Raw genomic sequence first — 288,358 nt, forward strand, 5'->3', positions numbered from 1 at the left:
GTTGGCTAGATATGTTTCCCAATAGAAAATGCACGCAGTAGATGGTTTGGAAGAATGGGAAATAAACCCAGAGCCTCAGATGATTTTTTAAAAATATCCTAGATTGTTCAAGTTAATGTTAGAGCCAGAGACTTCTTACAATTTGATTTCAGAAATAGCTAATAGTTTTCTTAGAATTAAATCTGATGAGTAAGGCAAGGATCAGAAATAGTAATACTATTCAGTCATAAAAAGAAGATAGAATTAAGGAAAGTAGAATGACATTTAAGGCCACTCAGTAGTGTTTTAATAGATGGCTCCACTTTTAGGATAAATCTATAGTCTCCCAATTCAACTATATTGAAACACAAAACGCATTCTGCAGTATATACAGTTTGATATTACTAGCAAAACTAATTGTACTTACATATAGTAACGTTTAACTTTGCATGTATTCTACTTCTCCTATTCCATGATCATTTTTGAAAATGTTACTTCTCATACATAAATCTCTAAAAGCTAAAAAGAAATCAATAGTATCACATGGTTACATTGTATTTAGTCACAAAAAGAGCCTGTTCTCTTTCTTATAGGCCACAACTTACAAGGCATGTCACTCAGCTAAGAAAAACCATCGAATTTACCATGGTACCAAATCATCCTGTCATTTACAAGGATGTATGTAGAAAATTTTCAACTCTTTGCCAGTGTGTGTTAGGTAGATTGGGGTGCTAACAAAGATGAAGAAAAAAAGACATCATTGGCATTTCGGTAAAGAAAACTGACAGATCCCTAACTCCATAAGCAAAAGGTCATTCCATGCAAGTACTCAGAAATCTAGAATCTATCTCTTCTCTCAGTTTCTTCCATTTCACTCTTCAACAGAAATAATAATAGTGTAGGAAAAAAGTGTTAGAAGCACAACCACTACTTTTTGTTTGGTATTCTGCTTTAACTTAACCTGTCAGAGCAAGAGACTGTTCTTAGTATGTTATCTAATATGAAATCATGGATGGAGCATTTGGCATTGAATTTAAACAACCCTGACTTTGAATTCCAACTTAACAACTTTTGCATTATGAGATTTTGGACCAGTTACATGCTCTCAACAACTTGATTTTCATACCCTGTAAAACTGACATAAAAAACATTACCACAGGTTTATTTTTATAAGATTAAGAAGTGAACTATGTTAAGTAAGTCAAGCAAAGGAGGACCTTAAAAATTGCAAATATCATTATTTTGTTTGAAATTTACTTTATTGATTCTTAAAAACAATTATTATTTGAAAACAATCCTCCCAAATGACAATAATTGAGATCAGTAAGGTCATTTCCTAGACAGTAAACCTTTCTGGAGATGTTTTCCAAAATATAAAAAAGACAATCTTCATTCTTATTTTAGGTTACTTTTGAGCATGCCACCATTTTAAATGGAAAAAAATTAAATTGGTGCTCCTGAAATTGAGAAAATATAAAAAACTTAAAATGGCAAAACCAAAAGCTCCCAATATAACTAATTCCTCCTAGGCCCATACTTTAAAAAATAATGAAATTTTGGGGCTTCCCTCGTGGCGCAGTGGTTGGGAGTCCGCCTGCCGATGCAGGGGACACGGCTTCGTGCCCAGGTCCGGGAGGATCCCACGTGCCGCGGAGCGGCTGGGCCCGTGAGCCATTGCCGCTGGGCCTGTGTGTCCGGAGCCTGTGCTCCGCAGCGGGAGAGGCCATAGCAGTGAGAGGCCCGCGTACCGAAAAAAAAAAAAAAAGACATTTTGAGAATAGTACAAGGTGGACAGTGGTGAGCCTTATATTGCCACAAACGTTGGTTGATATTCTATACAGCTTGGAGTCACAGGATGCCTGCTCTGAAATTAGAATCAAATCTTGCTCTTGTGAAAAAAACTCTTGAGTAATGAGTTTCGACTTCAAAATCACATTTGAATGGGAAGGTGAACTTTTAATGGAACTTTGATAATGTGCATGAATATATTGTGTTTACTTGTATTTTGTGTGAAGATTTTTTAAAATATTTATTTATTTATTTATTTATTTATGGCTGCGTTGGGTCTTCGTTGCTGTGCGTGGACTTTCTCCAGTTGCCGAGAGCGGGGGGCTACTCTTCCTTGCAGTGCTCGGGCTTCTCATTGCAGTGGCTTCTCTTTTTGCGGAGCACGGGCTTCAGTAGTTGTGGCTCGCGGACTTAGTTGCCCCGCGGCATGTGGGAACTTCCCGGACCAGGGCTCGAAACCGTGTCCCCTGCATTGGCAGGTGGATTCCCATTGGCAGATAGATTCCCAACCACTGCGCTACCAGGGAAGCCCTTGTGTGAAGATTTAATCAGAGACGTCGGAATTAAAGAACAGATGGAAGCTTTATTTAAATTTAGAGAGAATGAATACCACATGCTGGGCTCAATAAAGCAATTTAACTAAGTTTTCCATCTTATATAAATTTTATTTAATGATCTGTTCAACTTAGGAATTCTAAAATAGCAAAAATACTACCTATAAAACCACTGACCCTATATGTTTCTCACATATGTATGAGCATAACAATATGTGCTGAGAAGATAGAAATTTTATGATGTTGTCCAAAGGATTAAACTTTATTGATTGATTAGGTCTAACCTGCCCCACAAAAATAGATAAATAAATAAATAAATAAATAATCACTAATGAGTCCAGATAAAGGAAAGCAAGGATTTGAGTTCAATGCAAAGACTAGAATGTATTTTCTTTCTTTTTTTCTTTTGAATTTTATTTTATTTATTTTTTTATACAACAGGTTCTTATTAGTAAGAACTAATAGAATGTATTTTCAACAGGTCCCTAGTGGAGTTGTCATGGGCTCCAACAGCCTCAAAGATTTAAATGCCAGATTTCTGTTTAATTACTATCCTTCTTTGCATTCTTAGTATTGCTCTGTGTTCCACTCCCTGGTTTAGTACCAAGAGTTAAACAAAAATCATTTTTACTTTGCCTCACCTTTTAACACCATAAAGATAAAAAATATAAAAATGATTTTTTCTCTTTCAACTACTTTCTTTATTACAGTGTACATCCCCACATGACATAATACAGGTGAAAGAATCTCAAATACTTACAGAGCTAAATAAATATAAAAAATAATGTATTAGTCATTATTATTATTAATGTTAATAGTTTGGAGTTTAATAAATAACTAAGTTTATCGAAGTCAAAACCAGTAGATAAGGAGGGGGATTTTGATCATAGCAGAAGGTTAATATTAGACCAACCTTTGCAGAGGAAACCATTATATACTCTGAACAATACTTAAAAAGAAATATTTGAAGGCACTAGAAAGTGACAACAAACAGGCAGAAACTTGAAGGTATTAGACCCTTGACAGAAGGGAACTGCACTGAGTGAGATCTACTAATACATGACACCTTCAGAGGGCGCTCCACAGTCCATGTTGCTCAGTGCACATATAACTTAAGCAAAAAACCTCAGACTTTGGCTTGAGTTGTCAGAAGATGGAGTTAGAAGGCAACCAGAGTGGCAGGGAGTTGAGAAGAGAAATCCCATAAAGGAAGGAGCTATAGCAGAAGGAGCCCACAAATATACATACAAGCCCTGCCCATATCCTTAGATTACACCTAAACTGTACATACATAAGGAGAACTTCAAGGTTCTCAGTAAAAAGCCACAGCAGTAGTCTAAAAGAAGTGAATATTTAGAGCTGCTGCACAATGACTGTTTTGGTTTTTGAGTTCAATAAATTATTTAATTACTAAACAAAGATCAATACAATTAAGAGGAAGATAAGAGAAGCTAGAAAAGTAAACACTTCCAGTTATGCAAAGGAATGGGGAAAAGTCGCCAATAATTAAAAGTAGTTGAGAGACTACGAACCTGAGGTTAACCTTATGTATATAGTGACCAAAGGAAAATATGATAATAAAATTGACTTAATGGGGAATCTATAAAACACAGAGAGCAAAACAAAACAAAAATGGAACTCTAAAACTAAAACATACAAAAAGTGAAATAAAAGTTTACAAGATAGGCTTAGATCAGAGAGAGCAGAAGAAAGCTGAAATTCGAGGCAGATCTATTGAAATAATCCAATCTGAAGAACATAAAGGAAAAAACCTGTGTGGCAACATGACTTGAGATGTGGGAGCGTGAGCCAGTTGATGAGGGATCGACATGGGAGAGTGGACCAGTTTAAGTAAGTAGTCAAGCCTGCAGGGTGATGAGGATGCAGACGTAGTAAGAAGCGGCAGGTAGAATGAGTCAATCGTATGCATATTGTAGAAAGTGTCTGTGTGGGACAGCTGTCCAGCATGAGATATTGAAGCCTAAATGAAGCATGATGGGCATCCTATCTAAAAGACAGCTTAATACGAGGTGTTGGAGCCTGAGTGAGTGATTCTACATGGGAAGCAATCTGACATGGGTTGTCAGAGCCCTGATAGATATGGAAAATACCTTCCTCTGTTGAATACATTTACTTAGGACAGTGAAAAACAAAAAACTCAAATTTTGTTTTGATTATACTCTGTGAATCATGCTTGTTTAGTGTCCTGGTTACATATATGCAGTTCATCAAATCTTTGCATCACTATTTACAGAAATGATGAATGTGGGTTTCAAAGAATAACTTTCCCTGATAACACATGAAAAACCCAGGACTAGAACTTACTTCTCTTAAATCACAGTGCAATGCCCTTTTCACTACTACCACACCGTGCTTTAACATCAGCCCTCCAGTTACTAATTATAAAATAACTCACTGTTAATAGATAGTAGATAGTAATAGTAATAGATAGTAAATGACTATTTTATGTTGTTTATGTTAAGTTTATGTTGAATATGTCGACTTTGTATTTTCAGCTCAAAGACTATGACAACTGCCCACTGAAGGTCAGAACAAAACCTTTCTTTTGTATGATGCTTTACAAATGCGAAAGACTTTTCATGTGCATTGCCAACCTTAATGAAAATTAACATAGGCTAATTACATTTTATTATATTTTTATTAGAGAGATGCTATTTAATTAGATAAGAATTTATAAAATATATATTTCATGACACGTATACAAGAATATTCAGCTAATAGGATGTTTCCACCAGTTTTCTAGATTAGGCTGCTCAAAATGTGAGTAGTACAGAGGTGAAAAAATATGGACTTTGAAGTCGGGAAGTTTGTTGGATAATTTAGGCATACTAATTTACTAGCTGAAATGAGGTTTGGGTTGTTACTTAAGTTACTGACTACTCCTTTAGTCAGTTTCTCAAAAGAATTAAAAACAGGATTCTAAATATTTTGAAGGTGTCTTGAGAGGGCTATTTTGGAGTGGGAAATTGTTACTCGAAAAGTGTCAGCAATTCTAAATATCTTCTCCCTAGAGATTCACTTTTATAGTATTCCCCATCCACTTTTATAATATCCTCCTGTCTTCCCATTCTTTCTACACATTTCACAAGTTTCCTACCTTATTGTCTCATCACCCATTTCCCGCCAAGTACTTTTTTGGCTCCATATTATTTTATGGCTTTATGATAAATTTTCAGGTATGTTTATATATCCATGTACTGGACAACGTGACTCAGACCAATAAAGGTGGGCAGTTTTGCTGCTCATCCTTTGACATGCATCTGCCATGTATCCAGGATTCTCATCCTGCTTTGCAGCTGTTCAAAGATTCTCAATATGGTATATTTCAGTCCCTGTATAGCAAGCTCAACTAAAACATCTTTAATATACAACTAAAGCACATTTATCTCAATTGAATTTATCTACCTCCTTAAGAAAATAGCAATCTGTTGGTCAGTGCTGAATTGTGAGAAACTGACTTGTAACCTACCCCCAAGGTATCAGCATTATAAATGATGAGTTTATTTGCTCATAATAAATAGTTTGTTTTTGTTTTTGTTTTTGTGGTACGCGGGCCTCTCACTGTTGTGGCCTCTCCCGTTGCGGAGCACAGGCTCTGGACGCGCAGGTTCAGCGGCCATGGCTCGCGGGCCCAGCTGCTCCGCGGCATGTGGGATCTTCCCAGACCGGGGCTCGAACCCGTGTCCCCTGCATCGGCAGGCAGACTCTCAACCACTGCGCCACCAGGGAAGCCCCATAATAAATAGTTTGAAATGGCAAAATTTTATGTAAGATATTAGAAGAAGCATGGTCCTTCCTGGTCAAATTATTGATTAGTAGCCACAATTTTTCTAGCATTGGTTCTGGAGGTGTAGGTGTGAGCACACATTAATTTTTAATAGACTCTAGTAAGGTGGACAAGCTTCTTTTCCCAGAGTAACTTGACATTACCTCTATTAACATTCTTGAAGTACTTCATCTGAGAAGAAGCATACATCCACTCATCAATGGAAATAAGGCCGATAAGGGGACAAAGTGAAAAAGAGTAGATGGGAGAAGCATGTTAATATGTATGTGACCTAGTGCTTCTCCTTTATTTTTATATTCATGTACCCAGTTCTGATTTATTTGCACTTCTTTATCTAGAATCATGACGCCTCAGGCCTGGAATAGCTTCCTCCTTGAACTAACATACCTGAGTATTATGTAGTCTTCACTTCTTTCATAATAAACCATCTTCACCCAAACAACCCGTCTGAATGCACTCTTTTATTTGTTTGCCCATGCTTGTGTAAATTAGATTGTAAGCTTAAGAAATTCTACACCCTTTCATTTAGACTGCACAACCCACAGCGATAAGATGCTAAGACGCTATTTGAAATAAATTAGTTGTTAGAAAATATCAGTGAAAACAGTGTAGTGCTATTTCATATGTTTAAAAGCATACACAAGAATATATATTTACATTAAAAGGCATGTGCAATCTTTAATGTTTTCAGAAATACATTTTCTCCATTTTCTGCTTTTTTGTTCATGGGTACTATATCAACATGTTTTAATTCATAAGTATGAAGGTAAGGGATCTGAAAGCAAGACTGCAGTGTGAGCACTTTTTCTTCGCGATGCCAGAGCCGAGTCGGCAGAGAAGAAAGGAGGCTTGTAATGAGTCTTAAGTAGTTGTGAGAAAAGACATCACAGGCAGTTTCCTGACAGAAGCCTGAGATTTAATCACCCGAAGCTGCTTTTGCAGCCGCTGCCGAGGCGCGTTGGCTTCGCCGTCAGGGAGCAGAATGCCTGTCAAGCCCGCAGTGAAGCAAACGAATCGCTGGCAACGCGCTGCCTGCGGTCAACGGAAGATGCTCACACGCCGTTTCTTTCCCTTGCGCACATTTTGATCGTGTGTTGTGTTATCTACAGAAAATACCGAGCCTGTGTATCACTACAAAGGGACATCTGGGGGAAAAGTTTGCTATTAAATCTATGGAAAGGAGGAAAATGCTCCTTCAGGGTTTAAGCTGATGGTTAGAATCTTGCCCCTAAGTAAAGCAAAGATCTATATTGATCATACATCAAGAACTTTTAAGCTTTACAGGAATACAATTAAAATATTTTCAATGAGATATCATCTCACACTGGTCAGAATGGCCATCATCAAAAAAATCCACAAACAATAAAGGCTGGAGAGGGTGTGGAGAAAAGGGAACCCTCTTGCACTTTTGGTGGGAATGTAAATTGATACGGCCACTATGGAGAACAGTATGGAGGTTCCTTAAAAAACTAAAAATAGAGCCACCATATGATGCAGCAATCCCACTCCTGGGCATATATCTGGAGAAAACCATAATTCAAAAAGAGTCATGTACCACAATGTTCATTGCAACTCTACTTACAATAGCCAGGACATGGAAGCACCCTAAGTGTCCATCGATAGATCAATGGATAAAGAAGATGTGGCACATATATGCAATGGAATATTACTCAGCCATAAAAAGGAATGAAATTGAGTTATTTGTAGTGAGGTAGGTGGACCTAGAGACTGTCATACAGAGTGAAGTAAGTCAGAAAGAGAAAAATAAATACTGTGTGCTAGTACATATATATGGAATCTAAAAAAAATGGTCATGAAGAACCTAGTGGTAAGACAGGAATAAAGACGCAGACCTACTAGAGAATGGACTTGAGGACATGGGGAGGGGGAAGGGTAAGCTGTGACAAAGTGAGAGAGTGGCATGGACATATATACACTACCAAATGTAAAATAGATAGCTAGTGGGAAGCAGCCACATAGCACAGGGAGATCAGCTCGGTGCTTTGTGACCACCTAGAGGGGTGGGATAGGGAGGGAGGGAGGAAGATGCAAGAGGGAAGAGATATGGGGACATATGTATATATATAACTGATTCACTGTGTTATAAAGCAGAAACTAACACACCATTGTAAAGCAATTATACTCCAATAAAGATTTTTTTAAAAGATTTCATTTGGTAATGGAGAGGCGATGGTAAGAATTATATAGTCTATGCAGCATTGTAATACTTCCAAATATAAGCAAGCCCTTAAGTCACACTGCTTGTGTGACCTTAAATAAGTAATTTCACCTCTTAGCTGGTTTCCCAATCTAGAAAGTGGGAAAACAACCTCCCTCTCACTGCTTTATAGAAAAGTAAATTAAATCATCTATGTAAAGGCCCTAACATATGAAAGATACTTAAGACAAATGAGGTCCCCTTCCATTTCATAGAATTAAACCCCAGATTATCCATTCCTATACAGGGTCTCAACATCTATTTATTATAATCTTCAGAGTTGTTTGATAAGTACTTGCAGGATTCAGGTAATATATGAAAAACTGTGTGCTCCAGTGCTCGCCTCTGCTGGGAAAATGTGGCACTGGAGCCAGACAACAAAAGAGGGCAGAAGCAGGAGCCCATTTACAGCATTGGAAAGAAGGCCAATTAAATTTAGGATTTTCATTAATATCTCGGTTCATCTTGATAAATGCAGAATTATGTGAAATTTTCAGTATCTAGAATTACCAGAATGGTTATATTTTTTACTTTAAAGGTTTATAAAGTAAAATAATATTCATAATATTAGCTATCAGGCATGAGAATTACAATGTGCTCTGTATAATAGGTACTTTAATATGCTTTACTTTAATATACTATCTCACTTAATTTTCATAACTAAACTTTCACATATAGCTCTCTCTATATGACGTGTGTGTGTGTATTTGTATGTGTATACATGCTTGCTCACTTGAGAGATGTTTTACTGAGCCAGAGAGTAAACCAGAGTATGTTTATTTTAAGAGTCCATGTTGTTTCTTTTACACTGTACTGCAGAAACATTATAAATTAGATTGAGTGTGGTGACTGAAAGCAGAATAATGCATTAAGCGTGTCTGTACCGATTTTGATACAGAAATTAATTGAGCCCCTCTCCTAGTTTAGTGTGAAAATTTGTTGCTATAGACTCATCTGTACTATCATATTCACAAGCACAAGGAAAATTCATTTATATATATCTAACCATGTACTGTCCTAAAAAAGATTTTCATTTCCATTTAAACATACAAAATCAGGCTATGAAAAACACCATGTTAAGATAGGTGGAAGTGGTACCTACAGAAATAGTCTGCAACTTTCCCAAGAAAGTAAAAGAATAATGATAATGCAGAAAGAAAACTTTTTCTACCTGTAACTGATGGATTTAGTTAAATTTTATGTGGGCTGGGATTAAAGAAAGTAGAGTGAGATAAAGGAATTTTCTGTAGAATTTAATTGTTTTTCTACTAAACACACCATGAACAGGAACTGTAAAAGTTTGTCATCTGCTAAAATTTTCTCTTTCACTGAAGTATAATCCCAGATTTACAAGACATTATGTGCTAACCTGCTTGCTCAAAAATGTCATAAATCTAAGAAAGTGTATTCAGAGGAACAATGGTGCATATGGTAAAACTGAAGTGGTGCAGTAGCTCTGTGGTTGTCAAAAGCCACCCTCAAGAACTGGCAATGCTTAATTAAGTACAGACTGAAAACATCTGCATCTCCCCTCCTACTGCTTCCTATGACAGAATCAAAGAAAGGCCCATCTTCACGGAAAGGGTCTGTGAAAATGAAAGCTGGTATTTATGAGTCAGGGATTGGCAAATAAGGTTTCATTAAAATGACACGAGTTAGGGCGTCCCTGCTTTTATCTATGAAGAATTAACTGTAGGGAATTACCTTCCTATTGCAATAAAACAAACTAGAAAAACTGGCAAATATATGAAAAAGAGATTTCATGCTTTGTCAACAGGAAGAAACTGAGAAAGAACTGAGAAAAAAAGAAAAGAAAAGAAAAAAGAACTGAGAAAACTAAAGCAAAGAATTGAGGGCCACATTTGCCCCACCTGACAATCTGGAGGCAATTTCTGAGCCATACGCTAGGAAGTAGAAACTGAACGTTATGTGATGGTCTTACTCTGTTGAGGAGACGGATTGGAGTTTCAGAAGGCATTTTTTCCTCTCATGTTTATACCCTTATAAACATGACTGCTCTTCTGGTCCTGAACAAGGTAGAGTATACACAGTCCACCTCACTTCTCCTAGTACTTATAACAAAAATGCTGGATAGCAAGATCTCATCTTTGTTTATGGCATGGATGGACCTTGAGGGTATTATGCTAAGTGAAATAAGTCAGATGGAGAAAGACAGATACCATATGATTTCTCATATGTGGACTATGGAAAACAAACACAAACTCAAATAAATGAACGAACCAAATGAAAACAAACACGAAGTTACAGAGAACAATGTAGTTGTTACCAAGGTGGAGTGGTGGAGGGAGGACAAATGGGTAAAGGGTGTCAACTGTATGGTGATGCCTGGAAACTAAATTTTTCATGGCGAGCACACTATAGGGTATTCAGAAGTAGAAATGTAATGTTGTACACGTGAAGTTCATATAGTGTTGTAAACCAATGTTACCTCAGTAAAAGTGGATACAATTAATAAAGCAAGCAAAGTGACATAAGACTCTGAAAGGTAGAGAAAAAAAGGAACCTGGACAGAGAACTTGGGACTTGAGATGCAACACAGTGGGGAGGACAGTTTTGTTTAGTTTTTGTTTGCCTCCAATTAAAGTAGAATTTCAGTCCTCCATAACTTCACCTATTATCTTTATCAATTCATATTATTTCTCTGTGATTTTTACACAAAGAATAACTCCTCACTAATCAAGGGGAGAGAAGAGGGCCCTGGTGCAGGGTATCCTAACGTAGAACATTATTGAATGGAACTTCAGTCAATGAACCTAAGAAAGCCCTCTAGGCCTCAAAGTGCATCAGTTTCATTTATAGCAAACATGCTGTCCAACTCAACAAAACTAAATAGAGTCCTTTTTTTCTCTACTCGCAGATTCATGCTGTAACACTATCCACCCTTCAAACACCCATTTCCCATAGTCAATAGTCAATAGTGATACATCCCACACCAAGCTGCATGACCATGGATATGTAAAGCTTTTTAAATCCCATGACCCAGCTGGGTAGATAACATAGCAGTTCACCACAGATGGGAAAAGCCCAGGCCTGAGGACAAAACTCCCCCACTGAGGAAGTAGCAATGCTTAGGATGCTGACTCAGCCTCTTATGGGTAACGCACTATCCAAAGAAGATGATTGACTTTGGTGGAGGCCTAAATAAATTATGAGGGCACATTGCACATGATACTTACTGGAGCTATAATGTTGAGTTTCTGAACTGATTCCAGCTAGAGCCAACGTCTGTGGTGTACTTCAACATTACACTGTTTCCTTTGAGTTATTTTCAAATATAGTTCCAAAAACAGCATAAATGCTTGGGTTCTAAACACCAGAGAGAAAGTAGTATAGTATAAGGAGTCCTAAATTTACAGAAAGATTGCTGGGTTTTCATGCCAGGGTGGCAATTTCATATGCCATAATGACAGTAGTGGAAAATCATCAACCAGGGAAACAAAAACAAAAAACCCACACAGATGAGAACTTCATGTAGAATCACACTGGTCCTGATATCTCGTTTCTGACAGATGTTGGACCCTCTCATATGAGCTAGTTTTTTCATCTGTTGTGCGAAGGATGGCTCTATGGGACCCATGCAATCTCTGGTCAAGTGAAAGAAGGAATGAACATTGTGGAAGCCAGTATTGGTGCCCAGAATGCCAGCACCCACAGAAGGTCACCATTATTTCAACTCTACTGTGCCCACCCATGATTTCTGTATCCAGGAATAGCTCCTGCTGCCCTTGTTCTGCTCTCATCCCCTGTCACTTCTGCTTTTACTTATTGCCTTTCTTTAGCTTTCCTTTCCCCTGTCTCCTGCCTAAGTTTAGCTGGACTGCAAGGTCAACTTTATGACTGAAAATAAGAGAGATGATTTTTTTTTAAATTTGCTATGAAGGAGATGCACAAGAAGCAGAGGGCCGTGGGTGGGTGGCCTGAGATCCTAGTATCCAGGGGGCAGAGATCTGAGGAGAAGGGAAGTCCAGTGAACGTGAATGGAGCTCAGTGGTCAACGTTTGGCATTACAGGAGAACCAAAAAACGAAAGGAAAGAACCAGGCAAATTATGAGGGCAGAAAGCACTTAGTATAATCATGGCACTCAAAGACAAAACTATTCTTAGAAACAAGACAAAAGCCTTCTTCCCTGCTGTGGGACACAGCAAGCCTGGCAGAAAGAACACCTGAGTGCTGAAGTCAGTATCTGACTTATTGCAGAGCCTGGGGAGATTACCATCCTAATAACAGAGGTCTGAAGCACCCAGCTATGTAGATTGAACATCCAGGAGGAGGAATTAAAGGAAGTCAGTAAATCACAAGCATCCACTGAATATGCAGCAATTGATTTGTGTTTGTAATTGGATTGTACATTAGGATCTGGAAAATATACTTGCTTTTATGTAAGAGTAAACATATAATATGGCAAGAATATATAAGGGCCCTTGTTTTTATGACTTGATTCATAAAGTTCTATTTTGTCAGTATAGTTAGAAAAGAATGAATTATTCAATTGTATCTCTTTACTTTCACTGATTTAAACAGGAAATATCCATCTAAAGTCAAAGATCATGCCAGAAATCTGACAGTTTTCCAAAAGAATAAATCCTTAGAGAATTCATGGGAGTTATTCAATGCTCTTCTGAGCAAAGGATGCTGTGAACTGAAGAAAAGTTTCATTAACATCAGGAGTTTCATTTTTTTTTTAATTGTTTCTCTCCACGGAAATCTTTAGTAAAAGGCGAAAGATTTATGCGTTCTGAAGAGAAACCAGAGTATAGGAGTTTCATTTTTGCTTAAGTCGGTCATTCTTTCTATTCAGACAGAAGAAATCAGCATGCTCCTTTGTCCCCAAATGGAGAACTAATTGAGTTTTCTTTGAAAAATGACAGCAAAATTTGTTATTTAATTTTTCCTAAGCCCGTGTTTATTTTCAATTCCAATAAAATAATAATTTTGAACACCAAAAAAACTGAATCAAGTGGAACAGAGCGTCCCTGTAAGAACATCTACTGAGTCTCAGAGGATTTATTTGTGGACCAGATGGTAACACATCTCACGCTGACTCAGTGTTCACTTCTGATAAAACAAACTAAATTGTGAAAGTCAGAAACTGCCAAGGTTAGCTTAGCAACACTGCTAAACACGAGGAAGCAATCCTGATGCACCTGAGACACTGAGGGATTAGAAAAAAAAAAACACTCTTTTCACTTGTCATTTATCTCAGGAAAAGACTGAAATCTTATTGGGTTTGTTGAAGTCATAATTATTATTTGAAGGCTGAACTCTCTCTTATGAAACTCAAGTAATCTGATTGCATTGGAAAGGTATTAGACAAAAATCTTTTCTGAAATATACATATTTATACTTTAAATGTCAAAGGAGAAATCGGGAAATGTATGGCCATCAGGGCCCAAAATTAAATAGGAATAAATGAAATTGAATCAATATTAATTGTGTTTTCTCGATGTGAGGCACAGCAATAGGAATTTTGAAGGCTACTAAGACTATAAATCATAGTACCTGCTTTAGAAGCAGCTTATACTTTAATCTAGTAGAGAAAGGATATAAAACATCAAATTATAAATACCATACATGCTAGAAATTATAAATAATCTGTGTATAAAATGAAAGGGATAAGATGGGAAGTCCATGGTAAAGTACAAACAAAAGGTACAGTCAATTCAGAAGTAAAGAAATTATTTGAACTGTGAGTATTTCAGAAAAAAACATTTTACAACAATGTAGAATTTGAACTGAGTCTCAGAGGATGGATGGTTGTAGTGGGGGGATCTTACTTTACACATTAGATGTGCAAAAAATGTATAATTAATTATGTTATTCACGTCAATGCAGTCCATCAGCTCCAGGCAATTACTGCTTCTGTGTCAAGTTTGCATAGAAGAATCTTTGCTTCTGGTGAAACCCTATTACCTAAGTTGTCTCCTCTTTGAGGTTTCCAGAAATCAGCTCATTACCCTCTGCTGTGTGGCCACCTATCCTGGGCCCCTCTAGGGAGTTAGTAGTGCTCACCTATATTCTTGTTACCTGCTAATCTCCTTTCCCTCCCACTCATGGGCTTCCTTTCTTTTTCTCTCCCCACCCACCCTGTTCTCCCTTTACTTCCCTTAATAAATAAAAATCCCTCTCAAGGTGTTTTGCCTTCTGGAAAAAAACAAAGCTAGGAAAACCTGTTCTATGACAAGTTTCTTCTTTCCCTCTGGGAAAATAAAATTTTCCTTAGTCAAGATTCTACATGCTTGGAAACCAGCTTAGAATAGTGAGGGGAAATTAAAAGCACAGCAAAATGTAAGCAATGTCTCAACAAATTATCCTGCAATTTGTGAGAAAAGGATGTGCTGGAAAGTCTATGTTGGGGAACAAATACCCAAAGGACTGACTTGGACAGTAAGGTTTGAGAGACAATGAACAAATTAGTCTAATATCTAGAGATGATCAATTTAAATAGAAAAGAGAATTAAAATAGGAAAATATTTTTATAAATATTTTAAATTAATATTAAAGTTAAGTTGGGCAAAATTTAACAAACATTACAAAATTTAAAGAATACAAGGATAAAGGATTTATGTATAGCACTTTAGCGAATTAAGATCATTAGAATTTTAGTAGAATGATTTAATCAAAGCAATGCTTTAATTATTGAAGATAAGAAAACAGACTAGATTGAGGAAGAGAAAGACAGAAAGAAGGAAGGGTGAGTAGACAGCCTACACAGAAATGAGGTATTTACTTTTTTAGCATATTTCATTTATGATAGTTGTGTGTCGAATGTGAAATCTTATTGTAAATTAAAGTGCCATTGAGTTGATTGACAAAGTTAGAGGCAGTTAAGTTAACGAGAAAAGGGAGTGAGAAATTAAAAGAAAAAGATAACATTGAGAAGGAATTTAGAATGCAAGTGATGTCTTGGAATTAGTATGAAGAATATGAACAATTATTCATAAGAAAATTTAAAATATAAATGATATTGCAAATCATTCATTATTCTGAGAACTTCAGGAAACACGGAGGTCGTCACACTGAAACCCACTGTTTGGAGGAGACATTTGAAAAATGAACAAGGCAGAACAAAAAGCTCTCTTTAAATAAATTATGTCTCAAATGCCAATGCCATTGGAGTGTTGAATGATGACAGTGTTTCCACATTTTTATGCAAGATGCAAATCAATTGGGCAAAAATTAATTAACTTTAATTTAAAGAAGTCATTTGCTTTAATATTGTCAGAATAAGTCACATTTTGTTGTTGAAACTTAGGAAGCAAGTGGGGTTTAGGAGATTGCATTAAAAAAGGAGTTTTAGAAGCCTAGTAGTAGAATTAGCACTTTTTCAAAGAAAAGACAATAAACTTTATATTCTGTACACCTAAATGTTAAGGGATCTTAAAATGTTCCTTATTATAATACTCATGTAGAAATTAAAACTTCATTTGCTTTCTAAACTTGGCATAATAAAGAGTTCTTAATTAATAGACAAATATATTGTGTAGGGATGACAGTCCAGAAGCTTTGAGTACCATTGTGGCTCTGCGACCACTCAACTCTGTGATCTTAGCTCTTACATCTTAGCTTCTTGGATCTTAGCCTCACTTCATAAGCCTTATTTATTAATTTCCAATATTCCAAAATAAAAACATTTAATCTAGAACCAAAGATCATAAGCCAGATATGATGGATCTTATAGTATGTTAGAGCTTCTACAACAAAATACCCAGACTGGGTAGCTTAAAAACAACAGAAATTTATATCTCACATTTGTGGAGGCTGGAAGTTCTAGATCAGGGTTCAAGCATGGTTGAGTGAGGGACGTCTTTTGGGTTGCTGACTTCTTCTATCCTCACATGGTTGAAGGGATGAGGGATCTCAGTGAGGTCTCTTTTATAAGAACACTAATCCTGTTCATTAGGGCTTTGCCCTCATGATCTAATCACCTCCCAAGGGCCCCACCTCCTAATACTATCACTCTTGGGGATTAGGGTCCAACATAGGAATTTTGGGGGAACACATTCAGATCATAAGACATGAAAAAAGTGATATTGTTTTGCCCATGGTGTTAATTTTAAAAAAATTCCAACACCAAAGAAAAATTTTCATGAAAATCTAGAGGTATAGCTCCTTTAGTTGTTATAGTTGTTTTACAATATTGTGTTAGTTTTAGGTGTACAGCACAGTGATTCTGTTATACTAGGTTGGCCAAAAAGTTCATTCAGGTTTTTCCATAGCTGTTAAGGAAAACCCAAACGAACTTTTTGGCCAACCCAATATATATTTATATATCACTGAATATATATATCCTCTTTTAGATTCTTTTCTGTTATAGATTATTACAAAATATTGAGTATAGTTCCCTGTGCTGTATAGTAAGTCCTTATTGGTTATCTATTTTATATATAGTAGTGTGTATATTATGTCAATCCCAAACTCCTAATTTATCCCTCCCCCTGCCTTTCCCCTTTGGTAATAAGTTTGTTTTCTATGTCTGTCAGTCTTTTTCTGTTTTGTAAGTAGTTTTATCTGTATCATTTTTTTTAGATTCCACATATAAGCGATCTCATGTTATTTTTCTTTCTCTGTCTGGCTTACTTCACTTAGTATGATAATCTGTAGGTCCACCCATGTTTCTGCAAATGGCATTATTTCATTCTTTTTTACGGCTGAGTAATATTCCATGGTATAAATATACCATATCTTCTTTATCCATTCATCTGTCAATGGACATGTAGGTTTCTTCCATGTCTTGGCTATTGTAAATAGTTCTTCAGTGAACATTGGGGTGCATGTATCTTTTCAAATTATGGTTTTCTCTGGATATATGCCCAGAAGTAGTATTGCAGAGTCATATGGTAGCTCTATTTTTTTCTTACTGTTCTCCACAGTGGCTGAGCCAATTTACATTCCCAACAAGAGTGTAGGAAGGTTCCTTTTTCTCCACACCCTCTCCAGCATTTGTTATTTGTAGACTTTTTGATGATGGCCATTCTGACCAGAGTGAGATGATAGCTCATTGTTGAGTTGCATTTCTCTAATAATTAGTGATGTTGAGCATCTTTTCATGTGTCCTTTGGCCATCTGTATGTCTTCTTTGGAGAAATGTCTATTTAGATCATCTGCCAATTTTTTAATTGTTTTTTGATTTGTTTTTTTGACACTGAGCTGTCTGAGCTGTTCGTATATTTTGGAAATTAATACCTAGTTGGTCACATCATTTGTAAATATTTTCTCCCATTCTGTTAGTTGTCTTTTTGTTTTCTCTATGGTTTTCTTTGCTGTGCAAAAGTTTTAAGTTCAATTAGGTCGCATTTGTTTGTTTTTGTTTTAATTTCCATTACTCTACGAGACAGATCCAAAAAAATATTGCTGCAATTTATGTCAAAGAGTGTTCAGTTTATGTCAAAGAGTGTTGCTGCAATTTATGTCAAAGAGTGTGTTTTACTCTAGGAGTTTTAAAAGTATCTGGTTTTACATTTAGGTCTTTAAGCCATTTTGAGTTTATTTTTGTGTATGGTGTTAGAGAATGTTCTAATTTCATTCTTTTACATGTAGCTGTCCAGTTTTCCCAGCATCACTTGTTGAAGAGACTGTCTTTTCTCCATTGTATATTCTGGTCTCCTTTGTCATAGATTAATTGACCATAAGTGCATGGGTTTATTTCTGGGCTTTCTATCCTGTTCCATTGTTCTATCTATATGTTTGTTTTTGTGACACTACCATACTGTTGCAGCTTTGTGGTATAGTCTGAAGTCAGGGAGCCTGATTCCTCCAGCTCCGTTTTTCTTTCTCAAAATTGCTTTGGCTATTCAGGGTTTTCGTGTTTCCATACAAATTTTAAATTTTTTGTTCTTGTTCTGTGAAAAATGCCATTGGTAATTTGATAGGGATTGCACTGAATCTGTAGATTGCCTTGGGTAGTATAGTCATTTTGAACATTACTGATTCTTCCAGTCTAAGAACATGGTATATCTTTCCATCTGTTATTGTCATCTTCAATTTCTTTCATTAGCATTTTATAGTTTCGGAGGACAGGTCTTTTGCCTCCTTAGGTAGGTTTATTCCTAAGTATTTTATTCTTTTTGATGGAATGCTAAATTGGATTGTTTCCTAAATTTCTCTTTCTAATCTTTCATTGTTTGTGTATAGAAATGCAATAGATTTCTGTGTATTCATTTTGTATCCTTCAAATTTACTGAATTCATTGATGAGCTCTAGTAGTTTTCTGGTAGCATCTTTAGAATTTTCTATGTATAGTATCACAGCGTCTACAAATAGTGACAGTTATACTTCTTTTTTTCCATTATGGGTTCATTTTATTTCTTTTTATCCTCCGATTGCCATGGTTAGGACTTCTAAAACTATGTTCAATAAAAGTGGTGAAAGTGGACATCCTTTTCTTGTTCCTGATCTTAGAGGAAATGCTTTCAGCTTTTCACCATTGAGTATGTTAGCTGTGGGTTTTCATATATGGCCTTTATTATGTTGAGGTAAGTTCCCTCTATGAGCCTTTCTGGAGGGTCTTTATCATAAATGGATATTGAATTTTATCAAAAGGTTTTTCTGCATCTATTGAAATAATCATATGGTTTTTATTCTTTAATTCGTTAATATGGTGTATCACACTGATTGATTTGCAGATATTGAAAAATCCTTGCATCCCTAGGGTAAATCCCACTTGATCATGGTATGATCCTTTTAATGTATTTTTGGATTCAGTTTTCTAGTATTTTGTTGATGATTTTTGCATCTATGTTCAACAGTGATATTGGCCCATAATTTTCTTTTCTTGTGGCATTTTTGTCTGGTTTTGGTATCAGGGTGATGGTGGCCTCATAGAATCAGTTTGGAACTGTTCCTTCCTCTGTAATTTTTGGAATAGTTTCAGGATGGGTATAACTGTCCTCTAAATGTTTGATAGAGTTTGCCTGTGAAGCCATCTTGTCCTGGACTTTTGTATGTTGGGAGTTTTTAAATTACAGTTTCAATTTCAGTACTGGTGATTGTTCTACTTATATTTTCTATTTCTTTCTGGTTCAGTCTTGGGAGATTATACCTTTCTAAGAATTTGTCCATTTCTTCTAGGTTGTCTATTTTATTGGCATGTAGTTGCTTAGTCTCTTATGGTCCTTTGTATTTCTGTGGTGTTGGTTTTAACTTCTCCTTTTTTATTTCTAATTTTATTGATTTAGGCCCTCTCCCATTTTTCTTCATAAGTCTGACTAAATGTTTATTAAGTTTGTTTATCTTTTCAAAGAACCAAATTTTAGTTTCATTGATCTCTTCTATTGTTTTCTTCACTTCTATTTCATTTATTTCTGCTCTGATCTTTATGATTTCTTTCCTTCTACTAGGGTTTTATTTGTTCTTGTCTCTTCGGTTGCTTTAGGTGTAAGGTGTAAGGTTAGGTTGTTTACTTGAGATTTTCTTGTTTCCTGAGGTAAGATTGTATTGCTACAGACTTCCCTCTTAGAACTGCTTTTGCTGTATCCCATAGGTTTTGGATCATAGTATTTTCATTTTCATTTGTCTCTAGGTATTTTTTTATTTCCTCTTTGATTTCTCCAGTGATTCCTTGGTTGCTTAGAAGCACATTGTTTTGCCTCTACCTGTTTGTGTTTTTTGCATTAGAAAATATGCTTGATGTGATTTCAATTTTCTTAAATTTACCAAGGCTCACTTTGTGGCCCAGCTTGTGATCTATCCTGGAGAATGTTCTATGTGTGCTTTAAAAGAATGTGTATTCTGATGCTTTTGGAGGGAATGCTCTATAAATATCAATTAAGTCCATCTGGTCTAACTTGCCATTTAAGGTCTGTTTTTCCTTAGTGATTTTCTGTATGGACAATCTGTCCAGTGATGTAAATGTGGTGTTTAAGTCCTCCACTATTATTGTGTTATTGTCAGTTTCTCCTTTTATATCTGTTATCATTTGCTCCTATATGGAGGTGCTCCTATGTTGAGTGCCTATAAATTTACAATATCTAAATAATATACAGATTTAATAGAATTCTAATAGAAATTACAGTGGTTATTTTAGAACTTGAATAACTATGAAAAATATGAACATTCTTCAGGAAAAACAATAGGCAAAGTAAATGAAAATTGTTTTGAAAAAAATGAAATAGGAAAGTTTTTTTTACTATATGATAGTCAAGCTTGTTATAAGGCATGGTAAGTGAAACAATGCTGTAGGGATGCATGAAAAGACACTCATATCAGACAAATCAGAAGCAGACCCTAATATGTATAAACATTTCACATATGATAAATGAAATATCACAAGCCAGTAGAAAAGGAGTGGCATTTTCAATAAATTATATGTAGATCATTGGCATTTTGGGGGTGAAATATACAAACAGGAAAGTGTCTCATCTCCCATCACCTATCAAAATTAATTCAAAATAGATTAAAACAACATGAAATAAAAAATTAAGGAGCACCAGTATACATTATAAGGGAACATTTGGATGGGGTACATATAATAAACTTTAAATGAATTACAAAAAAGCATTAAAAAGGTAAAATTGTTACTTTATTCAAATGCACATAAGAATAATAGTAACAATATTAAGATAAAATCAATAGAATAAAATATAGCAAAATATTGGTTGATAATAAAAATATGTAGAATACTTGTGAAATTTGTAAGAAAAATCTCAAAAGGAATAAAACAAACTAATGTACAAGCAATCCATAGAAAACAAAATACAAGCTAATTATTTTTAATCTTCAATAATATTCAGAGAAATACAAGTTAAATGGCATTTTTCACCCATAAAATGTTCTATGATTTAAAGTCATCGCATTCATAGATGGTATGGACAAGTAAAATGAACATTCTCTGAATATTAATTGGTTGAACTAACCTCAAAAACAAGTTTTAAATTATTTAGCAAACATTTTAAATTATTCATCTCCTTTAATGCCACCATTCTAATCCTAGGAATCTATCCAAAGGAAATAATCAGAAATATGAAAAAATTTGTATACACAAGTATGGCATTTTGCTTATTACAGTTTATGATGGCAAAATATTGGAAATAACCAACATATCCTAGCATAGCACCATTCAATTATATTTAAAAAAATGTGTACAAATAGGAAAAATATCTGAATGAATTACATCAAAATGTTCATAGGATACTCCCTATAATGGGATGTACAATGTTTCTAATATTGTTAGAAATATTTCTAATATAGTTCTATAAGTATCACATATTATGATGTATAATTCAATATTTCTAATAAGATTATGGATTACTTTTATCTCATAAAAACAATAAAAGTTACCTAAACTTGAAATAAATTTAAATTTAGTTACATTTTATTTATTCATTTGAGAAAGGATGCAATAATTAAATAAGAAAATTGATCTCCTGTTTGTTCTAAACAATTAAGAAGCCAAATTTCCAGAATATAAAAGCATTGTATTTAGGTTTCTTCTGTTAAAATTTTTGGATTATTTATAATTTCTTTTCACAATCTCTTTAAATCAGAATAATTGAAGTGTTTTAATTTATATAATTCATATATTTAGCAAGTTTGTTAATTTATGCATTTTTGTGTTTCACTATGTTTTAAATGAGGACAATAATTAGCTAACTGGCCTACAGGTAATTAATAATTTCCTTTCTGTTACAAAGCTGGTAAAAATAATTAAACTGAATTTATTGATCCAGCAAAAATTCCAAGCGTCTATATCTTTTTCTCTGTGTTTACAAATACCATTTTTTGAGCCATGCATTATCAAATTATGTTAATGGTATATAACATTCTTTAACTCAAATAAATGGATCCTATACACTCTTATACTCTTCCTTGTTTATAAAACAGTTTTATATTTTCTTGTCCAAAGATAGGTTTTGAATCACAGATAAATATGAATCACAGCATACTTTTCTAGAAATGAAATATATTTTATTTAAATTTTGGAATAAATAAGTCTTTCAGCATTCACATTATTAAACTTTCATTACATGTGACCCTTAGCATGAACAAAGGAGAAATTCAAAGGACCCCCATAACCCTAAACTTCAAAGCATCAAGAAACAAACTTTACCCCAAAATTGTCTTGGAGACAAAAGTGCGGCATCACAATCTTTCTTCTGCTTCTTAGAAACATTTAATTTTTGCTTTGTCACTTTTTGATAAAATAGTAAACTATGATTCTCTAATTAAACCACAGGAGAGTATGTCTGTGAATTTATATGACAAATATTCTATTTATTTTTTATTGTTTTGTTCTACTGATTATTATTATTACTGATTCTGAAAAGCCATTCTCATTTCTAAAGTACTTAACACAAAGTTCATTAATAACAAGTTCATTATCTACCATATAAAATTATATACACAAGGAGAAATAAACATTTAGAGAAGTTCAGACACATATAGCATAAACTTGAAAATGAAATATGTCATTGGAAGATGTATATAGATACAACATTTGAATAAATAATATAAACAGCAGGTTGAAGCCTATAGTTACGGAATTCTATTCATAATCAAATCCAACTGAAGTTTCCCCAGGGCCACTAAGATCATGAATTATATTTCAGACATCAGACCATTGATAAACAGTGACAATATGTTAAAACAGATTTTCAGTGGATCAAGCCCTGGGAATCACCAAAGACTGATTCTAGGGGGATGAATGTGTCATGACAGAGCACTGTAATTCTTCTCCATCTAATAAGATAAAGGGCATACTCAAGAGTGCATAAATCTTTTTGTGGCTGTTTCATTTTTATTATATCTACTAGGATGGGAGTACCTTGGACAGTGTTTTTGTTAACCAAAGGAAATATTACAGTAGTTAAATAACAAAAGGGTATATTTATTTGACAAAAGCAGGGTATTGACATATTAAACTATGATCAAGAGCAAACTCCAATGGTTATTGGAATTAGAAAAATCAATGACAAGGTAGAAAATACATTAAAAAATGTACCCTCAGTAAATGCCTAATGTAGCATACAATGTGGCTGAGTAAACATAATAAAATTGTTTCACACTCTAGCTGTTCTAAATGTATCAAGAGTAATATTTTTATCAGATAATGTAACAGCATTGATAAATTCATTTATTTTCTCTGGGGGAAAAGTTTAAATTATATTCTCGAATTCCATATACAGTCAAAGATCAGAAATTAATAGATTCTATGATAATTTATTTGGAACTGTAAATTAAGTACCTTTTGCCTTTCTTATTTTTCTTTTACTATACTTCTTGCTTTTGGATAGCATACTCATTGGAGATTTGTTTTGAAGCTATTACGATAACTAGAAGTAGATACACTGTAAAAAGTGTCCTATGTCTGATAAAGAGGTCACATAGATTGATTAGCACTTTAAAAAGGGTATTTGGAAAATCTACCATAACTATGTTGATTCTTTATCCTGTCCTGTGTACTTACAAATAATCGGCATTGTTTGTGTAAAAAATTCCATGATTCTTTTAAAAAATAATTATCCCCCCATCTGTTTACTTTTGACTTTCGGTACTGTAATAACTCTAGAATTATTTGTATTCTTAATATTTGTTTTATAAGCCAACATTTAAGCAGTGAAAAGAATACTTTGAAATATTGTTAGGAATATTCTATATTCAGATTTTAAATCTTTATTATTTTAATAAGAATTTTATCAGGTGATGGAAAAATTTTTTGCCTATATTGGAAGCCGAGAAATAAAGTGCTTTTCTTCTGTACCAAAATCTTGTTCAAAGAAAACCTGATTCTATAATTATTGTAGTATTTTTTGCAGACCATAGGCTAACTTTGTGAGAACAACTCCTTCATCTTCATTATACATCTTTTTCCGAGGATAGATAGTAAGTACTAGCATACTTTTTATGGGAAGCTATTGTTGACAGCAAGTTTAAAAGCCAGGAGTGGGGCTTCCCTGGTGGCACAGTGGTTGAGAGTCCGCCTGCCGATGCAGGGGACACGGGTTCGTGCCCCGGTCTGGGAAGATCCCACATGCCACGGAGCGACTGGGCCCGTGAGCCATGGATGCTGACCCTGCGTGTCCGGAGCCTGTGCTCCGCAACGGGAGGGGCCACAACAGTAACAGGCCCGTGTACCGCAAAAAAAGAAAAAAAAGCCAGGAGCAAGAGAAATCACATAGCACTAAATTATTCTGATATTTTGTGTCACCAGTGGTGCACTAAATATACAAGTAATGTTTTGTGGCTACATATCTTTACCATAAACAGACTATTATTGTACATAACTCCAGTTTATATGTGTTTAATTTAATAAACTATTTTGAAAGTTTTATGAAACAAATATTGCCCCAATGATAAGATATTTGAAGACTGCTGGAATGATTATAGCTGGAAGAAATTTAAAAGTGTGAAAGATATTACACCCTCATATTGTGGAATATACTGTGAGGCTATGCATGTATCTTGCTTCTGAAATATTTTCATACTAATTTGAGCATTCATCACTGGATCTTGCATTTAGCCATTATTACCGTGGTGTCCTAATGATGCTTTTCTAGCTCCCTTATTTGTTCTATATTTATTGATTAGAATTCTTCTGTGAGGATGATTTATCTCTTCTCCCTTATTTATTTATGTATTTATTTATTTAATCGTTTATATTAGTAGGGACTCATGGACGTTTATTTTATTTTTTATCATTATCCAATACTATTGTTATTCTTTTCCTCACATTGTTTCCGGTTTAGCCATTGGAGGCTCTCCCAGTAGGCTCCGATGTCCTTTTGCCCTACCTACCCCTTTGTGTCCTCCCTTCTCTTTTCCCACTGTCCCTGTCTCCCTCCCTCTCTTCCTGCCTTCCTTCTATCCTTCTTTTCTTTCTTTCTTTCAGTACTTTCTGTACTTGCTGGCACTACAAGATGTTTCAGGCATATCATTTATTTCCCCTGCCAACAGCACTAGAGTCAGCAATTTTCCCAAAGATCTCTGATTCTTTTTATTCAATAATGGTATTTTGAAAGAAATATCTGGGTATGTGTATGTGTCCTTACCACTGGGGTATCACTGCTTCTAGACCCTCTCAGTCAACAGAGCTAGACACCACATATATGTATACTAGCTCACATACACACATATATTTAAACGTATACCTATCTCTGTATGTATTAAAAATAAACATACATTCATATTGATATGTCTGATTCTAATCCAGAACATTCGTGTCTATTCCAGCACTCCCAACTTGCTTATTTTATTGTACCTTATTGTAAAAGAGAAATCTGGCTCTCATCTATAATATTTTTTACCTATTAATTGAAACATACTATACATATAAAGTAGAATCAGAATTGCTAAATGGTAGCCCTGTGACAAATTTTCCAACTAGAGTACAATTTTCGTTCACAGTTCTTTATGTTTTTAGCCTTATAAGATCTGAGAAAACTTTAGCCTTATAAGATCTGAGAAAACTTTTCCAGAGTTGCGTAGTTTAGCTCATTTCTTCCCCACCCACTTCTGTGAGCTTATGTCATATATTTGCAATAGGGTTAGATTTGTCACAATCTGCATTCCATCCTGCCTTCCCTACATCCTGATTATTTTTTTTTTCAATTTGAATACAGTAAGTCACTGTTTATAGTGTATAGTTCTATGGGTTTTGACTAAAGAATAGTGACACATCTACACAGTAATATAATGGGATAGTCCCATAACCCTACAAATTACATTTTGATGTCCCTTTGCATAGAAATATTCCCTTTCCCCCATCTCTTGGAAAGCCCTGATATATTTCCTTTTCCTACAATTCTGCCTTTTCCAGAAGACCACGTGAATGAAACAATATAATATGTAGCATTGGGGGTCTTTATAATTCTTGTCTAAAATTGCAAAGTTCAGGGAAGTTATACAAAAAGTAAACTGAACATCTAGGGTGCTGTACATGCAGGACATCATCTTGCCTATACCATCTGTTTTTGAACAGATTTTTCTTCCTCCCCTCATTCTATATATTTTATTTTTTCAACAAAGTTGCAATAGTCAGCATGTTGCAGGAAGTCAAGTTTCTGTTTGAAGTTTATGCTGTCTAGATGAGACTAGAGATGATGATAAATGGTATGAATAGGTTAATTTTTTTCCAAGAAATTTTATGCATCTTCTTGGAAATTAAGTCTCAAAACTAGAATTCATTCTTCAAAGTTTTGACAAAATTGGGAATTCTTCCCACTTTTGAAATTCTGATAGTCATGGATGATTTTCTACTAGTAGCAGAGGTCGCATTTTCTTATCTAATAGTTTGACTCAACCAGAGTTTAAGAGTTTGTAAGATAAGTCCTACTGAGTGATGGTAATATTCTCATTGAGGTAACTGAACAAATGAGCCAAGCTAGGGGGTGCTGCTCAGTTCATGAGGCTTCTTTGTATCTAATTGAACTAGAGGGCATGCTGGCTACAATGGTTTTGAAGAATGCCCTGTTCCTCCACACCCTTCTAAATATGGACCCTCGCCAAGTTCAGGCCTCCAAGTCTGTGGGGAATCCAGAGACCTGGGTCTGAGTGCCAGAAGAAAACCCATAACAGTGTTTCTGAGCTGTTAGCTTCCGGGGAAATAGATTTAGGATCATGTCTTTTTATCTAAGTGACTTCTTTCAGTTATTATTACTTTTTTCTGGTTGTAGATGTTACTTAGCACTATACTGGCTGTTGATATTTTCTTTTCTTAAGAACCATGTTCTTGGGACCTCCCTGGTGGTCCAGTGGTTGAGACTCCGTGCTTCCACTGCAGGGAGCACAGGTTTGATCCCTGGTTGGGGAACTAAGATCCCGCATGCCACGCAGCCAAAAAAGAACCATGTTCTATTCACAGTTTCAACTTCCTGTGTGTCAACCCCTCTTGACTGCCCCTCTGACCTTGGGGGTCTTTATGGTAATTGTAGCTTCCTGCCCTCTGGTGATTAAATACCACCTCCTGGCCTCCTGGCCAGGCCATCATCTTCATGGATATCAATGAGCCCAGCTCTGTGTTCACCTCTCCCGCTCTTAACTCATGTCTGTAGAGGAGAATCTCCAATAAACATCTTAGCGATGCTGAGTGTCCCTCTCACCAGTACATTCCTGATGGCCTTCATTGAATAGTGCTTTGTCTGGCCCTCTGGTGGAACACAATCTATTGGTGGGTGTTCTGGCCTCAAATTCACCCCAGCAGACTTAAATGTTTTGGCCACCCTGATCGAGCACCCGCAGAGCTTCCTACCAGGTAAACTCACCTGGCTTCTGCCTGTAGGTTCTGATCCTTTCAATTCCTCTTTCCTCTCATATCAAGTGCAACATGTCCCCCATCAGGTTATGGTGGGACCTATTCCTAGATAAGGGCCTAACAGCCAAAAGAGTAGGTGGGTGAAACTTCTGAGGTGGATACATGTTCACTTGAGGAAAAACTCTGCAGCATTTTCTAGTACAGAAGTGCTATCTCTTATTTAGAAACAGGTGGTGGTGGGCACCTTTCCAAGATCTGAGGGTCCAGGTGGTTTACAAAGCCAGTATCCTCGGGAGCAACCATCTACATATCAGCATCCATGTTACAGGGTCCCAAGTTTTTTTCCCTCCTGGTGCCCTAACGTTAGCGTAACAGACCTGCAGTGGCTAAGATTTAAACATCTCTGTGTGACTCTAACTTATAGGGTTCACAAAGTTCCAGAACTAAGTTTTTGTATCTAATTGCCCTGACTTGGAGTAGATGAATATCTCTGAAATAATCCCCATTACCAGGAAAGCAAGATATTTCCACTGAACAGGTCAGGGTCATGCACATTGGAGCCACAGCAGGAGTTGGCATCACTTGAAGCACATGTGCAGAGAGTGGGGGAGGATTCCTTATTTCCAAGCAAAATCCAGGTACTGTTTCCATAAAAGGAAGGTAGTGCTAAGTAGAAAACCTACAAATATCAAAAGAAAGCATTACCATAGATTGATTCCTATTTATTAAAATATTTATACCTTCTGAGTTATTTGGAATCAAAATGAGCATTAAAAAAAAGAAAGAACCTTAATAAAACACCAATTTGGGGCAGCCAAACCTCATGTCTTAGATCCAAAAATGTTCTTTCACTTGCAGTCCTTCCACTTGTCTTCCAGAGCCTAGAACACCTGACTCTTCGGGAAACTGGAGAATGGAGGGAAGAGCCTCATTTATAGAAAGACTTTCACCAGTGGTTTATCCATTCGTTCAAGGAAACCAGCTTTGAGCCTACTATGTGATAGCGGCGCCGAGCTGAATATGTAGATCTAGACTCATAATCTCAGTCCCATTGCTGGCAGAGCTCTCAGGCAGTCCAGAGGGTATGCATGAGGAAAGAAAAGAAACTCCAGGAAGGCAGTGAGAGCGGACAGGTGGCAGTGATTAAGGGCAAATTATGCCGAGGCCAAATGACAGTGTAATACTGTGCTAATTATTATCATTACATGAAGCGTTGGAGTAACGGTGACTCTTCCCACGCACTGTGCTAAGAAGCTGGGAGTAGATGCCCTTGTGTGTGACTATAATCAACTTTGGAGCGCTCCGAAACCCGCCCTCCGTCGTCGCCTCAGAGACTCGCACCCACTTCCCAGGCGGCGAGACTGGGTTGTTCCTTAGCGACCGCCACCAACTTGCCCGCAACCTGCCCGGATCCGGCTGACCAGAGTGGGACGCCCGGGACGCCACGCCCAGGCCGAGGGCAGGCCCACCGGTGGGGCCGACCCGTGTGCGAGGCAGGTGGATGGAGGCGCCTCCGGCTCCCGACTCCCGCCCCCTCCTCCTCCCCTTCTCCGGGTGGGCCAGCGCGCGCGGGCCGGGAGCGGGGAGGCGGCCTGAGGGCGGCGACGGCGGCGGCGCGGCCGGGCGGGTCCTGAGGCCACGGAGCGCGTCGGAGCGAGCGCACGAGACCCGCGGCGCGCCTGCGCTCCCGGACGGGAGAGGCGCCCACCAGCCGCAGCGGAGGGAACCAGGGAGCGCCAGGGGTAGGGCCGCCCTCGCGTCGCCCCCAAGAGCCGCCCGAACGGCGGGGCCGCCGCGAGGAGCCGCGGAGGCCGAGGACCCGGGAAGGAGGACCCCGCGGACGCTCGCAGCCCGAGGGAACCACCAGGGACCGGGCGGTCCTCGGCGACTTGGAATGCGGACTCCGGAAGCGGCGCGCACGGTCAGGGCAAGTTTCTCGCGGTTCGAAAAGAAGGAGTCCTGCAACTGACACTCATTTTATTTAACTAGCTTTTCCTCTCTTATTTAAATAAGTTTATTTAGACCAAGAGGAAATGCTTCCCTGGAGTATTTGGGGTTGAGAACATTGTCCTGAAAGTTTTTGTATGCTGAGGTTATTTTTGTATGTATATTTGTTAACTTCCTATCTAATTAGAAATCCTTAAAATATTCTTAAAGGCACATTACAGGATCGCTGTGGCGCTTGGGCATCTTGTTATCAAGTTAGTTAGAATCTGTTTTCAAAGTGTGGAATCAAAGCCAGCCCCTCGCGGATGGGTTTTGCTTATTAGGCTTTTGCGCGCTGAGTCTCACGAGGTTCTTAGATCTTGTGTGGCTGATTTGAGTAACGTGCTACCGCGAGGTTATGGGGCCTCTACCAGTGTACGTGCTTGTGAAGTGTGTTTCCAAAGGGAAACAGGTGGGGATGGATCGTGCAGTTCTCTGCTCTGTCCTGCCTGGCTGAAAATTTTCTCACATGCCGATATTAGCTGCTTGAAGTTTAACTTCAGGTAAGTGTGTCTATCCAAAAATAATGACTCGTAAACATATTAACTTTAAAAGAAATGAAACACTTTTCTCTTAAGTTTAGTTACTGAGACAAAGTTGACCAAGTAACTAATTTTGTTCTCTTAGTTGAAATCATTTAAATTAAATACAGAAAAAAACAAACACCTCTTATCAGTGTGAGTTATCTGTGTTTCTTTTTGCAGCATTCCAGCGTTGAGAAGTGGGGAGCAACCCCTTTTAATTTTGATCTTCATCAAAAACTTGTTATTGCCTCTTCAGTAGGTTTGTTAAACAAGCTAAGTCTTCCATTGCTTGAGGGACTAGAATTGTGTAACGTTATCAGGGATTCCTGCTCGACATAATGTATTTTAATATCTTTTTCAATTAGTTCCTTTTACTGGGAACTTATTTGAATCTCAAATTTAGTTAGGATTGAAGTTTTACTTCTTTTATAAACAATTGTAATACAGCAACATATGCAATCTGGAAGGATTTTGAGAAAAGCTCTTTAAAAAACTGGAAATATCTACATTGAAATACTAATACTTATATACTGAGACAAGTGAAACTGATCAAACACTTAAGCATTCTTTCTTTGCCCTTAGCAAGCCGTACTGGAGCAGAATACCTTTTAAGAGGATTTCTCAAACGTCTACATAAAACATGCATTTTTAACTTTCCTGGACTTCAAATATAAAGTAGAGATCTTTAAAAACAGGACTATACATGCCAAGAGGCTTCTCTAACAAAGCTTATCTCTTTTTCTCCTATTCCCATAGTATCTGCCTTCCCCATGATATGCTAACTAGTTTTACGTAAATGCTCTTAACAGGAAAAATAGGAGGACATCGCCTCACATATGTAAAATCTTGACCCAAAACTGGTCTCATTAGTTTAAATTTTTATTTAGCATCTTTAAAAAGAAAGGATTTTAAAATAATAAAATCTTAAAACAACACTTGCATTCTTGTGAAGAGATTTGTTATTACTTAATTTTGTTGATTTACAATAAGGCATTTCCTTTTAGCTATTTCTTGGGGGTGGGAAATAGTATTTCTGAAAATTATGGCAAATATCTGAGTAATTTTGATAAAATGAAAGTTATTTTTAATGATAGATGGGAAAGTATTTTAATCTTTTTACTGGACCATATATCATACAGGTGAAGTTTATTATGAGCTGAAATTGAAATATACAATGGTTGAGATGGGTTTGGGGAAATTGTAACTTTAGATTTTTTTTTTAATTCGGGGAATGTTTAACTTTCTTGCAGTCAGGGTGTGCCTTAGCTGCCCTTCGGTGATGAGGGCCAGTTCACAATAACTTACAGCTGCGACTCCTCTGACACCCACTCCACAAACTTCAGGTCTTTCTCAAGGTAAAGTGCCATTTTTATTGTAATCTTTATGTATTTTTCAATTGTTTAACGTGTTTAAAACTGTGCTGTCGTATTAATTCGGTTCCTAGCTTTATTTTTATTGATTGATTGATTGATTGCGGTACGCGGGACTCTCACTGCTGTGGCCTCTCCCGTTGCGGAGCACAAGCTCCGGACGCGCAGGCTCAGCGGCCATGGCTCACGGGCTTAGCCGCTTCGCGGCGTGTGGGATCTTCCCGGATCGTGGCACGAAGCCGTGTCCCCTGCATCGGCAGGTGGACTCTCAACCACTGCACCACCAGGGAAGCCCCTAGCTTTATTTTTTATGTGTCACTGACAGAGTTTCTGAGTGATGTCTGCCTAACTCCATGTTTCCCATAGGCCTTGTAGTTTATATTGCAAGATTTTTCAGTTTGGTGACTTTTTTTTAGCACTGCATGTGTTAGATTATAGCAGAACTGCCTGTATATGTGCCTGTATATGTTTATATAGCTACTTTATTATGTATGTTCTGAAATGTATCATTTGTGGGATAAATAGTGTAATTATAACTATTGTAATGCTGAGATATATCTGTTTCAGTTATCGCTGTATATCAAACAATTCTGGAACTTGGTAACTCAAATTAAAATTAAATGAAAAGCTTAAATGAAAAGCTTAGTAGCTTTTAATATCTCTCATGGTTCCGTGGCTTGACTGGGCTCAGCTGGGCAGTTTGCGGCTGCCCTCACTTGGGGTCTCATGTGGTTATAATCAGATGGCAGCTGGGGCTGGAGGCGTCTGAGGTCAGCTGGTAGGTTATGATGACAGTGTGTCCCTCTCTCTCCAAGTAGCCCCAGGGCCTCTTCTCTCCATCTGGTGTCTCCATGTGTTATCCCTAACAGAGTAGCCATATTCCTTATATGGAAACTCAGGGTCATCAAGAAGCATAAAAGTGGAAACCGTCGGGCATTCTTAAGCCTTAGACCTGGATCTGCAGAGCAACACTTTCCCCACCTCCAGTAGGCTAAGCAGTTACAGGGCATCCCTGACTCTAGAGATGAGAAATCAGCAGTATCCCTTGATGGGGAAAATAGCAAAGCATCTGTGACTGTCTTTAATCCACTGCAGTATTCTTCACTAACAGTTTTTTAGATGAATATCGTTAAGATTTCAGAGCCAGAAGATTCTTAGCAATCATTTAATCTAACATCATCAATTTACATGAAAGGGTATAGGAGCAAAGTATCACAATAAAAGACCTGGAGCTATAACCCTCTCTTATTGTTTTAAATTTCTCATAACCCATGGAAATCTGCTGGGATACGGCAGGTAATAAATATATACCTGCTGAAATAGAAATTCATTAGTAAATAAAACCTAAGCTTCTGATAATATTCCACGTAAAGGAGCACCCATGTTTCTAACTAACTTATTAGAAACATGCTTACATTTTCCAAAAGGCACTAAGACTTGAGAATTATTTTAAATGATAGCAGAACAAGATATTTCTGGATATCAAGGAAGATTAACTATTTTTAAATAATTACTGTGCCTTCTTCAAACACACACATACACAAACACAGAGAAATAGAATTTTACAAGACAGTGAATCTAAGATAAATCTTCTGTTCCTAAGGAATATATGGCATCCTTGTGGTCTAATACCAAGTTCATTGTGCCTTAGGTAATGTTTGACCCCTCACATTCATCTCACTCCAAAAGTGTCCTTAAGAGACGTTTTTGTCAATAATGTGTAAATATACATTTACTGTGTAAATGTGCACTTCTTACACAATAAATTAGGATGAGGAAACCTGTTTTTATTAACAAAAGGTTACTCTCCTAATGAAAACAAGAAGGATGATATTCTTTCATGCCTGAATTTAAAAATACATGTACTCAGAAAACTCATTATATGTACAACATAACAGGGAAAAAAATCTATTGGTTTAAGTGAGGCACATAATGAACTGTTTTCAAACTTTCCTGACCTTCAGTATGTCTATCCATCTCAGTTTAGCTCCCCCCACCCCCCTTCTTTTAAACTGGTGTTATCATCTTCTAATGTTTACATCAATTACCCCAATTTAAAGACACCAGTGGAATTCTACTCCTCTATGTTTTCTCTTTTAGCTCCCTTCTTTCCCTCCTAGGTGTTTTAATTCTGATAGCAGTTATTCTTTCATCTTCTTTATTTATAAATGTTTTCTGTATTCCATTTGTTTCTCAAAAAACAAAAACATATTTATTGCCTTTTATATTTTTGGAACTGCTAAATGTCCATTTTTCTATTGGGGTTGTTCTTTTTCTTATTGATTTGTTAGTCTATTACTTCATGAAGAAGATAATGTGTTAATTGGAAATAATAGTAGTTGCTTACTTTTTCTAGTATTTTTCTTCATTCTTGTAAGTAAAGGAAATAATGAATTTCCTAATGAATTCAGATTCTGCTGTCAACAATAATGTTTCTTTTTTGTTTTATACTGTAAATAGAATGTTATGATTTTGTTAGTAAATGAAGCTCTAATGTCTATGGCTTCAGAGAACTGCATAAAGCTGCTTATAAACTGGATGTAAGGAAATCTCACTGATGTCATAGAGAAAGACTTATGCAACCGCTTTTAGAAATATTAAGTCTTAGCATCTTATGTTCCTTTTCCATTTTTGTTCCTGTGTGGCGGGAGACCCTTGATGGCAGTTTAATGGTCATGGGACCTTTCAGACACTCATAACGCTGGGACTGATACCTTTGTTAAAATGGGACTGTAAATAGCCTTACCACCTCCAATCTGCCCTTCATATCCTTGGTTCCACATCTGCAGCATATGGAAAATATTTGAAAAAAATTGAGAAAGTTCCAAAAAGCAAAACAAAGTTATTGCACACAAGTAACTATTTATGTAGCATTTACATTGTATTGGGTTGGCAAAAAGTGCCTTCAGTTTTTAAGTAAAAATAAAAAACACATTTTTCATTTTCACCAAGAACTTTATTAAACAAAGTAGTTACCCTTTTGTTCCACTACCTTCTGCCATTTTTCAGGCAACTTCATAATTCCATCTTCCCAAAACTTATCTTTTTGAGCAAAGAGCTGGTCCAGGTGCCTTTTACAGTCTTCCAGATAATTGAAATTTTTTCCATGAAGAGAATTTTGTAAAGACCAAAATAAATGGAAATCCAAAGGTGCCATGTCTGGTGGATATGGCGGATGAATCAGGACTTCCCAGGCAAGCTGTAACAGTTTTAGCCTGGTCATCAAGGAAACATGCGGTCTTGCATTAACACTTCCCACTTGGAAGGTTATGCGTTTTCTGTTGACTAATTTCAGATGCTTTTCGTTGAATGCTACTTTCAGTTGGTCTAACTGGGAGCAGTACTTTTTGGAATTAATCGTTTAGTTTTCCAGAAGGAGCTCATAATAGAGGACTCCATTCCAATCCCACCATATACACAGCATCACCTTTGGATGACGACCGGCCTTTGGTGTGGTTGGTCGTAGTTCATTTCACTTATCCCATGATCTCTTCCATTCAGCATTATTGTACAATATCCACTTTTCATCACCCGTCACAGTTTGTTTTAAAAACGGAAAGTTTTCATTACGTTTAAGAAAAGAATCACGTGCGGAAATACGGTCAGGAAGGTTTTTTTCACTTAACTTATGGGGAACCCAAACATCAAAGCGATGAACTTAACCAATCTAGTGCAAATGATTTTCAGTGCTTGATTTGGATATTTTGAGTATGTAGGCTGTTTCCCTTGTGGTATAACGTTGATTGTTCTCAGTTAATGTCTCAATTTGATCACTGTCAACTTCAACTGGTCTACCCGACCTTGGAGCATCATCCAGCGAGAAATCTCCATGACAAAACTTCACAAACCACTTTTGACACGTTCCATCGGTCACAGCACCTTCTCCATACACTGAACAAATCTTTTTTTTGCGTGTCAGTTGCATTTTTACCTTTCTTGAAATAGTAAAGCGTAATATGCAAAAAATGTTGCTTTTTTCCCCCATCTTCAATATTAAAATGGCTACACAAAAATTCACCAATTTCGATAAATTTTTTTTTTTAAAAGCTGTCACAATACAGTCTAACAAAATTGTTTCAAATGAAGTAAAAGGCAACTAAGTGCTACTAGAGCCATCTTACGGAAAAACACAAATGAATCTTTTGGCCAACCCAATATTTACAACTATTTACAGAGCACATACATTGTATTAGGTATAAGTAATCTAGAGAGGTAAAGTATATGGGGGGGTTGTGCATAGGTTATATGCAAATACTGCACCATTTTATATATGAGACTTGAGCATGTGTGGATTTTAGTATCCTCAGGGCGTCCTGGAACCAATCCCCCGTGGGTACTGAGGAACTACTGTACTTCACCTAGTTACTATAAGAATGTAATGACCCCATGGTTGGGAAAGCATTTTATGAATTATAGGTCATTATTTATCTTGTTTTCAATTCCTTTGTTTATTAGATGTGAAAATTCGATTTAATCATTTCTAAAGTCTCTACCAGTTTGCACTGTGTGAAATTCTCTAAACTGTTACTAAGGGAGACCCAACACACATTCATTTGAACTTAGTAATTGTGTGGTAAAATTGAGCGCACAGAACATCCTCTCTGAGAGTTAGAATCCCCATCATCTGTCTACATTTTAAGCTTTGCCTAAACAAAGGGCATTTTGCCACAAGGTGTGGTTGGCCTCCCTGACTTCAGCCTCTTCATTATGTGATGGACATAATTCTAAGACACTCTGGTTTCCCTGAATAACTTATTATCTATCTGTAATATGACATTTAAAATATTTGAAGATATTTATGTAATTACTCTCTGTCATCTGTTAAAGAAATTCCAAAAGCTTCTGGTATAACATGATCTTACCAGCACCTCACCCTTAACCAAATATAACATCATTCTCCTTGTACCCTTGTAGAACACAACTATTTTCTTCTTGTCTTTCACACTTGTATACTGAAAAACATTTTTTACCCTTTCCTGGCACGTGGATAGATTTGGCCTGGCATGTGGATAGAAGTGCATTCCTGCGACAGGGAAGACCCGGAGAGAAGGGATCGTATAGTGCAGTGGATGTGACAGCATGGGCGCTGGAGACAGAAAGGGTTTGCTTGCTTCCATCTTCATCACATACTGGCCACAGGCAAGTTTCTTAAATTCTGTTCCTTAGTTTCCTCATGTATAAAATGAGAATTATAATACCTGTCTCATCACTTGCTCTAAGGATTGAAGGAGATGCTGCATTAAAATTATTTAGAACAGTGCTTGACGTGGTGAGTTTTATCTCACTGAATGGACAGCCAAAAAAATTTTTGATATGTATAGTTTGAGATACCTCTTGGACCTCTGAGCAGAGACGCATGTGTATGCCATAGGATGGTGGCAGTGAAGATGCAAAGAAGTGATCCAGTTTGAGATTTATGTTGGAGGTAGGTCCGAAGAGATGTGGCAGTAGAGGGTCATGGTTGATTGGATGGACTCTGAAGACAGACTGGGTTTGCAGTTTGCATCCCATCTCCACCACTTACTAGCTAGGGGCATATATTGTAACCTGAGTGCCTCAGTTTCCTCATGTTTGAAATGAGAAGCCTAATGGAAACTACCTCCTAGTTTGGTTCTAAGGATTAAAAATCTAATATATCAAATGTATGGTATGTGCCAGATATTAAGGATGAAGGATCAGGAGTCACATTTTACTTGCTGAAGTGGGTTTTCAACATACAAGTGAAGATGTGTTGAATAAATGAGTGCAGGGATCACGAAAACTCAATGCTCAAGGTATAAACTGGGCATTTGTCAGCGTACTGATGGTACTTAAAGCTCCAGGACTGAATGAAATCTCACAGATTTAGTCTATGGATTGCAAAACTAATGCATGGTGTGTACTGATTATTATTAAAGGGAGAATGATCCAACAAAGTAGAAAAAAAGAAAAGATGAGAAGCACTTCACAATTAAGGTCATTGCTCAGGTATACTCAGATGGCACAGAAGTAGCAGGGAGTCAGAAATAATTGTATAGCTCACTAATTTTTAGGGAAAATCTAATTCCTAAATTAACTCATGAAACAAGTCTCATTGGAAGATCTATACCACAAATTATCCTTCATTTAACATTTCGGTTAATGCCTTCACATTAGATTGTAGGCTTCCGTGGCTCACATGTGTGGTGGGTTTCCTTTGGTATGTCATGGCCCCTGGCATGGTGGAATGTAGTAGAAAGTGCTCACTTTAAATACCTGTTAAATTAATCATTTAATTTGGTGACTGACATATCTTTTCCTTAGCTACTGGGGCCTGAATCATTTTGTCTGAGGAAGGCATTTAAGTGAACAGCTCACTTTCCTGCTGTGCCCCAACTCCTTACCCCCAGTGACTGACCTTGGAAAACTGATCAAAGCTCAGTGGTCAAGTTTCAGGATACATCTTAATTTATGCATGTAGAATCCAGAAATTGTCTTTTGCCTCCTACAAAGGCCTAGGTGGAAAGTGAAAAGATAATGGGTTTGGGGTTTGAGCAAACCAATGGTGGAATTTCAGATACTCACTAGAGCAGAACCTTTGCCAGTTTCATAACATTCTGAACCATAGTGGTCTCATATAAAAAATAGAGATGAAGACACCTACCTCATAATGCTTGAAGGTGCTGAATGAGATATGTCCTCAAATGATTGTTTTATTTTCTATCCTGCAAAATATGCTTTGTCTCAGGAAGGGTTGTGGGTGTTCATAAATTCCCATTTAACTGTGTGCACCAACTACAGATACACTCTTCATCAATTCATTGTGTGCTTAAAAAAATTCAGCCTATTTTGAAAAGGATGTATACATATATCCTTAAGTAGTGAGTGTATGTGTGTATATGTATTTGTGGCTATAAAATTACAGAGTTACAGAAATGTACCGTTTACTTTTACAGACATAAATTACTTTTCTTATTATTTCTAAATTGTTCTTCAAATGTAAGGAGGGATTTTTTATAATTGTAGTTTTGTTTTTTTTTTTTAAAGAGATTTAGCAGCATTCATAGTCAGGGGCTGTCATGGTCTCATTATTTCCTGGCCCCCAGAGGACAGCTGTGTTAATTAAGTACATTTAATGAGGAAAATTAATGCCTCTTTGCCTATGTTCTCCTTAAGCTACTACTGTTTCTTTACTTATTAGTGCTTGTTATAATTTATTAACCATGAATTATACATCTCTGCTCCTGCCTCCCCTCCCCAGACTGAAATTACCAGGTAGAAATTTGCATAAAGTTACAAGCCAGTCAGTTAGCTTCTTGAGAATAAAGTTGCCGTTGAACAGTTTCTTGTAGTGCTGGACGTCAGAAAAATTCGACAGCTTTTCTGGAGCCAATGCTGATTTTCATTTTCAAGCCAGGAGCTAAACATATAAATCATGTGCAGCACAGTGTACCTGTCTTTGGAAAGCTGGTTACAGTCACGTATATTTATTAGTTTTCTCCAGTTGAGAGCTGCATGTTTTCTTTGTTCTCCTGTTCTGTATCTTTGTATCTAGCAAACAACACACACACACACACACACACACACACACACACACACATACACACAAATTCCTTATTACAAATATGGTGCATTTTTATGACATTTTATAGCATGATTATTTTTCCCACCTTCATCTCCATACTATTGCTTCATTGGTACTTTAAATAAACTGGATTTTTTGCTGTACGTGGCTGTTTACAAGTTGTCATTTTGTCACTAGAGGTTTTTTTTTCTCTTAATACACCAGTTAACAGATTAATGCTGTTGTCGATACATGTGAATTGACTGATTCTTTATTTGTGGATTTGTGAAAACATGTATTTCTCTTCTAAAGAGTTACCCCAAATTCTCTGGTTTTTGTTTTTTTAATGAAGAGTCAGTTTTTTGAGACTTACCCAATTTACTTCATCTCTGTGCCTTGATTTTCTCACCTAAAAAATGGATTGTATGAGTGAATTGAAGGAGGTAATTTGTGCATGATACTTAGCACAGAGCTTAGTTGAACTCTTGTCCCTGGCTGTGGCAGGTACCTCATGAAAAGATGGGGTCCTTGATACATCTTCTTGAGTCTTGGTGGGCTTCGTTATGGCTTTTGCTAATAGAAATGACTCTTTACCCAGCCCAGGTAGTTTCCTCCCATCTCTTGTTTTGCTGTGTCTGTGAGCTCTGAGTGGACGTGTAAATATCTGACTACCCTTGAGCCTGCGACACTGGAAGGGCCATGTGTGGGCTTTATGGTCCACTGCCTTAGCTGAGCCTAGGATTCCAGCCATTTCCATCAAGACAGCAGGCATGTGAATAAATCAGTCTTGAATGTTCCAGATTAGCCCATCTATCACAGAAACCTCTGCTCATGCCCCACACCACAGAAGAATTTCTTTCTCAAGCTCTACCTGAGTTCCTGATCCATACAACCTTGAAATTTAAGAAAATGGTTGTTGCTGTATAAGCCACTCGGTTTTGGGGCAGCAGTAGATAACTGGAACACTGATATATAGAAATAAAATGGCTTTTATATCCTGTGCCATTACTAAAATCACTTAATAATTTCTAATGTTTTTGTATATATATTCCGAATATTCTGAGTATACATATGATTTTCTAAATACATTTTTACCTGAGAATAATGACTTATATTCCTAACTTTCCAATGTTAATTAATTCATTATTATGCTCCCTTGTAGTGACTAGGGTTTGGTTCAATGTTGGGTAAATGTGGTGCTAGCACAAGGATAGTATGTGCTGTTTTTTATTTAAGGGGAAAAGCTGTTAGGAATACAGTATGATGTTCACTTTAGGTATTTTATAGATGCTTTCTATCAGATTAAGGAATTTCCAGTCTATTTCTAGTTTGCTAAGAATTGTTAGTTTTTAATTATGTCTGCTATTAAAAACTGTTTTAAGAAATTATTTGTATATTATTTTCTCTTGGGAATTTATAATCAAGTTGTGTATGTGTGGGGGGGGGCACGGGTCGGTGTCAGTGGATGGAAAATTACTTAAGTGGAGAGACATCAAAGTTAGGGGGATTCTTGCTAAACCAACTTACCAGGATTCTTGCTGAAGGCAGGCCAGGGTGATCAGATATTGAGAGAGGGGGATAAAGAATTTGGTCAGATATCAAGGTTGATCAGATACCAAGGGTTGGTGGATTCTCACTTAATGGACTTAGTAGAAATCTTGCTACAACTGGCCTTTGCTGGCCCAGCAAAGACTGAGGCCAAAGGATGAGGCTTAGACAAAAAAGAGCCTCAGAAGAGCCTATCTAAAGTTTGTTCATGGAGAGAGTCTTTGTCACCAGTCAGAATATGCCAGATGCAACTTCAAGACGGTAGAATGCAAGGCAAACCCAGATCACCCAGGCCCTCATTAGCACGGAGGCCCATCTGGCCTGCCAGACTTGAGGGGCATTGAAATTGACTCGCTGCGTGTTTCTTGAGTGGGCTGAGCTGCTTTCTGTGGGTCACATGCTGACCATAAGGGGACCAATAGGGCAAAGACATCTGCTAGAAGAAATAGACATGCCAGCTGAGAGTAATCAGCAAGGCAATAAAAGAGACCCCTGAGTCTCTACACAGGGGGCACACAGCATCCACCCCTTCCCCCCCTGCTTGCTCACAGTTGCTGCTTGGCTTGTTAAAGAAAGTAAATAATAAGTGAAATCATGTCGGTGTGCAGTTTCTCTTCATATTACCTGCTCTTCACCATCTCCACTCTAGGTCCTTGTTTTGACTTTGCAGTGTAGTTGCTCAGAAGAAAAAAGTTACAACCCCTTGTATCTCTTAAAATTTCTTGCTTGGAGGATGGTTTTGCCATCTTTGCAGATATTCATACATGAGAGTTTTTCATTTATGCATAATAGTGCTGCCAATGTCCCTGACAAAATTATATCCACAGCACTGCTGGAGTCCCAGCATGGGAATCACCATGACATTGAGGAGTAGAGATTGTCCATAACATCCTCTTCATACTGGCCTAAGCCGGGGTGATTATCATGGATGCCTTCGCGTTCTTTGTGTGCACATGTTGGGGGGAGGTGGTAGATAGAATTACTAAACTGTAAGGAGTCCTGGAGTGCTTGAGGAATGACCTGCACGTGGGTTCTGGACACTTGGACCACTTGTATTTGTGCAGCAGTGGGAGAGAGAGGGGAAATCATGGGAAGACCAGTACAAACAAACCCTTGACTATCTAAAGTTATTCAGGAAACATTTTATGGCAACTGAATTTTTCTGTTCAACTCTAAGTCCTGAGAAATGAAGCCCTCTTTATTTCTTGTTCCCTCATCACAAATATCAGTCTCTCTTCTTCCATCTTCCAAAGGATCCTTCTTCTGTCTTTCCGAGAGCTCATGATGATAATATTCTTGATCCACCCAGGAGACCTTGGAGCATTGGAGCATGCGGCACTCAGGCGGGGAGGGTCTTGCCTCATAAGATATCCGTATAACATATGCAGCTGCCTCAATACCACCAGCATTGTCTGAGAACAGAAAAAATATATATATTGTGGTGAGAATTGTTAGTAAATGTAATAGTGACCCTGAAATTTTTAAAACTGAAAAGTTGTGAAATTTGAAAGTAAAATAAATACTTTTCCTGTTGGAAATGTCATCCATTTAACTCAGAGTGGAGCGAGAAAGATAGCACTGTCAAAACAGTACATTTGATTTTATTTTGTAAGTGTTTTGGGTGTGTTACATAGTGCTTAATTTTTTCTCTTGAATTATGAAACGTTTGTGTATATTGTGATAAAGATGGGGAAAAAATAATGGCTGCCCTTCGCTGAGTCCTTGCTATGTTCCAGACACTGTGCCGAGTGATTTTCCTGTACTATCTCTTTGGAATCTAGGATAGAGACCATGTCAAGAAACTCTGTATCTAAATAACTGGCTCAAGGATGCCCAAGAACAGTTGAACTGTTGAAGGACAGTCTTAACCCTATTTCATTCTGAGCCTATGGCTGTTGATTTAGGAAATTGAAGTTTTTTTCTTTTTGTTATTATTTAGAAGACAATCCATGACTAAGGGAGCTGAAATGCAAGAGGTTGCTACCCCTTTGTTTTGTGTTGGTCTCAACCTCTTGGCTGAGAATACCTGTGGCACTCACATGGGTCCCTACTACCTATGGCAAGTCCCCACAGACATTTCCCCTTTTGGAGCCAATGCTGTGGCTGGATCAGGCCTTGTCCTTCTTATAATGAATGCAAGACGCACCTCAGCGACAACCATGAGGGAATTTTGAAAAAAATATCTGTTACTCACAAGTCCCAGAGGATGTACCCGGCACATCAGGGGCCACACGGAGAAGTCTTGGGTGGAGAAAAAGAGAGGGAACACAGACCTGGGGTTCTGACTTGATTGGGGTCATGGGTGAGGTGCCTAGGGTTTCACCGGTTCACTCTTTATTGGCAAGTTTAAAATATAAGAACAGAAATTAGGGCACAGGAGGGGAAAAATGGGGTCTCTCGAGCAGTCAGTTATCTAGGTTACTCAGGACTTTCTAAAAGGGGAACTTCATGGGCTGGGAGGCCTGGTTTATTATCTCATTTGTTAGTAGCTATATCATATGCTGGCAATATGTTTATTCAGGATGGAGGTCTTGGAAGTGGATGCCTCATGGTTGTCAGACATGTTACAATCTAAAGAAAAAACTTATATTGTCAGACACTTACACTACACTCTTATCTATGGTTTACTTTTAGATTTATACTTTCTCCCAAGCCACTGAGGACCAATAGTACTTGTAAATTCTAAATAGAGTCATGGAAGCAGTTGAAAATTTGAATAAAATTATAGTTAATTTAAAAATGCAAACATATTTCTAAAGTCTATGGCATATAAAGTACACAGATTTAGAGTTCAAAGTAGATTTGAATCTGAGTTCTTCCCCATAAGCTCTGTTGACTTGGGGCACATTACTTTTGCTTTCTTTGACTCATCTGTCTCATCTGTAAAATGGGGCTAACCATGACTTACCATGTGGGGTGATTTGTATGCATTAAATGAGATAATTTTATAGTGCTTAGCACAATGCTTGAGACTGGTAAATTTACAATCAGTGATAGTTTTTATATAATATCAGAGTAGGAAATACTGAAGAAATATGTCATAAAAATAGTTATGTAATATTAGTAAGTAATAATTTACAATTATATTGAAAACATAGTCTTTTAATAACTCAGGTGAGAGCACTTAAAATTGAGGAATTTGAGTTCTGTCCCTTACGTCTTCCTCTATTTCTGACAAGTATGGGGAAAATGGAGAAATGAAGGGACCATAGAAAACAAGAGACCAGGATAATCCAGCCATGAACAATCAGATTCCAACTTCCTTTTATCATTTATGTGTAAAGTAATAAGCAATAGATACTTGTAAAGATTATAATCAATTCTGATGTAAATAGAAACAGCCCCAAAGTCAGATTTAAGGGAATCAAATAAGGCAGAGCCATGGAGAATCAAGGAGGGCAGACATAATTTAACTCCTGCATGATTCAAATGAATGGATATTTTTGCCTCGAATTTAACTATGATATTCTGGAAAGGGAAAAAGATGCCTGAATCACTTTTTTTTTTCCTAAAAACAGGCAAACATAAAAGATCTGTGTCTTGATAAATAAAGTTTATGCAAAGGACAACTGGAAAAATGAATGAGGGTGAGATGGGAGGAGAGATGCAGGAAAAGATGAAAGTTTAGTTGACAGGGGATAGAACATCAGGGATGGTGACTGTTCTTAAATCTCAGCCCATGTTAATCATACTCATATTGCAGGGAAGGGCAAAATCAGAAAAAAGTGATTATAGTACCTGGTTACTGTGGGACCTTTACTATGAGATTTCTGCCTGTTTACAATTTGGGAAAGAAAAATGCAGGAGGTAACTGATTTTCATGCTAGCTGTTGTATTCTGAGGAAATTTTTTTAAAAAAGTCCAGCAACAGGAGGATAACATGGATCTAAGTAGAGATATTTAATTATGAGGAAACTAAACACCACCCTCTTGTTACCATGTCTCTAAACATTATCAAGCACATCTACAAAACACATACTTACTAGACCCTTCTTCCTTTATCCCCCAAGGGTAGCAAAACCCAAAGCCCTGCCTGGACTCAGCTTTGCAAAGATACTATAAACACTCTTTTGCATTTTCCTTTTACTTGGCATTCCATACTGGGTGGCTTCCCTGAGCTGTAAAATAAACACTGGCAAGTCCCAGGAATGTGAGAGTGGATTACTCATTAATTATAGCATTGGGGTCATCATAATGGTTTGCTCAGTCAATAAACCCATTGTCCCCTCTGCCATATAACACTCAGAGATTATGACCTCTCACTCTGAGGGGTAGAGGTAGTGACGAAATCAAGGAGATTTGGAATAGACATGAGGAAACAAGAGTGGTGGAACTTACAAATGAGCTACCATTTTTCAATTCCAATAGCTGTATTTTTGCACTACACTGTGGTACCAAGAGCATCTGATGAAGAGGGAAAAGCAAAGGGGAAAACACATTATCTTGAAGACACCCTTTATAATGTTCCTTTTTTTAATAATTTTATTTTTATTGGAATATAACTGACATTTAACATATTAGTTTCAGGTGTCCAATGTAACGATTCCCCCTTTGTATATACTGCGAAATTATCACCACAAAAAGTTTAGTTAACATCCGTCACCACACATAGTTATAATTTTCTTTTTTTCTGATGAGAAAAAAGATTTACTCTCTTAGGGACTTCCCTGGTGGCACAGTGGTTAAGAATCCACCTGCCAATGCAGGGGACACGGATTCGATCCCTGGTCCGGGAAGATCCCACATGCTGTGGAGCAACTAAGCCCGTGTGCCACAACTACTGAGCGTGTGCTCTAGAGCCTGTGTGCCACAACTGCTGAGCCCGTGTGCCACAGCTCCTGAAGCCCGTGCACCTAGAGCCTGTACCCCGCCACAGGAGAAACCACTGCAATGAGAAGCCCATGCACCGCAACCAAGAGTAGCCCCCGCTCGCCGCAACTAGAGAAAGCCGGCACATAGCAAAAAAGACCCAACACAGCCAAAAATAAATAAAATAAATAAATTAAAAAAAAAAAAAGATCTACTCTCTTAGCAACTTAAATATACGGCTCAGTATTATTAACTACAATCACTATACAGTACATTATATCCCCATGGCTTATTTTATATAGTGTTTTTTTTTTTTTTGAAGGAATTTCAGTAAGTCCAAAATGGACAGGTCGTATTTTCCAGGCAGATCCTATAGATTTAGTCCAGGACTAAATAAATTGAAATATCTTCTGATTTATTTGACCATGACTTGGAAAAACTAAATATGGAAATTTCCTTGATAGACAGAAAATGTTTTACTTGAGATTTTAGTTCTCACACTATACCCTGTTGCTATTTCTTCTAGAAATGACCAATTTGATGTCTGCTCAACTTGATTATTTGTAAAGGAGATTAATTGGAGATACCTCCATGATATATATGCTCTTTCCCCAAATCAAGTACCCAAATTCTAAAATATACCATTTCTTCACAAACCTGCACTTAGTACATTTTACTTTAAAAAATATAGGGGTTTTGCCATGTTAACCCATGGAAATATCAGCCGTGCTTCATTTTGCCCATGTCTGGCTAACTGGCTGTACAGCTGATGCTTTGGGTTTTATTTGTTTGCTGTTTCTGACTGATCTGAATATTGTAAAGAACACTAATGCCCACTAAAGTGTGATGGTGTTCTGTGTGAAATTGATAGAATTGGAATGTTTGGGCAGTTGACCCTCACTGTACCTTACTCAAACTTACAATAAACACAGTTAGAATTTTAAAAGTTTATTTATTCTTGTAGAAACAGAGAACTGTTACTTTATGGGTAGCACCAGGGGCACTAACTTCACTTTATCCTTAAATATAGACACATAGCTTCAAGTGCACCTTTGCTATGCATTGCCAGACCCTCTGAGACCAAGGAGACCTTTTTTTTTCCCAAAAATAATAGGCATGATCTATAAATATTGGTTCTCTAGATAGTAAATCTGGGTAAATATTGCCCTACATTATAATATGGAGCATTAAAATTTCTACCTAGATCAGAAAACTTTGATACTCCCTCTTCTGAGGTCTAAGATTGCTGCTATAGGCAATGACAACCAATTTGAGGGTGTGGAGAAGAAAATGATTTTGTATTTAACTCTCAAGACTGTGGGAAAGGGGATATATGTATATGTATAGCTGATTCACTTTGTTATAAAGCAGAAACTAACACACCACTGTAAAGCAATTATACTCCAATAAAGATGTTTAAAAAAATGTGGGAAAAAAGAAAGAATTTTGGAGAGAAGAAACTGTAAATACCATAGGAATCAAGATGAGAAGTGAGGGAGGAATTAATGCTATTGGGGTAGGGGACAGGGTTTGGACCCTAGCACTGTAGTGTTTGAAATAAATGATATTTACTGCTATCTCTCCATGGAGTAGAAGAGGGCTTGCAGCATAATAGGCTTTCAAATTACTTGGCAAATGAATTGACAAATGAATAAAGGAATAAAGAGCACCTTTTTGTATTTAGAAGGATTATAAATATTTGAAAACATATATTGGAAAAAAAATAATGTTGAGCTGTAACAATTTGAGAAAATCCAACCTCTTTTGTAACTTTATTTTTTTCTTCCAGTTTTATTGAGATGTAATAGACATAGAGCGCTGTATAAAGTTCAGGTGTACAGCATGATGATTTGATTTACATACATCATGAAATAATTACCATAATAAATTCAGTGAACATCCATCATCACATGCAAATACAAAATAAAAGAAAAACATTTTCCTTGTGATGAGAACACTTAGGATTTACTCCTTTAACAATTTTCACATGTATCATCTCGCAATGTTAATTATATTAATACGTTGTACATTACATCCCTAGTATGTATTTATCTTATAACTGGAAGTTTACCACATTCTTCCCCCTCCCCTCAAACCCTGCCTCTGGTAACCACAAATCTGATCTTTTTTATGTGTTTGTTTGTTTGTTTTTGAGGTATAATTGACCAACAATACTTTGTAAGTTCTTGGTGCATAACATAGTTATTGGACATTTCTATGTATTACAAAATTATCACCATGATGAAGCTAGTTACCATCTGTCACTGTACAAAGATATTGCATTATTATTGACTATATTCCCAATCTGTACACTTCATCCCCATGACTCTTTTATTTTGTCCCTGGAAGTTTTTACTGTACCTCTTAATCTCCCTTATCCATTTCTCACCTGACTCCCATCACCCTCCCCTCTGGCAACCACCTGTTTGTTCTTTATATCAATGACTGTTTCTGTTCTGTCATGATTGCTCTTTTTTTGTTTGTTGGTTTCTTAGATTCCACATATAACTGAAATCATATAGTATTTTTCTTTCCCTATATGACTTATTTTACTTAGCATAATGCCATCCGGGTCCATCCATGTGGTCACAAATGACAAGATTTCATTATTTTTAATGGCTGGGTAGCATTCCATTGTACATATATACCACATCTTTTTCATCCATTCCTCTATCCATGAGCATTCAAATTCCTTCCATATATTGGCTATTGTAAATAATGACGTGATGAACATAGGGGTATGTGTATCTTTTTGAATTAGTGTTTTCATTTTCTTTGGATAAATACCCAGGAGTGGAATTGCTGGATCATATAATAGTTCTGTTTTTATTTTTTTGAGGCACCTCCATACTGTTTTCCATAGTGGCTGCGCTGATTTACATTCCCACCAATAGTGAATGAAGGTTCCTTTTTCTCCATATCCTCACCAACATTTGCTATTTATTGTCCTTTTGTTAAAAGCCATTCTGATGTGTGAGGTTATATCTCATTGCAGTTTTAATTTGCATTTCCCCCATGACTTAGTGATGATGAACATCTTTTCATCCTATTGGCCATCTGTATATCTTGTCTGGAAAAATGTCTATTCAGGTCCTCTACCCATTTTTTAATCAGGTTTGTTTTTTTGATATTTAGTTGTGTGAGTTCTCTCTGAATACTAACTCGTTATTGAATATGTCATTTGCAAATGTCTTCTATTTAGTAGGTTGTCTTTTCATTTTATTAATGACTTCCTTCACTGCAAAAGCTTTTTAGCTTGGTGTAGCCCTGCTTATTTTTGCTTTTGTTCCCTTTGCCTGAAGAGGAAATATTAAGATTGACATCAAAGAGTGTACTGCCCATGTTTTCTTTTAGGAATTTTATGGTTTCAGGTCTTACATTTAAGTATTTAATCCATTTTGAGTTTATTTTTGTGTATAATGTAAGAAAGTAGTCCAGTTTGATTCTTTAACATGTAGCTGTTTGGTTTTCCCAACACCATTTATTGAAGAAGTTGTCTCTTCCCCATGGTATATTCTTGCCTTCTTTGTTATAGATTAATTGACCATATAAGTGTGGGTTTATTTCTGAGCTCTCTATTCTGTTCCACTGATTTTTTGTCTGTTTTTGTGCCAGTGCCATACTGTTTTTATTACTGTAGCTTTGTAGTATAGTTTGAAAGCAAAGTGTGATACCTCCAGCTTTGTTGTTTTTTCTCAAGGTTGTTTTTCATATCTGGGGTCTTATGTGTGTCCATACAAATTTTAGATTTATTTGTTCTAATTCTGTGAAAAATGCCATTGGTATTTTGATAAGGATTGTATTAAACCTGCAGATTGCCTTAGGTAGTATGGTCATTTTAACAATATTAATTCTTCCAATCCATGAATATGGTTCTCTTTCCATTTGTTTGTGTGGTCTTCAATTTCGTTCATCACTGTCTTATAGTTTCCCAAATACAGGTCTTTTACCTCCTTAGTTAGATTTCTTCCTAGATATTTTATTCTTTTTGATGTAATTATAAATGGTATTGTTTTCTTAATTTTTCTTTCTAATAGTTGTTTTTAGTGTATAGAAACACAGCTGATTTCAGTATATTAATTTTTCACCCTGCAACTTAATTGAATTCATTTATTCTAATTGTTTTTTGGTGGCATCTTGAGGTAGGCATAGTATCATTTCATCTGCAAACAATGATAGTTTTACTTCTTCCCTTCCAATCTGGATTCTTTTTATTTATTTTTCTTGCTTGATTGCTATAGCTAGGACTTCCAATACTCTGTTGCATAAAAGTTGTGAGAGTGAGCATCTTTGTCTTGTTCCTGATCTTAGAGGAAATGCTTTTAGCTTTTCACCATTGAGTATGATGTTGGCTGTAGGTTTGTCATATATGGCCTTTATTGTGTCTGTAAAACTCTTTATTTCTCCTTCAAATCTGAATAATAGCCTTGCTGAATAGAGTGTTTTTTAAATTTATTTTATTGAGGAAACTTTGATTTATAACATTATATAAGTTTCTTGTGTGCAACATTATATTTTACTACTATATACCCTGAAATGTGCCCACCATCAAAAATTGAGTTTCCATTCATCATCATATGGTTGATCGCCTTTACCCATTTCACTCTCCCACCCCAATCCTTACCAGTCTGGTAACCACTACTCTATTCTCTCTACCTATGTGTTTGTTTTTGTTTGGTTTGGTTTGTTCATATATTTATTTTTGTTTATTAGTTGTTTATATTTCCCATGAGTGAAATCATATGGTATTTGATACCATAATCATCTTTCTTCATCTGATTTATTTCACTTAGCATAATACCCTTGAGGTCCATGCATGTTGTCACATATTGCAAGATTTCATCTTGTAGTATTATTATTGTAGTAGTATTTCAAAATATATATACCACATTTTCTTTATCCATTCATCTGGTAATGGGCACTTACGTTGTTCTATATATTGACTATTGTAAATAATGATGTGATGAACATGAGGATCCATATATCTTTTCAGATTAGTGTTTTTATAATATTTGGATAGATACTCAGAAGTGGGATAGCTGATATTTCTATTCTTAATTTTTTGAGGAATCTCCATACTGTCTTCCATAGTGGCTGTACCAATTTACATTCCTACCAACAGTGCATGAGGGTTCTCATTTTTTGACATCATCACCAACACTTGTTTTTTTTTTCCTTCTGATAATTTTTGGTTTTATTATTATTTTTTTAAATAACATTAACATCTTTATTGGAGTATACTTGCTTTACAATGTTGTGTTAGTTTCTGCTGTACAACAAAGTGAATCAGCTATATGTATACATATATCCCCATATCCACTCCCTCTTGCATCTCCTTCCCACCCTCCCTATCCCACCCCTCTAGGTGGTCACAAAGCACGGAGCTGATCTCCCTGTGCTATGCAGCTACATCCCACTAGCTCACTGTTTTACATTTAGTAGTGTATATATGTCAGTGCCACTCTCTCACTTCATCCCAGCTTACCTTTCCCCCTCCCTGTGTACTCAAGTCCATTCTCTACATCTGCATCTTTATTCCTGTCCTGCCCCTAGGTGCTTCAGAACCAGTTTGTTTTTTCTGGATTCCATATATACGTGTTAGCATATACTATTTGTTTTTCTCTTTCTGACTTCACTCTGTATGACAGAGTCTAGGTCCATCCACCTCACTACAGATAACTCAATTTCATTTCTTTTTATGGCTGAGTACTATTCCATTGTATATACGTGCCACATCTTCTTTATCCCTTCATCTGTCGATGGACACTTAGGTTGCTTCCATGTCCTGGCTATTGTAAATAGTGCTGCAATGTACATTGCTGTATATGACTTTTTTTGAATTATGGTTTTCTCAGGGTATATGCCCAGTAGTGGGATTTCTGGGTCACATGGTAATTCTATTTTTAGTTTTTTAAGAAACCTCCATACTGTTCTCCATAGTGGCTGTATCAACTTACATTCCCACCAACAGTGCAAGAGGGTTCCCTTTTCTCCACATCCTCTCCAGCATTTATCGTTTGTAGATTTTTTGATGATGGCCATTCTGACCAGTGTGAGGTGATACCTCATTGTAGTTCTGATTTGCATTTCTCTAATGATTAGTGATGTTGAGCATCCTTTTATGTGTTTGTTGGCAATCTGTCTGTCTTCTTTGGAGAAATGTCTATTTAGGCCCATTTTTCAACTGAGTTGTTTTGTTTTTTTGATATTGAGCTGCATGAACTACTTGTATATTTTGGAGATTAAATCTTTGTCAGTTGGTTCATTTGCAAATATTTTCTCCTATTCTGAGAGCTGTCTTTTTGTCTTATTTATGGTTTACTTTTCTGTGCAAAAGCTTTTAAGTTTCATTAGGTACCATTTGTTTATTTTTATTTCCATTTCTGTAGGAGACGGGTCAAAAAGGATCTTGCTTTGATTTACATCATAGAGTGTTCTGCCTATGTTTTCTTTTAAGAGTTTTATAGTGTCTGGCCTTATATTTAAGTCTTTAATCCATTTTGAGCTTATTTTTGTGTATGATGTTAGGAAGTGTTCTAATTTCATTCTTTTACATTTAGCTGTCCAGTTTTCCCAGCGCCAGTTACTGAAAAGGCTATCTTTTCTCCATTGTATATTCTTGCCTCCTTTATCAAAAATCAGGTGACCATATGTGCGTGGGTTTATCTCTGGGCTTTTTATCCTGTTCCATTGATGTGTATTTCTGTTTTTGTGCTAGTAACTTACTGTCTTGATTACTGTAGCTTCAACACTTGTTATTTATTGTCTTTTTGATAATAGCCATTCTGACAGCTGTGAGGTAATATCACACTGGTTTTAATTTGATTTACCTAATAATTAGTGATGGTGAATGCCTTTTCATATGCCTGTTGACCATCTCTATGTCTTTTTTGAAAAATTGTCTATTCAGGCCCTCCACTCAAGTTTTAATCGCATTGTTTGTTTTCTTTTTTCTTGTTGTTTGTGTTCTTTATATATTTTATATATTGTATATATCATTTGTATATATAATATTGTATATATCATTTGCAAATATCTTCTCTCATTAAGTGGGTTGTCTTTTTGTTTTATTGATTCTTTCCTTTGCTGTGCAGAACCTTTAGTTTAATAAAATCCCATTTGTTTATCTTTACCTGTGTTCCCCTTGCCTGAGGAGACATATTTAGAAAGGTATTACTAAGCGCCTACTGTATGTTTTCTTCTAGGAGTTTTATGGTTTCAGATCTTAGTCTTTAATCCATTTTGAGTTAATTTTCAAGTATGGTTTGAGATAGTAGTCTAATTCCATTTTTCTGCATGTGGCTGTCCAGTTTTCTCAATGCCATTTATTTTTTTTTTTACAGATTTTTTTTTTCATGTGGACCATCAAAATTCTTTATTGAATTTGTTACAGTATTGCTTCTGTTTTCTGTTTGGTTTTTTGGCTGCAAGCCATGTGGGATCTTAGCTCCCTGACCAGGGATCAAACCCATGCCCTCTGCATTGGAAGGCGAAGTCTTAACCACTGGACCACCAGGGAAGTTCCCTGAATGCCATTTATTGAAGAGACTATCCTTTATATTTTATGTTCTTTGCTTCCTTCTTACAATTGTCCATATATGTTTGGGTGTACTTCTGGGCTTTTAATTCTGTTCCATTGATCTATGTATTTATTTTTCTGCCAATACCATGCTGTTTTGATTACTATGCTTTGTAATATAGTTTGAAATCAGGGAGTGTGATACCTACAGCTTTGCTCTTTTTTCTCAGGATTGCTTTGTCTATTCAGTATCTTTTGTGGCTTCATATACATTTTAGAATTTTTTGTTTCAGCTATGTAAAAAATGTCCTTGGAATTTTGTTAGGGATTACACTGAGTCAGTAGATTGCTTTAGGTAACAAGGACATTTTGACAATGTTAAATCTTCTAATCCATGAGCATGGAATATCTTTCCATTTATTTATATCTTCTTTAATTTCTTACACCAATGTCTTACAGTTTTTAGTGTACTGGTGTTTCATCTTGATTAAATTTATTCCTAGGTATTTTATTCTTTTTGTTGAGATTGTAATTGGAATGGTTTTTTTAATTTCTCTTTCTCCCATCTCATTGTTAGTATTGGTTTGGCCCAAAAAGTTCGTTTGGGTTTTTCTGTAAGATGTTATGGAAAAACCCAAATGAACTTCTTTGGCCAACCCAGTATATAGAAATGCAACAGATTTTTCTATATTGATTTTGCATCCTACAACTTTTCTGTATGCATTTATTAGTTCTAAGAGTTTTTGGTGTAGTCTTTAGTGTTTTCATACATAGTATTATGTCATCTATAAATAGTAACAGTTTTACTTCTTCCTTTCCAATTTGGATGCCTTTTCTTTCTTTTTCTTGCCTAATTGCTCTGGCTAGGACTTCCAATACTATAAGAGTGGAGATAATGGGCATCCTTGTCTTGTTGCTGTACTTAGAGGGATAGCTTTCATTTTTTTACTTTTGAATATGATGTTAGTTCTGGGTTTGTCATATATGGCCTTTTTTATGTTGGGTATCTCCCTTCTATACCCACTTTATTGAGTTATTATAAATAAGTGTTGAATCTTGTCAGATGCTTTTTCTGCTTCTATTAAGATGATCATATAGTTTTCAACCTTCATTTTGTTAATGTGGTGTATCACATTGATTGATTTGTGGATGTTGAAACATTCTTGCATCCCTGGAATAAATCTCACTTGATCATGGTGTATGATCCTTTTGATATATTGTTGAATTCAGTTTGCTAATATTTTCTTGAGGAATTTTAAATCTGTGTTCATCAGAGATATTGGCCTGTGATTTTCTTTTTTGTGTGTGTTCTCTTTGTCTGCTTTTGGTATCAGGGTGATGTTGGCCTCATAAATGACTTAGGAAGTATTCCCTCCCCTTCAATTTTTGGAATAGTTTGAGAAGGATATATATTAAATCTTCTTTGACTGTTTGGTAAAATTCACCTGTGTAGCCATCTGGTCCTGTACTTCTGTTCTTTGGGAGCTCTTTGATTACTGTTTCAATCTCTGTACTAGTGACTGGTCTGTCAGATTTTCTCTTTGTTCGTGATTCTGTCTTGGAAGGTTACATGATGCTTAGAATTTGTCCATTTATTCCAGGTTGTCCAGTTTGTTCACATAGAGTTGTTTCTAATATTCTCTTATAATCCTTTGTGTTTATATGGTATCCCTTATTAGTTCTCCTCTTCTATTTTTGATTTTATTTATCTTTTTTTTGTTAGTGAGGCTATCTAACTAACAGTTTGTCAGTTTTGTTTATGTTTATAAGGAACCAGATCTTAATTTCATTGATATTTTCTATTTTTAGTCTCTATTGCATTTATTTCTGCTCTGATCTTTATTTATTCTTATATTCTTTATTTATTCATTTATTCTTCTTTCTCTAGTTCCTTTGGAGGTAATTTAGATTTTTTTATTTTTTATTTTTTTTCTTTTGTTTCTTGAGGTATTGCTATAGATTTGCCTGTTAGTACTGCTTTTGCTCTGTCCTGTAGATTTTGGTATGTTGTATTTTCATTTTCATTCATCTTCAGGTAACCTTTTTTTGTTTCCCCTGATTTCTTCATTGACCCAGTAGTTCTTCAGTAGCATGTTGTTTTGTCTCCACATGTTTGTGATTTTTCCAATTGTTTTCTTGCACTTGATTTCTAGTTTCATACCATTGTGATCGGAAAAGATGCTTTGTATGACTTTAGTCTTCTTAAATTTACTAAGACTTGTTTTATGTCTCAGCATATGGTCTGCCCTTGGCAAAGTTCCATGTGCACTTGAGAAGAATGTATATTTTGCTGCATTTGGATGGAATATTGTATAAAATTTATCAAATTCATCTAGTCTTATATTTCGTTTAAAGCTGATGTTTCCTTGTTGATTTTCTGCCTGAATGATCTATCCATTGATGTAAGTGGGATGTTAAAGTCTCCTACTATTATGTGTTGCTGTCAATTTCTCACTTTAGATCTATTAATAATTATTTTTTATATGTTGGTTCTCCTAAACTAGGTGCATATATATTAACCGTTTTTGCCTTTTACTACCTTTTTAGCTTGAAGTCTATTTTGCATGATATAAGTATAGTTACACTTTCTTTTGGCTGCCATTTCCTTGGACTATCATCCTTTATCCCTTCACTTTCAGCCTGTGGTTGTCTTCAGAGCTGAGTTGTGTAGGCAGCATAGAGTTGGGTCATGTTTTTTAATTTGTCCAGCCACTCTGTGTCTTTTGATTGGTTAATTCAATCCATTTAGTTAGGGTGATTATTGATAGATGAGGACTTAGTACTGCAGTATTATCTTTTGTTTTCTGATTGTTCTGTATCTTCATTGTTTCTTTTTCCTTGTGTTTCTGTCTGCCATTTTGGTTTGGTTGTTTTCTATGACATTTTTCTCAGTTTCCTCTTTTTGTATGTTTCATGTTTTTGCTCTGTGCTTGTGTTTTGTGGTTACCTTTTGGTTTGTGTAAAACTTGCCACAGATTCAATAGTCTTTTTTTTGCTGATGGCATCTTATCTTCATCAACCTCTATGAGTTTTTTTTCCTATTCCTCTTCCAATTTTATGTTTTTGTTGTCTCAAATTATTCCTTTTTATATTGCTTTTACCAAACTGCAATAGCTATAGTTATTTTTCTGCTTTCTTTTTTTCTCCCTTTAACCTTTTTTTTTTTTCTTTGAGGTATGTGGGCCTCTCACTGTTGTGGCCTCTCCTGTTGCAGAGCACAGGCTCTGGACGCACAGGCTCAGTGGCCATGGCTCATGGGCCCAGCCACTCCGCGGCATGTGGGATCTTCCCAGACCGGGGCATGAACCCACGTCCCCTGCATCGGCAGGCGGACTCTCAACCAGTGCGCCACCAGGGAAGCCCTCCCTTTAACCTTTAGGCTATAATAAAGTGTTTGAAAAGCTGTTCTTGTAAAGAGTTGCAGTTTTCTGGTTCTGTTTATCACCTTACTCAAAGTTTTGTGTACTTTTGCCTATTTGTTCCTGGTAGAAGAGCTACTTTCAACATTTCTTGTAGGGCAAGTCTAGTATTGATGAACTCTTTCAGTTTTTATTTGTCTTTATTTCTCCTTCATATCTTAATGGTAACTTTCTTGGATAGAGTATTCTTGCTTGACAGTTTTTATCTTTAATCTTTAATAAGAATGTCATTCCATTCTCTCCTGGTCTGTAGGGTTTCTGATGAGAACTCTGCTGAGAGCCTAATGGAGTTTCCTTTGTAGGTTACCATCCATTTTTTCCCTGGCAGCCTTTATAATTCTTCCTTTGTCATTGACTTTTGACAGTGCTAATATAAAGTTTCTTGGATAAGATATTTTTGCATTGAGGTAATTAGGTGTTCACTTATCTTCATGGATTTGTATATCCAGTTCCTTCCTCAATTCTCAGCTATTATTTCTTTAAATACACTCTCTGCTTCCTTCTTCTTCTCTTCTCCTTCTGGAATATCCATTACCCTAACATTGCCTTTTCTAAAAGAGTAAGGTAGCTCTCATAGCATTTTCTCATTTTTTTATATCTTATTTCTCTTTCCTCTTCTACTTGTATCATTTCTAGATTTTGATCTTCAAGCCTGCTAATTCTCTCTTCCATGTGGTTTGCTCAATGTCCATTGCTTTCTAAAATATTCTTCCTCTCATTTATTGAGTTCTTCAGCTCCTGAATTTCTGTTTGGTTCTGTTTTAAAGTTTCAGTCTCTTTGGTAAAGTATTCCTCTGTTCATTAATTTTATTCCTGAGGTCTTTAAATTGCCTTTCTGAGTTTTCTTGTTGCTCATTGAGTTTATTTCTGACAGTTATTTTGAATTCTTTATCAGCTATGTTGGTTTCTGGAGGATTGTCATTTTCTTCCTATAGTATAGCGTTACTGTGGTTCTTCATGATACTTGATGAATTGTTCCTCTGTCTCTGCATTTGAAGTTAAATGACGTTAGATATTGAGTCTTTCTTTTGTTTTCTGGTAGGTGGAGCTATAACACAAACTTCTGGTTTCTTCTACCTGAGCTGCCTCTGGCTGTATTTGAGACTTGGCACATTCCAGCCTCCACAGCCTCTATATGAACTGTGGCACTGTGCCTTCATTATAGCTTCTTTTGCCTCTGAGGTCGTTGCTGCCTTGCTTCTGCCATCCCTGTTGTCACTGGGATGGTGGGCTCTTTCCTTGTGTCCAGGATCCCCTGAGTCACAGACTCTGCAGCTGTAGCAGGAGGAGGATGGTCAGAGGGAGCCATATTACATAGCCGCCTCTTCTGTGTCTCGTGTTATAAGGTTCACAGGATCTGCCACTGCAAGTGACGGAGCAGGGGCTGGGTTCATGGTCATCTCAGCATTGGAGGGACTGGGTCCCAGTCCCCACTGCCTCTGCTGCCCAGTTACCTATGGCCATGGGTGCTGCTGTGAAGGGGACGCTGGTCATGTGTGCCACCTTCCTTACTGGTACTGGGTTCTCTGTGCCATGGTCAGAGTGCTGGGATTACAGACACTGACTCTGCTGGTCCCTTATTTCCACCTCCTCTATGTGTTCCAGTCCACCCACCTTTAAGTGTATAGATTTGTGGAATTCTCTGGCATCCTGTTGTTTTGGGTAGAGGCACCTTTTAGAGTTTTGGATGTTTTACTGGTTATAGATTGAAGGGGATATGGAAAGGTACTGTCTTACTCTGCCATGTTGCTGACGTCCCTGGATAGAGTATTCTTGGTTATAAGTTTTTTCCTTTCATCGCTTTAAATATATGGTGCCATTCTCTTCTGACCTGCAAAGTTTCTGCTGAAAAGTCTGCTGACCGTCTTGTGGGAGTTCCCTTTTCCCTTGTTGCTTTTAAGATTGTCTCTTTATTTTTAATTTTTGCTAATTACAATGTGTCTTGGTATAGCCCTATTAGTGTTGATGTTGTTGTGACTCTCTGTACTTCCTGGTCCTGAATATCCATTTTTTTTTCCCCCAGGTTAGGGAAGTTTTCAGCTATTATTGCTTCAAATAATTTTTCTGCTCCTTTCTCTCTCCTCCTCCTTTGACCTCTATAATCTGAATGCTTGATGTTGTCCCAGAAGTCTCTTAATCTGTCCTCATTTTTTAAATTCTTTTTTTTTGTTCTTCAGCTTTCATGATTTCCACTACTCTGTCTTCCAGTTCACTGATCTATTTCTTTGTGTCTTCTAATCTGCTGTTGATTCCTTCTAGTGTATTTTTTACTTCAGTTATTGTTTAGCTCTGTTTTGTTCTCCTTTATATTTTCTAACTCTGTTAAACTCTTCACTGTGTTCATCCGTTCTTCTCCCACGTTTGTTGAGTATCTTTATGATTATTACCTTGAGCTCCTTACTAGGCAGATTGCTTATCTCCACTTCACTTAGTTCTTCTAGAGCTTTATATTGTTCCTTCATTTGGAACGTGTTCCTCTTTTGCCTTATTTTGCCTGAGTCTCTGTTTTTATTTCTATCAGGTAGGTTGGTTACATTTCTCGATCTTGGAGATGTGGCCTTATGTAGGAGATGTCCTGTGAGGCCCAGCAGCACACTCGCCTCTGGTCATCAGAGCGTTATGATCTAGGGGTGCCCCTATGTGGGATGCTGCTGGCCTGCTGGTATGTGGGACTGGGTCCTGGCACTGCTGGCTATGGGACCATGGGGTCCTGGGTCTGGTCCTGGTGCACTGATGGACATGGCCATGTCCTGGGCAGCTGGCTGTGGCATCTGGGGCATCCTGGTACTGGCCTGCTAGTGGTTGGGGCCAAGTCCTGGGCAGCTAGCTCTAGGACCTGGGGCTGGTGCCAGTCCACTGGTGCCTGGAGTCATCCCAGCACAGCAGGCTGCAAGGCCAGGGGAGTCTGGGCCAGTCCCTGCCCACTGGTAAGCAGTGTCAGGTCATGAGGCTGCTTACTGGGGGACCTGTGGGAGCCCAAGTGTAGAGTCAGCCTCCTGGTGGGTGGGACTGGGTTCCCACATAGCTGGCTGCTGAGCCTAGGGTGTCCAGGGACTTGTGCCTACCGGCTGGTGGGCAAGTAAACTCCTTGTTAATAGGCTAGAGGGAGAACTGCAGAGTGGTGCTTGCAAGCACCAGTGTCCTCATGGTAGAACGAGCTCCCCAAGATGGCTGCTGCCAGCATCTGTGTCCCCATGGGGACTCCCAGTTGCCTCTTGCTTCTCTGGAGGTTCTCCACGATCAGCAAGTATGTTTGATGCGTGTTCCTTTCATATTATTCCCTCTGCACCTGGTCTCAGGGTGTGTGAGATTTTGTGTGTGCCTTTTAAGAGCAGAATCTCTGTTTCCTACAGCCCTCAGGCTCTCCTGTATGCAAGCTCTGCTGGACTTCAAAGCCAGATGTTCTAGGAGCTCATCTTCCTGGTCCAGTACCCCAGTCAGGAAAGCCTGATGTGGCGCTTGGACCCCTTACCCCCTGGGGAGAACCTCTGCAATTATGATTATCCTCCCATTTATGGATCGCCTTTCCCAGAAGTTTGGATCTTGACTATAATACGTCTCTGTACCTCCTACCCATCCCATTGTGGTTCCTTTTTATATCTATAGTTGTGGAAAAAGTTTTCTGTTAGTATTCATGTTTTTCTCATTGATGTTTGCTCTGTAAATAATTGGAATTTTAGTGTGACAGTGAGAGGAGGTGAGCTCAGGGTCTTCCAACTAAACTATCTTGGACACATCCCCTTAATTCCTCAGAAGTCTAAAACCAAGGTGTTGTTCAGGGCTGCATGCCTCCTGGAGGCTCTGGGGACATAGTCCTTCTGGGTTTTTTTTCAGAGTCTTGAGGCTGCCCGCATTCCTTGGTTCATGACCCTTTCTTCACATCACTTCAACCTCTTGCTTCAAGAATCCTATCTCTTACTGTCTTTTGTAACTTTATATAAGAGGGAATATCAATGGGGAAATAAAATAACATTAGATTTAAACAACAAGTAATATCATCTGTAAAGTGTATTCTCAATTGAAACACTACCTAAATTTTGGCAAATAGTAGAGTTTTTAAAATCATAAAAACTTTGCAGATATCAAGTGATAAACTTTAATAACAACACTATTAAGTTATTAGTAGAAATAAAGCAATGTTTCTAAAAAAAAACTTACTCTTTGATGGCTTTATCATCATTCTTTCAAATAATGTTCTTTCTTGCTCTTTTCCAAGTTCAGCAGAACGTGATAATATATAATAGCTGGAATGTCTGTTTTCAGTTTGCATTTTTTTTTTAGATTACTGAGCACATTCACTTTTCTAACATAGAACCAAAAGATTATAGCAACAAAATGCCATTTGAAATATGCTGAACGACTTGCTGACATTAAGGACTTTATGATAATATTTTAATTACTTTGTTTACCAGCTAGAGAGTTTTAGGTAAATGAATCCTATCGGTTTCAGTTTTGTAAAGCTCTTTTCGTAAAGGCATGTTAGATTTACTTGAAATTAATGACCAAGTTATTAAGGAGGATTCAATGAAAATTGCACACACTCGTCCCTAAACAATTTTTCCTTAGAAGTTACAAATTAAAATAAAGACTAAAGGATAGTAATGTCTGAATATCTCTAATAGTTTATAGATCTTTTGTAATATTTTCAAATTTGAAGTAAATGAGTGTTCCATGAAATATATTACTGTATATATACTACATAGTATAATATTATGTAATATTGGGTATTTGAATATAATACTATAGTCAAATGAAGAGAAATATGATTAGCTTAGTGACTTTAAAATTTTACAACTGTTTACCATTTTAAAAAAGAAAATTTTATGTGTATTGGATTCAACTATTTAATCAAAGAGAAAGAAGAAAATAATTTTGCTCTTTATGGCCATACCAAGATCTTCAGTCACTCAGTTTTTTCTCCCTCATCCAGTCTTGTGTTTGCATTGGATTCCTTCCATGGTCAGATACTCAGTGTTTCATTTTTCACTAGCCTAGATTTCCAAGCCCTTTGCTGTCCCTGTATGTCCATTGCCAATCTTCAGCTCTGCATCCTTCCCAAGAGGATGGCGTTCAGTAATAACGGGAGAGGCAAGCAGAGGTCCCATCTCTATGCAGCTGAGGCCACTTGGCTCCATCTCTAGTTTCTGCCTCATTTCAGGCTCTCGAGGCAGGCTGCACTGAAGGAGTTTTAATTCCCTACATATAAGGCTTAGTAATGTGTCATTCTTGCTTTGTGACCCAGTTGGACCTTATGCCCTGGGTCTAGTCATTAAGTTTCGATCTTGTCCCATTTTTCTCAGATTGTTTTGGTACCCTGTTAGAAACCTCTGCTCCATTCTTTATGTCTTTCCCAGCTTTGTGTCCCATGCCATATTCTAGTCTTGATTGGCGTCCTGCTCTCTGCTGAAAGAATTGTATATTTTCCCCACTTGTACATCCTCTAACTTCTATTTCAGTATCAGTGCCAGATTTTTAACTAACCTTGTACTTTTTTTTGATTTCTAAAGAATTTGTCCAATAGGATTTCTCTCATTTTATTTAAATAATTCAACTGTTATCTCCTAAAGTAATAATTTTATTATTGCATTTACATAATATAAGACAACCATTTTGTTATCAAATTTATAGTACCTTTATAGATTAAAAACCTATTTTTCCATTTTGCTCTGGACTAAGATTAGCCTCTTTTGTATGACGACTCTATATCTAGTTACCTTGCTGGGCGCTCACCGCCATACCTCACCTTCCCAGATCACAACCGTTGTTTCAGGGCTCCTCCCTCCCCAGGTGTCAGAGTTACCACATTTTCCCATAAAGTGAAATGTGTATAACCAATCACAGTTTCCCCTTAGGAAACACATTGTCTTAAAACATGCTTTCATGAGTTGATTATTTCCCTCATGTACTGTTTGCATTCACACATACACAAGCATGCACACACATGGATGTATATATGTGTTTATGTGTGTATTATGTTCTAAAGACTCTAATTTAATTTGTCAAACATGCATTCCACATCCCCACCCCATGCAGCCAGTCTCTGGAGAAATGTATTTTCTTACATATGTTGTTCTTTAATATGAAGTATTGATTCAAATGCCATCGCTTTTGGAGAAGCCCCATTGAAAATCAAAGCAAAATTACTTGTATCTGTATATAACTCCAAATTGTATCAAAATATGCAAACATTTAGAAAATCTGTTTGGTGTTCATGTAAATGTAAATTGTCAATACTATGAGATTGTTAACAAGACATGAATTTCAATTTCCCCTATTCTTAGGAAATGGGGCAGTCTAACCAAAGTGATTATTTTAGATTTGTTTTCATTTTATATAGTTCAGTGAATCTGCTAAACTTTCTATCATTGTAGGAATTTTCAAATTACATTTTTTTGCAGATTGTCCTGTATACAAAATACTGAAATATTCAATAGGTGTTAAATTCATCAGTAAAAATTTAAAACGTATTTCTTGTTCAAAAGTATGAAATGAAAAAAATTGTTAAAGTGCTAATCTTATTACTAACATGAATTCAAGCCACCACCCCCCCAAAGTTAGTAAGGATAGTGACAAAAATTACTTATTTAACAATGAGGCTTAATGTGTTGCTTGTAAAAGATGAACATTGATTCTTTTTTCTTTTGTGGAATATTAATAAACATTAACAGAAAACAGCATCTTACTTTATTTCATAAAATTGTATTGGTCATGTATCCTCTATTTAGAAGCTATTGATACTTGATGCATAATCTAGAAAAATTTTATGCAATGTTTAATTTTGTATATTAGTTTATGCATTTATAAACTTATAAATGCATAAAAACTAATTATAATTTATGTGATAAAATGAAAAATTCAGCTACTGGGTTAAAGGTATTCTCCACATACTCATTATACAAATATTAAAATTCCTCTGTGAGTTATCGAGTATCCATCCTGGAGACTGACAGTTTATTTTTACTGACAAAATTGAATAAAGGAACAATAGAACAAGGGATGGCAGCTATGGTATCAGTTTGTTCAAAAATGTTTACTTATTGCTCACTATTGGCTAAGAACTGGGGTTGTAGGAACAAACAAAACAAATGCACACTGTCAGCTTACTGTTTAGTGGGAAAATCAAATAATTATGCAAATAAATATTCATTCACAGGCTGTACTACATACTTGAAAGATAAATGACAAATGACAAGTTGTGACAAGTTGTAAGGCATTGGGTTAATTTAGAATGGGGTTGGTTTCAGAGATGTAGGAAGATTTAAAAACTCATCACCACAGCTACTTTCATAAAAATCTTTCAGGATTAACTCTTTAAATACACTTATATTTTATACTATCCTAATATTATATAACATTATATTTGTATTTTGTATATAATAATTTATATTTTCCTATTAAAAATAAGCATTTGTTCTCAAATTGGAGTCAGAAATATATATATATATATATATACACACACACACATATATATGCCTCATAAAACCTGGTAATCAGTATTGTAGAATGGTCAACCTTAATTTAGTTCAGGTTCTTCTAATGAGGTGGTATTTCAGGTAATTCTGTTTGGTACTGTGTGCAAATTTTGGACTGATTTTTGCAATTATTACCAAAACTCATGTAAAAGTGGCTTCCTCTTAACATCGTAGTTTGACATGCTGGGTCCCCATGTTACCAGTGGAGGGTTTGGGATCAGAGCAAGGAGGTAGCAAACCTAGGGAATGGCCAGGGGAGTAGGGAAAGACATGCATCTTATAAAGAGAGTGGATCAGTAATGTTGAAATACTCTCCTCATTAGTGGAGTGCTAACACTTTTATAGAATATTAGTGGAAAGAAGCAATGGAGCAAGGATGGAAATGACAACAAGAGGCAATATTTATTGATATTTAACATGTGTCAAGAACTGTGTTTAATGCTTTATATTCTTTATTTTTTTTGTCATCTCTATAAGGTAAATACTTTGATTTTTAGCACTTCAAGGAGAAAAATGCTAAGATTTAGAAAGTTTGAGTAACTTTCCAAAGGTGATATAGGTAATTAGTGGATGCGGAGGCTGCAACCATTTTAGATGAATCCTGCACTCATCTTTTTCTGAAACTGATGTGTGTTTGTGCAATTCTGACTCAGTTTATTTTTTGTGTTTTTTAACAAATCTTAGCCTAACCTAATTCTAATAGATTTTCTCCTAGGCTTTTACCTTCCACAGTGTTGGCTATACATGAGAATAAAGGTACTGGTAAGTTTAAAGAACAAACAAACCAAAACCCAAACAACAACAACAAAAAAAAAACACCTCCTTTTTATGTTGAGCTTTTTCTATTTTAGAAATTTTTAGGTAAGTCCAAAACACTTTAAGTAGAATCATCTTAGGAAAAGGCAGTGTATTGAATTAAATATATTGCCAATAATTCTAATCAGAGGTGGCCATTTTTGCATGTTATTTTTCTTAAAGTAAGTGTTGACCATTCATGGTCTCATAATTGCAAGAAATATGTATTCCAGTATAGTGCCCTTTGGGAATAATGTTAGCCAAATAAAATCATGAGAACTATAATAATGTAGAGAGATTAGTAATGATGTAAAATTACTTAGAATTAATTTACCTGGAAAAATAGCATTAATAAAACTGTAAGAGTTGGTGCACACTGTCTAGTTTGTCTGTAATTTCTTTTTTCCAGAGATTTTCTATAGTGCTGTCATATTTTCTTAAAGGTCTCTTTATAAGTAAACTCTAATTTGTAGAAAATAATGCATACCATTATATCACAACTATGATGTTATATGAGACATTTGTCACTGGGAATTTATTTGATAGTTTCTTTTTCCTACATTTATTGTGATTTAGATCTTTTAAAAATGCTATCTTACTTTTCTTCCAAATGCATTTGTGATCCCTACATAGATATGATAGTACATCTCACAATAAGATTGCTTACAGGTTTTTTCAATACCATGATTTTCATATCAATGAAAGCTGAAATTTCTTGAAATTAGCTATTTATTCCTAAAATATGAACATTTTATCATTAAGTCTTATAAATACCTACATATTCCTTATAGATACATGGTTTTGTATATAGGAAATTTTTAAATTAATTGTTTGTGAATACCTAACAACAGAGGATGAAGAAACGAGAACAAGGACACGAAGAATTTCCTCCTTCTCGCTGGTGAATGGTAAACTCACGTCCATATTTGTAGTAGATTGCATTTTTCAGAGATGGCAACATATCATTTCTCTTATGCTGTTCTTACAGAGTGACTGACACTCTTCCACCCAGGAGGTGGGATCTGTATTCCCTCCTGTAGAATCTGTGTTGGGATGGGGTCTGCTTGACTCCATAGGATATAGTGGAAGCAAATTCTATGTAATTTTAATGCTGGGTCTTAAAAATGTTACAGGTTCTGTCTGGCTATCTCTCTGTCAGGCTACATGACTGTAGAACCCAGTTGCTGTGATGTGAGGAAGCCTGGACCAGCCCATCTGGAGAGACTATGTGGACAGGCACAGTGGAAAAGAACTGAGACCCTTAGATGACATCCAGTATCAATCACCAGATTTGTGAGTAAATTACTCTTCAAAAGATTCCAGGCCCCAGTCTCTGGGATTTCACCAACATTGTGAAACAGAGACAAGCTATCATTGCTGTGCCCTGTCTGAAATCCTGACCACAGAATCAATGGCTGTTTTGTGCCAGTAAGTTTTATAGTAATATACTATAGAGCATTGGATAATTGGAATAATATTTAATATTTTTAAAGAAGTGGGTATATCTTGGAATAAGATACATAAGAGATCAGAAATTTTTTTTTTTTTTTTTTTTTTACTGTTCATGAGACTTGGCCATAAAATTAATTTATGTCTATGTATTAGGCTTTGTCTCACTAAATAAACCATTTAATTCAATTTTATTAAGTTAACAATTGTTCTAAATTGGTCTTAGTAGTAGAGTTACCAATGGGAAATCAGATCCAACATGTTGGGTTTAGAACAACCAAGAGTTTGCCCATCCCTGATCACATGAGCTGGTAAGTGGGACCACAGTTGAAGGTCTTAGCCCTTGTCATAGGTTATAGCTGTTTGGTTGGCACATCCTTCCTATTTCAGTGTTTTTACTGAGATCACCAATCCCCTCTGATTTGATTAGTAGGAATCAGTGGCAGTAAAGTCAAAGTCCAGGAGTCCAAAATCATGACTTTCCTGGGAGAAAATGGCTACTCTGTGAAAGAAAATTCCCTGTAGCCAGAAAGAGGGAAGAAAGAAATGGGGAGTTGATTCTGCTTTCTTCTTTCAGTGGGTAGACTTATTTTGTTCTTAATGTACCTCAAGTGGGAAAGTAAAAATATGCACAGACTAGTTCAAAATCTGTCTTTCACAACGAGCACAGTGGAAAAAACATGAATTTTTGAAGCCACAGAGAAACAATCTTTCTTTTCATGTTAATAGTTTTGTGACTCAGGGCCATTTATTTCCCATATCTGAAAGTGCATATTTATTTAATGTGGTTAGTAAACCCATCATACAGAGGTAGATGTTGTTGAATAATAAATGAGATTGTAAACGTAAAAAGTCTAGCACAGTACAAAACTGAAATATATATATGTATAAATATATATATATATAAAAGATTGAATGAAATAGAAATAGCTGCAAATGGTAACCAAGGTGCACACATTCTCTCTTCTCTTTGCATCTTCCCCTTTCTCTGGGAGATCTCAACTAGTCCCTTATCTTCAAGTATCATCTATGTGGTAAATTTATATCTGCATCCCAGAATTATCAGACAAAAAAAGAGAGTATGCTGGCAACAAGGTTGATATAGCTCAGCTGAACAGGAAAAGGGGTCAAGAGAAAGAGAAACTTGGACATAAAAATGATAGAGGACTCCGTTGTCTTGCGAATGGAGCTTTGGAAAGACAAAATTCTGGACATGAAAAAGAGGGTGTTGTAAGTTAACAGAGCAGGGGTTTTAAAGGGCACAGGTTTGTGTTAGAAAAGAGAAGCATTATGTTAGGGTAGGAAGAAGACACAGAGCACCATAAATAGGAGAATGCAAGGGGGAAAATTCTCGGCGAGGGGAAACGGCACTGAAGTAAAACAGATGTGAAGCCCGATGAATGTAGTACTGTGGTCACCTGGAGGCTGGTGAGCATTCATGACTTGCAGTGCTCAGTCAGGGACTGGGGGCTTCGGATGATTCTGTAGTGTAGGTTAGTGTTCCTTTTCACTCTGTTCGTAGTGGTGGGTACTCACAGCAGCAGGCAGCAGCCGGAGTCTGGCCATAAGAGCTCTGTGTCTTGGCACACAGAGTTCAGGTGCTATTATGTGGAAGCTGTGTTGTGTGCCACATGTGGACGAGTGGCAGAGTACAGTGGTCTTACTTGAGAATCGTAACAATTTAGCACAGTATTTAGCTTGAATGTGTAGTTTGTTTTGCAGACAGAATAAATGCAATTGTCCTTTACGGTTTGATTTCTGGGTAGAACTGAAGCACAGCCATGGAAGATGGCAGAATTTGACATCACACTCATTAACATGAGTTGCTTCATCTTCCTATTATTGAGAGTTAACGTGGGAAAGGGAGCTAATGACAGCTGCAGTTTGAACACTGGGTGGATTACATCGCTGGTCATACCTAGTAACAGTTGGTGGTGAGGTGGGAGAAAAAGAGGTGGGGAAGGACACGAGGATGACATTGACGTGTGGAGCTTTAGATCTTACAGGAGAGCGTGAGTCAAGAACCTTAAAAATATTGTCACTTTTTAAAAAAATCTTAGGCTGGTATGGAGCAGAAATATGGATAACATCAACAAATATTTGAGCTTCCAGTTTATTCTTAGGATTTTACAACCCATCTTATAGTTTCTGTTGATGTGGTTTTTTTCCCTTCTCTAATCCTTTTTCCATTAATCTATGTGTACAATAGAAGATAAAACATTTTCCTTTTGCAGTGAATGTTAGTTTTCTTTTTATTAAAAGCTTTCTTGAAATTCTCCCATTCTAATTATGTACCCAATTTGCATTTTAATCTGTTTCCTTTAAATTATTCATAGCTAATATTTTAGGTTTTAAATTATTCTCAAAAAATTCCTACATTGTGTATGTGTGTGTGTGTGTGTTTTATACAGCAGTACTTTCTCAACTCTGGCTATATATTTGAGGGGAATATCTGTGAGCGGTATTTAACCCCATCCTCAGATATATGATTTATTTAGGAGATCTAATTTCTGACAGTTTTTAAAGCTCCACTAAGTGGCTTTAATATCATTTTAATGTACAGACAGTGATGAGAATCATAGAATTAGACTATTTTCATTTCTGAGAGTTTTTACAGGCTCCCTAAGTGATTTTAATATGGCTTTAATGTACAGATAGGGATAAAAATCATTCAATTAGAATATTTAAATTAGAATACTTGATTAAAAATTAGACATTATCATGATTTACTGCTCCCTCTTTCGCTACAATTTTTATACAAATGAAAATTCCTACACTGGGATTTGGTCAGCACTACTGCAAGTTTCACTGCAGGAGATGTGAGGATGCCAACATCTGGTCATGCTTGTCTACAACTCAGCATTTCATACATAAGCCACTTGGCAACAACATGTCAGTATGGTCTCTGGCATTTTGAAAATTCTTTTCTGCATTAGTCAATTCATCTGTGTATTTTGAGTGATGAGTCATAAGCAGCTTCTTCATGATCTCTTTCATCAGGTTCTTTTCCCAAAAAAATTCCTGGGAGTAAAATGAATCTCATGCACTTGGGCACCTGCTAGGGCTGATGAAAATCCTGGTTGTTTTGTTTATATGTAGTTATTGAAATGGTCTTTGTATATAAACAGTCACAGGTGGCCACATTTATTCTGTTTAAACATCTGCAGAGGTTGCTAGGAAAATCTCAGTTATAATGATTTATTTCCGGATTTATTTTATGTACCATCTGCTGATTGATAACATTAATAGAATTTTTCCTTATAATGTTGTTTCAGAAAAATTAAATCTGTTTACTCTTCCCAGCAAAGGCAACCCTGAAAAATCGACTGTTGTTGCTTTTGATTGTTTGTTTAAAAAAGTTACAATATATGTTCATTCATTCAAGGTTATAATTCCTGGTTGTTTTGTTACTGCTTCATTTCTCCCTTTAATGATTCCTTGCTTAAATTACTTATTCATTCAATACTCACTCTACAGACAGAGCCATGCAAGGTGCTATGAAGCATTCCTCTGATAGCTCAAAGACATCAGATCTGTTCTGCGAGTACAGTGTTTGCAGATTCCACCCCAACCCTCCCAGAATGACAAACTTCCAGATGCAGGTTCATTTACTATAGAAAGATGACATTTGTGTTGATGACAGGCTGCTATGCCTTGAGTTGACGTCTAGACACTAAAGTTGTGGTTAGTGATTGAGATATAGTTGATACCCAAGGGAAGTTGTGTGGAGGAAACTGTACAAACTTTGTAGTCAGATAAATATGGGAGAATTCTGTTGCTGGCTTTAATATGCTGAATGGCAGTAGATGTGGCATTAGTTCTACCTAAACCTACAGGTAGAGTTGTTTTGAGCATTAGACCTAGTAGTTTATTGAAATTTCCCAGTACAATGCTCAAAAATATCAAATGGTGTTAGTACTATCTCTTGGTGTGATTACTGGCATTAAATATTAAAGGATAATCTAGGTACTTTTTTCCTTTGGATGTTTCTGTCCACAGTAAATATCCAGTCCTCTGTCTTGGTGAACTGAGCTGGACATTTGTTTTGTTTCTTCCTTCACCGTGGACAGAGTAGTGTAAACTTGCACTCCAATCCCTGTCGTCCTCTCTCCAGGTTCAACATTGATCGCATCTCCTTGATTTTTAGATTTTGACTCTAGATTTGGGAGAGAAAAGGAAAAGAGTCACCTCATATCTGCTACTATTATTGAACTTTTTTTTCTTCATTTCAACTACATTTAGATCTTCCATCCAAATCGTGTTCCTCTGTGGCTCCAAATCTATCCTTCAGTTTGCTCTTAACTCACTAAATAGGAAGATGACTTAGGTCATATTTCCCCTTTCTGAGTAAAGAGGTTCCACAGAGTTATTCACTCCATAGTTGGTAGGACTTCTGCAGACCACAAACAGTGGAAAAAGCATGGGAACCACAAAGGAGACTGGTCCTGAAAAGCATCCATAAAATAAGTAAGTGAATTAAATGAAAGAAAGACCAGTTCTCAGTTTAAGGCTTTGGCCTGATCTCTGCTCACAGGGGTGAAATATATTGTTTGGCAGCAATGTAATTGAAATCCTCTTTTTGGGGAAATAAAACTGTTTGGGGAGAAAAAAAATAGAATAGTTTATCTGAGCTTGACTGATAATCTACTCAATACTGGACTGTTTTTACAAGTTTCTGTGGTGACTCCTCTATAGTCAAGATTTGGAGGCTGTCGGATCCTTACTGACACCTTATCTCAAAGTATTCTACCTTCAATGTAGTAGTCTGGAAGAAATTTCCCCAGTATAAAGCCTTACTTTTAACGTGAAAAGCCTCTGCAATAAACAGAGACTATATGGAAAGAGAAGCTAGGAGGTGCTTTCTTTAGGTTTGAGTTTTAACTATTGCTTAAATAACCAAGAATTCAGGAACAATGCTAGACATGTAAAGATAAAATTTTAAATGTATGGGCCCTGTTCTCATGAGCTTAACAATTGATAGACATTAAACACAAAGATAAACATAAAATGTAAATATAATTTTTTTAAACCCCAAAATAAGCATAAAATGTAAATATAATTTTTTGTTTGTTTTGTTTTTTGCGGTTCGTGGGCCTCTCACTGCTGTGGCCTCTCCCGTTGCAGAGCACAGGCTCGGGACGCGCAGGCTCAGCGGCCACGGCTCATGGGCCCAGCTGCTCCGTGGCATGTGGGATCCTCCCAGACCGGGGCACGAACCCGTGTCCCCTGCATCGGCAGGCGGACTCTCAACCACTGCGCCACCAGGGAAGCCCTGTAAATATATTTCTTAAGGTCATAGTAAACTGACATTAAATAAAAGGAAAGGTGTTATTAAATAATCACGAATGGCTAAAGCTAAGCTAGGAAGCTATTTATGGAATGCTTTCCTTAGGAAATGACATTTATGACAATTTCTGAATGATCTGGTAATTTAGTAGTCGTGAGAGTACAGGGACGTGGTTAAGCTAATCTGGATCTTGGTGGTGGGCTTTTTTTTTTTTTTTACTGTGAAAAATCACGTTTTAGAAGAATAATACTGTTTTCCAGATTTGTTGAGATATAACTTGAATTAGGAAATTCATCAGTTTAAAGGGTACCTTTTGATGAATTTTGGTCATTATATAGTCCTGTGAACACTGCCATAATAAAATATAGAACAATATCATCACCTTTAAAAGACTCCTCATGCCTATTTTCAGTTGTTCCCTTCTTTTAACAAATGGATCCAGAGCCGTAATCTTTCTGTTACTATAGAAATTTTGTTTCCTAGCCTTTCATATAAAGGTAATTAAAAATAACATGGCCTTTCATTTCTTCTTTAACTTAGCCTAAGGTTTTGAGATCCTTACATGTTGTTACGTTTGTTATTTGATTCATTTTATTAATTAGTATTGCATAGTAGGATAAAATCCTATCCATCGTCAGTGGTGTTCTCAACCAAGTGGTCATTTTCATTATTATCTAGGAATATATCAATCCACAAAATAGTCCAAGCAGCTGAGTGAGATTAAATTTCCTAGGCTCCTGTTTGGAAAGATTGCTATTCAGAAAGCATGCCAGTCAGGCAGACCCATTAAGGGAAAGAGAAAAACATGCCAAGGAATAATCAGTGAAGAGTCCGGAATATTCCAATGAGGATTATATAACGCTTCACCACTGTCATCCTGATAATGACCCAGGAACTGGCAAGAGGAGATAATTTTTTTCTGGAGACAACTACATTCAGTGACTAAACTGTCTTTCTGAGGAGTATGTTCCAGGAGGAGGGGAGGGAGGTATGTAAGTAATATTTTGAGTTAATTTTTGAGCAAGCTGTTCCAATGCTCAACAGTAGCAGATGACTGGATTATAGATAGCATGGAAAGTACATGGAATCCACTGAGCATGAGTCCATTTTTGAGTGCTTTCTGCTATAAAAAAATGCACCATTGTCAGACTACAAATGGTCTAAAAAGCCAAAAACGTAACACAGATTAGCTTTAAGGACCACAGTAGTGGGACCACAGTCAGTTTTCTGTGTTAGAGCAACAATAGCGTAACCCAAAATGTATCGGCAGCAGTGAGGCGCCACTAATGGGGGTCAAAGATCTGAGGTAGTCAGATTGCTGGTAGTGGTAGCAGGCAGGGAGAGGGCCAGGGGACCATGCAGTATAGTCTCCTTCACCTAAAGACAAGTCAGGTTTTGACAGGAGCAGCAGTCTGGAGTGCAGTGGTAGCCTCTGCAACAGAGATAGTCTTTACTTTGTACATAGAATTTTGACTGGTATATGGCGTTGTTATATCAGATATCATGGTGGATCTATGGAGCGACGGTGGTGATCTAGTTCTCTCATCAGAGAATTGCCCTTATTCTGAGCATCTATATCAGTGACCCAAACAGTTTGATCAGCAGCAGTGATTTATTTCCATAGTCCAGAGCCCTGGTAGATTGATCTTTAATATGCCAGTCTATAGTTTTCAAAGTGGCTGTCCCAATAGCTAGGTCAATGGCAACAGTCCAAGGGTCAGTAAAAATGTAACGAGGTTCATCAAGGGGAGTATTGGTCAAAACCAATTGAGAACGGCCTTGATTTCTGTCCACTTATTGTAACAGTCATTGTCTATTTTCAGTTCTGGTTTGCTGCCACTCAAGTTGACCAGCCATAGCAGCCCAGTGGACACCACTGTTTTCCAGGTTAGCTGAACCATGAGTAAACCAGACCCAGCTATTTAGGGAATCCTCTGAGTCAAGGGCCCCAGTGCGCCAGCAGTGTTCCTTCAGATAGCTGAGTGGAAATGAAATTTCTTTTCGAAAGATAGACTTAACATTTTAATCTAAACCCTAGATGCTGTGAGATACCTGTCAGCTCTGTTCTTTTAATGTTTTTTTCTTTAATAAGGTAAAATTGGTATATAACATTATATGAATTTCAGGTATACAACATTATAAATCAATATTCGTATACACTACAAAGTGATCACCATTATCAGCTCTCATCTTAAAGGTACTATTTTCATTTAATTAGTGAGGGTTTTGGGGCACTTCCAATCTTGTTAGTTGTTGAGTCTGAGTTGACCCACTCCCAAAATGGGAAGGTCAGGAACGAGAATCACATGGTTTCCCTGGGTGAGACATTAAGTTTTAGTTAGAGTTCATTAGCAATCTGCTGTTCAAATGGGTTTTCCTGGTATCTGTATCAGAGACGTGATGAGTACAATACCCCAAGGGGCTCTTCTGGGTTAAGCTGCCTCTCTTTCCCAGAGAGGATGTTTGTTTCCAAACATTAAATCATTAAGCACAGAGACTTTTAGCTCAAAGGAATATTAAAATTCTGTGGACCCCAAAGTCCTAACACTTCTCTACCTGCAGCTCCTTCCAATCTGTAGACTCCCCCCCAGTATTTGTGGGACAGTGATATATAAGCATATAACAAATATAGCCCAACTATACATTTAGATGTGAAATCTACAACAACAGTACCTTGAATTGGCCTAAAAGGCCTTACCGGCTAGGTCATGTTAGCATCCTTTTCCTAATATGAACTTTGCCCAAACCCATCAGTTTATGGTCATTAGGAAAGTAAAAAAAAAAAAAAAGACTAAAACTTTTGAGAATGGACCCTAAGAAACCTTGTAGTTGCTATTGAAGTCCCTTGAAATGCTCTTTCTTAGGGTGTTCTTGGAATGTTCCCTCTCAAAGCTTAGCTGCCATGCTGTAGAAACCCAAACCACATGAAGAAATTGTATATAGGTGTTCCTTTGGAAATCTCCAACTGAACCCCTAGCTGATTTCCAGCATCGACTGCCAGCCATGCCTGTGAGAGTGAAACAGTTTGGAAGACTTTGTTATTTGAGACAACTGATATTTTCTTATACTTAAATTCAGGAAATTATATTAGAAAATTGCTTTTTAAAATAAAATGACTAATTTTCACATAAAATATATAAATAGGTTAAATATAAGCAAGGCTTAGAGAAAGAATTCTAAGAGAAAGAATTCTAAGGGAAAGAATTCTAAGTTTTGCAAATTGCTATTTTTAAAAACAGCACTCTTTTTTAACTCCAAGGGAACTTTGAAATGTTAAAAGAATACACACTATGCACATTATAAAGAATGTTATAATACACTAAATCTACAGGTAACTTGGAATTTTAGTTGTTTCTTCTGGTCCTTATCACCATGTTAGTTTTCTTTCTTAACTTGTATGGGAAAAAAGGAGAACTTTGATAATAAAGTCCAAATTGGTAGGGGAAATAGAAAATAAAAAAAGATAATTATTTTCTAGAATTTTAGAGATAATAGCAATTTCGTCATAGATCTTTCCTATTCTTTGAATATTCATTTCACATGGTTTATAAGACATTTTCAGTATTACTCAGTTATTCTTTTTTAATATTTAACCACTTTCTCCAATATGAGGTATAAAAAAATAATTCTCAAGTTCTCATATTTAATATTTGAGGCTCTATATAGAGGGTTTTTAGGCCAAACATTAAAGGCTGATTAATAATGTGTGGTACCTGTGAAATTATTTTTCATTCAAAGTAAGCAAATTATTTGTAATCTCTCTGCAAATGTTAACTTAATAAGTAAGATCTAAACTTACAATGTGCTAATGTTTATTTTTTTATAATTAAAAAATATGTAAGACTTAGTTTACTAGTTTAGTTAAAATTTTCAATTAGGAGTTTAAGTATATAGTTAAAATTAACCAGCAGTGCAAAGCATAAATTCATACAAAGAGCCTGCATTAATATAACAATTCTATTCAGAACAAGAGAGTATTTCTCTGTCCCTCTTATTTCCTACTGAAGAAAAAAAAAAAAAAAGGTGCTCCAAACTTAAAGGCTTAAAACAATTCATCCTTACCTTTCATGATCCTGTTGGTTGACAGTTTCAGCTAGGGTTTCCTTGCCTCAAGTTCTTTATATGATTGCATCAGATGGCATTGAGGCTGTAGTTATTTAATGACCCAGCCAGGCTAGAATTCCAAGTTGTTTCATTCTCACAGGCATGGCTGCCAGCTGATGCTGGAAATTGGCTAGGGGTTCAGCTGGAGATTTCAGAAGGAATACCTATATGTAATTTCTTCATGCGGTTCGGGTTTCTGCAACACGGAAGCTAAGTTTTGAGAGGAAACATTCCAAGAAGGAATACCCTAAGAAAGAGCATTTCAAGGAACTTCAATAGGAACTACAAGGTTTCTTAGGATCCATTCTCAAAAGTTCCAGAATATCACTTCTGTACAGTATCATACATCAAGAAAATTGCTAAGGATAGCCAAAGTTCAAAGGGAATTAACCTCCACTTCTTGGGAGGAATAGCAAGGGATGTGCAGACATCTTGATTTCTTATAACTCCTAGCGCTTTTTCCAACCATGTTTTCAGTACTGATTCTGCTAAGTTTATCTTCTGAGAGCTCAACAGGAGCACATGAAAGGAAGACTTTACAATTCTTGGGTTTATGTTATTTATTAGTTCATTTACATGAGAGAAATGTAAGTGTAGTATTTTCATTATATTTACCATGTGAGGTTCTTCTATGCAGGAAAAGTAATATTATGTTTTATTCTAGAATTCAGACAGGAACTAACATATAAATTCCAAAGAAGTAGACTTCATTTAGGCAAAGAAAATATAATAATTAGAGCTTTCCAAAGATGGAACAAACTATCTCAGGAATTGTATTTTATTGATATTTATACTCGTAGGTATGCAAGTAAAATTTGGGTTACCATCTGTTTATGAGATAATAGAAGTTTGGATTAGATGACTTTATGAATTCATTTCATCCATATTACTCATGACTACAGTAAGGTGATAAATTACAGCAACATCATATATACCATGTGTTTTCATTTAGACTTGTTTTATATAAAGTTAGGCATTTTGAAGCCATTAAAAATATTTTTCCAATTTTCTTCGATACATTTTGAGACACAGAAATTGTAGTATTCTCTTTGGATAATTTTACATTTAGTTAACAGCAGATAATCTAATTTGAAATTAATGCAAAAAATCCGGTATGTAACAGAAGAGTATCAATGTTTATAATTAAAGTAATTACTTCTTAGGAGTATGTGATTTTGCCTTGGGAATTTCATAAACTCATTTTGCTATTAAAAAAGACTTTAGAATGTGAATTAAATAGCTAATGTGACAGAAACTGGGCCCTTAAAAAAATCATAACAGATAAATTAATCGCTGGTGTAGGTTCACTTGTGCTCTTTTAAATTAATAGTTGGAACTATGAAGCTGTAACCAAGTTAGTTATTAAGAAGGTTCTAATATGTCAATCAAAAATGGTCCAGGGCTTCCCTGGTGGCGCAGTGGTTGAGAGTCCACCTGCCGATGCAGGAGACATGGGTTCATGCCCCGGTCTCTGGGCCCGTGAGCCATGGCCGCTGAGCGTGTGCGTCCGGAGCCTGTGCTCCGCAACGGGAGAGGCCACAACAGTGAGAGGCCCGTGTACTGCAAAAAAAACCAAAAAAAACAAACAAAAAAATGGTCCAAAGGGATGACATCAGAGAGAATAGCAGAATAAGGCCCTCCAAAAACCCTAATTTCCATAAAAAGAATGAGAACACTGGCCAAAAAAAAAAAAAAAGGCAAAATCAACCTTTTCAGAACTCTGTAAATTAACCAAAGGCTTGCAACAATCTAGTGAGCATTTATTCAAGGAAAACAAAAAAATTTTAAAGGTATACTAGCAAATACCTCTTTAACACAAAAGAAGGCCATAATAGAAAATATAGGAACCAAAAAAGTAAGAAAAATAGAAAATAAATTGCAAAATGGCAGACATAACTCTACCATATGAGTAATTATGCTCAATATAAATGGATTAGACATTCCATTCAAAAGGGAGAGATTGATAGAAAGGATAAAAAATGTGATCTGTTTGCTGTCTATAAGAGATACTTTAGGTTCAAACACAAATTGGTTGAAGTAAATGGAAAAATAATGGAAAAAATGAATTGATTCTATTGTAATGGAATGGAAAGATATACATGCAAACAGTAATCAAAAGAGAGCTGGATTGGATATACTAATTTCAGGCAAAACAAACTTCAGTACAAAAATTGTAACTAGAAACAAATAGGACATTTTATAATGATGAAAGTGTTAATGTATCAGGAAGACAAAAAAATTAGAAATATATATGCACTAACAACATATATATAAAGCAAAAATTAACAGAATGGAAAAATAGGCAGTACAGTAATAGAAGAATTCAGTGCCTCACTTTACATATTGATTAGAACAACTAATTAGGAGATGAATAAAGAAAGAGGTTTTGAACAATACTGTAGACCATTTGGGAGTACAACTATAGAACACTCCACCTATAACACAACTAACTCACAACTATAGAACATTCTACCCATAACAACAAAAGACAGACTCATTTCAAGTGCATGTGGAATGTTTCCAGGATAGACCACATGCTAGACTATAAAACAAGCCTCAATATGTTTTAAAGCATTTAAATCATACAAAGTATGTTCTCCAACCATAAGAGAATAAAATCAGTAAACAATAACAAATTTGGGAAAGTAAATATAGGAGGAAATAAAAAAAATCTACTCCTAAATAACCAATGCATCAAAGAATAAATCTCAAGAGAATTTAAATAATACTTAGAGATAAATGAAAACAAAATACAGTATACCAAAACTTATGGGGTACAGCTTTAAACACATTATTTGTAAAAGTCTATATGAAAAAAAGGAAAAAAATCAAATCAGCAATTCAAGTTTCCACCTTGAGAAACTAGGAAAAGAAGAACAAACTAAAACCAAGGCAAGCAGAAGGAAGTAAATTGTAAAGGTTAGAACAGAAACAAATAAAATAGAGCTTAGGAAAGAAAACAATAGAGAAAACCAACGAAACCAACAGTTGATTCCTTGAAAAGATCAACACAATTGACAAACTTTTAGCTGGACTGGCCAAGAGGAAAAATAGAGAAAAATTGAATTACTGAAGTCAAGTTTGAAAGAGAGGACATTATTATAGATTTTACAGAAATATAAAAATAATTATGAGAACATCATAAATAAATTAATGCAAAAATTAGATAACCTTAATGAAATGGACAAATGCCTGTTAAGACACAAACTACCAAAACTGATTCAAAAATAAATTGAAAATATGAATACACCTATAACAACAAAATAGGTTGAATTTGTAATAAAAAAAAAAGTTTTTTGGAAAAAAGTAGCCCAGAACCAGATGACTTCACTGGGATTTTTATAAATGTTTAAAGAAGAATTAACACCAACCTTTCACAAAACTTTCCAAAAAGTAGAATAGGAAGAAACATTTTTCAGTGACTTCTGTGAAGCCGGTATTATATTATGCTGATACCAAAACCAAAGACACCACAAGAAAAAAATGTATGTCTGTGTGTATGTGTGTGTGTGTAGAAAGAGAGCATCCATCAACAAGGTGATGAATACTTCATAAATGTTTTGTTCCTACAAGAATCTTACCTACTCCAGTCTATCTGTTAGCATTTATTTCACCTACCTTATAACCCTTTGATACTGTTTATGTATTTATTATTTTATGCTATTTTCCCAGCCTTTCCTGAAGTTGGAGTACAGTAGGAGCTTTCAAGAAATAAAACATATTTAAATTCAGATACCACTAAGTTTATCCTAGTGATTTCTTCTAATTTCAGTGTCTGTTTATCATACAATTTAGATATCAATTTCTGAATATCTGTACACAGTGATAACATTTATAGTAGCTTTCATTTACTGAATTTGGTTGCTGTAGTCAGCTTAAGACCTGAGGAATCAAAGTAAAATGTTAGGGTATTTAGATGAGAAATTATTATTATCTCCTTTGAAGTCAGAGAGACCTGAATTGTATCCTGGCTTTATTCCTTAATATTTATGTGACTTTGGCTAATTATTTAATACTTTTACACCACAGTTTCTACACTTGGAGCATAGGTATGAGAATATCTACATCATATGCTTGTTTTGAGCAGTAAAATAAATGAGATTGAGAGGGATTTGCATACAATGCATGTCAAAGGTGGATACTTACTAAGCAGTAGATGGTATATCAACATAAAAATATTCATTAGTAAGTGCTCTATTTTAAGAATTACTTTAAGAAGCACTTATTCAATCAACTTCTGGGCTTGATTCCTTGGGCTTTGATTTCTAAAATTCTGATTCATATGGGAAGGAGTAGAATAGGATTTTGTATTTTGAACAAATATCTTTGAGACTATTTTATGTTTATGGTAACCCAGTTCTTATCATTTCTTTAAGACTAAAAAAGATAGACATAGAAAAAAATGTTATTTCAAAGTGTTTCATTTTTCTGTTATATGGAAAAGGATCACTGGTATGTTTTCTTATACTATCTAATATATTCACTTAGGTGATTCTATTATCAATGAATTCCTTTAGAATTACGGTTCACAAATCCTGGAGCTCCTAGATTTTATTAGCAATACAACATTACCAACATGATTCTTTGGCCATCTGAATGTTTTTTTTTTTTTAAGAAATACATTTATTTATTTATTTATTTTTGTCTGCGCGTTGGGTCTTCGTTGCTGCACACGGGCCTTCTCTAGTTGCGGTAAGCAGGGGACCACTTCGTTGCGGTGCGCTGGCGTCTCATTGCCATGGCTTCTCCTCCTGCAGCACGGGTTCTAGGTGCACAGGCTTCAGTAGTTGTGGCTCGCAGGCTCTAGAGCACAGGCTCAGTAGCTGTGGCACATGGATTTAGTTGCTCTGTGGCATGTGGGATCTTCCCGGACCAGGGCTCGAACATGTGTCCCCTGCATTGGAAGGTGGATTCTTAACCACTGCGCCACCAGGGAATTCCCGCCATCTGAATTTTAATAAATTGCCCACTGATTTTTTTTAACCCATCAATATTTACAAACAACATGCTTAGGTATGACACCACCTAGGCAATATTTATAAATGTGGTCGTATTCACCTCCTACAATTATAGGGTATCTATACTTGAATAGATATCTATATTTGAATAGAATCTAAACATTCTACCAAACTTATTCTTCACAAATTAAACAAAAGAATTAGCAAATTTTCAAATCAAGAATAATCAGATTAAAGTTATTTTGTTGCCAAGAAATTGATGAACACAGAACCTGGCATTGATATTTTAAGGTCCTAAGATAGAAAAGATATTATCTGTTTAGAAGTAGTATAAGAAGCTCAGCAATATATTACCATTCTTTATAAGCAATTTCAAGGAGATTACTATCAAAATTCAATTTTAAAATGATTCTGTTAACATATTAATGAAAGGATTTCAACTTATTTCCCCTAACTGGGTCAGAAACTGACTCACCCAACATGTAGTGTTGAGAGAGGGGTTACTTACACTGGACACTTCTTTTCCCATAAGAGCAGCTGCTCCTTAGCATTCTGAAACCCAGCTCTCTGGTGACAGAGAATGTACCTTCATTATACCTAGATTTTGCGCCCTGGAAGTGGCTCCTCTGTCATTCTTTTTCTGATACTCTCTGGGAATTCCTCTCCCATTCAACGTTCTTTGAGTCTCTTGGCTCTGCCCTCCAATTTATTTACTCTTTTTTCCAAGACTTCCTTTATTTTTCTTAAGAAATGGTCCATGTTTGCAGCTTAATAGTTCTGCCCATGTGCTTTCTGTTTGTAGACAGTTGGGGGCCCAGAGGCCCCTTCACAGTTTAAGTAACTCGTACCCCTTTAGTCCAAGTTGTTGGTCCTTTTGCTAGTTTGAATTTCATTCAAATCAGTGAATCAGTACTGCCTGTTCCTTTTTTTTAATTTTTATTTTATATTGGAGTATAGTTGATTAACAATGTTGTACAGGTGTACAGCAAAGTGTACAGCAAAGTGATTCAGGTGTACAGCAGGTGTACAGCAAAGTGATTCAGTTATACATATACATGTATCTATTCTTTTTCAAATTCTTTTCCCATTTAGGTTATTACAGAGTATTGAGCAGAGTTCCCTGTGCTATACAGCAGGTCCTTCTTGGTTATCTATTTTAAATACAGCAGTGTGTACATGTCAATCCCAAACTCCCAATTGTTCAGCAGTCCTTCAGTTTTGGGTGTCAAAAGTTTTTTAATGTTACCTTTCCTCTGTGCTAAACCACTACAAAACTAAGTGTTTTAAAACAGAAACCATCAATCCCATCACAAACTGCTAGCCTGTACCACGATTGGGCTCAGCTGAGTGAGTCTCCTGCTCATCTCAGCTGGGCTCACTCCCGTGTCTTTAATCTGTTAACCAGTTGGCTACTGTTTGGTTGGTTCAGTGGAGCCTCCGCTGGAATAGCTCATCTATTCTCTGCATGTTATCTCTTCTTCTAGCAGACTAGTCCAGGCTTCTTTACATGGTGATGGAGTTCTGTCTCAGGACGGATTTTTCAGGATCAAATTTGGAGATGGACTGTGGGATGCATGATGTTTATTTGTAACGAACATCTATAAAAAGAAACAAAAACAAGCATATTTAGGGAGAGAGAGAAGTCAAACTGTGCAATAGCTCCAGTGAATCCTCACTCCAGCCCATCTGGGAGCTCTAGATTGAGTAGTGACTGTCAGAAAGGCTTCACCTCCAGCAACATGAATCTTTGAGGTAGACTCTGAGGGAGCTGATAACTGTAGGTAGTCTGCTAACCGCACTCCCTGAAGCTGGAAAATACATCCTCCCATAAAGGAGGATCTGAGAGATGCTTCTCCGAGTCCATTACATTTCCTGAAGCAACCAATAAACAAGCCCCACTATGTCAAATTCGCTAATATCCCATTGGTCAAAGGAAATCGTATGGCAAAGTGATGCACTAACAAAGGATATAGGCACAAAGAAAGGATGGATTTGTGGCAAATTTTGCAATCTACCATATTATGATTCCAATATAGTGATGACTCTGCAAGTTGCAACATAAGTACAAAACAACAAACAAGCAAGCATATATTTCTACCTCTTCATGATGACAATTAACTTTATCCTCCCTTCAACATCAATTTAAAAGAAGTCTAGAAATAAGGAACCCAGGTGAAAAAAGTAGAAGAGTAAACCGTAAAGAACAAAAAAACAGCCAGGTTACTCATAACACTGCTTTGGCAAAGCAGGAAAGTAATATGATACTTTCTCACAGACTTTACAGAGCTCAGAATACGCCTCACTAATATATGATTTAGATATTCAAATATTTTGGATTAGAAATTACAATTTCTTATGATGTTAAGACCATTTGGAGTTGACTATGACCTAAATGTTATTTTCTTGGTAAGGATTGACATTTTCAATTTGGCTTCAATTTAATTTTGTCTTTCCAACAAGAGAGCTTCTAAATTCTTGACAGAAGGCTCTGAAGACAGAAGCAGCTTAGACTCCCGTCTGTTTATGGAACTTTTTGAAAAATATATTCATGAGTTGGCAGAGACAGAGCCCACACAGCCTGGCATAGCTTATTATCATGTCATAGCACATGAAGAGAGCTCTAAGGCATTAGGAATTCTCGAACATTAGTAGTGGTTTTCCCACAAGGTAGTTATATAAGCTGACAGTTTGGCAAAGGTAACACAGCTTGCTTATCCTTCCACTGATTGACTGAAATCTCATTACAAGCACAAAGCATTCTCACTTCCTCACTGTTAAAGTTACAGGCTTTCACTTTGTATATAAAAATATAAATAATTTGAATTGATGATAACATGTTTTTCATTACACCTCACATCACAAAATTGTGTTCTTTGGTTTCTAGTTGTGAAAATATTGTGAAATGTGTGATTTTATTTCTTGAAACTATCAGCTATTCCAATGACTGTAATTTCACTTGTAAGCACATCCTGTAACTAACACAAAAGACATTTTAACATTCATCAGTTTTATAAGACAGTTACTCCAAATTGTCTACAACCTCGTAGTGTAGTGACTGCAGATATTTTTGAGTGATTGTATTTGTGATTTTCACAGAAAATGAAACCATTGCATGAGAATGACTATGATGACTGATAGAGGAACTGGGATTTGAGTAGTAGTCAGTGTAGGGAGACTCCATTACAGGGTTTTGGTGACATATCCTCTTTCAGTTATTTGACTCAGAAGCATTTTAGACAGACCTAATATTCTTACAAGTTGTCTCAGACATGTGAACATATCCCAACACATTTATCCATCATGTTTTTTTTTATAAGTTCAAACTTTTTTACAATGGCTTTGGACATACAAACCACAGACATATTGATCAAATCATTCCCAGAGTAGGTTGGGTAGGTTGGATAACAGAATCGTTTCAAATCAATGTCTCTTGGTTAGGATAAAGACTGGTACAGGGGATTCCCTGGTGGCGCAGTGGTTGAGATTCCACCTGCTGATGCAGGGGACACGGGTTCATGCCCCAGTCTGGGAAGATCCCACATGCTGCGGAGCGACTGGGCCCGTGAGCCATGGCCGCTGAGCCTGCGCATCCGGAGCCTGTGCTCCGCAACGGGAGAGGCCACAGCAGTGAGAGGCCCGCGTATCACAAAAAAAAAAAAAAAAAAAAAGACTGGTACAAAACATAATATACCTGTGTACAAGATGGGAGAAGCAGTGCATATGATAGCAGATATAAAATAGGTACACTTGGTGTATTGAAATAGTCTATGTATTAACTGAAATGTAGAAGAAAACAATAAGGTGGAAACAAGAAAACTTTCTTTGCTTTCATTTTCCATTTAAATTATTCCTGTAGATCCTTTAATCCTAGGTGAAAACATAAGAAATTTCCTTAGGATTCTATCCAGGTAATATGGTGTCCACATATGCCACCCTGACTCTCCTGTGGAATGCAACAATGAGATCTAGACAGAACGCGTGGGGAAAGTATTTGAGGATTGAAAAGTAGACAGAAACTGCCTGACCAGATTCAAAGCACCATTGAACCTACGTGATCTTACTTTTTATTTTCCTCTCTGATGCCTCTAGCCCCCTCATGTGAACTTAGCTTAGCTGGAAACCTGGGTAGAATGTGATGGTGCAGACAGAGAGCTCCAGGAGAAGCTTTCTACTTCTGGCTTAAGGAGCAGGAAACTCAACTTCTAAAGCTCAGAGTGAGTCGAGAAAAACCCCTGTGACTTGTTTTTCTTCTACCTTTTTCTGTTTCCTCATGCCCCGGATCGTAGACAGTGCCATGGCATTGGTAACTGCCCTGGCAGCAGAGAGAGAAACAAAGTATTACCTTTAGGGTAACGATAATTCAGATAATTAGAGATTTCTCATCAGAAACCATGGAGTTGCACAACATATTTAAAGTATTGAGAGAAAAGAACTGTCAATGCTAAATTCTATAGCCAGTGAAAATACATTCTCAGATGATGAAAAACTAAAAAATTCATAGCCAGCAAATAAGCTCTAAAATTGTTACTAAAGAAAGTTCTTCAGAAAGAAAGGAAATGATACCAGAAGGAAACCTAGAAGACTGGAATATCAGGAAGGAAGGATGAGCAGCAGAAATGATAAATATTTAAGTCAGTATTTGCAAATGTTTGGCAATTGCATAATATATATATATACACGCACATATATATATGTTATTTATATACATACACACGCTTCAATTGCTAAACATGCTTTAAGAACTCTAGAGGAGAATATATTCATCGTATATATGTATAGTTTATATATATGTGTGTGTGTGTATATATATATGTATATAATTTCACTTGAAGTAGAAAAATGTTGATTTTAAATCATCTGTATGCATTTGAAGTCCTAGGATAACAACTAAAAAAATTATACAACGAGATATGCGCAAAATTACAAATGATAAATTAAGCTGGAACATAATATTCAAATAACCCAAAATAAAACAGAAAAGGAGAAACAAAGGAACAGAAAAGAAAGAACATCAATAACAAAAAATAGTAGTCCAGGGACTTCCCTGGCAGTCCAGTGGTTAAAATTGCATGCTTCCAATGCAGGGAGTGCGGGTTCAATCCCTGGTTGGGGAACTAGGATCCCACATAGCGTGTGGTGCAGCCAAAAAACAAAAAAAAAGTCCAAATCAATCAATAATTACATTTGTGTAAATTATTTTAAAACATCTATTAAAAGACATAGATTGTCAAAGCGTATTAAGAAAATATGACCCAACTATATGCTGTCTATAAGAAACTCACTTCAAAAATAATGATATAGATAGTTTAAGGTCAAACAGATAGAAAAAAATTATACTCTGCAAAAGCTAATCAAGGAAGGCTTGAGTAGCTATATTACTATCAGAAGTAAATCTCAAAGCAAAGAAAATTACCAGGGAAAAAAGAAGATATTATATATTGATAAAAGGGTCTGTTCACCAAGGAGAAATAACAATCTTAAATGTTTATACACTAAAAATAGAACCTCAAATTAGCCAAAGCAGAAACTGAAAGAACTGAAAGTACCCTGGAAGCCCATCCATTCTTAATTGCATCTGCCACCTCTCTCTCTTGCAGTGTCACATCTTGCTTTAAAATTTCACTTTCTACTGGATCATTCCCACTGTTACCCATATATGCTATATTATCCCCATCTCAATTAAAACAATATTTTCTTGACCTCACATCACTGTAGGAACTATAGGGTTTTTTTTCTTTTACACTAAAAACCTGGAAAGCGTTGTCTATGTTCCCTGTCTTCATTTGCACTCCTCTAATTGCACGTTGAACGCACTTTAATCAGGCTAATATACCCATAATTCCACAAAAAAGGCCGTTCTCAAGGTCATCAAAGCCTTTATATTGCCTAATCCAATATTCACTCTTTCTTCCTCATCTTCCTGAACTTTTGGCAGCATTTGACAGCGCTGATCATTCCCTCCTTGAAATATTTTCTAACTCCATCCTCCAGCCTCACTGGATGTTTCTTTTTCCCCTTTTCTGTATTTTCTCCATTTTATTTTCAAGATTTTGGATCATCTTTACTATGATTATTCTGAATTCTTTTTCAGGTAGACTGCCTATTTCCTCTTCATTTGTTAGGTCTGGTGGGTTTTTATCTTGCTCCTTCATCTGCTGTGTGTTTCTCTGTCTTCTCATTTTGCTTAACTTACTGTGTTTGGGGTCTCCTTTTCTCAGGCTGCACGTTCGTAGTTCCCGTTGTTTTTGGTGTCTGTTCCCAGTGGCTAAGGTTGGTTCAGTGGGTTGTGTAGGCTTCCTGGTGGAGGGGACTAGTGCCGGTGTTCTAGTGGGTGAGGCTGGATCTTGTCTTTCTGTTGGGCAGGTCCACGTCTGGTGGTGTGTTTTGGGGTGTCTGTGGCCTTATTATGATTTTAGGCAGCCTTTCTGCTAATGGATGGGGTTGTGATCCTGTCTTGCTAGTTGTTTGGCACAGGGTGTCCTGCACTGTAGCTTGCTGGTCGTTGAGTGGAGCTGGGTCTTGGCGTTGAGATGGAGATCTCTGGGAGATTTTCACTGTTTGATATTACGTGGAGCTGGGAGGTCTCTTGTGGACCAATGTCCTGAACTTGGCTCTCCCACCTCAGAGGCACAGCCCTGACGCCTGGCTGGAGCACCAAGAGCCTGCCGCAGGCCCAGCGCGGGCAGAGACAAGGGGTGCCAGCCCTTTTTCCCCTTTTCTGGATCCACCTTAGTTAACTGACCCGTGAACAGGGCAAGACTCCACCCCCCAATAGCTGCTTTTTCTAAAATTGGTCAGTTTGCTGCATCTTCTAATTGCTTAAGCTAAAAACAACAAAAAATGCACATCCTGGATGCCTCTATTTCATCTTTCACATGAAATTCTTTAGCAAATCTAGTTTGAAATACATTCTGAATCAGATAACTTTTGAATAACTCCACTGTTTAGCCTGTGTTCAGGGCACCATCACCTTTACTTAGATTTTTGCATTGGCCTCCAAAACGTCTCCCTCTTTTTATCCTTGTTTCCATATCCACCCACTGTATTTCCACATTACCCTGAGAGTGATCTTTCCAAAACTGAAGTTAGATCGTGTCATATTTCTGTGGTTCTACTCTCACAATGAAAGCCAAAGAACTTTCATATCAAACAAGGCTCTACATAATCTTACCCTACTGATAAACTATCCTCAATTCCTTCTCCTTGCTCACTCACCTATACCGTTCCAGCCACATTGGTCACATTCTTCTTTCAATGCACAGAAAATATTCCTGCTTCAGGTCCTTTGTAAATGCTCCTCTTTCATCCTACTGTTCTGTTCCTCAGTTATAGCTATGGCTTTTACTAGCAACCCTATTGTAACTACTGCATCTCTCATCACTTTATGACCCTTAACCTTAACCTGTTTATTTTTTCCTCATTCTTAGTACTTTCTACCACTGCCATATTATGTATTTATTTGTGTTTTATTTCCTGTTTTCCTCCGAAAATAATTAAGCATTATAAAAACAGGGATTTTTCCATTTAAAAAAATTTCTAATTGAGGTATAATTGACATAATGTTATATTAGTCTCAGGTGTACAACATAATGATTCATTATTTGTATATATTAGGAAATGATCAGTACAGTCTAGCTACATTCATTACCATACATAGTTACAGTTGTTTGCTTCATTGTGATGAGAACTTTTAAGATCTACTCTCATAGCAACTTTCAAATACACAATATGCTATTGTTAACTATAGTCACAGGCTGTACATTACATCCTCATGACTTATTTATTTATAGCCAGAAGTTTGTACCTTTTGACTACCTCCCATTTTTTATCAGCGGTGTTCCTGTCAGTGAAGGTAAAGACTGGCACATAATAGTTGTTCAATAAATATTTGACAAATGAATCATAGAATGTAAAGGTGACCATTGTGCCTGACAGAGAATGATGATCAGGAAGAAGAATGGATGACATAAGAAAGGAAAGCAAGAACAGTGAGCAGCCACTCCATGGCTTGAAGAAGAGAAGTGACAGTACCTGCATTAGCATGGTAAGTGATCACTGTGTCTGCTGTGGGAAGAATGGATTTTCAGGGGAACAAGATTCAAGAAAAGTTAGGAGCCTAGTGAATATTATAACTAAGAGAGAATTTTGGCCTAGACATGCATATTAGTAATGCATTCCAGCATTTGCAACAGAGTGGGTAGTGGTGGTGTGATGCACTTAAAACTGGGATGTTTTCAGGCATCCAGGAAGGCAGTTTAACATAAACATCTAAAGATCAGTGCTGAAGGTATGTCTGTGGGAAGGCACAGCATGGTAAGTGTAAACAAAGGACCAGATGAGATTATTTAGATAAGTATAGATGAGTCCATGAGGCACTCCAACAAATACATTTAGGTATTTGAACAAGGCTCAGAGAACAACAGCAAAAAAATGAAAAAGAGAAGCCAGTAGCATAAGAGGTTAAGCCAATAGTATAAAGGTATAAGCTAGGAGAGAGCGGTAAGCCAAAAGAAGCCAATAGTATAAAGGTATAAGCTAGGAGAGAGTGGTAAGCCAAAAGAAGCCAATAGTATAAAATGTTTCAAAATGGAAAAAACAGTTAATGATGCCAAGTGTTCCAGGGAGAGAGTATGTAGCTTAAGGATATATAGGCAGCTCTTAGATAAGCAACCTGTCATTTCATAATGTCCATAGAATTCATTCATTCAATAACAGCAACAAGGACACGATGCACAACAGTGTTATTACACTTTGGAGTGGCACTAAATTTTATCAGAGACAGAGTTACAGAGCTAATATTCTAGTGGTTGTCACAGACATTAAGTAATTAATAGCAAAGAAATCACTTTAAAACTATATTTTTCAAAGATGCCATTCTACAGTCATTTTCCCTGGTAATTTTCATTCAAGTAGTTGATTCTACAGATATATTTGTACATATAAAAAATAATATATGCAGGGTTATTTATTGCACTATTGCTGATTGCACCATTATATCTGATGGCAAAATAATGTTGAAACAAGATGCTCATCCATTTATTGCTGGGTAAATAAGTTATGTCAGTCAAGTTTCTTTGTAGCTGAAATGTGAATGAGGAATGGGTATATGCACTGGTATGAATTGACCACTAAGAACACAGACATAAATATATGAAATAGATGTAAATATAAGAAAGTAAATTACTGAATATTGTTAATACTGTAATGCCATTAGTGTAAAAAATGCAGAAAAACAGAATATATGTGTTGTTTTGAATATGCATACAGTATCTTCAGAATTTTCTTCAAGACAATATTTTTTTTTTATCTGCGTTTAGATTCAGGACTACTTATTTGGGGCACAAGGATGGAGACTAGACTTTTACAGTGTATTGTTTTGAGAATTTTAAGTTTAGAAATAAGAAATGTATTACTATTTATTACTATACAAAATAAACATTTAAAAAATATACTTTTGAGAAGGGGTTCAGAATGCTTGGCTTTCACTTCTTTTTGTTGTTGTTGATTTTGTTTTTATTTATCAGTGTTCTAAAACGTTGGTGACAGTATGTGGCAGGAAACCCTAGTGGTAGGTGGAAGAGAACCCCTTGTCATGAATCCTTCTAATTATATCCTTTTCCCCTGCCTCATCATTACAGATTATTTATAGTGAATCTCTGGTCACTGATATTGATGCAAGTGCATCATACCCTTAGGAGAAAAAACAATTGCAATAGATAGGCTCAGAAACATCTTTAGAATAAAATACAAATCACTTCATAAAGAGAGGTCAGTATCAGTAATTGTTTCATAAATTGTATATTCTGGAGATCATTACTTTTGTATTGAACTCTATCCATGGGCAACATAAGTATTAGATTTTGTTTCTCCTGTGAGTAATACCTAACATCACTCAGTTCTTATTAAATATGAGATAATAAATTCAAATGTATTTAGTGAAGCACAAACCTAGTAGCAATACACATTTAGCAAATCTTAAATGTCATTGGCAGAATTCAGTAAAACATGTCTTATATTTAAAGCATGTAATTTTCTACATGAGTATCAGATTTTCTCTTTGATATATTGGGATTAATAGTTGATCAACTGTCTTCACAGAGTGGTTGGGAGAAACATAAGATTAAGTTTTGAACTGCTGGGTGTAGAAGTGGTCAGTTAGGACAAGGAGCCAAACTGAAAATGAGAATCAAGCCTTTATTCATTTACCGCAACAGAGTAGGCAGGAAGCCAAAAAGAGAGGCAGGAATGTTCTATTTTTCCCCTGGACTGATATTGGGAAGTGTCAGTCTGATGACACATAGCACAAGTGGGGGTAATACTCTCACTGCTGAGAAGACTTGAATAAAAGACTCCTGACATTTTGTGGACCCAGGGAGCTTGGGGGTGGGAGAGAGGGAAGGGCTAGGAGTAGAAAAGTACTGAGTTAGAGTGGAGAAGTATCTTAGTCAAGGCTCCCCTACCCCAAAAGGAGGTCTAAGCAGGAGCTCCTGAACAGTGCTTCAGCCTAAACTTCCATCCCCTCCACCAGGAGGCCTCTGAATGAAGGCACCTGGGCTAAGAATAGAAACAGCCTTCAGAGCATGCTGGCCAGGGAGGGACTCAGAGGAGGCCAGTGGATCTGGGTTTACATCTCTCTCCAGAAAACTGTAATGCCTTAGATGTGCACTCAGTCTGGTGCACAGAGGGCTACTTTCCCCTTTGAGACTTGCCAGATGAAGCCTTGTGATGGCCTACAGTCAGAATTGAAAGATCACACATAGGATCTGGGCCTGGAGCTAGACTTTTTAATATATTCCCCGGCAGTCCAGTGGTTAAGATTCCACACTTCCACTGCATTGGGCGCGGGTTTGATCCCTGGTCAGGGAACTTAAGATCCTGCATGCCCTGTGGAGAAACCAAAAAAAAAAAAAGTTATGTAAACATGTTTCTAAAACTATAAAGCATTATTTATGTTTAAGTCATACATATTATTAATGCAAATAAAAGCATGAGTATACAAGCAATATTTCCTTATACAGAGAAAATGATTCTATATAATATTTAAATTTAAGAAAAATGTCATGTTACTTTACCCTTGCTTTAACCTCCTGTTATAGATGACTATTGGGAAGATTTTAATATTAACCAGAAAAGAAATTGTTAGTATGATAATGTAAAATAGTTTGAGAAGTAACAATCATACTGATTAAAATGCAAAGGAAACTTTTCTTCGTTGGGAACAATGGGTATTGGATTATGAAAGTATGATTTAATGTCCAAATATCCTATGAAATTTAAAGTGACTTCATGCACATAATGATATTGTATGAATGTATTACCATTTTAAATATTTCTAATAGAATTTGGTTTTATCTTTGATTTTATCTTTCCTGTACTATGAATTTCTGAGTCTAGTTGGAGAAAGTATTTGGCCTCCTTATACAACAACAGATGCACTATTTGCATAAGTAGGATGTTATATGGGCGCTTGTATTTTTGGCTAGATTTATGACACCAAATTATGTTTTATGCCTATGGAAGAAAACCTGATGATGTAATGGATGTCAATATAAAGAAAAGTTAATTTAGTTCCTTTTACAAATAGTAAATGTTTTTACAGTACTCTGGTATAATTTTGGATATATGAATTAATTGCTTCATTCATGGATCTATACATTTTACATAGAAAATTTTTGAAGTAAAAAAATATCTTTCATATTTAGAAATCAGCTTCTTTATTTCTAATTGTATTCAATTTTAATAATATGTTTGAACTCTTTCACTAAGATTATGGATATTATCTGCCAACTCCATAATTGTATATCAGTTTAAATAATTTAAATTAAGCATAATGACATATTTAATAATTTTTGGAATGTATAATAATTATGTATTTTGGGTATTAAAATACTTTCAGAGGAAAAAAAGTTGAAAAACAAATTTCTTGTTTAAAATATGATACTGAGCCATTTATCTTATGATGATTCACTTCATTTAATTCTGATACATCAATTAGAAACATGTAGCATTGTGAAATAAGCACTAGCTTATTTAGCTCAGGTATTCTTGGGTTCAAATCTATCCTCTCTATTATATAGCTAAACAGAGACAGTGTGGCCTCAGTGGCATTTAAATGGGTAATAAAACCACCACACATTAATACTGAAACATTTTAAATTATATATTCATGTAGATATGTGTATACATTTATGTGCAGTTATATATACACATACATATGTGCATATATGTTTATAGTATTGTATATATGTACATATGTATGTGAATATATTTGTATATTGTTATTTGTATATTTAATAACTGGGATATATATAAATTACCTACCCTTCGGAGATAGTGACAAGTATATAGAAATGTAGGGTATTACAGAGAACAGATGAGAGGCAATCTGAGCTGAGTGAAGGATGTATTTGGAAAAAAATACACGGATTGGATATGGCTAGGCTTTTTAGAAACAGGTGAGAACTTAAGAATAAAATGAAAAATAAAAACTATGGTAAAAAGGAATATGGTCATTCATGTAGGAAGCATAAAGAAAGACACAGAAGAGTGAAATTAGATTGTGTAAATGAGAAAGCACTTTTTCTTTATTGTTGATGATGATTAAGCAAGAAGGGAACAGGTTAGTTGAGGGTGTTAAATGAGTGGCAGATTTTGTGTGTTATGGAAGAGACTTCAGACTTTATCTATTGGGACAATGTATTTATCAAATAATTAAATTATTCTTTAAAAGATACTTGTTATAGATAGGTAGATAATGGATTTGCTGAGTTATGTTTAGAAATAGGAAGATGAATTAGGTGATTATTGCTGTTTTTTACCACATATGGTGGAATTCTGAATGAAATATATAATATAGATAGAAAAAATAGAAAGCATAAGAAATATTTATAAATTATCTTAAAATTTTAGAAAATGCATCTCTTAGTACATTTTAAAATCTCACATTCTTTTAATTTTATGAGATATTTCAAAGTAGATAGGACCAAACAAATTGAAACAATGCTAATTTTAGAAGTGTGACATGCAGATAGGTAGGTAGGTGGGAAGATAGATATAGATGCACATGCACACATGAAGCATTCATTTGTATTATAGATGTGGGTATCAATTTCCATCTGGACTAGATTGAATGTGCATGCTAGAATAAAAATTTACTTTCAAAGTTGAGCCTGAAGTGCAGAAAAATAATGAAAATGGGGAAATTTACATCAGAGTTACTCAGATGTTTGATGTTAAAGAGACATTTTATTCAAAGTTATCGTTGGAGCATAAGTATAGCTTCAGGTTTTAATTTATGTTTTGAAAAGTTCCAAGGCACCTTTAATTCTAAGCTGCATAAGCTGCTTTCAGGAGAAAACAGACAGAGCTACTGTTACATAAGAGAAAGCACATTAACATTTTGATCTTGGTGTAGGGAGCAAAGTTTTAGCTCTAGGTGAAAAACGCATGCAGTTAATCGTGACTTCAGAGACATTTGAACAATAAGTACAATTTATGAGCTGGCACTCTCCCCATAGTAACTATGTTTCCCTGACTCCTGTGACCATTTAAAAATATTTGTCATTCCATGATGTCTATATAAACTTAAAGGTGTGTAATTCTGAAGCGTAAAAATTTTCTGTATTTAAAACATTTTAGTGGAGAAAAAGTCCTTACATCGTTTGATTGAATGACAGAAAAATTCAGCAGAAATGTTTATGATTTATGATAGAGAGCTAAGCCAAATATACATTTTTATTCATCTAATAATTTATTATATAACATTTCAAAGACACACAAGGAAAAATATTAAGGGAATTCTATGGTGGTACAGTGGTTAGGACTCTGCGTTTCCACCGTAGGGGGCATGGGTTTGATCCCTGGTCGGAACGAAGATCCTGCATGCCGCGCCACATGGCCAAAAAACCCAAAAAACAAAAAATATATATATTAAAAAAATAAAAATAAAAAAACATTAAAAAACTATTAAAAAGGGCATCTATAAATCCACTCCTTAGATATAGCCAGTTTCAATACTACATCATATTTGTTTCATGTATTTTAATTACTTAAAAAAACCATAAACAGAGAAATAGGTGACAGAGATTAAGAGGTACAAACTTCCAGTTACAAAATAAATGAGTCATGGGTATGAAATGTACAGTGTGGGGAATATAATCAAAATAATGTAATATCTTTGTATGGTGACAGATGGTAACTAGATTTATCCTGTTGATCATTTTATAATATATAAAATATTAAATCACTTTGTTGTGCACCAGGAACTAACATAGTGTTTTAGGTCAATTATACATCAAAAACAAACAGATTCATAGAGAGCAGATTTGTGGCTATCAGAGGCTGGGGGTGGAGGGAGAGAGAATAAGGTACAGAAGGTACTTTATTCTTTGTACCTTCTGTGGTCAAAAGGTACAAACTTACAGTTATAAGGCAAATAAGTACGAGCGATGCAATGTACAACCTGATAAAGATAACTAACACTGCTCTACATTATCTATGCACATTGTTAAGAGAGTAAATCCTGAGAGTTCTCATCACAAGGAAGAGTTTTTCCTTAATTTTGCATCTGCATGAGATGATGAATATTCACTGAACCTATTGTTCATTGTGGTAATCATTCCGTGATGTAAGTAAGTCAAACCATTATGCTGTACACCTTAAACTTATACAGTGCTGTATGTCAATCATATCTCAAGAAAACTGGAAGGAAAAAATAAATGTTAAAAAAAAACACCACATACACAGAGAAAGTGGAAGCACTCTTGTCCCTGTTTACTATTTCCTTGCTATTTTCTATTTTCTTCAGGCTTATTTTTTTTTCACTTCTTGATTTGAAAACAATGTTTTTGCAATATTGTTTTCTTTTTAATTACTCAAAGCTGTAAGATTTCATCTCAGCACTCAGAGGCCTTGACACAGCTTTTTACTGTTGTTATTAATACTTTTCATGTTTCACTTAAAGCCCTGTATAGAGTATAATAATGGAGTTGTATATTTATTAACAGCCAGTAGACATTTGTATTATCTTTTAAGCAAAGTTTTATCAGTATATTAGTGTACCAGGAGAAAATTTTAAAAAACAAAATTATGCATCTCAATTTTTATATACTAAATAAACCCATAAAACCAGCACACAGATAAAGAGATAGAACTTAAGCACACCCTCAAAGGCCCCGTTTGTTTCTCCTTCTGGTTGCTGTTCACTCCAGTATAACTACTATCCTGATTCTTAATAATTTTCCTTGTTATTTAATTTTTGATAAAAGGAATTATATAATCTATATTCTTTTATGACTGGCTTCTTGTAATGCTGTGTTTTTCATACCTATCCACTTTGTTGTGTATTGATATAATTTGCTCATTTTAATTGCTGTATAAAGTATGAATATATCTCAGTTACATTTATTGAAATACTTATCATTGGACACGTGATTTTACTTCTACATTTTTTGGCTATTAGGATTAGTGCTACTATGAATAGCTTCAACATGTGTTTTAGTGTGCTCGTGAATATATTGCCACCTTAAGGTGGAGATACTGTACCATTTTGTTTGCAGATGTTTGGTCTGGGTTAATTATTGCTAAATGGTTTTGTAAAGGATGTATGTCAAGTTACCCTTCCATCAGCTGTGTATAAGAATTCTATTTTTACCATATTCTATCAACGTGTAATATTGTCTGTATTTCTCACTTTAACCACTCAAATGGGCTGTAGTGATGCTGAATTGAGGTTTTAATTTATATTTCCATAATTATTAGTGAATTTAAACACATCTTCACATATTTACCTGCTATTTGGGGATATTTCAGGTAGAGCCTACCCAATTCTTACTTTTTTTTTTTTTTTTAAGAAGATGTTGGGGGTAGGAGTTTATTAATTTATTTATTTATTTTCGCTGTGTTGGGTCTTCGTTTCTGTGCGAGGGCTTTCTCTAGTTGTGGCAAGCAGGGGCCACTCTTCATCGTGGTGCGCGGGCCTCTCACTATCGTGGCCTCTCTTGCTGTGGAGCACAGGCTCCAGACGCACAGGCTCAGTAGTTGTGGCTCACGGGCCCAGTTGCTCCGCGGCATGTGGGATCCTCCCAGACCAGGGCTCGAACCCGTGTCCCCTGCATTGGCAGGTGGATTCTCAACCACTGCACCACCAGGGAAGCCCCTTACTTATTTTCTTACTTTTAATTTTAAAAGTATACAGGCCTTTTTTGGATATATATATATTATAATATTGTCTCTCACTCTATCGTTTGCCTTTTCATTCTCTTATAGTTTCTTTTTGAATAAAAAACTTGTAATCTTGTCAAATTTATCAATATATTTTCTTTATGATTAGCACTTTTGTGTCCTGTTTAAAAAATCTTTGCTTACAAGTTAATAGAAATATCTTATTATTTTTAAGTAATTTGTTAACTTTCATAGTTTAATATACAGTTCATTAAGAATTAATATTTGTGTGTCAGGTAAAATAATATTTAATTTTTCCATATTCACAATTAGTTAACCCAACAGAATTTATTGCAGAGACCATCTTCTCCTCGCTACACTGAAATGTTATCAGTTAACTGTACATGTAGGTTGGTTTTGAGACTCTCTATTCTGTTCCAATCTGCTACCCTAGCATCTATACCACCCTCTCTTGGTTTCTGTACATTTTTTGAGGGTTTTTCTTTTAGTAGCTCTTCATAACTGGTAGATGAAATCATGCATCTTTATGCTCTTTCAAAGTTGATTTTGCTATTTTCATCAGAGCGAGTGCGCACTATTGGTATTTTGGCAGAGAATGTGTTAACAGGATTGACATCTTTAAAATGTGAAATGTTCCAGACAAAGAATATCCCTCCACTTATTTAGTTTTCTGTTAACTGTTCTCAAAAATGTTTTGTAGTTTTGGTGTGTTGGTTTTGTATGTGACCTTTAGTTTTATCCTGGGTATTTCTTACAGCAGGGTCTAATTTAGTCTGACATAAGAATATTGATTCAATCTGACTAGAATTAACTCATATCAGTCCTTAGTATACTGTAGGATAAATTCTGCTATCTTACTTTTCAGTGCTTTATCAAATAATACTTCAGTAAGCTGGTGGGCAATAGGTACCATAGCTTTCCTTTATTTCATTCTTAAAAGTCATCTACTATTTCCAGCGTTTTTTCTGGGGGGGAGGCGGTGGTAACTTCTATGTTATTATTTGACACATGGGGCTTATTTATTTTGTTGAGATTTCCACTTTTTTTTTTGGCCAATGGCTACTAAAGTTAAGTTGAGTTTGGAAAATATTTTTTTTAAGTAAAATTTGCCAACACGAGCTAGAAAATATTTATATAAGTTTACAAATCCATTTTGTTAGTTAACACTTCAAGACAATAACATGCTAATTCATCCTTAGTACATACAGATCACAAAAGTACACATAGATACATAATTTATATTTAGTCAATTTTATTATTTTATGGAAACATTTGAGATTATACATTATAAAATAATCGACAGGTTATATTGTAACTCATTGTCTAATTCTACATTCAAGCATATCATATAAAAGGAAATACAAGATAGTTATTATTGCAAAACGTAGCATTTTTTTCCAAATGTACACCTTCACATGCATAAAAAACTTCAATTCTACTTAAGTTTGCTAGGTTCTGAAACACAATATATCTTCATAACAACTTGATATAGTTTTATCACAGGAAGACTGTTTTAATTTCAAGGAAGAATAATGAAGCTAGTCAAAGTTGCATTTTTGCTGTTTAAACGAAATAGTTTGCTTCTAAGTAATACATGACATACCAATGAAATATGAATTTTTAAACTTTCAGAAAGAAAATGAAAAGAATGTTAACCCTTATTTTATTATAGACTACCTTTAAGCCACACTGCATAATCATGTTACTTCAGTCCATGAAATGCCAATTATAATATCCAAATAAACTTCTAGATTTTAAGCTGCAGTTACATTTGCTGTTGGGATTTTCACATTCCATTGGTGGCAAGTTTACATCTGTTAAAATTACTTCAGTTTCAATATAATATTATGCACTTAAATATTCATACATTTTTATTTAATTAATTAATTAATTTATTTTGCGGTACATGGGCCTCACACTACTGCGGCCTCTCCCGTTGCGGAGCACAGGCTCCAGATGCGCAGGCTCAGCGGCCATGGCTCATGGACCCAGCCGCTCCACGGCATGCGGGATCCTCCCGGACCGTGGCACGAACCCGTGTCCCCTGCATCGGCAGGTGGACTCTCAACCACTGCACCGCCAGGGAAGCCCTTCATACATTTTTAATCAAACATGAATACTTGCTTTCATAAAACGGCTTGAGACCTACTTGAAATACCTGCATATAAAAGATCTGAAGTTTTGAGAAAATAATTGAAACATCCCAGGCAAATGACATTTATTTTCAAAGCATGAATATTTAAAGTCTTTGTAGTCTACAACTAAATGACTTTATATTCAAGAATAAACATAATTGTATATAATCAATAGAAAATTAAAATTTTGATACATTTATGTGTTCTGTTTTGAAGATTTTTCTCTAATTCAGTAGACACTTGGACTGGAATTGTAAGGGACTATTGAATCTCCACTTCTGTCTTCTGCATTCAGTACTTCTTAGCTAGTACTAGTCTTTTTCATGCGTGATTCAAAGTCAGAAATTGATTGTATACCTTTTAGGTTGCCTAATGGAGAGACCAAAATAATCAGTCACTCATAACCCAATTAACCCTGGATAATCACCCAATATGGCTCTAGAAGCTAAAAATATTAACAAAGTGCACCTATTTTTTAAAAAAATTGGAAAGTAGTTTCAGGATTAAAGGAATAAACCTTTCAAAGCAAAAGAATCAAATTTATCTCATGTTCCTTTAGTGTGATACACTGATGCTGATGTATTTTAAAACTCTCAGCATGACTGTGAGGCCAGTACCAGTGACAACTTTTGTTTGTAGTGTAACCTCTATTTCTCCTACAATTTTGGAGTTTTAATACCTATAATATTACTCCTGACTCTATCCATCTAGCGGTAAATTAAATGACAAATGAAAGAAATTTAATAACATCACCAAATATTCTCAGTAGTGAACTGTTTGCTTTCCTAAAACATGACATTCTGCATTCAAATAAAATGTAAGTTATATAGCTGTTTTTACTAAATTAAAAGTTGAAATGATAAATATTATGAAATACTATTAAAACATTCTCGTGCATCTAAGAAAAATTTTTAGGAGTTTTAAAATTTACTGTATCCCTTCCAAACACAAGATGCAAGTGGTAAATTTTCAGAGTAGAACATTTACTCTAACCATCTACAGTTAGTAAACTAGAATGTCTGAAAAGACAAGAAAGTGTATTCTAAATACAGCATTACCATATTCACATACGATACCTAATCAGAGTAAGAAACCATAGTTTCTGTTTCAACTTTGATATGGCTTAATAATTCAAGTCTCAAGTTTCATGCTGAGCATGGGACAGGGTTATATTATCTGCATCTGGAAGAGAAGTTGATAGTTATTGAAGCCTACCTCAGCAAACAAACAAAAATCTCAAAAATCTCATCTTACACATAAAGAAACTAGAAAAGAAAACAAAGCTCATGGTTAGTAGAAGCAAGGAAATAACAAAGATCATAGTGCAAGTAAATGAAATACAGACTAAAAAAGCAATAGAAAAGATCAGTGAAACTGGGAGCTGGTTCTTTGAAAAGATAAACAAAATTGATAAACCTTAGCCAGACTCATGAAGAAAAAGAGAGAGTACCCAACTCAATAAAAACAGAAATGAAAGAGGAAAAGTTACAACTGACGCCACAGAAATACAAAGGATCATATGAGATTACTACAAACTATTATATGCAAACAAATTGCACAACCTAGAGGAAATAGATAAATTCCTAGAAACATAATTTTCCAACACTGAATCAGGAAGAGATAGCAAATCTGACCAGACTGGTCATTAGTAATGAAATTGAATCAGTAATCAAAATTCTCCCAACAGACAAAAGCCCAGGACAAGACAGCTTTATAGGGAAGTTTTGTCCTTTTCTTCAGGGCAAAACAGACCACTAACTGTAAACATGTATTGTCAGAAGTTACACCTGCATTTATCTCAGACCTAGACTTTGCAAGGAATATAATTTCTTGAGGCCTTTTTGAAAGTTTTAATGGACTTCAGTAGGAATGGTAAAGAATAAATATTTCTTGCTAGGATACAAACAGTCTGCCTGGGTTTGAATGAAATATAAACATAGAAGCTGAGTCTTACTACTTAAAAAAATTCACTCAAAAACTATAACCCTAAATTAAGTTATTAATCTATACATTGGGTATTAAGCTGTACCCAACTACTGTATGGCTGAAGGTCTGTAACAGTGACCCATGATGGGCCCATATGTGACGAGCATTTCCACAGTCTCCATTAGCTCAGAGGGATACGTTGCAAAGCCTGCCTGCATTTGGCCCACTTTTTTAGCAGTAACTTGATTTTTTGTTGGAAAAGTGCATCTCCATATGTACCATCTCCTCCCTCTCAGGAAGAAGATGGCATCGTTTTTAGATAAGTACATGGTTATGGATATTGGTGATTGAAGGGAAGAAGGAAGCAATGATGATCACCCATGAAGTTAAGGTAGGTATCTATTACCTCAAAATTTCAAATTTTATTTTATTTTCTGCCTCAGATAAAAGAAGTATATTATATACTTCTCTCTGAATTATGAAAAATGAAGGCAGTATCAAAGCATACAGTCATTAACATTTTTCTCTATGTGGATTCACAATTACAAATTGACACCATGTTTTAAAATGCCTTTGAAGAAACTATCTTCTATTAAAGCATGTTACTCATCTACTCAGCTTAGCTATGAAATCAAGATATCAACATATCTTAATAACTTAAATCAGTTTTTATCAAGTAAAATTCATATATATGGCAATTCAGATATTTTTGGAAAGCCAAGTATGCTATTTATTTTTGTTACATTATTTTAGAACTCTGAAAATCAGCTTAAGTAAGGAGAGATAGGCACACAAAAACATTTGTACAACTATAAACATGAAGGTTTAAATTGCTTTCCAAATTTATGAAACACTCTCCATGTACCCATATGAAGACCATTGTACTGTGTTTAAATTACACTGTATTTCTCATCATGTAAAACTGCTGCATGTAAATACATGAAGACAATTATTTGAAGATTTTTAATTTTTGAATTGATTGCATAATGACTCATAGTTTATTATTAGTAAAATATAAATAAAAGTGACCTACAATTATTTTACTTTTAAATCAAATTCCCGGATGATCTTATCTCTTTTACATTATATACTGATTACTCTCAAATGAAAACAGATATTTGATTCCTAATCTTTATTGTGTATAGCTTTGTCAGTTTTGAAGAATATCTAGGATCAAACTGTAGAGCAAAATTATATCTTGCTAAAGATGCATATTTTTGCTCTAGGTAATATCTCCCAAGTGATATGAATTCTCTTGTCAAATAAGTTAAGAATACATTAAATACTATGAATTTCATGTACAAAGACTGAAAAAGAAAAACCACTCCATGTACTCTGCAATACTTTAGTCTCTCCCCTTTAACATAATAGAAAATAATTAATGAAGTTATATTCAAGTTTCTGTTTAGTTACTTTTGAAATCCATTATTACATATGCAGGTAAGTTAAAGGTGCAGATGCATTACATGTTGGGAAAAACTGAATATACATAATTATTCTGTCTAATATTTCCATTTCAAAATGTTATGTTGAAAACTTAAAAAATTTTTATTCAAATGCTATTATTTGCTGAAATTTTAGAATATGGTATTTTGGTCATTAATGAGTTTTTATGCAAATGCAGTTTTATTCAAAGTAGGCAGTGCTTTTGTGATCTTGAAGTGAAGCCCTTTCCTAAGAGCGTGCAGTGGGAAAAGCCACCAAACACATTAAGGAGAAATTGAAGAAGTGTAACTTACTTTATCACCTGCTCATCATTAGCTAGAAATATATTTTCTAAATTACATAAAGACTGAAAATGTGTTTTGAATTATTTGAGCTTTGATCTCATTCTTAATTAAAATAATTCTAATTATTTAATGTAATTCTAAATCTCAGATTGTATCAAAGAAATGTAATTCCATGGATAGGGAGCCTTCAATGATGATTGGGTCTGTGGTCCTGAGCCCCAAATGTTCACATGTTCAGCAGTTGTTATTATCATTCCCTCTGCCAGACACAGAGGTGATTAACATGATACAGTAACTAGTAGACATGGCTCCCATTTAAAGAACTTATTGAAGGAGGTAGATTGATGGATGATAGATAAAAGATAGAAGAAAAATAAACAAATAGATCAATCAAATTGCATGTACAATGGTAAAGATGTCCTTTAGTTTTGTTTAAGGACAAAAGGTTTTTGGAGGAGGTAATGCTTTGGGGAAAAAGGTATAATTCTTGCTGTGTTCTAGAAACTCTATGTGTGAAGGATAGAATTTGAATACAAAATTACAGTAATCTGATGAGTCAGAAATATATCACATATATTTGGAAAAGAGGATAACTTAAAACTAAAATAAGATAGTAAGAGAGGAAAGAAAACTTTAAGAAAAATTTGTGTAGTAACATTGGAAGAACATGTTGGTGATTATGTGGATGAGGTTTGTAATAAAGCGTTAAACTCTATTTTGATACTTGACTGCAAATAGCTTTTAAGCCTCACACTGCCTCTTCCTGTGCCTCTCACCTGGGCACTAGGATAAGGAAGCCCAGGTGTTCCTCCTTTAGCACGTGTAGGAGATTCAAACCGCCCAATCCCTGCCTTCTGTTGGGAATCCCCACCCAGGCCCGCCCCTTGACCACAATAAAAGCCTCAACTCAGTCTGCTTTCCTTCTTCTCTCATGCTGTTTTGGATTTGCTCGTGACAGCTCTGCTTGTCCTGGAGAGCTCAGTTATGTAAGTCATAAATCTTTTCATACCTTGTTGGTGTATGTGTGTCATCATCTGTCGCCACATTCAAACCAAGTTTTGGGTGGAGTTTCCTCCTGTTTTTACAAAGTGGCCTAGGTACAACAATGTTGAAAGGAGTTTAATGGAGAAGGACTTCCAGATTTTTACTGTAGGTAGGTTACTAGGCATTGATTCTTTTTTTTTTTTTTTTTATTCTCCAAAAAACCCCACAAAAAATCAAAAACCAGAAGGGCTGGGTCATAATGAAGTTCATTAGGGGTCATGATTTTTCACTTTTATGTTTATTGAATTTAAGGTGCCTGTTGAGACGTTTAGTTGTCTAGCACATTTTTGGCTTAGGAAATCAAAAGAGAATATAGAAATCAGAGTCATTTTAATATAAGGAATAGTTGAAAGCATGCGAAATGAAAATGCAATTTAGTGATAGCTTAAAAGAAATTGTAGGGGAGACGCAAGGGGGAAGAGATATGGGAACATATGTATATGTATAACTGATTCACTTTGTTATAAAGCAGAAACTAACACACCATTGTAAAGCAATTATACTCCAATAAAGATGTAAAAAAAAAGAAATTGTAGCAACAGATGAATTCTCTCATATATATAGCACTTTTCATGCCTTTTAAGTTTTAAGACTTCAGAACTAAATTAGCAGCTTCTAGTAGTTTCAGAAGCTGACTTCTACCACATATGTGCTAATTATAAGTACTCTTTTTCATTTAAAGTGTCTTAATAGCATGGATTTATGCACAGCTAGATATTAGTTTCCTCACAAATTCGTGTAAAGATGCACCCATTGTTGACATACACTAAGAAAAAAAGAAAAATCATTGGGGACTGTTTCCTGATTCATGCCTTCTGGGCTCTTATTTCACCAAACCATATTAAATGGTAGAAAAAAACACAAAATCTTAAAAATCTCAGGTAAAACTTTTTTTCCAGACATTGCTTTGCTGTGTAAGACTAAATACATTTAGAATAGATAGCCTTCCTCAATGTTTAGTAAACCTCTGCTCAGCTGATTTGATTCTCCTTTAATTCTGTTGGTCACTGATTTCAGTTACCATTATTTCAGCTGTTCTATATCAGAGCACATCATCCTTTAGACATTATTATAGTCTATCTGAGTAACCCAAAATTCTGTGCTCTAAGTAAGTTATTCAGATGGATAGGTAATTAAATTTCTTTGGGCAATAAGGTCATTTCTGTCAACCAGCGAAGCACAACCAGCAATCAAAAGTTAACTTTTAATTTTGTTACTTAGTATGAATGTTTCTAAAGAGCACAAAAGTGTAAAATTAGTTTTCTCTGGGGGAAAAACATAAAACTTTTTAAACTTAATTCCTGTCAATTATCATAAAACATTTAGATTTATTAAACTTCTTTTATGATTAAATGACTGTCACTTTTCCTGTACTTAACATGTTAACATTAATATTTCTCTACTTCTTGTATGAAATTCTCTTGAAGTTCAGAAATTATACTCCCTATTCTTTCTTGCTCCTTAAACTCACTTTCTTAATTTTTATAAACCCACCACCACTATTTTTTTTAATCTGAAATATTTAGGATCAAAGTTTTACAAATTGTGTATAAAAGTTAAGCCAGCTGACAAGAACACAATCCTTCACTATTTTTCACCTGGAGTTGCATAATCTCTGTGACACGAAAACAGTCCATACCTAAGCCATTACTCACTTTGGTATATGAAATTAAAGGTACTTGAGTTCAGTTACTAAGACCATGTTATCTGTTAACTCAGAAGAAATGAACAGAGTTAGTGTATCGGTTGCTGTCCCAGGGAAGCTGGCACATGTATTCTGTCTGAATTGGATTTTAAAAAACAACAACTTTAGGAAACGTATAATATTTTAACTAAAATCATCTGCCAATATATTCAGGAAAAAACATCATAATAAAAACATAGCTTAAATATATTTGCTTTCTTCTAGTTAATTAGATTCTCCTCAATTCAGACTTGCTGAGAGTGTTGTTCTCCTGTATTTCAAAAGGGTTCCTTTCCCCCTCTCCCTGCTGGAGGCATGAGGTGATTTTAATCTAACATTTACTGTGAGAACATGGTGGCAGGCACTCCTGGAGATAAACCTCAGAAACTAGTGCAGGCTCCCCTGTGACTGGGTGCCCTTGGGGTTTTAAACTGAATTGTCCACACTGAGCTACCAGCAGTTTGTCAGTTATAGTTCAGGTTTTCCTACCCTGGCACTGGTTACCTCCATGAGCTCCACCAGGCTCTCAGGAAATAACAGAACATAACCCCTCATGCTTCCAGCAGGGGGTGAAAAAAGAAACCCTTTTGGAAATATACCAGAACACTCTGTTCTCTTTAACAAGGCCTGACCTCAGGAGAAACTAACCAGAGCTTAACTTTTTGAGTTTTATCAGAGTCTAATGGAACTGGGGGAAGGAATATCCGTAACTCCAGCCCACTCTAGCTATGTCATCCCACCTGAGGGAGGAGGGAAAAAAATGAGAAACACTTGTGGAGCTTTCAGACCAGAGGCATAGACTTGCTGACAGACTGAGACCTAGTCATAGAACTATAGTGTGCTTCCCCTCCCCCAACACCTCACCACCCCATTACTAAAGACCTATTTACCTCAGTTCCTTTTACCTAGTAGATCATGTCTGGCTATCAAGAAGTAATTATAAGGCATACTGAAAGCCAAAAAAAAAATACCCCCCCCCCAAAACAAAGTTTGAAAAAGTTTGAAGAGATAGGGCATCAGAACCAGACCTGGCAGGGATGTTAAGATTATCAATATAGGGCATTTAAAACTACTATCATTAATTTGCTCTATGATAGAGGGCTCTAATGGATAAAGTACATAGCATGCAAAAACAAAAGGGCAGTATAAACAGAGATGGAAATCCTTAAAAAAAATTACTAGAAGCAAAACACAGTAACAGCAATGAAGAATTACTTTGGTTTTAATAACACACTAGACATAACTGATGAAAGAAGCTCTGAATTTGAAGATACATCATTAGAGACCTCCTATACTGAGAAGCAAAGAAAACAAATCCCAAAAATAAGGAACAGAATATCCCAGGACTATGGGTAAATTGTAACATGTATGTAATGGAAATACCAGAAGGAAAAGAGAAACAGAAGAAATATTTGAAACAATAACTGAGAATTTTCCCTAATTTAATGTCAGATACCAAACTACAGGTCCAGGAGGATCAAAGAAAACCAAGCCATATAAATGCCAACAAATCTACACCTAGGCATATCACTTTTTAACTACTGAAAATGAAAAATAAAATACTGGAGAACATAAAAAGCCAGGATTTGGTGTGGGGGGAATACTTTACCTATACAGAAACAGATGAGAATTAAAGTCTGACTTCTCTTTGGAAACCATAAAAGCAAGAGAGTGGAGTGAACTATTTTAAATGGTCAAAGACCATCAACCTATCTGTACCCTGGAAATTATCCTTCAAAAATGAGGGGAAGGAGAGTCTTTCAGACAAACAAAAATTGAGGGAATTTGTCCTGCCTTGCAAGAAATGTTAAAAGCAGTCCTTTAAAGAGAAGAGAAATAATATAGGTCAGAAACTTAGATCTCTATAATAAGGGAAGAACATCAGAGAAGGAATAAGTGAAAGTAAAATACACTTATTTTTCTTATTGATCAAACATGTAAGTTCAAAATAATAGCAATGTACTTGATTATGTATGCTTACGTATACATCTTATATGTGTATATATGCTTGGGTATGAATATGTAAGTGAATTGAATGACAGCAATGCTACAAGGGATGGGAGGAAGGAATTAAGGGTTTTTTTTGGTGGTGTTACTTTAAGGTACTCCTCACTACTCCTGAAGTAGTGTAGTGTTTTCTGAAAGTGGACTAGGATTGGCTGTAAATGTGTACTTTCAAACTCTAGGGCAACCATTTAAAAAGTAAATATATGTGTATGTGTGCATATGTGTGTGTATGTATATACAATATACTTAAAAAAGAATATGGGATCATATATATCCCTTTAAAAACACTAAAGGTAGGGGCTTCCCTGGTGGTGCAGTGGTTGAGAGTCTGCCTGCCAATGCAGGGACACAGGTTCGTGCCCCGGTCCAGGAAGATCCCACATGCTGCGGAGCGGCTGGGCCCGTGAGCTATGGCCGCTGAGCCTGCGCGTCCGGAGCCTGTGCTCCACAACGGGAGAGGCCCGCATACCGCAAAAAAAAAAAAAAAAAAAAAAACACTAAAGGTAAAAAGAGTGGAAGAAAAAAATAGAAACAAAGATAGAAAACAGTAATGGATATGTGACATAATATTCTAGCTGTACCAATAATGATTTTGAACATCAGTGTTCTAAATGTACCAATTAAAAACAGGGATTGTCAGAGTGAGTAAGCAAGACCCAAGTATATGCTGCTTACAAGAAACCCATTTTATACACACACAGGATGCAGAGACAGGCACATGCAGAGAGACAGAGACACGCAGAGACACAGAGACAGACACATGCAGAGACACTGACAGACATGCAGAGACAGTCACAGAGAGATAGATACAGACAGAGATGCACGCAGAGACAGACACAGAAACACAGAGAGACAGAGACACAGAAACAGACACACAGAGACACGCAGAGACACAGAGACACACACAGAGGCATGCACGCACACAGGCACACCCCCACACCCCCAGGGACATGCCCCCCCCAGGGACACAGAGGCACCCCCCCAGACACCCCCAGAGACACACATCTTCCCAGACACCCCCAGAGACACATTCCCTCCCAGACATCCCCACAGACACCCCCAGTGACACAGACACACTCTCCCAGGCACCCCCAGGGGCTCAGAGACACACACCCCCAGGTAGCCCCCAGAGGCACAGAGACACACCCACAGACACCCACACAGATTACAGTTAAATGGATTGTGACATATACCATGCTAAGTGTAATTATAAATTGCAAGAGTAGCTATATTAATTTCAGACAGAGCCAGTTTACAATAAGGAAACTTGTCAGCAATAAAGAAGGGCATTACATAATGATTAATGGGCCAGTTCTCCAAGAAGACATCACAATCCTTAATATGTATGCACCAAATAACAGTGTCAAACTATGTGAGGGAAAAACTAATAGAGCTGCAAGAAGAAATAGATGAATCCACTATCCTTTTGGATATTTCAACACCTTCTATCCAAAATGAACATACCTGGCAGGCAGAAAGTCAGTGGGACTTGACTTTTATTATCCAAAATATACAAAGAACTCTTAACAGCAATAGGAAAACAAGCAACCTAACAAAAAAATAGGCCAAAGACTTCACTAAAGAGACATACAGATGTACCACTGTGGTGTGGGATGTTGATAATGAGGGCGGCTCTGTTTGTGTGGGGTTAGGGTCTATATGGAAAAATCTCTGTACCTTCCTCTCCACTTTGCTGTGAACATAAAACTGGCCTAAAAAGTCTTAATATTTAGAAGAAAGATTTTTTTAATGCCTACTCGTATTTTAAACCAACTTAATTTTTTGTGGAATCAAAGTAAACACACCAAAGTAGGATATGCCACTCAAGAAATAGCTGATAAAATTATGGCTTAGACAAAAACTGCCATTTCAGAGTAGCGAGAATTTTTTTCCCCCAAATATTGTTCCTTGATGTTATTTGAAGAAACTTTGAGACAGGCTGTTCCTATGTTTTGGGGGGGAAAGTCATGAGAATTTATCCCTTTTGTTAAGCATTGTAAGCCTGATACCTTTGATAGTTGGGCTGCCAAGAGCTACATTGCACAGTGGGACAGTGAGAAAGGTCATTCAAGACAGAGAAGCATCTTGCCAGACAATGTCACCATGAAGGGACTGTTTCATTGCTGAGTGGGAACTACTGCTTCCTTGTTGAGTGGTACAAGAGGGGTTAACTTTTTTTCCTCAAGGTATATAAGTTCAGTTTTAGTGCTGCCTTAATAGCACAAACACCAAGATTCAGAGTTGGCAGTGGAAATGTCTTATATTAAATAATATAATATATATCCAGTAGAAGTCTCTACTGGATAAGGGTCAGAAGTAAATACTGATCTTACTCAGGGTATGAAGAAGTTGTTGCAGATACGTGGGCCAACCCAGTGAACTGTGTGGCTGGTGAGCAGCCTTGAACTTTATGAGTAAAGGGAATTAAAAGTTCAGAATCAAACTTACTGAAAGAGAATATTTGAGGGCCAGGAATTTATATTGTGAGACAACCCATATTTTGAGTTAGTAGAGAGAGAATTTTCTTCTGTCTTCTGGAACTTCTATGTGTGGGGGACAAAAGAAAGGCTAACTCTGGTGTGCAGCTGAGTACATAGTTGATTAGAATATTTACTAGGAATTTTACTACATTTGTATATGTATTTAGATAATTGTTGTGCTGTAATCAGACATTTGCATAGGTTTTAATGATCCCTAATCCTATTTTCATACATGTATAATTTTATAGAAACATATATCTATGATTAAAATGCTGACTTGCAAAAAAAGAATTTATTGAACAAATATGGCAACTTTTAAATGGACTTTCTTGTGTAGGAAAGATAATTTGTGTATTAATCTTTAAACCCGATACTTCATTAACATTTGAAGCTGAAAATACGTTTATTTTGCATAAATTAATGGACATATAATAAAGCTAAAATAGGTTTTTAAAAATCACACATTAAGTACAAAAGGGAATTTAGAAAATAAAGTGTTAACTGGATACCTTCTTGCTTTTTTGTAGCAATTGTACAGAGTTAATACATTATGTTCTATACATCAAGGAATGAAATTTTATTCAAGATTTATTTATTTATTTATTTATTTTTGTGGTACGCGGGCCTCTCACTGCTGTGGCCTCTCCAGTTGCGGAGCACAGGCTCCGGACGCGCAGGCTCAGCGGCCATGGCTCACGGGCCCAGCTGCTCCGTGGCATGTGGGATCTTCCCGGACCGGGTCACGAACCCGTGTCCCCTGCATCGGCAGGTGGACTCTCAACCGCTGCGCCACCAGGGAAGCCCCAAGATTTATTTATTTTTAAAAGCTATGTGATTGGGTGATATTTTAAGTCATGAAAGACAGAGTTTTGAAATAATAGGTGAGATGAGAATACAGAACACTGTTGCCATGTCGGTGGAGGCTCATAATCCTAATAGTTCCTCAAATATTAAAAAAAAATGGAGGTGTGGTGAAAACTAACATAGAAGTCATGAGTAGTAAAAGGAGAAAGTCATTGTTTTTCAGTAAAGCTTTAACAAATGAATGTAACAACAAAAGAGAAAATGCTGCGGCTTAGAAAGTAACTTGCCATAGTACCTTTTCATTTCTAGTTGATAATAGGTTTTGTGTCCTTTCTTCTACAGTAATATGTTCATTACACACACAACTTAGAGCAAAGTTAGCCAAAGAGTCTCTTAAAAATATAAAACGGTTATTTTTATATGATCTTTTGAGCTACATAAGCCTGGCATTAGGTTACCTAGAGCTGCGGTCCCCAAACTTTGCAGCACCAGGGACCGGTTTCACAGAAGACAGTTTTTCCACAGACCGGGGTGGGGGGATGGTTTTAGGATGACTCAAGTGCATTACATTTATTGTGCACTTTATTTCTATTATTATTACATTGTAATATATAATAAAATAATTATACAACTCACCATAATGCAGAATCAGTGGGAGCCCTGAGCTTGTTTTCACATGTCACTCACTGATAGGGTTCTGATATGAGTCTGCAAGCAACTGATTTATTATGGTCTCTGTGCAGTCAAACCTCTCTGCTAATGATAATCTGTATTTGCAGCTGCTCCCCAGCGCTAGCATCACTTCAGCTCCACCTCGGATCATCAGGCATTAGATTCTCATAAGGAGCACGCAACTTAGATCCCTCGCATGTGCAGAGCATAGTAGGGTTCACGCTCCTATGAGAATCTAATGCCGCTGCTGATCGGACAGGAGGCAGAGCTCAGGCGATAATGTGAGCGTTGGGGAGTGGCTGTAAATACGGATGAAGCTTCGCTCGCTCACCCGCCGCTCACCTCCTGCTGTGTGGCCTGGTTCCTAACAGGCCATGGACCGGTACCGGTTGGTCCATGGCCCAGGGATTTAGGACCCTGGACCTAGAGGATCATAATTCAATATTAAGATAAAATGTGAGTAAGAATTTTTAGTTCCCTGTTGAAGAAAAATTATTTTACCAACACTCAGTTTATTTCCCAACATTTAAGGAGGGCATGCTTTTTTCTGTGTATATCACTCATTTGTCTAAACTGGAGAGTGATAGTACCACTCCAGCAGATCAGCACTCCGTAAGCCTCATCTCATGTTGGCATACACTCCATCACATACCTGTTCATGAGGAAGCAAGACAAGCCCATCCGTCAATTAATCAACTAATCCATCAAATCTGAAGTATAATTGTAAAAAGTGTTCTTGTAAAATGTGTTCAGAAAAATAATTTTTCCTTTAGCCAAGCAAGGGCTAAATTGGATAACACAGATGTGGTATTTTATTAATTGAAGGACCTTGGTTTAATTAATGATGGCACACATAGGCCTATTTAATATTCATGGCTAGGAAGTAGAAAGCCAGCATGCGTCTTAGTCCTGTGCCTCTGGCTTATAAAGTCTATTTTATTTTTTTTGTCTGTGTCAAAATTCGGATTTGCTTTTCATCAGATTAACAGCGCTTTTTTAGAAGATGTAGACTTTTTAAATCTCTTTATCTACAACACTTTGCAAATGCAAACTAAGCAGCACAAAGGGACACTGAATATTCATAGGATGAATTAACGGATAAAAGTACAAAATGAACACTCTAATGATAAGTAGATTGGAATGAAGAAGAACAAACAGGATTAAATAATCAAAACTATTTTATTTGGAATGCACATATGTTTATGAGCTTTGGCTGAAAGAGACAACAAAAAGTTTTAATTATAACAGGTAAGAATGTAAAATAATGGAGGGATAGCATAAGAATGGGCTCTTTTTTTCCTTTGAACACTTTTTTTGAAATTTAGAATTAACATGTTTTTATTTGAATCGTCAATGAAAAAAGTCAACAGTTGCTGCCCTTTCTAATCTCTTTTTCTAACTGCTTTGTATTAAAAATAAGTTTTCCCTACTGCTAGTTTCCATGTGGACAGCTGATCCCTGAGGATGTTCTTAGGCTGTCTTTTTCCTTCGCCCATTTTTTTCCCCCCAGGTGGGGATAAGGGGCTGTGTCTTGCCTGATTGTTAATCTCAGAAGAGATTATTGACTCACACAGGATTGGCTCACACCCTCCTCTGCAGAACCAGCCTGCCCCACCCCCCCAGGCAGTCATTTGTGCAGAAGCTCTACCCTGTTGGGCTGGGCTTCACTGGTCCAGCCTGGTCTGTACCTTGCTGAGTAGGTCTGCCTGATTCTGGGTTCAAGCAACCCTGAAGGCCTATTCTTTAGTCTGTCCTCTATCAGGGATAAAGTTGAAGGTTTGGATCCATTTGCCCCTGTTTTGACTTAACGTCTCAACTTGTTCAGAATCCAACAGGGATGGAACGTGTATTTGTTTTCATCAAGCTATGTTTTTCCTTTCTATATCCAAGTATTTATCTGAGGCTTATTATCTTCCTTTAATTAATTATGCTGTTACAATGCCAAGACTTCTCTCCTTTTTCTAATCTGAGTTTTAACATGATTACTGAGTTCTAATTCCAATGTAGTAGTTTCTGATTTCTTACGATAAAACCCTACACTTAATTTACTGATGTTTTCTTTCTAGTTGAACAAGTGAAACGTGTTCTCTTTCTTTCTTTTAAATTACATATTTCACACCTCTAACCCTGGGATTCTGAATACAAGTGGCATTAAACACTGAGCCTCTACCAAGGGCCCCACAGATTATCTATAAAAAACAAAGAGTCCAAGTCACATTCCTTTCAGGTAGGATGAGTCCGCATAATTACTAGACAGTAAATATCCACCAGAGGTGCAGCCCAACAAGCCAGTGTTGACTGTCTGTGACATGTGCTCCAAACTACCTGGCTACTGTTTTAACTAATAATCTAGAAGATGCTGTGACCAGTTAAAACCACCCAGTTTTCTATTCCGATTATCTGTGACTCCCCAAAACAGCTCCTCTCTGGTTGTGTATCATCTCCCACACTATCATCACAGAATGGTCTGTCATTACTTTCCTCTCACCCAAAACCCCCTCTTTTATTACCAGATCATTTCACCACGTCCTCTGGAACCTCTGCATATTTTGGAAAACAAATTCTCATCCTAACTTCTCCCTTCAACATTCCCTTTGTTGACTTGTACCAAAACCGGAAACTTTCTCTTACCCTCTTAGGTATATAGTGTTTATTCTTGCATACCCAGGGCCCTCAAAACAAGAAAGTGCGGACAGAAACTTACATGGTATTGTTTGCTGCTGCTTCTACACACACCATCTGCACCTTTTGTAAAATAGCCTTCTTGCACTCAGGTTAAAAACAATAAGCTATAGCACTCTGACTCTCATTTTTCCCCAAGTAAATTTATGTTCATTTTCTGCTGATTTCCTAGATCAAACTCTTCTATCCTTTTGAAGATTTTTGCTGACTTCTGGTTTTATCTGGAATACCCAACAGCAACTAGTCTTAGTTACAGGATACCCTTGTATCTGTTGGACTTCTTGCACTACTTTAAGGATACATTCTTTTAAATAATACTGACTTCCTACATAGTTGAAATCAAGTTCAAATCCCAAATCTTAGGTCAGTTTTTCTTATTCAATTATTCCCACTATATTTCTTCTCTGGCTTGATTGAAAAACCCAATCCTATAATATCTAAGGTTTTTTTTTTAGATTTTTTAAATCAGCTTTCTTTTTGGCCTGTCAGCTTTCTAGTAAGGCATATTATTTCAACTCAGTTTTGCCAGTGTTCTTTATTTACACTTAACCTGGTAAAACTACAGTCTGAGAAACTCAAATTATAATACTGTTCATTCGCTATGCCAAATCTGAGGCAGCTGAAAATTCGTCTATGAAATCATATAACCTTGAAGGCTTCCCGCTACTAATTTTAGTGTTCACCTCAATTGTGCCTTCTGTGTTGCAGAACAAACTTTTGTTTCTCTCATTTTTCACATCAGCTACTTCAATAATTGTCCAATCTCCTTAAATATTTGACCATCTCTCTCTCAGCATAATTACAATTTCTTCACAGAAAAAATGAAAGTCAACATCTTGCCTTACATTGATGCTTTGAATGTAATTGATATTGTCATGGTAATGATCTGAGTTTTAGAAAAATTGCAAATTTCCAAATGTGCTTAAGATTACTTTCTAACTTAGCAATACATAAGAGAAACACATCACATTAAAGTAAAAGGATTTTGATATGTAAAGTGTTTCAGATAGTTATAAGAGTTTAACTTTGATGCCAGTCCTCCATTTTAAAGAAGTAATAATCTTAATTGCAGATAAAATTACCAAATCATTTATTTCTCTTTCTAATCCTTATTGTTAACAAAGAATTTACTTTGCACATAGAATTCTGCTGACTCCATCAAGATACTTAGATAACCCACACTCTAATCTATATAAACTTAATAGTTAAAGAGAAATTTTAGTTTCAGTAACTGCCTCTGAGTTTAATATTTATTTCTATAGGGGTGGTAGTTATCTTATTTGTATTTTCTGTGTGCATCTAACTAGAATGAGAAGAAAGTACTGGCTTTTAGTTAAATTGGAATATGAAATTACTTTAAATGACCTTGCTTATAGATTTAATGTCTAACTTGATTTTGTGGGAAAATACCACTTTTTTAAAACCTCTAGCTTCACTATTAATATCCTTTTAATTATTTTAAGTTCATGTCTTAAACTTGAAATGACTTTAAGATCTGGTAAAACCTGAAATGATTTGTGTAATTTGTAAGAGCACTTAACAGATCTATTTTAGGAAACATTATAGGCATCTATGACACTCAAGGGGAATTTTTTAAAGACTGTTATTGCTTTACACAGCTGAAAGTGATGAAATACCCTTAAAGTTGTTAGCCAAATCAATAAAAAGACCAATGGATCATTTCCAACTAGGTTGCTCAAGTTAGTGTCTAATTTGCAAGTATGGTTCTCCGTCATTTGATCATGCTGTAAATTTATTGATTGATTGATATTTAACCCAAACATGTGACACAACAGTATAGTTTATTTTAGTGTTTTATGAATGTGTTTTTTTCCTAGAGAATTTATATTCAAAATATTTAAACATACACACTTGGTGTTCCCTTGTAAGTAGTTTAAATCTTTTTGCTCTGGATTTGATCATTGGGCCAGTGATAGAAAAATCATAGGCTTGGTTATTCTTGCTCTATTTGCCCGTTGCCCATTGGACCTGAGGTGGGGGAAAGGTTGGCCCTACACACAGAAGCTCTCCCAGGGAAGTCCAGGAAACTCTTCCCTGTCTTTGGGACACATGATGAGCTACCGGAATTATCACCTTCCTTTAGGTCTATATATATTTGCCACAGATCTCTTAGGTAATGGGCTACAACTTTTCTGTTTAGCTGTGTTCCACATCGCCTGACCTCTACTTCATTTCACTCTTTTAATAAAAAAGGAGAAAGGAATTTTTGACTCGGGAGGAATCATTATTGTGAAGGGAAGGGAATTTATCAAAATACTATGGCCATTTCTGAAGGAGAGCGTCTCTTACCCAGGGCATTTTATTGGATTTTAGTTGACAAAGAGGCTAATATTGACCCTTACAAAGTATTGTTTTGGTTAGGATTTTAGACATTAACTTTCTATAGAATAAAATATCAAAAAGTATGGATTCATAATTTTAAAATTTGAGTTCTGCTAAAGAGATCAGTATGTGATCTGGTTTAGCACAATGGCAGATTTCCTCCTCTTAAAATTCTTTATTTCTGCCTCCAGTATGGTACCATTTTTTAAATAATCAGCCTTGCAGTTGGCTGTTACTTAATAAATATCCATATTATGAAATAAGTACCTTCTTTCTCTAATATTTTTAATTTAGATAGATCTTAGCAAATTATTGCCAACTATACTTTCAGGTATCAATTAACCTTAATGAGCCCCTGTCATTAAGAATATTAAGTTTTGCCTCCTACTGGACTTAATTCATTTATCAAATATATGTTGATCACCAGTTATAACTAGGTATCTAGTATGGTATCTACTAGACGTTAAATTTTATAAAATATCCACAGGAGAAAATGGAAAGGAGTAATTTTCAAGGACATGTCTCCCGCATTTTTTTCCTCCAGTTCTTTTTTTTTTACATCTTATTGGAGTATAATTGCTTTACAATGGTGTGTTAGTTTCTGCTTTATAACAAAATGAATCAGTTATACATATACATATGTTCCCATATCTCTTCCCTCTTGCATCTCCCTCCCTCCCACCCTCCCTATCCCACCCCTCTAGGTGGTCACAAAGCACAGAGCTGATCTCCCTGTGCTATGCGGCTGCTTCCCACTAGCTATCTATTTTACGTTTGTTAGTGCCTCCAATTCTTTTTTAACTTAAAGGAAACTTTTTACTGATAGTTCCTAGTGCATTTAAAGTACAGTTTCATAAGGATACATTCCAAAATGAATTACATTCAATAATTTTAGAATAAGATACTCATTCAGCTAGTTCTAGGTCCAGAGCCTCTTTGCTAGGTATTAGTTAACAATAGTGAAAACATCGTTAAATTGAACCTAATAATTACCTTTTAATCTTAGTACTAATTGAATGATTGTTTACTGACCATGTGATGTGTATGTTTACTATTCTTGCATGCAAGAAATTGAAAACTTTTTCTAGGATGTTTGAGCTTCTCCATGAGTAGTTAAACAGGCATTACAATTTGTAATTGAAATGTTGCTTTCACTGAAAGTGTCCTGATTATTTTTAATCGCCATGTAAAAGAACTATCAAAAAAAAAAAATTGAGAATTCATCATGGCCAATGCCCTCACAGATCTCTCAGTCTTTGGAGAATGGGTGTGTGTACATGCATGTGTGTATTAGTGACCAAGGGTTTATATTCTCTGTACTGAACAATCTCATGTACTTGTATGATTGCCCTACATGTACATGATGAAACATGACAAAACCACTATTGTAATTACTTAATTATGAAGAAAAAGAATGTGTTTCTGTTTGCAGTTTGTACTAGTGGAAGAGGCAAGAAAATAGGAAAATGTGATTTTGTCATCAGAGATTCTTAAGGAATTCGGCTTGGTTCTTTGTTTCCTCATAGAAAGTGTTTTTCCATCTCTTGGGAACACAGTGAGCGTGCTTTCTCTAAACACCTTCAGCTGTTCTTCTCACCTCTGGTTCCACCAACTGGTACCAAAAAAAAGATGATCTTCTTTAAAGCCTACACAATCTTGCTGTGGTTGCTGCATCGTTGGATGTAGTTGTAAGGAGAGGAGATGATATTCCACCAGGAAGACGTGTCTATAGGCAGTGAATGTGTAACATAAACAAGAAATTAAATTGAGAAAGGTACTACAAGAACCTGAAAAAATATATCATTATGTTAGAAACTAAAGTCATTCTCGAGGACCTAAATGCTCTTCATCTCTTATGTGGGAGTATTAATTTTTCAGTGATATTTTTCCTCAGCATACCTTAGTTGAATCACCTATCAGTCTGTCCTGAGCAGGCCTTTAATTATTCAAAAAATATTTTAACTTCCCAACTGAGTTTCAGAAAGAAAATGAGATTAGGAAAAATTAATGCATGAAAATACCAGAGATGAGCAAAGGAAGGAATATTATCAAAAGTAAAAGAATGCTTCCGAATATTTCATTTATATTGTATAATGAATCTCTCCATTTGTAAAGGTATTTTAAAAAGATAATGGACAAGCATTCTTTTATGTTCATTTTATAGTTTCTGCTTCAAGGTGATAGTTTTATATATATATATATATATATATATATATAATCAAAACACCAAATAAACTAAGTGGAAAGTAAATCAAAACTAGTTGTTTGGCATCAATCAACCTATTTTTGTGGCTAAATTTTACACTTCTCAATATTTTATTTGAGTACTAAGTACAAAACTCTCTCTGCTGGATTCACACACATGTTGAATTTTCTTTCCTCTGCAAAAGTCAAACTAGGAACTTCCTTTTCTCCTGAAGTAACATGAAAATGGAGAACTCATCGAGGACCATTAGAGAACTAGGCATCATTATGAAATCTATCCATGCCAAATGAAATTTTAAGGTATAAAAACATTAATATCTCTATCTAATTTGGAAGTCAATTTTCCTTGTATTTTCAAAATTTTCTTAAAAGTCAATTGCAATATATTTAAATGTCTTGTCTCTTGAGTTGGAGTTTATTCCCCACATTCCTTTTTTTTGTGTGGTGGTAAATGTCAATTGTATCTTATACTCTGATTCATACAGGGAAGTACTCCCTTACCAAGTTGACTTAAACCTGTCATAGGAATCTGGTATTTTATGTCACTTGTCCAGACTCAAACTGTGTATCATGGGCTCAAATTCTAAACACCTTGAATAACCAGTGTCCTGCGTTTTCACATCCTGAGTTTCCTCAGGGCTCACCATGGGGAGTGGCTGCAGTTTGATGGCTGCTAGATGGCAGGTATTCTTTCCTTCTTGAGTTCCCTCAGGGTTCACCAGCTCACCTTGGAGGGCTTCAAGCGCTGATGACTGTGACATCCTTTGTTTACTGATATGGCAGGAAATATTTCATTTTTCATTATCTAAAGTTCATCCTTCAGAGATAACGTCACTCTTTTACTGTGGGGAAAAAAATATATTGATGAAATAGGAAGAGATGATATCATGCATGTATATTTTTTCAAAAGGGCAAGTTTCCTCCATGCTGCCAAATGAGACCTGAGGAAGGCAAGATCAGAACATTAAACTATATAATCAGATAGAATTTTGAACCTATGTGGCCTAGGCTGTCTTTGAGGGATAATCTGAATAATCAGTTCACCCCAAATACATCTAGCAGGAGAAAGCATTTTTATTTGCATAACAAATAAAAAATCCAGAAGGAATATATTGCCTTGATTCATCTCAATTTGCTTATTACCATAAAGGCAAATGCATTTCATTTCCTGGAAACTGAAAGTGTATATCAGTTACACATACAGTTAAATGAAGAATATCTCTTAAGAAAAATATTTGTGATCCTAATTAAAAAAACAAGGTGATTTAGGTGCATCAGCTAAAATACTGTGAGGCAGGGTTTACCTCAACTACTTCTATTGCTATTTTCAGTGTGTTTTCCTCCCTGTTTCTCAGAGGTCACTTTCCCTCTTGGACACCAGTGCATATACATATTCCAAGAATACTATCATTTAAGTGCTATATTTTTTAAAGAACACAGCAAAAGAGAAACTAGTAAAAATTCCTAATAATCGATTAAATTTATATAGTATCTTGAAAGAAATGCACACAGAATACGGAAATATGGTATATCTTTCTTTGTTCAGATCTTGTTTTATATATTTCAGTATCATTTTATACTCTTCATAGGTCCTGATACTTTTCATTTACACACATTTCTAAATATTATTTTTTAGTCTGAAATTCTCATTTTCATTTCTATGTACTATTTGCTCAAGTAGACAAAATCTGTTTTTGTAGCTTGTTTTCATATCTAGCCACTTTACCAAATTTTACAAGTTATCCCAACTTATAAAAAAATCTGTTGGATTTGTCAGGTCTAAAAACAGATGAAGACTTTGTTTATTATACTAGTTATTTTGTGTGCTTGCATAAATTTGTCAGAAATGTAGGCAATGTTAAATAATGATGGCCATATATGGTACCTATCCCTTGTAGAATAGTTTTTAACTTTCTGTTGGTCTTTGGTAACCATTTAAATGTCATTATATATGATTATGCTTATTTTTTTGAGTGTTTACTAGAGACTTAGAATATTAAAAATGCTGCCAGATATTATATAACTTTTCAGTATATATTGATGTTATTAAAAGTCCCATAAGTTTTAGAATGCTTTTATTTCACTTAATCCATTGCTAGATAAGATATTTTTCAGCTATTAAAACATTTTTGCTTATATTATTATTAGTATTATTCCAATTAACATTTTCACTGTAATCAGAAGGTTAAGAAAACCTTATGCCCTGAAATAAGGTTGACCTTGTCTTGCCTTCCTAAGTTCTTGATGGTCTGCAGGGTCCAAGTACCTGAACACCTGAGGAGCAGCAGCAGTCTTTATTTCACACCAGCTATCCTCATCCAGGCCATATGGTGGCCTTTACCATGGATAACTGATTAGCTCTCCATTTTCCTAACTGAAAATTAGGTTCAGTCCTGAATCTCAATCTGCTTCTCTGGGTCCTCAGGACTTTCAGGACTTGACTTTGCCTGTGTCCTCTCCCAGGAGGCTGCAGTGTAAGTCCTCAATCCATCAACTACCACTCTAGATCTGATGATGGATTCAATATAAATTAAGCCTTCAATAAGCCTCTTATCCTACCTCACTAACCTGATGAAAAGACCATTATCTGCTCTGTCTTCATCATGCCTTTCAGATCACATGACTTTTAACTGCCACTTGAACAGCGAATTACCATCTTAGAGTTTCTGCCTACTTGACCCAATTCATCCAAAAAGTCTTTAACTTTTTCAGTAACAATGTTTCTGAGGCTTCCAAATGTTAGATCTATGTTGAAAAGGAGTTTCTATGAAAAGCAAAAATGAAGAATTTCTCAGATTGAAAAAAATGCACAGGTTTGTTTACTTTACCTAAACGGAATGTTAAAGAATTCCATTCCAAACACATTAAAAAAAAAAATCTAATTCATGATTTGCATATTTGAGCTTTTTATTAAGCACCTGCCATGTATTTTGTACTGTTACATCTTAGGCACTGATATTACAGTAGTGAATATCTGCCTTCATGATACTTAAATTTGGGAGTGGAAGACACAGACATGTAAATAGATAAATTGACATGATTTCAGATAGTGAGAGATGCCATGAGGATAGGAAAGTGACAGAGTGATGACGGAGATTACTTAGTTGGTCTAATCATGGTTGATCTCCTCAAAGAAGTGACATAAGAGCTGGTACTTGACTGACAAAACAAAGCCAAACACATGTAAATATTAGAACAAAGAATTCTACCAAGAATATCCAAGTTGAGAAAAAAAATCAATAAGCATAAGCATATTGCATATGAGAAACAAAATGAAGGCCAGGGGCTGGAATTTAGAAGTGGGGGAAAGAGGTAGGCCCACCCCTTTCAGAACACTTAAGTCAGGATAGGGAGTTTGAATGTTTTTGTAAGTCTAACGGGTATTCTTTAGCTAATAGGTATATGAGTCTTTTACTTTTATATCTAAATACTAAACAACTTTATTTGAGGAAATACAATGCAGAGGAATATCTCATGAATTTTTCCGTATTATGCTGAAGATGCTATTTTTAAACAAAGAACATTTTTATTATAAACATCAATTGTGTATTAAAAGTAAAATACAGTATTGGGGAAGGAGACTTTTACAGCATTGTTAAATCAAAGTAATATCTCCTGTTGTAACTAGCAGGTTATTGTAAAAAGTCAGAGCAAAATTTGCTACTTAATATGATTTCTAGAACATTTAAAAAGTTGAGACATCTCAAAAATACTCAGATAGTGTATCATAAATCTATCAGTAGACTGTAAAATTAGTCAAAATGCACTCACTGTATGGAAATTTGTTCCTTCTTTACATGCCAGCTAGAAAAAGCTGACAAGTCTGTTTTGTGACAAATCTTCTGCCAGAAATGATTTCCTGTTCCCTGTGAATAGGAATGAATCTCCTGTATAATTTAAGTTGGAGAATATACTTCACAATATTAATATCTACTTGGAAATATTTAATACATTTAGTTTCATCTATATCAACATATATATTTAATCTTTATGATTTTAGACAGTCTATTGTATACAATGTAACATATCATATCACTGAAACAAGTAGCCATAATATAGATTTGGAAAAAATATGTATACTTACCTGTAATCTTCAAAGACTAAAAAGGACATGTCCCAATAACAATTTATAGGTTAATTTATAATTTGATAACAGGACCTATGATCAGTATTCATCCAGAAAATTTAGTTTCTTGCACAGATGCGTGATTCATAAGCCATATGTAGCTAGCTATGTGGTTGAAAACTTTCTTGTATTAATAAATTAAAAATAGAGGCAGAGATAATACTTTTATTATACTAAATATAATATTACAATTAGGGAGTGTATATCAATGAGTTAAAATAATTGTTTTGATTCCAGTTGAGAATTAAAGAATAACCATAAACATTTAAATGAAGAAGTCTATAATAGCAAGATAATTCATAATTTAAAGCTTATGAAAAGGAAGAATCAATCATTGGGGAAAAAAACTAAGTATCTTTGTAAGGAAAGAGGCTATACACTGTTAATTTATTGTGCAGGTTTCCCTTGCTATCCAAAAGTAGACCGTTCTATGAAATCTTTCATAAGCCAAAATGGAGTAAAGGGAATAAGCAATTATCTTAGGACACATCTTGCTAACGGATGCACAAAATAAACTGGGATAAAGTACAGATGCTCCCAGGAAAAGTTCAGAGCTGTGATGGCCTGATGCTGAGATGCTGAGTGTATTTTCCAGGGAAGGAGCTTGGTGGAGCCACTCTAGCTGTTTGAGATGTGTGCTGCCTCTGTAACCGCTCACTGCAAAGCAAGTGCTGAATGCTATTTTTACTTCTTGGAAAAGTGAAAATCCTCTTTGGATTTTTTTCGGTTAGCAAAAACCTGTGTAAAGTGAACTTTTGAAAAGCAGGGGATACCTGTATAAATACAGAGCTCTTACCCCTTTATTTTTGCTGGGCTGCAGCCTCAGTGGCATGAGTAGAAGGATGATACTCCTTTATTGTGCATGTATGTACCTATCTATATAAGGATGCACACACACTGAAATGAACATATCTGAATGAATATGTAGGTGGGAATATATGTCCACTCCAAGTTTTCAAGCCTGAACATCAGTATCTGTAAGGTTTCCCCAGCTTCTACCACTCCTCATGCCATACATCTAAAGAAGGTAAAGAACACAGCTAAGGGAGGAAATGGAAGAAAATTTTCTTGGATGAGTCTAATCAGGTTCTCCAAACTCTGTGTTTGTAGCAGATACTGGAAAATTTAGAAACCATGCCTCTATTTTCAATGACAGGAGAAATAAATAAAAGATTAAGCTTGCAGTTTAAAATGGGACTAACCATCTTCTGATTAAAAACAAATAATTCTATCAACCCCTATTTTTGACATTATAGTGGATGCTGCAGACAGACAAGACAGGCTTTGCCCTCAAGAAACTCGTATTCCCTAATCAGGTTTAAAAACAATGAAGTTTCCTGGAATAATAGTCTACCTTTTTACTTTTAGAAGATGAAGTCTAAAATCTTCGTCAGGAAACTGCTCTTATTATTAGTATCACACATTTCATTTGAGTAAGAATGACCTCCCTCTTTTACATTTCTAAGTATAGCTCTTACTTCCTGAAACAACGAATGTATTGGAGTCACTGAGCCACAGTGGGTGATTAAATGATGCTTGGGTGAACGAAGTTGGTCCAATTTGAGTGAAGAAGATCTTTCATTATAAGGGAGGTATAAATTCCATTTTCCCTTCTGGGCTTGTTGGCATAAGGCTGTGGAATTCAAACTGTCTTGGCTGTGAAAAGAGGGTTTGGACTCCCTGAGAAGTCAGAAGGAAGCCAGCTTCAAGGCTATAGAGCTGATAATGGCTTTGGTTTAAAGTGAGTCCTACTATTGTTTTCTGCTAAAGATATCAACCTTCCCTTGAAGTATTCATTTCTTAAACAAACGAGTTTTCAATAGATGTGTTTCTATCATGCATGTCTAAAAGAATACTGACAAACTGTTATCAGCTCTAATAAGACTGCAGAAGTTAAACATGCATAAATAAGCAATTGAGTCACCCCATAAATATTGAGAGTGGGGACTTGCATCAGTGAGCGAGTAGAAAAATATATGCTATTATATAATAAACTGAAATCTGCACAGCAAACACTCTACAAGTCAATGTCTAATGATAATTTTTAGGTTCCTGATCTAAGAACACCAATATATAACTAGATAGCTAGTGATCACAACAACAAAAGACTTTCTACCACTGGTGCTACAAAAAAAAAAAAAAAAGAAGAAAAGAAGTAATAATGGTAGGTTAAAAAAAAAATAGACCACCTACAAGAAGATCTACTAGAGAGCAAAATACATTATTGCAAGATACTTTAACATCATTGATACAAGAGAAATTCAAAAAAGGTTATAGAATTTCAAATTTGGAAACAAGATGATGGAAAACATTATTGAAATAAGTAACATAGGTAGGAGAGGAAAATAATTTGGCCCTCCAGCCTTCTAGGTTCTGGCTGAGATTCCCCCCTCAATGAAAGACAGATAAACAGGAGAAAAATATAAGTTTAATAACATATGTACCTCCAGTATACATGGGAGATACCCAATAAAACTGAGTAACTCTTCAAATGGCCCAAGCCACCACCTTAAATACCATTTACAACTAAAGACAAAAGAAAGCTGTTGGGGATGGGGCAAAGGCCGGTTAAGGGAGGTTATCAGGAAAAGCATAGTAACAGGAATATGGCTGTTATGCAGATTTAAGTCAGGTGCTTTATCCAGTGATAAGAGTTTCTAGAGTTTTAGTCGTCCTTCTCTGCCTGGTATGGAGAGGGAGAAACCCTTAAAAATGGAGATTTTCTTTATAAATATAAATGGCCCTTGAAAGAATAACTTCCATTCTGTTTTCAGAGCTTTTCCTGTGTCTGCTGTTTTGGTTTTTTGTTTTTCTTTTTTGTTTTTTATTGTTAAACCCTCAAAATAATTCTTATGCTAAAAAGGTGCTTCAGGGATGGTATATTGTGCTCCCCTTCAATAATGCCTCTGAAACTTCCAAAAAATTCCACAATTCAGAAGCTGAGTTGGCAGATTGCTCCATTATTTCATTTTCATTGAATAAGTCTCTTAGTCCTGAGAATAGGTCATTTCAGTTAAATAGTTGAGTCTCGTTTCAGAAGGTGGTGATGCAGGTTGGATCCCAAAGTTAGGCCTATACGGTGCAGGCAATCAGGTACTTAATAAGAGGTATTTCTTTGGAAACAAAAGAAGAACAAAGTTGAATCATTGGTGCAAATTATAAACCCAGTTTTTAAGTTCTTAGGGCAGGCATATGTCAGGCTCGAAGCATCTTCAGATGGAGTGAGGGGCAATCTGACAGATTTTTTTCTGGTTTGAAATTTGAATGTCTCTGGTGATCTTTCTGAGTGGCCCACGCAGCAACAGGAATAAAGACTGTCCATAAAGCTGTTGTGGTGATTTCTCTGAAGTTCATATGAAGTTGTTCACATTTAGTTTGCAGAACTTCAGGAAAAGGGAAATTTCGTTCTTAATGATTCTAGGTCAGAAGGGTGGAAGTAAATTGGAAACATTAGTGTGGAGAGTTGTAGCAAGATATTGGAGGACACTAGAAGAATTCAGGATCCAGTCCATTTTGCAGGTAGATTAAAAAACTTGAAAGACAATAGGACTAGAATCTGATATCCACAAAGGTGTGCTACTGAAACATAACTTTTTCTCTCTATGATCACTTCCATTTTTACCAAAGATAATTATAGTAAAACTAATTTGTTTGCTTTAAGCTTGACCTGATTATTTGCATAAGTGCAGCAAGGATAGTGATTGGCCATATAGGCTCTTTTAAGTTTGCTTTGCTAGAACTTTTTATAAACAATCTCAGATTGGATTTTTAAAAGCCTCTTGAGGCTAGGAAGCCGAGGCAAAAATCACTATTAGACTTCACCTGCAATACCTATATCTTTGGTTTAATTTTACGTTTCTCAAGATCCCTCAAATATCCTGCCAGAAAGTGACCTTCCTTACCTTGTAAGGCAGTTGGCAACCCTGTGAGCAAGGTACTAGACTGCACTTTTATTTCCCCAAGGGGCTTTATTGGCTCCATAAAGTCAACGTTAGTTTCTTAAAACTGTCTTGTCATATCTGAATCTAGGTACATCATTCTCAAATAAGACATTCCAGTCAAAGCTTTGGTAATATAATTAATATTTCCCATTGTGTCTTGTTACAAGGAGAACAGATTCTTACTGAACTTAAGTAAATAATTACGTTGCCATGAAAATGAGAATACTTACTAAATTTCTGAATTCTGGAAGGATGAAGTAGGAAAGAAAAGTAATTGTTTCATCTTTGTTAACAAAAAATATACTTTACCAAGTTGCTATAAGTCATAGATAGCTTAAGAGAAAAGATTTTCTTAAATCTGGAAAAACAAGATATCGAAGAACCAGCAACGTTTTAAACAATGTCATAAACATTATAATCATCATTATTTCATTCAGTCCCATGTAATCAATTCTTATTAATCTTGATATTTTGTTAGCAGTTTTATGAAGCCATCAGTTTCTCTATTAGAGTTCTGTAAATTCTTACCCAGTTCAGTGATATGATCCAAAAGTTATCAGAAACCTATACTTGTCAGAATCTTTTCTATAAATTTCTTTGAAAATGAAACACTTTTACAAAAGCATCAGAGTAAAACAATAACTGTCTGTAAATGATGAAAGACTTAAAAATGGCCATGGTTAAAGATCTGATGAGAGCTCATTATAATGCAATTGAAAAGGTAATTTGGTTCTTTCTGTGACATATATTTTAAGATAACTAGAATTACACCTGAATTTTGTAAAATTTCTGGATTAATAACATATCCATACAAATATAACCTAAAAAAGTTTAGCATCACTTCCTATTTGACAGTGTTTCTCATGTAATTTATCACATGAAATAAACCTAATTTAATGTCTCTTTTTAAGAGAAGAGAGAAGCATTTCTTTTGAGATGTTACAGCAGAGTTCTGAAATATCTCAAAGTTAGTTCTAGATCAAAAAGGTTTCATGTAGAATTTGTTTTGGGAAAGTTTGTCAAATATCAAAATACTTGGACATGACTAAGTAGTATCACAAATCATTCTGAATAATATCTATTTACTCAAAGTTACAATAAGATTCCCAAAGCAAATACAAAAGGTTACATAGTTGTGAGCAAAACTTGGCTTTTTAATATTGAGAACATACGATTTTCTTAAGTGTTAAAAAACAAGACAATAGGCTCAAAATGAAGTTACTTATGCTAAGACCCATGTCACCAATCCAAGACTCAGTTACAGTTTTGTTTCTCCCTGAAATGGAATATTAAACAATTCAATTAGGAATTTCCTAATCAGCACTAGTTAGGTAATCTGCATGATAGACTCCTGCCATCTCCTACAGGAAAGTAACTTTGAAATAACCGACACACTTTTTTGTCTAGTATAACTTCCTTTTTCCTGCTCCCTTCTGCCTATAAAAGTCTTTTATTTTGTATAGCTCCTTGGAGCTCCTTTCTGTCTTCTATATTGGTTGCTGCCTATTTGAATCAAGTTTTGCTCAAATAAACTCTTAAAATGTTTAATAAACCTCAGCTTATATTTTAACATATGTAATCAAAGACCTAATAAACACAATATGAAGCAGAGGAAATTATTTTTTTAATTAAAAATTTTTTTTAAATTGAAGTATAGTTGATTTACAATGTGTTAGTTTCTGATGTACAGCAAAGTGATTAAGTTATATATATATATATATATTTTCTTCTTCATGTTCTTTTCCATTATGGTTTATCACAAGATATTAAATATAGTTCCCGGGCTTCCCTGGTGGCGCAGTGGTTGAGAGTCCGCCTGCCGATGCAGGGGACGCGGGTTCGTGCCCCGGTCCGGGAGGATCCCACATGCCGCGGAGCGGCTGGGCCTGTGAGCCATGGCCGCTGGGCCTGTGAGCCATGGCCGCTGGGCCTGCGCGTCCGGAGCCTGTGCTCCACAACGGGAGAGGCCACAACAGTGAAAGGCCCGCGTACCGCAAAATAAATAAATAAAGGCTATTTAAAATATATATATAGTTCCCTGTGCTACATAGTAGGACCTTGTTTATCTATTTTATATATAGCAGTTTGTATCTGCTAATCCCAAACTCCTAATTTATCCCTCCCCCACCCCCTTCCCCCTTTAGTAGCCATAAGTTTGTTTTCTATGTCTGTGACACTGTTTCTGTTTTGTAAATAAGTTCATTTGTATCATATTTTAGATTTCACATATAAGTAGTATCATATGCTCTTTTTCTTTCTCTGACTTACTTCACTTAGTATAATCATCTCTAGGTCCATCCATGTTGCTGCAAATGGCATTATTTCATTCTTTTTTATGGCTGAGTAGTATTCCATTGTGTGTGTGTGTGTGTATACATATATATATACACATACATATATATATATATACACACACACACACACACACACACCACATCTTCTTTATCCATTCATCCACTGATGGACATTTAGATTACTTCTATGTCTTGGCTATTGTAAATAGTGCTGCTATGAACATTGGGGTGAATCTGTCTTTTCAAATTATACTTTTATCCAGATATATGCCCATGATTGGGATTGCTGGATCATATGGCAACTCTTTTTTTAAATTTTCTATTAATTTTTACTGGAGTACAGTTGCTTTACAATGTTGTATTTCTGTACAGCAATACAGTTTCTGTACAGCAATACAGTTTCTTCTGTACAGCAAAGTGAATCAGTTATACATATACATATATCCACTCTCTTAGATTCCCTTCCCATATAGGTCACCACAGAGCACTGAGTAGAGTTCCTTGTTCCACACGGTAGGTTCTTATTAGCTATCCATTTTATATAAGGTAGTATATATATGTTAACCCCAATCTCCCAATTCATCCCACCCCCCATTCCCCCCTTGGTAACCATAAGTTTGTTTTCTACATCTGTGACTCTATTTCTGCTTTGCAAATATGTTAATCTGTACCATTTTTCTAGATTCTGCATATAGGTGATATTATATGATATTTGTCTTTCTGACTGACTTCACTCTGTATGACGATCTCTAGGTCCATCCATTTCACTGCAAATGGCATTATTTCATTCTTTTTTATGGCTGAGTAATATTCCATTGTATATATGTACATCTTCTTTATCCATTCATTTGTCATGGACATTTAGGTTGCTTCCATGTCCTGGCTATTGTAAATAGTGCTGCAATGAACACTGGGGTGCATGCATCTGTTTGAATTATGGTTTTTCCTGGATATATGCCCAGGAGTGAGGTTACTGGATCATACAGTAGCTCTATTTTTAGTTTTTTAAGGAATCCCCATACTGCTTTCCATAGTGGGTGTACCAGTCTACATTCCCATCAACAGTGTAGGAGGGTTCCCCTTTCTCCACACCCTTTCCAGCGTTTACTGTTTGTAGATTTTTTGATGATGGCCATACTGACTGGTGTGAGGTGATACCTCATCGTAGTTTTGATTTGCATTTCTCTAATAATCAGTGATGTTGAGCATCTTTTCATGTGCTTTTTGTCAATCTGTATGTCTTCTTTGGAGAAATGTCTATTTAGATCTTCTGCCCATTATTTGATTGGGTTTTTTTTTTTAATATTGAGCTGCATGAGCTATTTGTATATTTTGTTGATTAATACCTTGTCAGTTGCTTTGTTTGCAAATATTTTCTCCCATTCTGAGGGTTGTCTTTTCATTTTGTTTACGTTTCCTTTGCTGTGCAAAAGCTTTTAAGTTTAATTAGGTCCCATTTGTTCGTTTTTGTTTTTATTTTCATCACTCTAGGCCGTGGATTGAAAAAGATCTTGCTGCAATTTATGTTAAAGAGTCTTTTTCCTATGTTTTCCCCTAAGAGTTTTATAGTGTCTGGTCTTACATTTAGGTCTTTAATCCATTTTGAGTTTCTTTTTGTGTATGGTGTTAGAGAGTGTTCTAATTTCATTCTTTTACGTGTAGCTGTCTAGTTTTCCCAGCAACATGTATTGAAGAGACTGACTTTTCTCCATTATATATTCTTGCTTCCTTTGTCATAGATTAGGTGACCACAGGTGTGTGGGTTTATCTCTGGACTTTCTATCCTGTTCCACTGATCTGTATTTCTATTTTTGTGCCAGTACCATACTGTTTTGATTACTGTGCCTTTGTAGTATGATCTGAAGTCAGGGAGCTTTGTGGTGTAGTCTGAAGGCAGGGAGCCTGATTCCTCCAGCTCTGTGTACCTGGACCCACTGTGGGGGCTATGGAGGCAGCTCAGACTCTGGCCTGGCCCCATGCCCATGTTTACGTGTCCACAGAGCCCCCAGCTGCTAAAGCCAGACCTGTCTCAGCTGTGGGAGCACTTGTCCATTTGGTTGTTCCACAGGTGTTTTGGCTAGGGCAGTGCTCCAGCTCTCCAGTGCTGCTGGAGGGGGGGTGTGGGGGGTGTTTGTCTTGAGGGGCAGGTGAGCCTGCTCAGGTGGGTGCCCCTCCACATGCCAGTGGAGGCAGGGGCTGGTATGTAGGGGAAGGGGGCTGCTTGCATGCCACTCAACAATGGCACCTTGCATGCCACTCAACAATGGCACCTTGCTTCTATGGTGACCCTGGCTTCTTCTGCAAACTTTCTGGGTTGTGGAGCTCCTTACTCCTGTCCCTTCAGGCTGTCTTTTTACAGCCAACAGCTGTCCCCTCACTGGGTCTGCACTCCAAACCCCATGTTCCAGCACCCAGACCCCCTCCACACCAGGAGACACATGACCCAGGCTGGGGTGCACAGGGCTGCAGCACAGACCATGTGCATAGGTCTTACTCTGCCCTGTCTTCCACAGACTTTTTGCTGCTCTCCCCTCCAATCCCCTGAAGCTCCTTCTCTGTCCCACCTGGTCTCCCTGCTGTGAGGGGGCTTTCCTTAGTGTGGGAACCTCTCCTCTTCTTCAGCTCCCCACCCTGGTGTACTGGTCCCAACCCATTTCCTCTTTTCTTTTTCTTCTCTTTCATCCTACCCAGTTGCATGGGGATTTTTCTTGTCCTTTTAGGTGTCCGAGGTCCTCCACTAGTGCTCAGTAGGTGCTCTGTGGCAATCGTTCCACTTGTAGATGTATTCTTAATGTAGTGGTTTGGCCAAAAATTTTGTTTGGGTTTTTGCGTAACATTGTACAGAAAAGCCCGAACGAACTTTTTGGCCAAACTAGTACTTGTGAAGAGAGGTGAACTCCATGTCCTTCTATTCCACCATCTTGACTCCTCCTCTGGAGACTCTATTTTTAGTTTTTTAAGGAACCTCCATACTGTTTTCCATAGTGGCTGCACCAATTTACAGATAAAATTATTTTGATAAAATGCAAAATCTTTGTTTTCTGGGAGGATTATTCAAAAGGTAAAGAAAAACCTTTTACAGTCTCTTATCAAGAGCAGAAAAACAGTCCAAGCATAATTTGTCCTTTTAGCAGATGAAAGAAAATTAAGTTTTAGTTCATTATTGATGTTAAACTTACTTTAAAAGAGCTTAAATTCATTACATTTTAGCCAGCTTGACTACACAAGTTAAATTTCTCTCTCTCGCCCCCAAATTTCTATAGCTATTTAGTTTGTCCTTTATTCTCCTCATTTTCATTCTGAATAAACCAGGACAAAAATTACTCTTTGCTTTACCAAAAATATGTCTCATATATTTTCTTAGCCAAAAACATATCCTACTCTCCTTGCATACAAAGTTGTTTCACTTGTTATTTCTAGTAGTTTTAATTACATATATTAATTACAATTCTTAACCATTAGAAACCTTACTTTCCAGTGATAACTAAAAAGAAAGCAATTGTGAACCATTAAATCAGCATTCTTTAGGTTGGCAAATACATTTCATAATTTCTAAAAGCATATACTTCTTCATAGTACAATCTTTAAATGTAACATAGAACATGTTTAGTAATAGATCCAAATATCTTTAGTTTCTCTGTAATAAGAATCCAAAAGTAGATAAAACTATGTTCAGCAATTAATGTTTCAGTATTTTATTTGGAAATTATCTAGATATTCAATGAATTTTTATCATTTAACTTAGTAAAACTCTACAGTGGAAATCACCAAAGGGTTTTGGATAACTATTTTAAGTAACATTGACAAATTCATCAGTCAATCTAAGAATGAATTGGAAAATTTTATTTGAGCCAAATTTGAGGATTATAACAGGGGAAGAGAGTCTCAGAAACCTCTGAGAATTGTCCCGCCCATTAGAAGTCAAGACGCAGGTTATATAAGTTTTTTGAGACAGAAGGCTGTACATCAAAACATGTATTATTGACAGTTTACATAATCCAGATCTAAGTGCTATCATGGTGGGATCAAAAAGGAATGCTTGGGCTTCCCTGGTGGTGCAGTGGTTGAGAGTCCGCCTGCCGATGCAGGGGACACGGGTTCGTGCCCCGGTCCAGGAAGATCCCACATGCTGCGGAGCGGCTGGGCCCGTGAGCCATGGCCACTGAGCCAGTGCTTCCGGAGCCTGTGCTCCACAACGGGAGAGGCCACAGCAGTGAGAGGCCCACGTACCGCAAAAAAAAAACAAAAAACAAAAAAACAACAACAAAGAAAACAATGACCATCTCTGTGAGGAAAGGGATCAATAGAAAACAAGAGTTATCCTGAGAAAATCTTTACCAGAGTTGCTATAGCCAAGAAATTAGTTTGCACAAATATTTTCTCCAAGGAACTTCAGTTTAGAAAGGAAGAGACAAGAAATTTTTACCTTCCTCTCTTGACTGGGCACTACGGAGAAAGATCTAGGAGAGCTAACTCTGATAAGAAGTCTTACACTTTGCTGGCTTCTGCCAGTTTTCCAGGATCCCTTCTGCAGGCCCCAAATTAGTATGGTGCCTCCAGTGGTCCCATTGTGGGTTGCCAAACTGTTGGAGAAGAAAAATAATTTTTACTACCCTTCTAGGTTCTTGTAAGAAAGACCCCCTGTAATAAAAAGATCAACAAGAGAAAAATAAAAGTTTAATAAATTCTGTACCTCCTGTATACGTGGAAGATACACAGGGAAAGTGTGAATAGCCCCCTGAAATGGTCCAAGCCATTACCTAAATACCACCTCAAGCTAAAGACAAGAGAAAGATGTTGAAAAAAACAAAATTCTGTAACTATGTATGGTAATAGATGTTAACTAGACTTCTTGTGGTGGTAATTTTACAATACATACAAATACCGAATCATGTACACCTGAAACTAATGTAATGTTGTATGTCAATTATACCTCAATTTAAAAAAATTTTTGAGTTTGTTGGGGGAAGGCCAGTTATGAGAGGTACCATGAAAAGCACAGTAAACAGTATATGGTTGTCATGATGATTTACATCCATGCCTTCTCCATAGATAAGAATGTCTACAGTTTTTAGTCATTCTTCTCTTTCTGATACAGAGAGGGAGACACCTTTATATTCATAAACGAAATCTACAAATGGTGATTTCCTTTATAAATGTAGATGTTCCTTACACAGAGTAACATCTACTCTCTTTTCAGAGCTCTTCTTGTGTCTACTCTTTCTTAAACATAACCAGCTCAAAATACTTCTTATGCCAAAGAGACATATTTTGGGGTAGCAAATCTTGCTCCCCTTCATATATTTAGAATCTCCAATTGGAATAAAAAGGCATTTAATGATTATATTTAATAAAAGTCCATGTTATATACAGATTTGAGTAGAACATTAAAATGTTTATTTACAGCTTTATTTTGAGGTTACTAAATGTAGTTCATGTGTTTATATATAGTCTACATTTTCTTTTTAAGAAAAGAGGGACATGATGGACTCTATTCCTTAAAGTATTAAATATGAGAGTTTTTGAGGTGCTTCCCAAGTCTTTAAGTGGAGGATATGGTTATTTGGAGCAACAACTCAAGAGACAGACATAGATTGTGTGTATTTGTGTTTATGGGAGTCATTATCCTTTAGAAGGATGAGATTTTAATTGCTCATAGGTAAAATACAGAAAAAATGACAGATGAGGGTAAAATGCCACATCAGAGCACAATAGCACTGAAGAAATGAGTACAGGAAAGACCTGAAAATAAAATGGGAAATATCAAAACTTAAAAGGAAATACAGGATTGAATGATGTTTCATGCAGGTGTTGGTTAGCATACATTCTTACTTAATTTTAAAATATGGGAACATAAATGAGTTCAAATAAGTGGCTATCACATATTGTCAATGTGCTGGTTTATGAACTAAGTCAAAATTAAAATACCTTTTCCTGCAACTCTGTAGGCAACTGTATATGCTCTATAGTGAGGATATGGCATATATTTCTGTTGACTGAGATAATAGAAATAATTGTGATAATTCAGATATAAAATCTCTTCTAGCATTTTTAAAAGATAAAACAGAAATTTTGATGGTCAGAAATTTATAAAAATAGTTATATTTGATGAAAAACATCACATGGGCATTGCATGATATGTAATGCAAGTAGTCTGGAGTCTGATTATTAGTTCCAATAGAATGTTTCTCATTATCAACATTTTCTTCAAGAGTTAGTTGTGTTTCATTTTGAAAAAAATATGGTTTTGTACATATATGGTACTATGAATGCTTGTGGTAAATGAATGAATACTTTAAAAATAATTTGAGGGAGTTAAATACATTATTAGTTTGTACTTTACCAATCTTTAACTTTACTACCATCCAGAGGACAAGTTTGATCTGACATTTTTTTTTTTTATTATTGTGGTAAAAATACTTAACATGAGATCATTTGACCATGTACACATGGGTTTATTTCTGAGCTCTTTCTGTCCCATTGGTCTATATATGTTTTTAAGCAAATAACATACTCTTTTGATTATTGTAGCTATATGATATGTTTTAGAATTAGGAAGTTTGAGACCTTTAACTTTGTTCTTCTTTCTCAAAATTATTTTGGCTACTCAGGGTTTTCTAAGATTCCCTATGAATTTTATAATGGATTTTTGTATTGCTCCAAAAAATAAAAAATGCCTTTGGCATTTGGTAGGGATTTCTTTTATTTTGTAGATCACTTTGCATAGGATAGACACTTTAACATTATGAAGTCTTCCTACCCATGAACATTAGATGTCTTTCCATTTATTTGTGCCTTTTAAAGTCTGTATCAGCAATGTTTTATAGTTTTGAGTATGCATGTTTTTTGCATCCTTGATACAATTTTTCCCAATATTTTGTTATTTTTGATGTTATCGTAAGTAGCATTGTTTCCTTAATTCCCTTTCAGATTGTTCATTGTATAGAAATTCAACAGATCTTTTTTGGTGTTTCTTTAATACCTTGCAACTGTGCTAAATTCATTTATTAGGTCTAATATTTTTGTGTGTGTGCAATCTTAAGGGTTTTCTATATAGAATATTATTTTATTTCTTCTTATTGCCTAATTTCTTTAGCTGGGACTTCTTATAATATATTGAATAGAAGTAGCAAGAGTGGTCATCCTTGCCTTGTTCCTGATCATAGAGAAAAAACTTTCAGTTTCTCACCAATGAGTATTGTGTTAGCTGTGAGATATTCATATGTGAGATATTTATTATGTTGAGGTAATTTTCTTCAATCATATTTTGTGATGTTTTTATTCTGAAAGAGTGTTGGACTCTGTCAAATACGTTTTCTGCATCAGTTGAAATTCTCTTGTGATCTTTGTCTTTTGTTTTGTTAATGTGTTGTGTTACATTTATTGATTTTCACATGTTGAATCACCTTGCATCCCAGGGATAAATCCTTCTTGTTCATGATGTATAATCCTTTTAATGTGCTGTTGAATTTGGCTTGCTAGTGTTTTACGGAGGATTTTTGCATCAATACTTATTAAGGATATTGGTCTGTAATCTTTTCTTGTGGTGTCTTTGTCTGGTTTTGGTATCAGGGTAATATTGGACTCATAAAAATATTTGAGAAGTGTTCCCTCATTTACAATTTTTTGGAAGAGTTTGAGAAGGATTGGGTTTACTTTTTCTTTATGTTTCATAGAATTCTTCACTGATGTCATATCTCCGGTGCTGGGCTTTCCTTTATTGGGAGGTTTTCGATTATCGATTACAAGTCTCCCTATTTGTTGTGAGTCTGTTCAGATTTTCTTTATCATTCAATCTTGGTAGGTTGCATGTTTCTGGGAATTTATACATTTCTTCTGTGTTATCCAATTTGATGGTATATAATTGTTCATAGTAGTCTCATAATTTTATTTCTGTGGCATCCATTGTAATGCCTCCTCTTTTCTGATGTCAGTTGGGTCTTTATTTTTATTAGTCATCAAGCTAAAGTCTGGTTAATTCTGTTTTTTTTTTCCCTCAAAGAATCAAGTCGTAGTTTCATTGGTACTTTCTTCTCTGTTTTTCTATTCTCTATTTTATTTATATCTGCTCTAATCTGTATTATTTCCTTCCTTCTGCTAAATTCGGATTTAGTTTGTTCTTTTCTTAGTTTTTTGAGGTGTAAATTTTGGTTGTTAATTTGAGATACTTTCTTTTTAAAATGCAGACATTTACCACTATAGATTTCCCTCTTATTACTGCTTTTACTACATGCCATAAATTTTGGTATGCTATGTTTTTATCTTCATGTGTCTCAAGATATTTTCTAATTCCCCTTTTGATTTCTCATTTGACCCAATGGTGTGCAGTTTGTGGTGTTTAATTTCCATATATTTTTGGATTTTTGTTTATGATTTGTTTTAATCCATCAGGAAGATGATGATTGGGGTTGTTTTAACAAACACTTTCCCATGTTCCAGTGGGCAGGAAGAAATAAAGAGCTCAATTTAAGAAAAGATTATAAAGAGAATCCATTTGCCACTGACTCTGAAGATGAAAAATGCAATATTTCAACGAGAGTAATAGGCTTGTTAATTTAGCTTCTAAGATGCTGAAAGTAATCTTCAATGAGAAACTTCTCCATAATTTCTGGATTTACATTCAATTTACATACATACAATTTATGAGTTTTCAAGTATTTGCTAGCATTCTTATGGCATACAGTTATAAGTTAGCATATTCTAATTTAACAGAAATAATTATTGAGAAAAAAGTTAATGGTTGTAGAGCCTTCCCTATGACTCTTGGGTTTTTTTAAAAATATCATAAACCAGATTTACTTGTCTACTGGAGGATTGCAAACAAATTTATTCCTCCTACTGATATAACAGGTTTTATTTAAAATTGATTTGAATCTTTATAAAATTTCATGAAACTATTAGTCTGTGGGGACATGAATTCCAGTTGAGTGCTCTATGGATGCCAAAAGCTAAGGAAACAATGCATACTTGTAAGCTACATTACCTGAGGATAACAGGGTTCACATTTTTTCATCTTTGCAAAATGGTGACAGTATATTTTTGGCATACAGTACTTTTTTAAATGTTGCTTGAAATAAATCTAACTGAAATGACTAGAAGTTAAATAAGGTAATGAAAGACTGAGGCATTTCTCCACAAGAGTAAATAAAAAAGAATACTTCAGTAAAATATGAATTTCCGTAGATAAAAGTTTAGTCTGTGTCATGAAAAGGAAAAGAAGATCTTCAACTGGCTTTAGGGAAAGTTGCTAAATTTAAGTGTCAAACTGAAGCAGATATGGAAAGACAGATGATGGAATTATTTGTTGGAAACATAAGCTCATTTAGGCTAGCCTGAATGATGTTCTCAAAGGCTTATTTTTGTATAGGAAAAATGTCATAGTTGAAAAGTAAACATTTTAATTTTTAAAAATCAAATTCAGGCATTAAAATCCCACATTAAAAGCCCTCACTGACAGAGATTCAGGCTCAGGTCAGTAAAGATTGCTGGCAGACAACTTTGGCATGCTCATACCCATGTTTGACCAAGGCATTAAGCCAGCACATACCTTTTGCTGGTGGAATTAGGTAAACTGCCAAGATGTGGATTCCTATCCATGTAGACCACCAGAAGGCACTGATTATACTCTGCATTCTCAGAAGGAATTTTGAGTGAATAATCCAAAAAGTTTATCTAACAATAGTTCATAACAATAAATATTTTCAATGGAGTACTTCAATAAGCAAGGGAATAATTTAGGTATACATCAATTTTTTAATTGAATAAATATGTGTTTTATAAATACAATAAAAACATAAAAATAAAATATAGCAATATAAATTACTTATAAGATGCAAAAACTAGATGTTTTAAAATTTCTTAAGTTCTAATTCTAAGAGAATGATATGATCACTACAAAGCAAAATGAAATACAAAGGTGGATGAAGAAGATGTGTAGTACCCTTGAACTTAAACAACTTGGGATTGAACTGTGTGGATCCATTTATATGTGGATGTTTTTCAATAAATATGTACTACCGTACTACATGATCCATGGTTGGTTGAATCTGCAAATGTGAATACTGGGGGTCGACTGTAAAGTTATGCACAGATTTTTGACTGTGTGGAAAGTTGGTGTCCCTAGCCCCAGAGCTGTTCAAGGGTCAACTGTAATATCCAGTGATCCTCTATGCGATCTCATTCCACTTACCCCAGCCTACATATCAAACAAATTTTTAAAAAGGCAACCCAAACAAATGAAAAAACTGAGGCAAAAAGAAAAAGGAAATTTACCTAACACCGTGCAATTAGCAGAGCTGGGGTGTGAATCTGAGCACTCTGTCTCCAGAATTCATGTTCATCATGTAAACCTAACCTGTCTGTTTAGCTGAACAATATTTGAGTCTGGTATGTACTTTATATTTTAACAGATGTTAGAAATGTGTAACTCCACCCAAAGCACCCACTTCTCCTCCTCCCTGCATCCCTTGATGTGGTCTATTCAGAATCTCAAACTAGAAGTCTTGTCCTTAATATACAGGATTTGAGCATTTAATTAATTTAATTAAGTTAATAAGTTAATTTAAGACAAGAATTTAAGACAACTCCATAGAAAAACTGACAGAAAAAAGGTTAGGAATGGATAATCCTCTCACACAGAAATCTAAATGGCTGGAGCACATATGAAAAGATATTCTGATGAAAATTGATACCAAGATAGGACTTTCATTCAGTTGATTTAGTAAATATGAAAAGATCTGTTATGTTGTGTCTGGAACTACATACCCATATATCAAGCTGAGTACTTGAAATCTCTTCTAGAATGTGAAACACTTTCAAATTTATCATATCCAAAATTAGACACCTGCGGTGTCTAATTCCACACATATTCCACCTTTCACCTTACTCATCTCAGTCAGGATTCATAATTTTCCAGTTGCACAGGCACCTCAAGCCTCCATGACTACTCCTTTTCATACCACTCGCCCAATACTTCAGAAATTCCTGTTTCTCCTAACCTCAAAATGTATGAATTACCTAATACCTGTATACTACCTCTTTTGTTATCACCCCAAATGTACTCTGATCGTTTCTGTTACAGCTTCCTAACAGATACTTCTGCTACTACACGTGACCTCTTACAGTATTTTCCTCAAAATGGTAGAGTAATTCTTTTAAAATACCAGTTTGAGTTTGTCACTCCTCTGCTTAGACTCTGCCATGATTCTCCTTTTCACTAAGACTAAAAGCCATACCGTCCATACCTTGGCCTGCAGGTTTCATATTGTCCATTTAACCCCAAACTCTCTGACCTGCTCTGGTTTCTCTCCTTCACTCACTCACTGAGTTCCAGCCTTACTCTTACCCTTGCTCTTTTTGAACACTCTAGGCAAGCTCTTATTATTTTTTTCCTACAGTGCTTGTGGCTTTCCAAAAAAAATGTAATTTATCAGTTAATTATATCTCTGAAAGCCCCTGAAAATAAAAAGTATGGCCCCTTCTCTCCTAAGTAACATGTAAGATTTAAGTACTATTAGACTTTCTTAATGTCAGCTAATTTGATATAAGAAAAATAGTTGTTAAATATTGCAGCACTGATGAGACTGAATTGTCATATATATATATATATATATATATACGCGAGAGAATAAACACCTCATCTCTGAATAGCTAACAACTTTTTTGTCCATCTTGCCAAAGAAATTCTTTTTGTGGGCCCAGTTTCTCTACAATTTCACCCACCTTATCACCCCTCCATACCTCGGCCCCTTTTCTAACTCTCACAAAGTGTCTACTTTGTGTTAGATAAGGATTTGTGGAGTTAAACGCCTTAAACAGGTAAAACCAGGGTGAAGGAGATAAAGGAACAGAATTTCAGAATTGAGAGGAAAGAGGGCTTAGCTCCAGTGCACAAGCAATTATACATTATCATACCAATAGAAAAGAGAAGATACAGCCCTAAAATTGCAGGATGAAAAGAAAATGTTCCTATATTTTGTTTGAGAGAGAGATATGGATGAAAATAATAAGCACAGGCAGAACCACCAAGTGTTTAAATGGATGAAAGGTAAAATTTTTAAAAAAATGTTATTGACTAAGGATTTGGATCACTTTCAAGGGGTTCTCAAAATACAAGTAAAGGATTATAGTATTTTAGCATAATTTTGGATTGTCACATATTATATTTTAAATTTTCTTGGTCTTGGATGTAGAAAGATTAGCTCATTTCATGCTTAACTAATGAAACTATCATCAGTGGTCAGTATAGGACCCCATTCAAGTTTTATTTATTTATTTATTTTAATTATTTGTTTTATTCACAGTGCTGGAAATCCTTCCATTCTATCATATATGTGCTTAAAAGAAGGACCAAATTGTGTTATGTAAGTGTGCATTTGTATGGATACTACATGGCCACAAAGTAGAATGTGGTCGTATAATCTCTGTCTGTATATCATATACATTATACATATACCAATCTAATATATTTGATATGTAGCTTTGAATAGCATTATGAAACATGTAGGGATGTTTTGTATATACATTTTAAGTAACATAAACTATATAGCTTCTCAATCTCTTTAATGACTATTTCCCCCAATGTAATGTAGACTGATATTTTGCAAGATAAAAAATAATTATTAGAAAAATTAAGGAAGACATAAAAATGCCAGCCTTTTATTATTAGATATGATAGACATGAAAATACATTTTAGTAAATCAATTAAAGCAAATCGTCTTAGCACAAGGAAGAGAGACTTAAGATCATGCATGCTGTTTATTGAAAGTGAAATTATGACTGAATTTTAACTCCCCATATTATATACCTACATAGATACTTTGGGTACCATGTGTGTGTATGTGTGTGTATATATATATATATATATATATATATAACTTTCCTATTTGTTTTCTTCCATATCTATAATAAGTTAAATTCTTGTAATTTAAAAAAAAAACTGATATGGGTTTTTTTTTTTTCCTTCAACTTTTTTCCCCTGAGTTTGATCAAAACTAGATCCACTTCTAGTTTGTTCCTTTTTGCACTTAGGTTTAAAATTTATTGTTCTAGACATTTTCATCAACTGAAATAATTTGCATTTCTGTTTTCTTCTTAAGGAGATTAGTCTGTAGTTTGCTTTTTTCTGTTCCTGTGCCTTTTGGAAACAGTCTCATGTTCAGGAGTGCCTTTTTTGGTCTCTATAGTGAAGTACAATTTCTTTATTGAACAGAGTTAGTGGTAGGTGGTGAGAGAATGGCTTAGCCTGTGTTGTTCCTGTTTCCTTTTTATTTCTGCAGGATACTTACATTCCCTTCATCCTTCATTGTCATTCCTTTTCTGTTTATGTGATTATACCCCAGAATCAATGTTTCATTCCAGTGCACTTTCAAGCGCATTTCCTGTACTACCAAGTCATAATATCTTCATTTGACATTTAGTCCTGGATGGTGTCTTTCTGGTGGTAGGTTTTCCTGTCCTTTTGAAATTATTCTTTACTCCAAACCCTCCCTTTTTAAAAAACTGAGCCTCCTATGGCTCCCCTTCCCCATTTGTCTTACAGTGAGAGTAGGATCACAGATGGAATTTGGATTTATTTCTCCACATACTGTTAATTTGAAGTTTTTGGTATTCTGTCTCCTAGTAATGTTGAAGTCGTAAGTCATGTATGAACTTATATTACTCTCAAATTTAGATATTTTTGAGGCGTGGATGTATAGAGTTTGATTTAAGCAGCTACCATTAACCTCTAGAAATTATTTACAGTACCACGTATGTATTTAAAGATTTAATGTAACAAATGAGCTTTCTTCTTACTTGTTAGATTATCCAATCTAGGCTTGGTTGATGGCAACATGACTCAGAGAGGATAATATATCCGTTAGAGATTGAATGTTTGTGTCCCTCCAAAATTCATACTTCCATATGTTGAAGCCCACACCACCAGTGTGTCTGTATTTGGAGATGGGGCCTCTAAGGAAATAATTAAGGTTAAATGAGATTATTAGGGTGGAGGCCTGATCTGATAGGATTAATGTCCTTTTAAGAAGAGATACCAGAGCTTGCACACTCTCAATGTCTCTCTGTGTGCACAGGAACCAAGAAAAGGACATACGAGGGCACAGCAAGAAGGTGGCTACAAGTCAGGAAGCATTCTCACCAGAAAGGTAATTGGCCAGAATATTGCTCTCGGACTTCTAGACTCTAGAACTTCAGTTGGTGTATTCTAACCAATGGACTTTTGTTACAAAACTCCTAGCAACTAATACCTAAATTACTTCTCTGTTTGATTTTAATAACACCTTTGAGACTATTTTCAAAGAGGCACACTGACATGAAGAAGATTTTAAAGAAAGTTGATCAGGATATTTATTTTAAAATTTATTATCCAAAATAAAACATGATGCCATATTTTCAACAATCATCTGCAATCATTCATTACTTGCTACTTCTAAAGATTTATTTTCTAAAAGTATAGCTAAAAGTAAATGACAATTCAATAAAGTAGATTCCAAATTCTACAATTTTTAATGCAAGAACCATCTTCAGATAGAAATTAAACTTTATTCACATCTATAAGTTGTCACAATACATTTTATAGGTAAGCAATATCATGATTTTCCACCTATCACATTGATAATTGTTGCTAAATTACAGAACATGTTATATAATATTTCTTCCAGGCTTTTTTTCCTGCAAAAATTGTCTGCCATTGTAAAAAACATATTGCATTTACTTCTTTTCATATAGTGTTAAAAATGATTTCTACTACACTACGGCTGCCCATGTTACTATTCTTTTAAAAAGCTGGGACCAAACTGGTATCATATCTAATAGAAACACCTAAACTGATGTATGAATTATAATGCTGAGAAAAATAAAATCAATTATCTCTGGGCCGGTTAGTTTATAAAGTATAGCTACAACATTTATAAGCAGCCATCATTTGACACTTATAATTCATGCTGACCAATGTAAAGTGAAGGCTATGCAGTTAGGTGCACAGTAAAGCAATGCTTAATTATATAATTTCTAAGTCAAATATAAATTTCAACTATTGCAGGTTATCATTTGAAAAACAAAGTTTAAAATCTTCTACTCTTTACAATTTATGTATTCTTACTTGATGGCGTATACATATGCACCTTTGTACATACGTGCTTGTCATTTGCATTTAATCCATTCCATAGCTTATATATTTTCATGTCATCTTTATTATTTTGAATATGTTTTCAACAGTCAGAAATCCCTTAAAGTAAATAGGACAGGTATTCGTCTCATTTTCATTACTTGAGTAACAATGTTCCTTCCACTTTACTTCTTACTGAACAACTGTGTCACAGTCCAAGTTGGATGTACGCATCTTTTTTTGGTCTTTGGAAGTACATTGAAAGAAGCCTATATGAGAAAATATTTGAAATAGTCACAATATTTATACCTGAAAATGAATCAAAAAATTGTTTTTAAAAACCCCAAATTTGGCATAATCAATGCCTTAAAGAAATTTTGTTATAGAAGTAACTGTATTTTAAAAGAAAGCTTTGAAATTAAACTTACTCAGTACTGTATGTCAACTATATTGCAGTAAATCTAGAAGAAGAAAAAATCTTTGAATAATGACACAAAAAAATCTTTGAATAATGACACCAAGGGAAGGTTTAGCTTTTCTACTTTACTATGCAGCTCTTCTCTGTGAGGTCAGCCTATCACAAACATACTAGAAAACTTTCAATCTCTACATTTTCCTTAAAACATCTTTCCCCTCATATTTGTTTGCCCAAGTGACATATTTGTGACTAGTTAATATTTCTTTCAACTCACCTTTTATAAGTTATTTCTTAGGTAAGGGAATATAAGGTGTAAGTAAGATTGAGCATTACTCTTTCAGCTCTTATCCTCTTCAGAGTTGTTTATTGATCCAATTTCAAAGTCAATTCCCTATTATAATTGAATTTTCTTTTATATATAAGACTGTTAGGTTGCATTGCTTTCTTTATACAATTTCAAAATACCCCTCCCCTCATTTATAAAGATCAATAGGAAACCCTGCCTAGAAAAAATATCCAGAAAAAAGTTATCCACTAGTGTGGTTTAATGTGTCAGGAGAAAGGGCTCTCTTTAAATTATTTTTCTCTCTCAGGTAATGTAAAATAAAAGAGATGTGAGACTAAAAATTACCTGATAAAATGGAAGTTCTGATGGATTCTTCAAGGCTTTCATGAGGAAGATGTTCTGAGTTCACTGTATTAAGCTAAACCGTCTCTTGATGTATTAGAGAAAGACAAGAGGTTTATCACTAAGGATGTATTAAAATTTTATATATTAAAATTATATATATATATTGAATATAATATTTGTATTGCTTTTAAAAGGAACATTATTAAGATAAACTTATAAAATAGAGGTGGGAAATTAGTTTTTCCTCTTTCATTCACTGTGTGGGAAAAAATATGAAGCCTTCGCTATTTTAAGGTACAACTTTGGGCTTGATATCTAGTAATAAATTCAGTTCAAATATCATATCCTGAAAATGGCCTTCCTCAAGCCATGAGTTACTTAAAACACTACCTCACTTTAACTCCTCCTCAGTAACTCTCCAAGGCATTACCTTAATTGGTTTCTTTATAGTCCTTAACAGGAGCACAAATTTCTGTGTTTATCCCTTTGTTAACTGTTTCTGTCTACTAGATTTTAAGCTACAAATCGTAGCATCTTTGTTTATCTTGATGAAGACTCTCTCCTTAATGAAACTTGAGTGAAGCTGAGCCCTCTTTCTGACTCGACCTCATCTTTGGACTGTGTCTTCACCTCCAGTCGTAGCAAGAATTCAGAGTCGGTTAGCCAGTCCCCCCCTACCCTTGATATCTCCTCTTAGTAATTTTTCATTCAGTGACTTTCTCACTAGAGCTGGCTATAAATCCCCAACTGCCTTTCCTATATTTGGAGTTGAGCCTGATCTCTTAAATAAGGTCTTTCTTACCGCTTTATAATAACTGTCAGAATAACTTTTTGCATTAGCAATCCTGTCCATCACTTTATACTTAGCATCTATAATAGCGCCTGGCATGTAGAAAAACAATGTACATTTCCTGAAGGAATGAATAAATACCATGATTAATAATGATTAAGTATATAAGAAAGTTAAAGTTTATACATATCTGTGCATATGTAATATTAAGATTTAGTTTAATACATGTAAGATGGTATAACAGACCTCAGGATCTGGGGCCGGACTGCCAGAGTTTGATGACTCCTGTAGAATCTGATTAATTGTATGACTTCGGGCGAGTTATCAATTCCTTGGAGCTTCAGTTTCCTCATTTGTACAATGCAGTTAATAAAAGTACCTGAATTATGTGGTTATTAAGGCAACAATAAATGGGTTAATATATCTGAAGCTTTGAAAAGATCAAATATGCAGTCAATATACAGTAGTTACTCTCATTAATAAGTGTATTAGCATTAGTAATACCACTAACCTGGTATGTATTGCGTGCATTAAAGGGACTATTCTATCATACACATTTTAAGAGATTTATCCAGTCTGAAAAATATGCAGTCTATCCATTTGAAATGAAATGTTGGTACACTAATGGTTTCCATCTGCTTTCTTTTACTGTATCTTCTTGCTTACATTATAACCCAAATTTCTAGAAAACAAGCTGGGATGAACACAACAATCCATCCCCTTCTCCCTGCTGATGCTAAAACTAAAAGAAAGTATAAAATATATTCAACTGTTTATTTTGACTCTCACACATAACTATACAAAGGCAGGGATTTGGGTTGTTGTATTCAATTTTATCTCCCCAAAGTTTAAGTGCAATCATAGAATTAAGTCATTTAGAAATGGTATTAAAATTATTACCAGATACTATTAATTGGAATGGAAAGTCACTTCATTAGTGATTTAGTTATATAGTATTACAAAATGAAGGACATCTTTTAGAAATGAAAATAGTTGCAGATTTAATTAAAATGTTAAATTACTGTAAAAATAAATCATAAAAAAATGTAATTGAAGAAATGGAATCAGACTGTACTCCAATGTATGTTTTCATTTCCAATTTTATAGCACATATTTGATATTTAAAGGAAAAATAGATATCACTTCATTTGTAAACTGCATAAGGATCTTCATTCTAGTTAATGTAGCATTTTTTAGGAGGATTTTTGGGCCAATTCAGGTTCATGGCCAATGTGCTAACATTTTATATTATCAACTGTTCTTTTTATCATTAGTCTAAGATGGTTTTTCAGGATCTTATTAAATTTCTGATCACGTATTCAGCTTATTACAGGACTATAGTTACTGCATCTTAGACGATGCACAACACTGCTTATTGTTACTGGGAATAGAGTTCTGTGTTAGAATGTGCATTTGAGATCTAAGTCCAGGGTCTCTGATGCTACTCCTGTTATACCTCTGGGATAAGGAGGGAAATATAATACAGGGAAAAGAGTGTTTCTTTGGAAAACTCAACTATTCTGTTAGCAGTGTGTTTCTGGAAAGAATTCAGCAAACCTCTCTCAGCTATGATTTTCACATTGATAAAAGTCTAATGGTCTCTACGGATCATAATGAATCATAATATGGATCATAATGGATCATAAATTAGAAGAATTGTGAAAATACCTTTACTTCCTTTGTGTTCTGCCATTGAAGAAAATAATTTTTCCATAACTTTCTGCCATTAATGTATTTAATTTATACAGGAGAAAGTCCTGTATTTGAGACCAGATGCCTAAACATTTCCTAGAGAAAAATTAGGAGTACATTTGAGAATGCATTGCATTTTAAAACTTAAAGATTTAGAATGGAAATTCTGAATTTGGAATAATAGAATTCATGATAATAGTGATAAAATTACTATATGAAATTTGAAAATTATTGATATATCCATGTCCATTTGGATATATCCACTGAGTATATCCATTACAATTTTTAAAACTATTTTGACAACTTGTAATTGCTGTAGATACTGAGAGGGCTATTCATCCTAAACTGCTTTCTAAGTATTGTGCTATGCAATAATTGAACTGCTGGTCCTTTCCTTATAACAAATCTATTTCTAGCTCTAAATATTCTTGAAATTCAAACATCTTCTGAGGACAATATTTTGTGCTGCTGTCTATTTCAGATGATAAATGGTGACTAATCTCAGTCATTAATTATGCAGATCAGAGAGAAAGGTGGGAGAATCATTTAGTCACTTCAGTTCATTTTTGATGCTAAAATAACAAAAATGTATGTACCATATTCATGAATAGTCCACAGTATTGTCAACATTTTCTTCAATACTTTCCCCATGGAATTATTGTAAATAAGTGTAGTTGAGACATTTAGTTACAAAGCTTACTTACTGATCATAGTTTTCCTTATGCTAAAATAAATGGCATTTTAAATGCTCAATGTATTCCTTTCAAACAGCATTTTTTGTATTTGTTAAAGAAACTCAGTTTCTGGGTTAATTATGCCTGTTATAGAAAGATCTTTAAATTATAAAGTATCAATCAGTCTCACACTTCACAGAAATAAGTCATGTTAAATAGCATCCTTTAGTACATTTTGAGACAGTAACTGCTAAAATGGGCTGCACAAATCCCTGAATTATATGTGACAATGAAAATACATCCCTATTAAACCTCTGAATCATTTATTCCTATTTTACTCATTTGTTTTTTTCCAACTCGTAAGTGCCCAGGAATCCCATACCTATTCAGAGACAATGCCTTAATACTCATGGAGAATTCTCTCCTGGAGAAAATGCAATACAGGGCCAATTACTTTTTGAAATGCATGATTCTTCTTAACAGATTGTACCTGCATTCACAGTATAATGCTCTAAGACTACCTGGAGGTTACATTTCCTCAGTTCTGCATAGTAGTAATGAGCATTTAAATCACTTTAATTCTTTCATATTTGTATGTATTCAAACCTGGAAGGAGAAACAACACAAAAGGCATTAGAAATGTAAAATTAATGATTTTAATTAAAATTTTGCAATCTATATGTATAAGCATAATCCTAGTCTCATGATACTATTACTTCTACAGATGAATTCTTCCTATCTTTTAAAGAATTGGTACTACTTCAAAAACCACTTTCAAAGACTGGATTATATACCTTCACATTAGAAGAAGATAATGAAAATGTTTAAATAACACATAAAGAAAAAAACAAATATATGGACATTGCATGTTTAAGGTGATAAAAAATTAGTAAAGCAGAAATACTAGAATATATTCCATATGACAAAGTCCATGAAAACAGTAACTGCCATTTGAATATAAAAACTGAAAGCTGGTGTAGGTTATGTAAGAAGAAAAAAGTCCTTGAAACTTAGATAATAGTTTTACATGTAAAACATTATGGCTGTATGGCACCAGTCTTGACTGATAGCTATTTAGTTCTACAAACAAAAGGAGTTGTTAACTGACAGATGGTTGTGTTCTAAACTTCCGGTTATAAGTCACATGCTGGTACCTCTATAATTTCCCACAGAAACCACTGGGTGGCTAATAGCAAATTATATACATATATATATATATATATATATATATATATATATATATATATATACACACACACACAGAAATATTTGTAAAAGAAAATTTGGATTATCTAATATTTGCAGTGCACATTACCTTCAGATCATTTGTTACATTGTATTTATAATTCTTATCTAAAGCAACCAATCTTACTACTGTTCTCTTTCATTTTCTAAAGCTATGAGGCTTTGAAAAACTGGCTCAGAACACTCAGAAGAATGCAGAAATAAGAATAAGACTTCGTGAGTAACCAACATTATTATTCTGCTGGTTCTTTCAGTAAAGATTTAACTAAATTTGCAATATATGCATATCTTAATATTGTATGACAGTCATTTTTTTTTAATTTTGAAATTATGTTTGGGAGGTTTTACCAACGTACCTCAGTGGACCACCTTCCAAAGTCGATTAAATCATGGCATATTGCCTGAGAAGTGCATCTCATGAGCTGCTTATGCCCAGGTACCTTTCTTCATTTCTGGAATAAATCTCAAAAGAGTGTTAGTATTACTCAGTCTGCATTTCTAGTTGGCTCTCATTCCCATACCTGTAATGCTCAACCTACGTGTTTCTTCCTTTTCAAATATCACTCATCTGTCATGACTCCCCTAAAAGCTCCCTCCTTTTAAAAGACCTCTATCCCATTCTCTTCAGAAAGTGGAATTTCCTTCCGAGCCACCATGTCACTTTGTACGTCCACTGTTCATTCATCATAATCTTGACTATATCACAATTGGCTTTATATTTAACCATTACTACTCCTCAAATTGTATCCCTTAATAAAGAAGGCTCATTTACATCCCTTTTCACTGGGTAGGCAGGAATAAGGTCTAAGTTAATCTGTATGTACTCGATATACATCTTATTTAAAATGGTAAGAAATTGCAAACAATATAAACCAGTTAGTTTTCAGTTAGGCATAGCATAATATTCTGAGACTATAAAAACTGTTTGTTACACAATAATATTTACTGTCACTGGTGAATTTATGTCCTATTGCTGCCACAAAGTTGGTGAAATGAAAAAAAAATAAGGAAGTGCAAAAAGAGCAGGGTGCCTGAAGTGAGTTAAGCAAGGAGAAGAGATCATTTTAAATTTAAGATGTGTATTATATATGCAAATAAAGGTGTCAGATCAGAATTTGTTATAACAAGTCTGGGCTTTGAGGGAGAATCAGAGAGAGCTGGAGACAGGCTCCAACAAAGGGTTGATAGTAGAAGCCCTGAGATTTTGTGTGGAGGAGCCAATGAGGTACAGCAAGAAACAGGAGAGGGTCATGTCTGGAAAGCCAAGTGCAGAAGGGTTTCAAGGAGTGATTAACTGTATTTATATAGGCAATTAACCAAAAGGGATTATAAAATTGATATGAACATACTTTAAACCTAAATATTTATCTATTGGACCACTGTTTGATGAGGTAGATAAGAACCTTTTTCTATTTAGTTCATTAATAGAAGTAAAATGTAAGTGAAGAATAATTCATGATTTTTTAAGGAGCCTTTCTGACATTTACAGTTGTGTTCACACGTAATGCTAGAATGTATATTTTCAGGTAGCTTTTCCAAACCATTTGTCTCAATGCAAAACCTTTTCTTCTTTACAGTCATATTTTAACACTTTATGTAATACTTAATTAGGTACTATAATCATAAGTATAACTGGCACAAATACGTTTGGAAATAAACATAACTTGGTACTTGGTGGAAGCAGATATGTAAGGATAGTAGATATTAAAATATAGCCTAGTAATACTAAGTGCCCCGTGAGTTGTGATTGTACTTTGTTTCACAGAAAAAATGGAGAGCATCAGTTAACGAAATGAGTACATAGGTGAAGGGTAAAAGGACTTCCAATACATACCAAAATGTTAAATGAATATGTTGGGCATTACAGGATACTTTAAAACAACTACAGCTAAGTCATCACCTAAAACTTGTAAGGTCAATCAAGTTGCAGTTTAAAAATGTGTTCTTAAAAGACAGTCTCTTCAGCAAGTGGTATTGGGAAAACTGGCCAGCCGCATGTAAATCAATGAAGTTAGAATACTCCCTTACACCGTACACAAACTCAAAATGGGTTAACGACAAATATGAGACATGACACCATAAAACTCCTAGAAGAGAACATAGAAAACATTCTCTGACATAAGTCTTACCAATGTTTACTTAGGTCAGTCTCCCAAGGCAATTGAAATATCAATAAAAGAAAAAGAAAAAGAAGTGGGACCTAATTAAACTTAAAATGTTTTGCACAGCAAAGGAAACCATAAGCAAATTGAAAAGACAACCTACAGACTGGGGGAAAATATTTGCAAATGATGTGACTGACAAGGGATTATTTCCAAAATATACAAACAGTCCAATCAAAAATGGGCAGAAGAACTAAATAGACGTTTCTATGAAGAAGATGGCCAACTGTCGTATGAAAAGATGCTCAACATTGCTAATTATTAGAGAAATGCAAATCAAAACTACAGTGAGGTACCACCTCACACTGGTCAGAATGGCCATCATTAAAATGTCTACAAATAACAAATGCTGGAGAGAGTGTTTAGAAAAGGGAATCCTCCTACACTGTTTGTGGGAATGTAAATTGGTGCAGCCACTATGAAAACCAGTGTGGAAACTCCTTAAAAAAGCTAAAAATAGAGTTACCATATGATCCAGTAGTCCTACTCCTGGACATATGTTTGAAGAAAACTCTAATTTGAAAAGATAGATGCACTCCAATGTTCACAGCAGCACTGTTTACAATAGCCAAGACATGGAAGCAACCTAAGTGTCCATCAACAGATGAATAAAGAAGATGTGGTACATATATACAATGGAATATTTCTCAGCCATAAAAAAAGAATGAAATAATGCCATTTGAAACAACATGGATGGACCTAGAGATGATTACACTAAGTGAAGTAAGTCAGACAAGTTAAATACCATATATCACTTATATGTGGCATCTAAAATATGACACAAATGAACTTACTTATGAAACATTCACAAACATAGAAAACAAACTTATGGTTATCAAAGGGGAAAAGGGGGTGGGGAAGGAATAAATCAGGTTTGGGATTAGCAGATACAAACTAGTGTATATTAAATAAACAACAAGGGGACTTCCCTGGTGGTCCAGTGGTTGAGACTTTGCCTTCCAATGCAGGGGGTGCAGGTTCGATCCCTGGTCGGGGAGCTAAGATCCCACATGCCTCGCAGCCAAAAAACCAAAACATAAAACAGAAACAATATTCTAACAAATTCAATAAAGACTTAAAAAAAAAATAGTCCACATAAAATAAACAACAAGGTCCTACTGTATAGCACAGGGAACTCTATTCAATATCCTGTAATAAACCATAATGAAAAATAATATGAAAAAGAAATATATATAAACTGAGTCACTTTGCTGTACACCAGAAACTAACAACACTGTAAATCATCTATATCTCAATAAAAATAAGTAAATAAAAATGTGTTCAATGAAGAATTAAGTAAATTGCCAAAGTCAAATTTGGGATAGTAGTGACATAGCCTATATTTGAATACAAAGATGTGGAGCCCAAATTCCAACATTTTCCCTATGAAATATCTTATATAAAATATAAGACCTACCTTAACTTGAAACAGTCTTAAAGATAATTTTTATAGTTTGAAGATCTTATTTTGAATCAAGTTTAACAGATATTAAAGGATATATTAAATGACACAGTATTTTTAATGTATCACCGCTAAGGAATGCAATGTTCTTTGACATATTAGATGGCCAAAGATAATTTATATCAAATTACTTCAGATTAGAAGTGGCCAAGATGGCAGAATAGGAAGACCCTAAACTCAACTCCTCCCATGGGCACACCAAAATTGCCATGATTTACAGAGCAACTATCTATGAGAACAACCTGATGACTAGTAGAAAAGGTTTTCCAGAACTAAAGAAGGAACCACAGTGAGACAGGAGGGGCAGAGACATGGTATAGTTAAGACCCACACCCCCAGGTAGGTGACCCACAAATGGTAAAATATTCACAATTGCAGAGGTTCTACAGAAGAAGCAAATGAGCCAATCCCCACATCAGGTTCCCTAGCCCAAGGGTCCTGGACCAAAGGATAAACCCCTAGAACATCTGGCTTTTAAGGGCAGCTGTGCTTATGTGTGGTAGAATTGGAGGGCAGTAGGAAATAGGGACTCAGCTCTTCAAGGGCACATGTTAAATCTCACACACTCTAAAACCCACTCTGAGACAACATGAAGTGTACTATCATTCCCATGCTATGGGTCTCAAAACTTATTTGAAGCAGTAATAGCTGAAAACTTTCCTAAACTTGGAAGGGAAACAGACATCTAGGTCCAGGAAGCACATAAAGTTGCAAACAAGATCAGCACAAACATGTTTACAACAAGACACACTATAATTCAAATGGCAAAAATTAGAATATTAAAAGCAGCAAGGGAAAAGCAACTAGTTATGTACAAGGGAACCCTCATAGACTATCCGCTGACTTTGCAGGAGAAACTCTGCAGGCCATAAAGGAGTGGCATGACATATTTAAAGTAAAGAAAGGAAGAAAAAAACTACAACCAAGAATACTCTACCCAGCAAAGCTTTCATTCAGATTTGAATGAGATCAAAACTTTTATAGAAAAGAAAAAGCTAAAGGAGTTCAGCACAACAAAACCAGCTTTACAAGAAATGATAAAGGGAATTCTCTAAGCATAAAAGAAAAAGCCACAACTAAAAACATGAAAATGACTAAAGGAAAAACCTTATTGGCAAGGCAAGTATGTGGTAAAAATAGTAAATCAGCCATGTATAAAGCTAGTAAGAAGATTAAAAGGCAAAAGTAATAAAATCGATATCCACTATAGGGATACACAAAACAAACTGATGTAAAATATGATGTCAAAAACATTAAACAATGGGGGGGCTGAAAATTGAGGGTTGTTAGAAGGCATTCAAACTTAAGAGATCATTAACATAAAAATCATATGTATAAAATCACATATACATTGCTATATATAAACCACATGGTAAAACAAACCAAAAATCTATAATACACACACAAAAGAGAAAGGAATCCAAACATAACACTAAAAATAATCATCAAATCACAGGGAAGAGAGCAAGAGAAGAGGAAAAACGAAAAGAGAACTACAAAAACCACCCTGAAATTATTAACGAAATGGCAATAAGTACAATACAAACCTATCCCTCTAAAAGCAGCAGAATACACATTCTTTTCAACTACACATGGAACATTCTCCAGGATAGACCATATGCTGGGCCACAAAGCAACTTTCATCAAATTAAGAAGACTGAAATCATACCAAGCAGCCTTTCTGACTATAATTTTATGAGTAGAAATCAGCCATAAGCAAAAAACTGCAAAAACCACAAACATGTGGAGGCTAAATAATACGATACTAAACAACCAAAGGGTCATGAAAGAACTCAAATAGGAAATCAAAAAATACTTGGAAACAAATGAAAATAAAAGCACAATGATCCAAAGTCAATGGAACACAGCAAAAGCAGTTCTAAGAGGGAAATTTATAACGATACAGGTCTATCTAAGGAAACAAAAAATCTCCAACAACTTCAACTTACAACCAAAGGAAGTAGAAAAAAGAACAAACAAAACCAAAAGTTAATATAAGGAAAGAAATCATAATGATCTAACAACAAAAGATTAGAAAGATAAACAATCCCATTTACAATAGCATCAAAAAGAGTAAAATACCTAGGAATAAATCTAACCAATGAGGCAAAAGATCTCCACTCCAAAAACTATGACAATGATTTAAGAAATTGAAGATGACACAAAAAATGGAAAGATATACTGTGCTCATATATTGGAAGAATTAATTAAAATGACCCTACTACCCAAGGGAATCTACAGATTCAATGTAATCCATATCAAAATACCATTGACATTTTTCACAAAACTGAAACAAATAATTCTAAAATTTGTATACAGACACATAAGACCTCAAAGAGCCAAAACAATATAGACAAAGAACTAACTGGAGTATCATGATTCCTGATTTCAAATTATACTACAAAGCTACAGTAATCAAAATGCTATGGTACTGGCACAAAAACAGACAAACAGATTAATGGAAGAAAATAAAGAGCATGGAAATGAACACACACTTGTAAGGTCAATCTAGATAAAGAGGCAAGATATACAATGGAGAAAAGATGGCCTCTTTAATAAATGATGTTGGGAAAACTGGACAGCTACATGTAAAATAATCAAACTAGACTACTTTCTCACACCATCTATAAAAATAAGCCCAAAGTGGATTAAAGAGAGGTAAATCTAAGACCTGAAACCATAAAACTCCTAGAAATAAATATAGGCAGTATGCCCTTTGACATCAGTCTTAATATTTTTTTGGATAAGTCTCCTCAGGCAAGGGAAACAAAAAGCAAAAATGACCAAATTAGACTACATCATACTAAACAGCTTTTGAAAAGTAAAGGAAACCATCAATGAAATGAAAAAGCTGCCTACTGAAAGAGAGAAGATATGTGCAAATGATCTATCTGATAAGGGGTTAACATCCAAATTATATAAAGAATTCATATAACACAACATCCAAAAAAAAAAACCAATTAAAAATTGAGCAGAGGACCCAATACATCTTTCCAAAAAAGACATACAGATGGCCAACAGACACACACATGAAAGGAGGTCCAACGTCACTAATTATTAGCTAAACGCAAATCAAAAACCACATGAGATTTTACTTTCCACCTGTCAGAATGGATATTATCAAGAAGACAACAAATGACAAGTGTTGGTGAGGATGTGGAGAAAAGGGTACCCAAGTGCATTGTTGGTGTATGGAGGTTCCTCAAAAAATTAAAAAGAACTACCATATGATTCAGCAACTCCATTTCTGGTTATTTTTCCAAAGAAAACAAAAGCACTAATTCCAAAGATATATGCACCCTATGTTCACTACAGCATATTACTGTGCAGATTTAATGAAATTCCTGTCAAACTGTCACTAAGAATTTTTCATGGGCACAGGGCTTAAATAGCTAAATCCATCTTGACAATAAAAATAGAATGGAAAAAAAAGTAATCAGGAATGTGTGGTATTGGTAAAGAAATAGACAAGGATTTATGAAAAAATAAAAGTAAAACCACACACTATGCTCAACTGATTTTTGATAAAGCTGCACAGGCAATTCAGAAGAAGAAGGATAGCCTTTTTTAACTGGAGCAATAAGATATTCATAGGCAAAAAATTAACTTTTATCTAAATCTCAATTTTTGAAAAGTTAACTGAAAATGAATATACTTACATGTAAATAAAAAACTATAAAATGATACAAAAATAGAAAATCTTTTCAATCCCAGCCTATACACAGTGCTCTTAGAGTTGACATTAAAAGCACAGTCCATAGCAAGAAAAACTGATAAATTTGACTTCATTGAAATGAAAATATTTTCCTCTGTGGAAGTCCATATGTAAAGGCTAAAGAGACAACCTTCAGACTGGAGAAAATATATTTCCAAGCGACATATCTATAAAGGGCTAGTATCAAGAATATATTAAGAGCTCTCAAAACCTAATAGGGGAAAAAAACAACAAACAATCCAATTAGAAAATGGGCTAAAGACATGAACAGGCTTTTCAGGGAAGAAAACATACGGATGGCAAATAAACCTATGAGAAGATATTCCACATCAGTAGCCTCAGAAAAATACAAGTGAAAACCACAATGAGATATCACTACATACCTATCATAATGGTTAAAATAAAGAATAGTGACAGCATCCAAAGTTGCCTAGACTGAAGAAACTAGATCACTCATATTGCTGGTCGGAGTGGAAAATGGGACAGCCACTCTGAAAAACAGCTTGGCAATTAAAAAAAAAAAAGCAAAAATAATAAAAATTTTAAAAACTAAAAAATACCCAGCATAGACTTATAGACTAAATAAACTACTATAAGACCCAGCAATTGCTCTCCTGGGAATTTAGTCCAGAGAAATGAAAATGGAATATATTCACACAAACACCTATACACAAATGTTTTTAGTAGCTTCGTTAGTGATATCCATAATCTTGAAACAACCCAGATGCTACTTATTATGTGAATGGTTAAGCAAACTGTGGTGCATACATATTTTGTAACACTATCCTGCAATAGAAAGAATGAACTATAAAAAGAGCGAACACACAACATGCATGAATATCCAGGGAAGTGTGATGATTAAAAAAGCTATCTCAAAAGTTCACACACTATATGATTCCATTTTTAATGTCACTCTTGAAACAACAAAATTTCAATAGAAAACAGACAAGTGGCTTCCAGGAGTTTAGCAGGGGTTGGAGTAGGAAGGAAATGGATGTGACTATAAAAGGACAACAGGAGGGATCCTTGTGGTGATGGAATGTTCTGTATTATGACTATACAGTTCTGTATTATGACTATTACAGTCAATATCCTGTAATATTGTACTGTAGTTTTACAATATCCTTGTGGTGATGGAATATTCTGTATTATGACTATACAGTTCTGTATTATGACTATTACAGTCAATATCCTGTAATATTGTACTGTAGTTTTACAATATGTGACCATTGGGAGAAACTGGATAAAAGGTAAGTGTAATCTTAGTATTATTTCTTACTTCATATGGATATATAATTATTTCAAAAGAATTTAATTAAAACTCAAAGTTCACTTCTTCAGTCACAGTACCTACATTTCAAGTGCTCACATGTGGCTACTAGTAGCTACCATAAAGAACAGTGTAGAATGTTTCTATCATCTTAAAATCTATTGGAAGGAAAGAGTTGTACGGTTGAATAGGTATATCTCTACATTATAATAAAAACGTTATTTAACCTATATTTTAGTCAATGGAAGATTCCAGTTAACTGAAGTGTTGTCATATTACTTAAGTGAAAATTCTTAAAACTATAAATTCTCTTCATTTTAGTCTAGAACATATGACTCCAGAACTTTCACAGGAATTTTCTATTAACCTCATTTTCTCAACTTTTGCTTTATCAGGCATATGCTTTTCAATCCATTAATTAAACAATTGGACAGTTAACACATTTTCTAAAACATTTAATCAAAATACTAATAACAAAGTATTAAATAAGAAAGCTAAATTTTGTAAGCAATGGGGAAAATATATAATATTTACATGAATAAAGAATCAAACATTTATACTGCTCTCATACATTATTTTATGTAGTTTTAAAATTCATGTGTGTAAGTTAAAGCAAACACTTTAATTTCATATAAAAATGTGAAAACTAAGTTTCAGAGACATCAAGTGGGATATCCAAACCAACTGATTAAATAGTAAAGTGAAATACTTTCTTCAACTAAAACAAAGATAAGTCTAAATACTTCAAGTATTTTTAGAAATATTAGGAATTCTTAAAGAAAAGTAAAATAGAAATGAGGAACATAGCAGTATCTCTAAAAATAAGTGATAAGTTAGTTAAAAGAAAAAAAGCAGTCTCAATCATTTTCAGATTTTAAAAATATAAATTTTTCAAATTGCTACATACACCCAGTTAACTTAGTTTGAATCTAGGCTGAGTAGTTTTTCTTCCTTAGTTGATTACATTTTGAAAGTTCATAGTGAAAAACTAAGGAGGTTTTAGGGGTTTATTTTAAAGAAGAAAATATCTTAAACATAATTCCTAGTTTGTCCATAGACATCATCTAAACATACTTTTTCTCTCAACTTATAAGTTCTGCTATTTAATTTTGATTTAAAATTGTCTTTCTGCCTTTAGGTCCAGCTCGTCAGTCATATAGCTAGTAAAGTCAATTTCATACTGCTATTCCTTTCACCTCTGCTTATGGGCACATAAGTAGGAGATGGGCATTAATGTTAAAATGAAGTAGGAGGAAATATTATGCTGTGAGATTTAGATTCACCACAGTGTTAGAATTGCTTCGAGGCAACATTTATAATCAGGAAAAAAACAATATCTTTCATAAAAATGTCTTAAATATATAATGTCTAAAAATTATAGAAAGTTAGTGAAAAATATTAAACTAGATGAAATTAGACTGATTTAAAAAATGTCCAGCAATTTCTTGTTACAATTGAGAGACAATTAAATTATATATTGGCTATAGTTACCCTACAACTAGAAAAAAATCTCAAGTGAATAATTTAGACATTTCCTTTTCCCCAGGAAAGATTTAAAACAGATTTTAAATAATATGCTTAATTTTAATGTTTCTTACAGTCCAACAAAGAGAGTCAGAACATTTATGTATTTTGAAATATTTTTGTCCTTTAAAGACTGGGCCTCTGGCAATATATGGAGAATAATTTTCAAGAAAATGTAGACTTTAAAATATTTTCAATTTATTTTATCTTTTAATGAACATGCATTTACATTTAATCTAGTATGTTTTGGGTTGCATATAGCAGAAAACTACTCTGGCTCATACAATAAAGAGGGTAAACTGGCATATTTAACTGAAAAACTTTACATTTTAAATAGATGGCTGCCAATGTTCAGTCAGTCAGGGCTTCAGCTCCTTTTTCTGCCAATCTCTCAGCTCTGTCCCCCAACCTTTCCTTACAGTGTCAGTCTTAGTCTGGCAGTAAAATGGTTGCAGCTTTTCACATAAATATATGTCATTATTGACAGAAAAACCTATCTCTTGCAGCAACAATCTCTTAATAGAAAATAAATGAAGAATCCAAGCTCTCCCTAGAATACTTCTCATATCTCATTGACCTGAACTGGGCACATAATTATCTTGAAATAGTTCCTTGTTCAGTATGATGCTATGCTCCAATTCTCTTAATTCTGAATGAATCACTAGCAAACGGATGGGCTTATCCTCAAGAATCAGGTCTCTCTCTGGATATGGGGGAGAAACCCACTTTTCTTTTGAAGGACATGGGTTCTGGGCCAGAGATTACATAACAGAATGAAAATTGGGGAGCCATTATTAAAGTGGGAAATGGATTTTTTTGAGGCAACCAAAATGTCTATTGTAATTGCAAAAATTAAAATCATTGATCAGAGATATCAGAATATTTCTTGAAAGATAAACTTTTGACTTTGAGTTATCCCCAGAGATTTAGTGATGGGTTACAATATCTCAATGTCTATTAATACAAGAAACTAAATGCATAACCACTTAATGAAGATAAGCAGAAAAAATAGATTATTTTAAACTTGGAAAGGATCACAGGTATTCAAGGCAGCAGAGTGCCACATTAGGAAATAATTGGATTTGAATGTGGAGCTAATAAATCTGAATTCTTGTCCACGATCTTAAACTTAAGCTACTTAAGTAGCTTTTTCTCCTCCTCGTCTTTAAATTAGCATGTCAGAATTCCTATTCTGTAAATAAGGGTGCTAGACTCCACTTCCAAAGTAAGACAATAAAGTCTCAGCCTTTTGAACATTCTGAAACCAATTGCAAACAATAATGAGAAAATAAAATTCCATACCTAATAAAACTAATAACATGTACTATGTAAACTACAACATATATAAGGAAAGGCTGCTAACTGCATTGCAATTTGGCTAAGTTAAGGAAAGGGAGTGAGTGCTGATTACTGTTGATCTTGGGCAAGTTAGCAGAGGCATTAATTTTACAGAATAGATTGCATACTCAGGGATAAAACCAAAGATTCCTTGTTTGGTATAATACAAACAGAATGTTTGAGCTGGCTACAGAAGTTTCCCTGAAACTATGTGCCACTGCAGAATGACAGTGAGTATGGTGATAAAGGAAGTTATATGTACATACACATGGCCACGTGGCAGTGGATATGGTGCTCAGTGAAGCCATATGCATGCTCATTTTCTCTGCAGGTCCCACGTATACTCATTTCTTTGCAAGTCATATGTACACTCATTTTCTTTGCTTTGGGTATGACTGGTAAAGAAAAAAGCATAGAAGACAATCAGCATTACAGTATACTTACTGTACAGTAACTTGATTGGTTAAAGTATAGTTACTTGATCAGTTAAAGATAAGTAAAGGCATATTATTAACACACTGGGAGATTTTGTGCCACCAGGAAAGAGATCTATACCTGAAGTCAGAATGGTGAGAGATTTTTCCACAGACAAATCAACTCTATTTTTGAAGCACACTAAATAATTTCAAGAAAATTAGATAATCAATTGCTGGGAAACAACCATAGGGGAAAAAGTTGAATTCTGAATTTTAAAAAATAGGCACAATATAACAAGAGAGGAGCTCATTTTACTGCTTCAGCATAGACTATTCTATGGAAAACTATATACCAAATAATAAAATATTAAACATATAAACTAAAAATTGTTCATAATGTATTAATTTATAGCAGTAACAAAATGAGAACACAGTCACAGATTATATATGCAATGAGAAAATATGGTATATAATCAGAATCCAAATAAAATATTAATTAAATACCAATACTTTGTATCAGATACCTCTATTACATATACAATTTAATTTCTAGACCCACTATCACTATTTTATTCATATATACATATATATGATATATACTATACATATAGTGTGATGTATATGCACATATATATGTATGCTAATACATATGTTTGTACATGGTGAACATATGAGGCTACAATTGATGAATAAATGAATCCCCAAAATAAAAAAATTTTAAGGAGCTTTTTTTTTGGTCACACGGCTTGTGGGATCTTAGTTCCCTAACCAGGGATTGAACCCATGCTGTCAGCAGTGAGAGTGTGGAGTCCTATTGAGTCCTAACCACTGGACCACCAGGGAATTCCCTTAAGAAAATATTTTAATCTATGTTATAATAAAGTTAAAAATGAACAATAAACTAAAAATGTTAACCGTTTGACACCAGTGAGATGTTTATGAATAACTAAGTCCATATCAAATCAAAATAGCACTGCTGTAATATTTAAAAAATAATGATAGTGAGAAATCAACCTATTGACATTTATGAGGCTTATAAAGAATAATAACTATTTCCAGTTTTTAAAATAAAACAAATAACAAGCATATAATGCATGCAAATTGGAAAGAGAACAATAAATTTTTTTGAAAACTAAGACAGATCTAATATATGCTAGTAAACAAAACTGAATTATAAAAAGAACATTATGGAGAATTATAATCTCAAGTAGTTTAAACATACTACAGTTTATAAATGTATCAAATGAAAGAAGAGACAATCACAAATCTAAGAAGGGTAAACACACCATGAAAAATATAAAATGAGTCAAGATGGCAGAACAGGAGGATGCAAAATTTGTCGCTCCTCACAAGTACAACAAGAATACATCTACAGGGCTTCCCTGGTGGCGCAGTGGTTGAGTCCGCCTGCCGATGCAGGGGACACGGGTTCGTGCCCCGGTCCGGGAAGATCCCACATGCCGCGGAGCGGCTGGGCCCGTGAGCCATGGCCGCTGAGCCTGCGCATCCGGAGCCTGCGCTCCTCAATGGGAGAGGCCACAACAGTGAGAGGCCTGCGTACCGCAAAAAAAAAAAAAAAAAAAAAAAGTAGAATACATCTACAAATGCAAGTTCTTTCAGAGCACCTGCTGAACATTAGTGGAAGACTTCAGACATCTAAAAGGACAAGAAAAATCCCCTTGCAACCAGGTAGGACAAAAGAAAGAAAAAAAGAAAGAGGAATCAAAAAAGGGATCAGCAACCCTAGCAGGAATCTGAAGGTGAGGGGAGGTCCCCACACTCAGAAAAACTCCCTCATGGTGGGGAAATCCACTGGGATAGAAAGGGACCTTCAGGGGATCAAAGGAGAATGCAGAAGATCAAAGGAGAACACAGTGGACGGCCTGTGGAAGGCAGGACAAAGAAAGAACCGTGTGCATGGTCTGTGCTGCAGCTGTGCACATTCCAGCCTGAGTCATGAATCTCCTGTTGCAGAGGGGGGCTGGGTGCTGGAAAGTGGGGTTTGGAGTGCAGACCCAGGGAGGGGATAGCTGTTGGCTGTGAAAAGACAGCCTGAAGGAGGTATCTTTTCAGCTTACAGCCTGAAGGAGTAAGGAGCTCAACAACGGGGAAAGTTTGCAGAAAAACCTGGGAATAGAAGGCATCATTGTTGAGTGGTGCATAAGGAGCAGGGCTGCCATTACAACCCCTTTCCCCACCCGCCAGCTTCTTTGGCCTTTGCAGGCACTGGGAGGGACTCCCATCAGAGTGAGCATGCCATGGTCTGTTGCAACTGCCTGCTGGTCCCCACCGCCATGGGCAATTCATGCACACCCCGGTTGTGGCTGCTGTAACACTCCCCAACCTGAGGGAGTAAGTGTGCCACAATCAGCTGCTTTCATTCCCTCTCACCTGGGCAGGGAGCAGTTGCCTGAGGGTGGCGCACTCGCAGAGGTGGGGCCAAAACCAAAGCTGAGCCCCAGGGGTGGTGCGACTACGGAAGAGGAATGGAAATCTTTCCATGCAGCTGCACAAGCCACAGATTAAATCCCTGTGATTGGCTTGGTAAATCCTGTGTCTGTGGAATACCTGAATAAACAAGGAGTGTTCCCACAACTGTTACCAGTCTAGCCTTAGCAGCAGTGCACTTTGGGAGCAAGTACACACAGGAGTTGGGCCAGGTCAGAGACTGAGCTGGCCCCACAGTGACCATAGCAGAGACCTGCCTAGAGGTATTGGAGGGTCTCCTTGGGAGGTGGGGATTGGCTGTGACTCACTGTGAGATCAAGGACACTAACAGAAGAGGACCCAGGAAAATATTTTTATTACCATTATTCTTTTGTTTGTTTAGTTTTCTTCAGTTGATGGTGTTGTTTTTATTATTTTGTATTTTTATTTTTCATATTTTTATTTTTCTATTTTACTTTTTTTTGTTTTGTTTTTGTTTTTTATTTTGTTTTTATTTTTTGATTGTTTCTATGTGTTTATGTTTTCTTGCTTTTTCGTTTGCTTTGTTTTTGTTTTATTTTTCATTTTTTTGTTTTTGTTAGTTCATATTGTTTGTTCTCATTTTATTTTATTTTATTTTTTTAAAAATTTTTTTGCAGTACACAGGCCTCTCACTGTTGTGGCCTCTCCCGTTGCAGAGCACAGGCTCCAGACACGCAGGCTCAGCGGCCATGGCTCACGGGCCCAGCCGCTCCGCAGCATGTGGGATCTTCCCGGACCGGGGCACGAACCCGTGTCCCCTGCATCGGCAGGCGGACTCTTAACCACTGCGCCACCAGGGAAGCCCTTAGAATTCTTTTGTTTGTGCTCTTTTTTCTTCTGTTTGCTTCATTGTTTCTGTTGGTTTGGTTTTGTTGTTATCATTTATCTTGGATTTGGTGTGTCTGTTTTCTTTGTGTGTGTGTGTGTGTATGTGTGTGTGTGTGTGTTGTGTCGTTGTTGCTGTTTTTGTTTTGCTACTTGTCTTCGGTTTTGTTTGTCTGTTTCTTTTCTTTTCCTTTCTTTTTTCTCTGCCCATGCAGCACAGCTTGCATGCTCTTGGTTCCCCGCCTAGGGTCAGGCCTCGGCCTCTGGGATGGGAGCACTGAGTCCAGGATGCTGGACTGCCAGAGAATTCCTGAGCCCACAGAACATTTATTGCCATGTGTTCTCCCGGAAGTACCATCTTGACACCAAGACCTGTTTCCTCCCAACTGCCTGCATGCTTCGGTGCTGGACACCTCATGCCAAACAACCAGCAAGATAGGAACACAGCACCACCCATCATCAGACAGACTGCCAAAGGTGGACTAAGCTCACAGACACCCCAAAACACACCACCTGATGAGCCACTGCCGATCAGAGAGAAAAGACTCAGCTCCACCCACCAGACCATAGGCACCAGTGCCTCCCACCAGGGAGCATACACAAGCCTCTGGGCCAACCTCACCCACAAGGGGGCAGATAACAGAAGCAAGAGGAACTATGAGCCTGCAGCAAGGAGACCACAAACATGGTAAGCTAGACAAAATGAGATCACAGAGAAATATTTGGCAGACAAAGGAGCAAGGTAAAAACCCACAAGACCAAATAAATGAAGAGGAAATAGGCAATCTACCTGAAAAAGAATTCAGAATAATGATAGTAAAGATGATCCAAGATCTTAGAAATAGAATGGAGGCATGGATCAAGAAGATACAAGAAATCTTTAACAAGAACCTAGAAAAACTAAAGAACAAACAAACAGTGATGAATAATACAATAACTGAAATGAAAAATACACTAAAGGGAATAAATAGCAGAATAACTGAGGCAGAAAGAGTGAGTAAGTGAGCTGGAAGATAGAATGGTGGAAATAACTGCCAAGGAACAGAATAAAGAAAAACGAATGAAAAGAAATGAGGACAGTCTCAGACATCTCTGGGATAACATTAAGTGCACAAACATTTGAATTATAGGGGTCCCAGAAGAAGAGAAAGAGAAAGGGCCTGAGAAAATATTTTAAGAGATTATAGTCAAAAACTTCCCTGACATGTGAAAGGAAATAGTCAAGTCCAGGAAGTGCAGAGAGTCCCATACAGGATAAACCCAAGGAGAAACACACTGAGACACATATTAATCAAACTAACAAAAAGAAAAAATATTAATAGCAGCAAAGGAAAAGCAACAAGTAACATACAAAGTAATCCCCATAAGGTTATCAGCTGATTTTTCAGCAGAAACTCTGCAGGCCAGAAGAGAGTGGCAGGACATATTTAAAGTGATGAAAAGGAAAAACCTACAACCAAGGTTACTCTACCCAGCAAGGATTTCATTTAGATTCAACAAAGAAATCAAAAGCTTTACAGACAATCAAAAGCTAAGAGAATTCAGCACCACCAAACCAGCTTTACAACAAATGCTAAAGGAACTTCTCTAGGTGGGAAACACAAGAGAAGAAAAAGACATACAAAAGCAAACCCAAAACAATTAAGAAAATGGTAATAGGAACATACATATCAATAATTAAATGGATTAAATGCTCCAACCAAAAGACATAGACTGGCTAAATGGATACAAAAACAAGACCTGTGTATATGCTGTCTACAAGACACCCACTTCAGACCTAGGGACACATACAGACTGAAAGTGAGGGGATGGAAAAAGATATTCCATGCAAATGGAAATCAAAAGAAAGCTGGAATTGCAATACTCATATGAGACAAAACAGACTTTAAAATAAAGTCTATTACAAGAGACAAAGAAGGACACTACATAATGATCAAGGGATCAATCCAAGAAGAAGATATAACAATTGTAAATATTTATGCATCCAACGTAGGAGCACCTCAATACATAAGGCAAATACTAACAGCCATAAAAGGGAAATTGACAGTAACACAATCATAGTAGGGGACTTTAACACCCCACTTTCACCAATGGACAGATCATCCAAAATGAAAATAAATAAGGAAACACAAGCTTTAAATGATACATTAAACAACTTGGACTTAATTGATATTTGTAGGACATTCCATCCAAAAATAACAGAATACATTTTCTTCTCAAGTGTTCATTGAACATTCTCCAGGTCACATCTTGGGTCACAAATCAAGCCTTGGTAAGTTTAAGAAAATTGAAATCATATCAAGCATCTTTTCCAACCACAATGCTATGAGATTAAAATCAATTACAGGAAAAAAAACTGTAAAAAACAGAAACACATGGAGGCTAAACAATATGCTACTAAGAAACCGAGATCACTGAAGAAATCAAAGAGGAAATCAAAACATACCTAGAAAAATATTAAATATGTCAAATATTTGAAAATCTAAAAGAAGTAATACTTCTCTAAGAAAACATAAATGTTTATATGAACACGAAAAAATGTAAATTTTTGACTAGGAAATACCCAGAGTATCCTGATTGTATGAATCTTCTGGCATACCTGTTATAAATTTTCTCCTGGAGATTCTGACCTAGTAAGGAAGATGGGACCTTGGAATCAGTATTTTCAACAAGCACCCTGGTGAATATTCAGATCAAGAATGTTAGTAAATCTTGCCTAAACAAAGTTGCCAGATCTGGAGTTCATTACAGGTGAATTATAAATTTTCCATAATTGTGTATTTCACAGGCTGAAAAGACAAAGTCGTCCACTGTTTTGTGAAACTATCATAATTCTGTTATCAAAATATGTCAGCACGCAAAGAAAATATAAAGCAACTAGAAAACACAAAGGTTTGCTGACTTTTTTTTTTTTTTTTGCGGCACACGGGCCTCTCACTTGTGGCCTCTCCCGTTGCAGAGCACAGGCTCCGGATGCGCAGGCTCAGCAGCCATGGCCCACGGGCCCAGCTGCTTCCCAGCATGTGGGATCTTCCCGGACCGGGGCATGAACCCGTGTCCCCTGCATCGGCAGGCGGACTCTCAACCTCTGCGCCACCAGGGAAGTCCCAGGTTTGCTGACTTTTATTGGTAGCTTGTGCCTGAGAAAAAAATCTTCTGAAACTAAGTTCAGAAATATTAGAATATATTGCTTAATATAAGATTGACCCCAAAAATGAAAACCAAAGAAAGAAGAGAAAGGGCTTAATGAAACCAGAAAGTAATATCTAGAAACTATTCTTTAAACAAGATGGTCCCTGCTGCAGTAGTTGGGGGTTGCATTTCCTAAGGAAATTTGGGGAAAGGATTACACACCACATTGGCATATAAATCCTGGTGGCTTCAATGCGATGCCTTAATATCAACAAAGGAAGATATTAAAGACAGATTAAGCCAGTTTTCATATTATTTTTGAAATATGTGTAATGCATGAAAAGTTCATATCTGGAGCATAGATCGCTCAGTCTAACTACATATTTTCTCTAATTAGAAACTACTTATTTTGGTTTTCAAAGTACAGAGAAAGAGTTGTAATAAGAATAATTTTAAAAGAGTTAATCTATTGTGAATAAATATAAATCCTTTATGACTTTAAATTGGTTTTGTTTTTTAAAAATTAGAGCAATATTAATGGCAAATAGATCATTATTGTACCACCATAGGCCCTCAAGATAGAAATGTTTTTCTGTATTGGTTACATAAACATACACAAATACGAGTAAATACCTTGACTTGTCTAACTGGTTACTACGACAGTTCTCTCAAGCTTTTAAAAAAACTTAGCTGATTTCTCTCTGGCATAAGGACACATTTTCACCTCATCTTCCTTCCCTGAGAAGGACAGGTAGGCCTGAATATTTCTTTGTCCATTTTTTTCCCATCATATCCTAATCACCTTCTTAGATTCAGATATCACTACATGTAGAGGACTCCATATGATATTTATTGTTTAGGTGTATATATCCTATAAATGGATGTAACATGTTAGTGCTCTTTGAGAAATAAGCCATAACTTGGTTAAAAAAAAATGTATTCAGACTTCATTGAAGAAGACTGTTACTGATTTGGTGTTTTCAAATATTGTACCATATAATAAGGATGAAGTTTTATGTTACATGCCTCCAAAAGTACATTATATAGAATATTTTTATGTAACACATGTGTGCACACACACATTTAGCATCATCTCTTTAAAAATAAGAGATGAAACAGAATATTAGAAATGACTTGGAAGTTTATAATTTCTCTAGAATAGAAAGCTTAATGTCTGTATTCATATTTTCATAGACTGGTTAGATAACTCAATGATTTTGTAGCCATCAAAAGAAATATTTGGGTAAAGTTTATGGGAATTCATCTGTTATCTAGCCACATGTTAGATATTTATCCATATATGTATACTACAGTAAACATATCTTTATCATTCATTACTTTTGCTTATTATATCCCTTGTCATATTCGAACTCTGGGTTGGCTGAAGAAATTGCTTAAAAGAGAACACTCGGGGGTAGTTGTAACATGCCACGAACCTAGAATTATGTAAAGCTCAGGATGTACATCTTTATGAAAGGACATTCTGCAGACATTCATTTTATCATTAAAATAAAGTAAAGCTAGTAGGACTCCTCCCTGGGCAGCAGCCCAGCTTTCTCCTTTCTTGCTGAAGATTACAATTCTATTTATGATATTCTGGCTCTCTTTACTGCAGAAAATGGTTCATACTCCAACATATGTCTATTTTATTGTACATAATTTTCTCATTATCTAATCTCTGATAAGTTAATCGGTATTTTACAAATGTGTTGAAGCAGTATGCAATGTATATGAAACTTGAATACCTGAAAATCGCTTTCCTCAAAATTCTTTGCTCAGTCACCTTTTTGAAGGCCTTGTGTTATCCCTAGAGATGTGCATACCTCAGTTAGAAGTCTGATGGCTTATATTATTAATCATTATATCACTTCATGTACTATACAAGACCTAAGTACAAAGTCTGATATATAAAGCAGAGTGTTCTCTTACTTAATGGTGGTACAAATTATGTTCCCAATCATGTATCTTTGTCTTTAATTGCCAAAAATACTAAAGCCAAAATTGAATCTCAATTTTAATTTTTAAAATATGTTGTATCCCATGGATTTTTATCCAATCGCCATGGTGAATGAATGAATGAACGCAAGGATAAAAGATCTTACAGTTTACGTTTCTTTCTTGTATTTTGCTTTGTTTTGCATCAGAATTTCCAACTCCTAGAGGAAGATACCTATAAACTAGAGAAAATTAAAAATTATTTTTCCCAAATGTAATTGGGAAATGAAAAATGGTATATACACTATTTCTAAGAGAAAATGTCTGAGATATTAGTTACTTTAAGTATATATTAGTTACTATCAAAATAATAGATAAGAGAGTCTCTTAACAGTTGCTCTTAGAGCTATTATTTTGTAATTTTAGACAACCAGTACAATACGCCAGAATGCTTAATTTTTTCTGGGTTTAAAGATCCCACATTCATCACAAAAACTCAATCCTTATTAAAATAATAAGACAAATAATCTGGTTAAAATTGATATGTATACAAATAAAATTCCAACAGACAATTGTGATTCCAGGTTTACAATATAGTGAATCATCAGTTCTTTATAAAACATTTTAATCATTGAAGAATTATTTTTGAAAATGTGGTATAATAGCAAGGTCAACTTATGAATGCAAGTTAATACTGGTGAACATTTAATGTGTGTAAACATATTGTTTTTCACCAGTGCAAAAATAGTTACAGTATATCAAAAATAATGACAATTTATAAGGTATATATTCTCCATAAAACTTCTAATAAAACCTCTCAACTGGACAAACTCTTGCATATAACTAAAAGAGGATATACCCAGAATAAAGGTAATACAATAAGTATAGTTCAAGAAGCATACTGATTGAATTCAAATTTTATCTCTACTTTTTTCTAGGTAACAGTGGACAATTTATATGAAATTCAATTTTCTTATCAACAAATAATAATAATACCTACACCATGTGGTTATTGTGAAGGTTAAATGAGTAGATCCATATATTAAAAACCTCATAAAATGTTAGCTATATTAGTGCTGTTGTTATTTTCAATGGAAAAATTTTTAAAAATCACAATAAAGAAGAAGTGGTATAGAGAGGGGGATCAAGATGATAGAGTTGCACTCCCCCCACAAACACATCAACAATAAATCTATATTAAATTTCTCATGGAAAACTACCTGGAAGCTGGCAGATGAACACCTCTACAACCAAAGCTACAAGAAAAATCTCTATGTAACCTGAAAGGACAGAAGAAAAAAAGGCATCGGTTTGGGACATGTGCCTCTGAGAAGGATCTGTAAGGAAGAGAGGGTCTGCATGGGTGGCCCTCACCCTAGGGAGTGAGCAGGTGGAATCACAATCTGGGCATCCCAGTCCTGGGCTGCTGCACAGAGGAGACAAGCACCCTTACCTGCTGGGAAAACCACTAGGACAGACAGAAGGGCTGTAGAAGCCCAGACTGTCCTCTCTAGGAGTGCACACATGCTAACAGGGTAGAGAGAGCCTCGCACTGGTGGCTGTTGCCTCACCATACTTCCCAGTATGAAGGGTGAACACCCCAGCCCCACTAACTCCACACCACAGCCTGGTGTGAGATGCAGGCCAACTGAGCCCTGGGAAAAGACTTGGTAGAGCTATGCAAAGACAGACCAAGGGCCTGGGATGTGATCTGGCTGGAGCTAAGTCAGCCAGGGAGAGCTCATACATGGGGCAGCAGGTGGGGCACCAGTGCCAGCCATTGTCAGCACACACACAAGGCAGTACCACCCCTAAGCACTGAAACTCTGGCAGACAGGGCCTGGGAGAGAGCTCAGTCTAGCTATGCAGAGGAAACCTGGGTGGCTCAATAGTACAAAGAGGTTTGTCTCTCAGCAAGAGTGTCTCAGCTCCACCCACTCCACACTGTGGCTTAGCACTATATCTGGACCAGAAAGTAGGAAAAGAAGGCCACAGAGGCAGCCTCAGATCTCTGGCAGCAGCTTAGCCACCTAAATTCCTGTTGCCAATCACCCTGACCTCCAGCCCCCAGCCTACTCCATGCCACAGCCTTGCAATAGATCTGGGACCTGGGATGAATACAACAGAGAAAGGGATACGACTTTGAGCTGCTTCTAATATGAACTGCAGATGCCTACACAGGTGGGGCATAGGTCCTCTGTGAGTACACAGGCCTCACTTGCTTCAGCAGTCTTCTCCTTTGGGGCAAGACATGAACTCAAGGGCAACCCAACCCTCAGCACTTCTATTCCAACAGAGGGAGAAGACCCTGCACCTGACAGGACAGCAACAGGCACAAAGCACAGAGGAAGCCCTGCCTCACACCCCGCACAGGCTATGGATACTCCAGCACCAACCATATTCCCTAGCAAGGGTATAACAGCCAGCACACCTTGAGGAAAAACATGGCTGGTGTCCATATCAAAACCAGCCCTCACACCAAAAACACTGGATACACACATTCTAAACAGGGATGCTCCCACATAAAAACATGCCTTTAAGACCACAGTAGGTAACTATTTCTCCTCAATTCATAGAGATAGCAAATGTTAATTAAAATGAAAAGGCAAAGGAACTACTCCCAATAAAAACAGGAGAAATCTGAAAGAATAATAAAACATAGTTCACCCATCTGCTATCCCCAAGTTTCAAACGGTGGTAATAAAATGCTAACAAATTAGAGAGATTATAGATAGAAATGCAGCTCACTGTTAACAAGTAACTAGAAACTATAAAGATGAACCAATCAAAAACATAATTCACTTGTCAAGATAAAAACTAATCTAGAAGCAATGAATAGCCAAGGATGAATAAGTAATCTGGAAGACAGAATAGTGGATATCATCCAATCAGAACAGCAGAAAGACAAATGAAAAAGAAATGAAAGCAATATACAAGATCTGTGGGATGATATAAAACTTGACAACCTGCACATAATATGAATTCCAGAAGGAGAAAAGAGAAAGAAGGGGATCAAAAATGTATTTGAAGAAATTATGGCTAAAAACTTCCCAAACCTAAAGAAGGAAACAGGTATCAGGGTACAGAAAGGCCTTCCTCAAAAAACAAGAAAAATCTCAAATAAACAACCTAAACTGACACCTAAAAGAATTAGAAAGAAGAACAAACAAAATCCAAAGTCAGCAGAAGGAAGGAAATAATAAAGATCAGAGTGGAAATAATTAAAAGAGACCCCCCCCCCAAAAAAAAGATCAGTAAAACCAAGAGCTGGTTTTTTGAAAAGATAAAAATTTTGATAAAACTCTAGCCAGGTTCACCGAGGAGAAAAGAGAGAAGACCCAAATAAACAAAATAAGAAATGAAAGAGGGTAAATAACAAGTGATACTGCAGAAATACAAAAAATCATAAGAAAATAATATGAACAGTGATATGCCGACAAATTGACAACCTAGAAGAAATGGAAAAATTTCTAGAATCATACGGCCTGCCAAGACTGAGTCAAGAAGAAGCAGATAACCTGAAGAGACCAATCACTAGAAGTGAAATATTTAGAATCTGTAATAAAGAAGCTGCCTCCAAACAAAAGTCCAGGACCAGATGTCTTCAATAAGGCAATCTACCAAACATAGAAAGAAGAACTTATACCTATTCTTAAACTTTTCCAAAAGATTGAAGAGGAAGGAAAACTCCCAAAATCGTTCTATGAAGCCACCATCACCCTGATACCAAAACCAGACAAAGTACAAAAAAATCAAGTTACAGACTAATGTCTTTGATGAAAATAGATGCAAAAATCCTCAACAAAATATTTGCAAACCAAATATAACAAAACATAAAAAGGATCATACACCATGATCAAGTTGGATTCATTCCAGGATCACAAGAATGATTCAACATATGCAAATCAATCAATGTGATACACCACATTAACAAAAGGAAAGAAAAAAATCACATGACCATCTCAACAGATATAGAAAAACATGTGATAAAATTTAACATCCATTTATGATAAAAACTCTCACCAGAGTGTTTATACAGGATACATATTTCAACATAATAAAGGCCATTTATGACAAACCCATAGTCAACATGATACTCAAAGGTGGAAAGCCAAAATCCTCACTGCTAAACTCAGGAACAAGACAAGGAAGCCCACTCTCTCACCTGTTCACTTCAACATAGTATTGGAAGTACTAGCCACAGCAATAGGACAAGAAAAAGAAATAAATATTATACAAATTGGAAGGAAAGAGGTAAAACAGTCACTGTTTGCAGATGACATGATACTCTATATATAGATGTTCAACATCACTAATTATTAGGAAATGAAAATCAAAACTACAATGAAGTATCACCTCACACCAGTCAGAATGTCTATCATAAAATAGTCTACAAATAATAAATGCTGAAGAGGCTGTGGAGAAAAGGGAACCCTTCTACACTGTTTGTGGAAATGTAAATTGGTGCAGCCACTATGGAAAACAGTATGGAGGTTCCTTACAAAACTAAAAGAAGAGCTACTATATGATCCAGCAATCCCACTCCTGGGCACATATCTGGAAAAGACAGAAACTCTATAGAAAAGCTACATGCAGCCCAGTGTTCATAGCAGCATTATCTATAATATCCAAGACTTGGAAACAATTCAAGTGTCCATCAACAGATGACTGGCTTAAGAAGATGTGGTGTGTGTATATATATATACACACACACATACATACGTACATACAATGGAATATTACTCAGCCATAAAAAAGAATGACTTTGCCATTTGCAGCAACATGGATGGACCTAGAAAATATTATGCTTAGGGGAATAAGTCAGACAAAGGCAAATACTATAGGATGCCACTTATATATGGAATCTAAAAAATAATACAAGTGAATCTAGATACAATACAGAAATAGCCTCTAAATACAGAAAACAAATTTATAGTTACCCAAGGGCAGAAGTGGGGAAGCAGAGAAAAATTACCATTATAAGATTAACAGATACAAACTACTATACATAAAATAGATAAGCAAAAAGGATTTACTGTATAGTACAGGGAATTATATTAACTATCTTATAATAACTGAGAATGAAATATAATTTGAAAAAATATCTGAATCACTATGCTGTATACATAAAGCTAACGAATTATTATAAATAAGCTATACTTCAAAAAAATTTGAAAAAGATGTGGCACACACACATACAATAGAATATTACTCAGCCATAAAAAGGAATGAAATCTTGCCATTTGTGAGAACATGGATGGACCTAGAGGGTATAATACTTAATGAAATAAGTCAGAGAAAAGTACTGTATGATTTCACTTATATGTGGAATCTAAAAATCAAAATAAATGAACAAATATAAGAGAACAGAAACAGAGTCATAGATACTGAGAACATGGTGGTGGTGAGGTTACAGTCAGCTCAGCAGTGGGCTTATCTAAAGGGTACACAAGGGGAAGGAACTGGGAGGCAGGAGAGACACTATTCACCAGGGCCTTTGGGGGAGTCCTATCAGGAATTTACACTTTCTTGTGACTTTGCAGACTGTTGCCCAGGGCATGCTCTCACAGGAGGGGCTGGTGTCAGTTCAAGGGCAAAATAGATGCCGGGGCAGCAATATTATGGAGTAGTTTAGCTAAATTCTCAACAGAATTTTGATAGGGATTGCATTGAATCTGCAGATTGCTTTAGACAGTGTTGACGTCTTAACAACACTAAGTCTTCTAATCCATGGAAACGAGACGTCTTTCCATATATTTGTTTCATCTTTAATTTCTTTCAGCAATATTATGAAGTTTTCAGTGAACAAGTCTTTCAACTCCTTGGTTAAGTTTATTCCTAAGGATTTTATTCTTTTTGATGTTACTGTAAATGGAATTGTTTTCTTAGTTTCCTTTTAGGATTGTTCACTGTTAGTGTATAGAAATTGAATTTTTGTATGTTTTATATCTTTCAACTTTGCTGAACTCATTTATTTGTTCCAACCGTTTGGTTATCTATTTTGTAGATTTGAGATTTTATACAAATAAGACCATGTCATCTGTGAATAGATATAAATTTATTTCTTCCTTTCCAATTTGGGGGACTTTTATTTCTTTTTCTTCCTTAATTGCTCTGGCCATAACTTTCAAAATTATCTTGAAGAGAAGTGGTAAAACTGGGCATACTTATCTTGTTCCTGATCTTAGAGGAAAAGAATTCAGTCTTTTACCATTGAGTATGATTTTAGCACTGGGTTTTTATTCTATGGTGGACTCAAGTATGTTGTGGTATTCCTTCTGTTCCTGGTTTGTTGAGTGTTTTTATCATGAAAGTATGTTAAACTAATATGATTTTTAAAGGAGTTAATAACTGCAAAATTGAACTTAAAGACAATAAAAAATGTAATTTAGGTGGTGTCATTTCTCCAGAAAACTTAAAACTTGCTAAATTTATTTAAGCTGTAAATATTAACAATAAATATTTTCTTAGACTATCTACAAGAAAAATTAGATATTTATAAATGGATATTTCAGAGCAAATTGAAAGTTGACTTAATTTGGTAGGAATAAGAACCTCAATTTCCTTGGTACTGTATTAGTAATTCAGATTTTATTACATGAGCAGATATTTAATCCTCTTTGTTGTATGCATATGTGTGTGTGTGTGTGTGTGTATATATATGCTGTAGAGTTCATATGTTCTATTTAAATTTTAAAAGAGCATAATATCCATAATATTCCATAACAGCCATAGCATGAAACAAAAATAACTTATATTACATTTAGTATTTTCCTGTTTAATATGTTAAGTATGTTCAAATAATATTTTAAAATATAGTTTAGAAATTAATGCTATTATTAAGTACTTAGCAACTTTTGGTACCTTATTATTAAGTTCACTTTATAAGTGAATTTAAGTGAATATTTATAGGATAAATATTTTATTTTATTGACTAACACCCATGTTATTAGAAAGGCACTGGAATTGTTTTTGCCCAGTGGCTGCTTCCTTAACGGTTGCAATAGGTTAACTGTTGCTGCTCCTGTCTCAGTTCCTTTGAAATATATACTGAGGTCCATTCTTTTTATTTTACTTAAAGTCCTCAGTCTCACAATTCTCCTGTTCCTTATCTACATCATTTATTTATTTCTTCACTAAATAATTTCCAAGCGTATATAAATACCTGTTGGCTCTACTATTTTAATAACATTTCTTCTTCTAGATACCACCCCTCTTTTCTCTGCTTCCCTCTCCTTGGAGCAAAAAGTCCTTGAAAGAATTGATGTCTTCAATGCTTCTTTTTCCATCCTCTCTTAACCCTTGTTTGATTCAGCTTTATCCACATGGTTGCACCAAAACTGTTTCCATCAAGCTCATCGAAGACTACTATAGGTTACAAGAATAACTGCACATTTTTTACACACTTTACCTCCAGCACACCACACTGTTCTGTCTCACCTTTTGTTTTACTCCAACCTGTTGTGATTAGAAAATTCCAGGTTTCCTCCTTATTCCTTCATCTTTTGCTTTATCCTCTCCCCTGGGGATTTCATCCTATCTCTTGGATTTAAATATCATTTATGTGCTGATTTCCCCAAACTTACATCTCCAAGCCCTAGCCGATCTGCCAACTTTTGAAGTTTTATGTCACAAAACATTCTCAGCATAGGAACTTGGAGGTACAATTAATCTCAAAATTAACATGTCTAAAGATGCATTTCTTATGTTATACCATTCTGACTTCAAACTCATTCCATCTGTAGTTCTCCTCTTCATAACTAGCAATACCTTCACCCTTCCAATTGCTCAGTGTAAAGTTTAGAATCATTCTGGACACCTCTCTCCCAACACATATATCTGAATTGCTTTCTTGGTTCACAATTAAGTCACCTTAACTGTAATATCTTAGTCTAAGCCATATGGATTTTCTGCAATAGTTTTTTAATTGATGTCCCAGATTCCACACTATTCTTCAACTCACAGTCAGAATTTTTTGGTATTTGATAAAATCAGTATATCATTAACAAACATTAAGAAGTGTGTTAATATTTTAAAATCAAGTAAAGTGAGCTATACTAGTGTCTTAGACATTTAATACAATGCAAGAAACTACATTTAATTATATCCCAATTTTATCGTATTATAAGATTTTATTATTAAGAATTAAAGTCTTTCTTGATTGAAGATTAGAGTGTAAATATTCTAGACTTCCAGCTAGACAGTGGGGGTTTTAAGTCCAATTCCACTAACTACATCAGAAAGAACAGGGTAAATATTTGCGTTCTCCACTTGAGTTTCCTCAATTGTATAATTTGAGACTTGAATTACATACCATGTAAGTTTTTTTCCAGCTCTGAGAATCAATTACCTTCTCAAAAATTAATTATAAGTAATTTTGAGATGATTCTAAAGTTGCAAGCTTTATATATGATACAAAAATAAATATAATTGGACATACAAGTTTTCCATGTTTCTGCTTAACCTTTTAGATATAATGGTGAATGTATTGAGAAAAAAGACAAACTGTATTATTAAAATCACTACAAACTTGTGAAAAAAATTCAGAACTTCTTTTCTATAAATTATTTAATCACACTTTTTATACCAAGGGATGCTATGTTAAAAAGAGAAAAGCATCTTAACTTTAAGGATAGCAAAATTTTAGGTTCAGCTTTATTTAATTTTAGAAGTACTTTGGGATATTATTTTGCCTAAAATTATATTTCCCCTCATCTTCTTTGAAATTATTTTATTCATGTAGCTTTGTGACTCATTAATACTTCAGTATTCAGGACCTGTCTCCTACAGGTAGTAGATTCTGTCTCATGGTATACTGTATTTTTATCTATCCTTAACAACACGGACCAGTTGTGATACTCCTGTATAAGCACATAAGAAGGGACTCAGTGTATACATGGAGACTGAATATACATGAATGCACTTCCTAAAACTTTATTAACATACACCTAGGAATGTCAAATTCCAAGTTGAAGAATAGAATTATGTGGCATATTTATGAGAGAAAGATTCCAGTTATGTTTAGTAAATAATGACAGACTACTGATAGTGTAGAGTAAACGTGGTCTGAATTTACACAAAGAAAATTCATATCTTGGGCAAAAAAAATAGGCAAGAGGCAAGAACTGTATTTCCTATGCCTAAAGTTTACCTAATCTTTTGGAGTTTTGTTTGTTTCCTTGTAATCTCTCTGTGAATAACATGGCCTAGGAACTCTCAGTAATAAATAATTATCAACTATTGCTTTTAATGTAATATTGAGTCAAGTGCATGAAGGGATATTTAATTGATCATTCTTAGTTTTCATTTTCACAAGCCCATATATTTTTAGATGTTCCTAGTATTACTGATTTATACGCCTTTTTCTCCCGCCTCTGAAGACCAATGTCAAAACAATAAATAGAATATACTCACCAACTTTTAGAAATGCTACATTAGAAATACTAAAACTAGACATGTTTTAGTTCTTGTCTAGTTAAATACTCACTACAGTGCAAGGTAGCTATTATTATTCTCATTTCACAGTGAAGAATCAGTGTTTTGAAATTAAATGAATTGCCTAAACTCTAACAGTTGTTGAATTTTTTCTACTATATACACTGTTTCCGACAGGCATGGTACAAAAATGTGGGCAGGTACTCATATACAGGACTGCTTCACTGAATATGTACTACATATGAGTTCTTAAATATTTCTTAGGAATTTGATACCAAGAGATGATTAGTAAAGGCCACGTCACTTTTGATTTTTTTCCTTGAATAATTTGCCTTTCTTATAGTGTTCTGGTCACTAGCATCATGTCATTAACTTAGAGAAATTGATTTTTTTTAAGAAAGGTATTTTTAGTGTCAACAAGCAACCTACAACCTGTTTCATATTCACTTTATATTACTTTCATTTTAGAAGTAAAAACATTTTTCCAACAGAATGTCTCACTTGCTATACTGTTTTATATTTTTGTGATTTTCTGAGATAGGAACAGAGAAATGATGATGTTAATACTTTCAATAGCTCTAAAAGTGTAGTGGGAATTATGATTTCATAAGAAGACGATTAGTTATGTTGGTAAAACTATTGGATAATTTCCCACAGGATTTCTATATCAGGGTTCATTTAATTATATCCTGGAACAAGTTGCCTACATTCACTTTAGCTGTAAAGTAATGCTGAATACAACAATATCATAAGGCAGCCCACAGCGTTAACAAAGACATCTGTTAATGGTACCATGAATAGATATGAACTGAAGTGCTCAAATGACTTTGCTAGCAAAGCATTGCCTCCTAATTTATTTTTCCAGCAAATGGAAGCCTCATTATTCATGGTTTGGTAGTTGCATTCAAATATACCAGTAATTTCAAATGCAGTCACTTCTATACAGCAAATTTTATTTTAAAACGTAAGAGGAAATTGCTAACGTTCTGCTGATAGGTAAACAACTTCTCCATCAGTTTTGTTTCAATCTTTTATGGCTGTTTTTAAATTAATTTTAACATATCAATTTTCAATAACACATAGGAAGCTTGATTTTATATAAGAATTTAATATGATTTCCAAATATATGACACTGAAAATTTTTAAATGTTCTCTCTTAGAGCTCTGGAACTATGTCATTTATTCCCCTATATTTTCAGTAGCTGAAATAATTTTTACGTAAGAAAATGGAAATCTTAATTAAAATATTTTTATGATTAAAATGTATCAAAATAAATTACATATAAATAAAAGACATATGAAAATGACAATATCCTATATAGAACAGAATATAAATGCTGGAAAATTATTATGTTACCATGTGTGCAAATTTAACTTCATCAAATAGGTTATTTCATCTATCACTTTCAAGTGTAATGATGGCAATTTAACATGTATGTATATATTTTTATTTATTCTTGAATCAGAAAATATGATATAAAATAACTTTAATCCTAAATATATAACTCATGACTTCCCAGTCAAATATTAGTGTTTACCTAACAAATTCTATATTGAATTTTGGTAAAGTTTTGTAGAAAAAAATCACTATTTTGCCTATGAAATTACAACAACAACAGCATTATTTAATGAGTCATTTAAGCATATGTATAATGGAGTTTATTACTTTTCAAAATGCTCCTAGGTATAAACAGCTGAAGTTTCATGAAAATTAAATAGAACTTGAACTAGCAGCATTGCAAGAATGTATAACGATAATAAAGTAATGATAGAAAAAATAAAGTAACGACACATTTTGTTATGTAAGAAACAGCATGGCATGTTACATAACAGAAGATATAGGCTAAACTTGCAAGTCAAGAAGACAATGATACAATTACTAATAATAATATTGTTGTTGCTTTTGTTGTAAATGTTATATTATAATTTACACTTATATTATGTGCCCCAAACATTTTGCACTTCTGTATACTGCATATAACAACATGTTCTCACATCCCTGTCAAGAAAAATGCATTATCCACTGTAAAGGGAAGGAAAAACAAAGCCACGTAACTGATCTAGAATGAGGCCAGGACTTGAACACAACTTGACAGTCAGCAGACCAGAGACTAACATTTTAATTGTGAAATATAAAGAATCATGTATAATAAATTTTAAAAAATTGATTCTTTTACAAACAGTCCATGAGAAGGAAGGAAAGGCTATAAACAAGAAGCTGAGAAACTCCCTCCTAACACAGGGATACTGTGACTCAGGTAGTTATCTCATCTGCTCTTGACAGATGTTCTAGTTTCTTATTCACAAGGGAGAGGGTTGGTGGATCAGCCTGTTGTGCTACCCTGTGCCTACTCAGTGGCTAGTACAGTGGTCATATCTGTGCACTGGAGCCAAGGGACATGTCCTATGTCTTGATGCTCAGATACAGTTATTTTGGACTGATGGATCTCATGTGACTTTTCAGAAGCATAGGCATTATAAGGCAAAGCACTACCTTTTAAAAGGGAATGTGTCTTTTTTTAATATAAAACTTATTTATTTATTTATTGGCTGTGTTGGGTCTTCATTGCTGCACACCGGCTTTCTCTAGTTGCAGTGAGCAGGGGCTACTCTTCATTGCAGTGGCTTCTCTTGTTGCGGAGCAAGGGCTCTAGGCACGTGGGCTCAGTAGTTGCAGCTCACAGGCTCTAGAGTGCAGGCTCAGTAGTTGTGGTGCATGGGCTTAGTTGCTCTGCGGCATGTGGGATCTTCCTGGATCAGGGCTCGAACCTGCATCCCCTGCATTGGCAGGCAGATTCTTAACCACTGCGCCACCAGGGAAACCCTAAAAGGGAATGTCTTTGGCCACAGAGTATGCAGTCGAGGCCAACAGTGGCCTGTATTTTTGCCATATTAAGCGCAAGGGATAGTTTATGATAACACACCATATCACTGGAGGTTAAACCAGCTGGAAACACCATTGTTCCAATGTCATCTAGTCTCTGCGCCTCCAATGCCAACACCCACACAAAACCACGAACCAGTAACTACATCACATTCTCCAACACAGCCAACAGAAACCCAGGCTAAAACACTGCAGGAATCAAGGACCTAACCTACCAGCACCATTGCACCCTTGTGCAACAGATGGGAATGGCAGGGTGACAGTCTTCAAATGGCCTTAAGCGTAACAAACTCAAGCGTCTCTGGCACAAAATCCAGGGATGAGCTCCACGAAGGGACTCTGTGTTGGAATCAGTATTTCTGCTGTGGTACTGCTAACATTTTTGGTTCTTATGTATTTATAAATAAGAAACAAACTGCAACAACTAGATATGTGTGTCCAAGTACTTGATATCACATTATTGAGGATGATTTTTATGTCATGGATTAAGACCCAGTGACTCTCTAGGACTTTGTTCCCATGACTGTGAAAGATAGTAACCAGATATCACTGTGTGAGACTCCTTGTAAGCTTCGGGATCATTTTCGTGTGTCAGTTTCACCCAACATTCCAACATGTCAGTGACATTGGTTAGAGTGACCCTCTAGTTAAAATGTATGTGGTGTTAATGGTGTTCATAATATAGTCCTATTTTTTATCCTAAAACTATTTCTGGTTGTTGCAGAGCTCTCTAGCAAACATGAATGTTTTAGAAGTGTATATTGTCTATAGACCCCATGAATCTTACATCCTTCTAGGGAATACTCAGTGGGGAAACAGGAAATGAACTTTCTATCCTGGTCACTAAAGCTGTCAAGAAGCGAGAAATAGTAAAATCAAAAAATCTGATTTGAGACCTAAAAGGCTTCTCTTGGAATTATTTCGTGATTATTTCTTTACTTGTTTTTATTTTTCTATTGTAACTGCAAATGTTATATTTCTTGGTTTTCATCTATTAGAGATAATCATTTCCATACCTATCTTGGTGTTTAGTGGTAATTGCAATGAGATGGTACTGGTGAGAAGTCTTTGAAAAGTAAAAAAACAATACAGAAATCCAAGGGTCTTTTAAAATTTAGTTTTCAGTAATATCTAGTACCAGTGTTCAATAAATTTCAATGATTTTGTATTTGTAAGTCTCTTGCTATATGGTACCGCTCATTTTTTTCTTTAGATAACATTTCTTTTTTGAAAAAAGACGATGTTGGATAATTTGGCTATCATCTTACACTGTAGATAAAACTTATAAATAGCTGAGAGGTAGAATGGATAAGAGGGAAGTATTTAGTTAATAAGAAACTCTTCTGTAAATATACCATTCTTATAGGACAGACTGAATTTTGTTTTGTTTTTGATCTTTCAAGACACAATTGAGATTCCATTATCTACAGTCTGTCTTGAGACATTAGGACAGTGATGAAATTCAGACTGTATATTTAAACAAAAAACCTTGCATATCTTGGAGAAGTATCAGAAACAGTCTTTCACTGATGGCTGTAAAGATGATTGGACTAATTTTCTGAGTAAATGAAAATGTGAAGGACTTTTAGTAACTGTTTAGTTTCATTTATATGTAGATTTGTAATTAATGCTTTTAAAATTTTTTAATTTATATTTTTTACTTGTTATATTTTTCATACCCACAGTTATAAATATTTATCTTTAGTCTGTTTCCTTCAGTGTTTCTAACCCGTCAAAGAAGTCTTTTGCCTGAATTATATATGGGAAGTAACTGGCATTAAAAAAAACAAACAGAAAACAACAGATGTTAAGCACTGTGAAAACTTATGTTTATTCAGTGAAATGGATGGATTGCAGCTTGGCCATCACCGAGGATAATAGAAATCCTTTCCTTTCTGAGCAACATAACATTGAAGTGTGTAATACAAATATTTTGAAAATATTTTATTTGATTCTAAATTATTCACAACAAAAGCTTGACTAACTTATGTCTGACCAAATTTTGAATAACTGTTTTGATCAGGTGACAATATTAATTACTTCAAATCGCTGATTCTACTTGATTGTTTTATATTGATTGATTTTTATACACACACTAGCCTGTGATGCACACACACCCAACCTGAGAGCTAAATTATCAAATCTATAGTAAAAAGGATTATTTTATTAACATTTTTCCTAAAAGTAGATAATGTTTGTAATCCAAAAAGTGCATTTGCTTTACTTTAAAAAAATGAACATTCACAGTTCACCCTAACTGGTATCTAAGGAGTGCTTTTAAACTTCGGCATTAAAGTTTTAAATGTCTAGAAGACAAAAGCTGATGACAGCATGAGAAATAAAGCATAAGCTAAAGTCTGAGATCTCTTCTGTTGAAATGGCTCCTAAAAGCATCCTTGATGATTTACATGTTACTAAAGCCAATGCACATATCGTGTGTTTTCATTCATCACGGTAGACTAAACCCTGCTTTTGAATTATTCCCTTACTTAGAAAACACGGATGCTTGAGGAAGATTCTTTCTCTAAAATATTATAGTGTTCTTCTGAAAAACATGAAAATCCTCAGAAATCACATAAGAGTTTCAATTTAGTTTAAATATGCTAATAACACCAAATAAAGACCTCTAGTTTGTAGCTGACCTCTAGCCTTTTTACATTTCTGCTGACATTTCCAAAAGCAAGGCTTCTACAAGAAAATGTATTTAAAATAAATTAAGGGAGAATTTGAAAATTGTCCTATTGTCCCTATGAAACTTACTTCGGTGTTTCAGTTATAAAGTACTAACAACATAATAATGCTCACCTAGTCAAATATGCATATATTTTTGAGAATATTTTTAAAATGCCATCTCAAGTCCTTTTAAAATGTTTTGTAATACACATATTATAGTCCTACTACGTCAAGTAAAACAAAATTTAAAGTTAATTAAATTTTAAAAAGATAGATAGACAGAGTTGATTTTGCCCATCCTGGGAGGGATCTTAGGCACAGATACAGATCTTGGTATCTTTAAGAAATGTCAATGAATAGCCATACCCACAGGATGATATGATGTCACTGCATGTGTCATATCGAAAAACCTGAACCTGGATATGTTGCTCTTTTTTCAAAGATGAGAAAATTGAAAAATACCCAGCCCTGACTATGGCAGATAATCTGTGTCCCTGCTTAGGGCATTGCCTGTCAGAGATGTGGTCAGTTCACCAAATGTAGTGACGAGATATAAAACACACTGAACTTTCAGTGTTTTGCCTTCCTAAAGATTATATAGAAAAGCTTGAATTATCTGACATGGTTGAAAAGACACTTTTAGTGTTATTATTTTGAGGGTACAGCAATGCTACTGAGTATAATCTCTTTACCTTTCTATTCTTTTATATTCCTAAAATATAGTGCAGGATCTCCAAAATATAAAAAGTCATAGTATTAAGAATGTAACAGATTTTTCTTTTTTATATATAAATATTCATAGTAACAAACTTATCTCATCATATGTGTGCCATATGGTAGCATTATCCCTATATATGAAGATAAATACAATTAACTTCTAATGGCACTGTGATATAAATTAGGTAACTTCACAATACTAAGACCATCTTATCTAATAATAAGTAATATACATGCTTCAATCATCATCTTTAAAACTTGTTTAAAATTAAATGTTAAATTTATAGATTTTAAGTTTTAAAATGAAATGGAATGTGGAATATGGTGTAAGTGTCTAGGAGGGTTGACTCTTCAAATTGAAAGTGGTTTAGACACTTTTTTGTTTTTTGTCTTTACAGGACACATAACTCACACTTAATCAGACGTGGGGATGCCTTCTATTTTTTCAAATGAATAAAATGCTTAACTAGAAAGAAAAGGGAAAGGCCTTTGCATATTTTAAGACTGTGATTTTGTCCCTTCCTTACTGCTTCTTGTACTTTTGTTCTTTTTTTCCTGACTCACCTTTCAACTTCCCAACCTCTCCTCATGGTAATGATACTCAGTGCCTGCATGAATCCTTGAAGTGTCGAATTCTTTCAGTGTGTCTCAGTGATTAGAGATGGTGCAATTATATCTGCATCTTCTGCAAAAAGGTAGGAAGCTTGGTGGTTTTTGAATTTAGGCCAACATCATACTTTTGGAGAGAGTTTTTATTTAGATGAAAACTGAATTATAATCATACTTACCAAAAACCCAATAAATATAGTGTTAAAATGCCTACAAATAGTAAAATGGAGGTGTTTTAAGTAAGCTATGATTTGGGATCTAGATTTATTCATAGTGTTTGTTGCAGATTTTCCTAAGGTATGACCATAATTCTACTGTCATCATAGACTTTAGTAACATTGATAAAGCCACTTATTCTAATGGTGCATACCTTAATATTTTCTACTATTCCTGGACAAAGCTTGGACTCCACTGGCCTTTTTAAATAAAATCTTTATTCTGTTTCATCAAGGCCTGAGTTACTTTTTTTTTTTTTTTCTTATGAGAATAGATACTACTTCAGCAGGGGGAAAGGGAACAAGGGAATTTGTTGTTGTTCTTTAATGACTTGGAAAATATTAATGAGGAAGAGCAAATATTAGAACAACAGCCAATATATTATTTATCATTTCTGGTTCCCTGAAGGCAAAAATTTGGTAAATTCTGGCTGGCAATTGCAATATAGATCGAGATTAGTACAGATTTTAAATTCTGAGACTACTGTGTTTCTTTTTTTCACCTGTTTAAGAAGGTATATTCCATGTACCATAAAAGTCACTCTTCTAAAGCCTTCAGTGTACTCAAAAAGTTGTACAAACATCACTACTGATCTAGAAAAAATTTTATCATGCCCCCCCAAAATCCTGTACCCATTAGTACTTACTCTCCATTTTTGCCTCCAAGAAACATTCTTGCCCTGGCTCCTGAAAACTACTAATTTACTTTCTGTCTCTGACTTGGGAATTTTAAAATGCATATTATTAGATATTGGTGCTTAGATTATAGTCTAAAGTAGTGGTCATATTGGCATCTGTTTATCACTTTGAAATTTATTCAACAGTATTTTTATGACCATTTGACTCATGGAAACATTTAAAAATTAGAGTCTAAAAAATATTAGGATTAGATTCATCTAAGTTTATAGGAGCTGAATAATTTCAGTGATGGAGTTATTAAACATTCCGTTGGAAAATGAATAAAAGATGGTCAGAATCTAATCCTTTCACTACAGTCCCATGAAGGAAAAGCATGTGTACTTTGACTAATGGGAGACCTTAGGAATGTAGAACGATGAGTCTGTGGTCTTGTGCCAACCAAACATGATTTTTATTTGAACATTGGACAGTCTTGCTGATAGGGCAACAAAATAAGTACAGTGAAGGATTTGAACTGGTCAAAGGTTAATAGTTATGACACTGAGTTTCATGGGTGAGTTTTACACTATCAATTTTTTATATATCAAAGAAATAAAAGCAGATAAGACCACAAAATGTTCCAGGATATGCAAAAGTTAAGTATTTGAAGGAGGTGAAGATAAAGATACAACAGAGATTGAAGTGTTGAACCATGGTTCTAGGTTGGGTACGGAGAAAGTATAAAGTTAGGTCCTTGTTGATAATTAGTTGAAAATAATAAGATCAGAGGTCTGACTCTCTTTATAGTGTATAAATTTAGATGTAATGGAAATAAGGGAAAGATCATTTTTATAGTTAAAATAGTTAGCCCATAGTGATATACTAGATTTTAAAGATGTACAAAGTTGGGTTTAAGGCTTGGATATTTCTGAGCTGAAGCGGTGTTCAAGTGAGATCCTTAAAAATTCAAGGCAAGCTCAGTTTGATGTAAAAAATAATTATTCAAATCTTGGAAATAAAGAAAAAGAGATTATTGAGGGTTTCTTCATGACATGCTGAGCTTAACTTTTTATTGTCTGAACCATGTAAAAACAGAGGTTAACGTGGAGATTTTAGATAGCTGGAGAGATAGATAAATTCTGTCCAGTGGAATAAGTAACCTCAAAGACTGACACCTATGGACTTTTTAGACATTAACCAATTGTGTATCTAATCTAGAAATGTTAACTCAATATTTCTTTTTAAAAATTGCCTATATATGCATAACTTCTCCAATGCCATTTGGAACAAATTTAACATATTACTTTTTTAGTCATTAATTAACCAGTAAAATATCTGATGTGATAATATATTTTCCTTAATATCATTATTTTACCTTCTAAAAATTATACTATTGGAGCTTCCAGTATTATGTCCTTGTGGGAGCACCTGGTGGAGCCAAGTAAACTGTGTTGTTAGAGAAATATACCTGATAGGCTGTTTAAGACCTGCCCTTACTTGGCTACCAGAGTGATATAAGCATTAACAGAACTTTAAATTTGCTGCCTCTGCAGTTTATTTTTTCTACTGATTTTGTGTTACTTCTGGTTTGCATAGAGCAGAAACGTTATTCTTCATTGATAGCAACAATGATTGAGAAACTGCTTTTGTGGCCTGATTTTGGTGATTTTTGTAAGATGGTTCTATTCTCTATTGAGTGAGAAATGACAAATGGATTTATTAGAGATTTGTTTTTTTTTTTTTTTGGCTTATCTATTAGTGTCAATTATATTACAAAGTGACAGTAATCAAAACAGTACAGTACTGGCACAAAAACAGACACATAGAGCAATAGAATAGAGAACCCAGAAATAAATCTTCAACAAAGGAGCAAGAGTTTACAATGGGGAAGACAATCTCTTAAATAAGTGGTGTTGGGAAAACTGGACAGCTACACGTAAAAGAATTAAATTAGAACATTCCCTAACATCGTATACAAAAATAAACTCAAAATGGATTAAAGACCTAAATGTAATACCAGAAACCATAAAACTCCTAGAGGAAAACATAGGCAGAACACTCTGACATAAATCTTACCAATATTTTTTTGGATCTGTCTAATAAAGCAAAGAAAATAAAAGCCAAAATAAATGAATGGAACCTAATTAAACTTAAAAGCTATTGCACAGCAAAGGAAACCATCCACAAAATGAAAAGACAACCTACTGAATGGGAGAAAATACCTACAAATGATAGGAGAAATAAGGGGTTAATATCCAAAATATATAAACAGCTCATACAACTCAACATCAAAAAACCCAACAAAAAATTGGGCAGAAGACCTGAGTAGACATTTTTCCAAAGAGGGCATGCAGATGGCCAACAGGCACATGAAAAGATGCTCAACATCACTAATCATCAGGGAAGTGCAAGTCAAACCACAATGAGATATCACCTCATATCTGTCAGAATGGCTATCATCAAAAATAACACAAACAACAAATGTTAGCAAGGATGTAGAGAAAAGGGAGCCCTCATACACTGTTGGTGGGAGTGTAAATTGGTGTAGCCACTGTGGAAAACAGTATGGAGGTTTCTCACAAAACTAAAATTAGAACTACCATATGACCCAGCAAATTTTACTTTTGGGTACATATCTGAAAAAAGAAAAAAAACACTATTTTGAAAAGATACACACATCCCCAGTATTCATAGCAGCATTATTTACAATTGCCAAGATATGGAAGCAACCTAAGTATCCATCAACAGAACAATGGATAAAGAAGATGGGGTATATGTATACAATGGAATATTAGCCATAAAAATGAATAAAATTTTGCCATTTGCAACAACATGGATGGACTTGGAGGGTATTATGCTAAATGAAATAAGTCAGACAGAAAAAGACAATTACTGTATGATATCACATATATGTGGAATCTAAAAAATAAAACAAACTCATGAATAGAACAAAAATAAAGCAGATTCACAGATATAGAGAATGAACTAGTGGTTACCAATGGGGAGAAGGAAGGAGGGAGGGACATGATAGGAGTAGGAGATTATGAGGTACAGACTATTATGTATAAAATAAGCTACAAGGGGCTTCCCTGGTGGTGCAGTGGTTAAGAATCTGCCTGCCAGTGCAGGGGACACGGGTTCGAGCCCTGGTCGGGAAGATCCCACATGCTGTGGAGCAGTTGGGCCCATGTGCCACAACTACTGAGCCTGCACTCTAGAGCCTGTGCTCCGCAACAAGGCCCTGCTCACCACAACTAGAGAAAGCATGCGTGCAGCAACGAAGACCCAACACAGCCAAAGATTAACAAATCAAAAAATCAAAAATAAGCTACAAGTATATACTGTACAACACAGGGAATATAGCCAATATTTTATAATAACTATAAATGGAATATAACCTTTATTATGAATCACTATTTGTATACTTGTAACTTACATAAAATTGTACATAAACTATATTTCAATTAAAAAATAAAAGGAAAAAATTTCCATCCACATTGGAAGAACAGCTCTTTAATATCTGACCCTATAGAATTTGTTTTTGATTATGGCTAGAATTGTAGAAGTGAAGCTCCAAGTCCTCCAAGTGTCTGTGTGTCTATAACTCAGAAAAGCCTTGACCTCTCATGTTGCTAGAGTGAAATGCTTTCCTGCCCCTGTAAGACATTAACAAATTAGAATATAAAGTTTCTTAAATTAAGGGAACTCAGTTCTAAGTGGGATATACTGATGACTCAGTGCTTGTATAATGTAACATCTCTCAAATTTAAGGAACATAAGAAAACCAAACTTTTGATACTTTAAAATTACTAAAAGTTTCTTCTAGGGACTCCTAACTTAGAAATATTTTAAGAATCTAAGTTTATATATTTCAAGTAAATCTTTGAACAAATAAGATTGGTTTAATAGTTTTGATTCAGGAAAGAAAAGCTATGTGAAAATGAATACTGAAGTATTTATAATTAAGCATGATTTTAAATATACATACTATTCCTTCTTATTTTTAAATGCTGTGGTTTGGCAGTATCTTTTGGTCACCTTATGCATATATCTACTTTTACTACTTTATACCTTTAAGGTATAAGGAGGATGTGTGCTGTTGCTGAAAATTGTGTTATATGATTTTATGAGATTTGTTCATCTGCTAAATGCCTATGTATGAAAGTTGCATTATTTATTTTCTTGTCCTTTCTATGAAATAAAAGTTAGCCATTTTAGTAAAAAAGTTAAAATTAATATGGTTGGAGCAAGACTGACGGAAAATACAAACTGTGTGTGCAAGGTAACAGAATGGGTTTTGTTTCTCAAAATAGGTTGCTAAGTATTGTTTCTCAGGCACCCACAATCTTAATCAATGCCCAGCTTTCCTTGATGAGTCTTGATTCTGCCTTCCCATAATCAAGTCCTAAACTTTTAAAAAACGAAATAAAAATCTCAGGACATTTATCATACTTAAGATGTCTTAAAATTTCCCAGAGGGCACTGGAAAAGTTACAGAGATTTTATATTTCATTTATAAAAATAGAGATGTAGAAATAATTGGTAACTATTTCTTAATTTTCAACATGATAGATAAAATATTAATGTAACATAAATGTTTCAGAAATTGCTCATTTTAAGAAAAAAACCTGAAAATTTTCCAGTGTCCTTGATGTTCATTATGTTTTAACCTCAAGAAAAACACTGATCAATCTCTTGTCAAATGGTTATGCACTGTATTCCAATAGAGAATATTACCCTTTCTATTATTGGTTACTGTAATAAATAATCCAGTCAATATTGCCAGCTATGAGAGAGGGTTCTACAGTCATGGGCAAGTTTCTAAAATCTGATCTTTCCATTATCTGTTTTTCTGGACAGAAAATAATTACAGTATTTGTAGAATTTTACAAACTTCATTTACGTAAACTTATTTCAGTTAATTAACATTACATTCACTTCATAAATGCTAGTTTAGAGAAGTCATCATTAACATGTAAGTTAGATTTGGAAAACAGCATTCTTTCTGAATATATTGTATGTTATATATAATATTATACGTTGTTATATATATTATACATGAAAAATTCAATTAAATTCTTAGACTGTTGGTTTGGCTAAAAAAGCTAAAGGCTGAAAATACTTTAGAGCTAGATGTAAATACGGATTCTTAATTTTCATTACATACCATTGCTCCCTCAATTAATTAAATTTTAAAGTAACATTTAGTTTACTTTTAAAAACATGTTCTCTAAAAAGTCAAGATTCTTCCAATTCAGAAAGGTAAGTTTATAATAATTTAGGTTTATAATAGCATTAAACTTGTCTTCTGCTTGACTTCTTTTAGCAACCCCAACAGCTAAAGCTTTGATAAACTCTGTATCCCTTTAGAGAGTCATTTTGCTCTCTCTGGGATTGTAAATAATGAATTAGTAATGTAAAATGTCTTCCAAAAAGTACTGCCTTGTTTAACACTATCTGTCAGTTATAACGATAATGAAATAGGACTTAGTATAAAAGGAACATTGGGGAGCATGCTGCTTTGCAATGTGAATATGAATAAACTTGCATCAATTGCACAATTGCTTCTTTTAATACAATTCTATGCTGACTACATATATCTGAAAAAGACAGCCAAGCATATGACATTTTGGTTTTTCAGATATACAGGACAATTTTCTCCTAAATACCCATAGTTACTTATTGTTCTGTTTTCCCACAAAGAATTTTGAATACAGGAGGATCCATTAGGGCCTTGAAATGAGTCTCTTGCACATTTTATAGAGATAGTAGCAGTAATAACAATAGCTATAATAATACTAATAATAGTATCTCATAACTTTTGACATCCTTAAGTACAGATGGATATTATACAGTTAACTTTGATAACATCAAAGTACCATTTTTAAAAACTAAAGACTAACATATATACTTGATATACTTGCCAACATCCTAAATTCAGATTCAGACAATGCATTTGGTGTGTAATGTCAACTCACCAATTGAGAAATCATAATTCAAGTGCCTTACAAATTAGCTAGGCTCTCAGAACACAATTCCTAACACAGATTAGCTTTTACACTGTCAGAGAAAAGAAAAGGGAGGCACCTTGTGAGGTCTTGTCAGTTGATTTGATTACAATAAAAAGTGAATCTTGATATATTCAAGGATAGATTTTAGAATGATTGTTACCTCATATTTATTTACATCTGTGTCTGTACCAAATACCACAAAAACGCTGGAGGTAATTTTTTTTCTTCTTTTATTCCCTCATAGAATTAGGTTTCATTGTTTAATTTAGTTCAATAATTTTTTTAAACATGACACTTTTGTGCTAAAGATGCCTCATTATTATTACCATACAAAATTTACTATACAAAATTGACAGCTTTAAAAGCAAACACATTTTAAGATTATTTTCATTAAACATGATAGACCTTAGGTATTTAATGCCTAAATATTTGCACTAGTATATATATGTAAATATTTTGGATTTAACAGCATTCATTTGGGTTGAACATATTCACAGCAATTTATATACCAAAGTTTTTCAGATATACAAGGATAATTTTCTCCTAAATACCCATAGTTACTTATTGCTCTATTTTCCCACAAAGAATTTTGAATACAGGAGGATCCATTAGGGCCTTGAAATGAGTCTATTGCACATTTTATAGAGATAGTAGCAGTAATAACAATAACTATAATAATACTAATAATAGTATCTAATAGCTACTATTGTTTTCAGTGTGTCAGATTATTATGCAAACTGTTTTACATGAGCCAACTCATTATTTACATAATAATTCATTTAAATAATTCATGCATATACTACAGTATACAACATACATAATACATACACTACAGTTAATGATCCCATTTTTACATATGAGAAACAGTGGTGTATTGAAATAATAAAATGTGCCAGTGTTGCTGGCAGGAAAGGATTGACTCAGCAGGCCTTGGTTGCTCAAATCCTGTACATTCTCAAGTATGGCATGTCTTGGTTGATTCCTAGGAGATAACCTCCGAGACACTAGAGCATTCTGCCTGATAGTTTTTTTTTTGGTGTGTCTGAGACCTTGGACCATGTTGTCCCAATTGACAGGTTAAGTTTATTCTAAGAATGTAAGTGATAGTGCCTGTACTAAGTAGCTGAGGTCAGTCATGTGGGCACCACATGCCTATGTGACTGACTCCCAATAAAAACCCTGGACACCAAGGCACAGACAAGCTTCTTTGGTTGAGAATAATTACATGTGTTGTCATACACCACTGATGGGAATATTAAGCATGTCTCCATGCAAATTCACTAGGAGGGGACACCTGGAATCTTGTACCTAGTTTTTCCAACACTTCACCTCATGCACTATTCCTCTTTGTTTATTGCCACTATAATAAACCATATCCAAGAATAGAACAAGTTTTATGAGTAGTGTGAGTCATAATCAAGTGAATATTCAAGCTTAAGAGTAATCTTGGGGATCACAAATACAGTTGTATAAATAGAAAATGTCAAAGCCAGAATTTTAAGTCAGACTCCGATGTCTCTGCTGTTAATAATTACAACATTCCATCCCTAGACTACACTATATATAAAACTATAATTTAACAAGAATGAGTAATTGACAGAATACTTACATCTCTCAGTACTACATTTTATCAAAGAAATTATGCTAAAGTCAGAATTCTTATAAGACTTTTTCAGAAAACTGTTTTTAATAATTGCCAAATCATTTAATCTTCTTTTTCTTGTTTTCCTATACAAATAATAAATATTTGTAGATGACATGATGTTATATAGAGATAATCCTAAAGAGTCTATCCACATAAAAACTGTTAGATCTAATCAATGAATTCTGTAAAGTTGCAAGATATAAAATCAACAAACAAAAATCCATAGCATTTCTATGTTCCCAAAACAAATTATCTGAAAAACAAATTTAAAATGTTTCATTTACAATGGCATTAAAAACAATAAAATACTCAGGAATAAATTTAACCAAGGAGGTAAACAATCTCTACACTGAAAACTGTAAGACATCAATGAAAGAAATTGAAGAAGACACAAAAATGGAAAGGTACTTCTGTTCATGGATTAAAAGAGTTAGTATTGTTAAAATTCACATAATATCCAAATCCATCTATAGATTCAGTGCAATCCCTATCAAGCTTCCAATGGCACTTTATATTTTACAGAAGTAGAAAAAAATTCTAAAATTTATATAGAACCAGAAAAGACCCTGGATAGTCAAAGCAGTCCTGAGGAAGAGCAAAGTGGGAGGCATCACACTTCTTGATTTCAAGCTATTTTATAAAGCCGTAGTAATCAAAGTGAGTGTAGTGTTTTACTATAGCTATAGTATAGTGTGATACTGGCATAAAAACAGACACATACGTAAATGGAACAGAATAGAGAGCCTAGAAATAAGCCCACAATTTTTAACAAAGGAGACAAGAATATACAATGGGGAAAGGATAGTCTCTTCAATAAATGGAGTTCAGAAAACTGAATAGTCACATGCAAAAGAATAAAACTGGACCACTATCTTACTCCATGCACAAAAATTAACTCAAAATGGGTCAATGTAAGACCTAAAACAATAAAACTTCTAGAAGAAAATATAGGCATTAAGTTACTTGACATCCATCTTGGCAATAATTTTTTGGATTTGACACCAAAAACAAAGGCAACAAAAACAAGTGGGAATGCCTGGAAGTAAAAAGCTTCTGCAAAGCAAAAGAAACCACCAACAAAATGAAGAAACAAACTGCTGAATAGCAGAAAATACTTGCAAATCATAAACGTGGTAAGAGGTTAATTTTGAAAACACAGAAAGAACACTACAACTCAGTAGACAAAAAAAAAAAAACAAACAATTAAAAATGTGCAAAGTACCTGAATACACATTTTTTTCAAGGAAGATATATGAATGGTCAACAGATACCTGAAAAAGGTGTTCAGCTTCACTAATCATAAGGGAAATGCAAATCAAAACCACTATGATATCATCTCACACCTGTTAGAATGTCTATCATCAAAAAGCCACTATGGAGAACAGTATGGAGGTTCCTTAAAAAACTAAAAATAGAACTACCATATGATCCAGCAATCCCACTACTGGGCATATACCCTGAGAAAACAATAATTCAAAAATAGTCATGTACCAAAATATTCATTGCAGCTCTATTTACAATAGCCAGGACATGGAAGCAACCTAAGTGTCCGTCAACAGCTGAATGGATAAAGAAGATGTGGCACATATATACAATGGAATATTATTCAGCCATAAAAGGAAACAAAATTGAATTATTTGTAGTGAGGTGGTTGGACCTAGAGTCTGTCATACAGAGTGAAGTCAGAAAGAGAAAAACAAATATGGTATGCTAACACATATATATGGAATCTAAGAAAAAAAAAAGGTCATGAAGAACCTAGGGGCAAGATGGGAATGAAGACACAGACCTACTAGAGAATGGACTTGAGGATATGGGGAGGGGGAAGGGTAAGCTGTGACAAAGTGAGAGAGTGGCATGGACATATATACACTACCAAACATAAAATAGATAGCTAGTGGGACACAGCCGCATAGCACAGGGAGATCAGCTCAGTGCTTTGTGACCACCTAGAGGGGTGGGATAGGGAGGTTGCGAGGGAGGGAGACACTAGAGGGAAGAGATATGGGAACATATGTATATGTATAACTGATTCACTTTGTTATGAAGCAGAAACTAACACACCATTGTAAAGCAATTATACTCCAATAAAGATGTTAAGAAAAAAAAGTCAAGAGAACATAAATGTTGGTGAGATTGTGGAGCAAAGGGGACACCTGTACACTGTTGGTGGGAATGTAAATTGGTACAGCCAGTATGAAGGGCCCTCAGAAAATTAAAAATAGAACTACCATATGATCCAGCAATTCCACTTCTGGGTATTTATCTGAGAAAATGAAAACACTAACTTGAAAAGATATATGCATTCCCATGTTCATTGCAGCATTATTTACAATAGAAAAGAAATGGAGTCAACCTAAATATCCATGGATGGATGAATAGATAAAGCAGGTGTTACACACACACACACACACAGAAATATTATTCAGTCATAAAAAGAAGGAAATCTTGCCATTTACAACAGCATGGATGGACCTTCCTTGAGGGCATTATGCTAAGTGAAATAAGTCAGACAAAGACAAATACTGTATAATCTCAATTATATGTAGAATCTTAAAAATAAAAAAAACAACTAATGGCAAAAGAGATCAGATTTCTGGTTACCAGAGGTTGGGGGGCAGAGAGGGAATTGGATGAAGGTGGTCAAAAGTTACAAACTTCCAGTAATAAATAAGTACTAGAGATGTAATGTATAACATAACTACGGTTAACACTTCTGTATGATATATATATAAAACTTAAGAGAGTAAATCATAAGAGTATTCATTCCAGGGAGAAAAAAATTTTTTTTCTTTACTATATCTATATGAGATGAGGGATGTTAAATAAACTTATTGCAGTATTCATTTCACAATATATATGTCAAAGCATTATGCTGTACACCTTAAACTTATACATGCTCTGTGTCCATTATATCTCAATAAAACTGGGAAAAAAGCCCATTAATTTTATAGAGCAGTTTATGTTCATAGTAAAATAAGTATCAAATGTACATAGTCCCAGTAATATTAACCTATATATGGAAATCAGAATATGATCTTCTTTAGTGATATTGGCAAGAGCATAAAGAACCAAGTCTAATGGGTTGAGAAGTGTGAGAATGGGGGATAGACAGGTAGATAGAATTTACACAAGTCTCAAGATATTTAGCAGTGGAAAAAAAAACATGGTAAATAGAGGGCCATCAATAGTTAAAATATTAGTCATTCTTGTAACTTTATTTTGGCATATGTGTTAGATTATTTTCATATTGGAAATACTTAATTATGTTTATATTTTGATGGGAGGATATCCAAACATGGTAGAATTGAAGGTAATGATAAAGTGACAATAATCATTATATATAGTTTAATGATACAGGGTTATGAGCTAATGATTTAAAGAAAATTATAATTGAAGAGAAGATAAATATCTGAAAAGTAGCATCCACTGGTAAGCATTCCTTAATTCATCAAATGATAATCTTTTTTACCTTCAATATACTCTCATATGTTGTTTATTATCATATTCATCATGAGTGGATTTAATATATGCTTATAATAAGAACAAAACAAATACCTCCTAATAAATGTCTAAAATCATTACTGCATAAGTTCAAGTAGAACAGCAAATAATATAAATGACTGCTTGAACTAAAATTATATATGCCTAGAGGAAGTTAACAGAATTAAGAATACCTACAACATATCATCACAATGTTCAGTACATAATGTTTTAAAAATGCAAGAAATGTGAAGAAACAAAAAACGTGACCCAAAGACAATTTAAAAATGGGCAATGGTTATGACTAGGAATTTTACATCAAGAGATAGCAACTATATTAAAATATACCCAAACTCATTAGTAATAAGAGAAAGGCAAATGAAGTCACAATTTGATTTAAAACCATAATATTATAATAAATGAATAGCCTCATGTGGACCAGTAATTTTAAAACATGTATCATAAACTGAGAAGCACATTAAACTTGACACTCTGCATTATGAGGTCTAAAGCAAGCAAACAACCCAAACAAACAAAAAGCTGTGGATGCTCACTCTTGGATCCCAACCACCATGCTGAAGGTCAAGATAGCAAATGTGGAGAATGACATCAGCACCATGGCATCATGAATCATTCAATGAAGATACAAAACAAACAGAAGGCAAATAATAAGATGGCATTCATAAGACCTTACATATCAACAGTGACTTTAAATGTAAATGAATTGAATTCACCAATTTAAAGACACAGAGCGGACAGGTAAAAAATAAGACTCAACTATGCTGCCTATATGAGACTAATTTTAGCTCTAAAGACACATATAGGCTCAAATTGAAGTGACGGAAAAAGGTATTCCATGCAAGCAGAAGCCAGAACAAAGCAGAGGTAGCCATGCTTATATCAGAAAAAATAGACTTCAAGCCAAAAACAGTAACAAGAAACAAAGAAGGTTATTATATTATGATAAAGGGGGCAAGACATCGAGAAGATACAACTATAAATATATATATATGTATACACCCAACATAAAAATGCCAAATTATATTAAGCAAATACTAACAGATCTAAGGGGAGGAATAGACAGCAATACAATAGTAGTAGGGAGGTTCAATACTCTACTATCAGCAATGGGTAGATAGATCATCCAGACAGAAAATCAACAAGGAAACAATGGAACTGACCCACACTTTAGAATAAATAGACTTAACCTATTTTGAACATGTTACTCAACAGTAGCAGAATACCCATTCTTCCCAAGTGCACACAGCCCATTCTCTAGGATAGAACATACAATGGGACAAAACACACGTCTTAGCAAATTTAACAAGACTGAAATCATACCAACTTTCTTTTCTGATCACAACAGTATGAAGCTATAAATCAATGACAAAAGGCAAGGTGGAAAATCTACAAATATGTGGCAAATAAACACACATTTTTGAACAACCAATGAGTCAAAGAAGAAATCAAAAGGGAAAGTAAAAAAATCTCAAAACACATTAAAGTAGAAATACAACACATTAAAAACTTATGTAATGCAACAGAAGCAGTTCTGAGATGAAAGTTTATAGCAATAAATTAATATATTAAGAATTAGATCTCAAACACCCCAAGAAACTAGAAAAAGAAAAAAATATTAAGCCCAAAATTAGTAAAAGGAAGGAAATAATATAATCCAGATTCCTATTCTTAATTTAGCTCATATATTTTAGCAATCCTGGGTACTTTATGGAATCCCTGTATTCCATATGACACTACAGTGGTATATACTCATATACCATTCATACAGAGGTATATGCCATATTAATGAATTGTCAAAACCTATTGAGCCATACAACGCAGAGTGAATCTTAATGTAAACTACAGACTTTAGTTAATGAAAATGCATCAGTATTGGTTAATTGTAATAAGTGTACCACACAAAAGCAAGATATTATTAATAATGGGGAAACTGTGTGTGCATGAATTCTGTACAATATGCTCAAAATTTCTGTAAGCCTAAAATTCTCCTAAAAATAAGTTTGTTGACTGAAAAATAATGCTGCAATCATTACTTAGGCACAACTTGTAATATTAATGATACTATCTTAACACCAATTTTTTTCTAACAAAGACAAAAGAAAACTTTGTATAGGACATCAGAAATATTAATAAAACATGCTCTATAAAAAAGAGAAACATTTGTGAAAGAAATTACATTTTAAAAAGGCTTTTTTAAATGCAAGAAATATTTTTCATATACTATTAAATGTAATTTCATTTAATATATTTTTAAGTGTATTCTTCTATTCACATCTGCTACATGCTCTAAAAATTACATATATAAAATAAGAAAATATATTTTGTTTTCTATCATATGACAGAAGTTTTGATATTTAGCTAGCTAAATACCCCCATAAGTACTTTAAACACTGCAATCAATATAGAGTGCAGCTAACTAAATAGAAAAACCTCAATTGGTAGAATAGAAACTTCATATATGCTATCCCTTAATTAGTTTCCAAATTATTTAAGTATTAGACAATATATGCTTATTCATAACATGTATGCAAAAAGAGACATGCTTTCTAGAATAAGAAATAAGATGCTAATTAAGAAGATAGAATTTCTATACTGTTTTGCAATTATTTGTTGGTCTCACTTAAATTCATTAGAAAAAAAAGGCAAAGAAAATTTATATAAATGCATCCACAATATACAAGTGTAATAATCAAAATCTACTTCTCCCAGAAAATAAAATGTTTCTCAAAGGAAATTTATTTTCTAGTACTTAAAATTACATTTTTTCAAGTGGCAGTTTTGTTACCACTACCTTAAATAACTATGCTGTTATTTTAATATTTTCTCAAGGTACTAATTTTTGATAAAAATCCTTGTCCTGACCCTCCATTATTGCAAATAATTCTATATTAAAAATAGTAGGAGGGCTTCCCTGGTGGCGCAGTGGTTGAGAGTCCACCTGCCGATGCAGGGGACACGGGTTCGTGCCCCGGTCCAGGAAGATCCCACATGCCGTGGAGTGGCTGGGCCTGTGAGCCATGGCCACTGAGCCTGTGCATCTGGAGCCTGTGCTCTGCAACGGGAGAGTCCACAACATTGAGAGGCCCACATACCGCAAAAAAAAAAAAAAAAAAAACAGTAGGAGAACACAGTATATCTTTCCATCTGTTTGTGTTGTCTTCAATTTCTTTCATCAGTGGCTTATACTTTTCCAAGAATAGGTATTTTACCTCCTTAGGTGAGTTTATTCCTGGGTATTTCATTCTTTTTCATGTGATGGTAAATGGAATTATTGCCTTAATTTCTCTGATAGTTCATCATCAGTGTGTCAAAATGCAACAGATTTCTCTATATTAATTCTATATCCTGCAACTTTACAGAATTCACTGATGAGGCCTAGCAGTTTTCTGGTGGTATCTTTAGGATTTTCTATGTATAGTATAATGTCATCTACAAACTGATAATTTTACTTCTTCCTTTCCAATTTGGATTCCTTTTATATCTTTTTCTTGTCTAATTGCTGTGGCTAGGACTTCCAATACTATGTTGAAGAAAAGTGGCAAGAATGGGCATCTTTGTCCTGTTCCTGATCTTAGAGGAAATGCCTTCAGTTTGTCACTGTTGAGTATGATGTTAGCTGTGGGTTTGTCATATATGTCCTTTTTTTTATGTTGAGTTATGTTCTCTCTATGATCACTTTCTGGAGTAATTATTATTATTGTTAAAATGACTATAACACCCATGGCAATATATAGATTCAATGCAATCCCTATCAAAACGTCAATGGAATTTTCCACAGAACTAGTACAAACAATTTTAAAATCAGTATGGAAACACAGAAGGCCCTGAATAGCCAAAACAATCTTGAGAGAGAAGAATGGAGCTGGAGGAATCATGCTCCCTGACTTCAGACTATACTACAAAGCTACAGTAATCAAGACAGTATGGTACTGGGACAAAAACAGAAATATAGATCAATGGAACAGAATAAAGAGTCTAGAAATAAACCCACGAACTTATGGTCCATTAATCTATGACAAAGAAGGCAAGAATATACTGTCTTTCCTCCATAGTATGTAAAATAAGTGGCGTTGGGAAAACTGGGCCACTTCATGTAAAATAATGAAATTAGAACATTCTCTAGCACCATGCACAAAAATAAATTCAAAATGTATTAAAGACCTAAAAGTAAGACTGGAAAGCAAAAAGCTCCTAGAGGAAAACATAGGCAGGACACTCTTTGACATAATCTGTACCAATATGTTTTTGGATCTGTCTCCAAAAGGAAAGGACATAAAAGTAAAAATAAAGAAATGGGACCTAATTAAACTTAAAATCTTTTGCACAGCAAAGGAAACGACCCACAGAACAAAAGGACAACGTACTGAATGGGAGAAAATATTTGCAAATGATATGACCTATAAGGGGTTAATATCCAACATATATAAGCAGCTCATATAACTAAACATCAAAAAAAGAAATGAAACAACCCAATTAAAAAATGGGCAGAAGACCTGAATAGACATTTTTCCAAAGAAGACATGCAGATGGCCGAAAGGCACATGAAAAGATGCTCAACATCACAAATCATCAGGGAAATGCAAATCAAAACCACAATGAGCTATCATCTCACACCTATCAGAAAGGCTATCATGAAAAATAACACAAATAACAAATATTGGTGAGGATGTGGAGAAAAAGGAACTCTTGTACACTGTTGGTGGGAAGGTAAACTGGTGAAGCCACTGTAGAAAACAGTATGGAGGTTTCTCACAAAAGTAAAAATAGAACTACCCAATGACCCAGCAATTCCACTCCTGGGTATATATCTGAGAAAAAACAAAAACACTAATTCAAAAAGACACATGCACCCTAGTGTTCATAGCAGCATTATTTATAACTGCCAAGATATGAAAGCAACCTAAGTGTCCAACAACAGATGAATGGATAAAGGAGATGTGGTATACATATGCAACAGAATACTACTCAGCAATGAAAAAGAATGAAATTTTGCCATTTGCAACAACATGGATGGACTTGGAGGGAATTATGCTGAGTGAAGTAAGTCAGAGACAAATATGTATGATATCACTTACATGTGGAATTTTTAAAAAATACAACAAACTAGTGAAGAAGAATGAAGCAGACTCACAGCTGTAGAGAACAAACTAGTGGTTGCCAGTGGAGAGAGGGAATGAGGGGGTGGCAATATAGGACAAGGCGATTAAGAGCTCAAACTATTATGTATAGAATAAGCTACGACAATATATTGTACAACATGGGGAATATAGCCAGTATTTTATAATAACTATAAATGGAATATAACCTTTAAAATTGTTATTCAGTATACTGTACACCTGTAACTTATATAATATTATACATCAACTATACTTCAATTAAAACATTTTTTAAAATAGGAGAATACGAAATCAATTTCATTCTTCTCTTACTCCATAGTAAATATTTTATTGAAATGTTAAACTAAAGTACTTTATATACTGCTATGGTTTTCTTATTTTCCTTTTGAATTGAATTATCAGTACTGATGATTTGGTGTAACTGTAATTTGTGAGAAGTTGAGAAAAGCCAATTAGTAAGCAAGTTTCCTTGTTGAAATTGCTCCAGGTTTTCCAAGCTTCTAATCATAATTAAACATAAGAGAAAGAAACATTAACTGCTCTACTTAAAAGTTCTATATTGGGGCTTATAAAAGTTGGATATGGGGCTTCCCTGGTGGCGCAGTGGTTGAGAGTCCGCCTGCCGATGCAGGGGACATGGGTTCATGCCCCGGTCCGGGAGGATCCCACATGCTGCGGAGCGGCTGGGCCCATGAGCCATGGCCGCTGAGCCTGCGCGTCCGGAGCCTGTGCTCCGCAACGGGAGAGGCCACAACAGTGAGAGGCCCACATACCGCAAAAAAAAAATAATAATAATAATAAAAAGTTGGATATGTTTCTATATGTAGTACCCAATCTCTCAATAAGCAAGAATAGTTAGTTTGATGTGTTGCCCCAAATCCATGTTCCTTTTTCTCTGAATGTGAGATACATTTTGACCACCAAGTAATGTTGGTAAATTGCCTGTGTTACCCATTGTTTTCATATTTCTAATTTTCAGATTTTCTCTTGATATGTATGTATGTTCACTTTCCTCTGTTGGGTATACATCTGCCTGACAAGGTAGCTAGTTATTTTTCTGTAAACATGTGGAAGGAGACTGTTTATTTTTCCATTAAGCTGCTATATATCTATAAATTACAGATATGGATTTTGCCATATTCTAGCCTGAAGGGTGGCATACATACTTTGAGTAACCCATGCAAATCTAGAAAAGGTAAAAACAGCAAAAGAGGAATCAGTACTAGTAGTCACATACTATGTTCAGGAAAAAATTTGGTCCAAACGTATGTGGCAAGATAGTGAATTTCCCAAGAATCTTGAAAGGATAGCTTACTTGTTTTGAAGCCACATCTCCTGGGGGATGAAACTGAGATACAAATGAGGTATAAACAAAATGCCACTAGAGTACCTCAGTGACAAAATATGGAAACAGAGGGGGAAGTGAGGAGAGGAACTAGAAAAGGGAAGGGGAAGGGTCAGGACAAAAATGGCAGAGGAGTAGGAAACAGAGTTCACCTCCCTCCACAGAAACACTGAAAATACATCTACAAGTGGAACAATTCACACAGAACAGCTACTGAGTGCCAACAGAAGACCTCAGACATCCAAAAAGACAAGGAAGCCTCCACATAACTGGGTAGGACAAAAGGAAAAAGAAAAAGAAGGAATCAGGATGGGGCCTGCACCCCAGAGATGGAGCTGTGAAGGAAGAAAGGTTCCCACACCTTGGGATGGCTCCCCACCATGCGAGAGATTAGACTGCATGGAGGGAGAGTTTCAGAGCCCAAAAGGAGAGAGGAGTAACCAGTTCGTGGAAAGCAAACCGAAAAGCAACCTGCCCAGAGGGTCAGCACCGCCACCCTACATTCCCCACCTTGAGATACTCCTCTGTCACTGAGGGTGGTGTTCAGGTGCTGAAGCTCAGACCCTGAAGCTGAGTCCCAGGGAGAAGACCAGGGTTAAGTGCAGAAATAGCCTGAAGAGGTTGGGCCATGGCAACTGAGTGTGTACTAGGAAGAAGCCTCGGCCAACCAGAGAGGCAAATTACCATTGTTTGAAGGCACATGAGGACAGGGGCAGGACCACCATAGGAACTTCTTTCCCTGTGAGTGCTCCCAGAAAACAAAACATCACCTGCAGGAGCTCCAGTGGTGGGTGTGAGTCACTGCCGCCATCTTGGGCTCCAGAGGCTGGCACTGGCTGCCTCTTCCAGACCTGCAGGCAGACACCAGGCCTCACCCCTGCTGACCCAAAAGGGCACAGACAGCTTTCGCACTAGGAATTCCTCCAGCAGGCCCCAGGACCCACTCCCACTGACGTGGAAGGGCACAGACAACTTCTGCCACTAGGAATTACACCAGCACTTCCCAGGACCTACACATGCTGTCCTGGGAGCATGCAGAAACCTCTTGCTACTAGGAAATCCATCAGTGGGTGCCGGAACCTGCCATCAGCAGGGGCCAATGTGGGGTTGGGCGAGACCAGAGCCCGAGCTGCCTCCATAGCTCCCACAGCAGGTCCAGGAGCATGACTACCACAGTCCTGGAACCTGACCTCAGTAGATCTGTGCTGGTGGCTGGGTGAAAATGATGCCTTAGAGTCACCAGGGCCCATTGCTGGCATACGCACAGTTAAGGCAGGACTGAGAGCAGTGCCAACAACAGTATACTTTGTGAGCCCACACAATGGGCAAAAGGGGACACAACAGAGCACATTCACAGGTGAACAGCTCCAGAGGAGTAATACTCAGTGGCTTCTCTCCCAGTGGTAGTTCTCCAATGCCACCTACCTTGCACTGCAGATCAGAAGCACAGCTAAGAAACAGAGCTGAGGGCCTCTGCTCCAACAACAAGGGAGCAGATCCCACCCCTAACAGGACAGTGACAACCATAGAGCAAAGGGGAGACTCCTCTCAATATCTAGGGCAGGAACTGGTCACCACAACACCAATCAAACCCCCTATCAAAGGGCTAATGGTACAAGACTCTGGACAAACCTCACCCACCAGAGGACAGACACTAGAAGAAAGAACTACGATGCTACAGCCTGCAGAAAGGAGAGCACAAACACAGTTTGACAAAATGAGATGACAAAGAAATATGTTGCAGAGGAAGGAGCAAGATAAAAACCTACAAGAACAACTAAATGAAGAGGAGATAAGCAATCTATCTGAAAAAGAATTCAGAGTAGTGATAGTAAAGATGATCCAAGATCTTGGAAAAAGAATGGAGGCACAGATCGGGAAGATACAAGAAAAGTTTAACAAAGACCTACAAGAACTATAGAACAAACAGAGATGAATAAGACAGTAACTGAAAGGAAAAATATACTAGAAGGAAGCAATAGAATAACTGAGGCAGAAGAACAGATAAGTGACCTGGAAGACAGAATGGTGGAAATCTCTTCCATGAACAGAATTTTTAAAAAAAAGAATGAAAAGAACTGAGGGCACTCTCATAGACCTGTGGGACAATAGTAAATGGACCAACATTCAAATTATAGGGGTCCCTGAAAAAGGAGAAAAAGAAAAAGGCTTGAGAAAATATTTGAAGAGATTACAGTCAAAAACTTTCCTAGTATGGGAAAGGAAAGAGTCACCCAAGTCCAGGAAACACAGAGTCCCATACAGGATCAAGCTAAGGAGGAACAGGTCAAGACACATATTAATCAAACTAACAAAATTAACTACAAAGAAAAAACATTAAAAGCAGAAAGAGAAAAGCAACAAATAATATACAAGGGAATCCCTGTAAGGCTATCAGCTGATATTTCAGAAGAAACTCTGCAGGCCAGAAGGAAGTGGCAGGATATGAAAGGGAAAATACTAAAACCAAGATTACTCTATCCAGCAAGGATCTCATTCAGATATGACAGAAAAATCAATATCTTTACAGACAAGCAAAAACTAAGAGAATTCAGCACCACCAAACCAGCTTTACAACAAATGCTAAAGGAACTTCTCTAAGCAAGAAACACAAGGGAAAAGAATAAAAGAGGAAGGGGGAAAAAACAAAACCTACAAATACAAACTGAAAACAATTAAGAAAATGGCAACAGGAAGATACATATCAATAATTACCTTAAATGGAAATGGATTAAATGCTCCAACCAAAAGACACAGACTGGCTGAGTGGACACAAAATCAAGACCCATATATATACTGTCTGAAAGAGACCCATTTCAGACCTAGGGACACACACAGACTGAAAGTGAGGGGATGGAAAAAGGTATTCCATGCAAATGAAAATCAAAAGAAAGCTGGAGTTGCAATACTCATATCAGACAAAATAGACTTTAAAATACTGTTACAAGAAACAAGGAAGGACACTACATAATGATCAAGGGATCAATCCAAGAAGAAGATATAACCATTGTAAATATTTATGCACCCAAAACATAGGAGCACCTCAAGATATAAGGCAAATGCTAACAGCCATAAAAGGGGAAATCAACAATAACCCAATGATAGTGGGGCAATTTAAAACCCCACTTACACCAATGGACAGATCATCAAGACAGAAAATTAATAAGGAAACACAAGCCTTAAATGACACACTAGATCAGATAGACTTAATCAATATTCATAGGACATTCCATCAAAAAGCAGCAGAATACACTTTCTTCTCAAGTGCACATGGAAAATTCTCCAGGATAGATCATATCTTGGATCACAAATCACGCCTCAGTAAATTTAAGAATTTTGAGATCATATCAAGCATCTTTTCTGACCACAATATTATGAGATTAGAAATCAATACAGGAAAAAAAGGTAAACAATATGTTACTAAACAATATGTTACTAAATAAACAATGGATCACTGAAGAAATCAAAGAGGAAATCAAAAAATACCTCCAAATAAATGACAATGAAAACACAATGACCCAAAACAAAAGGGATGGGATGCAGCAAAAGCAGTTCTAAGAGGGAAATTTATGGGATGCAGCAAAGGCAGTTCTACGAGGGAAATTTACAGCAATACAATCTTACCTCAAGAAACAAGTAAAATCTCAAATAAATAACCTAACCTTACACCTAACACAACTAGAGAAAGAAGAACAAACAAAACCCAAAGTAAGTAGAAGGAAAGAAGTCATAAAGGCCAGAGCAGAAATAAAGATTAATAAAACAATAGCAAAGATCAATGAAACTAAAAGCTGGTTCTTTGAGAAGATAAGCAAAATTACTAAACCTTTAGCCAGACTCATCAAGAAGGAGAGAGGACTCAAATCAACAGAATTATTAATGAAAAAGGAGAAGTAACAACTGACACTGCAGAAATAAAAAGGATCATAACAGACTACTATAGGTAATTGTATGCCAATAAAATGGACCACCTGGAAGAAATGGACAAATTCTTAGAAAGATACAAGCTTCCAAGACTGAACCAGGAAGAAACAGAAAATATGAACAGACCAATCACAAGTAATGAAATGGAAACTGGGATTAAAAATCTTCCAACAAACAAAAATCCAGGACCAGATGGCTTCACAGGCAAATTCTAAAACACAACACCTATACTTCACAAACTCTTCCAAAAAATTGCAGAGGAAGGAATACTCCAAAGCTCATTCTATGAGGCCCCAGTCACCCTGATTACCTAAACCAGACAAAGATATCACAAACACACACAAAAAACAAAACTTACAGGCCAATATCACTAGTGAACATAGTTACAAAAATCCTCAACAAAATACTAACAAACAGAATCCAACAACACATTAAAGGATTATACAGCATGATCAAGTGGAATTTACCCGAGGGATGCAAGGATTCTTCAATATATGTAAATCAAACAATGTGATACACCATATTAACAAACTGAAGAATAAAAACCATACAATCATCTCAGTAGATGCAGAAAAAGCTTCTGACAAAATTCAACAACGCTTTATCATAAAAACTCTCCAGAAAGTGGGCACAGAGGGAACCCACCTCAACATAATAAAGGCCATATACAACAAACCCACAGCACACATCACTGTCAATGGTGAAAACCTGAAAGCATTTCCTCTAAGATCAGGAACAAGACAATGATGTTTATTCTTGCCACTACTATTCAACATAGTTTTGGAAGTCTTAGCCACGGCAATCAGAGAAGAAAAAGAAATAAAAGGGATCCAAATTGGAAAAGAAGAAGTAAAAATATCACTGTTTGTAGATGAGATGATACTATACATAGAAAATCCAAAAGCTACTACTGGAAAACTACTAGAGCTCATCAGTGAATGTGGTAAAGTGGTGGGATACAAAATTAATACACGGAAATCACTTGCATTTCTATACACTAACAATGAAAGATCAGAAAGAGAGATTAAAGAAACAATCCTATTTACCATTGAAACAAAAAGAGTAAAATACCTAGGAATAAACCTACCTAAGGAGGCAAAAGACCTGTATGCAGAAAACTATAAGATACTGATGAAAGAAATCAAAGATGACACAAATAGATGGAGAGATACACCACATTCTTGGATTGGAAGAATCAATATTGTCAAAATGACTATACTACCCAAAGCAATCTACAGATATAATGCAATCCCTATCAAATTACCAGTGGCATTTTTCACAGAATTAGAACAAAAATTTTTTACAATTTATGTGGAAACACAAAACACCCCAAATAGCCAAAGGAATCTTGCAAAAGAAAAATGGAGCTGGAGGAATTAGACTCCCTGACTTCAGACTATACTACAAAGCTACAGTCATCAAAACAGTATGGTATTGTCACAAAAGCAGAAATATAGATCAATGGAACAGGATAGAAAGCCAAGAGATAAACCCACACACCTATTGCCACCTAATCTATGACAAAGGAGGCAAGAATATACAATGGAGAAAAGACAGCCTCTTCAATAGGTGGTGCTGGGAAAACTGGACAGATACATGTAAAAGAATGAAATTAGGACACTCTCTAAAACCATACACAAAAATAAACTCAAAATGGATTAAACACCTAAATGTAAGGCTGGACACTATAAAACTCTTGGAAGAAAACATCAGCAGAACACTGTTTGACACAAATCTCAGCAAGATCTTTTTTGATCCACCTCCTAGAGTAATGAAAATAAAAATAAAAATAAACAAATGTGATGTAATGAAGCTTAAAAGCTTTTGCACAGCAAAGGAAACCATAAACAAGATGAAAAGACACCCTCAGAAAGGGCAAAAATGTTTGCAAACGAAGCAACCAACAAGGGATTATTATCCAAAATATACAAGCAGCTCATGCAGCTCAATATCAAAAAAACAAACAACCTAATCCAAAAATGGGCGGAAGACCTAAATAGACATTTCTCCAAAGAAGATATACAGATTGCCAACAAATACATGAAAGAATGCTCAACGTCACTAATCTTTAGAGAAATGCAAATCAAAACTACAATGAGGTATTGCCTCACACAAGCCAGAATGGCCATCATCAAAAAATCTACAAACAACAAATGCTGAAGAGGGTGTGGAGAAAAGGGAACCCTCTTACACTGTTGGTGGGAATGTAACTGGTACACCTACTATGGAGGACAGTATGGAGATTCCTTAACAAACTAAAAATAGGATTATCATATGACCCAGCAATACCACTCCTGAGCTTACACCCAGAGAAAACCATAATTGAAAAAGGCACATGCACCCCAATGTTCATTGCAGCACTATTTACAATAGCCAGGATAAGGAAACAACCTAAATGTCCATCAGCAGAGGAGTGGATAAAGAAGATGTGGTATATATAAACAATAGATTACTCGGCCGTTAAAAAAAACAAAATGATGCCATTTGTAGTGACATGGATGGACCTAGAGATTCTCATACTGAGTGAAGTAAGTCAGACACAGAAAGACAAATATTAGGGACTTCCCTGGTGGCAGAGTGGTTAAGAATCCGCCTGCCAATGCAGGGACACGGGTTTGATCCCTGGTCCGGGAAGATCTCACATGCCACAGAGCAACTTAGCCCATGTGCCACAACTACTTAGCCTGCGCTCTAGAGCCTGCAAGTCACAACTACTGAGCCCATGCACTGCAACTACTGAGCCTGCATGCTGCGACTACTGAAGGCCACACACTTAGAGCCCGTGCTCTAAGAGAAGCCACAGCAATGAGAAGGCTGTGCATCACAATGAAGAGTAGCCCCTGCTCGCCACAACTAGAGAAAGCCTGTGCACAGAAACTAGGGCCCATTGCAGCCAAATAAATAAATAAAGCAGTGTGTACATGTCAATCCCAAACTCCCTAACTATCCCTTCCCTCCACAACAAGGGAACATTTAAAAAAAAAAAAAGAAGAAGAAGAAAAGACAAATACCATGTGATATCGCTTATATGTGGAATCTGAAAAAAAAAAAGGCTACAAATGAACTTAACTTACAAAACACAAATAGAGTCACAGATATAGAAAACAAACTTATTGTTACCAGGAGATAAGGGGAGAGGGTAGCGATAAATTAGGAGATTGGGACTGACATATACACATCTCTATAAATAAAATAGATAACTAATATGAACCTGCTGTATAGCACAGGGAACTCTACTCAATACTCTGTAATGGCCTATATGGGAAAAGAATCTGATTCACTCTGCTATACACCTGAAACTAACACAACATTGTAAATCAAGTGTACTCCAACAAAAATTTTTTTTAAAAAAGGAAGGGGAACAAGAGATAACTATGCTTGTTATATTCTCTAGAAGCAAATATCCCCCAACTGATTCTCTGAGTTTTATCTAAGCTGTATCCGACTAAGAATTTCTGATAAAATTATTACCTAGTTAACTTCCAGAAATTAGTTTTATGATTATATGAAAAACTTAACTCAATCTCTAATGCTTCTTTTGTGACCACTATCAATTCTTTGAAACGCTAAAAAAAAGAGGATATATATGAAATTTAAAAGGACAATAATTTTCTACAAAGATTAAAGAGAAGGAATTGGATATGCTACCACTTTTCACTTGGCACAGTGCTACTGAATGTAATCATCTCATCTCAAGAAGTACCTCACTCTTCTGTAATACTGCAGCACTGATTACCTTTTACATATTTACTATTTGTCAGATACAATGCTTAAGGATTTATGTGCTTTCTTTTGTTCCTTGAAATAACTATATAAGGCAAGGACTACTAATGCAGCCCCTTTTTTAATGTTCTGTAATATTTGTAATGTTTCCCTTTTACATATAAGAACACTAGGTCTTACGTAAAATACACATATTATCCAATATTGCACATAGGTCTTACAGATTTTCAGGATTGCATTTTTGTGAAAACATTTTCCTTCCATTTTCCATTCATGTATAGTTTTATTTCAGATCTTTGTTTAACCCAATTAAAAAAAAAACTTTTATTCCTTCATAAAGAATATTATTACTAAATACATAAATACAATATAAATATAAATATTAACTTAAGCATGTTAAAAATATTGACCACATTCTTTTGAGCATAGGTATAAGTGAAAGAAAAAAATAAAATAAAAGCAGAATCCTGTGCATTTCAATTATAGTGAGGCTAGATTTTGGAAGTTTTGACCCTTGATTTAACTTTGTTTCTTGAAACTAATTACCTGTTTTGATTGCACTGGACTTTTGAAAAGTGACCAATATGTGACATAAAACTTTTTCAACAAACTAGTTTATTTTTGTTATGTATTTGAACATGTTATATGAAATAAACATTGCAAAAGTATCAACAGTATATTCATATCCATGTTCCATGTAACAATAATATAAAAATGATAAAATTATTTGATATGATGGTAGAAACAAGGAATAATACCCACATGTATTTATTTTATTAGATGACCAGGTAGCCAGAAACTAACCAATAATATAAATTATTGCCATAGTAAAAACAGTCCTGGAGTCTTTTTCACTACTGTAAGAGTCAGACACAGCCTCTCTTTCTCACCCTTGCCCCTTCTCTCTTTGAACAGTATAAGTTTGTTGTCCTGTAGTCCGGCATAATTTCTAGACATAAAATTATTTGTCCCTTTCTCAAATCAGAGTATATACTTCATTAGTTTATAAACTTGCATTTGATTACTTCGGGTGCTAGTATGAATAACATATCTTTAGTAGGTAATAGAATCAGTCAGGATAAATTACATTTCTGCTCAGCTTGAAGTACCCTTGTCTTTTCTAGTTTGGTTAACTGCCCAACATTTTGCAACTACTAAACAAACTCTAATTAACTTGAATGTTATAGTCAGAATCAGTTAGACCTTTTTGAATCTAGATTTAGAGTGCTACACATTAAGGTGTAATTTAATTCTCTTGATCAGCAACAAGATATAGTAAAGAACTGAAAGCCTTAGCAAAACTAAGATCTTAAAATACAGTCATAGAATTAATTTTTCATTGAAATATCTGAAATCAAATGAAGCAATACATTAATGGCTTGGTGATTTTTTTTTTAAAGCAATCAGTTTGTGATAAAAAGTAAATCTTGAGCGTGAATTAAATTTCCTTTTATGTTTGCTCATAGTATACTTCAATATCATTGAAAAATAGTTAATTTTAATATTATATAGTTTTTTTCCTTGCCTCTGTTTCTATTCTTAGTTGTTATTGCTTGGTTTATAATTTCAAAATACTTATCTTTTTATTGTAATATGTTTACTGAATCTGTATCTACATCTTGATTCTGTCTTCTACATTCTTTTCATGTTTCTTAATAGTCCTTTCAGAGACAACTAAGATTTCTTGAAGGAGGGAAGCACTGCTGTTGATTTTAATTTTATCTCAGTGTGATTGTGATAAAGATCAGAGTGTACATGCAGTGACTGCCACACCATTCACTAAGAAATAAATAAGTATACTTACGTAAGTAAGAACACTGTTACTTGTAGTACAATAATAAGTAATAATAGTGTTGGACTTCTCACCTGCATTGAAAAAAATGAGTTATTTTCACCCATGTGCCCAAAGTAAAGACATCAAGGGTTATTCTCTATTTATATCCCAAAGTAAAACTCAAATAGACATGCATAGAAATTCAATGAATTATAACCAATCAAACATACTTGGAATTAATGGCAACAAGAGCTGTTTTTAATCAATGATAATACACTTTATTCATAGGTAAGGGGAGCTATAAAAACCGCATCATTATATCCAGAAGGCATTATACTGTTCCACAATAATTAATTTAAAAAGGGAAAGACTATTACCTCAGTATCACTGATTTCTATTCCTAGCAGTCTACTTGTTAGCCCCCCAACTATTTTTGGTTTTTTTTTTTTAGCTCCCCAACTTCTATTCCACTTTCCCAATAAACCAATCACAAGAAACTAAGCTTATCAGGTTGGTGATAATTAAAAGCCAGTATCCCTGAAGAACATACATGCAAAAATCCTCAACAAAATATTTGCAAACTGAATTCAACAATGTAGTAAAAATATCATACATCATCATCAAGTGAGATTTATTCCAAGGATACAAGGTTGGTTCAACATCTGCAAATCTATCAATGTGATATCCCATATTAAGAAAATGAAGAATAAAAATCATCCCAATAGATGCCGAAAAAATATTAGACAAATTCAGTATCTATTTATGATAAAATAGCACTCAACAAAGTGGATATCCAGCTTACATACCTCTACATAATAAAGGCCATTTATGACAAGCCCACAGCTATCATCACACTAAATGGAGAAAAGCTAAAACCTTTTCTTCAAAATTAGGAACAAGACAAGGACACACACTCTCACCACTTTTATTCAAATTATTGAAGTCCTAGCCAGAGCAAATAGGCAACAAAAAGAAATAAAAGGCATCCCAGGTGCAAAGGAAGAGCATTTTCTGATTACATGTTATTATATATAGAAAACACTGGAGACTCCACCACAAACTGTCAGAAATAATAAAGTCAGTCAAGTTGCAGGATACAAAATCAATGTATAGAAATTTGTTGCATTTCTATACACTAATAAATGAACTATCAGAAAGAGAAATTAAGAAAACAATCCCATTTATAACTACATCAAAGAAGAATAAAATACCTAGGAATAAATTTAACCAAGGAGGTGAAAGACTTGTACACAGATTATTGTAAGACATTCATGAAAGAAACTGAAGACACAAATAAATGGAAAGACACCCTATGCTCAAGGATTGGAATAATTAATATTGTTAAAATATTCATATCACCCAAGCAATCTACAGATTTAATGCAATCCATAATAAAATTTCAGTGGAATTTTTTTATAGAAGTAGAACAAACAATTCTGAAATTTGTATGAATTCACAAAGACTGTGAATAGGTAAAACAATCTTAAGAACAAAGCTGGAAGCATCATATTCCCTGACTTCAGACTATGCTACAAAGCTACAGTAATCGAAACAGTATGGTATTGGCATAAAAATAGACACTTAGATTAATGGACAGAATAGAATCCAGAAATAAACCCCCACATTTATGGTCAGTTAATTTATGACAAAGGCACAAGGGGGGGAAATAAATATAATGGAAAAAGACAGACTCTTCAACACATGGTTTTCAGAAACTGGACAGCCAAATCCAAAAAAAAAAAATAGGAAACTGGACCATCTTACATTAAACACAAAAATTAACTCAAAATGGAATAAAGACTTGAATGTAAGACCTGAAATCATAAAACTCCTACAAGAAAACTAGGTGGTATTACTCTTGACATTGGTCTTGGCAATGATTTTTTGAATCTCACACCAAAAGCAAAGATAAAGGAGTGGGACTACATCAAACTAACCTTCTGCACAGCAAAGGAATCATCAACAAAATGAAAAGGTAATCTACTGAATGGGAAAAACTAGTTGGAAATCATACGTGATAAGGGGTTAACATCCAAAATATATAAAGAACTCATACAACTCAACAGCAAAAAACCCAATTAAAAAAAATCCAATTAAAAATGGGAAGAGGATCTGAACATTTTTTTTTCAAAGAAAACATGCTCAACTTTGCTAAACATCAGGGAAATGCAAATCAAAACCAGAATGATATATCACCTCACACCTGTTAAAATGGTTATTATCAAAAAGACTAGAAGTAACGAGTGTTGGTGAGGATACAGAGAAAAGGAAACACTTGTGCATGGTTGATGGCAATGTAAACTGATGCAGCCACTATGAAAAAAAAATACATGGTGATTCCTTAAAAAATTAAAAATAGAACTACTATATGATACAGCAATCCCCTGGGTATTTATTCAAAGAAAACAAAAACACTAACTCAAAAAGGTATATGAACCCCATGTTCATTGCAGCATTACAACAGTCAAGATGTGGAAACAATCTAAGTGTCCATAGATGGATAAATGGACAAAGATGTGGTGTGTGTGTTTACATACACACACATATACAATGGAATATTATTCAGCCATAAAAAAGAAGGAACTATATTGATATCACAGATGGGCTTTGAGGGCATGATGTTAAATGAAATAAATCAGACAGAGAAAGAGAAATACTTTATGTATGATCTCACTTAAATGAGAAACAAACAAAAAAAGAATTTAAAAAAACCTTAAGTAACTACACTCAGATACAGAGAACAGGTTTGTGGTTGCCAGTGGTGGGGGGTGGGGTGTGGGAGATGGGAAAAATGGTTGAATGGGATCAAAAGGTACAGACTTCCAGTTATAAAATAAATAAGTTATGGAGATGTAATGTACAGCATGGGGACTATAATTAATAACACTCTTGCATATATGAAATTTGCTAAGAGAATCAATCTTAAAAGTTCTCATGACAAGAAGAAACAATTTTTTTTTGAATCATGTATGGTGACAGATATATTAACCAGAGTTATTGTGTTGATCACTTCACAATGTATACAAGTATCAAATTATTATGTCGTACACATGAAACTAATATAACATTATAAGTCAATTACACTACAATTTAAAAAAAGATCCTTTTTAGAGGTTGCATTATTATATTACATAATAGCTATATAGAGCAATAGAAAATATTTCTCTTTATTTCTATAAAGTTCTAGGATGTATTTAGCTAAGATTAATTTGTAAATCAGCATGTATGTATATTTCAGTGTACCTAATGAAGAAGGAATACAATGTAGAAACGCAATGATTTACAGTTTATAAAAATGAAACGAAATAGTAAAAACAATAGAATATCGGTCTATGCAATGAGGGAAGAAGCAGAATAGAGAGGACATAATAGTAATAAAACTTCCATGAGGCAACTCTTGTAAGTTTTTACTATAGAACCTGTAAGTAGTTTAACATGATCATAAAATTAAGTATAAAAATTAGCAATTTTTTTAATGCAAAAATACTATTGGGTTATCAGCAACGCACATTTCAAGTGATTTGAAGTTACAGTAATTTGACTCTACAATCATATTGGATGTATATAAAAATAAAATATTTATACGTATATACATAAATATACTAATGTATGTACTATATTAGAATATTCTAACATATAATCTAAATTGTAAAATACTGATTTAGTTAGTCTATTCTTATTAACGATATTGGTATTCAAAAATTATATGTAGGGCTTCCCTGGTGGTGCAGTGGTTGAGAGTCCCCCTGCCGATGCAGGGGACGCAGGTTCGTGCCCTGGTCCGGGAAGATCCCACATGCCATGGAGCGGCTAGGCTCGTGAGCCATGGCCGCTGAGCCTGCGTGTCCGGAGCCTGTGCTCCGCAACGGGAGAGGCCACAACAGTGAGAGGCCCGCATACCGCCAAAAAAATAAATAAATAAATAAATTATGTGTAAAGTATAAAAACATTTTGCTGATGTTATTCGGAGCCAATATTTTCAACATTAGAACAAAGTAGTAGAAATTTTTTAATGAAAAGGAATAAAAATTCCGTGTTTCTAAATTTATTTTTGAAATACCAGTTAGAATTCATTTTTTTTAATCTTAAAACCTTCATCTGTCCACCTAAAGGGCCTAGGAACAAGGACCTAGTAGCAATGAAGATGTTCACCAGCACCTAGATGATGGTATCTGAATGTATTTAAACATTAAAATGTCTTAGGGATTCTTGGAGAGGTGGTTAAATTCAGGACGGGGTAGGAAAACACAAGAAACACCTGGAACATCTTGTCCAAAAAGCAAATTCACTTCCTAAGACTTCTGGAGGCAGGGGAATGAGAGATATAGTTGAAACAAGAATGTCTAGGAATCAATAAATTACTCTGTGGTTAGTTATCTCATTTTCTCCATGTTTCATATAAATTAAAAAAAATTTGATAGAAGATACATTCTAATTATTGAAGTTTAAAATCAATAAAACATCAAAAGAAAAACTAGATATACAGGAGTTTAACAAGATTATATTTAAAAAATAAATTGACTTTACTTGTCACTGCTTATAGTTGAATATTCTAAATAGTTTTATAGTTCATGTTCAGAGAATCCCATATTTTATATGAATGCATGACAATAAGATACATTTCCATTTTGTTCAAGAATAGTGCCATTAACCATATAAACATTTATAAGACCCAACAAGCCTATTACGTACATTTTCAAGTTTAACTAATTCTTTATAAACAGAAAGAATTAAAAATTGTTCTTCTGAAACAGTGTACTGCATACATATGACCATCAACCACAGCATGAAAATGTTAATTTTCTACATCTTCTGAAATATTGAGGACTATTAGAAATGAAGAAATGTTAACCCATACTTTGTGTTGTGGTATCTCCTATCTAACTACAATATTTTCCTACTTCATTGATGATTTTAATAATCTAAATATTACGAAGAATATGAATAAAAAATAGCTTAAGTTTTCTTTTTTGTTAGAATATAGATAAAAACATGGAAAATAATCTATTCTTGTTTGAATAACAAACAGCTCTTTGGTTGTTATTCTAATTTTTAAGGAATAACGTGTTTGAGTTGGACCCTTGCATATTTTAAGCACTAAATTTTTTTATGCTTGGTACTGCTGTTACTGCTTCTAAGATATTTTAAAAAGCAAATTTTGTTCTTTCAATATACATTTAAGAGCCTGGGGTGGCCACAGACATAACTGCCTTCTTGGAGTTTTTTTCAGTCAAATCAATAATTAAACACCAGAGCTTATTAAAAACGTGCGCTTTATCTTAAGTGTCCAGAGGTCCATGACGCTAATTTTCTTCACTGTAAACATTCTTCGAGGGCGTGCCCCGCGCTCTCTGCAGCCCGCCCGCCCCTCCTTCTCCCCACGGCGCCACCGAGGGGGAGCCCGAGCCGCCGCTGCAGCCTCAGCCGACAGCCTCCTGGTAAGGCAGGCGCGCAGCCTGCGGGCCCCCGAGGTGGGGAGCGCGGCCCCGGGCCAGAGACCGCCATTTTAACCGGAATGTGGCCTCCAAGGTGGGCGCTGCGGCCCCTCTGCTCTCCCCCTACCTGCCCGCCGGCCCTGCTGCGGGGGGAGGGAGGGCTCGGGCACCGGGGCGGGGCGGGGGGGGGGGGGCGTCTGGTGTTGGGGCGTGGCCAGGGGCGTGAAAGGGACCTCGGAGCTCCTCCCATGGCCCCCGGCACGCCGCCTTTGCCCTCTGCTTCCTGATTTTACTCCACGTGCGTGCTCTGAAACTGGCTTCTGGAGTTATAGTGAATGATGAGGTCATCAAAGTTGTTAATGATAGGAACGTAAGGTAATCTTCTACACAAGACAGCGAAAAAAGAAAGCTGTTCTCTTCTGTTTAGGCGATGACAGAAGACAAGTAATTGTAGAGAAGGCAAAACAGATCTTGGTGGGTGACACTGGTGATACTGTAGAGGACCCCTACGCACCTTTTGTGAAGTTGCTACCTAGGAATGATTGCTGATAATAAGATGCCACATAGAAAATAAAAGAGTCTAAGAAAGAAGACCTAGTATTTATATTCTGGGCTTCTGAAAGTGCACCTTTAAAAAGATTTATGCTAGCTCTATAGATGCCACTAAAAAGAAATTTAGAGGTAATAACATGAGTGGCAAGAAAATGGCTTAGATGATAATAAAGGACCGTTTGACACTTGGAGAGAAAGTGAGAGGCAATGTAGTAGTTTCACTTGAAGGAAAACCCTGTAAAATCAAAGTCAAGTGCCATCTGGATCTTGAGGAGCTTTCGTTACACCAGCTCAGGCAACTAGAATAATATTAGGTTTTGGGTGGTTTTTTTCCCTTTCTCTTCCCACTGGGTCCTAACAACACAATGAACGAAGGAAATATCATTCATGTAAGCAGCCTATCAGAGATTGCCATTAAACTGTTACTTTTATGTAGAACCCAAGGAATGCCTTCCCGTTATATTTTAGCCCAAACAACTATTTATATGTCTCCCTTGTAGCAAGCACTACAATGAAGGTGATTGTCAATGTGAATAGCTTAGAATACTGAAAAGGGTTAGGCTAATTGAATGCCTTTAAAGTATTATTCACTGGTGAGATGGTAAACTTTACTCAGTATTATTTATAGTTGCACTTCATTGCAGTTTTGTGAGGCTGGAGCATTCGTACACTTCACTTGCCTTGGCAAGCCTACTTTTGGTGACATGGCAGCATGGATATAACACTATGCATGGAAAGCACTTTTTTTGTAATGAGTTTAATCCCCCAACCCAAAAGGAATTCCAGTTGTGTTAACTGTGTCATCAATTTATCCTAGTACCCCTGTGTTAATTCCTGTTACCTGTGTATCTTCTTAAAATAGCTATTCTCCAAAAAATGGAGCTGGAGGAATCAGAGTCCCTGACTTCAGACTATACTACAAAGCTACAGTAATCAAGACAGTATAGTACTGGCACAAAAACAGACATATAGATCTGTGGAACAGGATAGAAAGCCCAGAGATAAACCCACACACATATGGTCACCTTATCTTTGATAAAGGAGGCAGGAATGTACAGTGGAGAAAGGACAGCCTCTTCAATAAGTGGTGCTGGGAAAACTGGACAGGTACATGTAAAAGCATGAGATTAGATCACTCCCTAACACCATACACAAAAATAAGCTCAAAATGGATTAAAGACCTAAATGTAAGGCCAGAAACTATCAAACTCTTATAGGAAAACATAGGCAGAACACTCTATGACATAAATCACAGCAAGATCCTTTTTGACCCACCTCGTAGAGAAATGGAAATAAAAACAAAAATAAACAAATGGGATCTAATGAAACTTCAAAGCTTTTGCACAGCAATGGCAACCATAAACAAGACCAAAAGACAATCCTCAGAATGGGAGAAAATATTTGCAAATGAAGCAACTGACAAAGGATTTGTCTCCAAAATTTATAAGCAGGTCATGCAGCTCAATAACAAAAAAACAAACAACCCAATCCAAAAATGGGCAGAAGACATAAATAGACATTTCTCCAAAGAAGATATACAGATTGCCAACGAACACATGAAAGAATGCTCAACGTCATTAATCATTAGAGAAATGCAAATCAAAACTACCAAGAGATATCACCTCACACCAGTCAGAATGGCCATCATCAATAAATCTAGAAACAATAAATGCTGGAGAGGGTGTGGAGAAAAGGGAACACTCTTGCACTGCTGGTGGGAATGTGAATTGGTACAGCCACTATGGAGAACAGTATGGAGGTTCCTTAAAAAACTACAAATAGAACTACCACATGACCCAGCAATCCCACTGCTGGGCATATACACTGAGAAAACCATAATTCAAAAAGAGTCATGTACCAAAATGTTCATTGCAGCTCTATTTACAACAGCCAGGAGATGGAAACAACCTAAGTGTCCATCATTGGATGAATGGATAAAGAAGATGTGGCACATATATAAAATGGAGTATATTACTCAGACATAAAAAGAAACAAAATTGAGTTATTTGTAGTGAGGTGGATGGACCTAGAGTCTGTCATACAAAGTGAAGTAAGTCGGAAAGAGAAAGACAAATACCGTATGCTAACACATATATATGGAATCTAAGAAAAAAAAAGTCATGAAGAACCTATGGGTAAGACAGGAATAAAGACACAGACCTACTAGAGAATGGACTTGAGGATATGGAGAGGGGGAAGGGTAAGCTGGGACAAAGTGAGAGAGTGGCATGGACATATATACACTACCAAACGTAAAACAGATAGCTAGTGGGAAGCAGCCGCATAGCACAGGGAGATCAGCTCGGTGCTTTGTGACCACCTAGAGGGGTGGGATAGGGAGGGTGGGAGGGAGGGAGAGGCAAGAGGGAAGAGATATGGGAACATATGTTTATGTATAACTGATTCACTTTGTTATAAAGCAGAAACTAACACACCATTGTAAAGCAATTATACTCCAATAAAGATGTAAAAAAAAAAATAGGTGTTGTCGAGGCCTTTTCGTTTTCTATTGAGTGTACACCGCTGAATAAGTGTAGGAGTTTTATGTTTACCATGTAAGTCTTGCAACACTGAAGATATTTTGAATATGTCATGATGGCAATTTCTGTATAAAAGAGCCTTGAATGGAACACTGATCTCGAAAACAAACTCCCCACCCTCGCAAAAATGGCCACGTTGCAATAAAAATTGTGGCATATTATAGAACGTTGCCTTGTTTTCCTTGGATATTTTGCAAAATGCCATGTGAAACAACTCCTAGAGTGAACAGCTAATATTAGTCTCTGCACTGGTCATTTAAGAAATTTTTTTACAACATTCATGCATGGTATTTTCCAGTTTGTTGGGTTAATTTGGTTTAAAAAATATTCTATCCTGAAGCCAACTAATATAAAACATTATAGTTATAGAGGGTACTTTTACAAGCTTTAGTTTATTTCCTTATGTGTTAATATGATGATCAAGAATTATTTTTTTGCACTTTGACATAAATCCTCTTCAATAACTGATTTGTTCTCTGAATAAATTAGGGTAGTTATTTTTAAATTCATGTTACATTTCTAAGTAGTTGAGTAGTAGAAGTAGTAGGAACCTCTTATTGTGTATTTGGTCGTAATGAAAATAATTGTAAAATGTCGTCCTTAAAAAGTTTAATAATATTTCTCATGTTTAGGAACTTTCATTTCAGCTACTAGTTTTAAATATATTTCACAAATTGGAAAAAAATGATATAGTAGTCAAGCATTAGTAGTGGGATTTGGCTGTGGTCCTTATAGATAATTTGATCTGTTCAATATAAGCAGTTTGCTGTTAGCCAGAGCTGTTTATGGCAAACACATGCTCTTGTTTCTTGTCATAGTTAGCCACAAATGGCAAAACTGGACTTGATTCTACTGGTATACAAAACAGGCATGCTAATAAGCAGTGGATTGTAGCTTAGAACTTAACCCCTAGCTCTGAAGAATGCTCTTATTTGAAAACAGGAAATGAAAAATCCGCCCTTTTTTTTTAATGTATGGGGAAAATTGGGTTTAAATATTTTTCCATATTTTCAAAAGGTTTTTCAGATGAAAACAAAAATAGGAGCTAAATGTCTAGGTTTCCATTTAAAATTATATAAATGGCTTGGAATCTTTTGCACTGAGAAATTTTATTTCAGGCTTCTAGCTGCCCCTGTGAATTACCTTGGACATTTTGATGGCTTTTTTTTGTGTGTGTGGTACGTGGGCCTCTCACTGCTGTGGCCTCTCCCGTTGCAGAGCACAGGCTCCAGACGCGCAGGCTGAGCGGCCATGGCTCACGGGCCCAGCCGCTCCACGGCATGTGGGATCTTCCCGGACCCATGTCCCCTGCATCAGCAGGCAGACTCTCAGCCACTGAGCCACCAGGGAAGCCCCTTGAAGGCTTTTTGGTAAGGTCAAACTCATAAGTAAAGCATGAGAATACTGACATACACTAAACCATATGTGTACTGATACTTGTACCATGAAAATTTTCATTATTTTCCTCATTCTTCTAAAAAATAAGGGACTCTAAGTTATGCAGTATCTTTTGTTTTTATAGCTGATTTGTCAACTTTCTGATATGCCTCTTTATATAATAATTTCAGAGAGTAAAAACTGCTTTAAAATGTGGTACTTTGATGTGTTAGGTTGACAAAACATACTAATATTAAGGTCATCTTTGAAATACATCTTTGTGCATAAAGCCAAAGATAATAATGGTTCATATGTTACTTGAGACTAATTTGGCATTTGAAATGATCATTTTACTTTACAATCATTTACAATGAAACAATGGTCCAGTTAGCTTTAAAGGCATACAGTGCTAATCAGTAAAATACTGATAATATTTTACTGCCAGCTTGCAAAATTATAAGTGTTTTAAAAAATAAAATACATGAAAATATTTTAAAAATTCTATGAGACAGTTACAAGTATTTCAAAATAAAATCTTGTCACAAAATATTTGATTTATACATTGAATTTCAAATTCCTAACAACTTTTTTTCACAAAGGGGTTGATTTATAAAGGTGACCATACATAATTCTTGCCACAGAGTGTCTCAGATATGACAGAGACTGATTCATCATTCCTGGACACACAATAAACGTCAGTGTCCAGTTTCCTTACAGTCCAGCGGGGGCCATGTGGCTGAGTCTACACATGCCTTAAAATCCCTGCACAGACTGTTGTTTCAGGGCCTCTCAATACAGAGGACCATGTGCAGCGCCCTGTACAGGACCCTGAGGAAGGCCCTGGGGGAGGACCCTGAGAAGGACCCTGAGGAAGGCCTGAAGGATGGACAGTCACAAACTGGAATGATTTGGATGACCAAATTATGTAGAAGGAAGTCCTCAAAAGCAATCTGATGTACGTCAGACTGTTATGTGAGCAAGAAATAACCCTGCGTTGCGTGCACTGCAAGATGCGGGACTGTTGGCTATAAAAAAGCTGGCAGAGATACCCTAACATGCTGGATAAATAAAATTTTATAAAAATCAGTGATTTATTTTGTATATATGTATGATTGTATTGTCTTTTAAAAGCATGCTTTTGAAATATAATCTTAATACTTACAGAAAAAAAAGAGTTTGAAGGAAATATAGTGTACTCAGAAATCATTACTGTGTAGAATAAGCATGTTATCTTTGAGGTCACAACAATAGCATCAAAAATATGTGTATATAAATTAAAAAAAAACTTATTTCCTAGTTAGATGGATGGCTAAAATATCTAGATATGAGATACAGTATGTTTTGTGAGAGCAGGTATGCAGACCATATTATTTATTATGTAATAGCCATATTATTTAATACAGTGCCAGCACATAATGTTTTAAACATCTGAACAAATAAATAAATTAGGTAATCTTTTACATTCTTGATATTTTGCCTGCTACACTGGACAACCAAAATTCAGCTTGATTTACTAAACAGAAGATAATTCATTACAGTAGGTTAAAAACCCATTCACACTAAGGATATAAAATGGGAATAAAAAAGTAAAACAAAGCTTTCAGGGGACAAAAAACAAAGCAACCCCAAAAAATCCAAATTACTATTTCTCATTGTTATTATGTAAAAATTATTTTTCTGGATAAACCTAATGTTATATAACTGAACCTCTACTAAGCTGTGAATTTTTAGTGAAAATAATGCCCTGCTACAGAATTTTCATACTAGACATACTAATTTCCTTATGACTAACCAGCAAAGTAACGTTTTGTTTTCAGTTTAGGTTTTGTGATTAAAATCTGAGTTTCTTTTTGAAACTGTTATTCCATGTTATTTTATGCTTTGTACAAAAGGAAATCCTCTGATTTTGAAGTATGTGAATACTGATATTTCAGGACTTTTGTTATTATTGTTTTGGGGGGAGTTTTGATAATGTTGTATAAAAAAATAAAAGTGGTCTGCAGAAATTCCATGCCTTAACTCGAACTCCTGGTCTAGCCTGTATACGTCTATGGTCAACCTCATCTCCCCCTCAGCCACAAAGCTATTCATGTTCTCATTCTACCTTATACATAATTTTAAAAATATTGACCTTTTTAAGAATTTTCCATTTACTGTATAAACTCTTTGACTACTTTATCACCTATATTACATAGTTCAAATACTATAGGGAAAATGAGTTTAAGGGACATAAAAACAAATTTGAGGTGGCAATTTTATTTTTTCTGAAGTTTCAGGCATTGTTTTCTCTGTATAGTATTCAGCTGAGAAGCATTAGGCTCCTAAGTACTCAGAGCAGCATAAATGAAGGAAATTATTCAGGCTATTATCACAAAAGGATTAGCGGTAAAATTAGGAACAACTGTGTGCCTCTGTACTTGCTGATTACTCTGTACCCTCTACTGCCTGAAGAACAGAGATAAGGTGTCTATATTTACCGTGTTGTACATTACATCCCTAGTAATATTTGACAAATGGTGCTGAAATAACTAGACATTCACATGCCAAAAAAAAATCTAGATATAGAACTTATAACCCTTTAAAATTTTAACTCAGTATGGATCACAGACCTCAATGTAACACACAAAATTATAAACCTCCCAGAAGATAACATAGGAGAAACCCTAGATGACTTTGCATATGATGACTCTTTAGATACAACATGGAAGACATAATCCAATAGAGAATTGATGAGCTGGAATTCATTAAAATTAATAACTTCTCTATAAAATACAAACCATAGACTAGTGTAGAAATATCTGGAAAATACATACTTGATACAGGACTATTATCCAAAATATACAAAGAACACTTCAAACTCAACAATAAGAAAACAATTGATTAAAAAAAAGCAAAAGACGTGAACAGACATCTCACCAAAGATGATGTATAGATAGAAAATAAGCATATGAAAATAAGCACATGCTCAACATCATATATCATTGGGGAAATACAAGTTAACACAATGTTGATATAGTCACTTATTAGAATGGTCAAAATCCAGAACAATGACAACACCAAATGCTGGTGAGGATGTGAAACAACAGAAACACTCATTCTGTTTCTGGGGATGCAAAATGGTACAGCTACTTTGGAAGACAATTTGACAATTTCTTACAAAACTAACTATAGGATGTGGCAATTTCACTTGGTATTTATTCAAATGAGTTGGAAAGTTATATTCACACAAAACTTGCACATGGATGTTTATAGTAGCTTTATTCATAATTGATAAATCTTGGGAGCAAGATGCCCTTCAGTAAGTGAGTGGACAAATAAAACTGTGGTACATCCAGACAATGGGATAGCATTCAGCACTAATACGCAAGGAGCTATCAAGCCATGAAAAGACATGGAGAAATCTTAAATGCATATTACTAAGTGAAATAAACCAATCCGAAAGGCTACAAGCTGTATGATTCCAATTATATGACATTCTGGAAAAAGCAAAACTATGGAGATAGTAAAAGGATCAGTGTTTGCCAGGGGGAGGGGGGAAGAAAGGATAAATAGGTGGCATACAGAGGATTTTTAGGGCACTGAAACTACTCTGTATGATGCTTTAGTGATAGATGCATGTCATACATGTGTCAAAAACCACAGAATGTACAACACCAAGAGTGAACCCTAATGTAAACTATGGATGTTGGGTGATAATGATGTTATCTATGTACGTTCATTTATTTTAATAAATGTAAGACATTTCGATAGTGTGGGAGGCTTGGCATATGTGTGGAAAGGGAGTATATGGGAAATGTTTCTGCCTCTGCTCAGTTTTGCTGTTTACGTAAAACTTCTCTAAAGAATAAAGTATATATTTTAAAAAAAACCATACAGATGGCAGGCTAGATTTGACCAGCAGCAATAGGTTGCTATCTCTGGATCTAGAAAACAGCTTCTTTATTAAAGGAATAAATGAAACACCCGAGTGTGTTCCAGTTACTGCTGCTGCATAATAAGTAACCCCAAATAAAAAATACATCACAAATACAACAAAACACACAGAAGCAAAGCTGTTTTCATAAAAATGAAAGCTGAAATAACTTGGGGCCAGCAAAACTGCATTATATAAAATATAAAAGGAAATTTTAAAAAGAAGATGAACAATTTCAGAGGGAAGCAGGAAATACAGGAAGGTATGAATGAAATGGAAATATATAAATAAATATAAATTAATATTGATTATAAACAAATGAAAACAAATAAGCTGGTAATATCCAGGGGAGAATTAAAATTCAAAGTCTGGAGGAGTATGTGCATCTAAAGTGTTCTAAGTTTCTAGCATTACTGGGGAAATATATAAGTAATAATTGGTTTTAGACTACTTTATGGCAACAATGTACAGAGAGAACTGTAGAGTAACCACATAGTAGGAAGAATAAATCCCCCCACTCCCAAAGTTGTCCACATCCTAATACCTGGAAATTGTGAATATTTTACCTTAAGTTAAGAAAAACTTTGAAGATATCCGTAAGGTAAAAGATTTTGTGATGAGGAGATTATCCTTGATAATCTGGGTAGGTCCAAGCTACCTACTAAAAGTAGAGGACTTTCCCCAGGTGAGCCAGGTAAGGTCAGAGTCAAAAAGATGAAATCACATCTCTGTTGATCAGACATATGTGATGTGTAAAGGACTCTACCAGCTGATGCTGGCTCTAATGGGAGTGGTGGGAATAATGAATCAAGAAATGCAGAGGCCTCTAGAAGCTGGAAAAAGTAAAGAAACAGAATCTCTCCTAAAGTAAACAGAACACAGCCAAAACCTTGATTTTAGCCCAGTGAGACTTGTGTTGAACTTGACCTGCAGAACTATAAGATAATAAATTTATTTGTCTAGGTACTAAATTTAGGGTAATTTGTTATGGAAGCAATAAAAAACAAATACAACCATATAAACTAAATTTCATAAAAGGAAAACCAATAAAATAACAATCAATTCCAAGGAAGCCAATACATGAATGAGAAAGAAATCAAACACATCTGAGTTTAAAAAAAAAAAAGAGCTATGAGAATGGTTAATGTGAAAATACATAATTCATAAAATGAACAGAAAAAAGCAAAACCATGGTTTTCACAGCAGATGCAGAAAAAGCATTTGGTAAAATGTCATCATTTGTTTATGGAATAAAATAAAAACACTTAGCAAAGTAAAAACAAAAAAGATAGTGGCCAAAACAATACCTTCAAAAATACCTACATCTACCATTATCATTACTGATAAGTAATTGTGGATTACTAAAATTCTTCCCCTTAATGAAAAAAGAGAATGACCATTATTATCAGTTCTAGTCAATCTGCTCTGAATGTCCTAGTTATTGAACAAGGTATAATGGAGAGAGAGTTTTATAAGAATTTAAATGTATAAAGTCATTATTAACAAAGACCATAATTTTTACATAGAAAGTGTAAAAGAATTTCAGAAAAGCCATTAATCATAAGTGAATCTGACAAGATTGTTTCATACAAGATCAATATAAAAAATAAATTGTAACCCTGAATAGCAAAAGCAATTATGAGAAAAAAGAACAAAACTGGAGGTATCGCACTCCTTGATTGCAAACTGTATTACAAAGCTATAGTAATCAAAACAGTATGGAATGCCCTAAAAACAAGCACAGAGATCAACAGTATAGAGATCCCATAAATAAACTTATGCATATATCATATGCATATATCAATTAAAATTTATGACAAAGGAACCAAGAATAAATAGGAAGAGGACAGTCTCTTCAATATTGTTGGGAAAACTGGACAGCCACATATGAAAGAATGAAACTGGACAACTATCTAACACCACAAACATTCACTCAAAATTGATTAAAGACTTGAATGTAAGGCCTGAAACCATGAAATCCCTAGGAGAAGAAACCCAGGTGGTAATCTCCTTGACATCAGTCTTAGCAAAGATTTTTTTCAGGTCTAACACCAAAACCAAAGGCAACAAAAGGAAAAACAAACATATGGGACTACACAAAACTAAAACGCTTCTGCACAGCAAAGGAAACCATCAACAAAATGAAAAGGCAACCTACCAAATGGTAGAAAATAGTTGCAAATCATGTATCTCATAAGGGATTAACATCTAAACTATAAAAAGAGCTCATACAATTCAACAGCAAAAAACCCCCAAACAATCCTATTTAAAAATGGGCAGAGGTTTGAATAGACATTTTTCTAAAGAAGACATATAGATGGCTAACAGGTACATGAAAATGTGCTCAAATCACCAGAGAAAAGGAAATCAAAGCTGCAATGAGAAATCACCTCACACCTGTAAAAATGACTATCATCAAAAAGTCTACAAATAGACTAAGAAAGGTCCCCACCAAGGCTGGCACACACGTGCCTGCTGCCAGGCACTAAGAAAAGTCCCTACCGGGGCTGGCCTTCTCATGCCTGCCACTAGCACTAAGTAAGGTCCCCACCAAGGCTGGCCCTCTCACGTCTGCTGCCAGCACTAAGATAGGCTACTGCTAGGATTGATCCTCACACAATGGCTGCCGGGCACTATGAAAGGCTCCCACTGGGGCCAAGTCTCTCGTGCCTGTGGCCACTGGCTTCCCCATGCACCTCCTCATCAGTGGGACTAGATCTCTCGCAGCTGCTGACCACCCCCACACACACCTGTCACCACTGGGGCTCCCACAACCCTGCAGCTGTGCCACCTCCACACCCTGTCCTTACTGGGGCAGACCTGAGTACTCCAGGACAGCTTCGGGAGCAGACCCCTGTAGGTGGCCCACATGCAGAGGTGGGGCTAAAACCACAGCTGAGCCCCAGGGGTGGGGCAACTAAGGAAGAGGAACAAAAATCTTTCCATGAAGCTGCACAAGCTGCAGATTAAATCCCCATGATCGGCTTGGTAAACTCTTCATATATGGAATATCTGAATGGACAATGAGTGTTCCCACAACTGAAACTGGTTTGTGAGGGCAAGTACATGTGAGAGTTGGGCCAGGTCAGAATCTGAGCTTCCCCCACAGTGCCCACAGTGGGTCCAGAGATATACCTAGAGGTATTGGAGGGCCTCCTAGGGAAACGGAGGTTAGCTGTGACTCACGATGGGGGCAAGGCCACTCAAAACTGAGACCCCAGAAAAATATTATTACTACTATTATTTTTTTATGTTTTGTTTTGTTGTTTATTATTTTTCTATTTTAATTTTTTAAAAAATTTTAATATTTATTCTTTTTATTTTTCTATTTTTACTTTACTTTTTCAGTGATTTCTGTTTTTTCTTGTTTTGTTTTTAATTTTTGATTGTTTTGTGCATTTCTTTTAATTATTTATTTTTTTGCTTATTTTTTTAGTTCACATTCTGCTTTTGTTGTTTTTTGTTTTAGTTCTGTTTTTAATTGTTCAATTTCATTTTGGGGTTCTTCTATCTGGTTGTTCTCGTTTTTTGTTTTCCTTGTTTTTGTTTCTTTTTTTCGTATGTGTGTGTTTCTTTGTTAGTTTGTTTTTGTTTGGTTTTGCTTTTACCATTTCTCTTTGGTTTTATTTGTTCACTTTTTTTTTTAAGCTGTTGTTGTTACTGTTTGTGTCTTCACTATTTGTCTTGGGTTCTGTTCGTCTGTTTGTTCTCTTCCCCCCACCTTATTTTTTTTTTGTCTCACTGTGTGGCTTGCAGGGTCTTGGTTCCCCAGCTTGGGGTTGGGCCTGAGCCTCTGGGGTGGGAGCGCCAAGTGCAGGATGCTGGACTGCCAGAGAATTCCTGGGCCCAAAGAATACTAATCAGCGAGATCTCTCCAAGAAGCCTCCATCTAGACTCCAAGACTCAGCGCCACCTAACTACCTGCAAGCTCCAGTGCTAGATGCCTTACATCAAGCAACAAGCAAGACAGGAACACAAATGCACCCAACAGAGACAGGCTGCCTAAAGTCATACTAAGCTCAGAGACACCTTAAAACACACCACCTGATATGGCCTCGCCTATCAGAAGGACAAGATCCAGCTCCACCCACCAGAGCACAGGCACCAAGTACCTCCCACCAGGATGCCAACACAAGCCACTGGACCAATCTCACCCACCAGGGACAGACACCAAATGAAAGAGGAATAATGACCCTTCAGCCTGTGGGAAGGAGACCTCAAACACAGTAAGTGAGACAAAATGAGAAGACAGAATATGTTGCAGATGAAGGAGTAAGGTAAAACCCACAAGACCAAATAAATGAAGAGGAACTAGGCATTCTATGTGAAAAAGAATTAAGACCAAATAAATGAAGAGGAACTAGGCATTCTACGTGAAAAAGAATTCACAGTAATGATAATAAAGATGATCCAATATCTTGGAAATAGAATGGAGGCATAGATCTAGAAGGTACAAGAAATGTTTAACAAGAACCTAGAAAAACTAAAGAACAATGATGGACAATACAATAACTGAAATTAAAAATACACTAAAAGGAATAAATAGCAGAATAACTGAGGCAGAAGAACAGATAAGTGAGGTGGAAGATAGAATGGTGGAAATAACTGCTGCAGAGCAGAATAAAGAAAAAAGAATGAAAAACATGAGGACAGTCTCAGAGACCTTGGGGAAAACAGTTAATGCACCAACATTCAAATTATATGGGTCCCAGAAGAAGAGAAAGGGTCTAAGAAAATATTTGAAGAGACTATAGTTGAAAACTTCCTTAACATGGTAAAGGATATAGCCACCCAAGTCCAGGGAGCACAAAGACTCCCATACAGGATCAACCCAAGGAGAAACATGCCGAGACACATATTAATCAAACTAACAAAAATTAAAAACAAGTAAAAAATATTAAAAGCAGCAAGAGAAAAGCAACAAATGACTTACAAGGGAATCCCCATAAGGTTATCAGCTGATTTTTCAGCAGAAACTATGCAGGCCAGAAGAGAGTGGCAGGATATATTTAAAGTGATGAAAGGGAAAAACCTACAACAAAGATTACTTTAACCAGCAAGGATCTCATTCAGATTCGACAAAGAAATCAAAGGCTTTTTAAAATTTATTTATTTATTTAATACAGCAGGCTCTTAGTAGTTATCTATTTTATACATATTAGTGTATATATGTCAATCCCAATCCCCCAATTCATCCCACCACCACACACACACACCCCCGCCGCTTTCCCTCCTGGTGTCCATACATTTGTTCACCACATCTGTGTCTTTTTCTGCCTTGCAAACCGGTTCATCTGCACCATTTTTCTAGAGAAGTCAAAAGCTTTACAGACAAGCAAAAGCTGAGAGAACTTCAGCATCACAAAACCAGCTTTACAATAAATGCTGAAGGAATTTCTCTAAGCAAGAAACACAAGAGAAGAAAAAAGACCCACAAAATAAAACCCAAAACAATTAAGAAAATGGTACTAGGAACATACATATATACAATTACTTTAAATGTAAGGGGATTAAATGCTCCAACCAAAAGACACAGACTGGCTGAATGGATACAAAAACAAGACCCATATATATGCTGTCTACAAGAGACCCACTTCAGACCTAGGGACACATACAGACTGAAAGTGAGGGGATGGAAAAAGGTATTCCATGCAAATGGAAATCAAAAGAAAGCTGGAGTAACAATACTCATATGAGACAAAACAGACTTAAATAAAGACTGTTACAAGATACAAGGAAGGACACTACATAATGATCAAGGGATCAATCCAAGAAGAAGATGTAACAATTGTAAATATTTATGCATGCAGCATAGGAGCACAATACATAAGGCAAATGCTAACAGCCATAAAAGGGGAAACTGACATAACACAATAATGGGGGGGACTTTAACACCCCACTTACACCAATGGATAGATCATCCAGATGGAAAATTAATAAGGAAACACAAACCTTAAATGAAACATTAGAACAGGTGGACTTAATTGATATTTATAGGACATTCCACCAGAAAGCAGAATACACTTTCTTCTCAAATGCACATGGATCATTCTCCAGGATAGATCACATCTTGGGTCACAAATCAAGCCTTGGTAAATTTATGAAACTTGAAATTGTATCAAGAATCTTTTCTGTCCACAATGTTATGAGATTACAAATCAATTATAGGAAAAAATCTGAAAAACCCACAAGCACATGGAAGCTAAACAAAATTGCTTCTAAATAACCAAGAGATCACTGAAGAAATCAAACAGGAAATTAAAAAATACCTAAAAAAAACTGATGAAAACACAACTACCCCAAACCAATAGGTTGCAGCAAAATCAGTACTAAGAGGGAAATTTACAGCAATACAATCCTACCTCCAGAAACAAGAAATATCTCAAATAAACAACCTAATCTTACACCTAAAGGAACTAGAGAAAGAACAACAAGCAAAACCCAAAGCTAGTAGAAGGAAAGAAATCATAAAGATCAAAGCAGAAATAAATGGAATAGAAATGAAGAAAATAGAAAAGATCAATAAAACTAAAGGCTGGTTCTTTGAAAAGATTTAAAAAATTGATAAATCTTTAGCCAGACTCATGGGAGAGGACTCAAATCAATAAAATTAGAAATGAAAACAGAGAAGTTACAATGGACACCACAGAAATACAAATGATCATTAGAGCAACAATATGTCAATAAAATGGACCACCTAGAAGAAATGGACAAACTCTTAGAAAGGTACAACATTCCAAGACTGAACCAGGAAGAAATAGAAAATATGAACAGACCAATCACAAGTAAAGCAATTGAAAATGTGATTAAAAATCTTCCAACAAACAAAAATCCAGGACCAGATGGCTTCACAGGCAAATTCTAAAAAACCTTTAGAGAAGGGATAACTCCTATCCTTCTCAAGCTCTTCCAAAAAACTGCAGAGAGAGGAACACTCCTAAACTCATTCTACAAAGCCACCATCACACTGATACCAAAACCAGACAAAGATATCACAAGAAAATTACAAGCCAATATCACGGATGAACATAGACACGAAAATCCTCAACAAAATACTAGCACACCAAATCCAACAACACATTAAAAGCATCATACACCATGATCAAGTGGGATTTATCCCAGGGATGCAAGGATTCTTCAATATACACAAAGCCATCAATGTCATAAACCATATTAACAAATTGAAGAATAAAAACTATATGATCGATCCCCTGTGCCCAAAATGGAGCCCACGTTTCCACAGAGCTAGAACTCCTGGCTCGGGGTCTCTTCCCTCCGCCGTCACTGAACTACCCCGGAGCCCGAGGGGAGGGTGGCCTCACTGAGGCTGCTGGCTCTGGAGGGGCTCCAGCAGCCAAAGCTGCAACAGTCCTGGGGACCGCGGGCTGGATCACTCATCCTGCAGTAAGCCAGCTGCCATGTCATAAGGACACTCAAGCAGCCCTAAAGAGAGATCCATGTGGCAAGGAACTGAGGCCTCCTACCTACAGCCACGTGAAAGCAAATGAGATTCAAGAATTATACATATTCATGTCAAAGTTGATAATACCTGTCATTTTCATTTGAAATTTCTGGTTGAATATGTAGTAAAGATTGGTGTGTTTCATGATGCAGTCCAGCTTCTTATAAGTTTTAGGCGGAATATCCCATTAGGAAGAAGTGCATGAAAGGAAGATACATACAAGTTGGAGAAGGCTTCAAGATGGCAGAAGAGTAAGACGTGGAGATCACCTTCCTCCCGACAAATACATCAGAAATACATCTACATGTGGAACAGCTCCTACAGAACACCTACTGAATGCTGGCAGAATACCTCAGACCTCCCAAAAGGCAAGAAACTCCCCACATACCTGGGTAGGGCAAAAGAAAAAAGAAAAAACACAGACAAAAGAATAGGGAGGGGGCTTCCCTGGTGGCGCAGTGGTTGAGAGTCTGCCTGCCGATGCAGTAACACAGGTTCGTGCCCCGGTCTGGGAGGATCCCACATGCCGCGGAGTGGCTAGGCCCGTGATCCATGGCCGCTTAGCCTGCACGTCTGGAGCCTGTGCTCCGCAATGGGAGAGGCCACAAGAGAGGCCCGCATACCGCAAAAAAAAAAAAAAAGAATAGGGACAGGACCTGCACCAGTGGGAGAGAGCAGTGAAGGAGAAAAGGTTTCCACACACTAGGAAGCCCCTTCGCAGGCGGAGACTGCGGGTGGTGGAGGTGGGGCAGGAGAAGCTTCAGGGCAGTGGAGGAGAGCGCAGCAACAGGGGTGCGGAGGGCAAAGTGGAGAGATTCCCGCAGAGAGGATCGATGCCAACCAGCACTCACCAGCCCGAGAGGCTTGTTTGCTCAACTGCCGGTACAGGCAGGAGGTTGGAGCTGAGGCTCGGGATTGGGAGTTCAGACCCCAGGGAGAGGACTGGGGCTGGCTGCGTGAACACAGCCTGAAGAGGGCTAGTGCGCCATGGCTAGTCGGGAGGGAGTCCAGGAAAAAGTCTGGAGCTGCTGAAGAGACAAGAGACTTTTTCTTGCCTCTTTGTTCTCTGGTACACAAGGAGAGGGGATCAAGACCGCGGCTTAAAGGAGCTCCAGAGACAGGCATGAGCCATGGCTATCAACGCAGACCCCAGAGATGTGCATGAGATGCTAAGGCTGCTGCTGTAGCCACCAAGAAGCCTGAGTGCAACCACAGGTCACTATCCACACCTCCCCTCCTGGGACCCTGTGCAGCCCACCACGGCCAGGGTCCCAGGATCCAGGGACAACTTCCCCAGGAGAACACACGGTGCACCTCAGGCTGGTGCAATGTCATGCCATCCTCTGCTGCCACAGGCTCACCGCACATCTGTACCCCTCCCTCCCCATGGCCTGAGTGAAGCCCCATCCTGAGCAAAGAAGAGACGTCTTCAGGTGACCTACACACAGAGGTGGGTTCAAATCCAAAGCTGAACCCCAGGAGCTGTGCGAACAAAGAAGAGAAAGGGAAATTTCTCCCAGCAGCCTCAGAAGCAGCGAGTTAAATCTCCACAATCAAGTTGATGTACCCTGCATCTGTGAAATACCTGAATAGACAATGAATCATCCCAAATTGAGGGGGTGGAATTTGGGAGCAACGATATATAAATATATATATATATATATATATATATATATATATATATATATATTTCCTTTTTTCTCTTTTTGTGTGTATGTGTATGCTTCTGTCTGTGATTTTGTCTGTATACCTTTGCTTTTACCATTTGTCCTAGCATTCTTTCTGTCCATTTTTGTTTTTTTAGTATAGTTTTTAACACTTGTTATCATTGGTGGATTTGTTTTTTGGTGTGGTTGCTCTCCTTTCTTCATTTTTTAATACTTAAAAAATAATTGTTAAAAAATTTTTTTAAATTTTAATAAATTTTTTAAATTTTCTTTCTTTCTTTCTTTCTTTCTTTCCTCCCTTTTATTCTGAGCCATGTGGATGACAGGCTCTTGGTGCTCCATCCAGGTGTCAGGGCTGTGCCTCTGAGGTGGGAGAGCCAAGTTCAGGACACGGGTCCACAAGAAACCTCCCAGCTCCATGTAATAGCAAATAGCAAAAATCTCCCAGAGATCTCCATCTCAATGCCAAGACACAGCTCCACTCAACAACCAGCAAGCTACAATGCAGGACACCCTATGCTAAACAACTAGCAAGACAGGAACACAACCCCATCCATTAGCAGAGATGCTGCCTAAAATCATAATAAGGCCACAGGCACCCCAAAACACACCAAGAGATGTGGACCTGCCCACCAGAAAGACAAGATCCAGCCTCATCCACCAGAACACAGGCACTAGTCCTCTCCACCAAGAAGCCTACACAACCCACTGAACCAAGCTTAGCCACTGGGGACAGACACCAAAAACAATGGGGACTATGAACCAGCAGGCTGCGAAAAGGAGACACAAAGCACAGTAAGTTGAGCAAAATGAGAAGACAGGGAAAAAGCAGATGAAGGAGCAAGGCAAAAACCCACCAGATCTAACAAATGAAGAGGAAATAACCAGTCTACCTGAAAAAGAATTCAGAATAATGATAGTAAAGATGATCCAAAATCTTGGGAATAGAATGGAGAAAATACAAGAAACGTTTAACAAGGACCCAGAAGAACTAAAGACCAAACAAACAATGATGAACAACACAATAAATGAAATTAAAAATTCTCTAGAAGGGATCAATAGCAGGATAACTGAGACAGAAGAACGGATAAGTGACCTGGAAGATAAAATAGTGGAAATTACTGCAGAGCAGAATAAAGAAAAATGAATGAAAAGAATTGAGGACAGTCTCAGAGAACTCTGAGACAACATTAGTTGGACCAACATTCGAATTATAGGGGCCCCAGAAGAAGAAGAGAAAAAGGGACTGAGAAAATATTTGAAGAGGTGATAGTTGAAAACTTCCCTAATATGGGAAAGGAAATAGTTAATCAAGTCCAGGAAGCACAGAGAGTCCCATACAGGATAAATCCAAGGAGTAACATGTCAATATACATATTAATCAAACTATCAAAAATTAAATACAAAGAGAAAACATTAAAAGCAGCAAGGGAAAAACAACAAAAAACACACAAGGGAATCCCCATAAGGTTAACAGCTCATCTTTCAGCAGATATTCTGCAAACCAGAAGGGAGTGGCAGGACATATTTAAAGCGATGAAGGAGAAAAACCAACAAACACGATTACTCTACCCAGCAAGGATCTCATTCAGATTTGATGGAGAAATTATAACCTTTATAAACAAGCAAAAGCTAAGAGAATTTAGGACCCACAAACCAGCTTTACAACAAATGCTAAAGGAACTTCTCTAGGCAGGAAACACAAGAGAAGGAAAAGACCTACAATAACAAACCCAAAACAATTAAGAAAATGGTAATACGGACATACATATCGATAATTACCTTACATGTAAATGGATTAAATGTTCCCACCAAAAGGCATAGACTGGCTGAACGGATACAAAAACAAGACCCATATATATGCTGTCTACAAGACACCCACTTCAGACCTAGGGACACATACAGACTGAAAGTGAGGGGATGGAAGAAGATAGTCCATGCAAATGGAAATCAACAGAAAGCTGGAGTAGCAAATCTCATATCAGACAAAATAGACTTCAAAATAAAGACTATTAGAAGAGATAAAGAAGGATACTACATAATGATCAAGGGATCAATCCAAGAAGAAGATTTAACAATTGTAAATATTTATGCCCCCAACATAGGAGCACCTCAATACATAAGGCAAATACTAACAGTCATAAAAGGGGAAATTGACCGTAACACTATGATTATAGTAGGGGACTTTAACACCCCACTTTCACCCATGGACAGATCATCCAAAATGAAAATAAATAAGGAAACACAAACTTCAAATGATACATTAAACAAAATGGACTTCATTGATATTTATAGGACATTCCATCCAAAAACAACAGAATACACTTTCTTCTCAAGTGCTCATGGAACATTCTCCAGGATAGATCATATCTTGGGTCACAAATCAAGCCTTGGTAAATTTAAGAAAAGTGAAATTGTATCAAGTATCTTTTCCAACCACAAGCCTATGAGACTACACATCAATTACAGGAAAAAAATCTAAAAACTACAAACATATGGAGGCTTAACAATGCAGTATTAAATAACCAAGAGATCTCTGAAGATATCAAAGAGGAAATCAAAAAATACCTAGAAACAAATGACAATGAAAACACGATGACCCAAAACCTATGGGATGCAGCAAAAGCAGTTCTAAGAGGGAAGTTTATAGCAATACAATCCTACCTCAAGAAACAAGAAACATCTCAAATAAACAACCCAACCTTACACCTAAAGCAATTAGAGAAAGAAGAACAAAAAAACCCCAAAGTTAGCAGAAGGAAAGAAATCATAAAGATCAGACCAGAAATAAATGAAAAAGAATTGAAGGAAACAATAGAAAAGATCAATAAAACTAAAAGCTGGTTCTTTGAGAAGATAAACAAAATTGATAAACCATTAGCCAGACTCATCAAGAAAAGAAGGGAGAAGACTCATATCAATAGAATTAGAAATGAAAAAGAAGTAACAATTGACACTGCAGAAATACAAAGGATCATGAGAGATTGCTATAAGCAACTATATGCCAATAAAATGGACAACCTGGAAGAAATGGACAAATCCTTAGAAATGCACAACCTTTGGAGCCTGAACCAGGAAGAAGACAATATGAACAAACCAATCACAAGCACTGAAATTGAAAGTATGATTAAAAATCTTCCAACAAACGCACACCCAGGACCAGATGGCTTCACAGGTGAATTCTATCAAACATTTAGAGAAGAACAAACACCTATCATTCTCAAACTCTTCCAAAATATAGCTGAGGGAGAAACACTCCCAATCTCATTTTACGAGGCCACCATCACCCTGATACCAAAACCAGACAAAGGTGTCACAAAAAACACAACTACTGGCCAATATCACTGATGAACAAAGATGTGGAAATCCTCAACAAAATACTAGCAAACAGAATCCAACAGCATATTAAAAGGATCATACACCATGATCAAGTGGGGTTTGTCCAAGGAATGCAAGGTTTCTTCAAAATACGCGAATCAGTCAATGTTAACAAAATGAAGGAGAAAAACCATATGATCATCTCAACAGATGCAGAGAAAGCTTTCAACAAAATTCAACACCAATTTATGATAAAAACCCTGCAGAAAGTAGGAATAGAGGGAAGTTTCCTCAATATAATAAAGGCCATATATGACAAACCCACAGCAAACATCATCCTCAATGGTGAAAAACTGAAAACATTTCAACTAAAATCAGGAACAAGACAAGGTTGCCCACTCTCACCACTATTATTCAACATAGTTTTGGAAGTTTTAGCCACAGCAATCAGAGAAGAAAAAGAAATAAAGGGAATCCAAATTGGAAAAGAAGAAGTAAAGCTGTCACTGTTTGTTGATGACATACTATACATAAAGAATCCTAAAGATGCTACAAGAAAACTACTAGAGCTAACCAATGAATTTAGTAAAGTAGCAGGATACAAAATTAATGCACAGAAATCTCTTGAATTCCTATATACTAATGATGAAAATCTGAAACTGAAATTAAGAAAACACTCCCATTTATCACTGCAACGAAAAGAATAAAACGTCTAGGTATAAACCTACCTAAGGAAACAAAAGACCTGTATGCAGAAAATTATCAGACACTGATGAAAGAAACTGAAGATGATACAAAGAGATGGAGAGATATACCATGTTCTTGGATTGGAAAAATCAACATTGTGAAAATGACTCTACTACCCAAAGTAATCTACAGATTCAATGCAATTCCTATCAAACTACCACTGGCATTTTTCACAGAACTAGAACAAAAAATTTCAAAATTTGTGTGGAAACACAAAAGACCCCGAATAGCCAAAGCAATCTTGAGAAGAAAAACAAAGCTGGAGGAATCAGGCTCCCAGACTTCAGACTAGACTACAAAGCTACAGTAATCAAGACAGTATGGTACTGGTACAAAAACAGAAATATAAATCTGTGGAACAGGATAGAAAGCCCAGAGATAAACTCATGTACATATGGTCACCTTATCTTTGATAAAGGAGGCAAGAATATACAGTGGAGAAAAGGCAGCCTCTTCAAGAAGTGGTGCTGGGAAAACTGGACAGCTACATGTAAAAGAATGAAATTAGAACACTCCCTAACACCATACACAAAAATAAACTCAAAATGGATTAAAGACCTAAATGTAAGGCCAGACACTATCAAACTCTTAGAGGAAAATATAGGCAGAACACTCTATGACATAAATCACAGCAAGATTCTTTTTGACCCACCTCCTAGAGAAATGGAAATAAAAACATAAATAAACAAATGGGACCTAATGAAACTTAAAACCTTTTGCACAGCAAAGGAAACCATAAACAAGACCACAAGACAACCCTCAGAATGGGAGAAAATATTTGCAAATGAAGGAACTGACAAAGGATTAATCTCCAAAATTTACAAGCAGCTCATGCAGCTTAATATCAAAAAAACAAACAACCCAATCAGAAAAATGGGCAGAAGACCTAAAGAGAAATTTCTCCATAGAATATACAGACTGCCAACAAACACATGAAAGAATGCTCAACATCATTAATCATCAGAGAAATACAAATCAAAACTACATTGAGATATCATCTCACACCGGTCAGAATGGCCATCATCAAAAAATCTACAAACAATAAATGCTGGAGATGGTGTGGAGAAAAGGGAACCCTCTTGCACTGTTGGTGGGAATGTAAACTGATACAGCCACTATGGAGAACAGTATGGAGTTTCCTTAAAAAAACTAAAAATTGAACTATCATATGACCCAGCAATCCCACTACTGGGTTTATACCCTGAGAAAACCATAATTCAAAAAGAGTCCTGTACCAAAATGTTCATTGCAGCTCTATGTACAATAGCTAGGTCATGGAATCAACCTAAGTGTCTTTCAACAGCTGAATGCATAAAGAAGATGTGACACATACATACACTGGAATATTACTCTTCCATATAAAGAAACAAAATTCAGTTATTTGTAGTGAGCTGGAGGAACCTAGAGTCTGTCATACAGAGTGAAGTAAGTCAGAAAGAGAAAAACAAATACTGTATGCTAACACATATATATGGAACCAAAAAAAAAAAAAGGTCATGAAGAACCTAGGGGCAAGATGGGAATAAAGACACAGACCTACTAGAGAATGGACTTGAGGATATGGGGAGGGCAAAGGATAGGGTGGGACAAAGTGAGAGAGTGGCATGGACATATATACACTACCAAACATAAAATAGATATCTAGTGGGAAGCAGCCACATAGCACAGGGAGATCAGCTTGGTGTTTTGTGACCACCTAGAGGGGTAGGATAGGCAGGGTGGGAGGGAGGAAGACGCAAGAGGGATGACATATGGGGACATATGTATATGTAAAACTGATTCACTTTGTTATAAAGCAGAAACTAACACACCACTGTAAAGCAATTATACTCCAATAAAGATGTTTAAAAATATATATATGATTATCTCAAGGCAGAAAAGGCTTTTGACAAAATTCAACACCCATTTATGCTAAAAACTCTCCAGAAAGTGGGCATAGAGGGAACCTATCTCAACATAATAAAAGCCAAATACAACAAACCCATGGCAAACATCATTCTCAATGGTGAAAAACTGAAAACATTTCCTCGAAGATCAGGAACAAGACAAGGGTGTCCACTTTCACCACTATTATTCAACATCATTTTGGAAGTCCTAGCCACGGCAGTCAGAGAAGAAAAAGAAATAAAAGGAATGTAAATTGGAAAAGAAGTAAAACTGTCACTGTTTGCAGTTGACATGATACTATACACAGAAAATCCTAAAGATGCCACCAGACAACTACTAGAGCTAATCAACGAATTTAGTAGTCACAGGATACAAAATTAATGCACATAAATTTCTTGCATTCCTATACACTAACAATGAAAGATCAGAAAGAGAAATTAAGGAAACAACCCGATTTACCATTTCAAAAAGAAGAATAAAATACCTAGGAATAAATCTACCTAAGGAGACAAAAGACCTATATGCAGAAAACTATAAGATGCTGATGAAAGAAATCAAAGATGACACAAACAGTTGGAGAGAAATACCATGTTCTTGGATTGGAAGAATCAATATCATGGAAATGACTATACTACCTAAAGCAATCTACATATACAATGCAATCCCTATCAAATTACCAATGGCTTTTTTCAGAGAACTAGAACAGAAAATTTTACAATTTTTATGGAAACACAATGACCCTCAATAGCTAAAGAATCTTAAGAAAGAAAAATGCAGCTGGAGGAGTCAGGCTTCCTAATTTCAGACTATACTACAAAGCTACATTCAGCAAATCAGTATGGCTCTGGCACAAAATCAGAAACATAGACCAATGGAACAGGATAGAAAGTCCAGAGATGAACCCATGCACATATGGTCCCGTAGTCTATGACAAAGGGGGTAAAAATATACAATGGAGAAAAGGCAGCCTCTTCAACCAGTGGTGCTGGGAAAACTGGACAGCTAAATGTAAAAGAATGAAATTAGAACACTCCCTAACACCATACACAGAAATAAACTCCAAATGGATTACAGACCTGAACATAAGGCCAGGCACTATCAAACTCTTAGAGGAAAACATAGGCAGAACACTTTATGACATAAATCACAGCAAGATCCTTTTTGACCCACCTCCTAAAGAAATGGAAATAAAAACAGAAGTAAGCAAATGGGACCTGATGAAACTTAAGCTTTTGCACAGCAAAGGAAACCATAAACAAGACAAAAAGACAACCCTCAGAATGGGAGAAAATATTTGCAAATGAAGCAACTGACAGTGGATTAATCTCCAAAATATATAAACAGCTCATGAAGCTCAATATCAAAAAAACAAACAACCTAATCCAAAAGTGGGCGGAAGACCTAAACAGACATTTCTCCAAAGAAGACATACAGATGGGCAACAAACACATGAAAAGATGCTCAACATCACTAATTATTAGAGAAATTCTAATCAAAACTACAATGAGGTACCACCTCACATGGGTCAGAATGGCCATTATTTAAAAATCTACAAACAATAAATGCTGGAGAGGGTGTGGAGAAAAGGCAACCCTCTTGCACTGTTGGTGGGAATGTAAACTGATACAGCCACTATGGAGAACAGTATGGAGGTTCCTTAAAAAACTAAAAATAGAACTACCATATGACCCAGCAATCCCACTACTGGGCATATATCCTGAGAAAACCATAATTCTAAAACACACATGCACCCCAATGTTCATTGCAGCACTATTTACAATTGCCAGGACATGGAAGCAACCTAAATTCCCATCAACAGAGGAATGGATAAAGACGATGTGCTACATATATACAATGGAATATTACTCAGCCCTGAAAAGGAATGAAATTGGGTCATTTGTAGAGATGTGGTTGGACCTAGAGACTGTTATACAGAGTGAATTAAGTCAAAAGAGAAAAACAAATATCATATATTAACACATATATGTGGAATCTAGAAAAATGGTATAGATGATCTTATTTGCAAATAGAGACACAGACATAGAGAATAAAACATATGAACACCAAGCAGGGAAGGGTAGGGTGGGATGAATTGGGAGATTGGGATTGACATACATACACAATTGATACTATGTATAAAATAAATAACTAATGAGAACGTACTATACAGCACAGGGAACTCTACTCAGTGCTCTGTGGTGAACTAAATGGGAAGGAAATCCAAAAAAGAGGGGATATGTGTATAGTATAGCTGATTCGGTTTGTTGTACAGTACAAACTAACACAACATTGTAAAGCAAGTATACTCCAATAAAAATTAATTATAAAAAAGAAGTCTACAAATAACAAATGTTGGAGTGGATGTGGAGAAAATGGAACCCTAGCACACTGTTGGTGGGGTTGTAAATCGGTGCAGCCACTGTGGAAAACAGTATGGAGGTTCCTCAAAAAACTAAAACTAGAGCTACCACATGATTCAGTAATTCTTCTGCTGGGTATATGTGCAAAGAAAATGAAAACAGTAATTTGAAAAGTTACATGCATCCCAATGTTCATACCAGCATTATTTACAATAGCCAAGATGTGGCAGCAGTCTAAGAGCCCATTAACAGATGAATGGATAAAGATGTGATATATATACATAATGGAATACTCCTCAGCCATAAAAAGAATGAAATCCTGCCATCTGCAACAACGTGGATGGACCTAGAGAGTATCACGTTTAGTGCAGTAAGTCAGAGAAAGACAAATACTGTTATCACTTATATAACAGTGGACTCTGACAAGTTACAAAAAAAAAAAACACAAAAGAAAACCTAAAAAACCCAAAACAAAAAACAAACGTATTAACAAAACAAACAGATTCACAGATACAGAGAACTAGTGATTACCAGTAGGGAGCGGGTAGGGGAAAGGGGCAAGATAGGAGCATGAAATTGAGAATCTACTACATATAAAATTGATAAGCAACAAGGATATATTGTACAGCACAGAGAAATATAGCCATTATTTTGTAATAACTTTAAATGGAGTATCATCTATAAAAATATTGAATCACTATGTTGCACACCTGAAAGTAATATTGAAAATCAACTACACTTCAGTTAAAAAGAAACTAAACATAGCAAACCCTATAACTCAATCATTACACTCATAGATATTTAACCTACCTATTTGTTCATGTGTCTGCCCCCCAAAATCCCAAGAGTATTTATAATAGAATCACTACCAACAGTTCAATGGATCAATAATTGTGACACACTCATACACTGGTACACTATAGAGTTATGCATAATTAAATTAGTACTATACACAACAGCATGAATGAATTCATGAATATTAAGTGAAATAAACCAGGCTTGGGAGAATGTGTTTGCACACACAAAATTATATACACATAATATACATAAAATCATAAATATTTTAAAACATATATGATTTTATCTAAGTAGATTTCAAAAAACAAGAAAATAATCTATGATATAAAACTCCAGTAAACACTTTCCAAAGAAAGTATTGACTTGGTGGAAAGGGAGGTACTTAAAAGAGGAAATCTTACACGTGGTACTGGCAAGGTTGTATTTCCAGATATATGGGCTTGAAACAAGAGTACGTCATGTTATGAAAAATACTTTGAACTGAAAGCATGATTTGTGAATTTTTCCATGCGTTTAATTATATTTACTGCCAGTTTTTTTTAATTCAAGGTTAAGTGACTGTATTTTCAAAAAATTTTGTTAAGTAGTATTTTCATGGAAATACAAGTTAAAATAGAGCAAATATATATTGTTTGAACCATGCATTAAATATTTATTTCATGAGGAAAATGGCTTAGGTAAATAGTCAATAAACGCATGAAATATATCACTGCTTATAAATGCCATTATCAAAGCTGCACTTGAAGTGATTAGTAATTTCTCTAATAGATGGGTGACATGAGCATAAATAAAATTATCTAAGTTACATTAAAATGCCCGTAATAGGCACAGAATTTTAACTGTCAGCAACTTCATAAGAACCCTAATTAAAAGGTGTGGCATTGAAGATAATTTAAGGTAATGAAGCATATATATTCAACTATATTTAGCAGAATTTTTCCTAAGAAAATGAAGTTAATATTATAATTACTAAAATTGTGGTCTACATTAATAAACATTGTAAAATCAACCCAGCACATAAACTCTCCCAAATGAATGGGAAAGGGGAACTGTACTTTTTTTTTTTTGGCCCCAGAAGAATATATTAAGAGATATTTTACCCTATTTCCTCAATACATTACTATTCTTGAATTTTCTTGAATTATGTGTTAGTTACAACCAAATGAAACACCTGGAAGAAAATTGAAAAATTAAGTCATTAGGAAATGTGTGTAGATGTCAAATGTAGACTTACACTGTTATTGGTATATATGAGAAAAAGGGTTTTCATTATATGAATGTCACTTGTGACATTATATGAATGTGCTGTATTATAATTATGGAAATCTATACAGGAATATATTATGAACCAAGGATCCTTTTCTGACTGAATTTGGCTTATGTGTGGTGTAATATTGCAAGGGCTTTGAAGTCTGGCCAACATCTGATATCAAACCATATCTCCACCTGTTGCTAAGTGGGTGATCTTAGAAATAGGTTGTTATTCTATACCTTGTGTCTCACTTTCTTCATCTGTAAATGCAAAAAAATAGTAATACCTATCCCTACTGGACGAGTGTGAGTATGAGATAACATCACACACTTAAAACACTTCACAAATGGTGTAGAATGAGAACCTCACAAATATTATCTATTGTTACTTAACATACATGGACTAAAGAACCAGGATTATTAATAAAAGCATGAAAGAAAATTTCTAACGGATATGCAAATATACTTCACAAAATCAACTGTATAAGCAAATTATTACATTAAATATAAACTGGAAAAGCATCTTCAATAATGGAAATAGAAAAAAGACACACAAAGAACTAGAAATCCTAAATAGAACTCTAAAGAAAAACTAAAAAAGGTTATTTGAAAACATTAAGGAAAAGAGCCATTAACACATCTTTTGAATTGAAGCATAACCTGTGTCAGTAAAGTTCAATACCCATGATCGAGACAAAAAAAAGAGTACGGAACATTTGTCTATGTATGTCCAAGTCAGTTATAAGAAATCTGTGCAAAACTGAATTAGTACACCTAAGTTTATTTTTATGATATGAAATGTTTGTAATTATGTGGACAAAATGATCTACTTGATTCATCTTTTTTTCTATTTTTCTACTTTCAACGATTCCCGTAATATAGCATTTCACAAAGTGTAAATACTATTACATCTTTATTTCAAAACATCATTCAAAATATTAAAAAGTCCACATATTTGTCAAATTAAAATCATGAGACGCTTTCATATTTTTCAAACTTTCTGGAAAAATTTAGGAACTGTGATCTGGCATAAAAGCTTAACTTTTCTTTTTAAAAAAGATCCTAAACATTTTTAGAAATAGCTGTCATTCTCTATTCACAAGAAAAATCTGAAGTGAAATCAAAAGCCTTTAACATCTACAAACTAGATTGGAAACTGATTCCCTGCAGGAGACTCTTCTGCTTTCATCTCTCACCACATTGTTTGCATGGTGAAGACATTTGGCAGTCAAGTTCTCTGCACACAGTGTACTGCAGGTGCTTAATTGTCTGGTACGATCACTTGTCTGTGAAATAAGACCCTTGATGATACTACAGCTTTGACTGGTTTCCATAAGTGGAGAAATGGAACTACCATTAGGCCCCAAAGTAACTGAGAAGTATTTATCTCTTCCATAGAAAGCATAATTTGCTTCTGATTAACACCTCATAATTGGAGATCATCCCCAAGAACCTTAGGAGCATAACATTACACATTCCTAGCCACCAGTTGGCTGATATTTTCATTTCTACTCAGACTATAAGTTGATTCTGAGTTCCACTATAGCTAATGTACCTTTTGGGAAAGACATGAGATTACATATAGAATCACAGGGACCCCAGATCGAGTTAAGTCAAAGATTTTGCAAATAAATGACTGAGCAAGGTGAGTCATGTTTAGGCTGCCTCCTTGATTACATGGTTTCTGAAAAGTGTGCTCTGAGTTTTATTCTTGTTCCTCTGTAGGCAATGCTTTCCCTAATCCCAGTTGCCCTCTGGATGAAGAGTACTTGCTTTTTCTCTTCAACTGTGTGTGTGCAGATGTGTTGCCTTTTATGTGCCAAATACACACACACACACACACACACATATATATATATATATATATGGACATATTCTGTGTGAGGGTACATTGTGGTACATTTTTGAAACCATTATTTAATAATAGGACATGGGCATCTCTTTCCTTCTGTTAGGTCTTTGGTATGGGGTTTTATATTCACCTAGAAAGAGTGTATTTAAAGTTTGTTTTTGGTCTGGTTACCCTCAGTGGTTGAGAAGCTACGAGTTTCTCTAGTGATACCTTTTCTTGTCTCCCTGTTTAGCTTTGGGTCTTCACTCAGTGCTGTTCTCCAGGAAACCTGTCCCTCATAGTCTCCCAGCTGAATTCCACTGTTACTTTGCTTAAGCTTGTCATCATGGGCATGTACTGGAGAAGGCAGTGCTGGTTGCTGTGACCAAAGCTCAGCCAGTCAGTATGACTGGGTCTTGGGTCTGTGGCCCTCACCAGGATTTCTGTGATGTAGTGCTTGGCCTTGCATGTATTGTGGCTCTTCCCCAGTAGAAGGGCTTCTTTTTTTCACTCCTCTGAAGCCTCTCCCTGCTGCAGCGTATTTCCACCTGTGCACTGAGGCTACACTTTTGATGTTCCTTCTCCCTATAGTCTGAGGCTTTTGTTCTGAAGGGGACATAAGGAAGATGTGTCTAATTTAGACAGTAGCCACCAATCTTCCCAGGCAGAGCCATGAGGGAGCTTTCTCAGGATTCCCCTGAATCCTTATTCTTGATGCTTACTGAGTTCCTTGAGGAAAAGAAGGTGTGAGACCTCGTATCTGTGGCCCCAGAGGCTTCACTCTCCTACCCAGCCCACACACAGTCTTTAGCTGTTCATTAAGAGTTTAATATTTTCCCCAGCTTTGCATTTGACATCCACGGACTGTTTGAATTAACGTAAACACTCAGCTCTATTTTCACCTTGCAGGTCCCTATCTCCCTTTGGATTTGGGGATAGTTATTTGCCCTGTGGCCTCAGTTCTGGAATGGGTACACAGAAGTCATTAATCTGTAGTTAATCCAGATTGTTTTTCTTTTTTGTAAAGATGGGAGTAATACTCTTTTCAGTTCTCTGCTTCTCTAAACTGAAACATGGTACTCCTAAAAGTCTAAGACAAGGATTTTGAAAATCTGTTAGTAGGTTGCTAACTCAGTTAATATCTTATTTCAGTTCTTAACTTTCAAATAAGGACACTAATAACTCAATTCAAAATTGTGTTGTAGGGGGAAAGTACTCAAGTCCACTTAAAAGACTTAAGAGTGGGGCAAGATGTCTAAATTAGGCTAAGTGGAATTAAATATAAATTAATATGAATTTATATAAATCTTTTCATGTTTACTGATCTTACTAACTTTGCAATAATTTACTTAATAAATATGGTTCCTTTGATCTTACTATAAATACCCAACTACCAGATAAGTATCACACTAGTCTTGATAGGTTATGTACATCATTTGAACAAATTTCTACATGCATATTTTGTAAGAAATAAATATACATACATAATTTCTCAACATATAATACATAGTGAAGTATCTCATGCTTCCCCATTCTTACCTTGGCTCTCAGGGCTTTCCTCAAACTTTCAATCTTTCCATCCATCTCTGCCATGTTATTTATCACCTTTATTCTAATAATATCTATTATGTTCCACTGCTTTTCTAATTTCTACTCACAGTCACTCCACTAATATCTCTTCACTGTCATTTCCTCAAATGTAACTTTTCTGATTTCTGAACAGGGCATAGCTATAGCATCTCTCCTATAAAATGAAAATATACTTCAAGGAGATCACTTATCTAATTGGTCTATATACTGACAGTGAGAACAGTGAGTTAAACATAGTACATGAATAAATGAATGTCTGTGTGTATTGTATTACATACATACCCACACACAATTGAAATAAGCCAAATCTAAGGTTAACACATATGAATCAAAATATGTCAGGCTGAAACCAAATCCTGTTTTCCCATTGTGAACCAATATGTTTACAATCACAAGGGCTGACTTTTGCCAAGATATTCAGATTTTTAAAAATTTAAGTCATTGCGAAAAGAATGAGTCCTGTTGATAAAAACTGACACTTAGTTTTTCTAGATACAGAGAAGTAAAAGAATATGTGGGACTGTCTCCTTGGCAAATTACCACAATGGAAATATAAGGCTAGTCACTATGATACCTGTATTGGTGCTCATTCACCTGTGAGAGTAATTTCTGAGCTGCTTGACTAGAACACATCCTAAATCTTCCTCTCCATCTACAGAAGACATGCCTAAAACAGAATGGTCAATGTCAATATTAGTTTACTAAGAAGAAACACTGTGACTAATGCCTTCCTCAAAGAAAAATGTAACTGTATTAATGTCATTTTAAAAAATTCATTCAGGTTTTATTCTCTAAATGCATTCCTAATTTTGCATGCAAAGTAAAGTCGTATTCAGTGCTTATTTTCTTAGCATATGTCTCAACAATTAACATAGGGCAATTAATCTTTGAAACAATACTAAATGTTAAGAATAGATGTATCAGCTTCTATGTTTATCTAAGTAATATGAGCTATGGCAAGAAAAAAGCTATATACATTTACAATGTACTATCTGTAAAACATAAATGTATACTATATATAGTATACACTATACCCTACTGCCGACATTTTATGTGAGACTTACTGTAAATTACTCTAAAGAGAGATGAAACACATCATGCTTAACAAATTTTGTTTATAAATTATTCGTACATCTTCCACATTTAGTAAATTAAATGTCTTTAGGTAAAATTTTGAGAATCTTATGCAATACTGTGTATCTCTAGGTTGACTATTATTGATGTTACATATTTTTGTTTTTATTTTCATTTTCTCTTTTATTAATCAATTCTTCCTCAATTGAAAATCCCTGAAAAAATAAATATATGTAGAGTGTGTTGTGATATATGGTTTGGGGCAGAAGTAGTGCCTTGGAAAGAAAGACCTACATCTATGCAGGGTGATTTTCTCATGTCTGTCTTTAATTCCTCTAGGCTCCTTCCCTTCATTTCTTCCCTTAACTCTGCTCAGTTCTGAGTTTTCAGCAGATGTTCATTGAAGACACATGTTTACCATATGGCTTTTAAAATTCTTTTCTAGTAATTTACTTAAAGCTCTCACCAGTCAGTTTTCGGTAAAATATGATCATATTAGTCTCATAGTTAAATTTCCTAAAAGAAACCAATGGCATTTTATTCATTAATATGAAATGTGTTATCTGACAATTAGTTTTAAAAGTTAATGTTTTTGTTTATATAAGGCAAGCAAAAGTCTGTACTTTGAAAGTTTTAAGTGCAAATCATCATGGCTTGAAGAAAAGCAATCAGATATAAGAACTTCATAGTGATATTTAATTCTTTGGATATCAGTATCTTGGGAAAGAAATTCTGGAAAGCACATATTAAAATTGTTTGGAGATTTCAAATAAATTGAAACATGTGAGATGTTGAAGTATGATTAAGCTTTGCGATTTGACCTATAATATGTTTGGAATATGTTGCTGAAACTGTTTCCTTAAATTTTTTTTTTCTATCTTTCCTTTGCAAAGATTAGATCCATGATGTTCTATCTAGGGTAGCCCTAGAAACATTTGATTTCAATGGAATTAATGTTTTAATATTTCCAGAAGGACTTGCTTTATTCATATAAATGCTTAATTAAATGGAGAAAAGATCAATCTCTCATGCTAAAGAATTCCAAATAATATGTGCAAATACTCCACCCTCAGAGTGGACTCATAACTCCCCAGTCCTTAAGTGCTGGCTGTGCATATAGACCTTCTATCAAATAACACACTATGGAAATGGGGAAAAAAGTAACTTTACAGTACAGAAACCTGACAAACACAGTCCAACCAGGTAATAAAGGTCAACATTAACATCAATAAATCATGTTGATATCAGGATTACTCTTGATATAAGATAAAAATGGTACTTTAACCCCATGATCTTCCTTCCCAAAGCTCATAGCACCTAATCATGACAAACACATTACACTAACTCTAATAGAAGGGAATCCTACAATATACCTGAACAGTACTTCTCAAAATGCTTAATGTCATCAAAAACAAGGAAAATCTGAGAAACTGTCACACCCATAAGAAGCTTCGGAGACATGAGAACTAAATGTAAAGTGGTATCCTGGAACAGAAATTTGAACGCAGTATGGACTTTAGTTGAAAATAGTGATCAATATTGATTCATTAATTATAACAAATATATCATTTATATGGTATGTTAATAGGGGAAACTGCATGCAGGGTATATGTGAATTCTCATCTTTTTAACTTATACTTTAAGTCCAAGACTGTTCCAAAAAAGATCTATTAAGAAAGTTAATGGGGCTGATCTGGTCGTTCTTGGGTATGAGTAACCTTCTCAAGCAGGAATGGAATGTCAGTTGATGAAACATAAGAGCATACTTAAAGAAAACAATGGGATGAGGCTGTGAACTATCTAGTGAAAACAGAGATTACCTATCATAATATATTGGCAGGTTAAGTTTTAGAATTTTTGTCTGTGGAGACTTAAGTAAGATAATATCTTTGGTTTTAACTGGAATCAGTTTGCTCTTGGACAGGAAAGGGGAAATGACTCAATCCATGTTTTAATGCAGCTCATTTTTCTTAAATGATATATATATGGATAGTTTTAATGAATTATGGGACTAAAATTTTCATTCAGCAGCTAGTGTGTCTTAGAATTCACTCTATTGGATCAATAAGACCATATGATCACACATGGATGATAATAGGATAAATTGCTGGTGGTCAACTTCAGAAAAATTCCACCACAGTTACCTGTCTACCATAATTTACAGGTATGCCAGAGGCAAAATTTACCCACTTTCTTCCAAGACCTCCAAAGTATCAGCTAAATATGGTATCAGGATCTCATCATCTAAATCAGACACAGATATGGATAAACCTCTTCAGAAACTCTGGGGCTGGAGACCTGTGAATTAAGACTAAATTATCTCTCCACTTCCCACCCACCCTACATGCAATGATGAACTGAGGACATAAATTGGATGCTCTCATTCTAAAGAAGAAAGAAAAGGAAGCTCATAGCGTCACTAGTTGCTAGCAATTCTGAAATCCAGCCAGGCTCGTGTTGCCAGTTTTCCCAAATCTGTGCACAAAGATGTTCCTTTAGTAGGGCTGTATTCTGACTTCTGATTTTGAGAACCTAATTCATTTTTCTCCAAGTCTCTTGTTTTTGTTCTCTGCCTCTTTGAATAAGACCACTGTATCATCCTTTGTTAGAAATGTCCATATTTACATATGGACAATTTATAGGGTCTATTTCCAACTGTTTATATGCAAGATGACAGTACATTCCTAACAAACTCTGTGGGCTTTTAATGAATATTAGGGTTAAATCAAAAGTAGTGTGCAATAGCAAATCTTAGAAGCACTCTCTTCAATATCAGAAGTGAAAGAAGCATGCCAATATCACATTATTTCATAATGGACAAAAAGTGATAAATAATAAATAAGTGATTTCATTACTAAATTGATAAAAATTAAGCCTGTTGTCTGCTAAGGAAGAAAGTAACCCAATCTCCAATATCTTTATAAGGACATTCTCAGACATCTTCATTGAGGCAAGAGTCCTTTATGGGCAGACGAATACGATTGCCATTGACAATTTATATTGAGAATGTTATATTTTTCTACTACAGACCGTATATGCTACTACAGACCGTATATGCTTAGCAACCCTATTTTCTCCAAACCCTGCTGTATTACTTTGCTAGAGATGCCATAACAAAGTATTACAAACCAGGTGGCTTAAACAGAGTTGTATTGTGGCACAGTTTTGGAGCTAGAAGTCCAACATGAAGGTGTTCACAGGGTTGGTTCCTTCTGAAGGCTCTGAGGGAGAATGTGTCCCATCTCTCTCTCCTGGCTTCTAAGAGTTTTCTAGCAGTCTATGGTGTTCCTTAGCTTCTGCTACATCAGCTCTATCTCCGCGCTCACCTTCACATGACGTGTGTGTGTGTGTGTGTGTGTGTGTGTGTATGCATGTGTGTGTCCACATTTTCTTTTTATCAGGGCACCAATCATATTGGATTAGGGACTACCAAACTCTAGTATGACCTCATCTTAACTAATTACATCTGTGTGACCCTATTTCCAAATAAGATCACATTCTTAGGTACCGCAGGTTAGGACTTTAACATTTAAATTTGGAGGAACTCAATTCAACTCATAATAGAAGTTATCAAAAATTACAATGTTAGTAAACCACTGAATAAAACACATCTATCTTTCTAAATAAATTCATATATAGAGTTGATGCTCATTATTCACATATTCTATATTTGCAAATTTTCCTACTCCTAAATATTTGTAATATTAAAGTCAGTATTCTCAAGCATTGGTAGTAATTCGCAGAGATACCCTTGATTAAAGTGGCAAAAAAAAAGTATTTCTCAACACAAGTTCCCAGTTGAGATCAAACAAGGTGGTGTTCTGCCCTCCTGTTTCAGCTGTCATACTGTAAACAAGCATCCTTCTGCAGTCTAGTGTGACATTTTCACATTTTTGTGCTATTTGTTGGTGCTGAAGTGCTAATTTTCCTAAGTGCAGGAAGGCTGTGACATGCCTTGTAGAGGAAGTGTGTTAAGTTTCTTTCAGGCACAGCTTAGTGCCATTGGCCATGAGTTCAATGATAAGAAATCAACATATATGGAAAATAAAATAGAAACACACAAAACCAGGTTATGTATGACTGGTTGATGAATATGTTATAACCAGAGGCTCATAGGGACTTAACCTTGAATTTCCTCTGGAATTAATGATTTAGTAGTCACTAATTCAGTGTTCTGGTTCATTGTGACTTTATAAAATGTAACTACTGAGAATAATGAGTACAACTGTTACATACAAAATGAATTTATGAAAAAGCCTTAATAATGAATGATCCTAAAGTTTTAGAACTAAATAACAGGATGAACAATGGTGTTATTAACTGAGATGGGAATGACTGCTGAAGAAGCATGCTGAGTAAGGTAGGTGTCAGAATTTGGGCTTTGAAAGTATAAAATAGGAGAATATAAGATTCTGCTCTCCCTCAAAGGTCATGGTTACAAGATGTTAGGATGCTAAACATTTCATTCTCTCCAGAATGTTCATGTCCTTCTGGAGGAACAGGCTCCTTGCAGCCTTAGCAGCAAGTTCTTTCCAACAGACCCTTTTGGGAAATCTAACCAATCTGTAATTAGATTAAAACACACTTGAGACTTTCCTGGAGTATGTACAGGGAAGCTAACATAAATTCATCCTTTCCCCTACTCCCAAAACCAATATAACCTTTTCCATTTTTTTTTTTTAATCAAGAGACTGAATTTCCATACTGAATTGTCATTTGCAGAAGCGAGAACTTGAGTCAATTCAGATTTTTGCTTTTCAGATTCAAGTGAAGCATGGTGTTCTTTCACGAGTTTTAAATACTTAATTATACATCCAAGAGAAGTATAATCTAATCAATTGGATATGAATCTAGTATATAGGGATAAAAATGTAAATTTATGTCATTAAAATTACTGCTGGTATTGAAAGCCAAGGGACTGGTTGAGTAAAATTACAGATTAAATTTAGATAGATAATAGATCAGGATGAAGGACTGAGTTCTGATCATTCCAGAAAGTACAAGTTGAGTCTGGAAAAGGAAATACAAAGGACACAAACATTAATCTATCAGTAAAAGAAGAACAGCATGGCATCCCTTCAGAGAAGAAAATACTTCAAGTAGGAAGAAGTGATCCACTGTGTTTATGCTGCTGAGATATCAGTTAAGATGTTTATTTGATGTGGAGTTCACTAGGGCCTTTGGAAATTGGAATCCAAAGTGCTAGTGAAGTGTTCATCATATAGAACAGGGACATTTAATTCAGTATAACAGAATGGAAGGCAAAGAATAAATGTTTAGATGGAGGTCAGTTAACAGGTTTTGTAACAAGATAATTAGATAATTTTCTCCTGATTATATTTATTTTATTGTGAAATAAGAAGCAAAGTCATCTGTTTAGAATGAGAAGTAGGGAGAGGGTATTGAGGATGTGGGCAGAGTGGTGAAAGTGTACTAGAGTTCTATGGCAGTAGGAAAATAAGTAGAATAAGAAATGCATCAGGCCATGCTAAAGGCCAATGTGAGATGCAACTTTCTAAACAGAAAGTAACAGAGGTGTAATAGGGAAGAACAAATCTGACTCCATATTAGATCTGTTTCTTGTACTTTAACCTTTGTATTCTATTGCTTTCGCTTCTAGTTAAGAATGCTGCCTATAGCCTGAAATAGACAGGATAGCCTATTCTCAAGGCTCTGACCTTTAAGAGTATAACCTCCATTCACATAGAGATAATAAGTTGCAGAACAAAGGACAACATGTCTTGTTGGAGGTTTATGGGAACACTTTGACCTGACCTAGGTGGACGGCTGCAAGAACAAAGGATTCCTGCACCAAGAAGTTTGTAACAACCAACCACTCACCCTCCCCTTTCAATATAAAAGAAGCCTTAGTTCTGACTGGGTAAGATGGTCTAGGACATTAGCCTGCCGTATTCACAGTCTGCTGGCTCTCTGAATAAAGTTATTCTTTGCTCCAATAACATGTTTCCAGATTCATTAGCCTGTGCTATGGCAAGCAGAAGGAGTTTGGACAGGTAGTGAGGTTCCAGACTTTTCTCCAGCCACCTTCACTGTGTGGCTGAAGCCATTAAAAGGTGGAGACTGAGAATTTTTTTTTTCCAGTGAAGTAAGAAGGTAAGAGAGTGGTAAGAAGGTTGATTCCAGCAATTGTGGAATGTATATTAGGTAAAATGGGAAAGGGAGATAAAGAGCAGAGTGAAAATTGGATTGAAAAATATTATGGCTTTGTAGACTTTGGGATTAAGGATGCTAGAATAAGTAATTGTAAAGATAGAAAGTGATATTCACAGAAATGAGGCCTGAAATCAATACTGTAAGGTGATGTGGTTATTGCTACTGATAACATCTTGGGTATCACTACAGTAGTCATGGATGGGGTGGGTTAGAGGAAAAGGTCACCAGAGAGCTGAAACTCAGGCAAAGGAGTCCAGGGTTTGGGGCTGAGTGTTTTTGTATTTGCTTACTTGTGGTATTTAATTTAGATTTACATTATCAAATGTTTCTTAAGATTGTGGTTTTTCAACTAAATGTATCATTAGGGTAACAAAGCAAGAGTAAATAGTTTATAATAGTCAACTTTCCTGGGGAGTTAATTTTTGAATGACCCCTTTGGTTAATCATCATTTCTTTCAGTATAGGTATGTTTTAGTTGACATGAATTTGGGGTAATTAACTTTGTTGTTGAAAATTTTAACTGATTCAAAGTGGACATATGCTTTGTTATTGTGTGAGCATTTATGAATTTCACAATATTGCTAAGTTTCTTATTACCTGTTTAAATGTCAAACCTGGATTCTTTTTTGTAAAGCTTAAAGCAGAAAAATGTCTGAATTGTTGATGAATACTTAACATTTGTCACATCATGTGGGCAGGTGTTCTCTTGACACACAATTAATCTTAAAGGCCTTATCCTCCTCTGTCGATTAGCATATGGTCTACATTGTAACCAACACTTGATGGCCCAGATGTGTAAAGTTTATGGTTGAGGTTCCTCACACATGTCCACTAAATCTCTTGAATTCTCAAGGCTATATTTTCAAGCTGTAATTGATGCATGAATAAATAATTAATGAAGAAATTTAACTTACTAGAAAGAATTAACAAGTTTAGAAAAAACACATACTAGGCTCTGTTAATATCTTCTTCTATGCACTTAAAGTTTGTTAAATTTTTAAAGGTTTAGTCAATTTATTATACAAACCTCTTATTCTGATATAAGATTAGGAAATTCTATTTAGAATTTATGTTTAGCTTTGGGTAGAACAATTGAAAATATGAGGATCACTGAGCTGAAAAATTCAGGAGATATAGTTTTCTTTATATTATTTTGGTAGTTACTCCTTAAATGCTAATCCAGTTTCTGAATTTAAAATGTTTCATTTAAAAATTTGTGTATGATTCAGAAATCAATAAAAGTTAAAAACTGACGGCGATACTCAACAGTACAGCTGAGAAATTTAACATCATTTTCTTAAGACTTTTAAAGTTATCTCCAATCATTCTAGCAATTTATTTTGAAGCTATTATTTTGACAGAATTTGTTTAGAAAAATAGCATATTCCTTCAAAGTTATTGAGCTTATATACGTGCCAGGCAGCAAGCCAGGATTGGGAGATACAAAATGTTACATAAGGCATTGCTCTCCAGGAGCTTAAGTGTTGATACAATGTTAGACTTCTATGGTTCTTCTTCTATAAATCTGGGGGGACACGTTTGGGGATTTTTTTTTAAGGCAATATTTTTTTCTGGAACTCATGGTGGTTGCTGGAATTTAGGGCATGTATTAACTTTCAGGATGAGGCTCAGAAACAGTCTAGGTGGCTTGTTCTCTCAGGAAAATGATATCCATATGGTGAGAACAGAATATTTCTTAAAAGCTTTGGCAAGAAATCCAAGACAATGGTAAGGTTCATACGATTAATAGATTCAGTGATAGCAAAGCCTAGTCAATAGCAGAATCAGAGAACTTAAGGTGGGAGATGAAAACATTTTTAAATGATATATTAAATCTTAGCTTTGGTTGATCTCAGGATACTGGAGATGGATACTGGAAGTGAGCAGTGATAGATCCAATGACAGAGACTCTCCACAGAGAGCTCAGAACACATGCTCAGCTTGTGTAACCAAGGGCAAGGTTATAGTTGAAGGACATGTTGCCTGACCAGCCTCGGTCACCCTTTTCTAAGACCTGTCTCCTCACTTGATCTGTTATATCAGAAGGCCTTACTCTCTCAGCTAAAGGTCCTTATCATCCTTAGGGCAACTATCTCTAGTGGGGCAATCACAGCTCCTTTAAAAGACCGTACAAGGGCTGATTGGTCCAGGAGTTGTACCTTGTCTCAGGTGAAGACAGGAAGCTCTGGGAACCTGGGACTGAATTGAATTAGTGTATATATTTGGAGGTTTAAGCTATACTATGTAAACCTTGGGTTTCTATAGAGCAATTGGACCAAAGAAATGGAAGAAACTTTTTACAGAGAGAAGAATGAAGCAGGAATGCAGAAAAGAGCTAACACGAGATAAAAAAAAAAAAAACATGAGATGGTTTTCCTTTCCATCCATAAGAAGCCTAAATAAAAGCAAAATGAAAAGTCTAGAAGAGCTAGCATATGCAGATATTCATAAATATTTCTTGAAATGAACAGAATTCCTAGGATTTGAGGCAACTGGAAAAATCATAAAGGTTTTTATAAAATCTATTTTATATAATTCAATCCAATTTGGGGGAGGTCATGGATAAATTATAGGAAAAATATCATTTGGCCTATTATCAATTTCATCTGATCTTCAGAGAATGTCACTTATTAAAACATAAATAAAAGGAAACTCTAATACAGAGAAGATAGAGTCCTGATGGATAATTCCATTAGCAGAGTAGAGCATCTGCCAGACTTCCTGCTAAGAGTTCACACAGGGTTAGAGGGAATAAACTTTACCTCACAAAAAGCTAAAAACAAATGAAAATAGATTTGTTTAAAGACCCTTATAATCGCAAACTTCCCCACTGACACCAGACATTGCAGAAACGATAGCCACAACATTCCCTATGAAATGCTGCATGGTGGCAGTTGATCAGGAATTGGAATTATAAGTTCCTCTGATGACATCTGATGTAGGGCAACCGGCTGCCCTAGCACTGGGTACTTTTATGTGTGTACAAAGAACAAGATTTACCTTACATTTTGGCCAAGAGGCTTACAAATGAGTATGTACTAGTCTGTCATAAAATGTGTGCTAGGGATTGAAGCGTGTCCTCCCAAAATTCATAGGTTGAAGTCTTACCCCTCAATGTGGTTATATTTGGAGATAGGACTTTTATGGAGGTAATTAAGGTTAAATGAAATCATAAGGGTATGACTGGTGTCCTTATAGGAAGAGGAAATGACATAACAGCTGTGTGTGCCTCTGTGTGTGTGTGTGTGTGTGTGTGTGTGTGTGTGCGTGTACACAGAGGAAATCCCAGGTAAGGACACACAGCAAGAAGGCTGCTGTTTGTCTGCAAGCCAGGAAGAAAGGTCTCGCCAAGCACCAACACTGGGCACGTTGACCTTGGGCTTCTAGTCTCCAGAATTGTGAGGAAACAAATTTCTGTTGTTAATGCCACCCAGTCTATGGTATTTTTTTTATGGCAGCTAAGTAGAATAATTCGATGTGCTTCCCGAATTATAAGGGAAGTATGTCATCCAAGGGAAGATTGGAAACACTAAGAAACAGGACACAGTTTTTATCAGCATTAAATGAACTTTGACAAACTGCTTAATTATTTGACAAAACTGTTACTTAGTCGTGATTTCCATGTTTGCTATGTATTGTGTATACAATTTTTCAGTGCACAATAAGTTTTACATGAAATGTGACTATTTATATAGTTCAATTTAACATCTGTTAGGTGAGAATTCAGTCAAATCAGGATTTTCCCCATCCACATTTGTTGTTGTACTTATTTCCCACCCCCCCCTCCCGCCACCGGGTGGCTTTTGAGTTCTATGTGGTGGCTTATATAGTGTCTTGGCATTTGATGGGGGAAATCAGTTATTTCATCTTGGAGGGTTTCTGGTCACACCATCATCTGCTGAAGTGTCCCCTATCCTATCTGAGAGGGGCCATACAGTCAAAGCTGATTTTAACACAGGTGTCCTTCTGTCAAAATTATTAGACTGCTTTTAGTTAGGTCCATTGGCTTTATTTAGCTAATATCCACATCTGACTCGCAGGTACAGAAAAATCAGGTGCTTCTCCCAGACAGGTGAGGCTGTGGGAAAGCTGATGGGATTACTCAGGCGCTGCTGCACCAGCCCTACTCTACAGTCTTCTTTCCCTGTTCAAAGACTTCTTTTTTCAAAAGAAGAGCCTTAAAAACCACGATCATTAATAATAGCTCATATAGACCAAAGATAAGGTGGTACAAATCTAAATCCTTGGTTATATAAATTAAGCATCCATCCTCTGATACTTGTTTTGATTTAAAGTATTTGAAATTAACTGGGGAGTAAATATCACACTATAATTTATTTTAAAAAATAGTTAAACTAAATACATGCTTATCATTTGATTTAGCAATCATGCTCCTTGGTATTTACCAAGAGGGGTTGAAAATGATGTGCAAAAGCCTGTACACGGATATTTATAGCAGCTTTACTCTTAATTGGCAAAACTTAGAAACAAGATGTCCACTCAGGAGGTGAATGGATAAACAAACTGTGGTACATCCAGACAATTGAATATTCAGTGATAAAAAGCAATGAGCTATCAAGCCATGAAAAGACATGGAGGAATCTTAAATGCATATAACTAAGTGAAATTAAGCTATCTGAAAAGGCTACTTACTATATGATATCAACTGTATGATAGTCTGGAAAAGGTAAACTATGCAGCCAATAAAAATATTAGTGGTTGCCAGGGGTGGGGTGGGAGAATGAATTGGCAGAGCACAAAAGATTCTTAGGGCGTGAAAATATTCTGTAAGAAACTGTAATAAATGATATATGTCATACAGAGAATGGACAAAACCAAGAGTGAACCATAATGTAAACTATGGACTCTGGGTGATCGTTATGTCAATGTATGTCCTTCCTTGGTAAAAAAAAAATGTACCATTTTGGTCAGTGATGCTGATAATGGGGTTGTAAGGGGCTAATGAATGTGTAGAAGGGCATATGGAACATCTCTGTACCGTTTTCTCAATTTTGTTGTAAACCTAAAACTGCTCTAAAAACAATAGTCCTAAAAAATTAGTTTAAGAAAACAACGATAATGTTGGCATGAAGCTTATTTATTTATTTATTTTTGGTTCTGTTTGGTCTTCATTGCAGTGCGTGGGCTTCTCACTGCGGTGGCTTCTCTTGTTGCAGAGCATGGGCTCTAGGTGTGTGGGCTTCAGTAGTTGCAGCACACGGGCCCGAAAGCACGTGGGCTTCAGTAGTTGCGGTATGCAGGCTCTAGAGCACAGGCTCAGTAGTTGTGGTGCACGGGCTTAGCTGCTCCGCAGCATGTGGGATCTTCACAGACCAGGGATTGAACCTGTGTCCCCTGCATTGGCAGGCGGATTCTTAACCACTGTGCCACCAGGGAAGTCCTGAAGTTTATTCTTGTTCTCTTTTTAATATAACTTTTTATGATATTTCCTAATAACGTCTTATGATATTTCCTAATCCTTTACAATCTTCTATGACCGGATATGCTGATTATCAAGTCCTGGGATCCTGGCAATATAGGCAACAGGACATCTGGTGTATGTTTTCTCCCTTTTCAGCTTATCCTCTCAATCTTTTTCCATGAACTTCTAAGTTCATTTGCATAGTGCAATTGCATTGCTTGAAATAAATTATCTAAATTAATACAGAGGGTAGCATATTAACATATTAATTCAGTTGTCATAAATTTGATCAAATGTGTCACATCTTCCAATTTAAAAGGTAAACCAGAGTAATGATTGTATAAATAAAAAGTTTTTTCCAGGGCTTCCCTGGTGGCACAGTGGTTGAGAGTCTGCCTGCCGATGCAGGGGACATGGGTTCATGCCCCGGTCCGGGAAGATCCCACAGGCCGCGGAGCGGTTGGGCCCATGAGCCATGGCCGCTGAGCCTGGCATCTGGAGCCTGTGCTCCGCAACGGGAGAGGCCACAACAGTGAGAGGCCCACGTATCGCAAAAAAAAAAAAAGGAAAAACAGTTTTTTCCAAAACTAAACTGAACAACTGAACTGCTTTGGATATTCAAATTTGTAATACTCAAGATATGAAAACTAAAAAGAAAGGCTCATGGTATTTGTTTTTAAATGCATATAAATATTAAGCCATATAAGACCATTGTTTTGTTATTGACCATTCTTCTAATAAAATTAGAGGCACAGCTATGTTAAATTGGCCATGTATTGAGAGAGCCATGAAAAGAACACAAAAGAGATATCACTACATGATGTCACTACATGTCTTGACTGTGTACCTGAACAATAATAAAATCCAGTGACTTCACTTATCAAGAGGAAACCTTTTATAGATTTCACAATAGCCAAATTTTTTCCACAGTATTTTAAAAATAAAGACAAAATACCTTAAATATCAAATTGTTATTTTTTGTTGCTGTTGTTTTGAGCCTTTACAAGGCTTTACAAGGGTTTTATCTACAAAGGTTCTCTTAAATATTTAAGTGTCATATAAAAGTTGATCTATCCTTTTAGTTTCTCACTTTATATATGTGCTAGCCAAGAAAAAATTCATACAGTAGATAAGACAAATATGAAGCTTCTGTCGAGTTATGACCATACCACGGGACCCTGCATTATGAGACAAGAACTGGTGAAGTTACACACGGCCTCCACATTGCCTCACTGTTTTTCTGAATACGAAAGCCTATCAGGATAGTTCCAGTTTCCAGTTTTGCATCTAAGGAGCTTGGAAGTTCCTACTCCATCCTAACAGATGAAAAGCTGAGCAAACTCAAAAAGAATAATCAACTCTTATAGGATCCATAAGAGAGGGAAGAACACAGGGCAAACCACTGCCCTCATGACTGGAGAGACAGACAGACAAATATAGAGCCAAAACTCACCAGAGCAGACACTCAGGGGAGGAAGCTGTCTCTGGAACCAGTGCCAGGGGAAGAAACCTGAACTGGGATTGATAAATTGCTAGAGGCTCACTGTGACAATTCTGAGAACTAAAAATCCAGGGGGACCCAGTCATCGGGAAATCTTTGTTGTATTGTAAGGTTTACTTCCAGAAACTCAGTCAGATTCCCACAGTAAATACCACAGAAGAATCCCCTCTGACTTCTCCCGTCCCACTTAAGGAGGGTGGAAAAAACTGAACTTCACAAGTGTTTCTCACAGACCAGAGGTATAGGCTCAATAAAAGACTGAGACCTAATCACAGGACCATAGATGATTCCCCTCCCCCCACACCTGACCTCCTCATTACTAAAGGCCTATTTGTAGCACTTGCTTTTACCTGGTACATCACGTCTAACTAACAAGAAAACATTGCAAGGCATTTCAAAATGCAATATATAAAATTTGAAGAGGCAGAGCAAGCATCAGAACCAGACATGGCAGGAAAGTTGGGATTATTGGACCCAGGAATTTAAAACAACTATGATTAACATACTCCATGATTAAAGGGCTCTAATGGATAAAGTGAACAGCATAGAAGAACAGAAAGGCAATGTAAGCAGATGAATGAAAATCCTAAGAAAGAACCAAAAACAAATCCTACAAATAAAAAATACTATAACTTTGATGGGTTTAACAGTACACTTTGGACATGGCTGAGGAGAGAATCTGAGTTTGAAGATATATCAATAGAAACCTCCAATAATGAAAAGCAAAGAGAACAGCAAATGGAAAAAAAAAAGAACCCAGAACAGAATTTCTAAGGACTAGCGGACAAGTGAGACTACTATAAAAGTTATAGCATATGTGTAATGGGAATACCAGAGGAGAAAAGAAAGTAACAAAAGAAATATTTGGAACAATAATGACTGAGAATTTCCCCAATTTAATGTCAGACACAAAACTACAGTTGAAGGAGGATCAGAGAAAACCAAGCAGCATAAATGTCCAAGAAGCAACACCTAGGCATATCACTTTCTAAATATAGAAAATCAAAGATAAAGAAAAAAAATCCTGAAAAAGGCAGAGGAAAAAAAGCACCTTTGTACTCCATAAGCATATAGAGAAACAAAAATGGGAATTACGTCTGACTTCTCTTCAGAAACCATGCAAGAAAGTAGAGAGTGTAGTGAACTATTTAAAATGGTCAGAGAAAGACCACCAACCTAAAATGCTGTACCCTGTGAAATTATCCTTCAAATGTGAAGGGAGAAAAAGACTCTTCAAACAAGAAATTGAATTTGTTGCCAGTAGATCTGCCATGCAAGAAATGTTAAAAGCAGTTCTTTAAATAGAAAAAACTATTAGGTATACAATAAGCTACAAAGATATATTGTACAACATCGGGAATACAGCCAATATTTTGTAATAAGTATAAATGGAGCACAACCTTTAAAACTTGTGAATCACTATATTGTACACCTGTAACATATAATTAAAAAAAGAAAAATATGTCGGAAACTTGGGTCTACATAAAGAAATGAAGAGCACTGAAGATGAAGTGAAGGTCACAAATTTCTTATTTAGTTGATCTCACCTCAGCTTATTCAAAATAATAGCAACATGTATTTGATTATGTATATTTATGTACACCATATACATGCTTATGTATGTTTACAAAAGTGAAATGAATTACAGAAGTAACCAAAGGGATGGGAGAGAGGAATGAGAATTATTTGGTTAGTATAAGGTACTCACTGTACCCTTCAAGTAGTAAGCTGTAATTCGAAAGTGAACTTGGATTAGTTGTTAAGCTATATTGCAAACTTGAGGGCAAGCTCTAAATTAAAAAAAGCATAACTGATATGCAAATAAAGGGGATAAAATGGAATTACAAAATGCTCAGTTAAAACCACAAAAGGAAGAAAAAGTTGAAGACAAAAATAGGAAGAACAATGGCAATAAGTATAGTGATGAACATGGTAGATATTAATCTATCTATATCAATAATCACTTTGAGCATCAATGGTCTGAATACACCAACTAATAGACAAAGACTGTCAGTGGATCAAAAAACATGAGTCAACTATACATTGTCTATAAGAAACCTACTATAAATATAAAGCACATGTAGATTAAAAGTAAACAAATGGAGAAAAATATACCAAGCTAACACTAATTAAAAGAAAGTAGGACTAGCTGTATCAATTTCAGACAGAGCCGACTTCAAAGCAAGGAAAATTAATCAGGAATAGTGATGGATATTACAAAATGACAAAGGGGACATTTCTTCCAGAAGACATAATAGTTCTTAATGAGCACACACCTAACAGAGTATCTAACTACATGAGGCAAAAACTGATAGAACTACAGGGAGAAATAGGCGAGTCCACTATCATAGTTGGAGACCTCAACACCCCTCTCTCAAAAATAGATCCAGCAGGCAAAGAATCAGAACATATTGAACTCAACAATACTAGTCAACTGCATACAATTGTTATCCATAGACTACTTCATCCAACAAAAGAATACTTCTCAAGCTCACATGCAGCATTTACCAAACAGACTACATTCTGGCTCATAAAACATAAAGAAATTTAAAATGGAAATCACACAATTTATCCTTTCAGACCAACATGGAATTAAACTAGAAATCAATAATAAAGAAAACTGGAATCCCAAAATACATGAAGATTAAGCAACACAATTCTAAGTAACACATGAGTCAAAAGAGAAATTTCAAAGGAAAGTTAAATATTTTGAAGTAATTGAAAATGAAAACACAACCTATCAAAATTTGTGGGATGCAGTTAAAGCAGTGCTTAGAGGGATTTATAGCATTGAATACATATAATAGAAAAGAAGAAAGACCTACAATCAATAATCTAAGCTTTCACCCAAGAAACTAGAAGAAGAGCAAGTTTTATACAATGTAAGTAGAAGGAAATAAATAAGAATTAGAGAAGAAATCAATGAAATAGGAAACAAGAAAATAGAGAAAATTACAAAATCATTGAAACCAAACACTTGTTCTTTGAAAAGACCAATAAAATCAAAAAACCCCAGCCAGACTAACTCCAAAAAAAAGAATTACCAATATCATAAATGAAACAGAACATTGCTGTAGATCCCGTGGAAATTAAAAGGCTGCTACAGGAATGCTATAAAGAACTCTATACCTACAAACTTGATAACCTAGATGAAATGGCCAATTTCTTTAAAGACATAAAACTCCAGAACTCGCATAGGAAAAAATAGGTAATCTTAATAGGCCTATATGTACCAATGAAATTGAATAATTAATAACCTTCCAAAACAGAAAATACCTGGCCCAGTTGAATCCATTGGTAAATTCTATGAAGCACTTGACAAAGTAATTTTACCAGTTCTCTACAATCTCTTTCAGATGTTAGAAGCAAAGGGATTACTTCCTAACTCATTCTGTAAGGCCAGCATTACTCTAATACCAAAACTGGAAAAAGACATTAAGAAAGTAAAACTACAGAGCAATATCTTTCATGAACACAGATGCAAAACCCTCAAATTATCAAATTGAATCCAACAATGTACAAAATAAGTATACATTATGATGTGAGATTTATCCCAGGTATGCAAGGCTGATTCAAAATTTGAAAATTAATGTAATCCATCCTATCAACAGGCTAAAAAGAAGAAAAATCACATGAGTATATCATTAGACGTAGAAAAAGCATTTGACAAAACTCTAACGTTCATACATGATAAAAACTCAGTAAACTAGGAATAGAGAAGAATGTTCTTGATGAAGAATATGTACCAAAACACAAAACAAAAAAACTACAGCTAACATTTTGGAATAGAGAAGAACATTCTTAACTTGATGAAGAATATCTACCAAAACAAACAAACAAACAAAAAACTACAGCTAACGTTTTAGTTGATGATGAGAAACTTGAAGTTTTCTCAGTAAGTTCAGACACAAGGCAAGGATGTCCTTTCTCAATACGCCTTTTTCAATACCTTAGTGAATTATTAGTAAGACAAAAAAGGGGTAAAATAAAAGGTATATAGATTGGGAAGGAAAACATAAAACTGCCTTTGTTCACAGGTGACTTGATTGTCTATGTAGAAAATTTGCATGAATCAACAAACTCCTGGAACTAATAAGTGATTATAGCAAGATTGCAAGATACAAGGTTAATACATAAAAGCCAATTGCTTTCCTATATGCCAGCAATGAGCAAGTGGAATTTGAAATTAAAAACATGGTATTATTTATAATACCACCCCCCAGAATGAAATACTTGAGTATAAATATAACAAAATATGTACAAAATCAACATGAGGAAAACTACAAAACTCTGATGAGTGAAATCAAAGAAGAACTAAATAAAGAGATATTCCATATTCATGGATAGAAAGCCTGAATATTGTCAAGATGTCTGGTCTTCCAAAATTGATCTATAGATTCAATGCAGTCCCATTCGAAATCCCAGCAAGTTATTTTCTGGATATCAAAAAACTGATTTTAAATTGTATAAGGAAATGCAAAAGACCCAGAATAGCCAACACAATAATTAAGGGAAGGAAGACTGTTGAAGGTGACACTACCTGACTTGAAGATGATAAACAGTAATCATGACAGTGTGGTACTGGTGAAAGTACAGACTAAATAGAAAAATGGAACAGAGTGGAGAGCTCAGTAATAAACTTCTATAAATTTAGTCAATTGATCTTTGATGAAGGAGCAAAAGCAAAACAATGGAGCAAGACAGTGTTCAATGAAGGTTTCTGGAACAACCAGACGACATCCACGTACCAAGAATGAAGCTAGACACAGACATTACTCCCTTCAAAAAATTAACATAAACCACAGGCCCAAATATAAAAGTCAACCATAAATCTCCTAAAATAAAAACTAGGAGACAATCTAGGTATGGCAATAACATTTTAAACACAGCATAAAAGGCAAAATTCATAAAAGAAATAATTGATAAGCTGGACTTCATTAAAAACTTCTGGGCCACAAAAGTCAACGGCAAGAGAATTAGAAGACATGACACAAACTGGGGGGAATATTTGTAAAAGACACCTCAGATAAAGAACTGTTAATCAAAATTACATTCTGGAAAAGACAAAACTATAGAGATAGTAAAAAGATTGGCGATTGCCAGGGTTTGTGAGGGCTCTGAAAAGGAGAACAGAGGATTTTTAGGGTGGTGAAACTGACCTATATGATACCAGAGTGGTGGACACAGTTCACGTTATACATTATGTCCAAACACATAGAATGTCAAACACCCAAGAGTGAACCCTAGGAAAATATAGATTTGGGGTGATTACAATATGCCAATGTAGGTTCAACTGTTCTAACAAACGTTCCGCGGTGAGGGGGGATGTTGACAATGAGGGAGGCTATCTATGCATGTTTGGGGATGGGTGCATATGGGAAAACTCTATCCCTTCTTCTCAATTTTGCTATGAACCTAAAGCTGATTTCAAAACAGAAAGTCGTAAAGAAATACACTGACTTCGAGAAATGCTCCTTTTATTTCCTTTATTCTCTCTAGTTGAATGTATACATGTGACCACCCAATTCTTGACCCATAAAGGAAGGATATCTTACACCTGTATTAATTTGTTGCCTCTATTACCATTCAGAGGCAAAGGCTTTCATAGACTCATGGTTTTCTGTCCCTAAGAGGAGGAACTGTGCTAATTAAGTACATTTAAAATGGAAAAACATAATCCTATTTTGCCTCTGGCGTTGTTCAGCCTCTGTTTATTTACTGATGCTTGTTACAATTTATTAACCATGAATTATACCTGTGAGTAAATTAAACCTTCTTTCCTTTCTGCCATACCTGTACTCACCCAATTTACCAGATATTAAAGTTGCATAAATTTGCAAACCTGTCAATTGGTTTTCTGAGCATACAATTAAATTATGGAACAGTTTCCTGCAGTGCTAAATCCCAGATGGATTTATCAGCTTCTGTGAATTCAGTGCTGAGGCTTATTTTCAAGCCAGGAGCAAAATACCTAAATCATGTTCAGCACCGTGTACCTGTCTTCTGAATACTGTTTACAGTTATGTATATGTATTAGTTTTCCTTGATTTAAAGCAACATGCTTTTTATTCTCTTTCTCTCTCCTTTCTCCCTCTCTTACACACACCAATGACTATCAAAAGTCAACGTGGTACATCAAAAAGTGCCAGTTATAAAAATTATTAACTGTCCAACCTATATCCTTTTATCATTGTACCCTGAACTGTATCTTTTGCTCTCTTTGACTGTTTACAGATTCCTTTTTGCTATTGAAATGTTCTAAGGAATGTGTAACAATTTAATATGTTTTTTAGTACATATGATTTAAAAAAAATTGACAGGTTGCTAGGTACACACAACACCCTGAATTTCCTATTTAAACTAAAGACTTTCTTAAAACTTGCAATATATATATATATACACATATATACACACACACACATATATACATATATATATACACATACATATATATTTTTTTTGTGCCTCTGCTTTCCTCCTGTAAAATGGAGGTTGTGAGCTGATTAAATGAGATGATATACGTGGAGTGCTTAGCGTAACACTTGGCACACAGTAAAGTTTGTACCTGACACCAAGGTTACAGAACTGTCGACTGGAAGAGCCATGAGTCAAACCTGGGTCTGACTCAAATCCGATGACGTTGGTAATGATAACTGATTTAACAACTCAGTGCTATTATTCTCCAACCATTTCTCTATCTCCCGAGACTGGCTATGCATTCAGGATTAAAAAAAATATTTTTACTCTGCACCCTCCATTGCTCTTAGAGACAATGTTTACAATGCAGCATCAGGTATTTATCTTACTTGGGAACAGAACATTAGGGACTTTGCCTGTGTTTCCTACCAATGATGTCCACTATGGCCCAGGTTTGCGCAATGCCATATTCTTATTGGCAAATACAAAGGCTCTGTTGACAATTTTTATTCCTACATTGCTTATATGATTATGACTTGTGCTAAATTTCAAATCTCTCTCAAAAATATTTATGACAATATGGTATCTCTGAGAAATCCAAGTGTGTTCTGTTCCATATTGTGTGGTGACATCTCAGGGACCATTAAATTACAGTAAAATTGTGAAAGTAAGTTGTAAAAAGGCTGAAGATAATAAGTCATAAATTCAGTTAAATCATAATCACTATTTTAAATTTGATATGTAGACTCTTAAAAAAGCTTAGGAAGAACTCATCCAAACAAGAAGTTGAAAAACATCTCCTCCTATGTTCATAACTGCAATATTCACAATAGCCAAGACATGGAAACAACCTAAATGTCCATTGACAGATGAATGGATAAAGAGGATGTGATATATATGTGCAATGAAATATTATGCAGACATAAAAAAGAATGAAATAATTCCATTTCCAGCAACATGGATGGATCTAGAGTTTATCATACTAAGCAAAGTAAGTCAGAAAGACAAATACCATATAATATCACTTACATGTGGAATCTAAGTTATGACATGAACTTATCTACAACAAAGAAACAGACTCACAGACAGAGAGAACAGACTTGTGGTTCCCAACGGGGAGAGGGGATGGGGCAGGGATGGACTGGGAGTTTGGGATTAGCAGATGCTAACTATTATACATAGAATAGCTAAACAACAAGGTCCTACTGTATAGCACAGGGAACTATATTCAATATCCTGGAATAAACCATAATGAAAAAGAATATAAAAAAGAATATATATAAATGTATAACTGAATCACTTGCTGCACAGCAGAAATTAATACAACATTGTAAGTCAACTATACTTCAATAAAAATAAAATCAGAAAAACATCTGTTACATAAGCACATGGCATTTTTTTCTTTTACCAGTTCTGTGTTGAAAGTTCCTAACAGCTTCTTTATGTTGATATAAAAATATCAGTGAGAAAGACAGACTGACTTTGAAATAAAGTATATTTTAGATTTATAGCTTAATTAAGATGTTTTCTGCGAACTCTTCTTTGGCAGGAGTAGGCTATGGCAGTTTTTTGACAGTAACAGCAGTGTCAGACATTCACATCACGGCCCTGAGGTCCTGAATACGTCTATACAGTCTATTGTTTGTTTTTGACTAAAAGCATAGGAGAACATAAGAACTGCTAACATTATGACGGCTTCTTTCGCTACTAGGCTTTCAACTAGTAGACACACTAGATTCTTCCCTATTAAGTTAGTGAGGGTTGTGTCTCAAAGAAGGAAAGAGCATTTTTCTTTTCTTGTTTGGATCCTAGAATAAAGATTATTAGCCAAGACTGGGAGATTTTGACAGTTACTGGAGATAGTGGTTATCTATAAGGTTTATTAATGAAAGTGAAAAATTGTAGGATAATGACAGGATTTATAGTTGATATATATTTTTAATGTTTTTGAAAAGTATTTTTTTTTTACTATTTATTAAAGTGAGAAATTGGGTACTTATTCTTCAGAGCAGTGTCTTTGAACACCTATTTTTTCCTTAGTTTTTTTTTAGCTAGTACATCACAGTTGTTTCTATAGTATCCTTTCTGCTTAAAGTATCTACATTATTTTTTTTTTTTTTTTTTTTTTGCGGTACGCGGGCCTATGGCTCACGGGCCTAGCCGCTCCGCGGCATGTGGGATCCTCCCGGACCGGGGCACGAACCCGTGTCCCCTGCATCGGCAGGCGGACTCTCAACCACTGTGCCACCAGGGAAGCCCCTACAAGTATTTTTATCATGTGTCTCCAGAATGAGGTCTTAAACTGTGAGACCATCAATTTATTCTGGGTCATAACATTTTGTTCTAGGGCATTTTCAAAATGTACACTAATGAGTTGGAGATCTGGCAGTGGGACTACTTTCCATTCTATTTCTAACTTTGATTTTGATGCTTCTATTAATAACTAATGTCATTCATAAAAGTGAGGGGAACATTGAACTTCCTTTAGGATCTCTTGCTGTGTACTGTATAATGTGTTAACCTATTCCTGAAAACTCCAATGGGTTCATATTTTTTCTTTCCTCTCAGGACCAGAAAAATCTATTTTCGTAGTAAAGCCTTTGTAAATAACTCCCAAAGAGCTTGTCAACCATTCATAGCTTTTCTAAACCTTTCTAGCTTTTCATGAAATTAGCTCTTTCTTAGGCCACCCTCAGGGTCTTCCTACATTGCTTTATTTTTCCATAACTTGCCTCTCATAACATAGGAAATGATATAGATATGGAAGCTCTAGACTGTCTAATAAAATAATAAATTATTTAATAAATATTATTCTAAATTCCTTTGAAATTGCCTTCCTTGCCTAAGTTTTGAATAATCTGACTATGTCTTTTAGCTCATAATGAGACTAGAGTTTAAAATTAAAATGTCTGTTCTTCAAACAGTTTAACATGAAGAAGCAAGTGAACTTTGGGTTTTCTAAACTGAAAAGAAAAATGAGGCTGATCAGAAAGAAGGCAGAGGGTAATGGAAAATAGTAGGGTAAGAGCCATTAGGCTCAGGTTGTGGCTTGGAGGAAGCTAAAGTATAGTTTTAGATGTTTTGCATCTTCATGGGACTTGGCAAACAATCTTTGAAGGAAGCAATTCTGGAATCTAATTTTTTGAAAGCTTCTAATAAGCTTTTTTAAAAAAAATATATCTCCTTTCTTGTTCCAAGTTGTTTTCTAAATGAATATTTTTCCTATCAAATGTTTCCCCCAAATCGTCACGGTAATTCTAAATCATCTTTGAACTGTTGCCATGAAGAGTAATACATAAAATAAAATTCTAGAGACAATATATGGAAAAGATGGAGGTCTAGCCTAGAGGAGGCAAAGTTTCAACTGAGTTAAAACCTTCACTCCAATAATGTGATTTAATTATTTAAAAAACAAAAAACTCAGATCACCACAGATGGGCAGATGCCTAAGGGCAAATGCCAGTTTTGTCCTTTCTTAACTCTTCTGATTCACATTTATCACAATTTCTGACCTTGATGTTTCTTTCCTCCCTCCTACCCCCATCCTAGTACCCAGTCATCAGAGACTGAATATATTGAAGATGGGCAATTCCTGATTCACAGAAGTTTTGCAGAGGAAATCTGGCTCTCACAGACAAAACAAGAAAGGAATAAAGTTCTCATTAGGTTTTGAAAGATGATTCAGGTAAATTTATTCCAACAAGTTACCACTGTGATGAGGCCTTCAGAATTTATCAGCTCTCAGGCTGGCTAAAGAGATAAATTCAACAGATCTATTCTCACCATCCTCTAAGTTTTGTTATGAACTCACAACAGTAAGTAAGGAGGATTGATAGCATAATGAACAAATTTACTTCATTGTCAGAGTTGGACAGACTCCTGGGTACAAGGCTAGGTCAGCACAGAGAAATTGCCTGGTTCAAGTCAAGGGTCTTGAGTCTAGAGTGGGGAGAAGGTCATGACTGGATTTCACTGGGGCCTCCAGGTTTGCTGACAGCCATGTCCACAAAATGAGCACTGGAATAATATGTTGATCAGGCAAGCCAAAATGTATAGAACCTATAGGACTCCACTCTGACATTCTTCATAGTGCCTCAGAAGGGAGAGGACACAGAATGATATTTATAGGGTTTTATGAGCTGGACACAAATTGTTTTAGGCAGGTGTTTTTTTCCTTTTGTAAATACCACATTCTATTTTTTGAATTATTGAGGAAGTAAGTATTTCCTTATTTCCTACACATCTTAAATTATGCCTCAAGCCTCATATAAATATGTATGTGTAATATTTTGACTTTGCATACCAATTTGCATATTGACCTAATTATGGGGTTGTTTTATTAATACCTGTACCTATGTAAATAAAACAGCAAAAAAATCTAAAATGGCATGAATAAACATGGATATTGTGTACTTGCATACATATAATCTCAAAGTTCTTTAAAATTCTCAAATATGATGGCTTAGTAAAGATAGTAACAACCTAGAATAGTTTTAAGGTTGAAATTATAAAGATCAAGAAGATAGCCCATTAAATATTTTTTTTTGCGGTATGTGGGCCTCTCACTGTTGCGGCCTCTCCCGTTGCAGAGCACAGGCTCCGGACGCGCAGGCTCAGTGGCCATGGCTCACGGGCCCAGCCGCTCCGCGGCATGTGGGATCCTCCCGGACCGGGGCACGAACCCGTGTCCCCTGCATCGGCAGGCGGACTCCCAACCACTGTGCCACCAGGGAAGCCCACCCTTTAAATTCTGAAACATTAAATTCAGAAGATATAACTTTGATGGTGTTGATTATAAAGCTGTGGAAATAACCAGATAACATTGTTTGCTATATAAAGTCAATTGCTCCATGTCAAACAGTGATGCACAGAACTACACAGAGTAATGCACAGAACTATGTAATATTATTCTGTAGAAAAATCATCCCTGTAGTACTTTTATACATTCAAATCTTCAGTGCAACATCAACAACTATACTATTCACCCTTATGCAGTATTTTAAACAAGGGAAGTAGATAAAACATTTTCCATATCAGAATACTTTCCATATATTTTATTGAGAATTATCTTGTTTTTCTGAACTATACATGAAACTGCTGAACCAATGAAGAGCAGGTACAAGCTTCTAATGCAGCCATTTTTTTGTGTGCGATAGTTTAGCGATAATGAGGTATCTCCTGATGGCAAATACTGAATAATACTTTAAAAATCCATTAGCCCCATTAACCTGCTACTGTATTTGGTATAATGAATGATGTTTATTTGCACGACATCTTTGCTCTTCTTGGGATCACACTCTCAAGAGACTGGGTAACCAAGCAGCCATAAGCCCAGATTCTAAGTAAATCAAAACTGTATATTTATCTACACCAAGGGAGCCTGAAAGAGAACGCTATTTCATAGAGTGAAGAATAAAGGAACAAAGGCACACAGTTTTGCATAAATGATGTAGTAAATGCACATCTCCTCTAAGATTCTGAGATAAAAGTGTGGAAGAAGGGAAAAGAGCTTTTCTAAAACATTGCTGAAGCAGGTAAACTTCATTGATCCTGGCACTCACTTGGGTGCCCCAGGAGACAAAGTGTCTGGGATCCCCAGGATACTAACATTACTGCATGAGTCTCAATACAAAGTAGGAACTAAGGACTGGAGACAGTGGAAAAAAGTACATAATATTCTGAGTAGTTTATGTGGCATGCTCAAGTGTCCCAGCTAGAGGCATGGGTTCCCTAGACATTGTCTGCCGTTTCTCAATCTCTGAACTGAACAACAATCTGGTATTTCTTTATTTGGTCAACATGGACCATCTCAGAAAAAGTGAAATACCAATAAAAGGAGAGTGGGAGAGGGAAAATTGAGGCTTGTAGAGGAAATGAAAAGAGTAAGATATACATTTTTAAAACTATAAAACCTACTACACCTGTTGATTTTTCTACCAAGAAAATGAAATTATAGAGTGTAGTCACTAAAGGCAGAATAAAAAAATAGTTAACTCCCTATCCACTAATTTCCTTTCTGAGCCCCCCAAAACATGAGGTTTTATATGAATAACTTTAGCATTCTATAGAAATAGATATCCTGATAAGTTATGTATAAAAATTATTATTCATATTGAAATAAAATGGGATCTTTTTCTAGATATGAGTATATATAGCTTCATATGGATTTCACATGTAGTATTATGTGGCAATTAGATTAATAATTACAAAATATGTAGGAATAATAGTAAATATATTATAGCTATAAAGAACCATTAAAATATAAGTTTAAGAAAGTAATATTGACAATGTTTATTACAAATGTGAAGGGAAAGAATTTATGCATAGATAAAATATTCCTGATTTTATCAAGATATAATTAGACATGCATTTGCCTGGCTAATAGGTACATAAACACAACTAGGATAAAGATGAATTTTATAATCAAAATGTACAATAAATATTGACTCAAATTATATTGGTATATTTCAAGTAATAGATAATTTCATTTAGAAATCTACAGATTTTTTGGAGTTTTAGTACATTTCTGAAATATTTATAAATGTATTAATGTTTTATCAATATCAAGTTGAAAATTCTCATTGTTTCCTTCACAGTCAATTTAATTTTGTTTACATTATAGTACAATATATATGTTTAGTAGAGTCCCTAATATGAATTAATTGCTCAGTGAAGTTGGCTACTATTAACGTCTATTATTATTCACATAGTCAATGAATGTTTACATGCCCACTACAGCTTTAGGTTGCAGCAATGTGTAAACAACAAAAATTCTTATATTTATAAAGTTTATATTCTAATCAGAGGACAAAAACATAACAGGTATGTGGCATGTTTAGAAGTGAGAAATGCTATGGAGAAAACAAAAAATGAAGATGCAATTGTAAATAGTAGTCTGGGAAGGGTCACTGGGAGATATTTCAGTAAGGTTCTGATGAGGTAAGGGAAGCCACAGGGTATATGGTAGGATTATTAGTAAAAGACATTAAAGTTTAGGAACAAGTGCTGCTCACAAACCCCTGTGAAGTACAATAGTCACATATTCTCATTTTCTCAATTACACAAATTAAAAAAACTTTAGACTAATAGAATTTAAGTCTATTACAAATAACGTGTAGGTTTTGAAATCAAGCTCAAGAATCCAATTTTTTATTTATTTTATTCTCCCAGGGCAAGGGAGTATGATAAAGATCTGAATAGAAATGCCTGGTAACTTTTTATGCCAGAACAAATCCACCAGAAATTATACAAAACACAACATTATGATAAGCATTTTAGTACCTCACTTTTGCATTTGAGAATAGGATTGGTCATTACCAGATAGTGAAGGAAGGAGCCACTAAAGAAAAAAGAGCCTAAAGGAATAAAACAAAATGGATGTCTATATGCCAGAAGGTGTTGGTCTATAGATGTTAATTATATCCAATTCATTGATGGTATTGAGTTCAACTATATCCTCACAGATTTTCTGCTTCCTGGATCTATTTCTGAGAGAGGGGTGTTGAAATCTCCAGCTCTACTAGTGGACTCATCTCTTTCTCTCTGCAGTTCTATCAGTTTTTGACTCATGTAGTTAGAGCTCTGTTAGATGCAAACACATTAAGAATTGTTATGTGTTCTAGGAGAAATGTACCCTTTGGCTAATGTGATATTATTCCCGATAAATTTTCTTGCTTTGAAGTCTGTTCTGTCTGAAATTAATATAGCTAGTCCTGCTTTCTTTTGATTAGTGTTAGCATTGTATATTTTTCTCCATCCATTTACTTTTAATCTACATGTGCCTTTATATTTAAAGTGGGCTTATTGTAGACTACATAGTTGACTTGTGTTTTTTGATCCATGCTAAAAACCATTTTTATTGGTGCATTAAAAGTGATTGGTATATATACACTACCAAATGTAAAACAGATAGCTAGTGGGAAGCAGCCACATAGCACAGGGAGATCAGCTCCGTGCTTTGTGACCACCTAGAGGGGTGGGATAGGGAGGGTAGGAGGGAGGGAGACGCAAGGGGGAAGAGATATGGGGATATATGTATATGTATAGCTGATTCACTTTGTTATAAAGCAGAAACTAACACACCATTGTAAAGCAATTATACACCAATAAAGATGTTAAAAAAAAGTGATTGGTATTAATCCAACTATATCTACTATATTCATGACTGTTTTCTACTTGTTGTCCTCATTCTTTGTATTTGCCTTTATTCTTGCTTTTGTGGTTTTGAGTATTTTATGATTCCATTCTCTATTTCTTAGCATACAAGTCATTAAAAAAAAAAAAGAAATGCTTTCAGCATTCACCCTTGATTTTGCAATGTACATTTACAACTAATCCAAGTCCACTTCCAAATTACAGGATACTAATTCACAGGTAGTACAAGTATCTTTTAGTAACAAATAATCCCAATTCCTTCCTCCCTTCGCTTAGATGGTTTATTTCACACCTAAAAGTGTGATTAAATCTAGTCTTTTATTGAGCCTATGCCTCTGGACTGTGAGCTCTAAGTGGTTTTTGTTCCCCCCCACCCTTCCCTCCTTAGATGGGACAACATGGCTAGAGTGGGCTGGGGTTGGGTATATTCCTTTCCCCAGATCAGTTAGACTCTGATGGTACCCCAGCAGCTTGAGGTCTGGTAAATTAGTTTCTGAGGGCAGGTCTTGCTAAGACCAGAGTGGTCTGGTATATTTCAAAATGGTTTCTTTTACCCTTCTGCTGGAAGCACAAGGGGAATTTTCTCTAATGTTAATTGTGAGAACCTGGGGGAGCTCCTGGAGGTACTATCACTAGGGTAGGAAAACCTGAATTGGAATTGACAAATTGCTGTTGGCCAGTGTGGGCGACCCAGTTAAAAGTGCCAAGTGTACCCAATCATTTGAAATACACCAGAGCACTCTGTTCTCCTCAGTAAGGCCTCTCTCAGGAGAAACCAGCCAGAATAATGCTGATACATTGTATGTAAACCACATTTTCATTACCTGTATCCATTATGATGGAATACATTGCCAGGTGATTTTAAAGTACACAATGTTTTCTAAAGTTGTTTTCAGAATATTTTAAAATTCAGACAAGACACATGTGCCAGCTCCAAACCAGAGCAACTGGTACACTAACTCTGTTCATTTATTCTGAGTAACAGAAACATCGTCTTAGTAATTGAACTCAAGTACCTCTTTTATTTACCAAAGTGAGTATTGGCTTAGATATGGACTGCTTTAGTGGCAGAAATATTTTTCACCTGGAATCGCATAGTGAAAGATTGGAACACTGATCTAATCAAAAACAATCAACTGGCTTAATTTCTATATACATATTTGTAAAAAGTGATTGATATTTCAGATTTAAAAAATAGAGGCAATGGATTTATGAAAGTTAAACGGTAATTTTATGGGGAGAGGGAAGAATAGGTAGTCTAATTCTCTGAACTTCAAGACTTTCATGTAAGTAAAAAGAAATATGAGGGTTAACATTAACTATGGGAAAAGTGTTCTTGTCATTTAATTATAAAAGATTTTATTATCTGAATATTTTTATAATTGATGGGAATTAACTTTAAAAATACATTTTTTACCCAGGTATACCATTCAATTTTACATTTTCATAGTTTTTCAAAATATTCATCATGAGTAACTAAATAAACAAAAATATGTTTTAGATTGCTTTGTGCTTCCCTGGTTTACTGAAATAACCTTACTTTCCAAAGAAATTTAATTACCCATCCATTTGAATAGGTTAATCAGAGTACAATATTGAGTTAATCAAATAAACAGCATATAATACTATCTAAAGATGATGTGCTCAGATATAGAAACGCTAAAAAAAAGGTAATTAAAACCAAACACTTATAAGTGACTGAAAGAATAAAGAAGAACCAAATAAGCTGAGCAGAGATTCACTCAACACGGAGAAGGGCTCTATATTTCAAATGTATTTAGTCTTACGCAGCAATGCAATGTCAGGTGAGAAAGTTTTACCCTCATTTTTGTGTTTTTTCCAACTTGTAATATGGTTTGGTGAAATAAGCACGCAGTCTGACCTAAATCAGGACACAGTCCTCAATGATTTTTTCTTACTGTAGTCAACAATGGATGCATCTTTTACATGGATTTGTGAGGAAACCAATATTTACTTCTGCATAATCCATAATATTAAGACTTTTAAGTGCCAAAGAATATTTATAATTACCAGATATGCTGTAGAAGTCAGCTTCTGAAACTATGAGAAGCTGCTGGTTTAGTTCTGGAGTTATCCTAAACTTAAAACATCTAACAAAAAAACCTTGAGAAGTGCTATACAGATACATAAAACGAGAGAACTCATCTGTTGCTAAGATTAGTTTTTAATGCTGAATAGCATTTTCATTTCAACTTAATAGGTAAAAATGAGTGATTTGCTTTCACTGTTATTTCCATGAGGAAAAATTATTTAAAAGAAAAAGCTAAACTGTATGAATTATGAATAATTCTCTTCTTTTAGTACAAAAAAACCTTTTCCTAGCTGACTTTGAACTTTCTCATGTTTTCAACTATCCCTTATATTAAAATGATCTTGACTTCTATATTTTCTTGATTTCCTAAGCCAAAAAGACTAAGCAAGTAAACATCTAAACAGGAACCTTAAATTCAATAGGCATAAAAAGCGAAAAATTATGACCTCTAATGAGCTTCATTATGATCCAGTGCCTTCCACTATTCTTTTGTTTTTTGGAGAATCAAACAAAGCATCAATATCTAGTAACCTACAGTAAAAATCTGAAAGTTTCTCGCTTAAAGTCTCTGCAACAATTTTGTAGCCAGGCCACTTTGTAAAAACTGGACAAACCTCCACCCAAAAGTTAGTTTGAATGTGGAGATAGATGACACACACACCCCCAAGAAAGTATGAAAAGATTCATAACTTACATAAGTGAGGTCTTTGGGATGAGCAGAGCAGTAACAAACAGGCCGAAAAACAGCTTGAGGGAGCAAAGGAAAGCAGCCTGGCTTGGGGCTTTTATTGTGGTTAGAGGGCGGCCTGGGTGAGGACTCCCATAGGAAGGCAGGTGATTGGATAGTTTGAATCATGTGCTAAAGGGGGAACACCTGGGCTTCCTTATCATCGTGCCCATGTGAGAGCAGAGGCAGAAGAAGAGTCAGGTGTGAGGCTTAAAAGCTGTTTGCAGTCAAACATCAAAATATGACAAACACTATTCACACAATCACCAACGTGGTCTTCCAATGTCACCACCCAAATTTTTCTTAGCTTTTCTTCACTCTCCACTCCTACTACCCCTCTTTTAGATTTAAGAAGTTATCTTTGTCTGAATCTCTGTGATAGATTGCTGACTCATCATATTGCTGTAATCTTGTCTTCAAATTCTGTCCTTCATACATATGGTTTCTAGAACACAGAAAAAATTACACTAATCTTTCCACAGCATCCTCTGCTCCCAAAATCTTTTGTGCTTAAATAAAACTAAAGTATATCTTTATTATGACACATGCAATATATTGATCTTTTTATCTATTTTTTCATCTACCCATCAATCCATCTCCCTCAATAAGCTCTTTAAATAGGAGTAACATCTACTAATTATTTATCATGTTAATCGCCTCTGTGTCTGGCACATGGAATGGCAATAACAACTGCTGAAAATTTAAACTTTGGAGGGTCAGGACTGAAGATCCCAACCATCATTGGAGGCTCCCTGTCCATGGAATTAGTTTTCTGAGGTACAATCTCACATGCTATTTAGAATTAGATCAAATAATTAGAATTATTTCAATTAATAAAATTAGTTAAGAATTAGATCAAATCTCAAGTAATTCAAAACAGATCTTTTCAGTCTTCATATAATTTAGAAAATGTATTTCTACCTAATGATGAGCAGGTGATAAAGTTAAACTAGTTCAATTCCTCCTGCGTGTGTTTGGTAGGCTTTTCCCACTGCATACTCTTAGGAAAGGGCCTAACCTTAAAAGCAAAAAGGCACTGTCTACTTTGAATAAAATTCCATTTGCATAAAAACTCATTAATGGCCAAGATACCATATTCTAAGATTTCAGTAAATAATAGCATATGAATAAAAAATTTTAAAGTTTTCAACACAATAGTTTGAAATGGAAATTTGGGGCCGAAAAGTTATGTATATTCTGTTCTTTCCAGCATGTAATGCATTTGAACCTTTTCTTCAGCTGCATATACAGTACTGGACTTCAAAAATAACTAAACAAAAATGAATATAACTTCATTATTAATTATTTTCTATTATGTTAAAGGACACAGACTAAATATTGCCGAGTATATGGAGTGTTTTTGTTTTTTTCAGTCTTCACACACTCAGGTGGTAATAGTTAGTGTATTCTCAACTTATTTAACAAAAGAATTCACATCACTGATATTTGGGAGATATTTCATACCTAGAGAAAATAATGCGTCTTTAGCAAGACATAATTTTGCTCCCCAATTTGATCCTAGATATTCTCCAAAATTGACAAAGCTCTACAGAATGAAGATTAGGAATCAAATATCTCTGCCTGCATTTGTGAGTAATCAATGTATAATGTAAAAGAGATAAGATCATCCAGTGATTTGAATGAAAACTGAAATAACTGTAGCTTTATTTATAAATTTTTATTTATATTTTATTAATAATAAACCCTGAGTCCTTATGCAATACAATGCGTTCAAAATATTAAACATCTTTAAATAATCATTTATATAGATGCAGTTTACACAATGAGAAATAAAATATAATTCAAACACAGCACAATAGTCTTCATATGTGTACCTAAGAATGTTCCATAAATTTGGACAGTAAATTTAAATCTTCATGTTTATATGTGTATGAATGGTTTTTGTGTGCATACCTCTCCCTACTTAAGATAACTTTCAGAGTTCTAAAATAATATAACAGAAATAAATAGTATCATTGGCTTTCCAAAAAAATTCTGAATTTGCCATATGTACAAATTTTAATTCATAAAAACTATTTAAATAATTATTATCAAGATGTACTGATCTTGATTTCATAGTTAAGCTAATTAGACTAGTAACATGATTAATAGTCATTTCTTCAAAGGCATTTTTAAAAAATGGTGTCCACTTCGTAATGGTGGATCCACACAGAGAACAGTTTTAAGATCATGGCACACATGCTTTGATACTTCCTTCATTTTTCATAATTCAGGGAGAGGTGTATATTAGTTTGATCTGAGGCAGAGAAGTGAAGTAAGATTCAAAATTTTGAGGTAACAGACACCTACCTTAACAAGACTGGCGATCATCATTGCTTCCTCTGTCCCTTCAGAGGGACATCATCAATATTCACAACAGTGGACCTATCCAAAGATTGCCAGCTACTTCCCTGAAAGGGAGATGACATCTATGAAGATGCTCTTTTCCAACCAAAACTCAAGTCGTTGACAAAAAGAGACTCACTGAATTCCATTATAAAGCCCCATGTGTGTGATAGTAGCAAACAAGATAACTTTAGAGATGGGAGAGAAGGGTTTTCTGGGGTCTTTACTTTGGGAAATACTATTTATTGATTAGTTCATGATTGGATAATGATTCATCTAAGAAAAACTATTCAGGTAAGGTAACTATCATCAAGCATAGAAGATTTGGTCACAAGGAGCAACAGAGAATGAGAGTAAACAGCTATCTGCTACAGCAAGATCCCTGTAAGTGGAAAAAGGGAAAGCTTTCAACCGTAAGCTCTGTTAAGGTCTTGTCATTGGTTTTGTGGAATCCAGTGACATCCACAAGTGTTCTACATGTAGTTATTTAAAATATCTTGGTCCCAAGGATCCAAATTTACATATACTCAGATGTTCTCATAAACACTGAAATATATATTTATGTAATTTAGCCTTTAATTTTTGGAAGCTCCCCCTTTCCTGAAGCCATTTTAATTGATACTGAAATCTAATTGATTTCAAAACCAAAGTTTTGACTTGGAAAAAAAGATGAACTCTGGCTGTCCACTTGCAGAAGTGGCGGACTCTCAGGAGATATACTGCTCTTGGTGAGTAGGAAAACCCTTTCCTTCTCCTTGATCTGGGTGTGGACATTGAAGAGGGTGGAAGGAAAAAACGTCTCTGGTGGGAAGGTCGTCTGAGAACACAACAATTGAACAGAGTGGAGACTGCCTCTTGTTAAGTGTCTCAATATCCGCACTATTGAAAAGACTTTGGATTGACCTACAAGGAGTTTCCTTCATCTCAATAAGCTGAGCGCCAAATTCCGTAACTAATACAGAGATTGTATCTGCAAAATCCACCGCCATTTTATCATCCACATAGGCATCACGTAAAGCTTAGCTAAGCAATTTATATTTGATTTTTCCTGCCGAACTGTCCAGAAAGTTTAGAAATATTTCATTAAGTGTCTCTGAAAACTTTTATGTACAATGTCTTTTGTCAGTCAGTACATTTACATTTTGAATTCGCTAGAGCAACAAACTTGTGGTCAGTTTGCAAACAGGTTCCAGAATCTAATTTATTGTCTTAGAAATGTGAATATATATGTTTATGTTTCTTTTATATCAAGATATTCTTGTGGCTGTGAAAAATTAAGCACTTCCTGAGACAAAATGAACTCTGGTTACAGACCACAAGGTTGGTATATATGCCTGATAAAATATTTATTAGAGTCATTGTCTATAATATTCCATTTATGTTTTGGGGGGAAAGCGTGATTTTGTGTGAAATGTATTTGAAATATTTTTACCTCCCAGAAATAGTTAAAATAAGATGAGATATCCTGTTATACTATAATTTAAAATCCCTTAAAGTTTTAGTGATTTAAAAATTAAGGGAAGTTTCTAACAAGGAAGTAATTTGATGCTTCCTAAAGGAAAAGACACTAGAATCTTGTATGTTCATATTAGTGAATTTCTATGTTATCAAGTGTTTCTAGATCACCTACTGTGTTGGCCATGAGAATACCTCTCTCCTATCTTCAACTGCATGGAGCATAATGACCTGATAGCCCCAGCCGCTGAGCTCTGCAAGACGTCATCGCGTTTGTTTGGGGGCCACACTTCCCACAGGCTGCTTCCAGCCAGTGACTATACACGGCGGGGATACTCCCATTCCTGGGAGACTCAGGGGTCTTCTGGTGATGATTTTGGTTTAAGGGCTCCCTGAGGATTCCCCAAAGCTTTGCTGACCTTTTCTTAGTACTGCACCAAGGGTTCTTCCAACAAACTCTTTCCTTCTTTCCCTCTCCTTCACTCAGGATCAGAGCTGCACGGAGGTTGGATGGCTCTCTCAACCTTTCTTATCCCCCTTCCCCAATTCTCACTGGTTCTTCCCCTAATGAATTTCCTGAACAGTTTAATCCCATTTTGATTTCTGCTTATCTAATGACCCAGATTAACGTACTTAATGCCATGCAATTTGATAAGTGCTATGAAATGTAAAACTTTTAAACCAGGGTCATTTGACCCATCTCTGCCTCCTCAAACCTTTCTTCGGTACCCTCACTTGTAAATGGTGGGATTTGATTAAATCATTTCCAGGAAACGTTTGGCTCTAAAATTCTCTTGAGTTTCACCTATAGAATTATTAGTGAAGAATACTGTGCTGAATTAAAGATGGCCACAAATTCTTTGTCATTTCCCTAGTCAAGAAGTCCGGGAATCAAAGCTGGCCCTATATCTGTTTAAACCATAAGAGGTGGAGGAAGTGACACTGCCACTTCCTGGCTAAACCTTAAGAAGGGTGCGCAGCTTCCATGTTCCATATAAGCAGGTTAGCTGTCTTGCTGCAGAGAACACTCGGAGGTCTCCTGTGGGGAGGAGAGGCCCTAAGATTACATGGAGAGGGGGAGCAGCCCAGCAATCCCACTGACCCAGCCCCAGGCCCAGCTGACTTCCCAAGTGAGATCAGGAAGAGAACTACCCAGTGGATCCCAATTAATCAACAGAACCATGAGAGATATTCAGATGATGTTGGCCAAGCCCCTAAGTTTTAGAATTGTTTGTTATGCAGCAATAGGTAACTGAGACAAATGTAATGTCTCAATATCTCAATGAATATAATTATATTATTTACCTTTAAATGATATATTTCAGTTGACTTATTGAACAAATATTTAATGTATATATTAAATGTATTTAATACATGTTTCCATGGACATATACATATATACACGTGTGTATATATGTGTGTGTACATATGTACACAATGTATATGTATAGGTATATGTGTATGAATATATGTACGTGTACGTGTGTGTGCATGTAGCCATTTAATTCTATAAAGGATTTTCAGTTACAAAGCAAAGGTGATGATGGGAGAGATAAACAGCTGTCATGGGATAAGAGAAGAAAGGGAACACTGTAACCAGGGCAGTTAGTGTGATGTTCCAGGAAGAGGGAGGATTTAGATAGAGCCTTGAAGGAGGATAGGATTTAGATATGGAAAAAGAGAATGTGGGGAAGGGATGGAATGGATATGAGGGACACTGCTACGTCATAGCTCTGTATCTACCCAGCTACGTGTAATTTAAGCAAATACAAATAACCTGAGGTAAGGGAAGATCTAACTGAAACTGAAGTTTCTTCCTATGAATGATAGTTAATGGTATTGCACTTTTAATATTATATAACTTACTAGAGTAAAATCATAGGTTATAACTGCAGGGTATATCTCACATCTTTCTATGCCTGTATTACAATTATAGCTTTTCAATGTCTTTGTGAAGTGTTTTTCACTAAATATAAAATGTATTGCAACACTTTACATTTCAGATGCCAGCATTTCACAGTTTGTTTCTTAATGTCAGAAGTGAAAGGCATGTCGACTTCCGGGAAGATGGCGGAAGAGTAAGACGCGGAGATCACGTTCCTCCCCACAGATACACCAGAAATACATCTACGCGTGGAACAACTCCTACAGAGCATCTACTGAACGCTGGCAGAAGACCTCAGACCTCCCAAAAGGCAAGAAACCCCCCACGTACCTGGGTAGGGCAAAAGAAAAAACTAAACAGAGACAAAAGGACAGGGACGGGTCCTGCACCAGCGGGAGAGAGCTGTGAAGGAGGAAAAGTGTCCACACACTAGGAAGCCCCTTCGCGGGTGGAGACTTCGGGAGGCGGAGGGGGGAGCTTGGGAGCCGCGGAGGAGAGCACAGCAACAGGGGTGCGGAGGGCAAAGCGGACAGATTCCAGCGCAGAGGATCGGGCCGACCGGAACTCGCCAGCCGAGAGGCTTGTCTGCTCGCCCGCCGGGGCGGGCGGGACTGGGAGCTGAGGCTCCGGCTTTTGTCGGAGCGCCGGGAGAGGACTGAGGTTGGCGGCGTGAACACAGCCTGCAGGGCGTTGGTGCACCGCGGCTGGCCGGGAGAGAGTCCGGGGAGAAGTCTGGACCTGCCGAAGAGGCAAGAGACTTTTACGTCCCTCTTTGTTTCCTGGTGCACGAGGAGAGGGGATTAAGAACGCTGCTTGAGAGAGCTCCAGGGACGGGCGCGAGCCGCGGCTAAAAG

At 35.6% G+C, this 288,358-nt stretch overlaps 1 protein-coding gene, 1 long non-coding RNA gene, 1 other non-coding gene and 2 pseudogenes across 20 annotated transcripts; 3 read left to right on the forward strand and 2 right to left on the reverse strand.

The window, feature by feature from the left end:
• Nucleotides 1-13,006: 13,006 nt before the first annotated feature.
• On the reverse strand, nt 13,007-13,124 carry LOC117198279 (U5 spliceosomal RNA). The gene has a single exon (XR_004479365.1). It is a non-coding gene; the product is annotated as a U5 spliceosomal RNA (small nuclear RNA).
• Nucleotides 13,125-28,942: 15,818 nt separating this feature from the next.
• Nucleotides 28,943-149,595, forward strand: LOC117198274 (uncharacterized). 18 transcript variants are annotated; one of them, XR_007476864.1, is made up of 8 exons: nt 28,958-29,483; nt 31,317-31,417; nt 65,676-65,809; nt 88,250-88,358; nt 100,854-100,948; nt 140,872-140,931; nt 142,643-142,714; nt 149,279-149,595. XR_007476864.1 is itself a non-coding variant. In XM_049708827.1 (4 exons), the coding sequence occupies exons 1-2, from the start codon at nt 29,054-29,056 to the stop codon at nt 31,340-31,342; spliced, it is 456 nt and encodes a 151-aa protein (XP_049564784.1). In that variant the 5' UTR covers nt 28,945-29,053; the 3' UTR covers nt 31,343-31,417; nt 65,650-65,809; nt 84,404-85,023. The 18 variants fall into 18 exon arrangements, 2 of the variants coding, with proteins under 2 accessions (XP_049564785.1, XP_049564784.1); XR_007476861.1 differs by having other exon boundaries at nt 28,966-29,473; nt 31,313-31,417; nt 65,650-65,809; XR_004479358.2 differs by lacking the exon at nt 28,958-29,483 and adding an exon at nt 29,490-30,041 and having other exon boundaries at nt 31,313-31,417; nt 65,650-65,809.
• Nucleotides 142,961-149,595, reverse strand: LOC117198275 (uncharacterized). The gene is made up of 5 exons (XR_007476907.1): nt 149,483-149,595; nt 148,372-148,487; nt 147,184-147,303; nt 145,762-145,894; nt 142,961-143,945 (listed from the first exon to the last, which is right to left on the reverse strand). It is a non-coding gene; the product is annotated as an uncharacterized LOC117198275 (long non-coding RNA).
• A 29,393-nt stretch (nt 149,596-178,988) lies between these two features.
• LOC105748816 (hepatitis A virus cellular receptor 1-like) lies at nt 178,989-183,537 on the forward strand (annotated as a pseudogene).
• A 35,328-nt stretch (nt 183,538-218,865) lies between these two features.
• Nucleotides 218,866-221,147, forward strand: LOC101270257 (cofilin-2-like; annotated as a pseudogene).
• The last annotated feature ends 67,211 nt before the right edge of the window (nt 221,148-288,358 follow it).

Source organism: Orcinus orca, chromosome 4 (genome assembly GCF_937001465.1).
Source record: "Orcinus orca chromosome 4, mOrcOrc1.1, whole genome shotgun sequence".
Taxonomy (NCBI): Eukaryota; Metazoa; Chordata; class Mammalia; order Artiodactyla; family Delphinidae; genus Orcinus; species Orcinus orca.

Coding starts and splice junctions, on each gene's coding strand:
- LOC117198274 (XM_049708828.1), top strand. CDS start 29,054: ATGGAGGCGCCTCCGGCTCCCGACTCCCGCCCCCTCCTCCTCCCCTTC. Junction 29,484..31,316: donor GGCGCGCACGGTCAGGGCAA/GTTTCTCGCGGT, acceptor TCTTGCAGTCAG/GGTGTGCCTTAGCTGCCCTT.